Source organism: Lutra lutra, chromosome 3, assembly GCF_902655055.1.
Source record: "Lutra lutra chromosome 3, mLutLut1.2, whole genome shotgun sequence".
NCBI classification, from domain to species: Eukaryota; Metazoa; Chordata; class Mammalia; order Carnivora; family Mustelidae; genus Lutra; species Lutra lutra.
Genome location: NC_062280.1, coordinates 66,502,654 through 66,735,164, shown reverse-complemented (window position 1 = coordinate 66,735,164; position 232,511 = coordinate 66,502,654). Strand labels below are relative to the sequence as shown.

The 232,511-nt window shown below is 40.6% G+C and overlaps 1 protein-coding gene and 1 pseudogene across 1 annotated transcript; one reads left to right on the top strand and one right to left on the bottom strand.

Annotated features, from left to right (window-relative positions):
* Window positions 1-33,660: 33,660 nt before the first annotated feature.
* LRP2 (LDL receptor related protein 2) lies at window positions 33,661-207,160 on the top strand. Its single transcript, XM_047722149.1, has 78 exons — window positions 33,661-33,771; window positions 35,925-36,047; window positions 42,579-42,695; window positions 55,988-56,098; window positions 56,430-56,543; window positions 57,717-57,833; window positions 59,494-59,646; window positions 61,009-61,128; window positions 67,813-67,941; window positions 69,770-69,939; window positions 71,325-71,542; window positions 72,619-72,825; window positions 75,474-75,676; window positions 77,501-77,641; window positions 79,265-79,468; window positions 86,593-86,785; window positions 88,819-88,944; window positions 90,059-90,189; window positions 92,740-92,877; window positions 93,257-93,538; window positions 95,369-95,608; window positions 96,747-96,866; window positions 96,975-97,091; window positions 99,089-99,466; window positions 100,673-100,921; window positions 102,288-102,499; window positions 103,476-103,660; window positions 104,683-104,911; window positions 106,169-106,346; window positions 108,439-108,567; window positions 113,880-114,046; window positions 115,072-115,215; window positions 119,540-119,649; window positions 121,633-121,810; window positions 124,904-125,117; window positions 126,205-126,438; window positions 128,464-128,652; window positions 131,326-132,246; window positions 132,379-132,544; window positions 132,871-133,029; window positions 134,374-134,663; window positions 135,405-135,608; window positions 136,513-136,755; window positions 141,106-141,231; window positions 142,550-142,669; window positions 145,417-145,548; window positions 146,927-147,128; window positions 150,918-151,213; window positions 152,270-152,786; window positions 153,332-153,484; window positions 154,017-154,187; window positions 155,462-155,685; window positions 158,522-158,699; window positions 160,901-161,097; window positions 161,798-162,043; window positions 162,729-162,851; window positions 164,055-164,174; window positions 165,442-165,558; window positions 166,264-166,380; window positions 167,231-167,368; window positions 168,876-168,998; window positions 172,003-172,131; window positions 177,293-177,424; window positions 178,502-178,633; window positions 180,560-180,703; window positions 182,398-182,563; window positions 184,159-184,287; window positions 185,467-185,687; window positions 186,457-186,633; window positions 188,818-188,937; window positions 191,198-191,288; window positions 192,107-192,174; window positions 192,360-192,477; window positions 193,180-193,309; window positions 194,360-194,461; window positions 196,028-196,135; window positions 206,406-206,477; window positions 206,668-207,160. Exons 8-78 carry the CDS (start codon window positions 61,053-61,055, stop codon window positions 206,824-206,826), a joined length of 12,972 nt encoding a protein of 4,323 aa, XP_047578105.1. The 5' UTR covers window positions 33,661-33,771; window positions 35,925-36,047; window positions 42,579-42,695; window positions 55,988-56,098; window positions 56,430-56,543; window positions 57,717-57,833; window positions 59,494-59,646; window positions 61,009-61,052; the 3' UTR covers window positions 206,827-207,160.
* LOC125094924 (60S ribosomal protein L7a-like) lies at window positions 139,781-140,591 on the bottom strand (annotated as a pseudogene).
* Window positions 207,161-232,511: the final 25,351 nt, after the last annotated feature.

The following is a 232,511-nucleotide window of genomic DNA, read 5'->3' as shown; positions in this document are numbered from 1 at the left end:
ATACTGTAGTATCTTGTGGGTTTTTTTTTTTTTTAACACAGGTGGTTCTTTGATGCATCTGTGCATGCTGGTTTATCATTTTATTTTATTTTTTTAAAGATTTATTTATTTATTTGACAGAGAGATCACAAGTAGGCAGAGAGGCAGGCAGAGAGAGAGGGGGAAGCAGGCTTCCTGTTGAGCAGAGAGTCCGACGTGGGGCTTGATCCCAAGACCCCGAGATCAAGACCTGAGCCGAAGGCAGAGGCTTAACCTACTGAGCCACCCGGGCACCCCTGGTTTATCATTTTAGTGGTCACAACTTTACATATTAGTCTAGACACTTAGGTTTGTAAATGACAGAACTCTAAACTGCTTGGAGCCAAAAGGAAGTTTATTGAAATACGTAATTGAAAAGGTAAAGCTATTAGGTTGAAACATACGGGATTGCTGTTTTTCTAGACAGCCGAATACTGGCAATTTCTTTTGACTCAACATAATATAAAATGGGGGCTCAGACTATGTCAGGCTGATCTGTTTTCTCTATCTCCTAACTCTGGGATGACTCTGTTCTCAAATGTTTTCTTTACTGTTATAAGATGGCTGTCAGTGGCTCCTGGAGCCTCATCCTTTCATGTCATGACCACTAGGGAAAAACAAGAGTTTTTGTCTTAATTGTTCCCAACAAAAGTCTTAGTTTCATTTTGGGCTCTTAGGTCACAAACTCATTGGAGAACCAGTCACTGTATCCATGGTATGAAGTGTGCCCATAGCTTAGGCTTGGTATATGCTTGGTCCCGAAGTCATGCACTAAGGTTGGACTGCAAAGGGAAATTGGGGAGAGTGACCAGGTGAACAGAGGCTGGGCTCCAAAAACAACACGTGTCTAGGATACCTCATCAGGTAAAACCAACTGATGTTATTTTTATTTTATACATGAGGGCAGACTTACAAGGCTATAGAAATTTCTCAAGAGCACACTGTCTTGGGATAACTCAGTGAATTGAAAGGGGAAAAGTACTGAAAATATTAAGGCAAAAGACATGATGCTCTGTGTTCCTGTGATCAGGTTACAGCTTTAAGTTTAGGAGAACAGGGGAAAGAAGGACTTTTTAGAAGGTTTACCTGTAGAGGTTTACTTGTAGCTTAAAGGAGTGTTTTATTTGGAGCACAACTTGTGGTGGACAGGAAAGTTCTGGAAAATAAACTTACAGAGCAGAGTATAGGAGCTCTTGAGTCCACTGTGTGATTTCATTTTTCAGCGAATCCTAGGCCCTTTCTCCTTTCCCAACTAACTCTGCTCTCTTGTTTATATTCTTAAGACTTTGTCCCTTTTGCAGGCAGGAGGCCTTGGCTATAAGAATGGGGTGGAAAGAAAGAGGAGAGGAGGGTCTGGAGACATACTGAAATGCTTCTATGGAGACAGAATACATCTTGGTGAAAATCCAAGGGTCTTTAGCATTTAACCTGAGGACTGCTTCCGTAAATGGTAGAGCAGGTGTCTCCTTGGGTTAATTCAGAAATGCCAAATAAATGCATTCCATGCCAGTGGTTATTTTGCTGGTCTTTAAGTCTTATTTCTGATAGCACGTGCTGAGAAACATTATCATTCCAAAAGTAAGATATGGGTACTTTTGACTTAGGACAGTGCCAAAACACAATGTAAGGAAATAATAAGTCTCTCCAAGAAAGGTGACAGGTTAGACAATGAAGTTTCATGTTGAAAGCTCTATGCTTTTAGTCATTAGCCCTCAGGTCATGCCTGACCCCCAAGGTTATTGGGAACAGGGAGAAATGAATGAAAGGAGGAAATGTAATTACCATTCTGTGCATTGAAAAGTTAAGCCACTGTTACCATGGATACAATGGCTTGTTTATTGTCCAGATCTCGAGATCCAAGTTTGTAAGCAATACTAGAGGTCTCCTTTAAGTTTATGTACTATCAGTCAGTAACACATGAAGATTCTTTCTTAGTAACTTTGACAATAAGTCTTTACTCCCTGATGTACTGATTGACATTAAGTAACAACATACCTACTTTTGACGGCCCAGCAGGTGTTAAGGAAACATGAAAAAGGGGAAGAAGAAGACCGTAAACTACAATTCTGTTATGCTAGACTTTCTTGAATTCCCATATAAAAACATCCTGTCCTATCATGTCAGAGATTTGCTTGCCGCTTTGGGCCCAGTTTTTGGTTTTTATCTTATTAACAAGGAGAAGCTTGGTCGAGTAAAGGCTGAAAAATCAAAATAATTTGTTTCATAGGAAAATCTTCAGATAAAGTTGAATTTAAGAATGGAGGTTTTTTTGGTTGTTGTTTTTAAATCTGAAATACGTCAGTCTTACCCACGATATAATTTCATTAAAGGAGAGGAGAAAATGTCAACATGTGCTTCCACACTGGTTTTAATTTCGACGTGGGGAAGGGTGTGGAGGATACTCTACATTGTGAGAAACCAGAAACTGAAAACCCACCTCAAACTGACTTAAACAATAAAGGGTATTTATTGGCTCACGTTAACTAGAAAATTCTGAGGCAGAGTGGGGTTCAGGTGTGGGGCATTCAGGGCTCCAGTTCTCTCTCTTTGTGTTTTTCTTAACTCCACTCTCTTCTGGGTTTCAGCTTTGTTTTCAGTCTGGCTTCCCTATTATTATCGTAGCTGCCAGAGCAAATGGGGCTACATGTTGTCTTGATCATATCTAAGGGCAGTTCACCTGTGAGATTTTGGTTATGTTCGCAAAAGCATTATTTCATAACAGCTTACGGAATGCTCTAACTTCTAGAGACCCTAGATAGGAGTCAGCCAGCTCTCACAACTTGGTATATCATCACAATCACCTAGGGAGCTTTGAAAAGTAGATAGATTCTTAGGCCAAAACCCATACTTACTAAAGCAGGAGGATGGACATCTGTTTTTAAAGAGTTTCTGGTTGATTCTGAGGACCAGACAATTGGGGAACAACTGATCTAGGTAGCCTTTCATTTTTTAGTTTTGTAACTAAAGGTATACTAATGAGCCACTGAAAATTTCTTCCAGTGGTAGTTAAGGACACTTCGTTAAATCCGTGCTTTCTTTTGGGTGGGATGTTACAAGGTAGCTACAGTAAGAAGGAAAACTAGTCTTTCGTATCTAGAGCCTTCCCCCTTCCTGGGCATCTCCTTTCCTGGCTGACATGACTGCCGCTCCCTAGAGCCTCTGTTTGTGTCTTCATTGTGTTCTTTGCTCTTTCCCTGGACACCCTTGAAGTCCTTCCTTGCACTCTAAGAACCTTAGATTCTTTGAGCTGAACAGCGGCAGTTGGAAGTCTTCTAACCCTTTCTTACCCAAATCAGACAGATTGCTCTATAACCACTGTAATCGCTCTTCAGTTTATCCCAGAGTATCCCGACAGAGTCCGCTGGCATCTAAAGCAGCCATCTATCCCATGGTTGGAATGTGAGTGTCTGAAAACCTTGTAGCTCGTTTCTTTTACATCCTAAGCCCAATTTTTTGTTGACCCCACTGGGACTTAGAGTCCGTGATCCTACCACGTCTACGCTATCCCTCAAATCCTACATTTTTTTTTTTAAGATTTTATTTATTTATTTGTCAGAAAGAGAGAGAGAGAGCGAGCACAGGCAGAGGCAGAGGGAGAAGCAGGCTCCCCATAGAGCAAGGAGCCCGATGCGGGACTCAATTCCAGGACGCTGGGATCATGACCGGAGCCGAAGGCAGCTGCTTAACCAACTGAGCCACCCAGGCGTCCCTCAAATCCTACATTTTATTTATTTCCTTGGCTTACATTTTTATTACTTATCATTAACGTCACTTCCTTGCCTATAGGGCCCCCTTGTCTTGCTCTCCTGAGCTCTGCAAAAGCCCAGTCCTGGTTAAATCTAATACTCCACATCTGCATTGCTGTAGCTAAATGTGGCAGGAGAAAAACAAAAAACTGTTGACTGGTCTCACGATATATTTATGAAACTAATCTCAACCTCAGACTTGCTTCCTGGCTAAGCCATTTGCTTTCCTACTTCCTTAGATCTCTCTCTTTTTTTTTTTTTTTTTTAAAGATTTTATTTTATTTATTTATTTATTTTTAAGATTTTTATTTATTTATTTGACAGAGAGAAATCACAAGTAAGCAGAGAGGCAGGCAGAGAGAGAGGAGGAAGCAGGCTCCCTGCTGAGCAGAAAGCCCAATGTGGGGCTCGAACCCAGGACCTGGGATCATGACCTGAGCCGAAGGCAGCGGCTTAACCCACTGAGCCACCCAGGCGCCCCATGATTTTATTTATTTGACAGAGAGAAATCACAAGTAAGCAGAGAGGCAGGCAGAGAGAGAGGAGGAAGCAGGCTCCCCGCTGAGCAGTAAGCCCGATGTGGGGCTCCAACCCAGAACCTGGGATCATGACCTGAGCCGAAGGCAGCGGCTTAACCCACTGAGCCACCCAGGCGCCCCTTCCTTAGATCTCTTTCTTCAACCTTCCAACACCACCGCTCAGATGACATTGCTTCTTATAAATGTGAAAATAGAAGCAGCCAAAGGAGAACTCCACAAGCCCCATAACTCAGCCATCATCACCTGCATGCATTCTGTCCATCTATTCTATCTTCCTGCCTGTTACAGTGGATTAAGTTTTCCATGCTCTGAAGTTCAAGCCATTTATTCATGTTTTAGATTGAATTCCATCTCATCTCACTAATTGTCTTCTCTCTTTGACCCACATTCCTGTCACCCTGTTTTCTTTGTTCTTTATGGCAAAATTCCTTCCCAGATTTGTCCATATCCACTATAATTTCTTTCCTCCAGTTTTTCTCAAATCCATACCATTCAAGTTTTACCTCCCATTTTTGATAAGATCTTTCACCACGGTCACTAATGATCCCCATGTCGTTAAATCCCAATAATCCATTCTCAGTTCTTGTTTTATTTAACTGGTCAACAGCATCAGACACAGTGTATCCTGCTTTCCTCTGCAAAACATGGAATTTGGCTTTTAAGATACCATATTCTCCTGGTTTCCATCTTTCCTTGATCATCTCTGCTTGCTGTCTTTTTGGTATCTCACCTTTGTTCCTGTCCATCTCCCTGACTACCTTTCATCTCTATCTACCCTACTTCTTTGGAAACTCATCCTGTCTCATGGTTTTATCATCTGTATGTTGACAACTTCTAAATTTATGACTCTCATCCAGACCAGCACCCTGTATCCAGACCCATATATCCAACTGCTTATTTGACATATCCACCTGGCTGCCTAATAGTCGTCTCAGATTATACCCAAAACTGAACTCCTTATCTTCACTAATGCCCTAAACCTGCTTTCTACATAGACTTTTCCATCTTAGTAAATGGCTGGCCCATCCTTATGCAGATTCCAAACCTTGGACTCTGGTTTAACTTGTCTTTTTCTTTTATGCCTCACATCCAATTCCTTGGAAAATCCCATTGTTTTCATCTTCAGAATGTATCTGAATCCATTCACATTTCACCATGCTGATCCAAGTCACAGTCAACTCTTACTTAGATTATTGCAACAGCTTCCTTACTTATCACCCTGATTTCCTTCTGTCCCTCTTCTGTCTACTCTCAGCACCTGTTTAGAACATCAGTTAGATCATGTTACTCCTCTATTCAAAAGCCCCAGTAGCTTCTGTCACACACAAACTGGGTTGTTCAGAAACAGACGCTGATGTTTATTAAGATCATTACCTTTGAAGGGAAAGGAAGAAGCAGGAATAGCAGAGGAAGAAGTGAAACTGGAGAAGACCTCGGTCTCAACCTTGTGGGGAATCTGGAGCAAGGGTTGGCTGTGAGTGTTCTGAGTCAGGCTGAAATGAGTCAGGCTGAAATGGCCTTCTGAAGTTACTAGATGTGGCCTCCCCCTGTAAGGGCATGACCTTGGACAAGGTGCCCTTCTGTAACTGAGGTGGATCCCAGCGGAGCTGAGTGAATGTAGAAAGTTCTTGAAGAGGACTTTTGATGACCCAGCTCTGGGTCTATGTTTCTTCCCATCGCATAAAGAGTCAAGAGTTGAAATCCTTAGAGTGACCTACAATTCTCTAACCATCTATCCTTTACATCACTTCCCTGACCTCACCTCTTCTCCTCTCCCCCACTCACAGTGCTCTAGGCATGGAGATAATTCTTGCTTCCCCTCCCAACATAGGGAGTTCCTTACAGCTTCTGTACTAACTCTTCGTCTTTCTGAACCCTCTTGCTTCAAATTGTGCATGACCTGCTCCTTGCCTCCTCCAGGTGTTTGCTTGTAGGTCACCTTCTCTGTGTGGTCTTCTCCAGTCTTTCCTGATTAACTCTCTTCACCATCTGACATAATGTATGTAATTTACTTGTTTACTGATTTACTTTTGTCTTTCCTTCTCTAATATCTCAATTTCATGATGTCAGGAACTTTTTTTTAATACCTCTTTTGTTCACTCTTTTATTCCTAGTATCCAGAATAGGGCTAAATAAATAAAGTTGAACAAATGGATAAATGCCATCATGGACTCTAACGCTAAGAAGGGGCATTGTCAGCTCCTGACCATGTCCCTGGTATTGCCAGCCCTTAATTCCCCCAGGCTCCCAGGGGCCTCATCAAAGACCCAATGGAGAAAAAAAAAATTGCTATCTCTATCAAAACAAGTGGCTTAGCAACGCTGTTTCTCTCCATTTGACTCTCCCCTTTCCTCCGCCTCGCTGACCCACAACTACTGATGATTCCTAGTGCATTTGAGAGTAGCTGATTGTGCATCAGTCTCTCTAACTTTTCTAACTTTCACTTAGACACTTGGTTACCCTGTGAGAGTCTCCTGTACACACAGAATGGGTCATGCTAGTTTTAGAACAGATTTGATACAGTAACTTTTACACAAAAATAAGCCAAAGTTTTTAGACATTATGTTAGTGGACTGTCATTCTGTGTTTAAACAACACAAAAGAAAGCTGTCTGAGACCACAGCACAGTGAAAACAGCCTTGATCAGACAAAAAGGCCTCTTTGAAGAGGGGAGTGATTTCCCAACTCAGGGAGGCAGCATGGACTACTGTGGAAAGAACATCGCATGTCAAGCCAGGACATTCATGGGTCTTGTTCCTGATGAATGAAGGAAAAATGGGCTCAACCAAAGAAGGCCCAGACTGCTGAAAAATGCCCATGGCTGCTTGTCCTGTGGGCACAATCTTTCTCATTCCAGATCCCATTCTTTCAAGGACTCCATATGCAACCATGACCAAGTAAATTAGAGGTGGAGGAATGGCTCAGTTACATCCCTGAATGGGTAGTGAAGTTGCAGGAATGAACTAAAACAATTATGGATAAATATTTTGGAGTGCTTACATGTCTGTCACTGTCCTAAGGGGTTTATAGGTATCAATTTACCTACTTTGCCATTAACAGTCTGAATTTATGGATAAAGGGTCAAGGCAAAGACAGCTGTGATAATTTACTTAACTCCTCCAATTACTAAGTGGTGGAACCAACTTTTGAGCCTAAAGCCCTTATTCTTAGATATTGTGACTGTGGATAAGTTGGAGCAAGTAGAAGATAGTGCCTCTGTACACAAGCAAACAAAGCCTCTTTTAATGGTTCATACTATACTAAGACGATGTCATTTCAGATGCTGCTACCTTTGCAACCCAGATGTGGACATTTCTTGCTACTTTGGCAGTCATTCATTCAATACATGTTGATCAAGTGTTATGCTCCAGCATGATGTAACTAGTTATATTGCAGGGTAGAGAAGAGAGCCTGGGTGGCTCAGTCAAGCATCTGATTTTGGCTCAGGTCACGATCTCAGGGTTGTGAGATCGAGCCCCACGTGGGGCTCAGTGCTGGACATGGAGCTTGCTTAAGATTCTCTCTTTCTCTCTCCCTCTGACCCTGCCTCCTGCTTGCTTGCTTGCTTTCTCAAAAAAAAAAAAAAAAAAAAAAAAAAAAAAAAGAGAGAGAGATTTCTGTGACATAGGCCTGTCCAAAAGAGCTTACTGTTCGGAAGAGTATGTTTCTAGTTTAACCTACTTTTTCCTCTATACTCTATAGGTACCCATTGATTCTTGTCTGCTGGCTTCCTCCTCTGCTACCATTTCTTATCTAGTAATATTCTCTTCTCTGTAATTACTTGTCTTTTAACTCAAAAGATGACACCCAATTAGAGAGTTCTGTACTAACTTCCTTTTAGGGGTGGCAGTGAAGTGCAGAGTTAAAGGTTGTTGTTTTTTAATATTGATGGAAAAAATTCTTACTAAGTTCTCTTATTCAAATGCTAGAAGAAAGTAATGAACAACCAAGTGAGAATGGAGTCTCTTTGTGTCTGAGGAGGCTGCTCCTGTAGAGATGCGGAAAGCATTTGCCTGTGGCTGGAGGTGCTGGAAGGTCTCTTGGTCCCCAAGCATCTCTCACCCTGGCCAAAGACATCTACTCAGGCACCATTACAACCAGTCCTTTGGAATAAGACATTGTTTCCCCCTGAAACTCTTCTTTATTTTTATTTAAAAAAAATTTTTTTTTTTAGATTTTATTTATTTATTTGACAGAGAGAGATCACAAGTAGGCAGAGAGGCGGGCAGAGAGAGCGGAGGAAGCAGGTTCCCTGCTGAGCAGAGAGCCCGATGCGGGGCTCGATCCCAGGACCCTGAGATCATGACCCAAGCTGAAGGTAGAGGCTGAACCCACTGAGCAACCCAGGTGCCCCTGAAACCCTTCTTTATTTTATTTTTTTATTTTTTTTATTTTTTAAAGATTTTTTTTTTTTTAATTTATTTGTCAGAGAGAGAGGGAGAGAGAGCGAGCACAGGCGGACAGAATGGCAGGCAGAGGCAGAGGGAGAAGCAGGCTCCCCGCCAAGCAAGGAGCCCGATGTGGGACTCGATCCCAGGGATCGACGCCGGGATCATGACCTGAGCCGAAGGCAGCTGCTTAACCAACTGAGCCACCCAGGCGTCCCTAAAACCCTTCTTTAAAATGCAGAAATGTTTATCCCTATAGGTAAAGACTTAGTTGAGATAGCAATGCACTGTCAAAGTTTTCTAGAGCAAGGTTCAGTGAGAATGAGACCCAAAGTTTATGATGTGGGAGAAAGAAAGGAAGAAGCTGTCAGAAGGTGAGAGATAAAGTCTTGAAAGGGAGTCAACTTCATCTCATAATTGGGTTGCCTAAATCACCTTTTCTAGAGAAAAAAAATATTATTGCTTGTGCCTTTTCTTAGGACGACTGTATGGGGAATTTCTGCTGTCAGTCTGTAAAATGGATTTCAAAGATAGAACTTCTTACCTTCTAGTATGGTTCTCCTTCCTCAAGGTAGCTCTAGTTGAAATAGGATTGTTAAGAAGAAAGGAGAGGTTGACCCTAAAAGCAACAGAGCTGTAAGACTCTGTCAGTCAGTCATTCCTTAGGGATCCATCAGTGCCAGGTAAGATGGAGAGGAGGCTTTTGGGTTTAACGTACATGGTAGTTCTACTTTTTGTAGACCGCATGATGACTGCTGATAGGAAATTCTGGTTTTGCTCTTAGTATGCAATCAATAAAAAGAATTTGCAAATGAGTGAGGTAAAATGCAGATTTTTTTCCAAGTCAAATTGCCAAATGGTTAATTTTTATGTACCAAAACTCTGAATTATTTTTTTTCCAGTTCACTTCTGCCATAAAAATTTACCTCTTCCCTAATATTTGGTGCAGTGAAGTGTTGAAAGAATTTGCAAAGTAATCATTGGAGGCTGAGATTCCGGAGAAAAACAAAATGCACGGTTTAAAAATTGAATGTACTAACTGGAAGACAGTGAAAGTTAGAAGATTCTTGCTGTAAATAATTAAACCCAGCAGTGCAGACAAGAGAAAACGTGGGACTCGAGCCAAGGAGGGTGCATCTTGTATTGAATGCATTCACTTCCCTGTAAGAGAAATCAAAGAGCTCTTTAATACTTGTTGCTGATTGTGAATATGTGCAACAAAAATCCTACTGTAATCCAGATTTATTTTTCAAATACTTGGCAATGATGGAAGGAATGAAAAAGTGAGGGAAGGGGAACGGTGTTTTATGAAGGCCCTAAGCACTCTTTCACTTGACCGAGTCCAAGCGTGATTTGTCACTGTGACCTGGGACTTTGGTTCCCTCCAGAGCCCTCTTGTGCTGTGGGTGCATTGACAGATCAAAGACAATTGGCTTTTTAAAGATTTTTTTATTTTTCCGAGATAAGCAGTGGATCTGCTAATTGAGAACTGGATAGCCACAAGACTCATGGGGTGTATTCTTTCTGATCTTCTCTAACAATGTTGGTTTTCTTAGATTCCTCCCCATCCTCTTTTTATTGAGGCGAGTGGGGTGAGTGGTTGGCCTTAATTTTTCTATCTGTAAAAAAGGGAATAAAGTTTCACAGTTTTCACAGAAGTGGGCTTGAATATTGGCATTATGAAGTGCTTTGCTCTATTTTATTTAAAAAATTAACATAGATTAAAATGGACTTTGTGTAGTATACAGTTCTATCAGTTTTACTGCATGGATATATTTGTGTAACCATTACCACAATCAAGATTAGAACAGCTCAGTAAGGGACGCCTGGGTGGCTCAGTGGGTTAGGCAGCTGCCTTCGGCTCAGGTCATGATCTTAGCGTCCTGGCATCAAGTCCTGCATCGGGCTCCTTACTCAGCTGGGAGCTTCTCTCTCTCCCTCTGCCTGCTGCTCCCGCTGCTTGTGCTCGCTCGCTCTCTTTCTCTCTCTCTCTCTCTGTCAAATAAATAAATAAAATCTTAAAAAAAAAAAAAACCAGCTCAGTAAAACCCTGCTCTCCCCCACCCCTCCTTTCCCTCACACAGTTTCTTTGTGGTCACGCCCTCTAAATAAGTTTTGAAGTTAGTTTTTTGAAAACTCACTTCTCATATGAAAGTCTCAGTTGCTGTTGCTTTGTTTATTTTTATTCAAAAAGTGTTCTTAGTTCATTTTTGAAGTAATTCAAATGTCATGGATGGTAAAGTTGCAAGGCTGCTTTTTCTTTATTATAAAAGGAAAAAACTCTGGAAAGATGGCAGTTCTTTCAGTATACCTATAAACACACACACACACACACACACACACACACACACACACACCCCACCCCCCACCCCTATATAAACACACACACACACACACACACACCCCACCCCCCACCCCTATATAAACACACACACACACACACACACACACCCCACCCCCCACCCCTATATAAACACACACACACACACACACACCCCACCCCCCACCCCTATATAAACACACACACACACACACACCCCACCCCCCACCCCACCCACCCCAAACTTGGCTTATTGCTAGTTTGGAATCTGCAAAGAAACATGCTCAAGAACTCTCCCTTGAAGAGGGGTACAGAGGTTTATTTTTTATTTAACGATTTACCCCTTGACACCTGGGAAATGATTAGTTGATGTTTTCAAAGAAGATTAAGTCAGTGTGGTTAATTAACTGTGGTAATCAGGTGACTCAATTAACTCCTTGTTAACAATTTCCATCAATTTTGTAAAAAAATGGCAAATTGTACTCTTGAGATTAAAGGCTGTTTCCTGATTTATTTTATTGATGACAAATTAGAGATTTTCTCCTTCTCATCTCTTTTTCTCCCTGCCAACCTTACTTTTACAAATGAGAACTCTCAAGGTAGCTATAGTTTGAGAGGAACACACCAGGGTATCTCTTAATACATGGCTTTAAAGAATAGTTAGGCTGAATGACAGCTTTGCTCCTTCATCTTAGCAGATTTTGAAAGAATCATTTAGGGAAATGAAACTAAATAAGTAAATGTGTATATAGTAACATTAAGGGAGAATGCAAATAGCAAATGATCAAACTCACTTTAGGATAAGCTCTTACTTTTAAGTTCTTGAATGTTTTCTTTCCTTTTTCTAACTTAAAACTGAATGATAGGTATAATAAGATGAAAAACTTTGGCTTTTAGCTAGAAGTAACCATTAATGGATATTTTAGGTGCTCTAATATTTAAAGGGAATTTATAAAAACATTGGGATTTATCAATTGTATTAGTCTTTAAAACTTGATTGCAGTTTTAAAGTATCATAGAAATATACAACTAAAAGTTGTTTTTAGACTCTTTGTAATTGAAAATTTTCTTCCCCGCTTAAATGATTTTGTTGGTCTCGGTCTCCAGTGAAACAAATGAGCTGCCACATTAAAAAATGGTCCCCCTAGGACTTAAAATATGCCGTCCCATTTTCTGAAAGATATTGAACAGTCTGGGGATTTGGGGATTTGCACGGTAGGACAGATGATTTAGTGTTGCTTAGGATCGCTTCAAAAAGGAATATTTGGCATCTTGAATAACTTCTGAGGAATTAGTATATATTTTAAAAAATTCTATCTTAACATAACCCACATTTTATGATGAGAAAATTCTTACAGTTTCTTTGAAGGTGCAGAAGGTAGCCTAAATTTGGGGATGAACTGAAGCCAGTGATAAAAACTGAAAGCCAAAGTAAAGCTTTGGGCAGCTCTCTGGCCATGCCCTCTCTGCCTCTTGTCCACAGGTAGGTAAGGATTCTTAATCTACTCAAGGATTCTTAATCTCAAGGGCCTCCTCTGGACATGGTTAACCTTCGGCCAAATCCTTTCTGGTGCTGGGACACTGCTTGGGGTTGGAGTTTGGAGCATTAACTTGGTCACTTTCCAGATGTGTACCCCTGGACCACTTGATCTCTGTGAGCCTCAGTTTCCTTGGACTCTGTAGTGGGTGTTAGTGATTTCTACCCTGCAGGCTCCTGAGAATAGTTAGTTAAAAGACATTGTGAACATGTAAGGTCTTGGCACTTGGTGAGCATTCAGTAAACATTTGGCCCCACAGGGAACCTGGTGTGAAATCATTCATAGTTGACCAGCTCTTGGTTAGGTCAGTGCCGCAGAACAGTGACCATGCTGTGGTCTTTTGAAATAAATGAACCACTTGTCAAATACTCTATCTAAATAACTTGCTGGGGAGAAATATAGCCCCCCCCTTTTTTTTAAAGTAGGTGAAACTATGAGACAAGGAAGCATTAGAAGACAGGCCTTAGAACCTGTCTTTCTATCCCAAGAACGTTTTGTTCTTCGCTTCTCAGGTCTTCAAAGCACCGACCCAAAATGTCATGTTACGGAAAATTCCAAACTTCTGAAAGGATGCAGTATTTCCATTTCATGTGTTCTGTATCTGCTTCCTGCAAACCTGGTCCCATGCAGAGTTTATACAGGTGGAGAAAACATGTTAAATAAACCGTTGTGCCACAATGACAGCAATAGGTGCTATAATAGAGGTTTGGGAGCACAGGAAAGGAGTGATGAAGGCAAGTAGACCCGAGGGGGCCAAGAGGAGATCACAAAGATTGCTCTTTGAATTGAGTCTTGAGGAGGGTGTGTCCGCAGGAGATAGAAGAGTGGAATCTGGTGAGACTGTGGAGGACTTTCTATATCACGAAGTTTGGTGCCTTTGAAGAAATGTAAGGTGGGAAGTGCAGTGATCTGGCTTTGTTTGGTAAAGATGATGCTTGCTGCAACGAGGGAAGGCACATCGATCAGCTAAGTTAAAGGACAGATAGTGAGAGTGAAACTAAACTTGTGGACCAGGAGGGGATGAGAAAGGTAGAGAACCACCATGGAATATAGAGAAAGCTTTTATTAGTGGCTCTTTTTGATAATTCCTATTATTTGTTTTATAAGTTGAGATGCTTTATATATAGGAATATTAGACATATCTTTTCAATGTATATGCATGTTATATACATTCATAAGTACCCATGTCTTCTTTTTTTTTTAGATTTTATTTATTTGACATAGAGTGAGAAAGGGAGCACAAGAAGGGGGATGGAGAGGGGCAGAAACAGGCTCCCCACTGAGCAGGGAGCCCAACATGGGCTCGATCCCACGACCTTGAGGGATCATGACCTGAGCTGAAAGCAGACGCTTAACTACTGGGCCACCCAGGCACCCCCTGAATCCCTGTGTCTTTTTTTTTTTTTTTTAAGATTTTTTTTAAAATTTATTTGTCAGAGAGAGAGTGAGAGAGAGTGAGCACAGGCAGACAGAATGGCAGGCAGAGGCAGAGGGAGAAGCAGGCTCCCCATAGAGCAAGGAGCCCGATGCGGGACTCAATCCCAGGATGCTGGGATCATGACCTGAGCCGAAGGCAGCTGCTTAACCAACTGAGCCACCCAGGCGTCCCTGAATCCCTTTGTCTTAAGCAGTTCTAGCTTATTGGCCATCTGGGCCTGCTGTGTATGTCTTAGGTTTAGTTCATTGATTCCTGGTTGGTACAGCTCCCTTAGGGAGCATCTGGAAATGTGTAGCCTTTTTTTTTGGGTCATCATAATGCCTGAGTGTCACTGCTGGTAGCGTTTAGAGGATAGAGGACAGGAATGCTAAACCAGATGTTATATATAGGACAGTTCCATGCCACGAGGAGCTGGCTAGCCTTGAATGCCAATGTTTCTGTGAGGGTCATTGTCTCTATTGAGGGTCCATCTTGGTTGACAGCTAGTGAAGGAAGGCATAATACTACTAATAAGAGCTGACATTTATTGAAACCTACTATATGCCTATGATATAGTCAGCATAGCTCTAGTGTTCTAGTCCAGGGAGGTTCTATCCCCATTTTACAAATGAGCAAACTGAGGCTCTGGATCTTACATGCTTAACTGTAATAGTCTATTATTTCCACATGCCTTACTCTCTCAATTCTGTAACTTTTATTGACTACATACTCAACTTAATACAATCAATCAATCAATTATAGGAGGAAAAGGAGAAATACATTTGTATTGTGTGCTTATAGTTTATTAAATCTCAGAATAAGTCTCTTGGAAACATTTCATCTAACTTAGTAGAATATGGGCAAAGTATCACTTCTGACTGTTTTTTTAAAATATGGAAAATGTTTGATCACATTTACGGGTTAGGAGAAAACTCTTCATGAGAAACTTTTACTTGATGGCCAAGCAGTTGGTGCTCTATAGATGTCTTGTGAATTGAATTGATTCCGTGGAGGCACTACTAAGTGGCTTTAGAGGGTAATATGATCTTACAGATTTGTTTTTTTACTTCATATAAGAGGGAATCTGCTTCAGGCACTCAAGATCTTTGTAATTTGAAGGCATATGTCAGTGATATAGGATGAAGGATGTGTCTCTTTCTTGGACATGCCTTCCACTTTCCGGCCTCTGTGGCTGTTCCAGCCTGTTTCATCTGCCAGGCGTGCCCTCCCCTCGACCCGAGTATCATAGCTTCTATGCTCCTTCCTCCACAGGGTCTTTCTCCATCTCATCTGAATGTTATCTAAACCTCTCTTATCATCGTACCATGAATTACAATTATTTATGTGTGTATTTTATTGCTTCTTCTAGAATAGGACCACTAATGCTGAGTTATGCCTGCCTCCTTTGGTATCCTGTGTCTGGCACAAAGCCACATGGAAGCAGGAACTTGAGAAGGCTTTGTTTTAGTGGAAAGTCAAAAGAGCCACATGAGCGTAATAAAGCGACTCCCATCACCGAGGGAAGGTGATAGGACTGTTGTTGTAGAGATTTTGTTTGGCTTAAACAAGACAAATGTTTGTTCCTCTCATACCTAACTAGCAGCAGAAGGCTGGTTTGGTACTCCTGTGGTCTTCCTGCTCCACCATCCTGTGGTGGTGGCATCCATCCCTAAGGTCAACTCGTTGTCCGAAACAGCTGCTGTAGCCACAGCCATCCTAGCTCCACGCTAGTGGAAATGGAGGAGCAGAAGGAAGGGTGTGCTTTCTGTGTTTAAAGGAGACTTCCTAGAAGTCCCGTACAATCCTGCTGCTTACATTTCATCTCATTGATTAAGACTTTTAGTCTTGATCGTGGCCGCAATTAAGTGACCGCACTTTGCTGAGGTCTGGGCAATGTAGCTAAAAAACCTTGTTTCAGCTAAAAAACCTTGTTCACCTGAATCAAATGGAGATTCTGTTTGTGAAGAGGAAGGGGAGTGAATCCTGGGGTAGGCTACTTTGGTCCAGGTGACATTGAGCCTCTGTTCAGCTTTGCGGATCACATTTTGGGAGGGACATAGACTATTTGAACTGAATTTGGAGGAGAGAAACAAGGATGATGAGAGAACTGGAAACTATTCATAGGAGGAATGATGGAAAAACTGGGGCTGTTTCTTTTGGAGAGGAGCAGAATCAAGGGAACAATGGTTAGCTCTCTATAAATATTTGAAGGGCCATCATGTGGATAAGCCTATTTTAAATCATTCTGGGGATAAGAGGGAAAATTGCAGGCACATAGCATGCACCAACAGAATGTTGGAATTCAACTTAAAGGTCTTTTTTAACCTCCAGCCTTACACAGTAGAGATCTATTACTGTGTATATGCATCCGTGAGTCTCTGATTTTGCGGCCAGAAATACTCTTGTTCCCTGGTTTCTTTACACCAGAATCCCCCTTTCTTAATGGTTGTAGTGCTGATACAGCCAGCGGTATGTATGATGAAAAGCTAAGGATTTTCCCTCTTGTCAGATGTGGCCTCTGTTTCCTTCATGCTTGGCTTTTTTCAAAATGTCATTGAGTCAGAAACTATTTCCACACTGTAGGCAAAGTGAGAATTTTTAGATTGTAGACACTTAAAATGAGGGTTTAGTAGTTCCATATTGTCTAACTCCGTCATTCAAGAAATATTGTCACTGTCAACTTCTTTGGACTGAGATATCTCTGTATAGGCATGTGGTATTGAGTTAAACAGGATTCCTTTTTTTAAATTATTACTAAACATTTTAAGTACCCCTAAAATGTAATTGTTGAAATGTCTTAAAAAACAGTTATTATCAACCAGAGAAATAAGCTTGCAGAGAGTTAATTTATTTCACCAAGTAGTAATGTAATTTTTCAAAGTGCATGGAATAGATGTGTGCCTGAAGACTTGCCTATCTTTGTGATTTAAGTTCTATTTCTCTAGTTCAGGTTAATTTTGAATACGTTTTTTCTTCTGGTATAAGAAGCCACCCAGGTGCCCCAGGAGAGCGTATAATTTAAAATAAAACTGATGGGGCACCTGGGTGGTTCAGTGGGTTAAAGCCACTGCCTTCGGCTCAGGTCATGATCTCAGGGTCCTGGGATCGAGCCCCGCATCGGGCTCTCTGCTCAGCAGGGAGCCTGCTTCCTCCTCTCTCTCTGCCTGCCTCTCTGCCTACTTGTGTTCTCTGTCAAATAAATAAATAAAATCTTAAAAAAAAATAAAACTGATAATTTAGTAATAAGATAATATTTAAACTTTTGTATTAAATCAGATTTTTAAAAATTTAGCTATTATAATCAGGTTAGTTTTAAAAATATTCTCAAAATGGGTTGCAGCTATGAATATGGATATGCTAGAGTATAAGCAATTGTGTATGGAACAGAAACTGTAAAATTCCAAGGGAGACAATACAGAGTTTAAAGGATCAGAAAACACTTGCCTAAAACTATAACAATCACGAACATTTGTTGAACATTTAGTAACGTGCCACACTCATACTTCTTTCTCTATCTTCATATTAAACTTAGGAGAAGAGCTCTTATATCCCATTTTTAGATGAGGAAACTGAGGCATAGTTATTTAATAACATGCCTGCCACAGTGTTGGTAAAGAGAGCGTACTCAGGCTGTACAACACCAGGGACTTAAGCTCTGGAATGTTTCTTGGCTTCTGAACAGTCTTCCCTTCCTCCCTCCTTTTTTATAGTACTATTATCAAGCGCACTGCTGTCTGGTTATTCAGGCTTTGTCTCTTAACCTTCTATGGAATAGCTGTTACTTTTTAGACACACTGGGCTGAATGGAAGAAAGGAAATAGACTTAGACTTGATTCCTTTGTCAGCCAGCTTTGTAACACTGGGCCTCCCTGTGTGTACGTATGTGTATGTGTGGGTACATGGACATGTGCACATATATTCCCCATTGGTGGAATTGGTAAATCTTGCATTTCTAGTAGGAGTTCTTTGAGTTACAAATAGTAGAGTAAGGGGTTTCAGTTTACAAAAAAATCCAAACAGCAGTATTTCAATAAATCATGCTCATTTGTTATCGGAGTCTCTCTAGGCCTTTGGAGTCATTGCTTTTGTAATATTTCTTTAGGACCCTTTTCTTTAGCCGGAGTAATCTAAGACACATTTACTGATGCAGAGATGTCACCAAATTCTCCTGGGAAGCCCTTTGACTGTATTTTAACTGGCCTGTGCTTTTATGGAGAAATGCTGTCTCACTGCTGAGATTTTTGGCACCAGCAAAGATGGCGGCGGACACGTACCTTAGGAGCCCTGATAAGATACTTTATCCTCCAAAAATCTGCCCCACCAAGCTGGTGAGGAAGGTATTTGTGCATTAGAGAATACTTAAAATGCCACAATTAGAAAATTCATTCCTTTGAGGGCTTCCTACTTTCTGCTGAGAGTGCAAATACCCACGGAAGGGCTTTAAAAAATCACTTAAACTTTGCTGTTAATAAGTCACTGGGAGCAGATTTTGGGGTCAGGGTCGAGAACCATGAAAGCTCTAGCCATGTTATGGGAACCCAAGGGACGGAGAAGGAAAGGATTTCTAGAACAAGAGTGCGGGAAATGAAGCAGAGGTTGGGCCATTGAATTAGATAAGGCCCTAATTGCCTCATTCCTGGACTATCAGAAGAGCCTTTCAAGTTTAAGTTGCTTTTCCCCCTTTGTAACTTTACCCACTGAGTTTAGTGAAGTGTTGAGTGCCCTTAGTAAACAGTGAACAGAACCCTGCATGGGGAAGAACTGGCTTCGCTTCATTTCTGGCAGGAGATGGGATGGTTGTTTTGGTTTGCTTGAAGAGAGCCAAATTGTTGGGGCTTGTTGTCTTTAGTGTGGTGTCCGGACAGTTGTTACGTTGGCTCCTTAAGAGTGCACAGATTCTGTGAGGTGGAGGATACTTAGGAAGGTGATAAGGTCTGAGGGAAGCCTAAGGCTAGGGTCATGACACCACGATATTTTATTCTTTTTTTTTTTTTTTTTTTTGGAAGGGTCAGATACCTAGGTTTACATAAAGCCCTTCCCATTCAACTGGAAGGTAACAACTGTATCATCTTAAGTTTTCCTGTGAATGCAATATAAAGGCACAAATTATTTTAGTTAGAGTATGTTTGCATTTTGTAGCATTTCTCTATTATACAGGAGAAAGTTTAGAGAACTAGGATAATGAGTATTTTAATACTTTTTTTTTTTTTTAAAGATTTTATTTATTTATTTGACAGAGAGATCACAAGCAGGCAGAGAGTCAGGCAGAGAGAGAGGAGGAAGCAGGCTCCCTGCTGAGCAGAGAGCCCGATGTGGGGCTCGATCCCAGGACTCTGAGATCATGACCTGAGCCGAAGGCAGCGGCTTAACCCACTGAGCCGCCCAGGCACCCCTGAGTATTTTAATACTTTTAAGAAAAATTTGAAAGATCTTTCTTTCAAATTTAGGACATAGAAAATTTCTGAAACCTTCTTAATGGAAAGCTTTTTAGTTTAGTTTCAGTTGGTTAAAATCCTGAGTTTATTTACATCTTCCATTTCTTTATGTCCATACATAGATGCAAAAACTGAGGTCAGTAGGAAAGTTGTATGACTAAAAAGATAGTTCAATGTGTACTACAATGATTCAAGGTCCACTGTGCGAAAGCCTTTATATTTATCATCTAGTGTGTTTATGTGTGTGTGTTTGTGTGTTGAAATTATACCCTTAATAGTATTCCACATATAAATTCCAGAGACTCACCTGAAGCAGTGATTTTATAATAGAAGAAATAATAAAGAAATGTTCATTGTTGGAAAACAGAAAGATGCATAAAGAGAATCAGTGACAGGCTTGGTTTTGGGTCTACCTTGACTTTTGTTTCCTAGAATAAATGTTGATTTTCAATCTTGCCCTTGACTCCAGACTGGGCCAATGGATATTTGTTCTTGGGCAGGAAGCCAGGCAACCACCATCCAACCTTGCTCTCAGTGCTGAGCTTCCTACAAGCAAGGTGGGTCAGGGTTTGAAATGTTTCTCTCCATCAGAACAAACAGCTCTTATCTGGTGGAGGTATTGATCCCCGAGTATTTTATTGCTTAGACTTTTAGAATGGTCAAGTTGGATGATGGGTCGGAGTACCCAAGGGGCAACCACCCCTCATGGAAGGACTGCTGTACCTCTAGCATTGTGCTGATGGTTTACAGGGACCTCTGTAGTCCTCACCAGAACCTGATCTGCAGGTAAGAAATGTGTATCAGAGAGTTTAAATCCAAGTCCACTAAGCTAAGCCAGATAAGCAACAAATATTTATTGAATGAAGAGTCAATAGTCAATAAGACAAACAGTTCCTACCCTCACAGAACTTAGAGTGATGTGGAGACAGTACTATTGCAAGGATTGACACCCATGTATGTCTGTTGGCTCTTAATCTAGTATTTTCTTTATTAATATCTTATTTTAGCTCTTTTTGGTAAAACCTGAATTTCTTACTAAATTTAATTGAAATATTTTTTAATTATCCTAGTATCTTAGGACTCATTCTGAATATCGGCTCATTCATTCATTGCCTCAGGACTGTAACCATAGATACCCAATTTCTTTTTTTTTTTTTTTTTTTAAAGATTTTATTCATTTATTTGACAGAGAGAGATCACAAGCAGACAGAGAGGCAGGCAGAGAGAGAGAGAGAGGGAAGCAGGCTCCTCGCCGAGCAGAGAGCCCGATGCGGGACTCGATCCCAGGACCCTGAGATCATGACCCGAGCCGAAGGCAGCGGCTTAACCCACTGAGCCACCCAGGCGCCCAATAGATACCCAATTTCTAGAATTGAGACCCCAACTAAAAACTGTTACTATTATTATTATTATTTTTTACCAAATCCCTAATACCAGTTTATTTTTTTGTGATTACCTTTTAAAAAAGTGTAATATAGACAAAATTCCAATAAGTGGTGGTTTTTATTACTTGTGTGTCAGTAAAGGTTTTATTGTATGTACTTTCTAGTGTAGTTTATTACTGGAACCATTACTTTTTTCCAGCATTAAAATTCTAAGATTTTATTTTAATGCATAGTTAAAAATTTATAATGACAGTAGCCTATTTTTTTTTTTTTTTGCTGTCATTACTTAAGATATTTATCATACAGATTAGGTAAAATCTTAGGAAATAGCTCCACATTGTTTTTCCTGCTTCTGACAAACATCACAGATGGCCTTAATTTTTATTTAAGCTGCTCTTAATATTAGGACATTATAAATTCACCATATGTAGTCAGAAACCCAGACACCATTTTATTACATACGAGTATCAGTTGGAGACAGTATAATAATGCTGATTCTGTGTCAATAAGCTATTGAGTTGTTTCAAGTCATCATAATCACATAATAACACAAAGTGATGACATTTACAGAGCCTGAAAGTGATTTGGAGATCTGTCAATGCTCCTTGAGCCCAGGCATGACAAACTAGGGCCAGGGGACTGCTAGCGTAACAGATAACCTGCTGGTGAGGCTTGTCCTTAAGTTCTTTTTGCTCAGTCTTTAAGATCAGTATAGCAGAGGAGACAGGATATTTAGTTCATTCAAACATGAAAGTCTTGGGGCACCTGGGTGGCTCAGTGGGTTAAGTCTCTGCCTTCAGCTCAGGTCATGATCTCAGGGTCCTGGGTCCTGGGTCCTGGGATCCCAGGGTCCTGGGATCAAGCCCTGCGTTGGGCTCTCTGCTTGGCGGGGAGCCTGCTCCCCCCCCCCCCACGCCTGCCTCTCTGCCTACTTGTGATCTCTCTCTGTCAAATAAATAAATAAGATCTTTAAAAAACAACAACAACATGAAAGTCTTTGCAAATGTAGTGGATCCTGTTTTATAGATTGCCAAGTTAACAAAGTCAGCTCTACCTTTGACTCTGTGTAGGGAGACCGAAATCCTGGTTCTGTTGTATTAGCAAATCTTATAATAAAAATTACAAATTTTGATTTGTGGAATCAGATGTTCTTGTTAGCCTTTTTTAGGGGAAGTGGTGTGGAGTACTTTTTTCACTTCAGAGTAGTGCTGGATGTAAATGTAATGTTTTATATAACGTGGGGTCCCATCCTTTACTGACTAAACAGAGAATGACCCAAACATATATATATAGGCTCCCAAGGATTTGGGGTTGACTTTGAATCCTTCTGGTCTCTCATGCCAAGTCAATATGGGAGATGATTGGGGCGCCTGGGTGGCTCAGTGGGTTAAGCCGCTGCCTTCGGCTCAGGTCATGATCTCAGGGTCCTGGGATCGAGCCCCGCATCGGGCTCTCTGCTCAGCAGGGAGCCTGCTTCCTCCTCTCTCTCTGCCTGCCTCTCTGCCTGCTTGTGATCTCTCTCTGTCAAATAAATAAATAAAATCTTTAAAAAAAAATATGGGAGATGATTGTTGAATTGTTAATTAGATCAGAAGAAACAGTGACTCTAAACAGCAGGACCCATTATCAAAGTCCACAAATCATCAAGATTTCAAGTCTTTATCATTTTTTGGAAATCATCTTGGATTTACCCATGTATTCTAATGCCTCACATATTGTTTATTTATTGAGCAGCATCTGGGTACTAGCAGGTACTTTACTGCGCATTAGGATTACTGAGGTATTTATTCCTTCCACCAGAAACTCACAGTTTAAAATAAGGGCTCTGTTGATGATAGAATCCTTTTTTTTTTTTTTTTTAAGATTTATTTATTTATTTGACAGAGAGATCACAAGTAGGCAGAGAGGCAGGCGGAGAGAGAGGAGGAAGCAGGCTCCCAGCCGGGCAGAGAGCCTGGTGTGGGGCTCTGCCCCAGGACCCTGAGATCATGACCTGAGCCGAAAGCAGAGGCTCAAACCACTGAGTCACCCAGGTGTCCTGATGGTAGAATCTTCATCAAATCCTGCCACCTTGCCATCACTCTTCTTTTGGTCACTTAATCTCATCTACTTCTGTTGTTTAATTTTCATATACCAGGTCATGGTGGGAGAATTTTGAACTTCTGCTTATAAACTTCTTTCTGAGCTATAACTTGTCACTAGAAAGGGAAAAAATAAAAAAATATTGTGTAAAACCAATTAAAAAATGATACGTTTTTATTAAAAATGTTAACTTCAGTTTAGCAGATGATTAACAGCACTTCTCGCCCAAGAACAGGCTTTTAAACTAATTGGTAGAATTATTTTTACATTCTTGCTTTTCACTGTTTAAGAGTTTAAGAAAATTCTTTTTGTCAGAGATCATACATGCCCATAGCTACGTCATCCCTCTGTGCACCTCAACTGGTCTCCTAATACATGAACTGTGATGAAAGTCAGTGTTTGTGTAAGTAACAATGTAATGAGCCTTATAGAAGCATCAACATTCCAGATCATAGTTGTCAACATACTTGCTTATTGACCTGGAAACATTGGTTACTTCAGAGTAACCTTTATATAAACTGATCTCTGCTTTCTGAAAATTTACACATTTAGAATGAGAGGTAATTTAGGTCTTAGCATGAAATTTGTGACCTATAAATCCACTTAGCAATCATGTACTAGTCCAGTCTGGGTTTGGGCCATAACTAAATAAGAACGAGTTACCATTTTGTATCAAATTGAGATTAGGGTGCAAGATGCTAGGTCTTGTTAAGTTCAGTGACTGGACACTGATTTTTTTTTTTTTTGAGATTTTATTTATTTATTTGACAGAGATCACAAGTAGGCAGAGAGGCAGGCAGAGAGAGCGGAAGGGAAGCAGGCTCCCTGCTGATCAGAGAGCTGGATGAGGGGCTCAATCCCAAGACCCTGAGATCATGACCTGAGCTGAAGGCAGAGGCTTTAACCCACTGAGCCACCCAGGAACCCCTGGACACTGAATGTTAATCTTAACACCTACCCTTGATGTTCCCAAGTAACATGGAATAAGGGAGAAGGAGTAGAGCAAGGTGTTGGTATGATTCAGTCAAGACTGATGTAGCTGTTACAATTGATTCAGTCTGTGACTTAGAGAATCACCAAATCCACCAGTTGAGAATCAGTTTCTCCTTCTGCTGCTATTGTCACAATTTCCAGTATCAAATGCCATTGTTCAATTGATAAACTGGTGATCTCATCTGCTTGTTAAAATGATCAAATTGGCATTGATGTTTGTGGCTTCAACACATCTGTATCAATCTGATTTATGGTTCAACACTTGGGCCTAAGGAATCAGAAAAACCTGGGTTCCCTGATATGATGCTCTCTGTAAACACTGCGTTTGGGTTGAGAGCAGGTGTGTCGCACCCTTTATAAGCCTTAGGCGGGAAAGCTGCCTGCTTTCAGATATGCGTAGTCCCTTAACTTCTCACAAGGGCTTGTTTTCTTTCTTAGTGTTTGATCCATTTAGCCAATTTCCAGTAATTTACATTTGCTAGTCATGAAGCCATACAGGAGTACTTTGGGCAGTTGGGGTTAGAAATCAGTGCTTAAATCAGAGTGATTTATAGTTTTTGTACAAGGCCTGTTAAATTATTAAGTGCTGAAGGGTGTTTTACTCTTTTCTTATGTATAGTTTGATTCATTAGTTCCTTATTTACCCGAGAGCAGGTGACTTCTAAATTTTCTTCAGTTTGGATAGTGTTCTTGATTGCATCCTGTAAGTGTTGCTCTTTGGCCAGTAAAGAGGTAGATAACCAGTCAGGCCCTTGGGAGGGAGTGGGGATGAAGGTCTTGGGCTTAGTTTTCCTCCACACGGAGGAGTCGTCCCTCCACAGCAACCTCAGTGACTTAGCTGATAGAGAAAGCACTACATGAATTATTTGGGGAAGTACAGAAAAGACTTAACACAAACACAGCGTCCGGATTTTGGTACTGGCTGACAAGTTTTCATGGCTGAGTGTTCTTGGTGAAAACTTGGCAATTCTTTTGAATGTTTTAGGCATTCATGGGCTTGCCGATTTATTTTGTATTTAACAATTTTAAGTGTGTGTGGCAGGGATTGGGAGAGGACATTGGAAGAAATTATTTCTTGTTATGATCATTGTACCGGTGGGAAGAGTTTGCCCCATAAAGCAGGTGGGTCTGTGACTTTGTTTTTCGTGACCATGATCCTTTTACATTAATGAACTGCTTCAGGCTTTCAGATTTTCGGCTTGTTTTTTTTTTTTTTTTTTTTTTTTTTTTTTTTTTTTTTTTCTGTGGGACTCCCCCCACCCCTGAAGGGTAAGCCTGCGGACGCACTGTGGAGCATTCCAGGGGGAAGCAGGCCTCCCTGGAACTGAGATTCTTTATCACACTCCCAGGGGAGTTCGTTTCAAGTTGCTGGTACTAGGAGCTGCGGCATGATATTGCCCAATCCCAGGCTCCCTTATTGCTGGGTGGGAGGGAGTGGGATTGCTGTTTAAGAAATTTTATTATCTTTAGGAGGGAAGAATTTATTATAGGGGTTTTCTTAGAAGATCTCTTTCATGTGGGTTAAGATGTTTTGAGCTCTGAATCTCCAAGCTGCTTACAGATTCTAAGTGTTCTCAACTGGGGGTGGTACCACCACTCTCAAGGGATGTTTGGACACGTGTGCGGCTGTTCTCTGCTGTCACAGTGTCCCCAGGCAAGGGCACTACTGGCATTCCACATATGGGGGCCAGAGATGCTATACAGCCTGCTTTGCCCAGGACAGTTAAGTGGTTGTCCTACTCTAAATGCCAGCTGTGTCCTCCCCCAGAACCCCCGAGAAGTCTGGTTTTATTTGTAAGGCTCTGCAGTGCTGATCCAGAGTCTGGTTGTCAGGATAGGAGGGCTCAGTGAAAATGAAGTGGAATGTGAGAGACCAGGGGGAAGGGGAAGAAGGTAGGTCACTCGTGTTTATGTGAAAATGGGGAATTGTTAGAACAGGTGGAAACAATTTCCCACTTCTCAGATTGAGAGGCTACTCTGATGGCGCGTCACATTATTCTGCTGGCTTTCAGTCATTGAAAAGGAACTTTTTTATTTTTTGAAGATTTTATTTATTTATATGACAGACAGAGATCACAAGTAGGCAGAGAGGCAGGCAGAGAGAGAGGAGGAAGCAGGCTCCCTGTTGAGCAGAGAGCCTGATGCGGGGCTTGATCCCAGGACCCTGAGCCATCACCCGAGCTGAAGGCAGAGGCTTTAACCCACTGAGCCATCCAGGCGCCCTGAAAAGGAACTTTTTAAAAATTATGCAGCAGTTTTTAAGATCAGCTGTCTTGGAGGCTGACTGATTTCTTTAGGCTGGCTGCTCAGAAATATTCAGCTTGGTGGGGAAAGGACGCTAGGCTACCTTGGGTGTACCTGTAGAACCTGCTGGTCATTTGTCATGCAATTGGACCAGGCCTGTGACCACTGGAGGGACTGCAAGCTGAGACCCGTCATTGCTAGCAGCTTCTTTTTTTCTTTCTAAGACTGACTTATTTATTTGAGAGCGAGAGCGTGCGTGCATGTGAGCAGGGGAGGGGCAGAAAAGAGAGGGAGAGAATCTGAAGCAGACTGCCTGCTTAGCAGGGAGCTGGTCACCAGACTTGACGTGGGGCTTGATCTGATGACCCTGAGATCGTGACCCTGAGATCGTAACCTGAGTCAGAATCAAGAGTCAGAAGCTTAACCAACTGAGCCACCCAGGTGCCCCATCTGGTAGCAGCCTCTTGGTGAACTACTGACCAGCTTACTCACCGAGCTCATTCATACTGTGTCTCAGTTTCTGGGGAATGAAGTGGAGCCCCAAGCCGTTTTCATGACCAAAGTCTGTATCCTCAGGCTTACATTTACCCAGAGCCACTGGTGAGCTCTAAGCTTTCTTACAGTCAACCCACTCTTTTGCTTCACATTTATAGTACTTTATTCTCCATCTCTCCAACCAGGTCCTCCGCTCACAAAAGGTTCCTTGCACTTGTCCTGCAGAGGCCTGCCCCTTAGGCCCTCACCTGTGCTGGGCTTTTCTCAAATTGTTTGGACCCTAAACAAAGCTCTGGTCCCTCCTCTTTGCTTATCCTGCTCATCCACAATGGCCCAGTGCAGTCTTACCCTCCATTATGAAGCCTTCTCTAATTACTCCAGCTTGTGATGGTAGTTTTTTTCTCCTTGAGACCAGTTGATTCTTTCTGTCTGTGCTGCTTATTTGGAACCAAATCATCTATAATTATGGCGCGGCTTCAGAGCCTGACTACCTAGCTTACTCCTCTGTGAGATTTGGTCAAGCCTCAGGCTCCTCATCTGTGAAATGGGGCTATTAATACTAATTCAGAGTTGTTGGGATGATAGTGAAGAAATCTATGGAAAACACTTAAAATACAAGGCTAACTTATATAATAACTTCCGTCCCCAATAAAATTGTAAGCTCTATTAAAAAAAAAAAGGACCATATCTTAACTTTCTTTGTTTCTTCCACAGGCCCTAGAACCATGTTTTGCACATAGTAGGTATACATTTTTTCCTATGGCTTTAGTGAATCTGACATCATACGCTTTTGGTCTTTTTTTTTTTTTTTTTTTTTTAGCTGCACTTAAATGATGTGTGTACATGATCACTCATCAAGTGGCTTCGTGAGTTTTGCTTCAAAGTCCTTGAATTCTTGAAATATGTTCTTAATGTTGGTTTGCTCTAATCAGACAATTCAGGGCTCTGAGACAATAATTTGGGGAAAAACAGTCAACTCAGTGGTTTGTAAACTGGCTTAAAGAAAAAGAAAAAAAGAATTGCCCTCCTGTGTGACAATCTGTTAGGAAAACCAGGCAGCTAGAATGTTGTGCAGAAAGAGAGGTTTGCTGCGTATGTCTTGCTTGGGTTCCATCAGTTGGTCTTTCTGTCCATCAGTCCGGTTGATACTGCACAGAACAGGGTCTTCCGTACCATTCCGTTATGCTTGGCTGTCATGACTGCAGTGTGAAGTTTGGGAAACAAACAAGCTAGTGACTCTCAGTCTTCGAAGGGAACAGGCTTTGTGGGTGTGGATAAGGTGTGAGAATTGTAGGGAATCTTCACCCAACTTATAAACATCAAAAGTATGTCAAGGCAATAAAAATCAAGTACAGAAAAAGTGAAGTAAGAATTATGGATGAATTAAGGAATTGCCTCTTGCATTTGCTTCTTTGAGCTCAGTGAAGGTAGGACTATTAAAATGTCATGTACTTGAACATGACACATCTTAAAAAGGCACATGCGCTCCTCAGGTAGACCAAGCGTCTGGAAGGACCAGCACATGTTAAGAGGATCTAATGGGAAAATAGGATTTGCCATAGAAATTGCCTTACTCTGTTAACTTTGGACAATGTTTCATTGACTACGACTTGCCTTTCCCTGTAGAGAAAAGAATTTGTGAGAGAAAAAAGAAACTCAGCTAGAAAAGGGTAAAAGAATCAAACCGTTCACTCTGACCCAATATTTTTCTTTTTCTTTTTTAAACTTTTGGGGCATTCCTTTTTCAAAGTAATTTCAAATTATTCCAGATTTCATTTTCCTTTCTGTGGATTTAAGATAGCAAACAAAGGGATGCCTGGGTGGCTCAGTTGGTTGGACGACTGCCTTCGGCTCAGGTCATGATCCTGGAGTCCTGGGATCGAGTCCCGCATCGGGCTCCCGGCTCCGCGGGGAGTCCGCTTCTCTCTCTGACCTTCTCCTCGCTCATGCTCTCTCTCACTGTCTCTCTCTCAAATAAATAAATAAAATCTTAAAAAAAAAAAAGCAAACAAAGTCTTAATAAAGTGTTACTGTTTGCCTTGATGGTTTTATCTATGTAATGGTTTTACCTATATAATGATACCAAGAGGCTGAATTTTATGAAGAGCAATTTTCATTATCTGATGAATATGTGTTGACTATTGCATGTGCCTAGCATTGTGCTACAGAATGGGAAGAATACAGAAGTAGTGTACTTCATTCAGTACTGTTCCCTGCACTGGAAAAACGAATGACTTCCTCCTTCCTCTAGGCATTAATGGTTTCTTTAATATCTCAACACATTCTTAGATCAGGAAGCTTGGGATATGCTATTTATTTATTTATTTATTTATTTTAGATTTTTTTTTTTAAAATTTATTTATTTGACAGAGAGAGATCACAAGCAGGCAGAGAGGCAGGCAGAGAGAGAGGAGGAAGCAGGTTCTCCGCCGAGCAGAGAGCCCGATGTGGGGCTCGATCCCAGGACCCTGAGACCATGACCTGAGCCGAAGGCAGCGGCTTAACCCGCTGAGCCACCCAGGCGCCCTATTTATTTATTTTTAATGATTTTATTTATTTATTTGAGAGAGAGAGAGAGCATGAGAGGAGAGAGAGATCAGCGGGAGAAGCAGACTCCCCGCTGAGCAGGGAGTCCGATACGGGACTCGATCCCAGGACTCCAGGATCATGACCTGAGCCGAAGGCAGTTGCCCAACGAACTGAGCCACCCAGGCGCCCGGGATATGCTATTTATGAAGAAAGGATTACTCTTGTTTTTCTCCACTTTGGGGCTTTTTAATATGTTTGGAAAACAAGTTTATTCCTGTGTCTAGTATAATTTTTCTTGAAGATTGAACCTCTTTTTTTTTTTTTTAATTTCCCTGGGTTGCTTTTGATTGCAGCAAATTTTCCTAAGCCCAAGAATTATGATGTGCAATCTTAGTTGCCAGGTAGACTACTCTTCTCCAACTGAATTATATGAGCATATGGGATGGGATGGATTCCACACCAGCCCAGTTCATGAATTCAGTTAATGTGGATAGCAACTTTGGAAAAAAGTCTAATTTTTACATTTATTCTTGAGCTTGGTGAAATCATTTCTTTTTCTTTCTCTTTTTTTGTTTCTTTGGTGTAAGGGAACACAGAGCAGTGGTCATTACAGCACAGACACCAGAACTAGAACTGTTAGGTCCAAAGCTTGGCTGTGCATGTTTGCTGTTTGATCTTGGGCAAGTTGCTGAACTGCTCTGTGTCTCGGGTTCTTTGTGTGTGAAGTGTTCATAATAATGACATCTATCTCATAGGGTTTTTGTGGAAGTCAAATGACTAGAAGTTGGCCAAGTGCTTAGAGTGGCACATGCCATTTATGTGCCCATGAGTATTTTTCATCTTTGTACCATCTGTTTTGATTCTTAGAAAAGGCCAGGGCTGGTGCTGGGGATGTAGGGTGTTCATTGGTCTTAACGGTTTCTTGTCAATGGCTGCCTGGTTCTTAACAATATATATCTATTAGGGTGGGGGGTGTGGAGAGGGAGAGAGAGAGAGGGAGAGAGAGAGAGGGAGGAGAGCCAGAGGTAGAGAGAGAATCTTAAGCAAGCCCCACTCCCAGCATGTAGCCAGATGCAAGGCTCGATCTCACAACCCTGAGATCATGACCCGAGATGAAATCAAGAGCTGGATGTTTAACTGAGGCACCCACGCACCCCTTACTTAACAAAAGATTTTTTATTTCAGTGTGGATTATGATGTTTTCCTCCTTGGCTCTTACTAGCGGGAAAATATTTTAAAGTTCTGAAAGTTATTCTTTGCAAAATTACCTCTAGGTTAAAACTGGATGGATTGGATATGGATGTTTAGAGAACATTTGTTGAAAAACAACTTTCATTTTGCTAAAAAATAGATTTTTTATTTTCCTCCACAAACTGTTTGTTTAGCTCCAGTGTATGAAATCCCTCTCCCTGCTTTTTTGGTCTTCAAATTATGAAACTGTAAGGTGTAGATAGCTTTGGTGGGGTTAGGAATAAAGGCTACTTATTTAAAGCAAAACAAAACAAATACAGGGCATACAGATCAATTGAAATCAGGGGCACCTGCAATTGTTATCAGACCTGACCCAGAGCTTTTCACTAGTAATTTGCTTTTAAATAGCACATACTCCCTTTGTAATAAAATGAATGACAGGCGTCTGACACCAGTGGAGCATTTTGCTTGATTGCTGGGAGGCCACCCAGCAATGATGAAGCATTGGTTTGTTTTTTCTGGAGAGGTATTTCCAAACAATAGTCACTTGGAGTTATAACAGGCGTGGAAGGGAATATTGAAAAGGTGAATTTGACAGATGAATTATCATGGATCTGTTGATAAATTGAGTAAATCCAGTTTGATATATTACTGTAGATAATTGAATATTTGGGAGATGAAATGTGAAAAAAACACTAACAAGGAAGAGTTAATTGAAAAATTTCCCCCATCAACTTTATTTTTTTATGTGTTTTATGTAATTGGCTTTGAAGTAATGTAAAAAATGACTTTTGGGTATCAATTTTGTGTTCTTTTTATGATGTGTTTAACTTCGTATTTTAGGAAAAAATAAAATTTGACTTGTAATAAAAGTTGCTTAAGAATTGTATATATTTTATAACAGGCAATAGGTTGTTTTGAGAAGTTATTTTCTTCTCTCTACTCAGTTTCTAAGTTTATGCTTTTCTTTTTTTCATAGCAATATGAAACTTTTTGTAAGTAGACTGACCTTTAGATTGTTACAGTTTTTCAACCAGAAATTATTTGATACTAAGGGAGACAAATGTACTGAACTTACAAATGTATTATGTTGGATTACTAACAATAGACCTAATTGATAAAAGTGATTTAATATATGTTGTGTTAATAGCTAAACCTCCAAAGCCCCTAATCTCCCATGGAAATATTGCTTTGTAGAACAAAATCCAATGAGAAGTTCTGGGATTCCAGAGTGAATTTGTACATTCCTTAGGGGCATTTTTGCAAGGGAGGTTGTTGTGTTTTGAAGGTAGTTGATAAGAGACCTGCACCACCAACCCCAGACCTGCACCACCAACCACCATCATGCATTAGTCTCTACAAAGTATTTGGGTGTATGTATTCCTGTACCACTCGGTACCACCATTTAGCCACGGGAAGTTTCTGACCATTTGCAGCATACATTATAAATCAGGATGTCACTACCAGACAATCAGATTTGAACATTCCATGAACAAAGGAGCCTATATCCCCTAGGAATAGATCACTTAACTGTGTTTATGTCATGCTGTTGATATGCCTGCATTTACACAAGTCAGGATAGCACATTGTTTATTTATTTTAGGAGTAGATAATTGATCTGTCTATTTACCTAATTTTGGGTTAATTAGCCAATAACTGAAATAGGTAATTTAGCACGATTGCTTAAAATACATAGGGGAAAAAAGTGTATTCTTCCAACCCCCAAATGACTCCTCTACCACCTTGGGCTTGTGAAAGAATGATTTTGAGTCTTCTTCAAGTTGGGCTGATGTCAGCTGCTCTCTTTAAAACGATTTCCTACTTTGGCACATAGTACATGGGGAAGTCGCTGGTAAATATTTGGGGAAACTCAGAGGATTTCCAACTCCCGAATTAGTCCCCTGGGGGACCTGGGAAAATTGCTGGATATATTGGTTGAATGAAATAAACGTATTTAAGTTAGGTTCTCTTTCTGGTCTCACTAGGAGATACCACTGCTACCTGGGACTGTAGTAACTTTGGGGGCCAAATTTGTACACTCTGGTTGGGTGCAGAGATTTTTCTTTTCTTTTCTTTTCTTTGGCTTAAAAATTTTTTTGTTTGTTTGCAGAGATGAACTGAGAGATCTGGCGTCTTACAGAGTAGTTAAACAAAAAGCCAAAATACTGGTCTAAATCTAAGAATGAAGAACCATAATTGCTATATATTATTAAGTATTAAAAAGGCACTTAAAAAAATAAAGGGCAGGGAACTGAAAGAAATAAAAAAAGCACAGTCAAGCAAATGAAAATTACTCATGATGTTATCAATCAGAGATAACCACTGTTAACATTCCAGTCTTTTTCTATGCTTTTTTCTCAATATGTAACTCTGTTCTAGGTAAAGTTATATATCCTCATCTTTGTTACATATTATAAATATTTATCTAAATCACTTAAAAGTACTACATAACCATTTTAATGAGTTCTTAATATGTCAAAATAAAGATACAAGAAAATTTTAATCCTTTCCTTATTATTGAACATCTAGAAAGTTTGCAACTTATTGTGATGTTGTGATTAAAATCTCCATACATAAATCTTTGTCTAATTCTCTGATTAGTTCCTTAGGGGGGAAAAATATCTAAAAATAGAAGAACTAAAGGGATGCCTGGGTGGCTTAGTCAGTTTAATTAAGCATCTGCCTTTGGCTCAGGTCATGATCCCAGGGTCTGGGATCAAGTCCCTCATTCAGCTCCTTGCTCAGTAAGGAGCCTGCTTCTCCCTTTTCCTGCTTGTGCACTCTCTCTTTCTGATAGATAGATTAATACAATCTTTAAAAATAAAGGGACTAAGAATAAGCACTTTTATTCTATTTATTTTTTTTTAAAGATTTTATTTATTTATTTGACAGAGAGAGATCACAAGTAGATGGGAGAGGCAGGCAGAGAGAGAGAGAGAGGGAAACAGGCTCCCTGCTGAGCAGAGAGCCCGATGCGGGACTTGATCCCAGGACCCTGAGATCGTGACCTGAGCTGAAGGCAGCGGCTTAACCCACTGAGCCACCCAGAATAAGCACTTTTAAAAAGCAAGATATATGCTGTCAAATTTCTTTTTAGATTGATTACATCTAGGTAAACTCTGTAGTCAGCTGTGTACAGAAATGACCTCTTCCCACAGACCCTGAAATGGATAAAATAATAATCATTATAAAAACGTTTTCCTAATTTTGTAAACAATTCATATTCCTTTGATGACTAATTCATTGCATAGTTTTTCATTTTATAAAACATTTATATTTCTTTGGTTAAATATCTGTGTGGGTAGGTTTTTCAACTTATTTTCTTTTGCTTGTGAAGTTGCAGAATGTGGAAGTGAGCATTTCCGCTGTGAAGATGGGCAGTGTATCTCTGCATCCTGGAGATGTGATGGGACCAGAGACTGCTTAGATGATTCAGATGAAATTGGCTGCCGTAAGTGAGGAGGGCTAAACTCTTTTTATTTTTTAAAGATTTTATTTATTTATTTGACAGAGAGAGAGAGAGAGGGAAGCAGGCTCCCTGCTGAGCAGAGAGCCCAACGCGGGACTAGATCCCAGGACCCTGAGATCATGACCTGAGCTGAAGGCAGCGGCTTAACCCACTGAGCCACCCAGGCGCCCATGGGCTAAACTCTTTTTAAATAACAGAAGTGCTTCCTGGTGAATTCAGCTGTACCAAAGGCAAAGAGTTGTGCCTTTAGTGATAGATTTGGGACTGGGCTTAAGTCTTTTGAGATCTCTGTGGTTGAAGAGAACTGATGGCATTAAGCATTCTATTAGTTCCTTTTGAGGGAGGGGTTCAATTCACAGGAGTTTCTGTCTTACCCATGACCATGACCATGACGATGACCATGATACTGAAACAAATTTGTGAGTAGTTTTCTGAAGCCTATAAGCCTGTTTCAGATTATTCATTCTGGAAATTTTTTGGACCAACTATGATTTGTAATGCAAGGAGGAGTCTGTTTTTGTATAAAGGATGTAGTATAACTTAGGTAAATTGCACAAAAAGATCACAGAAGAGGCTAGTGTGGTTTTATGTTTAAAAAAATTATAGTTCTCATAACCGGAGGAAATGGACTGAGGGCTGCTGGAGGGGAGTGGGCTGGGAGAGATGGGGTGACTGGGTGATGGGCATTAAGGAGGGCATGTGATACAATAAGCACTGGGTGTTGCAGATGAATCACTGAACTCTACCTCTGAAACTAATAATACATTATATGTTAATTAGTTGAATGTAAATAAAATAAAATAAAATTTAAAAAGAAGGAAATCCATTGAACTTTTCAGAACCTCAAAAAATTATAGTTAAAAACACAGTAGTATTATAAACCCAAAGTTTAATTAAAAAAATCACTTTTACATGTATTTCTTCATTTAGTTCTCTTAATATTTTGGGGTAGGTTTCAGATTAGGAAACAAAGGTATAGTGAAGTTAATTCATCCATTAAAGGCTTCTTTCCTGCACAAATCCCAACCCTTAATATCTGTTGCTTTCTCAGCTTGCTGTATGTGATTAGTTGTACTCTTGTAATTTCATTCATTCTGACTTGTGAAAGACAAGGGTTATCATCCAAAACTCAAGAAATTTATTAGTTTTGAATTGTTGGCCATCCAGTGGACAACGGAACAAACTTTGGTGTGTCGTTTGGATCATGATGCATTTGAAAATGAGAGAAGGATGGGGAATAGGTCTGTACAGTACTTCTCAAACTTTCATGCACAAATAGAGTGCCTGGGGAGCTTGTTAAAGTGCAAATTTTGCATCCATGTTTGGAGTGGGACCTGAGAGTCTGCATTTCTACAAGCTCCCATGTGATGCTAGTGCTGCCAGTCTGTGAATCACATTTTGTGCAAGGGAATAACTCTATTTGTAGAGACGTGGTTATGTATTAGCCATTCACTTCCTCTGGGCTTCCCAGGTTCATTTTAGGTTAAATACTAAGAGCAGAAAAGCAAGAAATGTGTATTCTGGGATAGAGGAATAAATGAATAGGTATACAAACATCTCTTTGGAGATTGTTAATGTAATAACGATGTTCCGTAGCAATGACCATAACAATGGTGCCAATGACAGTAGAGATAGCAACTAACATTATACTGCATTTCCACATTTATTATTTAACTGATTTTTTTATAGCACAGAATGAGACAAATATAGTTCCCATTTTATGGTGCGAACATGGAAGCTCAAAGAAACTGCCCAATATCATAAGGCAAGAAAATTGTAGAAATAATAATTATTCAATTCAAAACATTTCACATAATTTAACAATAACTCATGGTTAATTTTTATTTAAATTTAATATATTTTGTCATAGCTTTGTATGGATGTGTTTTGGCTGTTTGTTTTATTCTTTGTAGTTGTGTGTTGCTTTGGACTGTCAGTTTGTCGTGAGGCCATTGCTGAGATTATGCAGGAGTCCACAGATTCTTGCAGGGGATTGTTCACTATATATAGCAAATATATTAAGCCGGAGTTAACATAGATTCTTTTGAAATAAACACTGCTTGTTGGGTGTTTAGTAGGGTGACCATAGTAGGGTGACTGTTTGACATAATGAGTCCTTTTCTGATTTGCTTTAGCTCCCCCTTCTTGCAAGTCGGACCAGTTCCTGTGTCAGGGTGAAGGTCTGTGCATCCCTAACGTCTGGGAGTGTGACGGTGACCAGGACTGTGAGGATGGCTCAGATGAACATCAGCGTTGCCGTAAGTGTTTATAAGAGGGATTTTGTTTTGGCCTCCTAGACACCTGTAATCTAACCTGTTACAAAAGCATTAACAATGGGATGATTTATAAATGCTGAGTTGGAACTTAATCGACAGGAGAACCTATGCTGCAGTTGCACTCAGGGTTAGAGGATACTGAGAGTCTGAATGTGCCGAAGTTATAAACGTACCCCAGCTGTTTGGAAATAGGATAGGTTCCCAATATTTAATTAAGATTGTGTTACATTCAGTAAAGACACTAAACATTTCTTGGTATCTATAGGTGGGGTCTTCCTTTGTGTGGTTGGCAGTGGGATGGATCCTTTTGCTCCTGCAGTGCACTCTCCAGTGAAACCTTCTCTCCATTCTGCCTCAGTATTAAACTATCTTACTTGTGATCAAGTGGAAGTGCAGCTAGTAGCTAGGTCTGTTGGAGGCAGTGTTGGTTATTGCTTCAGTGACTGCTGGTAGAGTCTGCATAGGATGAGCCGCAACAAGAAGGAAGATGGTAGCCATCGGGATGACCTTGGCAGTTGCTGCATTCCTGGGCACTGAGGAGGTTCAGGGCAGCAAACTGGGAGAAACTCTTAAATTCTGATTTCTTTGGGCTCAGACTGGAAAAGGGTTTGACATGGGCATAAATAACTTGGATGAGAGAGTCATCTTGGGAAAGCATTGTGAGAAATATGCCGTGTGTATCATTCTTTTGCTTTCTCTGTAAAGGATATTTATATAATTTAAAATTATTCCTGTATCAATGAGGATGTTTTTGGCTGCAAAGAATTAAAAACACTACTCAAAAAAGTTAAGCAAAAGGGGAATTTATTATCTTACACAGTAAGAAGCCTAAATCTAGTGTTGTTCCAGGGTTGATTAATTCCCAGTATCAGTAACATCAGCCAGTTTTTCTCCCACTTTTCTGCTCTGCCGCCTTCAGCCTGCTGGCTTTCTGTGATGGCATGAAGGCTGTAGAAGTCCTGGATTTTACATCCCTCTAATTCTAATCTGAACATCTAGAAGAGAGAATATGATATTCTTTCCCCATGTATATTTTTAAATGATACTCCCCTCCCCAACAAAAAAGAAGACCCCCAAATAAAAAAAACCAAAGCCCTTTTAGAAGTCTAGGTTGGACTGAGATGGAAATTGGAGAGAAGATATCAAACTGTCAGGAACCACCTCAGGCTCTTGGCCCCAATTGTCCTGTGAAGGAGTCTAACTCTCGTCATTGTGTGGTGTTTACCTTTGAGCCTACTGCACATTCTGTTACAGTAAATGCACACCCCACAAAATTATGGACACTTATTTTCACTTTGTGTTGATTTTTAAGATGTCAGCCAAGATCCTGTTGGCATTTTTACAGTGATTGTTGACAAAGATCAAAGAAGAAACATGTTCTTGATGACTGCTTCATGTGAGAACTTGTTCAGTTGTTACGTGACTAGCAGTGGAGATTCTGTCGCCTTAAGTAGGGCCTGGATACATTTATACAAGCTTGGAATTTAGCCCAGGACTTTGGAGTCCAGCATTGAGTGTGAACTCTTTTCAGTCAGGCCAAGGGTCTTTTGAGGAAGAGAATAGACATCCCCCAAATGCCCATGAGTTTGACTTTGATTTAAACCTAAAATGAAAACTGTATAATTAAGCAGCCTGTTAGGGCTTGTCAGTAGTGGTCAGGGGTCTTTCAGCAAAGGGATGGTGATATTTGGGACAAAATGATTAAGGGGAAACTAGCAAACTATGTAGGGCCATGGAGGTGACAAATGACAGTTCCGAGGAAGGCATGGACAGGAGCTAATCAAGGCCAACCAGGAGCATGGCATGTCCAGATGAGGTCCGGTTGTGTGTCAGGATGTGAGGTGGAATAGCAAAAAAGGGAGACCAGATCTGAAAGAGGGAGATGGGGCATGGTATCTCACAAATACCGAACAGTGGAATTGAAATGGTCAGGCATAGTAGGGCAACGGAAAAAAAAACCTTTGTTTGTAGGAAACAATTTTCCTACCCCCTCAGTGGTCCTACTGGAAAGAAGGGATCATCTGCAGATAGTGAGTACTCAGTGGGAACAGGATGGGGCTAGATTGTGAATGTCTGGAGAGCGGTGACTATGCTTTATTTAGATTGCATCTTTAAGACTTGTTATTTTGTCTAGCAGATGGTAGGTTCTTGATGGGTACTGAATGAATTAATGAATGATGGGTTACTTATCTTTTGGCTAGATATGCCATTTTGGTTCCATTTTTCTCTTGCTTCCCACACAAAGTAGGAAGAAAGCTGAGCTGTAGATTGTGATACTATGTAGTGGATGACCCCTTGCTAATAATAATACTTTTCAGAGGGGATACAGGTTCCTAAGTTAGAACAACTTGGAATAAAGATACTTGGGAATAGATATGGAGAAAACTTTATCGCAGTAATTTATAAGCAATGTTACATACCATTTTAAATGACTATGGATTTCCTAAGGTAAATCTTGCGTTTTTTTAAAGAAGATCTTGTATTTATTTGAGAGAGAGAATGAGAATGACTGTGGGAAGGGGTAGAGGGAGAAGGGCTCGATTCCAGGACCCTAGGATCGTGACCTAGCTGAAGGCAGACGCTTAACCGACTGAGCCACCCAGGTGCCCCTAATTCTTGCATTTAAAAAAATTTTTTTTTTTTTTTTAATTTGACAGACAGAGATCACAAGTAGGCAGAGAGGCAGGCAGAGAGAGAGGAGGAAGCAGGCTCCCCCTTGAGCAGGGAGCCCGATGTGGGGCTTGATTCCAGGACCCTGGGATCATGACCTGAGCCGAAGGCAGAGGCTTTAACCCACTGAGCCACCCAGGAGCCCCATAATTCTTGCATTTTTAATGATAGAAAATTCTTTATTAGACATCCGTTAGCTACAGAATATGCCACTGCTGTGTTCACGAAGGTCACCAGAGAACTCCTGATTATCAAGCAGAGTGTATACTTTTCCTTTTTCATCGTTGGATGAACTTTTTCTATTGCATTTGACTCTGGCAATCACTCTCTCCTTCTTGACACTAGTACCTTGGCTGCCATGACTCCTCACTCTCCAGTTCTTTCCTGAACTGCTTTGATCTGCTACCGAGCCTGTGAGTATGGCTGTTACTTAGAGCCGTGCACTTAGCAGCTCTTCTTAGTCTCTACTTTTCCAGGATAATTTCAACCAATCTTAGGATTTCAGTAACTCTGGATAGGCTGATGATACCCAAATCTATGCTTATGACCTTGCCCTCACTTCAGTCTTATATAATACAACTATACCTGTTGGAGATCCTCAGGATGCTTCAAGTTCAAGTGTCCAAAGGAGTTAATCATCTTCTCCCCTGGCCTGGTTTTTCCTTCTATATTTTCTGGTCTACGTGAATTATCTTTTCATAGAAATAAAATTAACTTACTATAAGGGACCAGCAGAAAATACAACATCAGCCTCAAACTATTAGAAGTAGGCAGATCTAAGACATTTTTCTTGTTAATCTGGAATATTATAAAACATATTTCATGATGAAGGCATTTTATTGGAGGAAATATAAAGATGGCTGTCAGTGACATTAAAGATGTAATCTGTTAGCATGGAAAGGATATCCTAATCCCTTAGGTACCTGAGCTAGAAATTTGGAATTATTTTTGATTCTTCTACCCATATTTAGTCACCAACTCTGGTTTAACATCTCTAAAAGTTCACCTCTTTCCCATTTTTATCACTACTGCCAGCAGTCTCTCTCTCTCTCTTTTTTTTTTTTTTTAAAGATTTTATTTATTTGACACAGAGAGAGAGTGAGAGAGGAGGGAACACAAGAGGGAGAAGCAGGCTCCCCGCTGAGCAGGGAGGCTGGTGCAGAGCTCCATCCCAGGACCCTGGAATCATGACCTGAGCCAAAGGCAGACGCTTAATGACTGAGCCACCCTGGCACCCCAGTGCCAGTAATCTCTTATCTGGGTGACTGCAACAGCCTATGGATTGGCCTCCCTGCCTCTAGCCCTGTGCCTCCTCGGGTTCTCCCTGACACTGATGCTAGAAAGATTTGACTAAATCCCTAAAACATTTTGGTGTGTATCACCTCAAGAAGAAACCTCCAACTCCCTAACGTGGTTTACGGTGGCTTCTAAGCTACAGCTGGTGCTTTTTATTTCCATGTCTATCACTTGGCCGTTCATGCCTTGAAATTTCCATGTGGGGTCACGTCAGTGCTCATAGTTCCCTTGGGCATGTCATGCAGTGTCCCTCTTTGAGCTCTGTGCATGCTGCCTGAATGCTCGTTGCTAGAGAGTCCTTTTTCCCTTTTGACCCAGCTAACCTAGCAGCCTCTCCTGTAGGACCCAGGTGAGGTATTACCTCTTAAAGACACTGTCCCTCTTCATGCTCTTACCTCAGAGTGAATTAGGCACTTCCCTGATCCTTCTATAATTAATTCCTTGGATGCCTGTACTTCACTTTCATCATTGTTTTCTCATTAATTCTTGAAGTGTTTTCTAGAAAACAGTGAGCTCCTTGAGGGGAGGGGCTGTGCCTCATTCACCATTGTATTCCCATTGTTGGTATACTTTGTGGCATGTAATAGGCTCTCAGTAGATGTTTATGTAACGAGTAAGTGAATCCTAGCATCAGACTGGTTGATGGATCCATATAATTTTAATTTATCATTTCTCTGTTTGAATGAACTTTTAATTACTCCCTCCTAAACCCCTTTGAAATTGTAAGCACAAAGTATAGAATTGCTTTGGGCTTCAGTTTAAGAAGAAAGCCAAGAGACTTAAAATAATATTGGCACTTGATTTAGTTTTTTTCATATTTTGTTTGAAAAGCTGTTTTGGGAATAAAAAAAGTTCTTTAATTTTATGTGGAAATTGGCAATATATACTTAAGTATTATAGAGGCATTTAATGAGGAACTATTAATCTTTTTAGCCTTACTTAGATAAAATTGTGTCTACTCTGGGCAGAATTCAGACATTTAAGTGACTTCTAGAAAAGTTGTTCCATCCTAATTTTATTAATACAGGGTACTGGGAGAAAATATGAAATTATACTGTCAAAGTGTCAGAAATTGACTGGAAAAAATCTTGTTTGCTATTAAAGAATTACATAACACATTTATAATGAACTAATTGTATTAAAGAAGGAACGAGATGACATGAAAGGTATAATCAGTTAAGCATGGGAAAGGGTGCTAATTATGGATAGTTTTTTAATGTCTTACTTATCACATGGTAACCTTTATATGTTTGAATCTTCAAGTATCAACTCTAAAGCTGTGATTGATTATCCACTTATCTTTTAGAAAGGTTTTTCTTACAGTTAGATGATGGCACACCACTTAACACATGCTTAATTTCACCAGAAAACCAAAATTTTTTTTTCAGAAAACCAAATTTTGCTGAACTTGAGTATCATTACTATATAGAAGTATAGGAAACTGTAAAAATTCAGGGGAAAATTTTTCTTGCATTTGATGATTGTAATTTTTTTCAGTGGATCACATTTTCCCCATTCCCCAAATCCCATGATAATTCCTGCCCTGGGCTTACAGAACAGCATTCACGTGATGCATGTAGCCTCAATTCCTTAGATTTGATCTGTTTTATCCAGAGGCAAATTTGATAAACTACCAATGACTTGCTTTTGCTTAGTGTGATCAACATAGGATAAAAACAGGCTAGTTAAAGTTGTTTATAGAAGTGATACACATTCAATGTAGAAAGTACTCTAAAGACTACTAAAGTACTCTAAAGAGTACTAAAGAGATTTTTAGTACCCTAAAGAGTACTAAAGAGTAGAGAGAACTCTAAAGAAAAAAGTCACCCATATTTTTATCACTCAGAAATAATCACTGTTATAACCCTTTGGCATATATCCTTCTTGTTTAAACAAGTATTTCAGTGTTTCAGTGAGGCGGAACCTTACTGATCCCCAGCTCCTACGTGTATGTGCAAAATTCTTTCATTCCTTTTATCATAGAGGTTATTGTATTCTCAACACATGTTGATAATATAATTGTCTACACCAACATGCCTGAGTGTTGATGTGATTCCATGAGCATTTTTTTTTAAAAGATTTTATTTTTGTATTTTAGAAACAGTGAGAGCGAGAGTGAGAGAGAGAGCACATGTGTGCATGGGTGAGCCCGAGTGGGCGGTTGGGGCAGGGGGAGAAAAAGGAGAAGGAGAGAAACAAACTTCCCTTTGAGTATGCTCTCTGAGTGTGGAGTCCCTGCTTCGGGGCTCAGTTTCAGGAGTCTGAGATCATGACCTGAGCCAGAATCAAGAGTTAGATGCTTGACTATCTGAGCTACCCAGGCTCCCCAATTCTGCGAGCATTTTAATAGTATCCTGATGATACCTTGACTTTTGCGTTGTGAGCTGTCTACCTTGGTGTAGCTGGGTAACCTGCTTTCTGAGCCTATGAACTTTATGCTCAATATGTTCTCTTGCCTTTGCTTTCACATTTCCTCACTCATCTTTGGTAAATGGATTGGTCTGTCTTTGGCAGTAATTATAAAGTAATATCTTTTCCCCTTCACAGCTGGGAGAACATGCTCAAGCCATCAAATTACATGCTCCGATGGTGAATGTATCCCAAACGAATACAGGTGCGACCACGTCAGAGACTGCTCGGATGGAACTGACGAGAAAGACTGCCGTGAGTCCCTTTCAGTCTTTGCACTGTATTTGCTTTCCCCCTTTGTCCCTTTGGCATTTTAATCAATTTGTTAGATTTGTTGATGGACAGAAATGCCTACAATATGCCTCTTGTTATTGAAATCTCTTGGCAGATTCTTTTGTGGATTAGAGGTGATAGTCTGATAGGAGACTATTTTTAGCAAGACATTCTAAGTGTGTCCTGCCTTAGCACATCAAATTTCTGTATTTTTTTGAAGTAAGGGACTTTTAACATTAACATAGAATCTCGAAAGGTCACCGAATACATTGACTATAAGATCCAGTTTTGTCAATTTTGGGTTTTTTTAAAATTAATGGTGAATTTCTGGGTAAAATGTCTCATTAATTTTTCTGCTCTTATGGACTCAGTATTTTCCAGTTTGGAAAACAGTTACATTTTGAAAATGGCTTTCTCCATTGGCGGCATATTACATCAGTTTGCATCTGATCACCACAAGATAAGGCATAGAAATCCCAGTATTCTATGGTCTAATGTTGAGATTTTTACCATAACCAAAATACGAGAGGGTAGTCATAGTGTACCGTGAACATCTTAAAAATTTTAAGTAAGGAGTAATCTGTCCCTCTTGAGATTTATGTGGAATTGTTAGATTACAAGAATATAGAAATTACTCTACGTGTCAGTAGGCCTGTAGTCAGTCTAATTGAGGTTCATCAATCCTGTGGTCCATCTATGTCTTTAGCTTCAGACATACCTAGTTTTGCTTAAAAGCCCTTGCAAACATATCACGTACGAGTTTATCCAGAACTCCCTTGAGTTTTTATGCATTTTTTCCTGAATTTCATTTGACAGGCTGCATTTCATAAGTTTACTATGAGCTGAGTGATGTTACTTTCTTTTGCTCTTAAATTTGTGCTTCAGACTTAGGGAGTTGTTTTACTATTCAGTATTCCAATAATCAGTGGCTAGATTTTGTGTACCTTAGAAATCTTGATCACAAACTTCTTAGTTATTATGTCTCCCACTGAGATTTTAGTTTTAGTTCATTCTTATGGGACATCTCCTCTACTGTTGGGTCATTTTGATTTGATTTAGTTTTCTGGCCTGTTCCTAAATTTCTTCCTTTGGTTCAAATGCTGTATTTTAAGTTTCTTTCTTTTTTTTTTTTTTTTTTAAGAATTTATTTATTTATTTGTCAGAGAGAGAGAGGGAGAGAGAGGGAGCAAGCACAGGCAGAGTGGCAGGCAGAGGCAGAGGGAGAAGCAGGCTCCCTGCTGAGCAAGGAGCCAGAAGTGGGACTCGATCCTAGGACGCTGGGATCATGACCTGAGCCGAAGGCTGCTGCTTAACCAACTGAACCACCCAGGCATCCCATATTTTAAGTTTCTTTTTGAGAAGACCATCTTCTGTATATTTTGGTCCATTTCTCAATCAGGTGCTATGCCCTTGGGTGGGAGCTAACGTAAACTGGTTATTAGCAAATCATTCCTGTTTTACTATACTGTTCAAACTGTACTCTTCATGGAAGAAATACTATTATATGTGAAAAGGGAAGGTCTGGGTCCAAACAGGTCCAGATTCATGTTGCATCCACATCTTTATCACAGAGTGCGTTTTATTTTTTTAAAGATTTTATTTATAGAGAGAGAGAGAGTGAGTGAGAGAGCGAGCACTAGGAAGAGTGGGGAGGGGCAGAGGCAGACTCCCCGCTGAGCAGGGATTAAGATCTGAGTTGAAGGCAGTCACTTAACCAGTTGAGCCACCCAGGCACCCCAGCACACGGAGCATTTTAAGAAACACCTCTTCTCCTTCATGCTTTCTTTTTTTGGGTCTATTTTTCTTTGAGAGGACGCTGTGCAATTTGTCTTTGTGTCTCCATTTCCTAGCAGAATTGCTGGTAGAGTTGTGTTGTATAATTTCCAACTTAAATGTTCTCTTGGAAAGAGATTATGTTGCCTCTAATTTAGGTCTCTTTTCTTTTTTTCAGATTTTATTTATTTATTTGACAGAGAGAGAGAGACTGCGAGAGAGGGAACACAAACAGGGGTAGTAGGAGAGGGAGAAGCAGGCTTCCTGCTGAGCAAGGAGCCCAATGCAGGGCTCGATCCTAGGACCCTGGGATCCAAGCTGACCTAAACTGAAGGCAGATGCTTAACGACGGAGCCACCGAGGCGCCGCGGGTCTTTTTTCTTTTTTCCTTCCTTCCTTCCTTTTTAAGATTTTATTTATTTATATGACAGAGAGAGAAAACACAAGTAGGCAGTAAGGCAGGCAGAGAGAGAGGGGGAAGCAGGCTCCCCACAGAGCAGAGAGTCCGACAGGGGCTCCATGCCCAGGACCCTGAGATCATGACCTGAGCTGAAGGCAGAGGTTTAACCCACTGAGCCACCCAGGTGCCCCCCCGCCTTTTCACTTTGAAAATTTAGACTTAGAACTGGCAGTTACAGAGGTGGTAGTGTCTGTCTGGATGTCACAAAATAATAAGTCCATGAGTCAAGGCCTCTCAGTACTTTGTAAAGCAAACAATAGGTTCTTCATTGTGGCAAGTGAAAAAATTATTTTTGATTAATAATAGCGATGGTTCACATATTTTATAGTATTTTATAAACTGCTAAGTGTTATATAAATTTTGGTTATTATTCTTAATTAGGTTCCTCAATGAGAACAATAGGGCAGGTGTTAGTATACTCTCACAAATAAAGAAACGGAGACTGAGAAGAGCAGAATGGCTCGTTCAAGGTTGTACAATGTGTGGCAGTGCTAGGGCTAAATCCAGCTTCTGGTTCCAAGTCTGGTGATCGCTTTTCATGAAGGACTTTATTTACAAAAGGAGAAAGTTCTAGCTTGTGCAAGTTTAAGAGAGAACCAGAGGCTGTGCCACAAGCCAACAGTCTGTGTCTTTATCCCTAATTTACAAGTGGATAAAAATGAGTGCTTTATTGGAAATGCAATGGGAATGAAGGAAATACTACTTTGGGGAAAATAAAAGGCAGCTGAAACAGACTGTTTGGATTTATTCCATGTGAACACCCTGCAGCCAAGTCTAAAGTCACCAGTACAACTGCCCCACGGCTTTGCCAATAGACCTTCCGGAAAAAAGCTGGCAGTGTACGAGCATACAAGCAGCTGGTATAGAAAGGAATGAAGAAAAGGAAGTGAGTGAGCTTTATAAAATATCTGAGCAGGAATTTTTAATCAAGTTTTTATTTGTTTTTTTAAGTACAAGGAATAGGTGAAACAAGGATTTGTTATTAAGGAAAGAGAGCCAGATTTAGATGATAGTTAATTGCTCCTGGAATCGTACAAGTCATGAATTCTTCAGGGCTCATAGCCCTGAGATGAATCTGACATGTGTAAATGGGTTTTATAATGAAGTATTCTTTCCTATTTCTCTTTGCCTTGTTTATTTATCGCTATGTGTTACTTAGGCAGGAATACAAAAAAAAGTCTAACCAATCAGGAAATTAAGAAAAGAATCTTCATACTTCTTTGTGCTTTGATCTCCTGGCCACAGCCAGATTGGGACAAGAAAGAAATGAATGGCCTGGGTCAAAGTCTTTAGAAAGTGCTAATATAGAGAGACAGATTGGCCTCATTTTGTTTTCCCTCTTTGTTCGGAACACTTGTGGAAAATGGGGAAGGGAACTGCCATTCACTGTGCACCAGTCCCTGTTTTGTACAATTTTTGTATTAATACCACAAGGTGGGTGTGATGACCATCTCTTTACAGAGATTATAAAGATTGTCAAGAGTCGAGTGTGGAGGAGCCAGGCTTTTAACCTAGATGTAAATCCTATGCCCATGCTTTTGCAATACTTTTCTTTAGTAATGGGAGTTTACAGAGTATTTTTGCCTAAAGGTTACTTAACTATATTATCATTTAAAAATTACTGTTTAAAGCTTTTTACTTTGGAAGGTTTTAAACAAAATCAAAAGCAGGGTGAATTGTAAGATGAACTCCTTTGTACTCATCACTCAAGTTATATCAGTTACCAACTCTTAGCTAATTTTGTCTTATCTATAAAACTCTATTCTTCTCCCCATTATTTTGAAGCAGTTCTCACAAATCGCCTTAATTCTATCTTTAAATGATTATTTATCTCCAAAACATACGGACGAAAACGTAGCATAACATGACAATATCATGACCATACCTAAAAGTTAACAACTGTTCTTTAAAATAATCAATTCTTAAAATTTCCCCAGTGGCTTTTTATTTTTTTATAGTATCATTTAAAATCAAAGTCCAAATAAAATTTATGCATTGGAGTTAGTTGCTGTCTTTAGACTTGAAAGTTTGCCTTCCGTTTCTGTTTTTAACTCCTTGCAGTAAGCTACTTGTCCTGAGTTTCCCACAGTCTGGGGTTTGCTCATTGCCACCCTTGATATCCTTTAACATGTTTATCTGTCCCTTATATTTTTTGGAAATTGGTAGCTAGATCTAGAGCAAGGTTTGTCAGCCTTGGTGCCAGTGGCATTAGGGGCCAGATAATTCTTTACCACCGGGCGGTGTCTAATGCATTGTATAATGTATAACCGCATCACTGGCCTCTGTCCACTAGAAACCAGCAGCCCTTCCATTTATGACAACTAAAAATGTCTCCAGACGAGGCTAAATGTCCTCTGGGAGCTAAATCTCCCACCTCTGCTCCAGCTGAAAGTAACATTAGTCTAGAGGCTTGAAAATGCAAGGATTTCTCTCTCTCTCTCTCTCTCTCTGTGTGGAGGGGCAGAAATACTTTGAATATAAAGGCACGTATTTCCACTGGGAGGCACATAATGTCTAACTCAGCCATTGAGGATGGTTGCTAAGATGCCTTTAGTCATAGAGATACTTAGCTATTTTAAACATCCCTTCAGGTATAGAGTAGCTGTTTATTAGTTGTTTTAAATTGGAATGTTAGAATATGATGGATTAGTCAAGTCTTGCCCAGAGATCATTTTTGTGAGACATGACACTTTATTCTGTTGTTTCTGTGTCCTGATGCATGGGGATCATTACTGGTAGACAATGTATGATCAGCCTATGAGGGTGACTTTCATTTTTCTATTTCTCAGAAATAAGGCTGTCTATAGGAAGGGGTCTAAATATATTAGGCACCTAGAAACCACTTAAATATAGGAATGGTGTTGGAAAAACTCCAAAGAAGGACTTAATTCTTTTCCCCAAATATTTGAAAGGATCAGGAAGCTTGACCCTATAGTTCATAGTCCTGCCTGTCAGATCAGACCCCTAGGTTATGGTACCTACCCTTTCAAGCTTCTAAGATCAAGACCTTGAGCTCCAGCATAGAGCACCTTGTGTCTGTCGCAGGCATTCCTTTAACAGAACAAAGAGGAGTGTGTAAGAGCTCTCTCAGAGAGGCAGGGGGATGGGAAGGAAGAGAATGATTGAGACGGTGAGGAGGGCAAGCATAGTGAGATCCCTCTAAAAAGATTATCTTTGAGATAAATTTTGGGTGGTATGAAAGCTTCTTTTATTACATTTGATCTTTTTGTCTGCTCTGTTCCCAAATGCATAGGGTATTTTCAGTTATTCTCCTGTTTGAGAACTATTTCTGAATGTGTAGATGTGTATGGGTGTGTGTATACATATATATTATAAAAAGCTGTGAAACAGGTAAAAGTTCATTTTACCCAAGTTATTTTATACTTCAGTCCAGCCATCTATAAAATGGCCCCTACTATTAAATAGCTTGTCAATTAATTTTTCCCCCCAAGGAACAGGAGATTCAAAACTGCAGTCCATTTTACTTCTAATGGGATTAGCATCAAGGAAAAACCACTCATGCAGAGTCCAAGATAAACATCAGAATAATGCAGCAATTATGGGTCATTCAGTTAATATATTGCAGTGACTTTCGGTTGCTCAAAAGTTGTACAGTTTCTTCCAGTTAAGCGAAGAGATTATTTTGCTTTTATCAAGTACCACATTAGAGTGATTTTGGTGTGAGTAAAACTATAGCTAATTATCACTGGTTTGCAGTACTTCTCTTTTGATACTTAGGAATGCCAGAGAAAGGGTAAATAAAATCCCTGGTACAATGAAGGCTTTCTTGCTGGTAATCAGCAGTATTTGGTCTGCCTGCAACTGGGGCTGCTTTGTCTGTGAAGTTTTATTTCTATTGACTTTCTGTTCTTTAGAATTCAAACATTTGCCTTTATATATCTAATTGCTGAAACTCCAGCCGGGGAAACAGAGGAATAAAGAGTCATTCTGTGGACCAGGATGGCTTGTGAAGAACGTGCTTTTCCTCAAACTCAGTTACACATTTATGCTGCCCAGGAAGCCTTGCTCCCACTTGCCCTCTCTGTACCGCAGGTGAGAAAGCAGAAGCAGGGAGACTGACCCTGTCTTATCTATCATATCGTGTCCCACATGTACCTTTCTAGTGTTCTTACAGTTCAGGTAGAAGTTGGAGCCCAGAAACCTTCAGGAAACAGAAATTTCCTGTTTAGATCCCCATCATACAAGCACATTACGTTTATTCAGAGACCCTAAGGCCACTCTTAGCTGTTGCCCAGCTTCTTTGCCCCCTTGTATAACCAAGTTCCATAGAGTTGTCTTTAATATCCCTGTCTCTGTTTCCTCTCCTTTTTCTTTCTTGGACTCACTGAAAACAGCCCTTGTCCACCAGTCTTCTGAAAGCATTCCTGGCAATGCCACCAGTGACCTTCGTTTTACTAACCCGAGGGACTCCTGTTAAACCCTCACCTTATCAGAAAGGGACTCCCCCGTCATGCTTATCATTCTGCCTTGCTGTATTTCCATAACATTTTTCCCTATGGGACATTTATTTTAATGTCTATCCTTCCACTCTCCAGAGAAAATGTCGGTTCCATGAGAGCAGGGATTTGATGCAGTTTGTCACTTCTCTGGGACCTCGTACTCCTGTAGGCGTGTACTAATTATTTGTTGAATAGAACATTTTTTTAAAAAGCTGTGGGAATTTCTGCTTCACTCATACTTTTATCTCTTTATCCAGCTCTTAGCAAAGTGTCAAGGAAGGGGGACTTCGATAAATATATGTTGGGTAGAGTGAAATCCTATTGAAAAGGAAGGCAGTGCTCTGTAGGATAACTGGCTTTTAGCATAATGACGTTCATCCAGCAATGATTTGCCAGTGAGTCCTAATCTATCTGGAACCAGGTTCCTGGTAGGAGAACTGAGCCACACCATTTCTTTCTTTTTCTTTCTTTCTTTCTTTTCTTTTCTTTTCTTTTCTTTTCTTTTTTTTTTTTTTTTGATTAACATACAATGTATTATTTGCCCCAGGGATATAGGTCTGTGAATCGTCAGGCTTACACATTTCATAGCACTCACCATAGCACATACCCTCCCCAAAGTCCATAACCCAGCCACCCTATCCCTATCTCCCCACCCCCCAGCAACTCTTAGTTTGTTTCGTGAGATTAAGAGTCTCTTATGGTTTATCCTTTCCTACCCCCCCAAACTCCAAACCCCAACCCCCTGCTCTGCCTCTCAGCTTCCTCATATCAGGGAAATCACATGATAATTGTCTTTCTCTGATCGACTTATTTCGCTTAGCATAATACCATCTAGTTGCATCCACATCATTGCAAATGGCAAGATTTTTGTTGTTTTTGATGGCTGCATAGTATTCCACTGTATATATATACCACATCTTCTTTATCCATTCATCTGTTGATGGACGTCTAGGTTCTTTTCATAGTTTGGCTATTGTGGACATTGCTGCTATAAACATTTGGGTGCACATGTCCCTTCGGATCACTGTGTTTGTATCTTTAGGGTAAATACCCAGGAGTACAATTGCTAGGTCGTAGGGTAGCCCTATTTTCAACTTTTGAGGAACCTCCATACTATTTTCCAGAGTGGCTGCACCAGTTTGCATTCCCACCAACGGTGTAGGAGGGGTCCCCTATCTCCACATCCTCGCCAACGTCCATTGTTTCCTGACTTGTTAATTTTAGTCATTCTGACTGGTATGAGGTGGTATCTCACTGTGGTTTGGATTTGTATTTCCCTGATTGAGCCACGCCATTTCTGGTTATGGTTTCAAAGTGGCCACCCTCATAAGTCCATGGGGCAGGTAGTCTTCCTTCGTTTCAAATTTGCTTGTTCGTTTTGCCCAGATGAATCATGGAGGTAACATAGGGAAGAGATAGGTGTTGTGTACCCCGAATGAAAACCCACAGCCTCATAGTTCCTTTCTAGAACCAGTACCACTAAGTCTGGTGCACATTATAAACATTCGCTCACCTATGAGAAGACACTGTACTTTTTTGCCCTATTCCTTGGAGGGTTTGGTACACAATTTTCCATCCGTCTTGTTGCTCAGTCACTCTTATACTAGGGCTGAAGTGAGATTTTTTATTATTTTTTTAAGAATTTAGAACTACAGGGTCACCTAGGTGGCTCAGTGAGGTAAAACCTCTGCCTTCGGCCCAGGTCATGATCTCAGGATCCTGAGATCGAGCCCCGCATCAGGCTCTCTGCTCAGCAGGGAGCCTGCTTCTTCCTCTCTCTCTGCCTGCCTCTCTGCCTACTTGTGATCTCTCTCTGTCAAATAAATAAATAAAATTAAAAAAAAAAAGAATTTAGAACTACATAAGTCTTTGCAGATTTTGGTGGTAGTTCTGTGCATGGGAAGGAGGAGGTAGCGTAGTTCCAAAATCTTTGCAGAAGTGCCTCTGAGGCACATTTCTAATTTAGGTGTAAATCAGGTCCCTGTGGATAGAGAGGAGATAGGGATTTGGGACTTAAGACCCAGCAGTTCAAAGAAAGCAGGGTAAGGAAAACTAGATAATGTGTTTCCTTTTTTTTGGCTTCGGTTCCTCAAAGTGGCTTAGTCTACTGTTGCTGTTAGTCCAATTCTTTCAGCCCTTGGGATGACTGTGTTTGCTTTTTCTTCCTAAGGTGCTGAATTGCTATTTCCATTTTATAAATCTTATTATGTATATGCCTTTAATTGAAAGCCATTCAAAATTATTTTTGGGAAGAGACTTTTCTCTTGAAGGATGCTTTTTTTTTTTTTTTTAAAGATTTTATTTATTTGACAGACAAAGATCACAAGTAGGCAGAGAGGCAGGCAGAGAGAGAGGAGGAAGCAGGCTTCCTGCTGAGCAGAGAGCCCGATGTGGGGCTCGCTCCCAGGACCCTGAGATCATGACCTGAGCCGAAGGCAGAGGCCTTAACCCACTGAGCCACCCAGGCGCCCCTTGAAGGATGCTTTACTCTTGTTCTCTTGTATATTACTATAGTTCCTTGGTGCTAGTCTGTGATGGCACTCACTTCAGGGACTTGAATTTGACTGGGAGGAGCTGATCCCCTGCTATTTTGTGGTCTGTTTTTTGGTACTGACTCTCTTGTTTGTTCTGGTCCTCCCAGAAAGCTCTGTTTTCCAGCAGACAGGTTCACAGAATTCCTAGACCATATCAGACTAAAGTCTTTTGTAGACTATAGCATAAATCCAAGTTGGTCTTACCCTCTCCAGACCCCAAAAGTGGAATGGGAAACTATATGGAAGAAGGGAAAACTTTGTTTTTTCTCTTGGGTTATTTCTCTTTCTTTCTTAAGCTACATTTTTTTAAAGAGTTTCTATTTCCTTTCATTCAATTTCCTTTTGTTTCTGTAACTTTTTTTTTTTTTTTAACATGCATTGTGGAACCAGATTGCCTGAATTTGAATTCTGACTCTCCAATTTACTGGTTGCCAGAACTTTTTAAAATTACTTAACCTCAGAAAGACACGTATATAAAATCTATAAAATGAGAGTAATAGTACCCACCTCAAAGGGCCGTTATAAGGATGAAAGGAATTCATACACACCGAGTACTTAGACAAGTTTCTGGCACATAGTTTTCAATATATATTATTTTTTTTTAAAGATTTTATTTATTTATTTGACAGAGAGATCACAAGTAGGCAGAGAGGCAGGCAGAGAGAGAGGGGGGAAGCAGGCTCCCCGCTGAGCAGAGAGCCCGATGTGGGGCTCGATCCCAGGACCCTGAGATCATGACCTGAGCCGAAAACAGAGGCTTAACCCACTGAGCCACCCAGGTGCCCCTCAATATATATTATTGATGACTGTTATTGTCATTGCTTATTTTTGTGGCTGGCACCTGCAGCTAAGTGCTGGTCGCCACACTAGCAAACTTTTTTTTGGCAAATCATTCTTTGACAGGATTAGCGCTCCTTAGACCCAGAGTAACTTAAAAGGATGAGGCTAGGACCTTGAAAGGTCTTGGGTATCTCGAGCAGGACTTTTATCAGTAATTTCTGGTTTTCCTTTAAATCTTAGCTTAAGTTTCATAATCTACCTTCTAGATGCCTCCCCTTTCTTTGTAATCACCTTTGTCTTCTTTTCTATATGCTTTTTGGCCGTTTTGCCAAATTCTGATTATAAAATGTATTTAAAAACTTCTTGTCAAGATAATAGAGAAGTAGTGTTAATATTTATATCTTGCTCTGCTATGAATCATTTCCATTCTGGGAGGTCCACGAGGTCTTCAAGTCACTTTGAAGACTATGGCATGGAACTTTCTTGCCCCAAATAAAGTCGTTAGCAGAGAAAAAAAATCTTTAAAATCTTCAAGCATTCGTCTTGTATGTATATTTAGGGGAATTTCCCAACTTGGGGGAACAAATACGTACATTTGGAATGTGGAGAAAGTAAGGAAAGGAGAGGGAAGAGATGGTGTGAGCAAGTGTGTTCTTGCTTTTAGATTAAACTTTAGAGTCCTGGGGCTAATTAATAGTTACCCGTCAATCTTTCCATTGAGACAGAACTTAGAAGAGCCAGTTCCTCTGTGTGTGTGTGTGTGTGTGTGTGTGTGTGTGTGTATTATCTCTTCTGTTACGCTTTCTCTTTACTTAAACTCTTGCAGGACATTTCACTTACCTGATGGATTTGCTGCATGGGAAAAGGTTTACAAGGTTAGACTCTGACCTCCTCAGCAAATAAACCACAAAAGATTTTAGTTATCTCCCATTCCAAGGTATCACGACTTCTTATTTCCTGGGGTAGATGAAAACTCATTAACCGTTTTGTAATAGAAATCTTTGAGGGAAATAGAATCTGTTCATTTCTTATTTTGCTTAGTGTGAATGATGTGGAACCATTTCCTCTGTGAACCCTTTGGAGAGTTCCAAATATTTTCAGTATTTAGCCAAGTCAGGTAACTCCATGCAGTGTTTCCTATGGGCATATACCTGAGTTAACTATGCGCAAAAGAGACCAGAAAGCTTGTAGGAGTTGAGGCAGGTCCTTCCTTGGCTGATTGAGAAGAGATTCATTATCAGGGTGGGCAGAGACAAGAAAGCTATTTGCTCCTCATTCCGGGTGTCTAACTGCTGACCTCTGACCATAACAATACTCTCCCTGATCACATCAAGCTGGCCTTGTCGTTTGTTGGGGGGAATGAGGCGTGTCAGTAAATTTTTATCCTGTCAGTGGATACTGTTGTGGTTCTTCCCTTCTCAGTTTTATGGCACTGGCTTTCAAAAAGCAGAATGGGGAGAACAAGTGATCCACTTCGTAGTATTTGTCCCAGATCCTTCGTATCTACCGTAATAACCTCAAATGAGGTAGTCACCATCCATGCTCAAATAAATTTTCCTCTCCACACAGATACCTTATCTACTGCAAAGACGGTTTTTTCTAAGCTCTCTCTCCTGCTTGCTGCTGCTCTTTAAAGGCTAGACAGCATACTGACTCTAGGAGCTATCCGGCTCATGGGGGAGGGACTGGACTGGACTCCACTGGTCTCTTGCATCTCTTGAAGTGAGAATTCATAAACAGAGTTGTGTGACCCTTTGAAGGCACATTTGTAATGCATACCGTCTCAGTGATGAAAAGACAGCAATAACCCTCAGCACTAGCTGGTTCTTGGACTTTTAAAAAATAAAATTCAGAAAAAATTTAAAATCTTCATCAGCTATTTTTAAATGCATTCCATTTTAATATATGATTGACTAAATATAACTGGCAGTTTAGGTATTTAAAGACACTTATAGTCCAGTTGAACTTCTGGAGATGAGAATAATTGGGCTTCTGTTTTTGAGAGTCCATCTTTTAGTAAAGTGTGAGTTAACACAGTACAAGTTTAACATATTTTCAGCACAGAATTTTATGCACTGCTCCTACTTGAATGCGTTTTTGAGACTATCTAAGAAATTACCCTCTACGTCTGTGAAACCTCAAAGTAGGTTCTTAAGTGCAAAATTGAGCCTGGAAATGAGACGCTACTGTCTAGTTTTTGAGACCTTTACCTTTTCCTCAAGTAAAGAGGAATTTGAAGATTTATGAGAATCGTTATGAGAACAATCTTTAATGACAAGAAAAATCGGGCCAAGAAAGTATCAATTTGTGAGAAGGAGGATGTTAAACACCATAAAAGGCAGAAGTTAAAATATTTTTGAAAGCTTTTTAACTAAAAAGTTCTTCGGTGATAAGTCAGTAACAATATCTAGCATTTCAAGAGTACCCAGAGTAATGGCATCCATTCCCCGCACTAAGGCTTGGGGACTCTAAAGTGGGTAGGACAGGATCCTAGATCTTAGAGGGTGTCATGTGTGGTGGGGGAAACATAAACAACCAACAGAATGAAGCCTTTATTTGGGATCATGAGAGATACCCACTTCAACTTGGGGACCCGTGGGGGCGGGACTTGAAAGGACAACCTGACTTTTCTGCCACGTCCTAGAAAACCCGAGTTAAGCATCTGTTCAGTAGCATATATGTATAATGTGGTAACAGTTATTGGTGCTTTTGAGAGTGCTTTAAGAGACATGGTCTTTTGAAGTATTTCTACCCTGTGAAGTGAATTACCCAAATGTATGGATAAAGAAGTGGTCACCGAGAGGATAAGCAGCTTGAGTAAGAGTAAACAGGTACTGAGCGGTGCCCCAGGTCCCAGCCTTCCTGACCTACAAGCCTGTTTTCTTTCTGCAGCCCTCTAGCAAAAGGAACAACCCTTCATTTCTCAAAGCACGAGTGGTGGCACACTGGCTTCCTGGGATGTTATCTGCCTTATGTAAAAGAAGGTTCCCTTTGGAAATAAGTTAAATTCCTTCTCATTCCTCAGCTCTGAGCTCATAGGTCACTTCTTCAGGGAGACTTCCCTGAGCTCCAGTCTCCCCCCCCACTACGCATTCTCCTAGAACTCCCTGCTTCCCGCATCAGCATACCACCCCCTTTATAATTTGCAAAAGGGACGTGTTCCATATATGCTCTGCATTTAGTGTCTCAAATGTAGCGGTCACTTAAGAAGTGTTTGCAGAAGGAATATCTTCATTTAAGATTTGTGTGCTGTTTCCATTCTTTTAGACTACCCGACGTGTGAACAGCTCACTTGTGCCAATGGAGCCTGCTATAACAGCAGTCAGAAATGTGATGGGAAAGTTGACTGCAGAGACTTCTCTGATGAAAACAATTGCAGTAAGTAATGTGTACAGGCTGTGCGGTGGTGCGCTGGGGCTTACTCATGCAGGCAGTTTCCGCAGCCTCTTCCCGAATTTGCGTTCAGTGAATTCATGTTGGTAGCTTGAAGTCAGCCACAGTGGGAGTATTTGCACCATGGAAATTGGCAAACACTCCAAGTCAGGGCCTTTTTGTTCCTGGAGGATTGGTTGTTAAACATTTACCAGCATGCTGCTGCATAATAAAAATCTCTTTTCAAACTTGAGATAGAAATCTTCCCATGAAATTAAATGGCTGCAGTGGAACTGAACTTCTCTTTCTGCTCTCCCTTGCTACCCTTGTGACACAGCTAAGGTATGTGCATACCACGAGTTCCAGTGCGACAGTGGGGTGTGCCTCCCTCACTCCTACGTCTGCGACCATTTTCTGGACTGTGAAGATGGCAGCGATGAGCATTCTTGTAGTACGGTGATTTCCTTATGCTGGGTCGGGTTGCTAGGAGTCCTCCTGTTGTTACTTTCTGACGAATGTACCGCTCTTTTTGAACAAAAGGGTCACTATGTCTGATGGCAGTGGGAGCCAGAAGATCATTTAGGGCCTGTGGCATGAGCTTCCATAGTGAAGCTAGACCTGGACTCCTTTATTGTCCAAGAGTCTGTGGAGAGTTGAAGGATTGCTGATGGACAGTGTGCTTTTTTTTTTCCTTAGCCCACAAGGGGACAGGATGAATTGTGTCACTCGGCTCTCAAATTACCCATACTTCAGGAATGGGTCTGATAACCTTGATAGGAGAGTGAGAGAAGGACTTTGAAGGGAGGGGAAGTTCCCTAAGATACGTGGTCCCAGCTCTCCCCTTTACTTTGAAATTCTTACCACACTGAAATTGGAGGGATAGGCAAGTCAGTGTGGGTACAGATGGCTTTCGTTGCCTCTGCTTTTTAACTCTGACCCTACTTTTTTCCCCCCAAGTTGTTGCCTGCAATGCAGCCCACCTCTCACTGTTGCTAACTCTGGACTCATTTTGCTGGACTCTGTAGTTTGAAGTCTCTGAGAGAGTTCTACTCCTTTCACAAAATTAGTTGGCACCTTTTTGTGGTCATTTATTTACTAGTATATTATGATTTGTCACCACACTCGTTTTGATTGGTTGGCACCTCTGCCTTGTTAAATATTTTTGATATCACTCTAACTTTTTATGAGCCATGCCTGATTTCCCTTTTGGCCCCTGGGCTTTTTTCAGTGAGTGTATTAGAGAGAATGTGACAACATGGAACGGGTGACTCAGAAGCATTTGGTTGTGGATAGCAGTTTCGCTGCTTGTGGTAAAGTAAGGGCGCACTGGGCATCGCCATGCCTGTAGCACGTTTATCAGCATGCGTTCTTGTGTCAGCCTACAGCAGACCACCTTGTTTGTGGTCTTGAGAAGAACGTAGACAGGCACCTGAGTTTATTTCCTTGACCCAAAGCTGCTGTTATGTTTTCTTCCTTTTCTCCCCTTCTTTGTCCTTCTTTTCCCCCTTTTCTTTCCCACATCTTTCTGTCAAGATACTTGGCAGAAGTTTAGGCCGTGAGGTGAACTCTTTGATTTTTCCCAAGCAGTTTTTGTCTTTGGAGTGCAGCTCTTGTTTCTTTCCAGTCTATGAGACCTGCAGAGGCAACCAGTTCACTTGCCACAGCGGCTACTGCATTAGTCAAAATGCGGTTTGTGACGGAGAGAACGACTGTAAGGATAACAGCGATGAAAACGGATGCGGTAAGGAGGAGAGATTCTGACTGAAAAGCATTTTCTTTTTCTCTCTCTGTCTCTTTTTAAAAAGTATTACTTATTTGTCAGAGAGAGAAAGCGCAAGCAGGGGGAGTGGCAGGAAGAGGGAGAAGCAGGCTCCCCTCTGATCAAGAAGCCCAGTGACTTGATTCCAGGACTCAGGGATCATGACCTGAGCAGAAGGCAGACATTTAACCAACTGAGCTACCCAGGCATCCCTGAAAAGCATTTTCTCAAAGTGTTTCCAGAACTTGTATTCCTACTTCCCTTGTTAGAAATTATCTATGTGGATTATCTATGTTAGAAATTATCTGTGGATTGGCTGTAGGTTAATTAACTTGGTGGGGAAGAAGGAGGCGACTTCACCAGCTTTTCTTAAAAAGACACTGAACTCAATTACAGTATAAATTACAATCTCTTCCCTCTTATCATTGAAGTAAAGTAGGTGGGGCAGTCTGTCCCCCTTCTATAATACATGCTGACTTTTTCCTTTGGAGACTGCTTATTTTATTTATTTTAACTTGGCTTATTTGTGTAAAAAAAGTAGAGTGGGAAAGGAAGGAAAATAGGGGGAAATGTGACTTTCCTTGACCTTATAAGCTCTAAAAATGACTTTACACCTTGATAACAGTTCAGTTCTTTGTTTTCAAATTCAGATTTTTCAACCACATGGGGTGGAGGAGAGGCCACCTGGGGAACATGTGAGGAAGAAGTAGGGACTGGTAGTTGCTGGAAAGGCAGCTACTCAGGGAATTATTTTAAGATTCTCTGAGAAGGAAATTCCAGTGATATCACCTCCTTCACCAGTAGTACCTTGAACAGTTCAGAAGTTCCTAATACCCACACCCTAAAGCAAGTATAATGAGAGTGATGCTTGGGGAAAATCCATTGGTATTGGTGTTCCAAGAAGTAGTCTCCCTATAGTTAGTCATAGGTTTTCTTACATTGTTGACATTTCACTAAAGGAAAAAGAAAAATCAAACAGCCCCACCCTCACCCCCAACCCTCTACTGCCCACCCTGGTCCAAAAAAGACAAAAACAGATGATAAACTCAGGAATCTTGGCATCACCTCGATAAGTCTAGTTCTGTAATTCATGATTTAAATAACTGAATTTTCTTCTAGGGGTTATTAATCTAGTTTGATAATTCAGGTCCATGTCTCTTCTTACTCCTGTAACCTGGCTGAGAACTGCCTACCTTAGAAAGAATGGAACTTAAATAATTCCATTCATCACTTCTTTTTTTAAAAAATATTTTGTTTATTTATTTGATGGAGAGACAGCAAGAGAGGGAACACAAGCAGGGGGAGTGGGAGAGGGAGAAGCAGGCCTCCCACGGAGCAGGGAGCCCAATGTGGGGCTCGATCCCAGAACCCTGGGATCAGGGTCTGAGCTGAAGGCAGATGCTTAATGACTGAGCCACCCAGGTGCTCCCCATTTGTCACTTCTTAGAATCCCAGTAAAAGATCAGTGGTAGAGTTAGCAAGTACCAGTTTAGGTCATTTGTAGACTTCTCTTGTCTATCTGATCTGTATTCTCACTTACCCATGGATCAGAAAGAGCTGCTCCACCCGTGATATGGCCTGTGATTCTTTTTTTTTTTTTTTTTTTTTTTTGGCCTGTGATTCTTTTATTCTTCCCCTGCAGAAAGCAGTAGTCCCCATATTCGTGAATGCTACCCAGGTGAATGGGCTTGTCCAGAGTCTGGAAAATGCATCCCAATCGCAAATGTTTGTGATGGGACTTCAGATTGTCCAGGAGGAGAAGACGAAAACAATAGCACCAAAGGACGACACTGTGGTGAGTATGGAAATTTATCTGGGTAGCTTTCAGATCAAGATCTTTCTTTCTTTCTTTCTTTCTTTCTTTCTTTCTTTCTTTCTTTCTTTCTCTTCCTCTTTCCTCCCTCCCTCCCTCCCTTCTTTCCTCCCTTCCTTCCTTCCTCCTTCCCTCCTAAGATTTTGTTTATTTGACACAGACAGTGAGAGAGGGAATACAAGCAAGGGGAATGTGAGAGGGAGAAGTAGGCCTCCCGGCTGAGCAGGGAGCCTGATGTGGGGCCCAGTCCTAGGATCCTAGGACCATGCTCCGAGCTGAAGGCAGATGCCCAACTGACCGAGCTACCCAGGTGCCCCAATGTTTCTGTTTTTCTATAATAAATTCCCAAATACAGAGAGTATCAGTATTTGCATAACTATCTATCCTGAGGCTTACTGGCTTACACAAACAAATACTATTTCACTTAGTTCTGTGGGTTGGCTAGGAAGTTCTTAAGGCCTAGACCAGCTCACTCACATGCCGAGGATGTTGCAGTAAAAGCTCAGGTTGGTATCTTTCTGCAAGATAGTAGAAAAGGTGAACCTTAGTGTGTAAGCTCTTTTAAATCTCTTCTTAGGTCATGTTTGCTAAAAGCGTTATTGGCCAAAGCAAATCATTTGGCCAAGCCCAGATTCAATGGATTGATGAAAAAGACTCCATCTCTTGATGGGAGGAGCTATAATATGTTCATGGTGTTTTTTCCTAAACTCAGGCAGAATGGTTTTAATGGCAATTTTAATGATTTTAAAGATATTGTGGAGATTTATTCCCTGGCTTATACTTAATGGAAAAGTCTTAACCTGGCTGCACTCAGAAAAGAAGCTTCTGGTTTTTGAGACATATACCTTGAACTAGTTTTTATTTTTTCTTTTTCTGTGACTGTACTCCATTACTCTGTCAACTGTGTGGACAAGTGACTGTCCTGTAAGGGAATACAACTTAAGACCTTGACTTCATCAATAGTGTACTCTATAAATTATCTAGAAGTTGCTTAGAAGTAGCCATGATTAACATGTTTAATGTTATTCTCAATCTAGTCACTTGAGAATTCTTGACTTTTTCTATTATGTAGACAAAAAGATAGACTTATGACCCGATTTTTCAGTAAAGAGCACTTAAGATGCCTTATACTCGCACAGCTAAAATTTTAAAAGGAGTTGTATTTTAAAAATACGAGTTGAGCTTTTCATGCATAATAAAGAATTAAGGCTTGAAGGCTAATAATTTCTGTGCCTCTATTCTTTCTTAGGTTTTAGGTTTTGTAAAAGACACTCTTACATTATAGGTACATCAGTCTTGTCCAGAGGTCACCATTCACTTAACAAAGTGTTTTTCTCTGTTTAGATGTGAATTTGTGTTCTCTGCTGAGCTGTGAGTACCAATGCCACATGTCACCAAATGGAGGGATGTGTTACTGTCCCCCAGGTTTTATCGTTGACCCGAATAATACCCGCAACTGTGTTGGTAAGTGACAAGTGGGAGTGTCTAATGTTTTGTCACAGTGCTGTGGCACTGATGGCTTCTGTGATCTCTAGTATCAAGGTGTTTGTGCTTGTGGTTGGGAGTGGCAGTCGTTATAACAAAGAGGGACACAGTCCCCATAGAAAACCTGGACAATATGAAATTTTAAGTTGGAGAAACTTGTGAGGGGCACAAAGCAAAAAGAGTGGCTCTTTTGAGTGAGTTGACCAGCTCCATGGATACCTGTGTACAGCCTGATGAAGGAGGAAGTCTTTTGTGTTTCCTTCTTAAGTGTTCGGAAGCAGGATTGGTGTGGCCGTACTGGTTTTTCAGTATTGGAATACATCCATGTGGTTGGCAATAACCACTGCCTGAACCCATCCGCTATCCTCCCTGCTCGCCTGGTCTCTTCTCCAGTGTGCTCCAACCTCCAGCCAGCAACTAAAGCGTGGTTGCCTAAGAGGAAAGGACCATCAGCTCACTGCCCCGCTGACCATAGTAGCCAGTCAGTGTCTGTGCCATGCTGTTTGTTAATTCCCCTGATTTTGACCTCTACTTGAAGCTTCTTAAAGCTTTGTTCAAGGGCAAACACTATTGTTTTCCTTCGTTTGGCTGGCATTGAACTGGATGCTGGTGTACCAAATAGTTCTCACAACTCTCTTATCTGAATCCTAAGAATGATTTCTCCCACTAGGAAATTTTTGATTCTGATGTGAGCTGTCATTGTGGCCTTCTGTGAGCAGGATGGGATCTTATGATGGGAGAATTACTATGGCCAAATATCAGTTTTCAGTTTTTTAGGATTTGAACAATGAATTTTTAGTTCTCTGATTTCTTTTTCCTTCTTTCTGATTTTTTAAGGGATGGGGGAGGGGCAAAGGGAGAGGGACAGAGAGAATCTAAGCAGACTCCACGCCTAGTGCCAGCTGGACATGGGGCTTGATCTCGTGACCCTCAGGTCATGATCTGAGCTGAAATCAACAGTCAGACTCTTACCTGACTGAACCACCCAGGTGCCCCTGCTTCTTTCTGATTTTTGATATGTAAACAATAAACCTATTAGCAGGAAGTATCCAAAGGGTTTTAAAAAAAAAAACTTCATTTTTTTTTTTTAAAGATTTTATTTATTTATAGCATGGAGGACAAGGGGAGATGGAGAGGAGAAGGGAGTTGAGGGAAATTGGAAGGGGAGGTGAACCATGAGAGACTATGGACTCTGAAAAACGATCTGAGAATTTTGAAGGGGTGGGGGGTGGGAGGTTGTGGGCACCAGGTGGTGGGTATTGTAGAGGGCACGGATTGCATGGAGCACTGGGTGTGGTGCAAAAATAATGAATACTGTTATGCTGAAAAAATAAAAAATTAAAAAAAAATAAAATGAAATGAAAGATTTTATTTATTTATTTGACAGACAGAGATCACAAGTAGGCAGAGAGGCAGACAGAGAGAGCGGGGGGGAAGCAGGCTCCCTGCAGAGCACAGAGCCCGATGTGGGGCTCGATCCCAGGACACTGGGACCATGACCTGAGCTGAAGGCAGAGGCTTTAACCCACTGAGCCACCCAGGTGCCCCCAAACTTCATTTTTTTAAAAAAAGATTTTGTTTATTTATTTGACAGAGCTCACAGGTAGGCAGAGAGGCAGGCAGAGAGTGGGGGGTAGATCAGGCTCCCCTCTGAGCAGAAAGCCCGATGTGGGGCTCAATCCCAGGACCCTGAGATCATGACCTGAGCCCAAGGCAGAGGCTTAACCCACTGAGTCACTCAGGTGCCCCGAGACAACTTTGTTTTTGCTGGTGCTGTCAAAAAGGAATCTGGAAGGCAACTGTAATAATTCATTAAAACTAAATTTGTTGGGGGTACCTGGGTGGCTTAGGTGGTTGGTTAAGTGGTGAATTCGTGGTTTCACCTCAGGTCATGATCTTGGTTGTGGGATCAAGCCTGAGCAATGGGGCTCTGAGCTCAGTACAGAGTCTGCTTGAGATAGATAGATAGAGAGAGAGAGAGATAAGTTAATAAATAAATCCTTTAAAAAAATTCAGTTTGGTAATCATCTGTGGATTTCCAAAAGATAGGTGATTCAGATTTTTCCTAGGGTATTTGTGTTCTTTTGATATTCCTTAGAAATAAGCTATTTTTCAGGGCTTTCTGAATAAAAACAGACATGGCGTACATAATAAATAAATTCACAAAAGTGCTTCTTCTAAAGTAATTTCTAAAATATTAATATAACTTGGTCAACAATATTGAATTTGGATAAATCTAATGAAGTTATTCGGTCTTTAGTCTTAGCTCATGGCTTCCAACTTGATTATCAAATACCAAATGACTATTCACAGCCAGAAGAAGATTTCATGCCACAAATTAACTCTGGTTTACAAATTGGAACTTTTGAGAAAGTTTATTCCTCAGTGTATTGAGAACCATAATAATGGGGCTCATTTATATGTCATATGCCAAGAAAAACGAGACTTTTATATCTAGTAAAGTAATCCAAGTGAGGTTGTCCTTGTGTTCGAAGGAGGCAATTTCAGGTTTTTGGTATCCGGACCAAGCCCAAAGTTTTCTCAGGATCTGATTGCCCCTCTCAAGTAACAGTACAGTTACTTGTTGGATAGAAGACATGTTATAAGACAAGACATGACTATGAGACACGACATGGGCTTTATGTAAGATACCCCAAGAGATTCTGACGCCTCAGAGACAATTCTGAAATACTTAAGGAAGCCCCCCACTTTCTAATCATTTGAAAACTTCTGTAAATAAGAGTGTGACCTGCCATAGGCATTCAGTGAAATCAGGACACTTTTTGTGTTTATTACCAATATCATCATTATTGTCACCATCATCACATTGGAGATGCATTTAAGTGATTGAAAATACTTTTCACATGAATATCCTCAGTTGTTAGGTGGTATTCTGACTCTGGGACCTCTGCCTGTGCTGCCAGGCATTGCTGCGAAAGCAACATCTCTTTTTCTTCCTAGTGGTGCTTGTTAGTGGGTGTGAGCCTGCTCCTTTGTCTTTGGCAAATGTCAGGCTCCTCCGCTGCCCCCCTCCCCCCATTGCCACCCAGCTGCCAGTTTGATTTCAGTCTTTTAGTTCTCTAGGCATTTCTCCTTTCTCTTAATAGAAAAGGAATTCCAATAGAAATACCAGAAGCCACATTCTCAGTATTCCGCCAGCTTCTCTTTTTTTCCTTTCTCAGCCCCCAGAGAGGAGATGGGGCTGGGCTGCCTTGCATTTGGAACTTGATAGGCCCTGAAGTCTTGTCAGTAAAAGTGATTGCTCTTTCAGAATCCCCAGTTTAGTCTTGTGATGCCCTACAACCTGTTCTTAGCACTCCCCCCTTTTGGGGGGCACTTTAGCATCTAGATAGCACATTTTCCAACAATTTTTTCCCAAGGTCTAAGTCAGTGATGAGCTTTGGGTTAAAAATTCCAAGTGTCTAGGGCTACTTGTATGTCAGAGGTCTGGGCCATTTCATTTTGCAATCTGAAATAAATGAAAAACTGTCATCACAAGATTTTTTTTACATTTAGCCTATTAATAAATGTAATATAGAAAATTCCAGTATTATGCTGCGGCATAATTTCAGGACTTACGGAACGCACCCAGTTCACATAAGAGGTGGTGTGGTCTGATACTGCATCACTAGTTTTAACTCTAATAATGAACATTTTTAATCCCTGCAGTATGTGCCTGGGACGTTAGTGCATTAGCTTCATTTGGAGATGAGCTCAAAAGTCTGCGATTTGAGGGCTTTTGTGTTAGGCCCCTTGCCACCTACAGAGATTTCTTCTGTGATTCTTCCCTGTTTTCCAAGGAGGTGTTCTTTGCCCCGAGTTTTGAAGCTGGGTTAGAGTTTATTTCACATTTATTTCGAAGAAGATTATTTTTTGCTTTCTTGGTAAAGAGAACTTGTTAATTTAATTTTTTTAAAGATTTTATTTGTTTATTTGACACACAGAGAGAGATCACAAGTAGGCAGCGAGAGAGAGGAGGAAGCAGGCTCCCTGCTGAGCAGACAGCGCGATGCGGGGCTTGATCCCAGGACCCTGAGATCATGACCTGAGCAGAAGGCAGAGGCTTTAACCCACTGAGCCACCCAGGTGCCCCGAGAACTTGTTAATTTTAATATGTGACATTATAAAACCGGTTACACTTATTTCAGCTGGAGTTTTAGGGAAATCGTTCTCATTTGTTCTTTCAAGCATTTCAATTTCAGTTCTACAGATACTCTCAGTATGCCTGTAATACTCTACATGGCTTCAGGTGTTGGAAACCTATGTGACATCTGTCCTCTTAGACATGGCTCCCTAGTGAATGCCTCGGTGGTAATCAAGAATAAAATAGAGTAATCCCGACATGAAGTCTCGTGTCCTTCTACCATTCATCTGCCTCTGGTGGTCTTGACCTGGCCGTGGAGACTCCGAGGCGTGCCGAAGCAGTTTACCCAGGGTTATTGTTTCTGATTGACGGGACATGCTGTTTGGTGACGGAATGACATCGTGATGCAGAGTTAGGGCAAGGAGGTCATTCAGCATGGGAGGATTTCAGACAGCCAGAGGGATCAGAGATGTCCAAGGGGGTCCAAGCTAAAAAGGGTTTTTTGAACTATTTTCAAAGTAGTATCTGTTGGTACAAGGCAACAAAGAATGAAAAGGAAAATAGGTAAAGGTAATGGGATGGGAGTTCGTATTATAAAATAGTGTTTTAGGGATTTATAGTTTCTTCCACTACTTTTCTGTTCTCAGGAAAAGCCTCAAGTCTACTTTCATTTTTCTTGTTTTCACTTTGGCGAATGATGGATTTTAATTAGCCTTCATTTTCCTCCATAATAGAGAATATACTCTTACTCAGTCATTAAAAGTGACAGTGATTTTATACACTCACTCAGATGTTAAAGTACTTGTAGCCCAGGTGATAGGACGGGCACTTGCACCCCCGAATTCCTAGTTATGACTTCTTCACCTTTTGTTTTCTTCTGTTTGACATCAGAACTCCTGCTCCCAGGGTGGCTTCAGACCCTTTAGCATATTCTCATCAGTCTCGCATTCAAAATGAGGTCATGACATTCTGGGAATTTGAGGGTGAATATCCTGTACTTTCATTTCTACTGAGGCGAAGCCTCAGGTAGTGCTTTCTCAGGGCTGAGGCGAGGACACAGAAGAGATAAATCAGGAAGGGCCTTTTATTTATACCCACGTGCCTTTCACCTTGTCATGTCCAAATTGGATTAATTTTTTCCTTTGGTTAGTCACAGTTCTTGGAAAGAAAGATACGGAGGCCAGTGTTGTTATATCTGGTCTTGAGGGAAAATTGGAAACATGAGCTTGATCCCAGGACTTTCTTGAGCTTTGTAACTAGGGAGTTGTGAGATGGTGGGCCATCCAGAAAGTATGGTAGAACCCGATTCCCAACGCTGACATTTGCTGCAAGGGTATTCAGATTCAAGTAATGTGGAGAATTTTAGACCTGAGGGTACAGTGCTTTCAGAAATTATAATTTACTGAGAACCTGTTGATATAGGCTGTGATGGTCTTCCTCCCAGGGAAGGGCACAGGTGAAGGAGGGTGAAGAGTGGATGTGAACTTGGAGGGTCAGTGAAATATTTGGCACCAGTCTACCAAGATAGGACACTCTTTGTGCCCCTTAAGCTGTACGATCTCTGAGAAAGACCCTTTATGTCTTGCGTTGTCCCACCCTCCCTCCTATGTTGTATTGTTTGTATGTCAATTTTACTGAATTTTGAACTGGAACTACTGTGACCATAAACACCCCTGTCATGTAATGGCTTCTCAATGAACACTTATTAAATGAATGAATAATAAGTTAATGAATAAGTAGAAGAGGAGATACTTTTCATGTCTTAAGACCAATCTAAATTTAATTTTGGTTGTAATTTTTGACATCAGAGGAAAGGCAGCTAGCTGGGGAAATGAATCTTTCCAAATACTTCATTGCAGTTAAAGTTTTATGTCTTCTTGAGGGGTTGGATATAAGGCAGGTCTTAATTTATTCTGATGCAGCACTGTTCAGTAGAACTTCTGCAGTGGTGGAAATGTGCTATATCAACATTTCCAGTATGGTAACCACTGATCCCATGTAGCTTTTGGTCCCTTGAAATGTCGTGAGACTAAGAAACTGAATTCATTTCATTTTAATTAATCTAAATATAAATTTAAGAAGCCATAGTGGACTAGTGGCTGTTACACTGGAAAGCACAGTTTTGAAGGGAAGAATTTACAAATATTTTCATTCAGATATTTTGTAAACCATTGAGATAATTTTATATATTAATATTAATTTTATTTATCACACAAGAATTATTATTAATTTAATATTAATATCTGTATTGATATTAATATTTATTAATATTAATACATTAAATGCAATACCATGGGGCTGTGAATCTAAGCAGTGCTGTGCATCTTCTGTAAAATTATCCTTGTGTAGATTGAAAAAAAAAAGAACTTTAAATGCTTTTGGATTTTCTGTACTGTGAAGATGACTATTCTGAATTCCTACTTTTTATTGTATGCCTAGAATCTGTACTACCTCCAGAGGGTGCTTATTTAGATGTGGGCCTCAGCACATTCTTGTATAGCTGGTCGAAGATTTTTGTCATAGTGTACTCAAAAAATGCTGGTAAAGGCAATTACAAATGTTTATTTTCCATGTGGCAGATTTTAATGATTGCCAGATATGGGGAGTTTGTGACCAGATGTGTGAAGACCGAATTGGCCATCACCAGTGCCACTGTGCAGAAGGGTACGTCTTGGAACATCAACGGCATTGCAAAGCTAATACTTCCTGTAAGTAAATTAAGGACACTTGCCATACCACTGGCCAGGAAACTTAAATGATGAATATCCTCCTTCCATGACAGATGACAAAAGAAATATCGGCATTTATGTGGATAGTAGGGTTTTATCATCACAGATTAGGAGTGGACGCTGCTGCCAGAAGGAAGGGTCCACATTAATTTTGTATTTTGATTATTAGGACCAATTTATGGATTAATCATGACCATTTGTCATTTTTTTTTAAAAATATTGTTGCTTGTTCACTTTGTGTCTGAGCTTTTATGTCAGCTGCCACATTTAATTGTAGAATATATTTCTTTTGCTGATTTTAGATTACTTGGACATTTACATTTTAATTAATTTACCACAAACATGGGTGACAAGTATCTATAGAAATAATTTTGGCATTGCTTATGAAAAATTTAGGATTGATTCAAAATGGACCTCTGAAATTTGGGTTGGAATTTTGAGTAATGCCTTCATTCTGGGTGTTTTGTTGGAAATAGTCTAAATACTGTAGTACCAAAAAGTCATGGAGAAAATCTGTTAAAAACTGATATTCCCCTCCCTACCCCCCTATTTTGTCATCATGCATTTCTGGATAAGATCTTTGTTCCTTTTTTCCAGTTTTTTTTTTTTTCTTTTTTTCTTTTTCCTTTTTCCCCCCCCACATGCTCTTGAAGTTCCTTTGGTGGCCTTCTGAAATTTATCTGAACATAGAATTGATGAGTGGCCCATTTCCAGGTTATTTTTGTGTAGAAATACCTGATTTGCTGTCTACTAACTTTTTGGTACAGCTGATTTTTAACAAGTAAATGTATTTACTTTTGAAAGAATAATAAATTCAAATGTTCCAAAATTCTAAATTACAAAAATGTCTTTTCTCCATCTCTGTTCCTCTCTGACCAGTGTCTCTACTTCCCTTCTCCCATGATTAACCATTGTTTATTTTAATTCTAGAGACTGTTACATACATAAATCAGAATGTACAAATACAGGTATCTAAGTCTATTTTTTTGTTTTTGTTTTTGTTTCTTTTTTCCCCAAGTTTTTCATTTAATTTTCAGTTAGTTAACATACAGTGTAATATTAGTTTCAGGAGTCTAATTCTGTTTTTACGGATTATGGGAATATACTATGCATGTAGTTCTGTATTTTGCTATCAGTGTGTATCAACATAGAGACCTCTTCCTCATTCTTTTTTTTCCTGGTGGCATAAAATTCCATTTTTTTTTTTGATGTACATTATTTATTTAACTAGTCCCCTACTGATGGGCTTTTGTATCATTTTTTTTTTTTATCCTTTGCTATTGCAAATAAGACCACAATGAAAACCTTGATATTCCTGTGTCATTTTACATGCTTGTGAGTATGTAGGTAAAGCTTATTTGGATCCATCATTGCCATATTTTCACAGAGTGATTTTCCCAGAAATCCATAAAACACGTTCTGTGCTTTATACAGTCTGAAGTTCCTGGGTTAGATGCCCATATCATAGAGGATTTTTGAAAATATCTGATGTATTCCTCTCCGTGTCACTGTAAGTGCGTTGGAATAGCAGTCAGAACCCTCGAGTTCTTGGTAGACTATTCCAAACTTAACTGTGATTCTGGACACTTCATCAAGCATCTTCGTGCCTCACTGTGCCTATCTGTAAAATGGGTAGAATGACACCTGTATGCCTACCTCAGAAGTTCATTTTAAAATCAAGTAAGATAACATAGAAGAAGCATTTGAAAAGGCAGGAAGCGTATCCGTTGTAAGTTTGCCTGAAAGGGTGATACGCGTAGGTTTGTTCTCTTGAAGGAGTGATAATGCCTTCCTTCTTCACATTTAGCTGAGCAGGCCTCCGTTATCTTCTCCAATGGTCGGGATTTGCTAGTTGGTGATATTCACGGAAGGACCTTTGCGATGCTGGTGCAGTCTCAAAATCACGGAGTGGCTGTGGGTGTGGATTTTCACTATCATCTACACAGAGTCTTTTGGACTGACACTGTGCAAGATAAGGTAAATAGAAATTTCAGGAGTATAGCTTGGGAGCTGATAGAACCCCAAGAACAAAGTGTTGATAGCTTTTCATTTTTGGGGGAGTGGAAAGGAAAATTCTTTTGTTTTCTAACAAAAAAGGCCCTTGAGATATTTTATGTTAATCAGCACCTTTTCCATGCTATACTATTACATGTGACCTATTAAACAAAGCAGTCTCTTATATGGATTAGCCTTGAGCAACTTTTAATTTTATTCGAAATGGAGTCCAAAAGCCTAATTAAAAGAAAGAGTAGACATTCTTTCAAAACTGGATAGACATTTGGTAGTAATTTTTGAAACTTGATCATTTAAAATGTAAAAAGTGCTCTGCTTCCTTGGATGATAAAAATCAGATTTTACCTGCATCTTCTAAATGGAACTGTAATTGAAGATTGGGTAACAAATATTGATGGCATTTTGTTTAACAGCCAAAATTTCATTATGCTGTCTTATTTGGAAAGTATGATAGATTTAATTGCAACTTGGAGTGATGCAACAGAGATTTTTAAAACATAAATTTTAGGGAACTGTAAAGGTTTATGACATTTTATTTCTTCCTCTTACATTTCCTTGTACTGTTAATAAAAATTTAATTCAAATAAGTGGTAACTTGCATGGAATTTATAAAAGTTGAAAATTTGGATTATTAACAATTCTGACTTGTTTACAGCTAAATATCAAAACAAATCATCACCACTTCCTCCACAAAAAAATCCATTTTCTTTAATTAAACTTTCAATAGCTACCAAGAATTAGAAATGCAGGATTAAAAAAATCCAACCTTTTATAGTTGCCTTGCATATTAATTTTAAAGAAACTCTTTTGGGGCGCCCGGGTGGCTCAGTGGGTTAAAGCCTCTGCCTTCGGCTCAGGTCATGATCCCAGGGTCCTGGGATCCAGCCCCATATTGGGATCTCCGCTTGGCTGGGAGCCTGTTTCCCTTCCTCTCTCTCGGCCTGTCTCTCTGCCTACTTGTGATCTCTGTCAAATAAATAAATAAAATCTTTTGGGGCGCCTGGGTTGCTCAGTGGGTTAAGCTTCTGTCTTTGGCTCAGGTCATGATCCCGGGGTCCTGGGATCGAGCCCTGTATCGGGCTCTCTGCTCAGCAGGGAGCCTGCTTCCTCCCTCTCTCACTGTCTGCCTCTCTGCCTACTTGTAATCTCTGTCAAATAAATAAATAAAATCTTTAAAAAAAAATTAAACTCTTTTTTTTCCCCCCAGTAGCCCAGGATGTAAAATAGTTTTATTTATTTATTTTGTCTAGATGACTGATTGGTACAACATAAATAGCTATACTGAATGAATATAGGAAAACAATGCCACAGTTAATGTTTAAGAAGTGTAATTTTGGGTTTTCTTTCAGGTTTTTTCAGTTGACATTGATGGCTTAGACATCCAAGAAGTTCTTTCTCTTGATGATCCAGAGAATCTAGCTGTGGACTGGATTAATAATAAACTTTATTTGGTAGAGACCAAGGTCAGCCGCATAGATATGGTCAATTTGGATGGAAGCCATCGGATTGTCCTTATAACTGGAAACTTGGGGCATCCTAGGGGAATTGCCGTGGACCCAACTGTTGGGTAAGTGATGTGAAAACATACTGATTTTAGTATATTTGAAGCTTTATCATTTCCTATGGGTAAAACATCCATTGGATTAATTAAAGGTTGGTTCTGATTTCTTGTAGGGTCTGTACTCTCAAACCCATGTTTATTTTATATCTCCATTCATATAAGCTTTCAATGAGTACATCTATTGGTGTACTAAGCATATATGATTTTTTGGGGTATGGATTTTATTTTTAGTGTTTGCCACATTTGCCTGGCCTGGAGACTGGACTCTGTGTTCTGACTCAACCTAGTAATATTGTTACAACTATATGTTACTTTTGATTCACCATTATCAAGAAGATCATTCTACCATGATTTAGCTGCATTTTTTTTAAAGAGGGGAAAGAAGATGGGAGCTATCCCTTTTAGCACTTACTGTTACAAACTGGGATTGAGAGGAGAGTGATAATACCTCATTACAAGTTGCTCAGTGTGAATCACCACATCAGAATTGATAATGCTCATTCATCTCCAGGTGTAAATTCAGATTTTCCTAATGTCCACATTTGAGTGCAGTTATAGGAGACTTAGTTATTTCCTAGATTTTGAAAGTTGGTTCTTAGAGTGTTTGTGCGAACTTCAGGCTACTAAAGGGTTGGTGAATGGTGCTTATTCATTTCTACTTCATGATATCTTGCTGTCTTTCCTTAAAAATAATGGATATGTTCTCTAGACTATGTCTTACAATGGGGAATTAAGGAGGGAAATGATTTGATAGCTTATTTTAAAATTCATTTGTAAATTTTCCTGGATGTAAAAAAGAGAATGAATGGCAGAGCCAGGGGTCAGGGGAGAAAGTTAAGAAGATAGATATGAATTTTGAGGTTGCTATATTAGTGCATTTTAATAGTTGCTATTTGGAGTTGTTGACTCTCCTGATTGGCCCTCATAGTTTCTGATTTTTTTTTCTTTGCTGTTCTATACTGCCATGTTCTCTAATCAGCTAGAGGAAATTTCCATTGATCCAAACATGCAACCTAAAAAACAACATTTTCCAGATAAACTTATAAAACAACTGACTTTCATCATTTGTTTGTCTTTTGTAGTTACTTATTTTTCTCAGATTGGGGGAGCCTTTCTGGGGAACCTAGGTTGGAAAGGGCTTTCATGGATGGCACCAACCGTAAAGACTTGGTAAAAACAAAACTGGGATGGCCTGCTGGGATAACTCTGGATATGGTATCAAAGCGTGTTTACTGGGTTGACTCCCGTTTTGATTACATTGAGACTGTAACCTATGATGGAATTCAAAGGTAAGAAGTACTTTTTAATATTAAGCTTCATAAGTTTGGGGGAAAGTACATAAAATTTATGGAGAGGGGGGCACCTGGGTGGCTCAGTGGGTTAAGCCGCTGCCTTCGGCTCAGGTCATGATCTTCAGGGTCCTGGGATCGAGTCCTGCATCGGGTTCTCTGCTCAGCAGGGAGCCTGCTTCCCTCTCTCTCTCTCTCTCTCTCTGCCTGCCTCTCCGTCTACTTGTGATCTCTCTCTGTCAAATAAATAAATAAAATCTTAAAAAAAAAATTATGGAGAGGGACACGGAGGGACCAGAATTAAAATACTGCTTTGTTGATTGACGTTGCATCTTGACTGACTTTTGTGTTGACATTTGTGTTAAGTGACATTTTTTAGGGGGGCTTGTTGTTAACTTTCCTCAGGTCCATAATAGCATTAATTAAATATTACCTAGAGCATTTGTTCTTTGATTTCTCCTCCCCAACTTCTCCCCAACTCCCAGATAAAGCACGTTATTTTCATTAACTCCTGAGTCCATTTATTTCTCTGGGTCCCTTATGGTTTATCTCCAAAGATCATTTTATCTTTTAGCTTACTAATTTTCCCCCAGTGAATAAATAAGTTTTATTATTATTATTATTTTTAAAAGATTTTATATGTTTATTTGACAGAGATCACAAATAGGCAGAGAGGCAGGCAGAGAGAGAGGGGGAAGCAGGCTCCCTGCTGAGCAGAGAGCCCAATGTGGGGCTAGAGCCCAATGTGGGGCTCGATCCCAGGGCCCTGAGCTGAAGGCAGAGGTTTAACCCACTGAGCCACCCAGGTGCCCCAATAAGTTTTATTATTTATTTAACATTAGCTGGTGGGAATTAATCGGTCTTTACTCTGTCTTTACGTATTTAAAATTTCAAAGAGAAATTCTGACTTGTATCTTTACCTGATATACTTCAAAGATACTTAGAATATTTGAACATAAAATATGGCATACTTTTTATTTCATTTTTTTAGTCTGATAGTTAACTGTAAATTAAATTGTTAACTATTTTAGTATCTCTGCTTTTGATATTTTCAAAAGTTGGTTAAAACACGGTTTTTAAGTTTGTCAAAATTACTCTTTGTGGATTTAGAAAATAAGCTGGCCAATTTTTCCAAATGACTTGAATTTATTGTTTTCTCAAGTAAGGAATATTATAGTTTTGCTTTCTCCTTTATCTCTATTTTGTAAGGATGGTATCACAGTCTGCCACTGGATTTCATATTCTTAGAACAATATCGACTTGGTTAAATGAAGTGATTGGGTATTAAGACTATGACTTCTCATCATTCAAACTGGTTCCCATAATGAGAATGTGAAAAAATTTAATGAGAAAATATCAACCCAATAAGTCATACAAAAACAATGAGAAATTTCCTATTTTTTTTACTCTTCCACAGATATTTTGACATTATTTTAGATAGTATAAATGTTTTTATTCTAAGGTTAAAGTAAAACATAGAAACCTAACAGTCAGTGGAATTTCAGAAATATTTGAGCGCTTTGCTGGCTGTGAAGAAACATCAAAGAGCTATTAAAGCTCATGAGTACAGCTGAAATCATAAAGTCACTGCCTATTGGCTTTGCCAGCAGGTGGCATTCAGGGTTCTGGAATTTGCTAACTGAGAAGGAGAAACCATTCTCTAATCTTAATGTACCATGTCATTATTGAGTGTTTTAAATTGTGGGCTAACTTTGCACCTTAGGTTTCTCTCCCCACCCCCACCATGTTTTTGGTGTGTTTCCCAGCCTTAGTATCTTCAGTTCTTTTCTTAAAGGCCCGTTGTGCTTTTTAGTTTTCAGAGGTGTTAAGATTTTTCTTTAAGGTCTTTGTTTTTGCAAAGAGGAAAAAAAAGGAGTTTTCCCTCATGAATCTCCTTTACCTTGCTTTCTTTATGTGGCTAAGTGAATTATTATCTGTGTAGAAGTAGTTACGGAGACCATATTGATTTTTCTTTCCCTTGCTTGGCACCTTTTATTTTTTCTTCCGCCAAAGCAGCATTGGCCACCCTGTACCTCCACTGTAAGTATGATGAGTGGACAGTTTTATCAAGCACAGGGGAGCTGTGGTAGCAGTACTTTTCAGTTTCCCAAAGTGACATCAGGAATAGGTCTGTGTGTTTGCTCTGGGTTCAACTCTTCTGCTCACTATCCTGCTTCCTGATGCTAAGAAATGGTTAATGGTACCGTGTGAGATATGTTGAAGGTACCTGCTACCACATTTACATTCCCTTGTTACACTCTTTCACCTATGGATTACAAATTGATATTTCACAGCTTAGCCATTTTTTTCTTTCCTTCTTTCTTTCTTTCTTTCTTTCTTTTTTTTTTTTTTTTTGGCGGGATGACCTTAATAGAATGAGAAGCATGTAAAAAACAGTCATTTTTCAAAAAATCTGCAACAAACTAGGACTGGGGCTGAATTTTATTTTCAAGGGCTTTTCCCAAGAGACCATATGAAAATCCTTCTATCAGATGTAGGTCGAAATATACCCACATCTTAAAATGTATTTTTCTGTATATCTTGTAACAATAAATTACTTAGCCTTTTAGGCATTTACTTGAATTACTTCCACCTTTAATCAGAATGGAGGAAAACAAAAAGTTTGTGATACACATCTTTTGTAACAGGAAGACAGTAGTCCAAGGAGGCTCCCTCATTCCTCATGCCTTCGGAATAAGTTTGTTTGAAGGTCATGTATTCTTTACTGATTGGACAAAGATGGCTGTAATGAAGGCAAACAAGTTCACAGAGACCAGTCCACAAGAGTACCACCAGACTTCTCTGAGGCCCTTTGGAGTGACTGTTTACCATTCCCTCAGGCAGCCCTACGGTATGGTATACCCAGAACAATGGAAACCCTGCTTAGTACTGGCCTTGGTAGAAAGGTTTTCTCAGTGCTGTGGGAGTTAATGATGAGTGATCTAATGAGATCTGGGTGGCATTTTCAAATATATGATGGGTTATCTAGAGAGTTAACCTCTATGAAATTGGCTGCATAGATCATGGGGCCTTCTGAAAAAAATTGATGTATTTCAGAGTTAAAATGCCAAATCTACAGGAAACTTAGAGATGTAATTTACATATATTTATTGGCACCTGCAATATGCCAGGTCCTGTCTAACTGCTGGGGATGGACAGCAAACAAACCAAACCAAAATATATTCTACCTTCATTTTACTGGGAGAAATCTTGTATTCAATCCGTTAATATTTAAGTTAAGGAAACTGAGGCCTAGAAGAGGAAACTAACATGCCTGAGTATTTAAGGTAGTGTCAGAGCCAATTTCTTCCTCATCTTCTCTGTTGAATATGTATGACACCTGTTACTTCACTTGCCTTGGGACTGTCCTAGCCATCGGTGTTTGATGTCTCATAGGCTGGTGACTTATCAAAGTAAAGAAATATTTTGATTTAGACACCATTTAGTCTTCTCTTATTTTATAGCAAGTCTTGTTTGTGTTTCAAGGTTTTAAATTGACAGGACTATTGCAACTGTATAGAACTCTTTTCTGTATTTGCTCATGCATCAAAAAAAAAAAGAAATATAAACTGTATGGATAGAAATTCAGTATCAGTGAAGAGTAATTAAGGGAAAGGCGGATTTTACTTTAAAACTCCCATATTGAGTGGTGGGGTCTGACTTTAGAATGGAGAAAGACCATAAATTAATTAGGTTGGTATATATTTTTTTTAAACAGAAACCAACCACTGGAACTGATACACTGAACGATATTCATCTCAGTGTAGTCATCCTGTGATAACGTTTACTTTAGCTGAAAATATGTACTACACTTGAAAACATTTTGGTAGTCTCTATTTGGAATAATCAGTTCATGAGCTACTAAATTCCTGTTTGCCCTTGACCAAATATACTACCCAGTTTTATCATCCAAATTATTTGTTTGTTGTTTCCCCCAATCAGTCCACCTGAGAAGGTAAAGAGACTTGTTTTGTTTTCTTTTATTATTATTTTTATTATTATTATTTTTTTTTGTAAAGAGACAATTTTAAAGAATAAGTCAAGGGCTAAGAAGACAGTTTTCAAAGCAGAGAAGACCTTGTTGGCTGTGACAGGCTTTGTGTACAATGAGTTTTTGAGTCCCGCTTTGAGAATGCGTTTTAGAAGTATAAACTGGGGCTTGTAGGGTTTTGGATTTAGATCTGGATTTGACTTCTGGTTTAGCTGCTGAATAATATTGGACAAGTTGTGTTACCTTCTGAAACTTTGGTTTCCTCTTTTATAAAATTGGGATAATAATACTTAGCTCTTAGAGTCATTGATTGTAAGTTGCTTTACTTAAAAAGCACGCATCCAGTGAGTTACAGCTCCTTATTCTATCTCATGAATGTCCAAGTAACATTCAAGCTTTTTTGGGGGAGGCAGTTATTTTTAACTACTGAGGCTAGCAGATGTGATTACCGTGGGGAGAAGAACTCCCAGAGTTACACAGCTGTGGAAATCCTGTGTGTTGCCATGACCAGTTTGAGGGTATGTGGGAGAGCTTAAATGGGGTGTTTATAGCAGCAGCCAGCAGTAGCGTTTGAGCTCAAGCCCATTATTTTGTTTCATGTACCTGGCTCAAAGTGGTTTCACGTGTCTTGGGTAATCATAACATTCCTAATTGAGATTTAACCCTGTGTATTTTTTCCTCTAGTTAGCAATCCATGCAGAGATAACAATGGGGGCTGTGAACACATCTGTGTCCTCAGCCACAGAACAGATAATGATGGTTTGGGTTACCGCTGCAGGTGCACCCTCGGCTTCAGCCTGGATGTGAATAACCGCCACTGCGTTGGTAAGAACTCCCTTCGGGGCTGTCTTTTTGGTAGGCAGCCAAGCGGTATGTGCAGCTTTTGGACTGGGTCGGCTTCCTGTCGTACTCCTTCATGGTGAAATACCACTTGTTAGCTGACAGCGTCTTCCTCTGTGGGCACCACTCCCTTTACACACAGGGTTCGAAGATGTAAATTTCTGTTCTTTGGGCCTTTCCTTTTTTTTTTTTTAATCATTTTTTAAATTTATTTTCAGCATAACAGTATTCATTGTTTTTGTACCACACCCAGTGCTCCTTGCAATCTGTGTCCTCTCTAATACCCACCACCTGGTTGGGCCTTTCCTTTAATTGCACATTTAGGGTTTCCTTGGGACCTCCTTTCCCCTTTTCTCCTTCCGGAAATCTTTGTCTCCTTTCAAAATTATGCTTTTGAAATTCCATACAATTTAATTTTGAGTTTTCTCTGCGACGTATACCTTTTCCACTTTAGATGTTAGCCTTCCCTTTATTGGGAAGTACTTCCCCCGTCCCTTCCGTTACCCTCCCCTAGTGGGTTGCTTCTGCCCCTCCTGGGGCGTGGTTGCACCTCCATCCCGCTTGGCTTTATTGCTGTGTCCAAAGTTTGAACTTACTGTTGGGGTGACCCATTTCCTCATCCAGTTTTTCACTTTTCAGCTCAGATTTTCTCTTTATATCTGCCTCTGTCTCCGGGATTCAGTTATTCCCTCAAGCACTTCTTGTCCTCCTCTTGGGTTGCCTACACATCTGCTCGGGAGTGGGCTGTTGCCATGCCTCTGCTGATGACGAAATGCACACTCCTGCAATATTTGGTTTTCTTTTCTTCCTTTGAAAACTCTCCTTTTTAATGCCTTTGACAAATTCTTGCTCCCCAGATGGTACTGCTTTGGGCTTGGTGATGTAAGTTCTCTAATTCTAACTGAAACTACTTTGTTCACTTTGTGGGTGATCCTAGATTCACGTAAAAAACACTGTCATTCAGAAAGCCATGTGTCTCTAGCTACTATATTGACACCACATTGTCTAATAATTTTACTTTTAATTCCTGCAGTTTTTATCTTTGTCTTGGGTACACCTCCTTCATCTCTCTCTTTTTGATTTCCTGATATACTCTTACTGTCTCCTTCTTTGATTTTAAAGTCACTCCTTTTTTCCTGTTCCATCTGTTTTTCCTTTCTCCTCCCAACTTTCCCTCCTTTACTTATTTCTAAATAACTTAGCTGGTTGCTCTTTCTCGAGTCTTAATACCTTAAAAACTGCAGTAGGATTCGTGGTGTAGATCTCTATAAAAAAGTTAATCCCCAGCCGAGAATTTTGATGAAATTACTATGTAGTTCAGTTAATAATAAAATTCATCACAGGGACCATGTTTTATATAAATAAATCTTAAGGATACTTAATTTCTCAAGAAGAAGCAAGATTATAATCGTCGTATCACCTTCATAGCTGCTTATCTTTTTTTCCCTCTCTCCCCATGATTGCCAACAATGTTTTTGACAGATTTGTTTTTCATGTTGTTTTCAGAATTATAAAATTTGCTTTATGGATATATAAATAATTTCTCTGGAATTGAGGGAGGACAAGAATCAGGCTATGTCCAATTGTGTTGTGTTCTTCTTCCTACAGCTGTTAAGCAATTCCTGATCTTTTCGTCTGAAGTGGCTGTTCGTGGAATCCCATTCAACCTGTCTACCCAGGAAGATGTCATAGTTCCAGTTACAGGAAATCCTTCTTTTTTTGTTGGGATTGATTTTGATGCCCAGGAGAACACTCTTTTCTTTTCAGATACATCAAAAGACATGATTTTTAAACAGAATATCAATGGCACAGGTAAGAATACATTAAAAATTTTTTTTGCATGGTTTGTACATTTTTAAATAATAGTACTAAAAATGTGCTCACTAGAACTTACGTAGCTTGCTAAATACTTTTAGTTCAGAAGAAATCCATTGCTTTTCCCATGACTTTAGTTAAAACAAACACTTCCTTTCTTTAAGAGTGTATTTTTAACAATGAGAAATAATATTAACATCAAAGACGCTGACATTACATAAAAGGAAAGTCAAGGGTATGAAAGTCAGTAATGGGTTAATTGACTAGACTAGGGGCTTGATATTATAATAATAAAAAACCCCATGATTATATGGGAATACAGACTTACTATAAGTTTTAAGTTGATTGGGATTCTGTTAATATCTTTATGATCATCACAGATAATTATGGAAAGTCACACTTTACTGCCGGATACCTTATTGAATGATGGCATAACTCAGTATTTTGATTTTATAACCTACTGGAGAATTCTACCAAACATTGAAAGAAGAGTTAGTCTGATTCTTTTAAAGCTCTTCCAAAATATTTAGGAAGGGGGAATACTTTTCATAGTCATTTTATGAAGCCAGCATTACTTTGATACCAAAACCAAATTGGGATACCATAAGAAAAGGAAACCATAGACCAATACCTCTGATAGATATCGATGTAAGAATTCTCAACAGAATATTGCAAACAGAATTCAAGAACATATTAAAAGGATTATACGCTATGACCAAGTGGGATTTATCCCTGGGATGTAAGGGTGGTACAATATATGCAAATCAATAAATGTAATATGTCACATCAGTAAAATGAAAGAAAATCACATGATCATCTCAATAGATGCAGGAAAAGCATTTGACAAAATAAAACATACTTTCATAATAAAAACTCTTAACAGAGTGGCTATAAAAGAAAAATACCTCAATATAATAAAGGCCATGTACTACATAACATAGCTAACATTATACTTAATGGAGAGAAATTGACGGCATTTCACCTAGGATGAAGAGCAAGGCAAGGATGCCCTCTGTCACCACTCCTGTTCCATATAGTACTGGAGGTCCTAGCTAGAGCAGTTAAGCAAGACAAAGAAGTAAAAGGCATCCAGATCAGAAAGGGAGAAATAAAAAAGTAGTTATTTGCTGATGATATGATCCTGTATATATAGAAAATCCCAAAGGATCAGTCAAGAACTGTTGAAATTAATGAATAATTTCCATAAAGTGGCAGGACACAGTCAATGTACAGAAATCAGTTGCATTCTTTTACACTAATGATGAAGCCTCCAAAAAAGACATAAAGAAAAACATTCCATTCACAGTAGCATCAAAAACAGTAAAATACTTAGAAATAAATTTAACCAATGAAGTGGAAGATCTGTACAATGAAAACCACAAAACTTAGGTGAAAGAAATTAAAGAAGACAGAAATAAATGGAAAAACATCCATGTTCATGGACTGGAAGAATTAATATTGTTAAAAAGGTCCTACCACCCAAAGTCATCTACAGTACAGTACAATCCCCATCAAATTACCAAAGACATTCCTCATGGAAATAGAAGAAACAGTCCTAAAATTTGTATGGAACAATAAAATAGCCTGAATAGCAAAACCAATCCTGAGGAAATAGAACAAGGTGAGACATATCACACTTCCAGGTTTCAAACTATACTATAAAGCCATACATAGCTACTGTAATAAAAACAGTATGATATGGGCACAAAAATAGACACATCATAGAACAGTGGGACAAAATAGCCCAGAAGTAGACCCTAGCATATGTAGTCAACTAATATTTGAAAGGAGATTCAAGACTAACCAATGGGAAAAGTTTCTTCAACAAATGGTGCCAGGCAAACTGGAGAAACACAAGTAATATAATGAAATTGGACCCCTATTTCCAAAGGCCCACATAAGTCACAAAAAAATTAACCAAAATAGATCAAAGACTTAAAAGATTGATACCTGATACCATAAAACTCCTAGAAGAAAATGTAGGGAAGAAGTTCATCAGTATGGTCTTTGCAGTAATTTTTTGTGCATGATGTCAAGCACAAACAACAGCAACAACAACGATGAACAAATGAGACTACCTCAAACTCAAAAGCTCCTGCACATTAGAACAACAAAATGAAACGACAACCTACGGGATGGGAGAAGATATTTGCACACTATATATTAGATAAGGGGGTCAGTATCCAAAATACATAAAGAACTCAGTCTAGCTCAATAAAAACAACAGGGGCGCCTGGTGGCTCAGTGGGTTAAACCGCTACCTTTGGCTCAGGTCATGATCTCAGGGTCTTGGGAACGAGTCCCACGTCGGGCTCTCTGCTCAGCAGGGAGCCTGCTTCCCTCTCTCTCTCTCTCTCTCTGCCTGCCTCTCTGTCTACTTGTGATCTCTCTCTGTCAAATAAATAAATAAAATCTTTAAAAAAAAAGAACAACAACAACAACAACAAAAATCTAATTAGAAAGTGGACAGAAGAACCAAATAGACATTTTCTCAAATGGGACATCAAAATGACCTACAGATACATGAAAAGATGCTCAGCATCAATAATCATTAGGTAAATGCAAATCAAAACTATAATGAGATACCACCCGAAACCAGTCAGAATGGCTAATGTTGAAAAGACAAGAAATAACAAGTGTTCGTGAAGATGTGGAGAAAAGGGAACTCTGAACTGTTGGTAGGAATGTGAATTGGTGCAGCCACTATGGAAAATAGTATGAAGTTTCCTCAAAAAATTAAAAATAGAAATACCATATGATCCAGTAATTCCACAACTGGTATTTGCCTAAAGAGGATGAAAACATGGGTGCGTGGGTGGCTCAGTTGGTTAAGCCACTGCCTTCGGCTCAGGTCATGATCCCGGAGTCTCAAGATCGAGTCCCGCATCGGGCTCCCAGCTCTTTGGGGAGTCTGTTTCTCCCTCTGACCTTCTCCCCTCTCATGCTCTCTCTCACTCTTTTTCTTTCAAATAAATAAAATCTTTAAAAAAAAAAAGATGAAGACACTAATTTGAGAAGATATAACTCTATTTGTTGCAGCCTTATTTACAATAGCCAAATTATGGAAAGGGCCCAAGTGTCCATCAATAGATTAATGAAGATGTGACACACACACACACACACACACAGGGATGATATTCAGCCATAAAATGAATGATGTTGTGTGATTTGCAACAACATGGATAGAGCTAGAGAGTATGCTGTTAGGTGAAATAATCCAGTCAGACAAAGACAAATACCATATGATTCATTCATATGTGGTATTTAAGAAGCAGATGAACAAAGGGACAAAGAAAGAGACAAAGTAAAATATAGACTCTTAACTATAGAGAACATATTGATGATTACCAGAGAGGGGATGGATGGAGGGATTCATGAAATAGAGAAGATTAAGAGAGCACTTACCTAGATGAGCACTGAGTAATATACAGAATTGTTGAATCACTATATTGTACAAGTGAAACAAATACAGCAGTGTATGTTAACTATACTGGAATTAAAAAAAATTTCATCTTCCTCTGTTTCCTTTTTATTTGGGTTCCTTTTTCTTTTTTTGAAGATTTTATTTATTGATTTTAGAGAAAGAGAGAGAGCACAGCAGGGGGAGAGGCAGAGGGAGAGGGAGAGGGAGAAGCAGCCTCGCTGTTGAGCTGGGAGCCTAACATGGGGCTTGATCCCAGGACCTGGAGATCTTGACCTGAGCCAAAGGCAAACACTTTAACCATCTGAGCCACCCAGGCGCCCCTCCTTTTTCTTTTTTTTAATTTCAACTTTTTTTTTTTCCCCATGATGGAAGCTTTCTTCAGATTTCTGTGATTCTTGTTGAATATCTTATTGTTTAATAAGGGCAAGTCTATAAAAGCTACCAGAAGGTCTGTCTGTATGTATGAGTCTCATCAGCTTGTGAACTTCCTGTGATGAGGCAGCCTTTCTGTTGGGGAGCTTCCAAACATTGATATTAGTAAATGATGTTAATGAATCCTTTTCTAGAGATAGTCATTTGTCATTAGTAGATGTCTCCATTCTCCTTGGTGTGGGGAGTAAGAGGTGGTGAGGGTAGCTTGCGGTCTATGTTCTAGGAGAAGTACAGAGGACAGGGAGCCGAGGACCCTTCAGTTTATGAGTCACACAATCCTCCTGTATTCAGTCCTGTCCCATTCCAGCATTCCCTTGTGCACTGTAGTATCCTTGAGCCCACAGCATCTCTGCATCAGTTCCTCCAGAGAAGATATCTGATCTGGTCAGAGAGGTAGATGGAAGGGAGTGGCATAGAAGCTTAGGCTCTGAGAGGGATCTGGTGGTGTAATTGCTCTGGATACCAACTTCTAACTAAGCTCCTTAGTTCCTCACCCCTGCTATTCTCCTAGTATCTCTGAGAGCCAGTTTGCTGAGGCTTCTGCATGTGTGTGTGGGTGTGTGGCATGTGTGTGTGGGTGTGTGTGTGTGGGGGTCTTCCCTCTGCTGGCACTGAGTTTGCAGCTTTCTCCTCCAACTTAGTTACTATCCCTCTAATCACTTTGTCTTCTAAACCATGGAAATCTCTTATCAGCTGTCCCTGTATTATCATCTTAAGAGTTTGGAAGGAAGGGGCGCCTGGGTGGCTCAGTGGGTTAAGCCTCTGCCTTCAGCTCAGGTCATGGTCTCAGGGTCCTAGGATCGAGCCCCGCATCCGGCTCTCTGCTCAGCGGGGAGCCTGCTTCCCCCTTTCTCTCTGCCTGCCTCTCTGCCTATTTGTGATCTCTCTCTCTCTCTCTCTGTCAAATAAATAAAATAAATAAAATCTTAAAAAAAAAAAAGAGTTTGGAAGGAAGAGGAGAAAATGCATGTGGTCAGTCTTCTACTTTGAACCAGAGTGCATCTTCTCTGGGGACCAGGGTTAGTTCCTCTGAGCTTGGAGGACTGCAGGCAATCTTAGTTCTCACCAAAAAGCAGTGTGGGGTCTCCCAGCCCCATGTAAGCTCAGTCTCCTACCGGTGTCTCACAGCTCAGCTCCCTTCTGCTTTGTCAAACTGGAATGCTCATCATGCTTTTTGTCAGTTTCCAGTCTACATGTTGAGCAAGTTACCTTTTAAAATATTCTGTAGTCAGTGGTTAAACTTTCTGTGCTTTGGTGAGGGAGGTATTGCATTGCTGTTTTCCAGGGAGAGGAATAAGTGTTGGTGAAAACGTGTAGAAAATGAGTTGTCAGAAATCAGTTAAAGTCAAGATCAGCTGAATGAAGCTCAGGGACTCAGATATGCTCAAATCTCTCATCCTAAAAATTTAACCCACCTGCCAGTCCCTGTGTCTCTCTAGTTACTGCTCTCTCCAAGGTTGGACTACATGTTCCTGTTCTCACTTCCACATTTGTACTTGCCACTTATTTCTCATGGCATCTCAATCTGCCAACTATGTCACTTAAAACCTTTCTCATCTTGGTCACCTCCAGTCTTGTTTCCTTCTCTTTCTTGTTCATTTTTTTCTGGTGCTCTTAACAGGTCTTTCCTTCTTTGCCTGTTTCCTAAACAACTGTGTTCTCTGGTGTTCAGCATTGGTTCTCTTCTTCTTCTTCATCTTCTGCATGACTTTGCACCTTCTGTGTCTTTGATTACTGTTTATGTAATGATTTATCAATCGGTGTGGGGAGACTTATGATAGATTTTCCTCCTAACCTGGGGAATGAAGGAAAGATCAAGAAAGGCTCTTTCAGTTGATGATATAAATCTCTTTCCGAGCTCTCTAAGGTTCAGACATATAATGCCAACTGCCTTGGATATCTCACCATATATCCCACAATCACCTCAAAACCAAGAGGTCTAAGTGGACATCTGTAACCATTTTCTCACAGAGGTCCTGCCTTAGCATAGAGCATGGCCACTCTCCCTTCCCCGCCTATTCTTCCATTCCTCCCAGGATCTGGTGGTTATCTAGACTTTTCCCTTTCTTTTAGTCTCTGTCATTAACGTGTTAACTTTTGAAACGTGGAGTTCTCAGTCTGTCTCCCTCTCACTTCCAAGCTTTCGCTTTCCTATAGCTCCCAATTCAACACTTCCTTTGGGAAACTTTTCCTCACTTCTACATTGCCATACGCTTCATTTGGAGTCTGTGTTTCATATCATTCTGTGCATACGCTCTGTCATAACACCCATTACTCTTTGATTTTTGCCCTCTGGCTCTGTCCCACTTCATTATAAATCCCTTGAAGGCAGTGTTCACACTTCTTTCAGGATGCTTCACTTTTCTAGGACTCAGTTTCCTCATCTGCAAAATAGAGATACTAGTAATACCTTGACTGAACCAATGTAAAGATGGATGAACCCATGTAAAATTCTTGGACCACTTCCTGGCTCATAATTAGTATTCAGTGAAAGCTGTTATTATAATACTATTAGCAATATTATGTTTCCTAAGTATCTAGTATGGTGTCTAGCACTTAGAGGACTTTCTTTTTATAATTCACTAAGTAGATGAATGGAAAAAGCACTAAGATTGGTTTTCGTACTTCAAAAAAAGAGTTGTCTTTTACTGTGACTCAGATTTTCTTTAGCAAAAATAGGAAAAAGAGAGGATAAGACAGAAAAGTTTCACAAAGAGGAAAGTGGTCTTTTTTCTCCCAAACCCAGTTCTGGTTTTCTTTTGGTATCTTCACTGGTCTTTTCAAAACGTGGCAACTTAGAGTTTTTGAAAGGCTGTTGATGAGAAGGTTGGGCCATCCCACCTCAGAGATCTCCCTCCCCCAGTCGTACCTGGCGGTGTCAGCTTATCAGAGCTGTCTGTGGGTGGTGTTTATGAATATGTGAACTCAGGTATCTTCTCTTCAGATGTTCTGTAATGAGAATTTTTAAATTTTTTTTCTAGAAGGTTGAACAGGGGAGTAAATGTAAGGCATACCACTTCTGGTTCTGTTTATCAGAATCATTTCTGTTCTTTGAGATCCAAACTTTTGGGAATGGATAGATTCTAGGTTTATCTCATGTTTTTGCTCAGCAGTTTAGTGTTTTTTTTTTTTTTTCTTTTTAAGGAATTCCATATAGGTTACTGAAATATGCTGTAACTCTGACACAATTTAAATATGCAGTAGCAGGAAAATGTATGTCATAGAATATGCTTAGTTTAAACTGTGTCCATATCTCAATTTACAGGAAGAGAGATTCTCACTGCCAACAGGGTGGAAAGTGTTGAAAGTTTGAGTTTTGACTGGATTTCAAAGAATCTCTATTGGACAGACCCTTCTTACAGGAGTATCAGTGTCATGAGGCTAGCTGATAAATCGAGACGTGCAATCATCCAGAATTTAAATAACCCACGATCAATTGTAGTTCATCCTATCGCTGGGTAAGTGTGTTCATGTTCCCTGAAGAGCTTGAAACAGTATGTCTTTTAAAGTTATGGAAAAGTGGTGCCACAGTTTTTTGGCAAGTTCAGCAAATGTAGGATAGAACTATATAAATTGAAATCACCTTAAATTTTATCCCTTTAGCATAAGCTTACGTAATCACTTTATCTCTTTGAAAACACTTTCTCCTTAGTTTCAGCTTTCCCAGTCTTCACTAAAATTTGGGGTTTTTTTTCCACATTTGAAGAGGGACCAACAATGTGATACAGATTCAGTAGAGAAGGATTGAATGTGCAGTGAAATTATCAGGAAAGGCTCAAATTCTTCCCCTGCTTTAATGTATTGATATAAAGCGTAGCAAAACTTGCTTAATCATTCAGTAGTTTTCAGACTAAAAAGTCTTTCCGACTACACACTGAGTTTCATGTTTAACCATTCCATAACTGGCAGTGTCAGACAAAAACAGTTTATACTATTCTTCTTAGGTTCTTATCTTTCTAATTTAAATATGGTTAATAGCTAATATGTTTGTTTCCAACAAGTCTGAGCTGGGTAGTTGTAGTTGAGTGGAATTAAAAAAAAAAAAAAGAAAGAAAGAAAATGAGGAGGAATTCACGAAAACCTGACTCATGGAGGGCACATAGTGAGCACTTTACATAATCTTGTCTAATTCAAAAGCTGGTTTGTGAGCCAGATAGATGACTGCCTGTTAAGCCATAGTTAGGATTCAGATTCCAGGCCTACTTTGACTACAAAACCTTTGTGTCTAAGAACTCTGTATGCTGCCTCTAGAATGTTTATTTTGTATTTAAATTTTCTCCCTGTGAAATAATGTAAGAAACATTTAAAAACTGGTGATACTATTTATAAGAAATTGTATTGCCGAGTAGAGTTGATTTTCTAATGAATTTATCTTAAACCAAATCTTTGGCATTTGGTTTTGAAAAGCTGTTAAATTCCTTTCCTATTGACTCTTCCATTTAAAAGAATATGAAGTCACATTTCAGAAAGTTACTTTTGGAAAAGATTAATTTTAGTTTCTAAGGCTCACATGAAAGAGAAATTTCTTTTTCCCCTAGATTTTTCTTTATGTCACTCCTCAGAATAACACAAACATGCCTTGGGTAGAGATTGTATGAAAGTTATGTTGGTTTGTGTGTACTCTTCATCAGAGATGAAATCCTTTCCTGCTGCAGATTTATCAGTTCCTTGTGGAAGATGACTAAAGAGCTATCTAGTGTGTCGTAGGTGTTTAACCCAGAGAGGAAAGAGAGATTAAAGTCTTTTTTCTTGCCCATAGTATATCATTTCATTTGAACAACTTTGGAGTATTTAAAGTACAACCGGGGGGTGCCTGGCTAGCTCAGTTGGTGGAGCATGTGATTTAGTCTTGGGATTGTAGGTTCGAGCCCCATGTTGGGTATAGGGATTATTTAAAAAATAGAATCAGGGGTGCCTGGGTGGCTCAGTGGGTTAAAGCTTCTGCCTTCTGCTCAGGTCATGATCCCAGGGTCCTGGGATCGAGCCCCGCATCGGGCTCTCTGCTCAGCAGGGAGCCTGCTTCCCCTCCTCTCTCTCTGCCTGCCTCTTTGTCTACTTGTGAGCTCTCTCTCTGTCAAATAAATAAATAAAATCTTAAAAAAAAAATAAAAAATAGAATCATAAAATGTAACCTGAATTATGTCTTTTTTTAAAAAAATCTACTTGATGACAATAGTTTTAGGTCCTAGGTTTAGCACAGTGGTTCTCTCCTCTGGATGCCCATTTTAATGCCATTTGTATTTGTGACTTTGGTTATATGTTGATAGCCATACTTTTAATTAAGAGACCCAAAAAACAAGAGTTAGATCAGTTGTATACTCAGTCTGCTTAATAGGCAGATTTTATTTTTTCTGTATAAGCCCAATAGCATATACAGAAAATGAAATTAGTTGTAGCAAGTCTCTGGAAAATCTGGGTTTGTGCTAAATCTCTCCAAGTCATGTAGTTTGTCCCAGTAGTAACATGTTTGATTTATTACCTCTTTTTTTAGGTACATATTTTTCACTGACTGGTTCCGTCCTGCTAAAATTATGAGAGCGTGGAGCGATGGATCTAACATTTTGCCGATAGTAAACACTACTCTTGGATGGCCCAATGGGTTGGCCATTGATTGGGGGTAAGTAGGAATCATCCCAAATTACTGAGTTCCCACTTACTGTGACATAATTATGAAGCAATATAATGGAGTAAGGAAACTGGTACTACTTGCGCTTAGATATTTTCACATTGTTGATTGGTGCTGGGAGAAGGCTATAGAATGATACAAGGGTGCAAAGATCGTAAACATAATTGGCCAACTTCTCCTGGGATGAAAACTAATGCACTGCATGAATATTCTGAGAGAATTGATAGAGGAGGCAGAATAATAGGACCTTTGAGAGGTCAGTACAGAGGAGGCAAGACCCAAATCCCATTAGAAATAGGATAGAGATTAGATGAAGTTCAAGTCGTGTAATTTTCATAGAGGGCATCTTGAGGATAGGAAATCTTTTGTGTCAGTTTTTTTTTCTCTCTTTTTTTCTTTTTTCTTCTTTTTTTTTCTTTTGTGTCAATTAATCAACAAATGCATATTTGCATATGTATGTACTCTGGGAGAATTAAGTACAAGATAGAATTCTCAGGATATTAATGATCTAAGAATATAGGAAAAGGTATCAGGGTAAAAAAGCTGACAGACATGAAATGCCAAAGTAGTTTATAGGAGAGACAAAAGAAAGAAGTATATTTAGCCTTTTAAACATGGTTTTCTTAACTTGTGGACTTAACCAGGAGAAAAATAAAATACCTAACTTGAAGATAACAACATTTTAAGTTTTCTTTTTCTTTAAAGATTTTATTAATTTATTAGAGAGAGAGAGAGAGAGTGCATGAGTGGGAGGGAGGAGCTGAGGGAAAGGGAGAAGCCGACTCCATACTGAGCAGGGAGACCCATCTGGGGCTCGATCCCAGGACCCTGGGATCATGACCTGAGCCAAAGGCATATGCTTAATGAACTGAGCCACTCAGGCACCCCCATTTTAAGTTTTCTAAGATAATTAAAAAGCACTTTGTGAAAGTACTGTGTCTGGGGGGGGCATACAACTATTACATTTTTAATGAGTATAATTTAGTTTTTAAAAACTTTGCTTAATAAATGTTTCAACTGAACATACCATTTATGAATGCCCTCAGTGTAGAGGGTGCATTACTCGTTTTTGAATGACAGATAACTAAGTATTTTATCATTTTAGTGCTTTACGGTTGTACTGGGTAGATGCCTTTTTTGATAAAATTGAGCACAGCACTTTTGATGGTTTAGACAGAAGAAACCTGGGCCATATACAGCAGATGACTCATCCATTTGGACTTACTGTCTTTGAAGGTATGCTTTGAAGCAATGAAAGTGTGTGTTGTTTTTATACTCTGCAAATTGTTGACAGTGGACTTGTCCTCGTTTGATAGTCTCACACTTCCAGAAAAGTTGGTTACTTTAGAATATGAAAAATGAAAATGGTGCTATTATGTATAGACAAAACATTTGTTTTTTTATCTAAACATTTCACTGTTGAGGTGTATTTTTCTTATAGATGCTTTTAGATAATAATTGATAACTTACATAGGTATAGCATTTTGTAGGTTGCATGTATTATAAAGTTTAACTCCCTGAGTACTCTATTACATAAATACCCCACAAGGAAATAGTAAACTACTGCTTTTGTCATTTTCAGGAATAAAACAAGAGCGTTTGTGGTAACCTGTAATGTTTTGTTGTTTTCTATGTGAATGTCCTCAGAATCGCTGTGGAAAAACCATTACACATATTTACCAACTGCATAGTCACTGAATGACTCTGAAGATTTTTAGATACATGTTGAGTAACTGACATCATTGTTACTTAGAAATGTTAGAACATGGCTTGTGAAAAATAGCAAGATGTACTTGTTTTTTCATCAACCTTTCTAACAATTGACTGCTGCTAGTAAAGATTGTTGGGGGCATGGAATTCTGGGAAGCTACAGCCATCAGGATCACACTGATGTATCCTTCCCTCTTGAGTGAAGGCATGGTATTGTGGGTTGAGTTGCTGGGAATAAGAACGTGGCTTGGCACTTGTCAAACAGGTGGTTTGTCGAGTCTTGAAAATAAGGTTTCTATGAATGATTGAATAGCTTGTGCATTGCACAAAAGTGCCAGGTCAAGAGGGTGAGGAGACACTAAAATCTACCATGGTTCTGTTTGACAAACCAGAATTAGTCCAGTTAGAGAAATGCCATTTTGGGATCCAGAGGCCTTAACCCATGGGCTAGTTGTGTCCCTGGTTGAAACTTCCTACTCTGAAAAATCAGCCAGGTGCTTTAAAAGACTAGACATTGACTGTAAATCAAAGACTTTCTCCCACACATATAGTGTGGAATGATAGCTAGTAAATATATTGCATGTTCCATCCTGCTGTCCGTTTATCTGTGGAGGAGGGCATGGTATTTAAAAATATTTAAAAAATGCTCTTGAAAGAGTAAGATTTTTGATGAGATGAGTCAGTTATAAATACTCATCCTTCCTCTTTATGCCTTCCCATTTATTCACTCCCTTTTCATTAATGATGTCAGATAGCCATTTGCTGTTACACTGGAACATTATAAGAATGTTAAATTTTCTCTGTTCTTGATAAAATGCTTTGGGATTGAATAAAAAAACAGTTTCAGTACCTTTTGGTTTTATCATTATGAAAAAAAAATTGGTGTATACTCATGAAAACAACACAGTGTTTCCCTAATAATAATAATAATAATGTTTCTCCCAACACTGCCCTCATTGTGAATTTTTTGTGGAAAATTCTTTGATTGCATAACATCACAGAAATCATCATTCTTTTGAATGAAAGACTAGATCTGCTTGACTATCTGTGCACCACACCGGAGTGAAAGGTTTATTGAACTTCTTATCTATTTAAGTATAGTAAGATACCTTCTTGAGTGGTAGGACTCAGTCTAGATAAGATTTAGTAAGTCAGTGACTGATTAGTCATTGATTAGGCCACAGATAAGGAAAACTGGTCTAATGATAAAATTTGTGGCATTTTAGGCATTTTTTGGTTAGCTGGGAATTTTAGTAAAAGTATCATTAAAGAGAAAAATTCACTGATTCTTTATAAAATGTATACGTTTACTTCCCTGCTTCAGTAGTTAGTGTAAAGTGAATATGACTAAATTTTTGAAGTTTAGAACTTATGATGCCTCTTTCTTACCATTTTGAACTTCATGGAATATGACTATAGCCGTAGGGGTAGGCACACTGCTGTGGATTATTTTACTGATCTCCAGAGCTACAGCAAAAGTTCCTTTTTGTACCAGATCTGTATTTTTCCCTTTCAACAGCTTCCTAGTAAAGTTGAGTGTAAAAAAAAAAAAAATTAGTGTCCTCAGTGAAGACATGGGATATATAGAATGGTTGATCTGAAAGGGAGGTTAGAGATTTAGTCTATTTCCTTAATTTTACCAAAAACAAAACAAAGCTAAACAAAAAAAACTCTCACACAGTTAAGTATTTTGCTTGTAAACACTCAGAAGTCTAGTGCTTTAGCTAGAAAAAGAACTCAGTCATATGAGGCACATTCAATACTCTATTGAATAATCCAAAATCTTATTTTTACTTACGGAAATCTAAACCTAACGGCTATTAAATGCTGTCCACGTACTCCATGCACGCCTGCCTGAACTGGAAACCTGGTATCATTAAATATATCATCTTTGCCTTGTAAAGAGTCATTCCTAGAGAGTAACAAGTCACGGAAAATGGTCACAGAAACCCATTACAGATATTCATTGCAAAATCTTCTTGCATTTGCAAGAAGTGTTGCAAGCCTGTTGTATTTCCCAAAAGGATTTATAAGTGAGCTGTGATGAGAATACTAACCACTGGTGTTTCTTCTTAGACTATGTGTTTTTTACTGACTGGAGACTGGGTGCTATTGTTCGTGTCAGGAAAACGGATGGTGGAGACATGAGGGTTATCCGAAGTGGCATCACTAATATAATGCATGTGAAATCATACAATGCCAACACTCAGACTGGTGAGATTGCCACGTTTTTTCACCTGTTTGTATTTATTTAACATGGTGGCTGCTTTTCTCTTTTAGTACTTGCGATGTAGGATAGCTCATGATTGTTACACATTCCTGTCACCCAGATAGTTAAAGAATGTAAGACTCACAATTTCTGTTCAGCTCTGTTAACCCTAGAAGTATTGTTGGGAAAACATATTTTAAGGACTTTTCTGTGTTTGTACTGAATGTTATATTTGGCGTGTTGATTTCCAGAAAGAAGCTACTTCGTAGTGTTGAGTTGGAACATTGTTCTTTTCCTGTTTGTTTTCTTTCATAGACTACACCTATGATCCACTCAGTGGAAATGTACATAACTCACTATCCACCCCCGGCATTGCTTTTTCAGGTTCTAACTACTGTAATCAACCCACACATCCAAATGGCGACTGCAGCCACTTCTGCTTCCCAGTGCCAAATTTCCAGCGGGTATGTGGTTGCCCGTATGGAATGAGTTTGACTTCTAATCACTTGACATGCCAGGAAGACCCATCCCGTGAACCACCCATGGAGCAGTGTGGCTCCTTTTCTTTTCCCTGTAGCAACGGCAGATGTGTGCCCAGTCACTACCGCTGTGATGGAGTAGATGACTGTCATGATAACAGTGATGAGCACCAATGCGGCAAATTCAGTAAGTAATTTATACCCAGGAGATACTTTCTGTGATGAGCAGAATACAGAGAGTTGCCCCCCTCCTTTATTTAAAGGTTGGGTTATCTCTGTGGGAAAAAAATCTTTCAGAATTTCACATTTTTAATATGTAGCCCAAGGCCTTAGGAATCTAGGTAATAAATATCATTAATAGATAATGTTACCAATGATTTCTGCCATTGATTTGGACTATATTGACTAACAGTTTTTTTTTTCCCTGACTTTGCCTGTTGGATCACCAGTACAGTCATGACATCTTGGCAAGCACCTCAGAAAGTCATATCAAAATAAATAGGTTGGGGCTCCTGGGTGGCTCAGTGGGTTAAAGCATCTGCCTTCGGCTCGGGTCATGATCCCAGCAGGGAGCCTGCTTCCTCCTTTCTCTCTGCCTGCCTCTCTGCCTACTTGTGATCTCTGTCTGTCAAATAAATAAATAAAATCTTAAAAAAAAAAAGGTTATAATCTTTAGTATCTGAAAAGATAGTATTTCAGAATAGATACTTGGAATCATGGCATTTGAAAATCTGTGTGGTACATTCCCTTTCCCCCACTTTGGAGTAAAATAGGGCTGAAATGGTGGTCTTAACATTTATATTTTTCTTTAGTGGTAATCTAGTCTATAAAGTTTGGGGCTATTGCAGAAAACAAAAGCATCCAGTTAAAATGTAAAAAAAAAAAAGTTAAAAAAGAATTGAAATCTAAGAAATTTCTATTAAGGTAAGATCAATGGTAATAATAACCTTTTTTTTTTTTGGGAGAGAAAGAAGAGGGTCAGATTTGAAAATAAAAGTGTGCACTTGCACTTTTCTGAAATTTCTAAAATTTTCTCTCTTTTGTCTGTTATCTTCCTGTTTCTGAAAGTACACATTTTGCCTGAATATTTTATCAGTTTGCATTTCTGGGATGGCACATTTTCAAGGTTTCTGCAGAAACTGTGATTAGAGGAACTAGCTTAGAAGTAAGGGATGGGCCTCAGATCACACCAACTAGAGATTGAATATGGGGCTGGGTCCTAAGTCTCTCAAAGCCTCAGTTTCCTCATCTTTAAAATGCAGATAATTCTGCATACTTCCCAGTATTCATGTGAAGATTAAGAGAGAGAAAAAAATATACAGAGCACTTAGAGAAATGCCTGGTGTATGATAATTGCTAAAGAAATGTCCGCTAGTGATGATGAGGCTGATGATGAGAAGTACTTGCACATTTCTTCCTTTTTTGAATTTTTACTTACTTATTTATTTATTTATTTTTAAAGATTTTTATTTATTTATTTGACAGAGAAAGAGATCACAAGTAGGCAGAGAGGCAGGCAGAGAGAGAGGAGGAAGCAGGCTCCCTGCTGAGCAGAGAGGCCCGATGCGGGACTCGATCCCAGAACCCTGAGATCATGACCTGAGCCGAAGGCAGAGGCTTAATCCACTGAGCCACCCAGGAGCCATCTTCCTTTTTTTTTTTTTTTTAAAGATTTTTTTAAAAATTTATTTATTTGACAGAGAGATCACAAGTAGGCAGGGAGGCAGGCAGAGAGAGAGAGGAAGGGAAGCAGGCTCCCCGCAGAGCAGAGAGCCCGATGTGGGGCTCAATCCCAGGACCCTGGGATCATGACCTGAGCTGAAGGTAGAGGCTTTAACCCGCTGAGCCACCCAGGTGCCCCTCATCTTCCTTTTTTTAAATTAAGTTTGGTTAGCCAACCTCCTCTTCTCATTTGGTATATTGCTCCCATTGAAAAAGAAGAACTGGGCCTTTACAAGCTTAGAACTCGTCTGACGTAGAAACAAACGTCTTGGTGACCAGGTTATTTTCATTGTAGATAATTCCTGTGCACCTTCCGCCTTCACCTGTCGTCATGGAGAGTGCATTCCCGCACATTGGAAGTGTGACAAGCAGTTCGACTGCGTGGACGGCAGTGATGAGGAGAACTGCCCCTCCCAGGCACCCACTTCCTGTCCCGCATCCTTCTTCACCTGTGATAATCACCTGTGTATCCCAAGGAGCTGGCTCTGTGACACAGATAATGATTGCTCGGATGGATCTGACGAGAAGAACTGCCGTAAGTTTGGCACCGACTTCCCTTGGTGGGTCAGCCTAGCGAACAGATTTCAACAGTCAGTAGGCCTTGCCCACTTTCCTCCAAGGCTCACAACAGTTTTCACGATGTCGATGTCGTTGTCTCGTCTGTTGTATCTGTCAGTTCCCATATCTATTGGCTGTAAGATCAAAGACACCAGAAACTTTTGAGTCCCCCTGAGCGTGGAGTTCTGTGGATGCAAAACAGGGAACTGGGTCTGACGTCTTAACATCCAGACACGAACTGGGAAAGAACTGCTCCACTGACTTTTCAAATATTTAAGGCAAATTTGTTTTTTTCTAAATCGTATAAATGATCCAGACACTTGGCTACTGGTTTTTCTTTTCATTTCATAGAGGCAAAAAGGGGATAAAATACAGAGGCATGGGAAATTTAAATTTCCATTAGAGCTGTCTGCCGGCTTTTCATCTTGCTAGTTCTGATTTCTTTTAGGTTATTGCTTTTGTGTCTGTAATCTTGGTTTAGGGTGCAGTTCCCTGGACGAACATCTAGTCTTGGTTTCATGACTTGGCAAGTCACTTTCCTCTGTAGCATTTGGACTTTAAGACCTCTTTTAGCTTTCACATTCTGTGAGTCTCTATTTAATATGGCTTCATGAGGATGGGGCAGCCAGCAAGCACGTCTGACTCTAAGGCTATGTCTCTTCCGCATGGTGGGACCCTGGTTTCTAGAATTAATTGTTCTGCTTAGACTTTGGATTAACTGCAGTTGTGACCTGTCTGTATACTGTGGCTGCTAGGCCTGTGGGTCATGCCAACTGTGATGCCTAGTTGGGCTCCATTGCTTAGCATTGCCGTGGAGCCACAGCCTCTGTAATACTCATGAGGTGTGGTCCAGTCCAAGTTCATGATGCTCACTTTGTAAGTGTAGTCTGTATTCTAACTCTGACCTATAATCTTTTTATTCCTCTTTCTAAAAAACTGTTCTGGCTTTGCGTAGTCTTGCTGGGCTGACTTCGGCAGTGTGGCCAATTTGAAAGAATTTTGGACACACGTACAAATGAGATGACTTGTGTATCTCCTTAGCGTTTTGCAGTTCGGCTCTAGTATGCACTGAACAAGAAATAAACTTACTTGGTTTTGTTTTTGAATGACATTAGAACTTACAGAGACATGCTTGCCTAGTCAGTTTCGTTGTCCTGATCATCGCTGTATTGACCTATCTTTTGTCTGTGATGGGGACAAGGACTGCGTTGATGGATCTGATGAAGCTGGTTGTGGTAAGTAGATTGCTTTATTTTTATTCATGATGTTTAGAAATAATTTCAGTGTTTAGTGGCTTTCTCCTTGAGTTAATTTCTAATGCTTTTTTTTTTCCTCATTCTTAGTAATTAATTGCACTGCTTCTCAATTCAAATGTGCCAGTGAGGGTCGATGTATTAGTAACATGTATCATTGTGATGGTGTTTTTGACTGTGATGATCACTCTGATGAGATAGACTGTTGTAAGTACCATATATCTATCTGCATGTATCATTTTTCTTAAAAGATTTTATTTATTTTAGAGGGCAGGGGAGAGAGGAAGGGTGCTAGCAGGGGGAGGGGCAGAGGGAGACGAAGAGAAAGATTCTCAGGTAGATTCCATGCTGAGGGCAGAGCCCAGTGTGGGGGCTGGGTCTCAGGACCCTGAGATCTTGACCTCAGCTGAAATCAAGAGTCAAACGCTTAACCAGCTGCACCACCGAGGTGCCCCTGCATGTTTCAGTTTTATTGGCATTGATATTACTGCAGGTTTTCCCTAATTTGGATAAACTTTGGAGGGAAGACAGACTGAATTACAAACTATTATCAAAGGAATATGGTATTGAACACACAGTAAAGTTACTAGGTGTTTCCAAATAATGACTTACAATTTGTGAATCCAGTGGTTGTATAAATGGGCACGTTCTGATAGTTCTTAAGTAAGTTAAATATTTCTTAGATATTTTTGTTCTTACTATTAATTTTTCCTAGGATATCCTAAATTAGTGGGTTTTAAGTTTTTGGGGCTTCCTATACATAAGGATGTCTAATGGTTTCTTTTAAATCTCAGTAAAGAGAGCAAATCATGGTATAGATATGGTATAAAGTGGTATTTGATATTGACTCGAATGAATTCATTTCAGCTAGTATTTGTTGAATATCTGCTGAGATGTTCCTTAGAGTAGGGTAAGAGAAATTATGTAACATAAGAGATAACTGAAGCAAATTATACAGTTACAAGGGCCTTAGAAATGGTACAGGTAAAATTCAGTTGAGGTCCATAGAAAAGAAATTCCTTCCGGTCCTACGATTCAAGGAGGACTTCATGGAATATAAATCTGATGGATCTATATAATCTCCATGGTCCGGAGACCTATAGTGGACAGGATCTCTTATTGCTCACTTTTTGTGTTAAATAGATTTTATACTGTAAATAAATGATTGTTTGTTAGAATAATGGTGTTTTGGATCATAAAAAGTAGGTTTTTATTAATTTCTTTCTTCCCAGTCAGGAAAAAAAGTGTTTAAATCTAAAAAAAAAGAAAAAAAAAGTGTTTAAATCTATGAATAAAAAGAAAAGTTAAGGGGGGCCTGGGTGGCTCAGTGGGGTTAAAGCCTCTGCCTTCAGCTCAGGTAATGATCTCAGCGTCCTGGGATCGAGCCCCACATCAGGCTCTCTGCTCAACAGGGAACCTGCTTCCCCACCCCCTCTCTCTGCCTGCCTCTCTGCCAACTTGTGATCTCTGTCAAATAAATTTTAAAAAGAAAAAAGAAAAGTTAAATAAAATGCGTAATACTTTATAGATGTGTACAGCACCCAGAAATTCTTAATCACTGATTTCCTGTTTCATGTTGAAAACATGAAATTCTTCTGTGATGGTTTGTGATTAAACTGTCAATTGCCATTGACTTGCTGTTGCCTGACAAGGCCCCTGGGAGGAAGCTTGGGTTTACCCCTGTGAGATAGGGAAGCAACTCTTATCTCTCCAGGATTGCTGAATGAATAGTGGAAAGTTTACAAAGAAGTAAGGATTTACTGTCACCTTTTGTTTACTTGATGTGTGCTGGTTTCATTTGGTATAGGTTGCTTGAGGGTAAATTAATAGCATCGAAATATATGTTATTAAACAAGAATTCAGAGTAACAAATTAATGGCTGTTTAAGCTCTGTTGAAATGGCACTGGTGATTATAATAAAGAGGCAGACAAATTTTATTTAACCTGTAATTGAATGAACATTAAAAACATAGGAAACAGAATTTAATTTTGACTCAGGAACTTGTCAGACATATAAAGACTTCTCTTTACCACAGTGTTTGAAAACCCTATATGATTTTAGACTTTACTGTTAAATTTATCATAGTCATTATCATAAACCTACCATTGATCCAAAATCATTTCCTCTGAATCTAGGAATTACATAAAAAGGATTATGAATTCATTGCATTCACAAGCCTGTCTCCCCCATGCATTTCTCTTAGCAACTAGGCCTCCTGGGATGTGCCACCCAGATGAATTTCAGTGCCAAGCAGATGGTGTCTGCATCCCGAAGAGCTGGGAGTGTGATGGGCACCAAGACTGCATCTCTGGATCTGATGAGCACCATGGCTGTGCCCCCAGGACCTGCCCTCCTTCTCACTTCCTGTGTGACAATGGAAACTGCATCCACAGAGATTGGCTTTGTGATGGGGACAATGACTGCAGGGATATGAGTGATGAGAAGGACTGCCCCACTCAGGCCTTTCACTGTCCCAGTTGGCAATGGCTTTGCCCTGGCCATAGCGTCTGTGTGAATCTGAGTGCAGTGTGTGATGGCATCTTTGACTGCCCCAATGGGACAGATGAATCCCCACTTTGCAGTAAGTTTCCTGACCACAGTTTAATGGCCATAAATTCATTCTGAGCGCACAGTGGCCTGTTGGCCATCACCGTTGTCTCAGTCACCACATAGCTTTAAGGAAGGGATTTCGGTTCCTCTAGGAGTTCAAATCTGTGTAGGATAAGCATCATGGAATTCAAATAAATCACCACTGGCTGCTATTTCTCATTAAATCCTTTGCACTTGGTTCTGTGTTTTTACTTAATTTTTAGAAAAATGAGACTAAATGAGGCCATTAGATTGTCAAATTAAAAAAAATTTTTTTTGGACTGTGGTCCTAAGGTTTTCTAACTTTAATATTTTCTAATTTCAATCAGAACTTGCCACAAAACAAATGAAGTTCGGGGATTTGTGTTTGCTGTGATTAAAATCCTGTGATTGGCATGTGATCCTAATTGCTGTCCTTTCTTTCTTTCCTTTTTAATCAATGCTCACTCTCAGATGAACCCTGGCCAGGTATGATTGTAAAATATTTTAGATTCCTATGATTTTAAATGGGTTATGTTTGTGCTGAAGAAAATCTAATCATTTTGACTGACTTCCCCCTCTAGAGCATGTTTCATATCAGGACTCTGAAAAATAAGTTAGAGTATACACATGACAATGGAGGGCATTTGCATCCTAGGCATAAGACTGACTTTGTTTGGGTGGTGTCAGGCATTGCTGTTTTGGTCTGGAAAGGAAGCAATGGTGGCTTGCTGGTGGATCTGTGCCCTCTAGTGTTCCAACTGCCTTTCCCTTTTCCATTTATTCACTTTCATAGAGCTTTGAGCCCTTGCTCTTGAATGTCAAAGTCTTACCTTCCATTTCTCTGTAAGTAGAAGAATGTCAGGAAGCAAGTGGGAAGTAATTTAGGTCTCTTTGCATGCTTTATTGATGACAGTTGTGTTTCTTGATGCCAGCAAGATTTTCCCAAGTTTCTCTCACTGCACCAAATGTAGTTATAATGGAGGGTATAGGAAGAAAATGGTTTAAGTCCAGTGATTGTGAAGCACAATAAGTCCTTGAGCAAATTAGAACAGATACTGATGAGCCTATGGGACTTATCCAAGTGAGTGCTTCTCTTAGTTCTTACCTGGGTATTATGTTGAAGGTGCCAGCAGGCTGTACGACAAATGTTACAACAGACTAAACCAAAAAAGCAAAGATTCCTGACTTTTCTCCTTTGTGATTCTCTTTATTCTAGACCAGGATAGCTGCTCAGATTCCAATGGTGGTTGTACTCATCAGTGCGTTCAGGGCCCCTTTGGGGCTCAGTGCCTGTGTCCATCAGGATACCTTCTTGCCAATGATTCTAAGACCTGTGAAGACATAGATGAATGTGATGTCCCAGGCTTTTGTAGCCAGCATTGTTTCAATACGAGAGGTTCTTTCCGGTGCTGGTGTGATGATGAATACACAATAGACACTGACAGAAGGACTTGCAAAATTACAGGTAATGACTGAACTTGAAAGTGAACTAACTCCAGCCAGTATAACGCACACTCAAGAATTTAAGATCAAATGTTGCGTGTAGGCGTTTGACAGTGTTGGAGTCAAATGGACTTGAATCTTGGATGGGTTCTGTAACCTCCTTAAACCTCAGTTTATTATGAGGATTAAATAAGTTAATACTCATAAAGATCTTGGCATATTTTGGAAAATAGAAGTTTAAACATAAGTAGGTGGATGATTTTCTATTATTTAAAATACTATCAATGGTTTTTGTATTTTTTAAAAATGATTTCTATATCACATGAGTCAATTCGACCAATATTAATTCAGTTTCTATGATGTGAAAGTGATTATAGTATGTGTGAAGCTATTGATTTGACTGCTTCAGAAGTGACCAAATAAAGAAGGGTAAGAAAAAATAGATGGTTCCTTTCTTTTTCAAGTAGGAATGTGGATGGTAGACAGTCCAGGTGATAAAGTTAGGGGTAACGGCTGTGTGCCCTGCTAAAGCTTGGCGTCATTTATTACCAAAAAAGAAGTGGAGAGGGGATATTGAGAGATAATTAAAAGTCTCTGCTACAGCTCAGTGCCTCAGGCAAAACAAAAATATTTTAAGAATTAATTCCTGTTGTTAGGAAGCCTACATTCCAGGAGGGAAGATAATATTCAAAAGTAAGTACAAAAATAACAAATAATAACTGGAAAAATGCAAGGATAGTTCGTTCCAGATTGATAGTGAGACAAACATTGCAGTATAATGCAAGGAAGAAAGCTATTTTGGAAAAAGCTTATATTAAATACTCGTGAAAATCAGCTATTAAGATAAACGTGAAATGAATAAATTATTTTTATAGGGACTTCTCTTTGTTTTTCCTAGTACTATAGTTTGGAGTTAAATCTTCCTTCTGTTATCAAAAGTATTGCATCAAATATTTAAGAGGTGTTTTTTTTTTCAAATTTTTAAAATTTTTAATAAACATATAATGTATTATTAGCCCCGGGGTACAGGTCTGTGAATTGCCAGGTTTACACACTTCACAGCACTCACTATAGCACATACCCTCCCCAGTGTTCATAACCCCACCACCCTCTCCCTACCCACCTCCCCCCACCCCAACCCTCAGTTTGTTTTGTGAGATTAAGAGTCTTCTATGGTTTGTCTCCCTCCTGATCCCATCTTGTTTCATTTATTCTTTTCCTACCCCCCAGACCCCTCACGTTGCCTCTCAAATTCCTCATATCAGGGAGATCATTTGATAGTTGTCTTTCTCTGATGACTTATTTTGCTAAGCATAATACCCTAAGCGGTGTTTTAATTGTGGTTTCTCCCACATTCATTGACATTTTTGCATCTTCTTCTTGGACAGGATCTGAAAGCCTGTTGCTGCTTGTGGCAAGTCAGAACCAGATTATTGCTGACAATATCACCTCCCACGTTCACAGTATCTATTCAATTGTCCAGAATGGTTTTCACATTGTAGCTCTTGATTTTGATTCAGTCAGTGGTCGTGTCTTTTGGTCTGACGGAAGTCAGGGTAAAATCTGGAGTGCGTTTCAGAATGGAACAGACAGAAGAGTAGTAAGTACATTTCTGCTGATCGTCAGCCTGACTAGTCCCCCTATCTTGGGTCTGTTACTCTTACTTACCCAGGAGAACAGGTCCTACCTCATCATGGGTAGCTCTCATATTCCCCTCTGGGCTGCATTGTACCCAAAAGGCCTGGATGTTCATAACTCCCAATACATACGGGTATTTTAGAAAAGAATGTGGCCTCCGAAGGCAGATCTGTGATTCTGAATTCCAGGTCACATGATCCTGAGACTTCACAATTTTTTCCCCCATAGTGGATGAGAGCAAAGGAAAATATGTGGGAGTTAGGGGTTGCTTTTCCTTAGTTTTAGTCTGGTTATGTTTCTCGATCCATCTCCCACAGTTTGTTTCTTAACACTTGATGGTTGTGTTTCCTCAGCCCTGTAGGACTTTATTTTGTAATTGTTGGCATTTAATCAATAAGGAGATTATTTTGGCTTGTGAACATTATAAAGTTTCATAGATTTTTTTTTTAAGATTTTTTATTTATTTATTTGTCAGAGAGAGAGAGGGAGAGAGAGCGAGCACAGGCAGACAGAATGGCAGGCAGAGGCAGAGGGAGAAGCAGGCTCCCTGCCGAGCAAGGAGCCCGATGTGGGACTCGATCCCAGGACGCTGGGATCATGACCTGAGCTGAAGGCAGCTGCTTAACCAACTGAGCCACCCAGGTGTCCCAAAGTTTCATCGATTTGCCAGTTTAGCGAATGGATAGAGCTTTTGTTTAAATGCAGAAGGTTTAAGCAGTAGAAGTATCCTAGAGTATTCAATCCTACAAAATGTAGTATATTTTTCTTGGAAAGCCCTACTGTTGATTTGGTGGTTAGCTACCTGGAAGACAAAATTTTCTCATCGTCTTAAGCAATCATAGGAGTTCAGTTGTCTTACTGTAGATTTTCATATAATTTCAATGTTTGTATTTATTAATTATCTTTAGAATTCACTTTGTATTCATTTTTGTCTTTAGATACTTAACAGTGGTGTCACTATGGCTGAAAGTATTGTGGTAGATTGGGTAGGTCGCAATCTTTACTGGACAGACTTTGCTCTGGAAACAATTGAAGTATCTAAACTGGATGGTAGCCACAGGACCGTGCTGATTAGTAAGAATGTATCAAATCCAAGGGGACTAGCATTAGATCCCAGAATTAGGTAAGGCTTTTTTTTTTTTCTTTTTTAATGATATTGCTGTGACATGATTATGAGGGAAAAACAGTTGTAACCTGATGTGGCTGATATGCATACCTCAACATTTGAAATGAAACCTTGTTTAAACATCTCTGTAGAAATGGTAACCATCCAGGGGTTAATTGGTATCCTTCCTTTATCTGTTTAGTCTTCTTCATAAAATCATAAGAGCGATTGGTTGTTCACTTGAACACGTGGATTCATTAGCTTGGTAATACAATTATTGAACTGATTGTTACTGAATTATATAAATAGGTCTCCAATGAATGCACATAATAGTATCCCATAGATGGGCCAGTTTGTAACTTTGATATCTCATTGTTCTACAACATCAACAACAAAAAGCAAGATTTTCCTGCTTTAGTTTTATGTTATTAGAGTTCCCTTTTAGGTCATGTAGGGAGGAAAGAGTTTGCCTGCTGGTCAAACAAAGGGAAGGAGAAATTCTCCCATGTGCTTTGAAACCTTGGATGGCTTCCTTCCTTGAATTTACTTCAGATTCTCTAACTTAGATTCTCTTCGGTAGAATCGTGAGTTAGGCAGATGATGCTTGATGGCAATGATGACTTCCTAGGTATTGTAAAGTATACACACCAGTGAAATTTAAGATTGATCTCTGATGATGAACAAGTGACTCTCTTATCTTAAAAAAATGACAGGGTAGATAAACAAGGCTAGATGGATGTTTATAGATCAGCTATTTGTGGATTATACAGAAACATGAATAGACATTGAGACATTTCATTGTCATAATGTTCTGCATGTTTTATGAACATTTTAGAAACACCCAGATGGCTTATGACTGCATTATGATCACAGTTTTACTTGGGGACACAGAGGAAATAATACACTCTGTACAGACTTTCTGAACTGGAGATGATTTATTTTAAGCATCACATAAAGATGATGTTGTCTTACTTAAAGTGGCAGTTATTTTCCAGACTGAAATACATCCTTTCCAGTTGGTAACAAATTTCATTTTGCAGTGACCATTTGATGTTCTGGTCTGACTGGGGCCACCACCCCCGTATCGAGCGAGCAAGCATGGATGGCAGTCTGCGTACTGTTATCGTCCAGGACAAGATTTTCTGGCCCAGTGGCATAACTATTGACTACCCCAACAGACTGCTGTACTTTATGGATTCCTATCTTGATTACATAGACTATTGTGATTATAATGGACAACATCGGAGGCAGGTGATAGCCAGTGATTTGGTAAGTTGATATAAAGGAAGACTAAACTGAACCATAAGAGTAGCTTAGTCGAAAGCACATACAGTAATAAGAAAACTAAGAAATGAATTATTGTGTCTTAGACATTACCAGGTCAATCCAGGGACTGTCAACAGGAATGAGGGCCAATCCATCTTTTCTTACCAACAGAGAATAAATATTTTTATTCCAGCTCATGGTCAGATTGTGCCATGTCCAGGAAGGATTAATTGTTTGTGTGATTTAGTTGACCTGTATATGCTGATCTGTTGCTCCTATGGTTTAGATAAGTGTGTTAAGCAAAAATTAATAATTTCATATTTAAATTCCTCAATTAAATCATAACCTGTTACATATTTCATATCTTTCATTGGAGTATAATTGTTATACAATGTTATATTGGTTTCAGGTGCACAACTTACTGATTAGACAATTCTGTATGTTAATCAATTTTTATTCAGAAAATTCCAGTGAATTCTCTTCACAAGTTAAATGGGAAAATACAGAAAACATGTATTTTACCAAAGAGCTGTTCCTGACTTCTATTTAAAATTGTCATTGTTGGAGTACCTGGGTGGCTTAGACAATTAAGGTCTGACTCTTGATTCAGCTCAGGTCATGATCTCAGGGTCCTGAGATCAAGGCCCACATTGGGATCTGTGCTCAGCATGAGTCTGTTTGGGTTTCTCTCTCCCCTTTCCCTCTGCCCCTTCCCCTGATCATGCTCTTTCTGTCTCTAAAATAAATAAGTCTAAAAAAGTAATAAAAAATAATACAGTTGTCACTGATGATAGGTCTGTGGCTTTAAGAGACCCTGGCAGGGCCTCCCTACCTTCAGACAATAGGCATCTACTATCAGATTTATGTGAATCTGTGACTGGCAGAGATAGCACTGGATAAACAGTGGTGATAATGGGCTGGGGGCTGAGGCTTGGGAGTAGGGGATCCCGATAAGTCATCTTACTTTTAGACTAAAATGTTGCTTTTGTTTGTAAATTGGATGCCCAGAGTAATTACCAGAGTAAAAAGGAAAACTAAATGACACCCAGGTGAAACAGTTTTGAGTAATACAATGGGGTATATATAGGTCAAGCAGTGAATTTTTTTATGTCTCTTGCACAATGTCTTCCCTATGTCTTTTTAAATAATTAAATGCTAAAGGAAACCATCTTCTTGGACAGATACCCTTTTCCTTTTGTATATTAGTCACCTTGTTTTTTATTTCTGGGTGAAGTCTCATTGTTCTCTTTGGCTCCACAGATTCTGCGACATCCCTATGCCCTCACTCTCTTCGAAGATTCCGTGTACTGGACTGACCGCTCAACTTACCAAGTTGTTCAAGCGAATAAGTGGCATGGTGGGAACCAGTCCGTCGTAATTCGTAATCTTCAGCAGCCCCTTGGGGTTGTTGCAGTCCATCCTGTGAAACAACCAGAGGGTAAGTGATAAAGAGACACATGGCTGGGACTAGCTTGGAAAACACGTGTGCAGGGAATGCTGAGTGTACAGTGTTGCAGACCTGTTTGTTTGGGCAATACCTTTTCCTTTCCTCTTTACCAACCACCCCAGTCCTTACCGTTCCATTACTTCTATTTACCATGGTAGACAAAAATCTTGTGTGTAACAACAGCAAATTGAAATTGTGTCCTTTTATTCGGCAGTTGGCTTCTGTCTCTGGGACGGTCTCAGAATCCCCATTTCCTTGGCTGACAACTGGAACACAGACCAGATAGTCTCTCAGATCCTTTTCTTGCTACCTCTCTGTGGTTTAGAGCAGCTTATTCTTAGGACTTGTTTATTACGGCACCGGTGTCCTGAAGGTTCCGTGCTGCAGCTTCCCCAAGTCATCCTAGATGTAGGGTGTGCATGGCTGGGTGACTTAAACATTTGCATTGGTAGTGTTCTTTCTGGTGGGAAGAGGGATAAGTTGCTTAATCCTCACTTAATCTTCTCTCTTAAAAAAACAAACAAGAAACCCTCCCTCTGGTACTTTCTCATCATGTCTCAGAATCTGGCCCTTTTTCTTCCTTGTCTCTTCTTCCATGTACTCTTGCCACGCTGGACTTCATTTTGGTCCCGAAGCATACCAGGCTGCTTCCTATTCTGAACTTCTGTACCAGTTCTTTCTACTGCCTGGAACACCCCTCTTCCAGACTTCTGCTTGAGTTGCCCCTTCAGTGTCATTTTGGATTCTCGCAAATACTCCTTGGTGGCCCTTGGCTGCCATATGTCCAAAATAGCTTACCTCTCTCGTAATTCTTCGCTTTTCACCTACACATCTTGAAATCACATCATTTATGAGTTTAGTTCTGTCTCCTTTGTTAGAATATCTGCTCTATGTTTACAGTGTTCTCAGTGCTTAGAATGGTGTTTGGAACATAGTGAACATTTTTCAAGTGAATGAATCTAACACATTATATGTAATAAGGACATAAAAGATCCAGAGAACATCCTGTGAGTTGGGGTTGCACACAGGATCCCTTATTTTTAAAAAACAGAGAGACACAAAGATGTCATCAATAGAAGAATAAAAGATGGCTATCTAACCAAAACTTGGACAACAGTGGGTAAATGTCAAGGTCACAAAGGGAACGTGCATGTCAGTTTCATTTAATGTAAAAAGATCTCTTTTAGCTCAGGCAAAGAGACACGTATTATTTGGCATCATGTTTCTATTACTAAGCTCTGGATTACTCAGTGGCTGTTTGTTCATAGTCTGGTTATAGACAGGATTGATCTGTGACCTTGGGCAAGTCATTTCCCCCTCTTCCCAATTTTCTGTTGAAAGCACAATGCTAGGAAAGAGTGTAATTGTTTGGGGGGGAAAAAAAACCCAACAGGGGTAATTTAATGTACTGTATCTCCACTGGAGGTCTCTGGGAGGACAGTAACAGCATGTCTGTCTGCACATTTTAAAATGTATTCATTTATTTTAATTGAGAGAAATTTGACATATGAGGTTGTATTTTTAGGTTTACAACATGATTTGATATCTGTATATATTATAAAATGATCATGACAAGAAGTTTAGTGAATGTCCCCCATTATATGAAGTTACAAAATTTTTGTGTGTATGATGAGAATTTTTAACATGTACCCTCTTAACTACTTTAAAATAGATAAATCAGCATTGTTAACTATAGTCATCATACTGTATATTACATCCTAGGACTCACTGATCTTTGTAATTGGAAGTTTTTACTTTTGACCACCTTCACCTGTGTTTTCCCACCGTCTACTGCATGCAGCTGGCAACCGCCAGTCTGTTGTCTCTATGAACTTGGTTTTTCTTAAATTTCACATACCAGTGAGATCATGTAGTATTTGTCTTTCTCTCTGATTTCACTTAGTGTAATGTTTTCAAGGTCCATCCATGTTGTTGCAAACAGCAAGAGTTTCTTCTTGTTTATGGCTGAATGATATTAATAGTGTGTGTGTGTACCACATTTCCTTTGTCCATTCATTCTGTGCACTTAATGTGAGAGGTCTTCCATTCGCCAATGTTTTCGTCTTTCCTTTTTCTGTTACAGGTGAAAATTCATGTGCTTTTTCCTCCTGCAGTCATCTATGCCTGCTTTCCTCACAGCGGCCACACCTTTATTCCTGTGCTTGTCCTTCGGGTTGGAGTCTTTCTCATGATTCTGTGACTTGCTTGAAAGGTACAGTATGCCTGAAAGGGGAGCCCACCATAGTCTAACAAGCGGTGTCAGCTCTAAGCCACTTGCTAATGGAACGTGGGCTGTGTTCGCTTCGATGCAGCAAGTGTCTGGAGTACATGCTCTCTGGGGTGATTGATGTGAGCCCCTCAGCTGTAATACGGTTTCTGCATGCGAAGCTCATAATGTACACATGTGCTTCAGCAATCTTTAACCTCGTATTTTGTCTTACCTGGTCACAGTTAGGCAAGCTGTGAAGATAGGAAGTTCCAGATTCTGTGCTTAAGAAGTAAATTTTTTTTAAAAAATTTTTATTTATTTATTTGACACAGAGAGATCACAAGTAGGCAGAGAGGCAGGCAGAGAGAGAGGGGGAAGCAGGCTCCCTGCTGAGCAGTGAGCCCACTGTGGGGCTCCATCCCAGGACCCTGAGATCATGACCTGAGCCGAAGGCAGAGGCTTTAACCCACTGAGCCACCCAGGGACCCCGAGAAGTAAAAATTCTTTAAAAAAAAAAAGGGGGTGGGGAGGGAAGTAAAAATTCTTGACACTTCTGTATGGCTTTATTTTTCAAGTTCCTTATCTTGTTTTTATTGTTAACAATAGTCAGGAGTGTTTTCAGTGTGAGTCTTCTGACACCAATTTCAGTAATTAATATCTGGTATTTTAAAAATGAAAATTTTCTTTGTGTAATTTTTTTTGTGTAAGCGACTCTTGGAGCAATTTAATTTTGTTCCACTCTAGATATTTTTAGAAATGTATGTGGAGAATTGTACTAAAGTACTTTAGGGAGTAAGAACAAAAGGGAAAGATAGAGTCAATCCACCAAAGGGATTTCTGCTGGAATATGTACTAGATATATAATAAATACTTTTAAAAAATCATTCACCTTTTGCTTAAAAATCTAGAGAGTTATTCTAAGTTCCAGTTCTTTTCATTGCTCAGAGGAGCGAATGTGTTTTGGTACTGACAGAAATGGTTGCAGAGAAGTTAAATATTTAATGATAAAAAATTCTTAAACTGAGAGAAAGTAGAATCCTAGTCTAGAGGGAAGTTAGTTTTCAAGTGGAAAATTCATGCTGAGTCCAGGAAATTAATGGTGTTTACAGATTTTTCAGATGTAGGCTTACTGAAAATTGAATTCCATCAGGATATAATATTTTGCAATGATACTTTCATGATGAAAGATTTTAATTATTGGTAATGCTTACAAAGAGATTGGCATTTGCTGTTTTTCTCCAGAGACTTATTATGCACCTAATCCTTGTTGACATTGTTCAATTTAGTGTGTCCTCTGAGTCTTTCAGCAGAAGATTAAACTAGGCTATAGACATTTTGGATACAAAGCATTCTTTCACCCCACAAAGATTGTTGAACTGTGCATTAGGGATTGGTGTAATCAATATTACTATCTGATGGTGATTGATATCTAAATAGTAGCTTTTGTTGTTTCTTAAATAATTTCACTAGTTGTTTTCCCATGGGCTGACTTTACTGAGGTGGAATTTTTTGGGGTATTTCTCAGGTGATTTCTGAGCACCAGTTGGGTAACTTAATGCCAATATATGTTAACTAAAAAAGAGTTCCACTTTTTTTTTTTTTCAATAATAAGCTTAGAAGACTTGTAAACATTTATAGATAAAAACATTTTTCTTGATTTACAGGTTAAATAACTTTTAAAATATTGTTTACTAAGTGTCTAGAATATCTTTGGAAGTGCTTATGGGATAAGGTTAAGTGAAAAAGCAGATACTGTTCAGTATTGGCCATAGGGGAAAAATATGCATTTGAAAAGGTCTGGAAGGAGCGCGTAGGTGGCTCAGTCGGTTTGGCGTAGGACTCTTGATTTCGACTCTGATGGGGATCTCAGGGTTGTGGGATAGGGCCCTACATCGGGTTCCACACTCAGCATGGACTCTGCTTGAGATTCTCTCTCTTTCTCCCTTTCCCTCTGCTCCACCCCCTCCCTCTCTGCCCCACCCCCTCCCCCAGCATGTGCTCTCTCTTTCTCTCTAAATAAAATAAATAAAATCTTTAAAAAAAAAATAAAAAGTTCTGGAAGACAACAGACAGGAACATCAATAGTGGTTACAGTTCAGTAAGGGAATTATAATGTATTTCTATTTTTTGCTGATTCTATGTTATAAAATTAAAAACTGAGAAGTTTCTCTGCATGAAATAGCTTTTTATTCTTTAGAAAATATGTTCTCTGCAATGGCAAAAACAAAAAAATAAACAAAAAGCAAACCAAAACATCTCCCAGCATCCTCTACAATAAACAACCTGAAATCCGAAAGAGGTTTTTGGCTCAGACTGAAGGACACAGGGAAGTTATTTCAGTGATTATGTGCAACGTAAGAGGAAACACTGCCTGCACACACTGTTGGAAAGTTTGCAGGCGCTGATCAGTTAGTGCAAGGTCTGAGTTAAGGAGGACCTGGTTAGGGAGAAATAAATGTTGCTTTTCAATTACATCATCAATTTCCTGTTTCTGACTGCTGTCTCTGCTTCTCTGCTCTGCTAATATTAATCATAATGGGATCATGACATAAAGAATAAAGATGAAGAAATGATTTTTTATTTCAAAAGACAGGTGTCTTAGTCGGTTGAGTGTCTGCTTTTGGCTCAGGTTATGATCCTGGAATTCCAGGATTGAGCCCTGCACCAGGCTCTCCTGCTAAGCAGGGAGCCTGCTTCTCCCTCCCTGCTTCTCCCTCTGTCTCTCCACCTTCTCGTGCTCTCTCTCTATCAAATAAATAAAGAAAAATCTTAAAAAACAAACAAACCCAAAAGACTGAGACATGCTGTCCTAGGATGGCTTAAATGTCACTTCCTCCTGAAGTCCTTCCCGTCCAAGCCCAGTACTTCTATGCTTATTCCTTCATGGCCATTATCATTGGGAATCATAAGCGTCCATGTACTTTCCCTTGTTTTGTAGACTCTAAGTTCCTTGAGGATTTAGTCTCTACCTGATAGATGCTTATTGCCTGTGGCACAGGGCAGCACTGAGTAAATGCTGAGTGAATGACAAGCCCTCCAGTAACCTTTTTTGCACCTTCAGTTCTGTACTTTTAACCCATTTGCTCCTTTATAGCTGTGTAATGTCATAAAATCACTCCCCTTTTTTCTTTCCCACTGAGCACTTTTCACACCCCACCTGCCCCATGCCACTTGTCTCAGTGGTCAGTCCTGTATAGCTCTTCCCTGGTATCACCCTTCACCTTGGCTCTCACGCTTTCTGACAGTACAGCTTTGAATGACACTTACCCCTCTGGTGCATTGCCCATAAATATTCCCAAGTGGTCAGCCCTCTCAAATCCAGCAGCAGCCATCAGTTCAAGGGCCCGAGACACAGCCCTGTGAAGGAGTAGTGGCCAAAGGAGTAGATCTGGGTAGGGCTAGAGAGGAGCTGCTTAGAGGAATCAAGAAGGCCCATGTTTGATGGATGAGAAATGCAGTTTTTAGGTGCTCTGGTTGAGAATTCCTCCAGTTAAACAGAAGGAAAATTACACGTTTAAAAGAGCAGTATTAAGTTCTGAGTAAGTAAAATTTAAAATTTCCCCTGTGATATTGGGGAATATTTCTTGTTTTTACTGAACAAATGAGCACTTATAATGTATAATGAATAAATAATTAGGTATCTCAATATAATTTCAAAGTACGTTGGAACTCCTAATATAGCTTTCTCAGTATATTATGCAGTTAAATGAAATGAGTGATAATTTGATACTCAGCCTACACTTTTTGCAGAGTAGTGATTAAGAACATAAGTTCTGGAGTCTGAAGATCTGGCTGTGTGACTTTGGTTAAATTGCTTAATTTTATGCACCTCCTTTGAAAGTTAGGGGGTGGGGAAGTGTTATGACCAACAAATAGGGTTATGAGGCTTTAGGGAGATAAATTAAGTGAAATAATATTTGGTATGTGGCACATATTCTCAATAAACAGGGATGATTATTACGGCTTTTGCATTGGTTCAGAAGAGAGGCAATGTGGAGCAGTTGAGAGAGGACAGGCTTATGAGTTAAACGCACGTTAGCCCCTGCAAGTTACCTTGGCCTCGGTTGAAAACAACTTTGCAGGTTTATTGGGAAAGACTAAAGCTGTATATAATAGCTGTAAAATATAATAGTTAGTAGTTGCAATATTACCTTAAATGTTTACTATGTTAATAAATGCTAAGTTATTTTTAGTAATAGAAATGCCAGGAACAAGGAAAAGCTAATGAGGTGTTAAAATAAGTAAAGAACCAAAATAATCCCTTTGAAGATCTGAAACTTTCCAGATTATTAAAATAATGAAACCATCATTTTTAGCAGGTGAAAATTATGCAGTGATTAATCATTTTAATTTTACTTAATATGTGATATGCTCATGTAGATGTCATCATACCACAAAACTCAAGTTGCAATTTTCCTTTTCTGAAATAATCCTAAATAATACCCCACTCTTGAATTTTATCAATTTAGATTTTTTTGCTAAAAGGACTACAGTTGGGATAAATATTGTCTTTGAAAAAAGACCTCTTACTTCCTGTTAAGGAGATAAAGTGAACTGATAGTTTGAATAAGATACTATGAGGATGTTTAAGTTGCAATGTACAGATACTTTTGAGGACTTTAGAAGATACTATTTACATATTCATTTATGCTTCCATCTATTTATTCATTTATGTGTTCATTCATTTGCTTAGCATATACTTATTTGGCAACTATTACATGCCAGGTTTAGGGACATAACAGTGAGTAAATCAGACACAGTCACAGCTTTTTTGGGAGTTAGAATCAAGTGCAGAAGACAGCTGTTGGTCAGAGAACATTTGGAGAGATAATACATTGGATTTATTTAGTAAAGTCTCTAATAAACACTAAGCTACACTTGGTAATATTAAAACTAATAACTTGCCATTCAACAATAATAGTTCATATGTTTTCTTTCACTTTTTTCCAAAATCCTTTTCTTGAGTTATTGGGTATTAGGTTTGTCTGTGTGTTCCCTGTGATGCTTAGAAAAGCAGATGCTTTATCCATGTAAGCAAGGGCTTCACGAAGAGTAAGGGAAATACCGACCTGCCTTGGGGAAGTCCAGGAGCACTATATATAGAATTGGAGGTCTGGTGCCCGGGAAACCTGCTGAAACACCCAATCCAAGGCCTGGGTTGTCTGATGAAATGTGTACTGTGTATGATATTTACTGCTGCAAAGTTGCAAGTGTATTTTATCCTAGGAGATGATAACAGTCCACTGCCTTCCATTACTCTACATGTCTGGGAATAGTGGGATATAATTTTGATCAGTATTCTGCTGTTTTCACAGATGATCGGCCTTTCTTAATAACCGTGAGACACAGTATAATTTTTGGAATCTCCCTTAATCCCGAAGTGAAGAGCAACGATGCTATGGTCCCCATAGCAGGGGTGATGAACGGTTACGATGTGGAATTTGATGACTCAGAGCAGTTCATCTACTGGGTTGAGAATCCAGTAAGTTTTTAATAACATTGAAAGTGTATAACTGGTTCTTGGACGAGACTGCCTGCACTAATGCCTTCTTACAAGCAAACATTTGTTGGGTGGATAAAAGGGAAATGGTTCAGAAATAAATTAATTTACCACTCAGTTTTTAAAAAAAAATTTGATTTAAATTCAGTTAATTAACACATAGTACCACTAAGTTTATTTTGATTCAGTGAATGATGTACATAGGATCCTGGCTGGCCTGGAGCAGTCAGATAATAAGCATATTTAAGCTATTGGATATTATTTATTCATCCAGCAAGTATTTATTAAGTGCCTACTCTTTGCTCTGTGCTGAACTAATGATTTGCTGCTGTAGAATACACACCAAGAAGAAGGAGTAACAAGGCTTGCTCTTGGGAAGCTTAACCTAGTAGAAGATATTAGATGATCATAAAAATGATAACTCAAGACAAAAAGTAATAGTTCCCTGAGGAAATTCCAGCAAAACATTTGATGCTGGGGTCTTCATCAGCATCTTTGCCTCTAGGATAAGAAGAACACTCCTTCAGTTCCCTTCCTGTGGGAACTCACCCTTTAGAGGAGAAGATCTTTAGATCAAGACCATCAAGATCTTTAGAGGGAAGATCTTTTTGTTTGATGCTTCTCACCTCAATGTAAATAAAATGGGCTTTTATGGCTATTTTGGCCTCCTGATTTTCACTTATGACTTGGGTTATTTTTATGACATTTTTATGACTCTGGTCTGTGGTAGTTGAGAAATGAATCTCTGTAGCCAGTCTCAGAGGCAGCCCAAATGATGAGACTTGAACAGTCCTTGGACACACTTAAAAATCACTGTTTTCAAAGTATTGCTGATGTTAGCATTATACATGATAAGCCCACCCAATGGTGCTGAACCTTTGCCTTGTCTCCAAATGTGAGGAGTGTTCAAGAAACATGGCAGCCAGCAGTAGCCACAGTGAAGAAAGTGCCTCAATGTAGAAACTGTGTCCTTGAAATAGCTCACTTCTCTTCATCTTTCTTTCCAGGGTGAAATTCACAGAGTGAAGACAGATGGCACCAACAGGACAGTATTGGTTTCTCTATCTAGGTTGGGGTCTTCCATGAGCCTGGCCTTAGACTGGATATCAAGAAACTTATATTATACCAGTCCTGGAACTCCATCAATTGAGGTAATGATTCCATAATACTATTTACAGGAACACTGGTTTTTGATTCATCTAAAATCTGTTCACAGGAAATATTTTCCTAGATTTTGAACTTATTTTTCAGCAGGAAGCAAAAGGGAGGAGTTATCAGTATGAACTATCAGTTTTAGAAGTGAAAGAATAAAACCACCTTAGAAATAAATTATTTGGAACTTTCTACTGCCTTATTTTATTTCCCTCCTAAGCATCAATATTAGCTTGTTCATATAAAAGGATTTTAGATGATCTATAAAAATATATAAAAAGAAAAATGAAAAAATTACATAAGGAATTCAGCATTAAGTATGGAAGAATATAGTAGGCTGGAAATTTTCCCTATCTTTCCTCATCAAGTCTGTAACGCTATTTCAGTACAAACCAAATTGATAGGTTACCTCTATTCTAAGATGGAAATCTTTCTATGGCTCCATACAGTTTTTCTAACAGTGAAACAGAAAGTAGAAACTTGATTCTAATTCCTTTGATACTTTCCTCGATGTGATAAGTATTCTTTTTACTTTAATTCCCAGAAGAAATTTTAGATGGGGTACTGGTATACAGTCACATGAAGTAAATCAGAGGTAACTCAACTAGTATTGGTTTGCTCCATTCTGGGACAAGGTTAAAATATGCAAGGGATTATTAAAGGTTTTTATTTATTTATTTGTCAGAGAGAGACAGAGCACAAGCAGGGGGAGCTGCAGAGGGAGAGAGGGAAGCAGGCTCCCCGCTGAGCAGGGAGCCCAACACAGGGCTCCATCCCAGCATCTTGGAATCATGACTTGAGCTGAAGGCAGACACTTAACTGACTGAGCCGCCCAGGCTTCCCTGTAAGGGATTATTAGTTCATAATAATTTGAAAGTGAAAATTTCTAAAGCAAGGGGAGGGTCTTGTGAGGGGGGCAGTTAGCGAGGACGTGCGGAGTGACAGTTCACAGCTCAGGGTGAGGCAACAGCTGCTTAGCTGGTTCTCTATGGAGTATTCAGAAAAATGAAGGTGAGGAAAGCTTCTAACAGTCAAGTGGGTAAGTCAGCAAAGATTGGACAGGGGAAGTGCTTATTTGACGGTCAGAACCATGCTTGTGGTTTACAAAGGTCTTCTACAAACAGGATCTCAGTAAATTCTCACAACATTCCTGAGGGCAGGTAAGGGTAGTGTACATTCACAATTAGAGGGACATTTGCAATATGTACAAAGGCTAACTAACCTCAAGCTCTTAACATGAGGGGGATCTTGGAGATTCATCTGGTTCAAGCCCTTTGTTGTTTAGATAAAAGCCTGAATTTTACATAATTTGAGAAACTGGCTTCAACAGTTAGCTTCACTGCCCTGATTCCCAGGCGGTGTTTTGACTTTGCCTTGTTACAAAGGACAATTCCAGCAGTCCGGCCTGCTGTAACCCCTTTGATAGTGACAGAATACATTTTTTCATAACCTCAACTACAAGTATCACTCTCCCATCAAAAGACGGGCACGATTGACTGCCTAAAACCCTTAATTCCAAACTCATATCTTAGCACATCTTCGTTCTGAATGACAGTGTTTTCCTACTCTGTCTTTTGTCTCTTGCTTTGTAAATGGGGGTCTTCCCTTTTAAATAGTTTTCCGAAAGTAGGGAGCATGTTTCCTCCATCAGTATTAGGTACAATGAAAAGGCACCAGCTGATGGATACTGTGTGAGTGAGTGAATGAATGTGTGTGTGTGTGCGCGGGCGCGCGTGTATACGCACTCGCAATGCCGGTAAGGCCTAAAGTTTGTAATTGTGCCTGAATGCAGTGAGGCACAGAGGAAAGATAATTTGCTTTGGATTCCAAACACCTGCTTTGAGTCTGGCTTACTGATTTACTGAACACATAGTACTAAACAGATCAGTCCCATGGTTAGTCCTGGATCTTCAAAGATGAATAAAATACTTGTTTCTTCCTTTAAGTGGTTCACACATCTGACAGTTAGACATGCAAACAAATAGCTTTGTTCCAGTGTGTTAAGTATAATATGAGCAGTGACTGTAAAGTGTTCTGTGACTAGGGGAAGAGGTAAACGTGTGGGGCGGGAGAATGGCAGGAGAACCAATTACCTGTGAGCTGTGTCCGGAAAGATGACCCATACTTATCTCTGCCAAATGAAGAAGTAAGGAAAAGTCATCCCATGCAGAGAGAAGTACTTGATAAGGACTTTAAGATACAATTTTGTGACTGGGGACAGCACTGTATTTCCTCCACTCACAGGCTATTTGACCTTGGACAAGTTACCTTTACTTCTCTGAGCCTCTGCTTCCATACTGTAAAATGGGATTCTGGCTCAGTAACTAAAAAAGTACTTTTTGACACTAAGGTAGCCCGTGAATACAGAGTCCGGTTTCCCTCAAACCACCAGTATGTTCAGAATAGCCATAGAGGAGCTATGAGAACAATGATCCGGAGGTAAATTGCACTTTTAGTGTTTTTTATTGGTTTTCTCCTTTGGTGTTGTCAGTAGTGACTCTCTCAGGGGAATGTTGGATGGAGTAAGGATGCAGAGATAGTGTTCACTTACTGTTTACATGAACACAATAACTTCCGGGATAAGAATAACTCATATTTAGTTCAAATTTGAAAATAAGAGAAATACTGAATAAATTGTTTTCCACTAGGGGTAGCTGTGTGCCCATTCACTAAACGCAATTATGTCGCTGGAGAATGAGGCATACAGCATGGTTGTGTGAGAGAACTTGATAACATGCCAAAAAAAAAGGAAAAAGAGCTTTCCTTTTAATTTAAAGAGATCCTTAAGCCCAGGAAGAGTAGAGAAATTTTGACAGAAAGAGGCAAATTAAAAAGAAAGATACCACAAAGGAGAGAGAAAAATTTAGAAGAGTGAGGGATTAAAGAGAGGTGTGAATGGGGGTGGGGTGGGGAGAGAGAGTGAGGAAGAGGAGGAGGGAGGAAAAAATACATACAGAGACAGAAAGAGGGCAGAGATAGAAACGTAAACACTGGTACACAAATAATCTATTTGCTTTAAAAAGCAGCTTTATAGAAAAACCTTCATGCCAGTCAGCAATCACATACATCTTCTAATCTCTTACTAGCTGCTTCTCCTCTCAGACAGTCTTAAGTGCATATTAGAATAGCCTCATTCCTATAAGAAAGTGTTTCTAGTATAGTAACCCATATTTTTCTGTGATCTTTCAGGATTCTGCTAACATTAGTTTTCACAATTACAGTGATAATAATTAAAAATAGATAACACTGAGAAAGCCACTTAAGGTCTCTTTCATCATATATAATAATATATAATATATAATATATAATATATAATAATTTCATCATATATAATATGGGCATTCATAATATGGTATCTGTCTCACAGAATTATTGTGAGGATTCAATCCAACAATGCTTAGTATAATGCCTGTGACATAGTAAGTGTCCAGTAAATGGACCGATTAAAAAATAGGAAACACACACTGGGTGCCGTGTTAAAGGTTTTACATGTATTATCTCATAGTTCTGTGAAGAATATCCCATTATTGTCCACATTTTACTAATAAACTAAGTTCAAAGAAGTGAATTTACTCGCCTCAGTCCGATCTAGATGATCAGGGATTTGAACTTTTGCATTTTAACTTGACTGTTAACCCGTCACAGATTTCACTCGGAGTAAATTTGGACTGGTTGGTCAACTGTATTTTTGATGATGGGCCACTGGGTGCCATGGTCAAGTCACTGGGATTCCGGAGATCTCTGGGGCTCCTGTGTTTCTTCCAGAGTTTTCTCCTGTGTCCTTTTCTGTAGACATTTTTGTAGTTTCTCTCAGGTGATGAGTCTGCATGTTTACCCATTTGAATCCTTCTTTTAGGGGCGCCTGGGTGGCTCAGTGGGTTAAGCCACTGCCTTCGGCTCAGGTCATGATCTCAGGGTCCTGGGATCGAGCCCCACATCGGGCTCTCTGCTCAGTCGGGAGCCTGCTTTCCCCTCTCTCTCTGCCTGCCTCTCTGCCTACTTGTGATCTCTCTCTCTGTCACATAAAAAAAAAAAAAAAAAAAAAAAATTCTGAATCCTTCTTTTATCCATATAAATTTCCTCTCCTGAAACTTGAGGTGAGTTGAAGTAGGAATTTAAGGGATAATATTGCTTTTCTTATTTTCTATTGAGCTGATTTCCTCATAGCCCTGAAATATAATTAGGGATTATCTGAATCTCACACAAACCCTCCCATTCATCTCTAATTGGGCTTTGGAATTTGTTGTGTAAGTTCTCCTTCATCTCAGTTTTCTTTGTTTCCCCTTATGAAACTCAGTTCTAAAAAGTGATTTTGTGCTATAGGTTTTGAAACTGCAGGGAGATATCAGATACAGAAAAACACTAATTACCAATGATGGGACAGCTCTTGGAGTTGGTAGTCCAGTTGGCATAACTGTTGATCCTGCTAATGGGTGAGTGTTCATAAATGACACGTATTTTCTATGCAGCACCATTCTTGTTAATATTATGGCCTGATAAAATGGAAGATTTCAAAGTTAGGACCTTTTCTGATTTCATATGCCAACATTTTGAAAAATACAGAGCTTAGTGAGAAAGAGAAATAGCTCTGAGTTAATGTGAAGGATATAATTTGTGTTTTGTTCTATGTTCTTTAAATTAGCAACATTGGATAACTGGATAACATTTGAAGTAGAACTTGAAGAATTCAAGGCTTCCCATAGGTAGAGAGTGGGTTGGAACTGGGGAGTGTTTCTTGAGGTCAAGTGAGCAGTGAAGGTGTAGAAACATTTCAAGGTTTAGCATGATCATGTGGAGGGCTGGAACCAGAGGTTTTGAGTTAGGGGTGGTTGACAGGATGGGAGCTAAAGGTATTTGGGGACAAATATCCTAGAAGGACTTTAATGTCATTATGCTAAGAAGGTACATTTTATTCTTTTGAGAAATAAAAAGCCAGCTGGGAATTGGGAGGAAAGGAATTATGATAGAATCAAATACATATTTCAGGAAGATGGGTCAGATCAGAGTGGAAGAAACCAGGGGCAGGGAGACTAGTTAGGAGAAAATGTTCAGCTAGGGAAGAGTTCCCAGTTAAGGTTAGGTAGCTTAAATTTTTAGTCAACTCAGAAGTCAAAAGAGTTTTGTGACTTTGTCCAGCAAACTTTTGGTAGCCCGGAATTTGAGAGGAGAAAGAAAATTATGACAGGAACTCAGGGCCAATGACTAACAAGTTAAGCACAATGGGAGATCAAGAGAATAAATAAAGATGTTGGTAAAATGCTTATGTATTAAGTCCGGCCAGAGAGGAACCAAAGGTTTGGAAGCTCAGGCAAGTTTTAAGGTTGAAGAACAGGCTCCATAGAAGAAATAAAATAGGAGCAGTGAAGAGATGGGAGAGTTTGGTCAAAGCAGAGAATGTCAGAGTTTGAGAACTTAGAAGTAGAGAAGTTTAGATTTGAAGATGAGGTTCATGGACGGGCATATGGAGGGTGCAAGAGGTTTGCAAATAAAGATTGGAATGAAGGGTTTTGAAGACTTGTGGGAAAAGACCATAAGAGGATTGTCTCCTGAGGCTGTGGCAGCAGATGAGATAGAAGGAATGGAAACTTGGATTCATATCCAGAAGGTATGTCCACAGAGGACTTGGAAAGCAACCCTTCATATACATTAATGAAATTTTATGTATTATGGATTTGGCAGTTCTGTGTGGAGATTAGGTTTATGTATAATATTGCATTTTTCATCACAAAAATCAGAAAAGAAAGTAGCTGGTCTTGTGCCAGATGATGATTTGGAGAAGAGTTAACTAATAGGTCTGAGAAGTGAGCAGGGTGGTACCATGTCCTTCCCAGTGCACTGTATGTGCGTGATTCTTTGAAAGGCATTGATTGTTGATGTAGGCTCTTTCTTAGTCATAAACTTTGAACCTATCTGATCAGGGTTAAGGATCCTCCATCAATGTAGGTTGCTAGCATCCTATTTTAAATACCATTTTCTTTCTTTCTTTCTTTTTTTTTTTTTTTTTAAGATTTTATTCATTTGACAGACAGAGATCACAGGAAGGCAGAGAGGCAGGCAGGGGTGGGGGGAAGCAGGCCAGGGAGCCTGATATGGGGCTCGATCCCAGGACCCTGAGATTATGACCTGAGCCAAAGGCAGAGGCTTAACCCACTGAGCCACCCAGGCGCCCCTAGATACCATTTTCAATAGACTCTATATCCCAATAATAATGAGGAAATATACAGACATTGACAGAACGCCAGCTAAGTACTCCTCCATCTTATATGTCACAAGGTACTAACAGTTCAGATTTCCTCCACTGAACTGTGCACATTTTGAGGACAATCAATAACACTTTTTTTTCCATTTAAATATTTAATGTAACTGTTTTATGCCTGTCTGTTTTGTGAAATGCTGGTGTTTTTCCATGGTTGAAGGAAACTGTACTGGTCAGACCAAGGAACAGACAGTGGTATTCCGGCCAAGATTGCAAGTGCTAACATGGATGGCAAATTTCCAAAAGTTCTCTTCACGGGGAACCTTGAACACCTGGAGTTCATCACCCTTGATATTGAGGAGCAGAAACTCTACTGGGCGGTCACGAGCACGGGAGTGGTACGCGCACCCTGTTGATCTTCATTGCTGAGCTTGTGTAGCTGATACTGATGTTCCTTGTCTGTCTGGGGCTCCTGAACAATCTCCCTTGGCCACTTGGACCAGTGTTTTATTGCCCTTTCTTCCTAATAACTTTTTTCCCTAGAGCAAATATTGCCCTAGTTGAAGTCATTTTTCACTAGTTTGTGCATAGTTCCTTATAGAGTAATTTTCATTGCCGTTTCCCCGATCCTTTGCTTTTCTTCAAGATAAAATATTTCCAATTTTCATTTCTTATTTGTCCTTGAAGAGCCATTTCTTTCATGTTTTAGTGATTTCAGTGCTTTTCTTTGAAAGTTATCCAGGCTCTCCAGTTGTAGAGACTAAAGGAAAAAAAAGTAAATACCAAGCTTTTGAGCATGGCATCCCCTCCTGCTACGTGCCATTCTCTAAGGTCTTAACATGGTTGATGCATATGGGAAAAGTCCCTTTGGTGGTAATTTTAAACTTCAAGGTTGAGCTCATTATTTTCTGCAGTAAGATGAAGAAACTATATAATTACGTCCATTCACAGAAATAATGTTTGATCACCACTGTTGTGCTTATGCAATTGAGCTGGGACAAGGCACATAGAAGGTGCTCAGTAATAACTATTGATCAATTAAAATATTGCTGTGGATATTGTATTGAATGTGTGCCAGTCTCTTCCCTGTTTTTTATTTTTTTCATTTTTGTTTTTTTTCTAATTTAAAATCATCTTTAGTAATTTGTTTTTATGAAATTTCATCATTAGTATGTATCTGTTTTTTCTGAAGAGCAGGCTGTGACCCAGTCTTTGCATTGGTCAGTTCCTTTCAGTGGTTGGTAGTAAATGAATCCCTGTAAATCATTATTATCATTATCATTATTATTATTTTTAGTTAACCAGCATTTAGTACATCATAAGTTTTTGTTGTATTGTTCAACAGTTCATTAGTTGCATATAACACCCCATCCTCATCCCAACATGTGCCCTCCTTAATACCCATCACCCAGTTACCCCATCCACCCACATCCCTTCCTTCTGTAAGCCTCAGTTTGTCTCCCAGAGTCCAGAGTCTCTCATGGTTTGTTTCCATCTCTGATTTTTTCCCATTCAGTTTTCCTCCCTTCCCCTGTGGTCTTCTGTCCTATTTCTTATATTCCACATATGAGTGAAACCTTATGATAATTGTCCTTCTCTGCTTGACTTAATTTCACTTAGCATAATCCGTTCCAGTTCCATCCATGATGATGCAAATGGTGGGTATTCATCCTTTCTGATGGCTGGGTAATACTCCATTGTATATATGAACCACATCTTCTTTATCCATTTGTCTGTTGAAGGGCATCTCGGCATCTTGTGGACATTACTGCTATGAACATGGGGTGCATGTGCCCCTTCTTTTTACTACATCTTTATCTTTTCTTCCCTGCTTTTTAAATAGTAGTGATTTCAGATCTGTTTTTGACATTGATGGTCTCCATAATATTGCACAGTAGGTCTGATGTTCAGTTTGTTGTTAATTCAGCAGTGCCAGTTTCAATCCTAATATGGATTTAGAGTGGTGATAAACTAAGAGCACTGAAAAGAAGTAGTGATGTGTGAAAGCACTTCACGGACTTCGATGTCTGTATGCAGTAATGGGGGAGCTCTTGCCACATGGTGTGATCTCTGTGGACAACTTACTATGTCCCAGACAGTGCCCACCACCTTTCTCCCTTCCTATTTTCACATCTGCTCTGCCCTCCTGAATGTGTGGGCTTTTTGGAGGTGTGACTATCTTTTCTCCCAGGTTAGAACCCTCATGTTTCCCTTACTCTAATAACCACGTCCTTATTTAATCATCAAAAAGTGCTGGCCATTTGTCCTCTGCCTCTTTTCTCAGGTGCAGCCTTTCTCTGCCACCTCCACCCTTCTGAGCCTTGATCGGATGATCGCTGTCCTTAATCAACCTTGCTTTCACGATGGAGGCATGTTGTCTTCATAAATCTGCAACAAATAGGTTTGATCACTGCTCGGCTTGAGGAATAGCTCCAGATACCTCAGCTGAGCTTGGACAGCTAATCTGGTCCTCATCGCTTCTTTAGAGCTCCCCTCCAAGCTTATCTTCCCTCTGCTCTGACTTTCTGGAACTTCTGTCAGTTTCTAGGGCATAACCTGCTCTTGTAACTGCTGGGTTTCCTTGTCCAGTGAGGTAGTGAGCCAAACCTCATTTGTCTCTCTCGCCAGTACTCAGCTCAGATCCTGGCACAGAGGAGGCCTTTGAGACAAGTTTCTGGAATGAAATCAAACCAGCTGTGTCTACAGTTTATTTTTCTTCTAGAAGCAGACTTGTCATTTCCCATTAGGAACTTCATTTTTGTGAGTTCTTTTCCAGCTTATCACAGTCATTTTGACTAAGACTTGTTACCTGTTCGAATACAACAGCAGCATTCAATACACCATTCGAATACAACCTTGTCCCATTCAGTCTTGCTGTCTTGTCATTGAATGAAACATGTTTCCTAGTCCCATTGCAGAAATCGTTGGTGAAGATGTTAAATGCAGGGTCAGTCAGCTCCTGGGTAATGATCTACAGTTCGACACTAAATGTGTATCCTTGTCCAGAATATGACAGGGACTAGCGAGGTTTAGTTCCCCTTTTCTTCACCATGTCGTCTGAGAATGTTAGTTGTCTTACTTGAGCTGAAACTTCATTGTCAGTGAAATGGGCATGATGACATTTGCTTGGCCTACTGCTCCATGTCATTGTGACTATCAAATCCTAAAACAGATACGAAAAATCTCTGTGAAGGATAGAGTGCTATATAGATGTCGTGTATTTTTAATAAGAGAATGTAGTTTGCTGGAGGGGAGGTTGGTGAGGGGTTGGAGTAACTGGGTGGTGGGCATTAAGGAGGGCCTGTGATGTGCTAAGCCCTGGGTGTTCTATATCCCTGATAAATTACTGAACTCTGTATCTGAAATTAATGATGTACTATAGGTTGACTAATTGAAATTAAGTTAAAAAAGAGAGAGAGAGAATGTTAGTTTTAAATGTTTTCTCTCATTTAACCATCAATCAGTCAATCATGACAATTCTGATGTTTTAGATCGAAAGAGGAAATGTGGATGGTACAAATAGAATGATCCTGGTGAACCGTCTTTCCCACCCCTGGGGAATTGCTGTCTATGATTCCTTCCTTTATTATACGGATGAACACTATGAAGTCATTGAAAGAGTTGATAAGGCCACTGGGGACAACAAAGTAGTCTTGAGAGAGAATTTTCCAAATTTGAGAGGTCTTAGAGTTTATCACAGACATGGTAAGTATTTGTTACTGAAACACACACATTCATGAATGTAAAATGTACATTCACACATCTGCACACTTATATATGTAAGTTCATGCCTGCACATAGACCCATGTACACATACATGCATGTGAATTGAAATTACCCCAAATATTTTTGAAATGATAGCCCTGTCCTAAGGTTGGCTGAGTGTCAGAGACTAACCTGGCATCTGAAAGGCCAGGCTGACTTCAGAGTAAGCTTAGTCCCATTCTTTCCCCATCATTTTAAATTCCTTACTTTGCTTTGCTTCATAGCGGTCCCTGACATCTGTCAGTTTGTTGTCTATTGTTTCTGGTTAGTACGTAACCTCCATAAGGACAGGCATTTTTTTCTGTCTTGTATCTTGCTCTGTATCCAGTAACTAGATGAGTTCCTGGCTCGTTGAAGGTGGTCAGGAAACATTGGTTGGGTACCTGATGGGGAAGTGTTAATAGGTTAGAATTTCTAATCTTAAAGGGAATACTTGCTGTTTTCAGCATTTTTTCGTAGATAATCTAACTTTTGATTCGCCCCTTAAACTAGCATTATGATACAGAAATTATTTTTTGAAGTTTTGACATATTGTGTAGCTTTTAGTCTCTAACCAAAGTTGACTAAACAGTTTGCTGTCTGTAACTTAGGTTTGTCACTTGGCATTTGTTTTTATTGCATATGAAACAAACCTTTAAATGTTCTTAATTAATATATTCTAAATCAAATGCCCATCACATTGTTGGTCATATAATTAAAACTGATACAATTTTAAATGCCAGTACATAGGTCAGAAGGGTGAAAAAAATTAGAATTTGCACACTGATCTCCCCAATTCTTCTAATTTCTGTATGATTTATGGAAGAAAAAAAATTGATGTTCCATTCTCTATAATAGTTGTGGTACCTTTATGTGTTAATTGTTTAAGCTGTAGTCTCTTCAATGCTGTTTTTAGGTTGTTAACCCAGGTGCTGTATTTTGTTACTGATTTTTGTAAGAATTATTCGGTGACCCAATACAAGATATTTGAGGTAGAGTGTCAAGTATGTGAGGTCAAAAGTTACAAACTAATTTTGATTTCATTTAGATCCATCCTCCAATGGCTGTAGCAACAATGGGAATGCCTGTCAGCAGATTTGCCTGCCTGTACCAGGAGGATTGTTCACATGTGCCTGTGCCAGTGGACTGAAACTCAATCCTGATAATCGGACCTGTTCTCCATATAGCTCTTTTCTTGTTGTTTCAATGCTGTCTGTAATCACAGGCTTTAGCTTGGAATTTTCAGATCACTCCGAAGCCATGGTGCCAGTGGCCGGCCAAGGTATGCCAACTCCAGTAGAAGTAAGATTTCACTCTGCTGCCATGTGAAATTCTTGGTGCCATAAAGCCATTCTCCATGTTTGGATTTAGCATGTAATGAAGCTTGTGTTTCTCTTGAGATAAACTGGCTCTGCCTTGAATTGTTCTCAAATGTTAGCGTACATCAGAATTGGAGAGCTTGTTAAAACTCAGATCTTGGCCCCATCTCCAGATTTCCCCGTTTAGTCGTCTGGAGTAAGGCTAGAGAATCCACATTCCTTTTTTTAAAAAAACATTTTAATTTCTGGGGCGCCTGGGTGGCTCAGTGGGTTAAATCCTCTGCCTTCAGCTCAGGTCATGATCCCAGGGTCCTGAGATTGAGCCCCGCATCAGGCTCTCTGCTTGGCAGGGAGCCTGCTTCCTCTCCTCTCTCTCTCTGCCTGCCTCTCTGCCTACTTGTGATCTCTCTGTCAAATAAATAAATAAAATCTTTAAAAAAAATTTAATTTCTAAAAATTTTTAAAATTTTTAAAATTAAGTTCAATTAGCCATCATTAGTTTTTTTTAAGATTTTATTTATTTGACAGATTTATTTGACCTGAGCCAAAGGCAGAGGCTCAACCCACTCCGCCACCCAGGCACTTCAACCCACCATTAGTTTTTGATGTAGTGTTCATTGATTCATTGGTTGCATATAACACCCAGTGCTCATCAGATCATGTGCCCTCTTAATGCCTGTCACCCAGTAACTCCCACTCCCCTCCCTTCTTCAACCCTCAGTTTGCATTCCTAGCAAGTTCCCAGGGCATGATGATGTCGCTGGTCCCTGGATCATACTGAGAGTGACAGGCCTAGAGCAAGATAGAATGTAGCATGAGACTGCAAGAAGTATGCAGAGTTGGTGTTTAGAAGAACAGTTAATGGAGATTTGGTATCAAGGTTAGACTCTTATTTAGAATAGTAATACAGTAGTCCATAATCTGGTTTATTAAGATGTATTTGATGAGTTGAAATAAATGAGTTGGCAGTATTAGAATCTCCTTAGTAACTGTATTTTTGCAGTATTTTGTGTTTGTATACTGTGAACATAGAAAATGATCCCTGTTACCATAGGAGGAACCAAGTGTTTACTAGCATCACAAGGGGTATGTCATGGATAATGATAGAAATAAAAGATAGAAAAGGAAGAAAAAGGGTGAAGGGAATGGAGGGGAGGAAGAGATGGTCAGAAGAGATGACCATACACATGGTGGAAAGAGTCAGAGAATGTCTGGTACCATGTATGCTCTTGGCTGATGGTGATAGGCATGAGTACGCATGACTCCTCTTTGTTTTCCCCACATCTGAAATGTTATGGCTCTAAATTACCATCTTGTAAAGATCATAAAATCAATTATTTTTTCTCCCAACTTTTCATTTTGAAAAATTTCAAATCAGAAAAGTTGAACGAAAGGGACAGTGAACATCCTTACGTTGTACACGTAGATAGAAAAATTGTTAGTATTTCAACACATTGGAACGCTCAATTTTTGCATACATGCACATGCATATACGTACATTTAATGTTACTGGTTTCAGGGGCACAGTGTCCTCATAGATTCAAGTTTTTATTCATTTTTAAAATTCAGTGTGTTATAAAATTTACCACAATTACTCTTGATACTCTATTGGCTTCATTTTGGCCAAGTAGATTTTCCATTGGAACCAATTATTGCTTGTATTCTTTGGACATGATTCCGTGAGTGTTTATGTGCTTCCTTGCCTCTGGGTCTAAGAGCTTCGAGGCTCACCTTGTACCTTCCCTTCCCAAACTTAGAATCCGCTATTTTTCTTGGGAGCCAGTTCTCATTATTGTGGGAAATGGCTTTTAGAAACCAAGATCTGGGTGCTGGGTGTACTCACTGCGACTGAGAAACAGTTTCATTTTGTCCCAGAGACATGGTCAGAGCAGGGGGTTGGGAATCACAGTTGGAGAGGAAAGGCAGGAATGTCAAAGTTCTAGTTCCAGTTAGAGCATTGTTTAATGAACTTGTCTTCAATGTTTCAGGACGAAATGCACTGCATGTGGATGTTGATGTGTCTTCTGGTTTTATTTACTGGTGTGATTTTAGCAGCTCTATGATAACTCAAAATGCAATCTATAGAATCAAACCCGATGGGTCTGATTTTACAAACATCGTTACACAAGGGATAGGAGAAAACGGAGTTCGGGGCATTGCAGTGGATTGGGTAGCAGGTAGGTAAGCTGTATAGGGATTTCATTGAGAAATATTTTGGTGTTTACATGTTATTTTATGCTTGAAAGTTTAATGCTGTATGTGCTGTAAGTCTATTTTTCTAGATAACTGTTGGTATTATTTAAGGTAAATTGAATTATGCTTTTAGACTAAGCTGTATGCCTGGTAAGTTAATGACAAGGTGTTTCAGTGGACAGAGTCATAACAATTCATTTTCTTCCATTATTAACATAATCAAAACTATAGGCAGAATGGCTTGAAAAATTACGTTGATTTTTTTCACACTTAAATTAGCACCTAATTTCTAAATTAGAAATGTCTAAATTTTCAAAGAATAAGGGATATTAAAATAAGTGAACCATGAAATGACAATGATTTATTTTAAAGCTGAGCAATTTTAGTTGACAAATTCTTAATTGCTTATCTTGTTAATGTATAAAAATCCTTTGATCATTAGGCACTTCTTTATTGTAATTATATTGAAATGCTTGACCCAGTATTACATTAACTTAGTCGTATTGATTCATGTACTAAATTATATTACTTTTATTTTTAATTTTTTTTAATAATGACATACACAGCATACACTTAGTAATATTGTAAGCAACTCTAGGAATACAAATGTGGTCTCGAGGTGGTAACAGAACCCGTCACCCCTGACTTATTCCCTCATTAACCATTGTTGTAGCTCCCCATGAACCCTGCCTGTTCATAACCCCTGTCTCTCCTTTGATGTACTAAGACATTGAATTGGTTGGTCATTACCCTCATGTAAGACTTGACATGTTCCCACTCTTGCATAGCAAAATTCTTTAAAAATTTTTAATTTAAATTCCAGTAAGTTAACATACAGTATAATACTAGTTTTAGGGGTCATGTACTTAATTTTAAATTACCATTTGTTTTTATTTAATGATGAACTGAGAAACAGATGTATTAAATGTATTATAATTTTCATAATATGATCCTAGTCTATAAAAATAGGTATCATTGTGTGTTAATCAGTTTGATAAGTAGGCATCACTTAGAAATACTAAAATATATTATGAAAATCTAGGTGCTATCATAAGAGTTTATTGTAAATATTAAATATCATAGAGAAGTCTTTAATTGGATTCCTAAATCCCATTTCTGATTACAAATTACTGTATTACTTCTGAGAGTATAGCTAAAGCAGGGGTCAGCAGTCTATGGTCTATGGACCAAATGCAGCTCACAGTTTTATTGAGAAATAATTGACACACATCAGTGTGTAAGTTTAAGTCATATGGCATCATAATTTGATTTACATATTGTGAAACGGTTATCAGGATAGGGACAGCTAAAAATCTCATATAGATACAATAAAAAGGAAAGAGGAAAAGAAAAAATTTTTTTCTCCTTTTTAATGAGAACTCTTAGGATTGATTCTTTTAACTACTTTCATATATACCATACACCAGTGTTAACTATAGTCATTATGTTGTACGTCCTCAGTACTTATTTTTTTTAATAACTAGAAATTTGGACCATGCCTGTTTTTGTAAGGTTTTATAGGAACACAGCTGTGCCCATTTGTCCATGACCTGCTTTTCATGTTTACAGTGGCAGATCTGAGTCCTTGGGAAAGAAACAATATGCTCTACAAAGCCTAAAATATTTACTATCTGACTCTTTATGGAAAAAGTTTGCCAAACCTAGATGAAAGGATTTGAATATATAAAGGGTAGATCAGTAACATATTGCATATTGGCTTGATTTCTTCAGAGCTATTTTTACTTGGACCTAGGAACCAAAATAGATGTCTCTTGGTAACAGAGTTGACCATTCAACAGGTTTTTGACTTGGTGGAATCAGTATGGGATCAATCACTCTCTATTCATTTTACCATCTTCACACCATTGTGTTTTTATTCTAGCATTCACATTGTTCTGAAATGTCCAAAGACAAATGGGTTTTTCTTTTGGTCGCTTTAGAGTTTCATCCATGTGATGAAAACAGCTATGCTAGTCAGACTAGACTCTTAATACTAAGCATAAAGGAGCGCTTGAAGACATCGAAATAAGCTGAGAAGCTGTTGGCTCTCCCTCTTTGCTCATTTTGTCATGTTGGGAGTAGAAGTTATGCCATGATAATGTGTGTTAGAGTGTTTGGAGATTTAGGTGTTAAACATTCAGGTGGAAGAGGAAGAACATTCTGGAAAATGATTTTTCAGTAGCAAGTGGGTTATGACGTTTGCTATGAATTCTGATCTGGTTTAGAAGCTGAAGGCGGGCACTTCCTCTTTAAATCTGAAGAAACAATTTTTTTCAAAAGGATTTATTCATTTATTTGAGAGAAAGAGAGTGTGTGAGGGTTGGGGAGAGGCAAAGGGAAAGGGAGAGACTCTCAAGCAGGCTCTCCACTGAGCGTGGAACCCCACATGGGGCTTCATGCAGGCTCTTCACAGGGCTGGGTCTCCCATCCCTGAGACCTTGACCTGAGCCACCCAGGCGCCCCAAAACAATTTCTTTAGTTCCTAAGAGTAAATATTTATTTTTCTAACTCTAAACTGGGACTGTTACTATCTTGTAAAAGACAGCATTTATTGACCCAAACCTCAGCTTTTTATATTTTGTTCTGAATTTGAAAAGTTTCCCTCTTTTTCCTTCTTGGTTTTGCATTTATCAGCATGTTCTTTCATTTTCCTGCAGGAAATCTTTATTTCACCAATGCTTTTGTGTCTGAAACACTGATAGAAGTTCTGCGGATCAACACCACTTACCGCCGTATTCTCCTTAAAGCCACTGCAGATAGGCCCAGGGATATTGTTGTAGACCCCAAGAATAGATACCTCTTCTGGGCTGACTATGGGCAGAGCCCAAAGATTGAACGTTCTTTCCTTGATTGTACTAATCGAACTGTGCTTGTATCAGAAGGCATTGTCACCCCACGGGGCTTGGCAGTAGACCATAGCAATGGTTACGTTTATTGGGTTGATGATTCTTTAGATATAATTGCAAGGATTGGTATTGAGGCACAGGAATCTGAAGTGATTCGTTATGGCAGTCGTTACCCTACTCCTTATGCCATCACTGTTTTTGGAAATTCTATCATATGGGTAGACAGGAATTTAAAAAAAATCTTCCAAGCCAGCAAGGAACCAGACAGCAGTGAGCCACCAACAGTGATAAGGGACAATCTCAGCTGGCTAAGAGATGTGACCATCTTCGACCAGAGTGTTCAGCCCCGGTCACCAGCTGAGGTCAACAACAACCCTTGCTTGGAAAATAATGGTGGATGCACCCATTTCTGCTTTGCTTTGCCTGGATTGAACACCCCAAAATGTGGCTGTGCCTTTGGAACCCTAGAAGGTGATGGCAAGAGCTGTGCCCTTCCAACAGAAGATTTTCTCATCTTTGCCTTGGAGAACACCTTGAGAAGCTTACACTTGGACCCTGAGTCTCATAGCCCACCTTTCGAAGCAATACGTGTGAATAGAATTGCTGTAGACCTGGTCTATGATAGCATAACTAACAGAATCTACTTCACACAATCTTTTCCATCTGGAAATGGTCAGATTTCGTATGTCAATCTAAATTCAGGGACCAGGTCTCCTACGACCATTATTTCAGGTAAGGGCACTCCAGGAGCAGCTTCTCTTGGAAGTTGATGCAGCGTAATCAACACATGTGTTTGACCCAGAGGTTCTAAAATGCCTTTTGAGACTCTAATGCCTTTGTGTGTGTTTGTTGGTATATATCCAGGTAGAGGGAATCCTGATGGCATTGCCTTTGACTGGATCAATAGAAGAATTTATTACAGTGACTACATCAACCAGACAATTTACTCCATGGCTGAGGATGGTTCTCAGCGCACTGTGATTGCCCATGTTTCAAAGCCAAGAGCAATTGTATTAGATCCTTGCCGAGGGTATGCCATGGTCTTATTTATCATATTTCTGTATGTTTATTTCTGGAAGGGTTGGGGCCTGAAATTATGTCCATAACCAATATTTTATGGGCTTGAAACTCTGTAGCTAAATGTTCAAAAGTGAAAAAATACAAGCAGTTTTGAATGGGAAGTAACTCCTGTTGTTGCTAGAAAGGTTGGCTTTTGGGCAAGTTGTGTAGATGAGAATGGAGTGGGTTTCATTTGCCATATTAATGTGAGATTTTGCATTTAAAGAAGGCTGCCATTCTTAACTAAAAGGTATTATGATCCTTGTGAATTAATTACAACTCCTTTTGGATGACTAGGTATATGTACTGGACTGACTGGGGTACTAATGCCAAAATTGAGAGAGCTACACTGGGAGGAAATTTCCGGGTACCTATTGTGAACAGCAGCCTGGTCTGGCCCAATGGGCTCACTCTGGACCATGAGAATGACCTTCTCTACTGGGCAGATGCCAGTCTGTAAGTTTTTTCATTCTTTTTGTGGGTGCTGATAAAAAGATTTCTTGCTTTCACTTTCAGAGGGAGGATTTGCATAACATGATAAAATTATAATATGCCAAATAGAAACGGCCAAAATGTAGAATCATAGTTTTATGAACTGTATTCTAGCTTGGTATATGTACCTGTCAAAATTGATCTATCATGAGATTGAATAATTAAGAACTAGAAGGCATCTAAGGATACATTACTAGATGAGTTAATTTCAGTTATAATTACAAATGTAATCACTCAATTTATAATCTCCAGGCCCCATCTAAACTATCAGAAAATGTGGACAACTTTTAAATGCACATTGGTACTAAGTTTTCTCTGGGATTTATTTAGCCTTCAGTTAAAAACATTTTCCTTTAGGGTGCCTGGGTGGCTAAGTGGGTTAACCCTCTGCCTTCAGCTCAGGTCATGATCTCAGGGTTCTGGGGTCAAGTCCCGCATTGGGTTCTCTGCTTGGCAGGGAGCCTGCTTCTTCCTCTCTCTCTGCCTGCCTCTCTGCCTACTTGTGATTTCTCTCTGTCAAATAAATAAATAAAATATTAAAAAAAAAAAACATTTTCCTTTAGTCTTTGTCTATTGGTCATCTTCTCAAACAGATTTTTCTTAGCCAATTTAGTAGTATTTTCCTTACAAACTTCTGTTGACTCTAATTTCTCATGTAACTTCTTCAAGTAGTCCTCAGATTACTCACATTCCAATCATCTTAACGGAATAGTTGAAAAGATGAGATGATTTCATTTATTATTGCTGGTGTCTACATGTCAGGAATCTCAACTTAACTTTGCTTATTTTCTTAAGATTTTGATTTCTGCTTGCGACACTAAGCACCTAATGATCTCATCTTTTATCCTCTAATTTGGAAGCAAGCAATGATATTTAGTGTCTAAATTTGGATCATTATAGGTAAATATCTCCAAGTACTGGGTAAATGACAAATCGAGAAGGTCATTAAGGGAATGGGAGGAAAAAGTAATTCACATTTTATTGAGACTACTGTGTGCTAAACACTGAGTTCCATGCATTGTGTGTATTATTTCATAATCTCCTATTTCTAATTTTGGCCTGGTTCCCTTTCTAGGATAACTTACAGGTTATATTAATACTTGGAAATCAGTGATTTACGTAGGCCATGTTTCATAAGCAAATGAAGACCTCCCATCATTAGATGAAATTTTTCTTCCTGCCGTATGCAGCTGTTGAAAAGAAAGTTGGGGGCTTGTGAAAAGAAGTGGTTAGGCCCAGGCATTGGGCTCCCATTTGAGGTGCTTATTGTTTCTGAATTCCAGCATTTTCTTTTTTACTTCATTTTAGGCAGAAGATTGAACGCAGCACTCTAATGGGCACGCAGCGTGAGGTCATTGTCTATACAGTCTTTCATCCTTTTAGCTTGACTCTCTATGGCCAGTATATTTATTGGACTGACTGGAACATGAAAAAAATTTACCGAGCTAACAAATACGATGGGTCAGGTCAGATGGCAATGACCATGAGTTTTCCCTCCCAGCCTAACGGTATTCGTGTTGTAGTGAAGAATCCTCAGCAACAGTGTAGCAATCCTTGCAGCGAGTTTAATGGAGGCTGCAGCCATATTTGTGCACCAGGTAAGACATTGCCAATGAAGACTGAATCATGTAGGGTAATAATGTTAATGATTGGTAGGGAAGGCTGAGGGATATTCCACTCTAAGAGGGGTAGAAAAAAATCCAAGTTCTCCTTGATTTCAGGATAATTCATAAAACAGATTTGGAGACTTGTAGGTTTAGAGGAAGACTTTGACAGATTTTTTTTTCCCATTTAATGTGGAGCACTCCCATCAGGCTTGATGGGAGTAGAAAGAAAGATGGGGTCTTTGGATGCCAAACTTAATGACTTGGATAGAAATTCCATCAAAGAGCTTACCTCCCTTAGGAAGGGATCTAGTTCTTCTACTTGGGAGGTACTGTTTATAGTCTGAAGCATTTCTGATGATATTTGAAAGTGTGATTCTATGTATTCCATAGTATGGTTTATAGATAGCAACAGATTTGCAGAAAGATGTATCTTTTGATGCTGTTGTCTTACAGATGTTGCTAAGAAGGGAGGATCATTTCTATTGTTTCAGTGTAGGCAAGAGCTAGTTGTTAATGATTAGGGTGAATTAGCCACATTTATTGGAATTGGTGGTGGTTCTTCATGGACAAATGATGCAGAATGTAGTTGAGAGGCTGATGGGAAGAGTTTCTATGGCTTTCCTTACAGTGCCTTTACTATAGAAATATTGCCACTGCTATTCTGGAAGAGAGAATATGAATGGGTGCTACACAGATATTTTGCTTTTTGGGCCAACTTTTTTTTTTTTCCAGGTCCAAATGGTGCTGAGTGCCAGTGTCCACATGAGGGCCACTGGTATCTGGCCAACAACAAAAAGCATTGCATCGTGGACAATGGTACACGGTGTGACAATTCCAAGTTCACCTGCCTCAATGGACACTGCATCTCGGAACAATGGAAATGCGACAACAATAATGACTGCGGTGATGGCAGTGATGAGTTGGAAAGTGTCTGTGGTGAGTTGAACTCCTGGAGCTTTTGTTAGGCTGTAAACTTGTCTTTATGCCAAGTGTTTGGTACAGAGTCCTGCTGTGTGTGAATAGCTGTGAATTTTGTGCCTGTATGTCCTGTTAGAACTGAAAATATTTAGTCTGAGAACACAGACTGTTAAATCCCATATAAGCTGATATACATGCCAGGGATTAGTGTTGATGCTTTATTAGAAAGCACCTCTGTAGTGGTTAAGAGCAAAGGGGCTGGATTAAAATCCTAGCTCTTCCCTTTATAATCTGTGCAGCCACAGGAAAGTGGCCTAACCTCTCTGAGCCTCCAACACCTCATCTGTTAGATGGAGCTGTTCCTAGGAATTTTGTGAGGAGTGAGAGAAGCAATATATAAAAAACACAGCATGGGGCTTGGTGCATGTCAAGCATGACTTAGCATGGAACTGGGAGCTCTATTCGATGATTGTTATCATTTTATTAATTTTCATAGCAGAAGGATAAGTAGTAATTTACTGAAATCATTCAGTATTCAGCTTCCATCTGGATGGGGTGAGTCAAACACTAGAAATTAGCTATATTTTTCCAATAGACTATAGGGGCTAAGAGTTTGATTTTCCCCAAAGACATTGTATTTGCATGCTTTTCTGGGATTTGGGGTAAAATTTTAAATTGAGATGGTAGAGGAAGGGAAGCAACTCAGATATTTACTTAAAATACCTAATTTGCCTTAGAAAAGTACACAATGTATTTTGTTTGATCTAATTTAAAGTTTATTTCACTTTGCACGCAGTCCGTTTTGCAGCCATTTTTGCTTTAGAAGGTAAACTCAATCCATTTTATTTGACTGTACTTTTTAAGAAACTAGGATGATGCTCTCTGATCGGGAATTCTCTTCAATGTTTTTTCCTCCTCGTAGCATTTCACACCTGCCACCCGACAGCGTTCACCTGTGCCAATGGGCGATGCGTCCAGTATCATTATCGCTGTGACCACTACAATGACTGTGGTGACAACAGTGATGAGGCAGGGTGCCTGTTCAGGGACTGTAATGCCACTGTGGAGTTTACCTGCGGTAATAAAAGGTGCATTCCTCTTCAGTTTGTCTGCAATGGCATCAACAACTGTCATGATAATGATACCTCAGATGAGAAAAATTGCTGTAAGTTCATCAAGGACTTATTCTGCTTTGGGGGTCTGAAATCTCTTTGCTTGCTTATTTGTTTTGGTTTGTGTGTGTGTGTGTGTGTGTGTGTGTTTTGTTTTTTTGGAGTCTCTTCACCTCATGGGAGATAATTTTTATGTAGAAACAAAGGCTTTCTGCAAAAAAAAAAAAGAACCCTAAGTATTCATCTAGAACATAAATTTCATTTAATTATATTCTGCTAAATGGTTTTGTAAAAACAAATCTAATATATTTAATTATTCACCTAAATTTATGGACCCACATGACCATTGAATATTTTAATCTCAACTATTTTATCCTTGGTTTATGTATCTACCAGATTAAAAATTCACTTGACAAAATTTTTGATTGTTTTAAGACTTTACCAGTAGTTGCTGACAAAAACTATTGTCTGAATGTGTTGTGGTTAATCTTTGTTCTGCACAAAGCAAAAATGATTTCTTTCTTTCATTTTTCTGGTAAATTGTTTTATTGGTTTTTCCAAAATTTCAGGGATTTGCTCTTTAGCATATAGGCAAAAGAAAAGAGCAGTGTGTAAATTCAAATACATTTCAGTTTGGATATATCTACTTGCTCTGCTGCTTTTGTAGGTAGAGTTACATACAATATTTCTTCGGCTATGCCTTTTAAAAGAACTCCTTCTTATGGAAAATTTCAAACATACACCAAAGTACAAAGAATAATAAAATATGCCCATTATCCAACTCCAATATTTATCAATAAATGGTCAGTCTGTTTCATCCATTTCCCCTGACTCCCTTCCCCTGAATACTATAAAGCAGCTCTCAGACATGCATGTCATTTATGAAGACATTTTGACAACTGACTATCATGCGGTAATGATGTCTGGCAAGACTGACAGTACTTACTTGACTACTCCGTCCGTATTAAAATTTTACAATTATTCCCCAAATATCTTTATGCAGTTGTTTTGTTCAGATTAGCATTCAGGCAAGGTCTACACATTGGTTTTGATGATTCTAACTCTCTAATCTCTTTAATGCCTCAGCAGTGCCCCCCCCCCTTTTCCAATGCCATTGATTTGTCCTGTGGAATTTCCCACACTCTGGATTTGACTAATTGCTTAATTGAACCATTTATTTTGTCCCTCTTATTTCCCATTAACTGGAATTTGTACCTAGAGGTCTGATTACATTAGGTTCAATTATTTGGGCAAAATTCTCCATAGGTGGAGCTGTGTATTTCCTGTTGCATCACATCATGAAGCACGTAATACTTGATTGTGCACTTTAATGATAAAGTTAATTAGTGGATTTAGAAGTCAGCCTGAATCTTCCCTTAAGAACATCCCATCAACTTGCTCCCCAGTGGTTTTAGCATACATGGATGGTTGTTCTATAAATCCATTATTTCTTTAAGGGTTACAAAATAGGTATTTAAAAATTCTGTTATTTCTTCTACATGTATTAGGTAACGTTCCATAAAGAAGAAATTTTCCTGATCAGCTATTTTGTTACCTTGAAGTACAATTCTGTAGGAAAAATGGCTTGATTCCTTTCCTTTGTCAGTTTTCAGAGTAATGAATTGGTGACCAGTGAGCACTAATTTTTTGTCTTGTTTTGCTTTTAGTATTAGACTGATGGATTTCTACATATTTGATGAATTTTAGTGCAGTAAAGTCATTTAATGTTTCTGGTGGTCAGCTTCCCTCTCTTAGGCCAGTGGAAGCTCTGCTAAGTTGGCTTCTCTGTTATGGCCCATTTGGTCCATTTCCTATCTCAGACCTTTTGGAAAGGGGAACTTGTTCCTTTTGCAGACTTAGAGATTACCACAGTGTCTGGTTGACCATTTCTATTTGGCTCTCATTGCTTCCAGCGCTTTTCAGTGTACAGAGCTAGGAAATACAATTTTTAAGGAAAAAAGTTTATATTGGTCTTTCCCATTTTAATTTAAGATTACAACTTTTTAAGATTTTATAATCCTGTCTCTTACATGCTTAAAATATTGGTTTCTGATGACATTAACACAAATGCTTATTTGCTTTATTCTACCATAATTTCAAAATGCTTATAGTTTCAAAATAACCACACAAGTAATACTACTACCAATAAATCTACTAGTGATAATTTAAGAACATAATCTAAGTCCCTCTTGTTCTTAGATTATGTCCTGCTATGTAGTACTGGTTTTAAAGTCACTTGAATTCTTTTTCTTTCTTTCTTTCTCTTCTTTTCTTTCTTTCTTTCTTTCTTTCTTTCTTTCTTTCTTTCTTTCTTTCTTTCTTTTCAGCATAACAGTTTTCATTGTTTTTTCACCACACCCAGTGCTCCATGTAATCTGTGCCCTCTCTGATACCCACCACCTGGTTCCCCCAACCTCCCACCCACCTCCCCTTCAAACTCCTCAGATTGTTTTTCAGAGTCCATAGTCTCTCATGGTTCACCTCCCCTTCCAATTTCCCCCAACTCCCTTCTCCTCTCTAACTCCCCTTGTCCTCCATGCTATTTGTTATGCTCCACAAATAAGTGAAACCATATGATAATTGACTCTCTCTGCTTGACTTATTTCACTCAGCATAATCTCTTCCAGTCCTGTCCATGTTGCTACCCCAATGTTTATAGCAGCAATGGCCACGGTCGACAAACTGTGGAAAGAACCAAGATGCCCTTCAACGGACGAATGGATAAGGAAGATGTGGTCCATATACACTATGGAGTATTATGCCTCCATCTTTTTTTTTTTTTTTTTGAATTGTTGTGCTATTAAGTTGATGTAGTACTTGCTTCTGTTACTATTTCCAAATTTTAGGAATTGCTTTCCTTTTCCCATTTTTATTTCATTGTTTTCATTTATACAAAATAATACACGTGGTTCTGTGGTCAAAATTATATGATGAGGTATATTCACAGCAGTCTTCCCTCCTTTTTTTTTTTTCCATTTTCTCCATTCCACTCACTCTGATCTATTCTCAATCTATCCATAGGTGTGACAAATTTTTTTCATTATTTTTTTTGACACTAGCTGAAAGAGAGCTTTTTTATTACTTTTTATGTACAGAAACTTCAACAGCATTGAGTCCTTTAACCTTTGCCTTTTCCAGCTTTGCAATGGAGTTTGGACCCAGGTCATTGCTTCCCCATTGACCATGGAAGTCATCATACCTGTCATTGTCAATGGTCCTGATGGCTTCCACTAGCTTAGCCAGAGCTCCTTCGTCTTCTGCGTTAACCGGCGTGAAAGTGACAGTGGTTCAGGTCTTCTATGCACCAGACGCCCAGCCTGGCCTTCCCCTTGATAATACAGAAGGGAGCTCCCATCCTACAATACAGGGCAGGCAAGAAGACAGCCAGCTCAGTGGGATCCACAGCACGTGCAGTCACTACCAGCTGAGCCTTCTTGTTTTATACCAAGGGTGGTGACAGTATTAACCCCAACTCAAAGGACAGGCAGCTGCTGAGTGGGGACATTCCCTTTGCCAGCAGCTGTCTCCCAACCTGGGCCAATGGTCTCTGCTGCTTCTCTTGCTTTGTCCCTGGTCTGTATTTATGGGCCAACTTAAGTGGTAGAGAAACTCTCTGTCTGTCCAAAGCCCTCATGAGGTGATTAATTGTGGGAGGTGCTTCTAGATGTTCACTGAGAATAGCCCTTTGCCACTGTGGCCAGGTGTAGCCAGGCCATTTGACAAAGTTAGTGAGGTCCCTTTGGGGCTACATGTCCTGTCCGATGCAAGAAATCTTGGGCCTTTTCTCAGACAGGAGACTGACCACCTTCTTGGCTTCCTGCTTCTTTAGAATAGAAGGGGCTGGGACCACCTTCTTCCCCATAGCCTTCTTTCCTTTCAACATCTTGGAAGCCTGGAGACTCATTATTGTTTTTTAACATAAGCAACTCTCTCTCCTTACACACACAAACATACTGTTTTTCTCACACAAAAGATAGTCTGTGGTTTTTTGACTCTTCCTTTCTTTCTGTTAACAACATATGCTGGAGATCATGCCATCATTCCTTACCAGTGTTTAGAGATCTTCATTCCTTTTTATAGTTATGTATTACTCCATTGTGTGGATACACAATAGTTTATTTAACTAAGTGTTGAGACTCTTGTTGGTGCTATTAAATAATTAAAATGGATGACTTAAACTACAAAGTAAGCATACTCCCCCTCCCCCCAATCAGCTGGAAATACCGCTTTTTACTTTAGAAGCGATGGTAGGAAATGAATGTCGTGGATGATGCCTTTGTGAGAGCTTTAAACATGCTTCCCTTCTGGTGTTTTGAGTCTAGTAGCCCTGTTAGTGTGGACATTTTTAATGTTCTGTGTATGTGGTGGATCTTTCCAAATGTTTCTCGCTTATCTTTTTGAAGCTGATCGTACCTGCCAGCCCGGCTATGTAAAATGTCAGACGACAAACATTTGCATTCCTCATTTTTACTTGTGTGATGAAGACAATGACTGTGGAGACATGAGTGATGAAAGCCCTGTTTTCTGTGGTAAGAGAGCTGGGCTGTTCCTTCTGTGGTTCAGGGATGCGTATCTGGAGCTAAGGTCTTTGGGCTACTTGTCAGCTCAAGTTGACTGAATCTGTAGATGCAGTAGGCAGTTACTTTAGGATGTGATTAGAAGAGCATAAGCAGCCCCTATTTCTGTTCTCTGGATGGATCCCTTACTCCAAATATTTCTTCAGAGACTTGCTGTGGTCCCTGACTTTTTATAATTGCAGAGCCGTTTCTCCCAGAGTCAAGGGCCTTTTGTCTTCAGGAACTCCAGGCAGAATGTGCTTGTCAAGCCCTTACATTTGCTCTTAATTTGATTATAGTTACTATTTAGTAACTGCAAGAATTTTTGTATCTTTTTAATATGCTTAAATTTCAGAAAACTTTATTTCATATTTAGTAGTTTGGTTTAGTCAAGCATTTTCCTGTATTTATAGATCAAATCAGGAGGCCTTTCTTAAGCTCAGTAACTTTGAGTCTATTAGTGTAATAGGTACATAATTAAAGAATTTAGTAATTATCACCAGAGGAAGGTATAGGCCAAGAACAGGCATCAGTTGTAATAACAGCCACAGGAAGAAGCAGAATTCAGGATGTAGCCATCAGAATGGGACATACAGATTAGAGACAGTGCTGACCTTTCTGAGGCCTCTGCTTCCTGATCAGTTTTACCCCTGGCAAATCATCCAATATCTTGGGCCAAAGGAAGGGACCTTGCAGACCAGAAGAATTAGAAGACTTGACTCTAGTTTATACTACCCACATAATAATTTAGAAAATACATCTGACCAGGGTTACCAAAGGTTACGTGAATTCATCAATGTTCAAACATAGGTAGAGTCATTTTTACTCAAATAAAGATCCCATAAGAATGAATAAGAGCACAACTGTCTTTTTAGAACCATGTGTGCTGAGCTCAGATATGGTTATATGTTGTTTTTGCTTTTCATATTATTTCCATAGAATTAGTCTAATTTTAGGTTACTGCAGACAACATAGAGCCAAATCTTCTTATCCATAACTTGTGGTTTCATGTATCAAAGAGATATTTCTTAGATATTTCTAACAAATACGATTTATTGTTGGGTCTCTAGAATCTAGAAAGAGAAATTCTAGGAAACTGAAACAGTACTGTCGGCCTTCTCTCCCAGCACCCCCATCCCTTCCTCCCCATACAAAGCTTATATAAAACCCTTTTCCAGGTCTCAGCCTTCCTTCCCTGGCACCAGTTATCTAGTTCAGAGCTGTGGGCAGATGGTTAAGATTGACGGGAACAAGCTTGTATTTTACTCCTGGGTTTTACCTCCGTCCTCAGCTTCTCACACGTGCAGCAGTGACGAGTTTGCCTGCACATCTGGACGTTGTATCCCGAGACACTGGTACTGTGACGAGGAAGGAGATTGTCCTGATGGCTCTGATGAACCTGCCACTTGCGGTAAGAGAGCAAGCAAGCATGCCAAGTGTTACGATGCAGTGAGAGACACTCTTCCACTGCTTCCAAATACAGTCTAGGACCAGAGCTGCCTACTGTTTGTGCTCTCTGCTCCTGCTTTCAGCTAAGAGGGTGAAACCACTCAGCAGGGAGTCATTAAAAACCTGTTAGTGTGAGGAGGGATCAGCATATAGAGGCTGCTGACTGATGTCCATGAAATGAAATTATGTTGGTGATGCACCTAATACTGTGCCTGGCTTGTAGAACTCAATTAATTTTAATTGTCTATGAATTGGGATTTCTGAATTTGGTTCAGTTGTAGCCCACAAGGCTGTGGAAGGATCCAAAAGAGACTAGAATGATCATATCCAAAGGCATATTATGGCACACATCCTCCTCCTGGTCTGTGTGCCAGCTTATGAGGTAAGGTCCCATGGCCATCTGAGTTTCCCAAGAAGTTATAGAGACCCTCTGGTTGTATTCCTGGAGGCACTTCTACCTATTTGCATTTGGAGGCTGCTGTTAACCTTTACAAGTTCTAACCTATATCCATGCACATTTTTAAAAATGTAATGGTCATTGCTTTTTTTATCTGTTAATAAATCATTCTGCAGACTATGGCCATGGCCAGCTGCCTGGCTTTATAAAGTTTTATTAGAAGGCAGTGACATACTGTCTATGGCTGCTATGTGCTACCGTGGCAGTATCAGGTAGGTGTGACAGAGAACATATGTCCTATAAGCCTAAAATATTTGCTATCTGGTGAAGAGAAAGTTTGCTGATCTTTGTTACACAGTCTTCATACTTGTTTTTAATGGCAGTATAGTATTCCATCAAGTGGTTGTATTTGAGTTAATTGCCTCAATTTTAACCACTTGAATGGTTTTTATTCCCCCGCTGTTATAATCCAATCATCTGCAATACAAGCATCATATATAAAACTTTTTATTTGAGGGGTGTTCTCTTAGTACCGTTTTTATAGTTTTATTGATTAATTCAGACTATTTTCTGTCCCTGTTCTCTCTCAGGAGAGTGGTATTTGAAGCTCTTTGCCAAGTTCTTTTTCCCCAATGCTGAAAGTTTTGTGGAAAGCAAAGAACATGTAGAATTTTGAGGATCTTAATAGAAATACATAACTGTGAGTAGAATAGTGTTAGAGAATGGTTTAGACATAAGAATGATGGGTTCAAAAATATGAAGAGTGGGACGCCTGGGTGGCTCAGTTGGTTAAGCAGCTGCCTTCAGCTCAGGTCATGATCCTAGCGTCCTGGGATCGAGTCCCACATCGGGCTCCTTGCTCATCCTTGCCTGCTTCTCCCTCTGCCTCTGCCTGCCATTCTGTCTGCCTGTGCTTGCTCTCTCTCCCTCTCTCTCTTCTGACAAATAAATAAAAAAAATATATATGAAGAGTAAGTATACTTTCTAAACTTCTCCATGGGAGCCAGAGTCAGTAAGTGATACCAACTGCCTGTCATATTTATGAATACATTCTCATAATATGCAAGAGTATTACAAGTCATAAGGTGTATACAAAAAAGCAAAATTTCCATTTTCTCAGCCTTCTCTAATCTCACTCCCCAGAGATAATCACTGCAAAGGGTGAGTGTGAATTCTCCTTACCTTTTGCTGTATATCCTCGTATATAATTTTAAAAACACAAATAGAGACCTTACTATGCATATTTTTCGGCAGCTTTGCCCCTTTCAGCTTAACTACACCTTGTCAGCATGTTAGTGAACACAGATCTACTCATTCCTTGGCACTGCTGAATGTTACTCTGAAGTGTGGGTGGCCCAAGTGTCTTTTCCTTTCCCTAAGTGATGGATGTTTAGATTGTTTTCATTTTTTTCACTATGAAAAATAATGCTGGGGTGAACACCTATTTATTTATTTATTTATTTATTTATTTGAACATCCTTTTAGAAACCTCTTTGTGCATCCGTGAGAAGATTCTTCTGGGCTAGATTTCTAAAAGTGGTGTTTTTGTGTCAGAGCGGCTTTGTCTCTTTAAAAAGCTATGGTGATGTACACTCCTTTCTTAGCAGCTAATTTTCTTTTGCCTTAGGTTAATTTTGAGGGGACCCTGGGTGTATGGGCATATGGCAAATAGTTGATAAGGACATGTGGGTTTATGATGAAAGAATTTGAGTCAGTGATGACTAATTTAAAACACAGAGTGTCTTATCAGTTAAAGTCAACAAATATTTATTGAGTGCTTATGTTCTAATTTCTTTGGGGCCCATGTTGGGCTTATATTCTGGTGAGGGGACATGGGCAGCAAAACAGATAAGTAAATTATATAGCATGTTGAAAGGTGGTTAAGTCCTATGGAGAAAAGCAAAAAAAGAGAACAGAAAAATGGAGATCAGGCATGCTGGGGGGATACTCTACATCAAATAAAATGTTCTGGGATGAAAAGTAGACTTAAAAATGGAATGTATGAAATAGTAGTTTATATCCTCTTGGGAAAAGACTGTTAATTCTCTATCATACCTGTAAGGAAATAGCAAATCACATCCTAGTAACAAAAAATAGTGAGGGCTTTGCACAATCAGTCAACTGCTTCAGTCTCAGACCATTGGTCACTGGTACCGGTCTCCTTAAAGGGCCCAGGAGAGCTGTACGTAGCTAGGTAATGCTCTCCTTGGGTTTTTTAGACAGCCCATGTGATAGCAGGCTTCTTCTAAGATTTTTTTAGACTGCAAACCACTTTTTTTTCCCCCAGAGACTGTTTTTTAATCTTTTCTCAGAGTACCTTGAAGCAACATGCTTAAGTAATGAGTTCAAGTGCGACAGTGGGAGGTGCATTCGAAGTGAATGGATCTGTGATGGTGATAATGACTGCGGGGACATGAGTGACGAGGATGAAAGGCACCACTGTGGTAAGAGAAACCATTTGTTCCTCTGCGGAGTTACCTTCTAAGGAAACTCGGGAGATTGGTTTTTGTGTCTTTGGAGACTATGACTGTCTGGTAGATTCCTCTTTAATTGAGTGCATGCTGATAAATTGTTACCTTTATTTTTCCACTCCAAAATTGTTTGAGAGCATCTACTTAAATGCCTTAAAATGATAGAAAATGATTTTAATGTTTATTGTCTTTCTCTTGCATTTAGCTAAAGGGAATAATGTCCTACACTTCTGGAGTAGATAAAGAGAACTGAATTGGCCAATCTTACTAGCAGCCTTAAACAATGTAGCAATTAACTGTGCCTCAAGTTTCATCTATTACCTTGTTGCTATTATTTTGAGGAGTGGGTAGTGGGAGGGTTATTTCTTTTGTGTAATTTGTGGAACAGACCATGGAACACCATGTTTCCATTTAACTAAGATGTCTTAGAAGAGTATCTTTTCATGATGAGCAATAAAAACAATGGCTCCCTGATGTTTGCATTTCATTGCAATCCCATATCTCATTGACTTTGGTGGCTGTCTATAGCTCCACTTGTACTCCATCCATCGAAATGGGCAGTTGGCAGCTGCACAAACATAGACCATAGCATTGTACTTCTCCCACCTCCCCTCACCAAGACATCCCCTCTTTTTCTCCTATTCATTCACAGTGAGATTGGATAAAATGCCAGTTCTTTTATTCTGCAGGCATTAATGATTATGCGTTAGCATCTCTTCTCTTTCCTAACAGTGTCAGGATTTCTGACAAGTCTTGGGGATATATTCTGTTCCTATATATGCTTATTCTACTTGGGTGGTAGCTGTAATATAGTTGAAAAAGGCTAAATTTGGAGAAAAAAAAACTATTTTTAAAGCACTGGGTCTTTAGAAAGCTCTCTGACTTGGAGTCATCTAGTTTGAGCTCCAATTTTTATCTGTAGAACTGGCATAAAAATACCTATCTCATACTATGTTTTTGTGAGTACACTTTATAAACCAAATATTTTTTACCAAGTATGAGGCATTTTTGGTACACAAATAACAAAATGGGAGTAGGTTTCTGAAGCTCTAAGGGAAAAGTATTATTTTACATTAATTTTACAGTAAATTAAATGAGGTGTTTTATTATGTTTATTTCTTCTGAAAAAAAATCCAAGGTCTAGAGCAATTAAAATGGAATTTTGAAGGTATTTTTTTTTATTATACTCTGCTACATGAAAGCGATGTGACTTGTCCACCTGTTTTACTCTACTTTCCTTTCATCCCTCTCACTAGTAAGTAACGTAAAGCAAGGGAAATGGTTCAGAATGAATTTGACTACTGGAATGAGTTTTCATGTGGTTTCTGTTTCTTGTGTGCTTTGGTTTCAGACAGCCACAACTGCTCAAGTTCTGAGTTTCTCTGTGCAAATAATGTGCCTCCATCCAGGAAGTGCATTCCCCAGTCTTGGGTCTGTGATGGTGATGCGGATTGTACGGATGGCTATGATGAGCATCAGAATTGCACCAGGAGATCTTGCTCTGGCAGTGATTTCCCCTGTAGTAATGGATTGTGTGTTCCACACTCATACAGGTGAATTGGGGCTTCAGATTTTCCAGTAACCTCAAATATACAGAGGGGCAGGGCTAACATCCATTAGGCATGGTGGCCACAATGCCTAAGATCATGGTACTTTTAGTGGCCCATGAAAATGTTTGGATTCCTTTTAAAATCAAAAGAAAAAAAGAAAGTTTAGATCAAAGAGAGTATTCTAATATCTAAGATTAATATATCTGCCTTTATCCTAATGGGATCATTAAATACAATTTTTAATATGCTCCTGGAGGACGGAACCCATGACGGTAAAAAGGTTTATGGCTCATGAAAGGCGCAATGTAACCTTGGCACGAGGGCCAGGGAAATAAATGAGGTAGGCTTGATATAAGAAAACTCTTTCTTAAAGCAGGTGAAATCTTGGTTTTCCACTTGGAGTAGAGGCAAGGGTACTTCTCTTTGCTGTAAGAAAAAGAACAGTAGAGGCATGATCATGAACAGAGCTTGGCACTTAGGCTTAGAGCCAGTGAGACATTGGGGAGAAGCAGGTGAGGTAGCTGAGAGTGCATGTTCTAGCTAAGAGATAAGAATGCTGTTATGCAGTGCACAGGAGTGCTGTTTTTTTTTTTTTTTAAGGTTTTTATTTATTTGTTTGACAGAGATCACAAGTAGGCAGATTGACAGAGAGAGAGGGAGGGAAGCAGGCTTCCTGCTGAGCAGAGATCCTGATGCAGGGCTCGATCCCAGGACCCTGGGATCATGACCTGAGCCGAAGGCCGAGGCTTTAACCCACTGAGCCACCAAGACTCCCCATGCTGTTCTATTTTGAGAGAAGTGGAAATCTGGATTTTCATATTAAATGCTCTGATTTTATTTATTTTTAATTTTTTTGAGGGGGGTGGAGGAGGGGAAGAGGAAAGGGCAGAGGGAGAGGGAGAGAGAGAATCTTAAGCAGGCTCCATGCTCCGCACAGAGCCTGATGCAGGACTCAATCTCACAACCCGGAGATCATGACCTGAGCTGAAATTGAGAGTCGCGGGTGCTTAGCCAACTGAACCACCCAGGTGCCCCTAAATTCCCTGATTTTAAATGCTGGAAGCAAAATGTAAAATTCTAAGAACACTGCGGGTCAGATAGATCCTTGTGCACAGCCTACCAGTTTTGGGGACCCCTCCTGTAATATTCTGTTGCTTGATTTCTTATTGTTTTCTCCAAATGGGCCATTCCAAAGGTTTATCTTTTTTTTTTTTTTGGGTGGCCCACCTTCTCACTGTCCCCACTTGGCAAATTTTGGGGTATGTAGGGAAACTGAGAAGAAAAATGATATGTTTCCTTCAATCCTGATGGATTAAGGGCATAGTAAGAACACTAATAAAAGGAGGGGAGCCCAGGAGGGAGTTTGCTCCAGGTAGACAGGGAGTTTGATATGGTGGGATTTGCTGAGGTGAAAATGTGTATGAGGCACTTGGACACATAGAACTTGAGCTGAGAAGAGCACATGTGAAAGGACATACATGTATACTGAGAGCAAGAAGAACTGTCGGCTTATCGCGCCTGCTAAGAAGGACATGGAAAAGCTATAGGAAGCAGGCTCGAACTTGGAGCAGCTGAGCTTCTCAGACCCTTGACTGAGGGCCAGGCAGCCTTTCCACAGATCCTGATGGCTGGAATCTGGTTGGTGCAGAGCTGTGTGTTCATGGTGGTACTCCTGAGAAAGCCAGAGAAGGGTATGTCATGATCTGTGAATGCTGCAGAAGGCACAGGGACTTGGCATTAGGACCAAAAATGGTAGTGAGGAAGCCGAAGAAGACACTGCTGTTGGTGGTAGTATTAGCACCCCGAAGTCACTCAGGAGACAGATTTTGTAGTGAAATTGTATTTCACTCTGCTTTGTCTGTATTTAACTGATGGGGATGTGTTCTATAGATCAATTTTTTCAGAAGGGAAAGTGAATAAATCCTTACCTGTATTTTCTCCCTCCTTGCTCAAGAGTTCTAGCATGCTCTACTGTGATTTGTTCTGAATTCAGTAAATATTCAGTACCATCAGTCTGAGATATATTCTGGAAACCTAGCCTTATAGTCTACAGAAGAGATTTCTATCAGTTCTTAATTTTTATCAGATTCTAGATTATGTCTACTTCCTTTCTGAGCTCTTTATTCACATTTCCATGATCAGTGTGATCTTGTAGCTGACTTACCCCTGTCCTACCAAACCTTCACTGATTCTTTTCTTTTCTTTGTTACTTATTTCCTCTTTCCCACACCCCCTTCCACCTTCCTTCCCCTTTCTCTCATTCTGGTTTTTTGTTTTGCTTTAGCTGAGCTTTCAGAACTGCTTTAGCCAAGGGCCATGGCAGAACAGAAAAATTACTGCTTCTCTGTAAACCTGAGCTACAGGCTCTAAAATAACTCCAGATTCTGTTTGCTTGGGGTGCCAGTAGCCACTAATAAGAGACCTGTTAATGTGCACTTCTGCTTGCTTGGCACAATGAGTTTCCCCCCATTTGAGAGATGGTAAAGGGCATCATTTTTCCTATTGACTCTTTTCTTCTGAGCTCATTACTGATGCTGCCGAGGAATCTGGATAAGACTGAGTTGTGAGCCGTTTGCTGGAATAGTAATGTTCAGTTATGTCCAAAAACCTTTGATTTGCTTTTCGAACTGACTTTTTTTTTTCTTCCTTTTGAGTTGGATCTAAGCTAGAGGAAAGAAAGCGTTTGTGTTTCAGATCATTTGGAAAGGAGTTAAGCAGCTCCTGGGAGAACATATGGGGCTGCACCAGCTTGCTCTGATCACAACTTTCTTTACTATTACACGCACACATTTTGTTATAAGTCACTTAGCCAGTGCCCTAGGTTTATGGATGGCATTGCTCGTTAGTGACCTGACCATAGATCAGTTATAAAACTGACCACATTCAGCTTTGGTACCTTGACATCTTCTAATGCTGAGCCTCTAGCCCCTATGCCCTCCATGGTAAATCCTTTTATGAATTGTCAAGCATGAGCTTTGCCAGTCCCTATCCAAGGTGCCTTTATACTTAATTCCTTGCTAGTGAATTCCATGATTCCTTTATGTTTATGTTTTATTACTGTCAGCAGGAACCCCTTCAGTAATCATAACTCACCAAGGATTTTGGAATAATGTAGAAAAGAAATAGCAGTCTGGCTTATATAACTTCAGGGAACCTTACTGTCCTTGTGATGCCTGGGAATATTAGGTCCCCAAATAGGACTAGGAAGTGCCTTGTTCCTTTGCCCACAGCCATGCTGTTCTACTGGTTCTCCCTCACGGCTCATGGTGGATGGCAGGGTATTACGATTAAAGATGGAAGGAAGAGGACAATGCAAACATTACTCTGATCGGAAGATACATACATGTTCTTGGAGGACACATAATGATCTTACCATGTATAATACATGTTCATTTGGGTGTGGGCTGCCTAGGAATTTGCCTGTGCCCATAAGTCATCTCAGTGTCTCATGAACAGATCTGATGAACACCAGAACTATGAGTTTATGTTTAATTTGTCGACTGCTTAAAAATGAATGCAGTTATTTTTAATATCTCTAGATCGCCATTTCTAATGGTAGCCACCAGCACCTGGGGAGATTGTATGGAATGCTAAATATTAGATTCTTCTAGAGCTGGAGATTGGTAGGGTGGATAGCGATTCCAGGAGAGGGGGAACTAAGGACATGGGTGACCTTGTGACTAAAATGGTCGGCCTGACATTCAGGTAGACAGAGGAGGAAGCAAAGCCCTGAGCGTGTGATAGTTGGGACTTGTCAGCCTCTTCAGGAGTGGTACTGGTCTCATCACACAGGTGTGACTGGCGCAATGACTGTGGGGACTACAGCGACGAGAGGGACTGCGCCTACCCCACCTGCAACAAGAACCAGTTCACTTGTCAGAACGGGCTGTGCATTTATGAGCAGTATAAGTGTGATGGGGAAAACGACTGTGGAGATGGGTCTGACGAGCTGGAGCACCTGTGCCACACCCCAGAGACCACGTGCCCCCCTCATCAGTTCAAGTGTGACAATGGGAACTGCATCGATATGGTGAAAATCTGCAACCACCTAGATGACTGTTTGGACAACAGTGATGAGAAAGGATGTGGTGAGTATAACAGAGGATTTGGGAAAAGGAAAATTGGGGGACTGAATCTGGTTTCTCAACACTTTGTGACTCACCAGGACTTTCCAGTTGTCCTCTAAGTAGACTGTTAACCAGAAAATTACTATTGCTTGTCTTTCTTCTTTCTATCAAAAGGCAAGCGTTTCTTAGTATATGAGGTTAGTACACAAATATTTTTAGGCTAACTCATCAGTTAGGCAGTCATTACAGAAAATAGAAGATGAGCAGATTCATACCATTAGTAGCTAACACCATTGTTAAGCAGCACAAACACTTTGAACCCGTGAAACGACTTGTCTGAGCGTTCCCTCTGCTAGGATTCCTTCCCCTGTTCATTTTCATCTTCAGGTGATGGGAGAGTTTTAAAACTCCCTCTCACTCCAACCTTCATGGGTAAACCAGTTGGGCATTTATAAAATATAATTACTAGGAACATACTCTCTTCCCTGTGTCGATAGTTTCTGGGTGAGCTTGGCCATGTGTCACAGGAGCAGCCAGAAGGACACCCAGTGGACTGCGCGGCTCATCCTGTCTTGTGAGAGCCAAATGTATGCATCTCTTCCAGCTCCGTATCCAGTGAGGTCACCCTGGTAACCTGAAATTGGCCATGGTATTAAGAGTCACACGGCCAAAATGGAAGATGCTACAAATTAGAGCATCTCCCCACCCCCGAGATCTGTTTTACCAGCACACCACTGGCCAGGCTCTTTTCTTTAGCTCTACTTTCTTCTCTCTCCTGCCATGTTACTTTTTAAGTTATTGGTTACAGGAGATTGGCAGGTATAGAATTAGAAGTCAGACATAAATTTGTTCATTATATTAGTTGTTAAAACCACTGGTGAAGGATTAAGTTGGGGAGGAAGTTGAGAAATAGGGAATTTTGAGTAACTCTGGCCTTTAGAAAACCCTTATTGTCTGTCCTCTTTTAGCATGTTTCATTAAGAAATAGGCTGTCCAGTGGGAAGCTTGACTTTGGACCACTCTGATGGGTATATTGTGGACATTTTAGCATCTCTAATACCTGTCTTTTACTTACAGGCGTTAACGAGTGCAGTGACCCTTGGCTCAGTGGCTGTGACCAAAACTGCACAGACACCCTCACCAGTTTCTATTGTTCTTGTCGTCCTGGTTACAAGCTTCTGTCTGACAAACGGAGTTGTGATGATATTGATGAATGCAAGGAGACGCCCTTTGTCTGTAGTCAGATGTGTGAGAATGTAATGGGCTCCTACATCTGTAAGTGTGCCCCAGGTTACATCCGAGAACCAGATGGAAAGAGCTGTCGGCAGAACAGTAACATCGAGCCCTATCTCATTTTTAGCAACCGTTACTATTTGAGAAATCTCACTACAGATGGACATTTTTACTCCCTCATTTTGCAAGGACTGGGCAATGCTGTGGCCCTCGATTTTGACCGAGTAGAAAAGAGATTGTATTGGATTGATACAGAGAATAAAGTCATTGAGAGAATGTTTCTGAATAAGACACACCGGGAGACAGTCATAAATCACAGACTACCAGCTGCAGAAAGTCTGGCTGTAGACTGGGTGGCCAGGTAAGAAAACACTGAGGAGCTCTCTAAAAGTTGAAATGGTTTTTGAAAGAATATTATAACCATGTTTTTATCTTAATAGAGAATCGAATCTAAGCTTGTGGCCATAATTCAGAGTTCCTTCGTGCAGTCTCAAAAATTCACTTAGACAAGTCTGTTTCCTTGGCTCTACCATTTAAACTGTGGTTCACAACACTTAATTCCTCTCCCTTCCCCGTCCCTGCTTCTCTAAGCCCTTACATTGACTGGGAAGGATGCTTATGCTGCATTAAGAAAGTAAAGCCAGAATCCTCGTGTGAGGTGTGGCCCCAGAATTCCCTATGTGACAACCCCTTTAAAGTGGGAATTGGAGCTCACTCTTGAATCTTCTGTTGCCTCTTTGCAGGGAAGTCAATTTCCTGTTTCCCCCCATTGTTTTCTTGGGGGACGTGCCTTCTAACAGTTGTCTTTGGGATTCCACTGTAGCTTGGATAGGAAATTCAGTGGCTACTATATACTGTTTCCCCAGCAAAACGTCTGTCATGGTAACTCCTGGCTTTCCATTTCAGAAAGCTCTACTGGGTGGATGCCTACCTGAATTGCCTCTCTGTCTCTGACCTTGATGGTCGATACCGCCGCAAGTTGGCTGAGCACTGTGTGGATGACAACAATACCTTCTGCTTTGATCATCCCAGAGGAATTGCCCTTCACCCGCGATATGGGTATTGTCTCCCTGTAATCCTGGGCTCTTCTCTCATGCCCATATTCTGCCTCTGTCACCAAAAAGGCTGTTCACATAGTTATCTCAAGGCCAGTATCTTGCTGGGATTTGTCTCCTGCTTTTCCTAACTGGTAAATGGTTTAGTTGTAATGGGTAGAAGCATGGCATCCTCAAATGATATTCATCAGCTCTTCTGTTTTCTTTGCCATGACACACCATTTCACTTTTCAGGTCACCTATTTTGGCTGCATGCAGAGAAATTGTAGTTAAAAACAAAAAAACAAAAACAACCCACCTTTACTGGACTCTACATGTCAAATCCACTGAAATGTCCAGTTAATCATGTTCATTCTTGAGCATTTCCTATACATCATCCCCTTTTAGATTATTTTCTGTCATTTTTTTCATTTTTTTTCCTTTCTGAGAGAGTCTGTAGAATATAAATTCTATTTCTCTGATTGGAGAAGAGCTATGTCTTTTGGCTACTGATTTTTTTAACTTCAGGGACTGACTCTTTGTGTTTCCTCCAATAGGCATGTCTACTGGGCAGACTGGGCTAACCGAGCATACATTGGGAGAGTAGGCATGGATGGAACGAATAAGTCTGTGATTATCTCTACCAAGATAGAGTGGCCCAATGGCATCACCATTGATTACACCAATGATCTACTCTACTGGGCAGATGCCCACCTGGGTTACATTGAGTACGTAAATAGAACAGGATAAAGTGAACCAAGCAACTATTTATTCCAAATACTAGGACTTGTATTGCTAATGTGTTATTCCCAGGTAGATTCTAACTGGTCTGTGTGTTAGAAGTCACTCTGAAGTCCTTTTTAACTAAAACTGACTTTAGGAAATTTGCTGAGCTCTGTGGTTATAGTATAGTAGAAAGAGTATGAACGTTGAAGCAAGATTCATCAGGTTTTCGTCCCGGTGCTTTTACTTCTTTTTTATTATTTTCCTGTAGAGAATAGAGGTAGTAATCTCTCTCCTATTGTAGACAGCTTAGTCCTCAACTCATCTTAATTCCCTTGTCCCCTTTTTAAACTGTTCATTTCTAAAATTGAGATATAATTGTCCTGTAACATGACCATGAAGGTCTTGAAGTTTTCCTCTGGCTTCTATAAGTTCCCATAAATTGTCATATTTTGGACAGTATTTTTAATATTTTATGGCTAACATCAAATTTTTTAGCTGCTAGCTCTCCACTTCCTTTTTGGGTTTTAGGGTCTAGTCTAAAATTGTAAAATATTAAAATATCAGTATTTTGACATAGACTCATAGAATGAGTGAGATATTGGAATTGGAAGGACTGGAAATCTGGCCGTGGATGCTCTGTGATACCTCGAAATCAGAAAACCTCCTCTGGAATTTTAATTGTCTGGAAAAGTATTCAGTAATAGAGCCTAGGGCATGATTAATAATAAATGTGCTGCCATGGTAAGCAGAGTAAAGCCTGCAGGCCTGTACTCTGAGTTGGCATATTCCTCGCATGTGACACCAAGAATCTAGGTATTTCCTAAGAACAGCTTCTCCTCAGAAATGTTCATGAAAAGGCAAAATTCCAGCTTTATATTGCCCTCCTCTAATTTCTTCCAGTGACTTAGGAAACAAAAATGGTGTCCCAGGGATGTTGAATGGAGAACATTAATGGGAGAGGTTATAAGCCTCTAAGAGCTGAACCAGCCATATCTCCAGGAAAGCAGCTGTGGTTAGGAATTAGAGATTGTTGAACAAGTGTGGCTATTGCTATTCTTTGAACATGGCTTTTTCAATTTTTGCATCTTTCGTTTAGTCCAAAATACGTTTTAAGCTTAGCTTTTGTTTTAATTAGAGTTTAGGAGTTTGGGGGAGGATCTGGGCTGTAGGTACCCTGAGAAGGTAGAATTTTATTAATTGATTTGTCAGTGCATCTGTCCTTAATGTCATTGGAAGAAAGATTAGCTTGACTGAGAGACTCTTCCTTCTACCCCAGGTACTCTGATTTGGAGGGCCGTCATCGGCACACGGTATACGACAGAATGCTGCCTCACCCCTTTGCTATTACCATTTTTGAAGACACTATTTATTGGACAGATTGGAATACAAGGACAGTTGAAAAGGGAAACAAATATGATGGATCAGATAGGGTTGTGCTGGTGAACACAACACATAAACCATTTGACATCCACGTATATCATCCATACAGGCAGCCAATTGGTGAGTATGTGGTTCAGAAGTTTGGCCCAGTTGCTTTAGGTGCTCCGCATGCCATTCTTATTTCTTTAAGAGTAAACATCATGAGGGGCGCCTGGGTGGCTCAGTGGGTTAAGCCGCTGCCTTCGGCACAGGTCATGATCCCAGGTCCTGGGTTCGAGCCCCACATCGGGCTTTCTGCTCAGCAGGGAGCCTGCTTCCTCCTCTCTCTCTGCCTGCCTCTCTGCTTACTTGTGATTTCTCTCTGTCAAATAAATAAATAAAATCTTTAAAAAAAAAAGAGTAAACATCATGATTTATAAAGAGAATGATGTTAACGTGGTAATGTTTTCTACAAAACATATGGGAAAACCTGCTTATAACTTTTTTTCCCCCCTTAATACCTGTTTTACTCTTAAAGATCAATCTGGGTTTTCATTTTTGATAAGAATTAGCACTTGTTATGTTTCCCTATTTTCTGAGATGAAGTGACTGAAGTATTTTAAAGTGGGCCAAACCAGTCAGAATGGCTAAAATAAAACCTGTAGAAACAACAAGTGTTGGTGAGGGTGTGGAGAAAGGGGAACCCTCTTACACTGTTGGTGGGAATGCAAACTGGTATAGCCATGTGAAAAACAGGATGGAGGTTCCTCAGAAACTTAAAAATAGAACTACGCTATGACCAGCAATTGCATTACTAGGTATTTATCCAAAGGACACAAACAGTGATTCAAAGTGGCACCTGAACCCCCATGTTTATAGAAGCAATGTCCACCATAGCCGAACTACGGAAAAAGCCCAGATGTTCATTGACAGATGAATGGATAAAGATGTATATATACACAACGGAATGTTACTCAGCCATCAAAAAGAAAGAAACTTTGCCATTTGCAAAGATATAGATAGAACCACAGGGTATTATGCTAAGCAAAATAAATCAGAAAAAGACAAATATCATGTGATTTCACTCATGTGGAATTTGAGATACAGATGAACAAAGGGGAAGGGTTGGAAAAATAAGATGAAATCAGAGAGAGAGAGACAAACCATAAGAGATGCTGAACGCTAGGAAACACACTGAGGGTTGCTGAAGGGGGGGGGGGTGGGTAATCAAAGCATGGTACTGGAGTAAGAATAGACTTAAGATTATTTGGAGAAAGTAAGAGTCCAGAATTCGATCCACACATACATGTCAAGTGATTTTTGACGAGCTTGCATTGTACATCTTCCCTGTCCACAACTTCTCACTGCTCCTGGCAACCACTGGTCTGATTCCTATTGCTACAAATGAGATCTGCCTGTTTAGATCTGCTTGTAAATGGACTCAAAGCACAAGGATTTCATAACCGGAAAGTCAAGGGAACAGTTTGATTCGGGCAGTGTTCAAATAACTCGATTAGGCATTAATCGATCCCTTGGTTCCACCTCCTAGTTGACTTCACTCACAGCATATATTTTTAAGTGGTGGCAAATATGGCCAGCAGACACTCCTGTACTATGTTCTTTCTTTTTTAAAGATTTTATTGATCAATTTGTGAGAGAGAGAGAGAGTGCACAGAGGGAGAGTGGGAGGGAGAAGTAGACTCCCTGCTGAGCAGGGAGCCCGATGGGGGGCTCCATCCCAGCACCCTGGGATCATGACCTGAGCTGAAGGCAGATACTTAACAACTGAGCCACCCAGGCGCCCTGAAATAAATAAAATCTTTTTAAAAAATACCATGACATTCCACTTCTAAATATTTAAGATAACACCCTTGAAAAATAAGGACATCTCCTATGTAACCACAATAAATTATAACAAGAGATCAACAGTCATTCCCTAATACCAAGATCAATCCATTAAAATGATTGATTTAAAAGAAATGTTTAAAAGAAAATGACAGTAATTATAGAACACATAATTTAGTAAATTTCTATTTGAGTATTAAATTTTGTGTGTTAAACATATGTTTGTCTTCTGGAAGGTAATAATGTTAAGAGCAACACAGTGTCTCATTATATTTTTTTTCTTGTGAACTTATATTCCTCATCATGTAGTTAAAGCCATTTCATGATTTATAGATAATCTAGCAAAAGTTTGGAATTTACTTTGGAGATAGAATGGATTTTGTTGGCCTCCTTTGTTGTGGTGTTTTGTTAAAAACGGGATAAACTTGGAAGTAAGGAAAAATGAGAATTGGCAAAATAAAAGATACTTAGGGTCCCCCCCCCACCGGAAGTTAATATTCTTGATACTATTTTAGTGAAAATTCAAATTAGGAGCACGTGGCTGGTTCAGTTGGTAGAGCATGTGATTCTTGATCTGGGGTCATGAGTTTGAGCCCCACGTTGGGTGTAGTGTTTACTTAGTTAAAAAATATATATACACACATATATGTGTATCTATCTATATCCATCTATAAAAAAGTTCAAATTAATTTCCATCTACAAGTGGTGACCCAGAAAATTAGTAAAGATGCCACACAGTTTACCTGTCTATCTCATTCTTGGCCATACTTCTGTTGCCCATATTCTTAGAATGAGAGAATATAGCATCTGCTAGAAATTAAAACTATTAGGTCTAGGCACATGAATGTAAGCTAAGTTTCCCATCCACTCTCCAAAGACGTTGAGAAACACATCTTTTCTAGCCCAGAACACCAGTGGGTATGCCTCACTTCTGGTCGCACATAGATCCATTTTCTCAAAGCACAGCATTGCTTACACTTCTGCCATCTGTCCCATTTATGAATTTTGCAAAAAAGCATGAAACTTGGGTATGATTTTTCTTACTGAGCGATGACTAGTTTTATGAGGTGGGCAATCAATTCACATGTGTTCGATATTCTAAGTGAACTAATGTATATTTTCCTTCTACTAGTGAGCAATCCCTGTGGTACCAACAATGGTGGCTGTTCTCATCTCTGCCTCATCAGAGCAGGAGGAAATGGATTCACCTGTGAGTGTCCAGATGACTTCCAAACCCTTCGTTTGGGTGACATCAATGTCTGCCTGCCCAGGTGCTCCAGCACCCAGTTCCTGTGTGCCAACAGTGAAAAGTAAGGCTTCCCTCGGCCCACTGCCTCTCCATCCCCTTGAATGGACACACATAGAACTTTGAGGGTTTAGGGGATGGGAGTTTCCTAATGAATTAAGATTTGGGATAGTTAATGTGGTTCATTTGGAATGCACCAAGACACTCAGTCTCCAATCTCAGATAATTTCTTTCATGAATAGAAGCAGTTTGTTAAAAAAAAAAAAAAATGTATGCAAGTATTTCTCTGTAGAGAGGGAGCTAGAAACTATGTGGGTTTTTTATTTTTAATTTCTAATAAATTGTCTTAGGTGTCAGGACCAAGATTGTATATGTGTACACTGAAAAATGGCCCTCAAGAGTGGTAGAATTTCCGATAAAGGGTCAGTATCCAAAATATCCAAACTTATAAAACTCAACACCCAAGAAACAAATAATCCAGTTAAGCAATGGGGAGAAGACATGAACAGACATTTTTTCCCAAAGGATACATCCAAATGGCCAATAGACATATGAGAAGATGCCCAGTACCACACATTGTCAGGGAAATTGAAACCAAAACATAATGAGATCCCACTTCACACCTGTCAGAATAGCTAAAATTAACAATACAGGAAATAACAGGTGTTGGCAAGGATGTGGAGGAAGGGGAACCCTCCTACACCATTGGTGGCAATACGAGCTGGTGCAGCCACTCTGGAAAACAGGATGGAGGCTTCTCACAAAGTTAAGAGCTACCCTATGACCCAACAATTGCACTGCTAGGTGTTTACCAAAAAGATACAAAAATACTGATTTGAAGGAACACGCACCGTGAAGTTAAAGCAGCCTCCTCAAGAATAGCTAAATTATAGACTGAGGAATGGATAAAGAAAGATGTGGTATATATATATGAGAGAGTATTACTCAGCCATCAACAAGAATCAAATGTTGTCATTTGCAGTGATGTAGATAGAGTTAGACTGTATTATGCTAAGCAAAATAAATCTGTCAGAGAAAGACAAATACCATATGATCTCACTCATATATGGAATTTAAGAAACAAAACAGGTGAACATAGGGGAAGGGAGAAAAAAGAAAGGGAAGCAAAGCCTTCAAGAAACAAAACTGAGGAGTATAGAGGAAGGAAGGGAAAAAACAAGATGAAGTCAGAGAGGGAGACAAACCATAAGAGACTCTTAATCATAGGAAGTAAATGGAAGGTTGCCTGGAGGGGAGAGGGTTAGGAGATGGCATAACTCGGTGATGGACATTAAGGAGGGTACGTGATGTAATGAGCACCGGGTGTTTTATAAGACTGATGAATCACTGAACTCTACCTCTGAAACTAATAATACACCGTATGTTAATTAACTGTATTTTTAAAAAGACTTAACTGTAGAGAACAAACTGAGGGTTTCTAGAGGGGTGGTCGGTGGGGGTGGGCTAAATGAATGATGGGGATTAAGGAGGACACTTGTGCTGAGCATTGAGTATTATGTGTAAGTGATGAATCACTAAATGCTACTCCCGAAACTTACAGTACACTATACGTTAACTAAATAGAATTTAAATAAAAATCTGAAAAAAAAATAAGTGGTAGAATTTTTCTGTCTTTCACACTCATACACTGGCCTAGCTTCTTAGTTACTATGCCAGAGGATCCAGGATTACACATTTACGTCCACTTTTGATTATTTGTATCTGTTATAAAACATGGTCACAGATTATTTCCCTAATTGTGGCCATAGACCATTGGTGACTGGGGGTACGGAGTCAGAGGAAGGAGACATTAATGCAAACCATTGCATTTAAGATCAAATGGCAGATTGTTTTGATGATTAAATAAAATATCTTAGATTAAGAATCTAGCATTTATCAATCTTGACCCAGGCTGTCAATAAATGTAAGTGCCTTCTGCCTTCCCAACCAATACCCACTAGTCTGTTATGTCACCCCAGCCAACAGTCCCAACCAGTTCCTGCTACCAGAACCATAGCCCTACACACACACTCCACTGTGTTCTGTGGCAGGAATGTAATCATTTAGGTCAGAGCATTTTCTCAGCATGAATTTGGGTCTTAACAAACCTGGTCCATCTCATCTAGTAATGTTTTCTCTGAAAATACACCACAGTAAAGGAACTCATGCATGTTATTACCTGGAATTCAGTTTTGATGTCTTCTCTCCAGGTAGCCTCTACCCCCTGTGCTTTGCTAAGAGAAGCGCTGTATTTTCTCTGTGCAGGTGTATTCCTATCTGGTGGAAATGCGACGGGCAGAGAGACTGCTCGGACGGCTCTGACGAGCCGGTGCTTTGCCCACAGCGCTACTGCCGGCTAGGACAATTCCAGTGCAAGGATGGCAACTGCACCAGCTCGCATTTCCTGTGCAATGCTCACCAAGATTGCCCTGATGGCTCGGACGAGGACCAGATTCTCTGCGGTGTGCTCAGTTACCGTTTTTGGCCCACTTCTGTAGTAGATTGTGAACAGTCAAGATTCTGTGGGGATTTTCTGCATGTATTAACCCCCAGACCAGTCCAGAGTCCTAGGAAAAAAGTCAAGAGCCCATCCTATATTTTTAGAAGGTTCTTAAGATAGACTAGGGTCTCTGCAAAGCAGAAGTTGAGGTAGACAGTGTGTTGTCTTTGGTGGTTTGCTGCCATGTGCTGTGCATGGAATCCTCCTCGAGAGTGAACACTGAGGGCCAAAGGAGGGCTTCCTACTCTCATTTTAAGGATGCTTATGTGATATTTGTTAGTGTTTCCATTTTTAAAAAGCAAAGGGGAAAAAACCCTCCAACCTGAAAACAACACATTGACAATAGTAGCAAACACAAAGTTTGAGAAATACTGTCCATTTGGAGAATAGGGATGGGAGAAGGTGGCCATCAGAATTCAGTAGGCCATCAGTGACACTGTCTTTAACCCCTAATTCTGCATGCAAGAGAAAGATATTTAAGAATTTAGGAGACAGTAATAGTCAAGTGAATAACTGACCTTGTCGTGGTATTGGCTGATAATAAGTGCGTTAGGACAGAAGTCCTCTAAAAAAGAAGTTAGGATGAAGCTCTCAAAGATCCCTCCGTGTAAATCAGGAGCGTCTGTCCCTAACACCTCACAACCAAATGCCCCTCCCTGCAGAGCATCACCAGTGCCAGTCCAACGAATGGCAGTGTGCCAACAAACGGTGCATCCCCGAAGCCTGGCGGTGTGACTCAGAGAATGACTGCGGGGATAACTCAGACGAAGATGTCTACAACTGTGCCAGTAGGATCTGCCAGCCGGGCTACTTCAAGTGTGCTAATAGCCACTGCATCCCTCAGGACTGGAAGTGTGATGTGGACAATGACTGTGGCGACTACTCGGATGAGCCCATGCCCGAATGCTGTGAGTTCCTGCGGGAGGGACATGTGGGAGCACGGACGGGAAAGCAGGAGGACCCGTGTGGATTGCGAGATGACAGCGAAGCCCTTACTTCAGTCCTGTGGCACACTCCGTCTTGGCTCTCCCTGCTAATTCTGGCACTACAGAGCAAAGTATAGCTGTATGGTTGGCAGGTGGAACCAGACCTTGTTCCAAAAGGGGCTCATTCCTCCTCTCTGTACTCTGGATATCTTAACTCTCCAAAATACCATCACAAGAACTTCCATTTATGTATGTCTATCACTTTCTCATTTGAGCCTCAGTGAAACACTGCACAGTAGGGATGTGCATTTACCAATTCCCATTTTCCAGGTAAGGAAACTGAGGCTCACCTTAAGTAGTTGGTCACATTTCTGTTGAGTGGTGCTTTTTTTGCTCCAAGCCCAGGCGTTCCCCTCCTCCACCCCCTCTCCCCCCTGTAGTTAATCCTGTAACACAAATGAATGATACTTTGACAGGGAGGAAACTTAAGATGTTTTCTGCTCTGGGTAAATAGATCACATCTAAAACAACACATGTGGCCAGAATCAATCCAATTGGTTAACATGGTAATTGTTTCTCCTCAGCACCAGGTCCTTCGTATGACAATGGGAAGGTGTCTTTTGGACTGAGCATTCAGTTCCGACTTTGCTTTTTCCTGTCTTTTCAGTGAGCCATCGCTGTGACAACCATACAGAATTCAGCTGCAGAACGAACTACCGCTGCATCCCACAGTGGGCTGTGTGTAACGGTTTCGACGACTGCAGGGACAACAGCGATGAGCAAGGCTGTGGTAGGAGGGGCTGCAGGGGTTTGGGGGAGGGGTAAGAGCACGGAAGTGTCAGGTGCCCTCTGGGTGAGGAGAGTGCTTTTCCCATGTCCTTGCTTCTCTGATTACCTCTGAAAAAGCATCATCTATTGATCTTTCTAGTAACACATTACATTTTTTTTTTAGCATTTAGCGGACTTTTGGGGAGTTTAATTTATATCCTCTTAAATGAAATCCCATCCCGAGGAATGTTGGAATTGGGGAAGACATTATTAAGATATTAGGAACTTACGGGGCGCCTGGGTGGCTCAGTGGGTTAGGCCGCTGCCTTTGGCTCAGGTCGTGATCCCAGGTCCTGGGTTCGAGCCCCGCATCGGGCTTTCTGCTCAGCAGGGAGCCTGCTTCCTCCTCTCTCTCTGCCTGCCTCTCTGCCTACTTGTGATTTATCTCTGTCAAATAAATAAATAAAATCTTTAGAAAAAAAAAAAAGATATTAGGAACTTACATAATTGCTCCTAAATGTGGAATCGTTATTTGCACTTGACAAGTTTAAATTGTCTAAGTTTATAGATTTGTTGAAATTGATGGAAGGGGGTAGAGAAAAGATTTGATACCTATCTCTAAAAAGAATAATTCAAAATCAGAACATTTCTTATTTGGAGATTTTCATATTCCGAATGTCTCTCTGTCCGTATCTTCTACAAGAAAGCTGTAAGTCACATTGGCAACATGGAAAGAACTTAGGGACAAAAGGCCAAATGAATTAATAGAATCTGTCAAGATTAGCCATCCACTTTAACTGGAAACCTGAATGTCTGTTAGGTTTAGTTGGCAGAGGGTAAGGCAGATAATGGGTTATTTTAACACTGAATTTAATAACACTGAATTTAACCAGCTGAAGGCAGTGAGATGGAAATGTTGTTAGCATCACTTAATCTTCCTCTCCAGGTCTTTGTTGCAAATTAGAAGCCAGATGCCAATTCATTTTTTGAGCAGTTGCTACAAAAAAGAATGAATCTGGTTTAAGGCAGTTTAAAGTTTAAGTAGGATAGGTTCAGGTTGGCCAAAAGAGGAATATTGACCATGAACGCTGCTAGCATTCCTCTTTCTGGAAGCTTTGAGAATATGGGAGCATAATTCTCCAATTGTCTCACAAGAAAGCCAGTGCTACCTTGGCATTTCTTGACCTCCAGCTTCTGAAGTCTTTACAATGACTGTGCTTTGTAGAGGAGAGGACGTGCAAACCTTCTGGGGAATTTCGCTGTAATAATCACCACTGTATCCCTCTTCGCTGGAGGTGTGATGGGCACGATGACTGTGGAGATCACTCAGATGAGGAGAACTGTGGTGAGTGTTCATGGTTCTCCTGTCTTTATGTGCTGCCAGAGTTGTGCTTTCTGTTCTTTGTCCGTAATTCAGTTCTCTATGCCATTCATCTTAAATGGGTTAGGATGACAATTACCTATCTCTTGCATTCTGCTGACTGGTACATTTCCACTTTTTCTTTGACTAAAGACAGAAACATCTCCCTTTAAGATGCTTATAATGAAGTTTTGGGAGAAGGGTGTTTACCCAAGTATATGTTTTGTTTGTTGAGTTTGTTTATATCTAACTTTTTTTCTAAAAAGAGTTTGAGGCGACTTGTAATACAGGACAAATATAGTAAGATAAAGAATAGAAACAAAAAAATAAGGACCAAGAGAAGTTCTAGAAGGAAAGGTGCTAACCCAAAGAACTTGCTTCTTAAGTGCTTGCCTCAAAATGGTCTCAGTAGCAGAGGAAAAAGATCTTATATTTAGGATTGTCCTCCCCTCTTCGCCCACCCCAGAATGGCTGACTATTTAGGAGGGCTAGTGATTAAATGACAGGTCAGGTTTTAGTTTCTTTCTCCCAGTGAAGGTGTGAATATAAGGAATTGGACAGGGAGGTCAAGGATAAGAAGCCAAAGGTTTGGGTCACATCAAACTAGATAGTCCTGAGTAATTGGATATATTACCCTGCCCTAAACATATGTCACTGTTTCATGTATATGTCAGTTTCAGATAGATTAATATGGAATACATTTTTTTTTTTTTAAGTAGGCTCCCAATGTGAGGCTTGAACTCACAAGCCCGAGATCAAGAGTCTCATTCTCTACCAGCTGAACCAGCCAGGTGTCCTGTAATACTGAATACATGCTAACTTTAGTCACTTTTTGGAAATAAGAAATGATTGCCACTTTCGATAGGCAGTTGAGAGAATCAGGACACTGATTAAACCTGCAAATATCAATTGGCTAAAACTTGAGAGAAAAGTGTGATCCAGTGGAATTTTAAATTTGAGAAAGTTCATGTTTAATCCTATAGGAAGTTATCTAGACTATCATGAAAGCAACAATTATCTTACAAGTAAATCACCTTTGGAGAAAACTCTTAATAAAGGCCCTTCTTCACATTCTTAAAATTGAGGTAGAAGGTCTGGTTTCGGAGGACAAGCAGTCTGCCTGCCCAAGCAGATGGCTAGGTCTCGGGACACAGGAGTGCCTGGCATGCTGAAGATACTCAGGCCCTCACAAGTTTGTCTTCTGTGTATGATTCCTGGTTCCCACTGATGGCTGGGTGGCTTTCCTTTGCAGTCCCCCGGGAGTGCTCGGAGAGTGAATTTCGATGTGATGATCAAAGCTGCATTCCCTCTCGATGGGTCTGTGACCATAACAACGACTGTGGCGACCACTCAGATGAGCGGGACTGTGGTAACTGTCAGGGGTCTTTCAGAGGCTTACCAGGGGGTGTAGTACCAGAGTCGGCATATTTGACAGACGAAGGGACTTTAAGTGAGAGTTCGTATGGTTTTTTAGAGTAAAACAATTTTTGTATACTTTCTGTAATACATAAGCCTTAGGATAGCACAGTACCTTCCGCTCTTTATTGAGCTTTATTCTTATAGTAGTCTTAAGTTGTAATAGGCGAAAAGGGCAAGAGATTGTTGAAAATCTCATTTTAACTTAAATATTTCCTAGGAGCAGACTTTAATCTGCATTGTTCTTATAAGCAACAACAACAAAAGCATTCATTTTTCCTGCTGTTCCCCGGAAAGTGTCCATGAGAGATGTATTTCTGTAGCTCCCTGGTGTAGAGGTCAGGGGCATTCAATCAGGAATCATAACCCCCAAGTGACTTTTACAGCTCTTTACTCATTAAGGGTTGGGTCTGGGAATTCAGATTTCCGAGAAGATGCTAGAGATTATGTAATAGGGGAGAGAGAGGTACTTCCATTTCCATATGTTGAATGAGGAGAATGTGGTTTTGGTGCATTTATTCCTTTTCTAGCCACAGCTGTGCATTTGCCATGCTCTAGTCATAGGGTTTGAATAGGAATGGGATGAAGTCCTTAGTCTGTTCCCCAGACCTGTCTGAGAAGAACAAGACCTTTTGGAATGACAGTCTTTTCTCTTCAGAGATGAAAACGTGCCAACCCGGGTATTTTCAGTGTCAGAGTGGACACTGTGTGCCTGAGCAGTCAACTTGTGATGGAATGGCTGACTGTCTAGATGCCTCTGATGAAGCTGCTTGTCGTAAGTGTCTGGGCCCCCGTGGCCCTGCTCGTCTGAAAAGAAGCAGATGGCCTTTTAGACCCCACCTCTCCAGCAGCCACCGCTTCTTAAATGGCTAGGATGCAGGGATTTTCTCTTTGGCGCTCATTGGTAATTACCAGTTCACTTAGGGGTCTGAGTCCTCATACCCAAATAGTCCTAGTGGTCATTCAAGTGCATTTCATTAACCATATTTTAAATAGAGAATATAGTAAATATCTGTGCTAACAAAAATATTATCACCTGAGATACAAATTCATTAATTGAAAAAACCACCTCAGGTAAATGAGAACATTCGAGCAGTGAATAGATGGGTATAAAAAACTTGGATTGGGTGTTAGAACGTACTGAATTCATAGCATTAACATCTTTCTGAATTGCGTCATGGCATACAAAAAGCTTAAAAATGAAGGTCAGTATGATCATTCACAGTTTAGTCTTTATGAATCACTGAATAAATATGGACTGTTTCTGATGATCTGTGATGGGTATTGTTAATGATGTAGTTGCCACATCTTAAATCCTGGTTTCAGAGAAACTATATAAATGGATGAGGGGTAGGGCCAGTGCTGACACAGCTGAAGAGTTGCCCTTGCCTATGAAGAGAAAGTCCAGTGCCATCCGCAGAATGACTCATGTCTTTGAAAATTGGGGTGGGACAACGGTCCTGAAGAGATAGTCCATCACAGTTTCAGGCAGTGGAAGGTGACAGTCCATCTCGAATAAGGAAGACAGGCTGTCATGGAAAGAGTTACAGGACAAATAACAGCCTACCTTTTCAAAACTCGTTACTTTTTCTAACAGCTGAAATCTGTTTCCTCTCCACCAACAGCCACTCGCTTCCCCAATGGTGCGTATTGCTCGGCGACTATGTTCGAATGTAAAAATCACGTGTGCATCCGGTCATCTTGGAAATGTGATGGCGATGACGACTGTGGCGATGGTTCTGATGAAGAACTTCACCTGTGCCGTAAGAGGGAGATGAAGGGCAGGTTTGGGAGTGGTGTCATCTGGCAAAATCTCAACGCTTTTTCCATGGGGCGTGTGATGCCGGAGGCCAGTTGGACAATGTTTGAAAACTGGATGCATCTTACTTGGTCTTCTTTCCCAGTTCGTTGTTTGGAACATGGGAATGTTAAACATTCATCCCTGTTCCTTTTTAGCACAGGGATTGGACAAAAATGCCCTGTCAGTATTTCCTTCCCTTCAGAGCACTTTAATTAGGGTACATTATATTTTCACAGTGGCATCTCCACATTTTCTTGCCACATCTTTTCTTGTTAAGAACTAACCCTGTTTTGTTTCGCTTTTAACTTGATGGATCTTGAAAAATACCTTAACACTGTGGAACTTTCAAGTAAGTACTTAGGAAGTCGCTCCCTCAATGAGATAAAGTGCCCGCAGCCCCATTAAAAAGTGGAGAGGCAGAGACACAGCCCCATTACAAAGCCGACCAGCACTGTTTTATAATGTTGCACATCTTTCACAACAAAGAATTTCTGCAACAGTTCTGTTAACAGTACTTCTAAGAATCAACTCTTGGGTCTGACTTTTTTACCCCCAGCCAACCTTATCATGAGTTTCTGCTTTTGTTCCTGTGTTTGATGCAAAGGCAGAAGGAGAAATCAGACAGCCAAAGTCTTCCATGTGGAAGAAAAACACAACATGTGTGTTGAGATTACCCAATCTCTGGGGCCTGCACAGAGGGCCATGCCCCTTTACCAAACAAGTAAGGGACCTGGGTTCTACCTTTGGGTTCCTCACAGGTGCATAAGCATCAGCTAGAAGTCTAACTCTGGACAAGATGAGTCAGAAGTCAGTTGTGAAATAGCAACTTTAAATGTAAGAGGTGAGGACATTTAGGAAGGAAAGTCTGTCACCGTGTGAAATTTCATGCTCTGGAGGGTCAGTAACAACTGCAGTCAGAAAGACACACAGCAGCCTCTTTAATATTAGGATAAGGGTTCATGTATGGTCCTGCCGGCCTCTCCAGCCTCATGGCTTGTCATTGTCGCCCTCATTCTGTGCTCTGGCTGCAGGGACTGTAATTCAGGTCCAAACATGGGCTGTGCTCCTTCTGACTCCAAACCTTCCCCCAGCCTCTTCTGATCTATATCAGCATCACGCACCCCTCCCCCCAACTCCCACCCCTTGCCACCATAGATGCCATGATAGCAGGTCTGGTTTGTGGCTCTTCTCAAAGTTACAATTGAATGGTTAATTGGCAAAGTCTGTTTTCCTGTTAGAATGGAAGTTCTGTGAGTCCCAGGACTGTGTCTTTCTTGTTCTGCATCATTTCTGGCTCCTAGCACGGTGACATGGTGTGTGCTGGATCTTCAAGGTGGATTTACGGATTGGTTCATTGAATGAACAGATGAACGGATGAATGGGGCGAGCCTGGTGCCGGCGCGGGAGCATTTTAGATACTGCGTTGTACTCTCAACTTGCACTTTTTGTTTGTCCGTCTTGACTTCCAGTGGATGTTTCCTGCGAGTCACCGTACCGGTTCCGATGTGACAACAATCGCTGTATTTATAAGCATGAGCTGTGCAACCATGTGGATGACTGTGGAGATGGGAGCGATGAGAAGGAGGAGCAGTGTAAGCAAAGTGAAAAAGAGGAAAAACTAAGGGCCCCAAGTCGTCTGCAGTTTGCAGAATGTACCTCTGGGATTTCAGTTTGTTTGGTAGAGGCTGAGCTGGACCTATGGCTGCAGATCCCCTTTGACAGTTGTTTCCAGACCATATAAACACACTCGCTACTCAGATACATCCCTCCCCTGCGTATTTCCGCCTCGTTGGAGCAAGTCGTCTAATTTTTTAGTCTTCATTTAAATAGTCAATAAGGGTTTTTTTGAGACATTTAGAATAAACACTAAATACTAGTTGACTCACGCTTCACAAATTAATGGTTTATTTATTTTCAAAAATGAGTTTTGGTCACTCTTCAGCCTCGAGTTGCTAATTGTTAATCTAGGCACGTGAGCTGCTGAATGCTCAGCTGAAACAATCACGCTCAAAAAGGCAGCACTAGTGTTAACAGAGCTGGTCTTACTTGCATCTTTAAAGTGGAAATTCATTTCCCAGAAGAGAAAAATTATGGATTATTTTAAGATAGAAGTTTCAAACCGGTGGTGTTAAATGTTACAGATACTAAAAAACAACAACAACTGTGCTTTCCCCTTGTGAGAATGTTTTAAAATCTGTCCATTGAAGGGGAGAGTTGATTAATTTTGGGGGTAACTTATCTAGAGAAAAGTCAGCAAGAGAAATTATTTCCCCTGACCCCAATTACTTTTTCTTCCTAAAAGGATGCACTTTGGGAAAATTTAGATAAATGACTCATTTTTTCTATGTTCCATCCTTTGTATTGCTGTGGCCTTAGAATGCTCACTGACAGCTCTGTGTCAGAGAGGACGAGGACACTATGGCGGCGCTCTGGCTTATACTTACGTACTTACGGTTTTGGGGTTTTTTTTTTGGCAGAGGTGACCCTATGGTTATAACATTGTTCCTAGGTTTATTTGAGGCCTGGCACAAAAGGATGAAAACCAAGAAATAGGACATTTTAAAAATTTTGAACAGGTTTTGCCTTCTCCCCTTCTGTTTCCATTTCCCTTATTGCTATTGCCCGCCCTTTGTTTGTTTGTTTGTTTCTTTCTTTCTTTCTTTTTCTTTAATGGAGCAAAACAATTGGAGCATGTGGTCAAATTTGAGAGTGGATGAAAGGGGCAGTAAGCTTACTCTTCCCAAAGAATTGGACGTTAGTTAGAGGAATCACTGCTTGCCATCAAAATAGACAAACCACAACATTTCAGTGGCTTAAAGTAGCAGAGGTTGAATTTTTTTTCTTAAGATTGATGTATTTGAGAGAGACCATGAGGCAGAGAGGGGCAGAGGGACAGAGAAACCCCAGCAGACTCTGCGCTCAGCACAGAGCCCACTGCAGGGCTAGATCCCACAACTCTGAGATCATGACCTGAGCTGAAACCAAGACTTGGATGCCCAACTGTCTGCACCAGCCAGGGGCCCCAGGAGCAGAGGTTGATGTAAAGTTTGATGAAGGTCAGGCAGTTCTCTGTCCTGTAAGTATGCCACCTGCGACAGATAGTCTTCAAGGTTGCCAAGCAGGAGAAGAGAGAAATGAAGGAGGCATGCAGATTTGTATTTTCCCGGGCGTGGAAGTGATCGATCTTGCTTGTGGTCCTTTGGTTGGAACTGGTCACAAGGTCCCAATCTCACTGCATGGAAGTGCATGGGTTTTTAATGAATACCAGTGGTTTTGCCATAATTTGCCCTTGTGTCACTAAGAATCTGTTTATACTTCTCTTCCCAGGCATAGAACACCCTGAACCTGTCCCCAAGGGACATGACTCATAGTCCCATTCAGTAACTGAAATCCAGAAGTCCTGGATGATAGGCTTCAGTCCTGCTGTCAGTTGCAGACAAGGTTCCTCTTGGTTTGAAGAAACATAAACTAATAAACAAGTTTTATTTATGCCACTCTGCCCCTAAGAGATAGTGGTGGAGCAGGGGAAGCATAATAGAAATAGATTCCCATTGGGCAAGAAAGAATGGGAGACTCATTGCATTCACCAGCCTCTAGCAGTTCTGGAGGACCAGTGGGCTCGGCTGTTTCCTTTGAGACATAGCTTTCGAATCTGCTTTATATCTTTGTTTTTCTCACTCACCTTTGTCTCAACTGATCATCAGTTACATTCAGCCCATCTAGAAAAATAGATGGGCCATTATTTCATCCAACTCAGAGGTTTTACTGGTTATTTGTGTCTCAAAGCCTTCTAAACTTCAGAATCTCACTGTTCAGGATTTAAATGGAGTCAGCTTTTCCCACACATCAAATTGCTGGGCTTTATTTCATTTCTGCTTATAAATCAACCAGCTCTTCCCTGAACTTTTCTCTGATTGATACTCCCCTGCCAAACTCAGGTAATGGCAAGCAATGCACACTACTAGCATCCCGTTTTCTCATCTCTTTCCCTAGATCGACAGGTTCAACAAGCAGTTGATCTGCTTTCCAATTTTTCCAAAGTGACACTTTGACCAAAGGCTTTGCCTTTGCATCATATGAGTCTCCATCTTTCCTATCTCCAATATCTCTTTCCTCCTTGCTTGCCTCCTGACCGTGAAGACAGTGTCCCATAATTTAGCTTTTTATTATGAAAGTACCTTACATTTTTGCTATTCAGGGTATCTCATACCACCTCTGCACCCAACAAATTTGCAACTCTCAGGGGTGATACCTTATGAAGACTCACTTCTCACCCAAGTAAAGGCCAGTGCAGGTTGCCCAGCCCCTCCAACTTGTAGCTGGGCCACCTGAAACCCATGGCTTCCAAGGTTACCAAAGCAGGAGACACAGGAGCTTTAACTGCTTCAGTCCGGAAGTGACACATATCACTTCCTACTCGTAGCCCATTGGACAGAACTAGTCACATGGTCCCAACACAACTGCAAGGGAGACTGGGAAATGTAGGGAAGCACAGGCTTACTTGTGAGCAATAACTGTCTGCCACACAGGGAAGCATCTTGTTCCACAGAAGAGAAAGTTTTGACTCTGACTTGAACTTTTGTTCTTAAATTACAGGTTTAGCTTCGACCTCTAGACCTTGTACAGAAAATGAATTTAAGTGTAGCAATGGACATTGCATTTCACAGCATCTTGTATGCGACGATGTTGATGACTGTGGTGACCATTTTGATGAAACGGGTTGCAGTAAGTAAATATTGATGATTGCATTTCATTGTAATAACTTGGGTTTACCTAATGAGAGTGTGCAATAACATAAAGAACATGATAACCACATATTTCTCTTTATTTTGTCTTCTGAATTGCAATCAAGCCTGCAGCTGTTATTGAGCACGTACTCTATACCAGACATTGTGCTAAACACTACAAGGATTATCTCATTTTATCCTTGTAACAACCCTATGAGCTGGGTATGTTCACCAAATTTTTAAAAAATTTGTTTATTTATATGAGAGGGAGAGAGAATGGGGGTAGGGAGGGGCAGAGGGAGAGGAAGAGAGAAACCCAAGCAGACTCTGTGCTAGGTGCAGAGCCCGACGTGAGGCTCCATCTTATGATCCTAAGATCATGACCTGAGCTAAAACCAAGAGTTAGATGCTTAACCAGCTGTGCTAGCCAGGTGCCACTCAAGTATTTTTTTAATGAGGAAACTGGCTCGCAGGTATGAAAAACCTGCATGTCTTTTTGCCATCAAGAGGCTGAGGATTTAAACTCTGATCTACCTAACTCCAGAGCATCTCCTCCCTGTTAACTAGGTGCGTCCCAGCACCTTAAAGCTATGTATTTTGTTTACTATGCTTCATATTTTTTTCACCTTAAGCCAAATGCAGTATCCTTTGGCACTAAGGGGAAAAGCTTCTAAGGGGAGTTGATAAAGATGGGGTTGTCTCAGGGGACTTCAGGAGGAACATTTATTTTTATTTTTAAAGTAGAGGGACTGGGGCACCTGAGTGGCTCAGTGGGTTAAAGCCTCTGCCTTTGGCTCAGGTCATGATCCCAGGGTCCTGGGATCGAGCCCTGCATCGGGCTTTCTGCTTGGCCAGGAGCCTGCTTCTTTTCCTCTCTCTCTGCCTGTCTCTCTGCCTACTTGTGATTTCTGTCTGTCAAATAAATTAATAAAATTAAAAAAAAAATAAAGTAGAGGGACTACTTTGTGTAGGAAAAAGATAAGGAACACAATCAAGGAGTGGTTCTAGTTCAGTATTGTGATGGAACTGTTGGAATGGCATGTTAATAATTCACACCTTTTTAGTCCTTTAGAGCTCTTATGAAATCCTTGTACATACATTATCTAATTTGTCACTCAGACAAACCCCACTGGGTTGCTACTATTATGTCTTATCTGTATAATAAATCTCAGAGCTTAAGAAGTTGCTTGAGGTCATACAGAGTGGCAGAGGCAGAATTTGAATAGTCCTGTGACTCCAGATGATGAGAGCTGGCCTCTAGTTTCCTTGACCACTACCTGTGCCCCATTGGGGCATCAACTGACCTCTCCTGGCCTCAGTTTCTTCATAGGAAAAAAAACTTCTTTAGATTCTAGGAGCCCATGACTTAGTCATCTTCGCTCCACATATTTTTTAACTTCTTGGGCTTTAGTGTTTTTTTTCTGAGGCTTCCCAGTGACTTCCGGGCAACTTTTCTCCTGTGTGAGGTACAAAGGAGGGTAGATAATTGATCATTAATGCATTGATTTGTCCTTTATTTCACACACTTGCCTAATGGGGCTTAGAATTTTTGACATAGCAATGTGACTTGATTAAATATTTTAAAAAGCATGATCATGACAGGATTTGCAAAACTGGGTGTTAGATTTGAGTTCTAGTGCTGAGATGGATAAGTAAGCTGTTCCAAGAGTTTGGAGTATTTTCTAGTTGGGCTTGGGTTTTAGTTAGCCATTTAAAAAGCTTACAATTGACTACAGTCCTTTTAATTCAAATAACATTCAATTAAAAGCAGGACTTATTTAAAGAAATAAGTAGCATAGATATTAATTTAAGGTACAGAAATAGCATTTGTTTTTAGGTATTAAGTGAATATGTGATAGTGTATCAGTCTTAAACTGCTGTGGGTTGATAATCTGAGACATAGAATTCTTATTTAATAATACCAGTTCTTGGGGTACCTGGGTGGCTCAGTGGGTTAAGCCTCTGCCTTTCGCCCAGGTCATGATCTCAGGGTTCTGGGATCGAGTCCTGCATTGGGCTCTCTGCTTGGCAGGGAGCCTGCTCCCGCCCCCCCACCACCCGCATGCCTCTCTGCCTACCTCTCTGCCTACTTGTGATCTCTCTGTATGCCAAATAAATAAATAAAATCCTTTTAAAAAAATAAAATAAGATACCAGTTCTTGGGTGCTACTAATCCCCTTGCCTTTCTTTTCTTTTTCCTTTCTTTTCTTTCTACTATTTAAACAGGATCTCTGATGTTCAGTGCATATGTTTGCTTTTTAAAAAGTATTTTAAAATCAGGAGAGGAAAGATACTAATATTTTTAAAGTGTCATATGTTTGGGTTTGGATATGATCTGTTGTTTGTGGATTAAGATGGTGATTATTATTGAAATAATTTATAAGTTCCTCATATTTGAGGAAGAATCTTAGAGTGTTATATGGTTTCTGCTCTTGTTTGAAGGACTCTTGCTTCATGATAGTGTAACTCACTCAGGGGGGCACTTGATCCAGAAACGTTTATTTCCTGGGATCTTTAGTCATGTTGTAGATTTTAGAGCTGGGAGAAGATTATAGAGTCTAATTATACACGTGAGACCCAAAGAGGTTATGTGACTGTCTAAAAGCTATTCAAGTTAATAAAACAGGTCATATTTATTAACATTATACAGGAGACATCACTACCAACCTTACAGAAATTTAAAAGATAATAAGGGAATAGTATGAGAAACTTTACATCAACAAATTAGACAAATGACCAAATTCTTAGAAAGCCAGAAAACAGTGAAACTGACTCTGGAAGTAATAAAAAATCTAGATAGATTTATTTAGCAATGTGTAGTTCTTAAGAGCTAAACTGAGGTTTTCATGTATATGGCTTTGAAGTTTGAGCTCCAAGGGCAGCATTCCATTGAATGCTCTTGTGCTTTATTTTGTGATTATTTTTCTTTTTTGAAACTCAATGTTTTTAGTCTGTTCAAACCATATATACTTAAATAGTCACGATATCCTTAAAGGATCCTCATTTCCTACTGTAGGAGACAGATAGATATAAGTCTATTTTGCTTGGGAAGAAATGAGCAGGAGATACTAGAGTCTCATTAGCTAAAATATTCAGAAGCCTGTGACCAAGAGATATTTCATTTGAAATACAGATAAAGCTTAAATCCTTTATGGGGATAATCACCACCCTTCCCATGCCTTGGCCTCCATTATCACTCATTAGGTATGTTCATCTTTGTCTGCTTCCTTGTAAGATCTAGGTTTGAGGGTAGATGGAGATTCAGGATAGAAGAAACAAGCTTACAATAATAACAAAAATGAAAGCCAGATGGCTTTGACTGATATTGGCAGAGTTAAGAACTCAGGGCAGTGATGAGCGGTGAAGTGTGAGGATGGAGTCTGAAATGTTAAAAGTCTGCCCTGGAGTATCTGGACCCCAGAAAAGCACAGATAACAAGAGTCATTCATATAAGCCCTATAAAAATGAACCATTGTTGAATTTTTTCTTTGTATTATGAAAGCTATAAAATCCAGAAAATATATTAATGATCAAAAATATATTAATGATCGAAATATATTAATGATCAAAAGATGGAGTTGAGGGAAATTGGAAGGGGAGGTGAACCATGAGAGACTGTGGACTCTGAAAAACAATCTGAGGGTTTTGAAGGGGCGGGGTGGGGTGGGAGGTTGGGGGAACCAGGTGGTGGGTATTAGGGAGGGCACGTATTGCATGGAGCACTGGGTGTGGTGCAAAAACAATGAATTCTGTTATGCTGAAAAGAAATTTTAAAAAAATAAAAATCACTTGAATCCCATAACTAAAAGAGAACTAATCTTAAGTTTGGTGTACTTCATTGTCTTTTTTGCACATATATGTGCAAAAATCATTTCTTAATATTAAAAAATTTAAAGATATATTCTATATTTAGTATTACTATCTTTCCCTCCATTTTTGTGATATTTTCCATGTCAGAGTATCATTTCAAATCATAACTCATTGATTGTAAGATGCATGTTAATTTTCACATTTAAACATCTCTGAACAAGAATAGTTCTTCAGTTGATAACATGCCGGAGTGTAAGTCCCAGAGTTTTTCTAATTTAGTATTATATAAAATAGGGCATCAATGGTGTCTTACTTGGGTTTGATAAAACACAGTAAACTGTAATTGTTCAAGTTGTTTTCAGAATTTTATCAACAACAATTTATAATCCTTAAACATAAATCATAGTACACATTTTTTATTCCTTTTGGAGGGAAAATGTATTAATGTGGAATAACTGTATAATAAAATGAGTATTTTTAAAGTCCTTGATTCATACACGTTGTTGCAAAATTCCTTTCCATGCGTGCCACTTTATGGTTATTATAGCAGTTGGATGACTGATAACTATATGCATTTTACTGTGTCCTGGCCAACACTTGATATGTGTACACATATCTCAGTTGGTCTTCTTATAACGTTATAATTTCCTCCTGTTTGTTATGTTGCTCTAAACTGTACCATTGTTCTTTATTACACACATAACAGGATATATATTACATATATCTTAATCCCTATTTCATATATATATATGTGTGTGTATACTGTACGATTGTTCTTTATTACACACATAACAGGATATATATTACATATATCTTAATCCCTATTTCATATATATATATGTGTGTGTATACTGTACGATTGTTCTTTATTACACACATAACAGGATATATATTACATATATCTTAATCCCTATTTTATATATATATGTGTGTGTATACACACACATATTTATACATATACATATATTTTATTTATATATAGATATATGTATATATGTATGTATATACATGTGTGTGTGTGTGTGTGTGTGTGTGTGTGTGTGTATAATATTTATGGAGCAGATGGTTACAATTATAATTGTACAGAGCCCCAGACTTCATAGTTCTGGACTCTGGAATTGCATGCTCTGGGAAGTCTGGCTGTGCTGAGTATAATGGGAAGACTGCCTCAAGGATCTAACATTATATACAATTATATAAATGACATTCACCCCATTACCAGATATCTGAATATACAGAAGCCTTCAATCTTCTACAAAGACTTACGGAAAGGATTATCTTGAGATGTCTTACAGTAGACTATAGGTAGATTATACCTTTCATTTGTAATGCTAAGATTGTTTTTCCAGATACAGGAAAAGAAAGATCATGTGCGGAGAATCTATGTGAACAAAACTGCACACAGTTAAGTGAAGGAGGCTTTATCTGCTCCTGTAGACCCGGGTTCAAAGCCAGTATGTTGGATAGAAACTCCTGTGACGGTAAGTATATTTCTTCCAATTCCCCTTAGGAGATGCTCATACGTCAGGTTCTCTACTCATTCCCTTTTATTAAACCACTGTTTAATTCCATTAATAGGGCTAAACTCTTAGTTCTAGTTCATTAAAATACTTAAGTGTACAAATAATTATACTGTTAGAGGGTGATGATCAGTTCTGAATGAGACTATAAGCTGTAATTCAAGATGTATATAACCTGTGATGACAAATGTAAAGATTTTACTTGTTAATTTCTTGGGTCATGGAAAAGAAACAAAAAGCAATACTCAGGGATGCCAGTTACCTTTTTTCCATGCTCTCTTGCCAGTCCCTAGCAGATGGCTAGGCAGTAATGTCTGCGGAATTGATTAAGATTCGTAAAGTGTTAAGTGATGACTGCTTATTTTATTGTGTGAGAGATCAGACTTTTAAAAAATAAAGTTTTACTTTCTTCATCAAAGTCCAATAGCACATATGTATTACACATCTACTTAGGCCAGACATAAGTGAGATCTAAGGTATGGAGTTGGAAGGTAGCTTATCAAGATGGTAAGGAATGAGTAGGATTTCATTATTTGAATTTGCTCTTTCTAACTAATGACGTGTCATGCTCAGATGACTGAGAGAGTTCTTTCAGATGCTGAAGCTTAAGAACTCAGTGAAGAAACCAAATGAACAAGTCCCTCTCCTGAAGCTAGTTAGGCCAAGGGAAGTGGTATACCAAACAACACCAACATCCAGCTGCTTTCCAAAAGTGGATGTTTTGCTTTGCTATTGCACAGAGTCACTCTGTTGTAGTTGAACCCTGTCTTCATTGCTTATTAGCTTTGGGACTTTGGGTTTAGGCATAGTCCATATTGCAGAGTCATTTTGGACAATTAAATGAGGCACAAACATGAAAAGCATATGAAACAATGTCTGAAGCTTAGGAAGTGCTCCACAAATGATTGCATCATTGCCTGTCTTCATCTGCAGCCTTCTCTGGCTTCATTGCTTATGACTTTGGATTTAAATAGAAGCAGGGCCTGGAAGGAATGGTTGGGAGCAGATGTTGCATATTTGCTTTTATTTTATCTGCAGACATCAATGAATGTGAGCAATTTGGGGTTTGTCCCCAGAACTGCCAGAATACCAAAGGAAGTTATGAGTGTTCCTGTGCTGAAGGCTTCAGGTCTGTGAGTGACCAGTATGGAAAACGATGCGCAGCTGATGGTATGATGGGTTCATGTTGGGATCAATCAGTTGACTTTCAGAGAACTAAATGCTGATGAGTACAATAGACCAGAAAGTGAACTTCAGACTCCAGAAAGTCTTATTTTTAATTCACCAGCTACTTCTCTTCCAATGCCCACCCAGGCTCTTCTCTTTCCTCTTCTACCAGATTAAAACAATAACTGTAATACCACAACAAATACGCAGGAATTAAAATAGGAGTCAGTATTGTTTATTATTCTGGTCTTAGGCTCTTGTCCGCCTTGATAAAACTTCAAAAAGTGAACAAGATGTCGCCTTCCAGAATATTCAGACAACAAAAGCTTGCCTAGAGGGTGGTGGTCAACAGAAGGAAATTAATGAAGCCCTCCAGCTCCCACTCCAAGATCAAGGTTTGAGGCCCTGTGATTCAGGATGGATCACAAAAAACAGTCACATTCAGTCAGGGCAAATCAAGGACATTCTGTTGATAAATCTTTTTTATTGTTCATGGGCTGCCGATCACAGATGGAGGGAGTCTGGCTCATTTATAACTTCAATCACTAGTTCTGCATTTTAGGTTAATGCTGGTATCTGAGAGTCAGGCCTGATAGAAGGCAGTAGTAAGTACTAGAAAGAAATGACAAAAGAGAAAGACTACATGGCAGAAGTATTATATAGTCCAAATTTCCAGAGGTCTGATCTAAATCAGAGTATCCCCATTAAGGGGTATAGGTCTTTACAAGTCTTAGAGATTTGAAGTTTGTGCTAGAGTTTAAAGAACATGATATGGAAGATACGGAAATAACATTTTACTTTGCAAATTAAGGGTAAAATGGCTATCCAATTTCTTCATACAAATTGGGTTTTAAAGCATACATCTGACTAGCATTCTTAAATTGTTTTACCCCCCCAAACATTTTGACAGTGAATGAAAACTAGGGTAAAGGCATTTGAGCAATTGGTCTGATAATTAGGAAGCAAATTTAAAACCAGTTAACTAACTCCTTTTAACTAAGGAGATGACTGAAATATATGCTCATGGTCATATAAAACACAACACCAAGACAGAAGAAATACATAAAGTGAACTTTCAAAAGTTACTTAGATTCAATTGACATTATGCAAGTAAATTAAATTTTAAAATTATAGACTGTGCACCTCAGGATGAGTCAACATTGAAATAGCTACTTTGGGTAAGAACAAGAACAAGCTGTTTTTGTCATTAGCTGAGAGATAAATTGAGTCGTGGAGCTGATTACCTGCTAAAAGAATCATAAAATCTATCAGTAAAGAGTAAGAAATGAGGACATTCTGGTAAACTTCTGGTATCACTATACATACTGTGTTTCTTCCATGAGATTGTCTGCAGTCTTGGCTGTTTTATTGTCAGTGAATAAGGGCAAAAAATCAGGGGAAAAGAGGACACTGTCTGGGGGTCTCAGTCCTGTCTTGTTCTAAACCATTACCTACAGAGGACAAAGAGTAAAGAAGTGATAACATCCCTAACAGAAATAACTAGCTTTCCACGTGAAAATGGAGACAAGAATGTCCAGTCACAGATTTTGCACCCCAGTTAGTAGTTGTTAGTTCTATTGATTAGCAGAGGTAGTCAGATTCCTATAAAAACTTGTGGTTTTTTTTTTAAGATTTTATTTATTTATTTGAGAGAGAGAGATCACAAGTAGGCAGAGAGGCAGGCAGAGAGAGAGGAAGGGAAGCAGGCTCCCTGCTGAGCAGAGAGCCCAATGCGGGACTCCATCCCAGGACCCTGAGATCATGACCTGAGCCGAAGGCAGCGGCTTAACCCACTGAGCCACCCAGGCACGCAAAAACTTGTGTTTTTTTAAAGGTGGGAGGATACTTACTATTTTATATCTGCTTCATTTTAAAAAAGAGTTCAGATAGAATTCAAAGAAATATAACAGCCCTTGTCTTTTTTTACAGGTAACCCTCCTTTGTTGCTACTGCCTGAAAACGTACGAATTCGCAAATACAATTTCTCATCTGAGAGGTTCTCAGATTATCTTGAAGGCGAGGAACGTATTCAGGCTCTTGATTATGATTGGGACCCCGAAGGCATAGGTCTCAGTGAGTATGAACTTTGGCAGCTATCATTGATATTAATTGAATTAATTGAATTATAAGGTGTTAAACTTAGAGGCATCTGTTTTTTAGTGAGTGAATTTTGTTGCATGAGTAGAGGATAGAGCTCCTCCTACCCAGGGTGCTCAGGACGCCTTAATTTGGCCATGTGTCCCAGCGAAACTTTCTCAACTTTCAACCAAACCTTCTCCCATATCTGGGGACTATCCTTTTAGGACCACCTCATATCCCTTTGTTTAATATCTCTTTGTCTCTGTTCATGAAGGGATTGTTCTCCCCTATCCCTGTACCCTTCAAAATTTCTACTCAAACTTCAAAGACTCAGTTCAAATGTCCCCTCCTCTGATATCTTCTATAACCCTTCCTGGGCACAGTTCCATAATTGCTCACTGGGTGAGGCTGTAGGGTTTTATACGTGCTTTCACTAAAGCACATGTTACATTTAGTTATAGGCATCCACATAATTTTCTCCCTGTATCTTAACCATGAGCTCTTTGGAGATAGGATTGAATCTAATTCGACTCTGCAGGCTACCATCTGACCCAACATGTGACCCAGCATCTGACCCAACAGTGTATGTGCTGGTTGCTTGAGGACTTTATTTAGTTCAATGAATGAAAATATGAAAAATGTTTATTGTTGAGTCTCTCATGGCTCTCTGGAGTGTGTGGGAGATGGTAATGGGGCAGGAATCAGAAAACTCATCTTCGATTCCTGTTTCCCTCACGTACTGAGCTTTATAACTAAATAATTGTAATGATTATAACAATTCTCTGGTTCTCCGTTTCTTAACTGTAAAATAAGAACAGTAATCTTGTCTGCCTGCCTCCCTGGAGAGTTCTTTGAAGATCAAATGACATAACAGGTGTGAAAATGTTTTGCAAACTATCAGTAACTATGCTATGTAAGATTTATTATGGCTGTGTTTTCACACTCATTTACACAATACAATAAACTTTTCAAGAATGGCAAACACCTGGGAAAGTATATCTTTCCTTAAAAAGTCTGCCTTAGGGCGCCTGGGTGGCTCAGTGGGTTAAGCCGCTGCCTTCGGCTCAGGTCATGATCCCAGAGTCCTGGGATCGAGTCCCGCATCAGGCTCGCTGCTCAGCAGGAAACCTGCTTCCCTTCCTCTCTCTCTGCCTGCCTCTCTGCCTACTTGTGATCTCTCTCTGTCAAATAAATAAATAAAATCTTTAAAAAAAAAAAAAGTCTGCCTTAAAAGTTGCGGTCTTCCTACGCATTTTAAGATGCCTGCTGTTCACTGTCCTTTGGTCTATACACAAAATGGGACTTCTCATCTACATAGCTCCTTTACTGCAAGTTATTGACTAGCCTGCCCCTGGCTTATCTATACATTTCGTTTTGGAAACTAGAACTTGATCCTAATGAGAGTAAATATAGGCTCTTGGTTGAAATGTATTTTAGTAAGTTACCTTTGAAATAGAGACACCCAAGTCAGTATCAATAAGCTATCAGTTGAAGTATTTGTAGCTAGTAGCTCAAGTATGATGTCCTGAGGTTTGATCAGATCAGTATAATTGAATTATTTGTCTTATAGGAACAATGAGGAAGTAGAGATGTCAGTAAATGAACAATAGTTGACCTGCTTAGACCCCAGTTTCCTCCCTTACCTGATGTCCTTAACATGAAACTCAACTGTGTGTCTTGCCTTGCAGGCGTCGTATATTATACTGTGCTAGGGCATGGTTCTGATTTTGGAGCTATCAAACGTGCCTACATCCCCAACTTTGAATCTGGTACTAATAATCTTGTATCAAAAGTTAACCTGAACCTGAAATCCATAATGCAACCAGATGGATTAGCAGTGGACTGGGTTGGAAGGTAAGTTCTTGTCTCTTGTCTCTTGTCTCTTACATTATCCTGGCCAGACCCCCTACAGCTTGTCATGGCAGTGAGTTAAGCTGGTCCAGATAAGGGTAGCCCTCAGAGCTGGTGCAACTGTGTGATGCCTGGGCTTGCCGTATCTAGCTCCCTCAGCCACCTCTGCTTATCCCAAGGTGTCAAATAAACATTATCATTTCCTATATTCTGTGGATGCCATGAAAAGGTTTGGGAGAGCACTAAGGTCAAGATCTCATATTATATCCAGGAGAGCGTTCTTGCCAACAGAGTTTTGGATTCCCAGGTCAGAACTCTCAGTATGGCATTTTGTGAGGAAGTGGAACAGCCTCCAGTCCTACCAGCAAGGCAGTTGAGATGAAACATTTTTCTCTATGGTAGTTATTTTGAGGGGCAGCAATCCACATCTTGTGTTTTCAGCAGGGCTGTTTTGTCTGAACAGATTGGAAATTTGACTTTTCTGTTTAATGTTTGGTTTTTAGTTCATAATGGTGTCAGCTTTGTTCTGCTCTTTCAGATTTTCTAGAACCCCAGGGACCAGAGCCAAACATTTTGTGTGATCCCTAAATATGAACCTTAAGTAGGATAGAGGAGATGTAAACTGATGTGGAAAAGTTCATAAGCTCCTTCTTCAAGAAAGAGCCTTGCATCAGGAGTGACATTTATGGGAAAGGGATTACATTAGGATCTGAGCTCAAACATTCATTGAATTCCCCATGTCCTTGAAAATGAAGGAATAATGAAAATATGTTTGAGAGGAAAGGCTCAGGGGCTTGTTGCCCTCTGGGATAATGGAGAGTCATTTACAGCATGAATTAATTTTCACCTTTTAACTTGTCTGGTGCTCTGGAAGACTTGAGCATCTCTGAAGAAGTTAATTAGGTCCCTGCTGTGCCCACAGGCTATCAGGGCACTCATTTCAGCATTTTCTGTCAGGAATCAAGGCCTTGGAGAGTCAGTAACTTGAAACTCTAGACTTTAGCACTTCCTTCTGAAAATCAACCAGGCAATTCATGTTTGAAGTTTCACTTTCTTTCTTTCATGAGCAAGTGCGTGAAGAAACTGATGGAAATCTTTCTGCTCGTACGGGACTGAGACCTGCAGGATAGTGGAACAGGGCGGGATGGCCTTGCTGAGTTTGTTATTTTGGAAAGGCTATTTCCACTCATTCTTGGAACTGATGCCGGACTGCTGTTGATGCCAGTGGCACTCTTCGCTAAGCAGGCTCCCAGGGCAGTCAGAATTGGCCAGCTCAGCATTGCCTTATGACTTCCACCTGGCAGTGCATGTCTCGTAGCAATGTCAGATGTGAGTCCATCATCATCACCGACGCTGGCTGATTAGGCAGGAGTCCCCCTCCACTCCTTATGCTTCCACTTGTAACTTTCCAAAGACCCTTGGCGGAAGATACCGGGGCATTCCCCAGAGAAGGAAACTCTGCTCTGACCACTGGTTATCTAAGTAGTTGTCTTGTTGGCCCCAGCTTCCAAACTGGAGGCTCTCATCTTTAGACCTGTTCCCCAGAAGTGACCCATTGAGACTTTTTTAGATGTTTAACTTTGTTCCTTTAAATTCAGGCATATTTACTGGTCAGATGCCAAGACCAAACGGATCCAGGTGGCTAAACTTGATGGGAGGTACAGAAAGTGGCTGATTTCCACTGGACTGGATCAACCAGCTGCAGTGGTTGTGAATCCCAAACTAGGGTAAGTACTTGGTGGGGTCCTTCACGTTCTAGATGTTTTCCAGTGGATTGTCAAAAATTTATATCTCAATTATTTTTTCCTAATTGGACTGAAATTGTCCTTGGACTATTTGGAGTGGCATCTATTACTAACTTAAAGAATTATAGTATTCCCTAAAGATCATTTAGAACCATCCAAGCCTCAGACTGATACTGCATACTGGTCACATTTTTTCCATAGCCCAGTTTGTCTAAAATCCACACATTTCTCAATAGAATTTAAGTGTTGGTCTCAACCTGATGATTAGACTAGAGACTGCAAAGTGGTGGCTGGTAGCCTAAATACAGCCTACAGACAGATTGGACTTGAACAAAGCAGAGTTTTAGGGTTTTTAAAATTTAGTTACAAACATTAAAAAAAATGTTTAAGCTATGTTTTTGGCTTGAAAAATCAGAACAACTGATAACACTATGTAGGTAATGACTTCTTTACCTAGAGGGGCAGAGGGAGAGGTTTCATGCCCAGTGCAGAGCCTGATGCAGGGCTCAATCTCATAACCCTGAGATCATGATCTCAGCCAAAGTCTATAGGCGGACTCCTAACCGACTGAGCCACCCGGGTGCCCCAGTAGGGATGCCTTTCTTGCTGCAGTGTTGCCTGGAACTTCTAGACAGAGCTTTACTCTTACCATCACTTGATGTTTGTGACGGTGATGCACCACTCATTTATGTCTCCTGCCTGGTCCTTCCAGGTATTTGAAATAGTGCCATCATCCCTGGTCTGTGCAGTTCTATAATTATTAATTGGATGCAAAATAATACATTTTAAAATTGGTATCCTTATTTTATTCTCTGATACATCTCAAACACAGAGCAGTGCTGCTAACACAGAAGGCATTCAATAAATATTTTATGAAGAATGAACAGCTTTTGTGATTATACATTTTAAAGTGTCTGAATATATATACTCAAACAGGGCTGGGCAATCTTTATGGAGGAAGTTTTCAAGAAGGATAGACCATAGATGCACTGGTTCCTCCTTTTCTCACCCTGTCTTCTAAAGTAAAGTGCAAAAACCGCATCACTTAGCACCCAGATCTCTATGACACACAGCAGATTTCCCTGCTGGAAGGTCATGCTCTGCTTCGGTGGAGAAGCCTCACTAGATGAAATACTAAAAAGAGAAAACCTTCTGTTACAGGCTTATGTACTGGACTGACTGGGGCAGAGAACCTAAAATCGAGTCTGCCTGGATGGATGGACAACATCGGAAAACCCTGGTGCAGGAGGACCTTGGTTGGCCAACAGGCCTTGCTATTGATTATTTGAATGATGACCGGATCTACTGGAGTGACTTCAAGGAGAACAATATCGAAACTATAAAACATGATGGGACTGATAGGAGAATCGTTGCAAATGCAGGTTAGAAATGGGTTAGATTTTAATATGTTCTGTAATCAAGAAATATATTTCTAGTGTCTGCCCATTTTCTCCAGGAAGAACCTGATCTTAGGTTGATACAGTTTCTTAGCTATCACTCCTTCCAATTCCCCAGCTGCTCATTCAAATGCAAATGAATCCATTAGCAATAATTAAGTTTTTTTTCCTTGTAACATAATTTTTAAAAGGTGCTCTTAGCAACAGATACTGGAATAACTGAATTTCCTGTTAAGTTGGCCTGATAGAGTGGCATTTCAGGTGTACCAATGGAAACCCATGTCTAACCACTTCTAGACCCATTTGTTTTGATTATGCTCAATTGCTTATTTTGTACAACTGGAAACATGTAGAAGGAGAGAAATATTTTGTTTTCTTCTCCAGATTTCTGCAGAATTGCAATAATCCAGTACCTGTTAACTCTGTGTGATAAGCAGTGTCTTATGTTCAAAGGAGAAAAAAAAAATAGAATCTCTGCCATCCAAATTGTTGTGCAAACATAAAATTAAATCAGCAACTTTAAAGTGGGCAGGTTCCCTGTAATTGCCATCAACCAGTAGGCATTAATCTAGTTCAACATCTGTCATCTTGATCTCCCAACACTGCACACTTCTGTGGTCACAGTACAGAAAGTCTGCCTGAATGTTGTATTAGGGATTAATTCAAGCATAATGACATCTGATATAAAAGAGGGGTAGGGTATTTTCTATTCAATAACCTTGTTTTACTTTGGCTTTCCTCTGTGGGTAAACAGCAATGAACCCATATAGTCTGGACATCTTTGAAGGCCAGTTTTACTGGATATCTAAGGATAAGGGAGAAGTGTGGAAGCAAGATAAATTTGGGCTAGATGAGAAAGAGAAAATGCTGATGGTGAACCCGTGGCTCACTCAAGTTCGAATCTTCCATCAACACAGATACGATCGGTCAGGTAACACCAACCTTGGAATAAGATGTTCCTTATTATCTGGAAACTTGATTTCAAATTAATGGCTATATTGTTGGAAAGTGATAATGGATTATAATAGTCTGATCTCTTGGTACATGAAAGGGGTGTGTGTGTGTGTGTGTGTGTGTGTGTGAACCATTTTGACCAAAGAAAGATAAAATTGGAGGTCAGATGCAATTATGTACATCACCAGCAGACATGAAATAAAAATATTTCAGTCCTCATTGGAATTGCAGTTTTATACTTTTGGGCCACAGAATCCAGCAGGCATCAAAATCCTGCTCGGTGGGTGTCAGGTGGGTTACAACAGGTCTCCTGGATATGGTCGGTGTTATACACCCTTACAATTCCAAGGCTAGGTGAGTCACATTATCCTGAGCTATGAGAGCCTAGTTTAAAATTGTCAGTCATATGCTATCCCCTCCCGTCTTCCCCATTTTCTTAGTTGTGGTCCTGTTTCATCAGGTTAATTCATCCCTTACCATTGAATGGAGTAAGGTGAAAGGGAAGGGAACTTCTTCTTCTTACTATTATTATTTTTTAAAGATTTATTTATTTATTTATTTATTTATTTGAGAGAGAGGGTAGAGAGAGAGAGAGAGAGCAGGAGGGTCAGAGGGAGAATCAGAGACTCCCTGCTGAGCAGGGATCCCAACCTGGGACTTGATCCCAGGACTCTGGGGTCATGACCTGAGCTGAGGGCAGACATGAAACCGACTGAGCCACCCAGGTGCCCTGGAAGGGAAATTCTTGAAGAGAGGAAAGGAAATCAACTTTTATTAAGCTCTGTAAGTCAGATTCTCTCTTCAAGTGTTAATTCTGACAGATGGTTACCTCAGTTAATCTCCAAAACTGTATAAAGAGGTTTTATGTTCCTCTCACTTATAAGGAACTCCGCTGATACAGTAGCCCTTATGTCTTCCATGTGGCTGGGGCTCTCATCCTGGGCAGCTTTGAAGACAGGAGGGGAGAGCACAGTACACATGGTGAGCCCTCTCTGGCCTTTGTAGAGAAGGCTACCTAGGAGTTAGAGGAAAATCCGGAGTCAGCTGGGCCGCCTTAAGAGAGGGCTGATGACTGTGTAGGCCGAGGACCTAGCCCAGCTGTGTCAGATTAGCATTTACTCGGCACAAGTAGTTCTCACATTTGAGCATGTATCAGAATCATCTAGAGAGCTTGTTGGTCCCCACCTGAGGGGTTTCTGATTTAATGGACCGGAGGTGGCCTAAAAATGTCCATTTCAATTAAGTTCTCAACTGATGCTGGTGTTGCTGGTAAAGGAACCACATTTGAAAAGTCCTGTTCCAGGCCCTACACAAGAATGGGCCATGGACGAGTTGCACTGGTATCTTAGGGGAGTTGGTGAGAAATGCAAGACTGTCAGGCCTCACCCAACCTTTTGGAGTCCGATTTCCTAGGTGATTTGTATTACATTCAAGTTGGAAAAGTTCTGCTCTAGAGAGCTGAAGAAATGGGCAGATTTTGTGTGAGTCTTTGGGAAATGGTTTACAATTTTATAGCCATGCCTTGTGTGTGATTCCACATCGAATGACAATGAATCAGGATCACAGAATATTAGTCTGTGAAGGAATTTAGAGATCATCTATATCTTGGAGACATAATAATAGGCTAGGATAGAGTTCAGAGGACTCCAGAATTATTTGGTAAGCTTTTAATGGTAACACTTGTGTTGTATCCTAGACCAATTAAAATCTGAATTTCTGTGACTGCCATCAATAGTGGTGAAATAGCTCCCAGGTGATTCTGATAATCACAGCCTTAAGTTCCCTTGTCTTGCAAGTAGGAGAACCAAAGAAGTCCAGAAGAAAGTCCTCCTGTGAGGGTGGGGTAGAAATCATATCAACATTTGATCTGGATACATTATGATCTATGGTAATGAGAAATCTTGACATAATAATAGGGTCTTACTGGTCTTTTGAACTATCTCAGATTGCTTTGCATTGACTAGTTTTTGAGGTCATGCAGTGCACTAGACACCTACTTCCACACCTGCCAGGGCAAGGGCAGAGCTAGGTAATGCCAGGAGAACATGTGAGCCGTACAGGAGTAGGATGGAAGGGCCACAACTCAGTTGATGAGCATATCCTTGGTTGGCGTTCTCATTTCTTCCTCGGACCCTAACCGCTGTTTTCATGTGCTTTCCAGTGCCCAACCGCTGTAAAAATGTCTGCAGTCACCTCTGCCTCCTGAGACCTGGAGGGTATAGTTGTGCCTGCCCCCAAGGGTCCGCCTTCATCGCGGGGAGCAGCACTGATTGTAACGCAGGTAAGGCCACTGCCTGGGCAGCTACGGTGGGGGCTTGGGAACACTCCCCTGCTTTCCTCAGTAGGTTCCCTGCCAGTGTTTCACCTTCTGCAGGAATCTGAAAAATCCCTGTGCTGGGTCCTTTGCAGGATAGAGTAGGGGTGGCTTGAAGGAGGGAGGAGATCAGGGAAGAGCTGAGTGGGACTTAGGGAGCCCAGCAGAACTGGTGTTCCAATGATTGCTGAGAATTATTTGCAAGGATCTGAATAGGTCCAGCACCCCCATATCTACAGTCGTGTTGTTTTATAGGTATTTGGAAGAGTGGGTTTTCTATAAGGCTTCCACTTCCTTTCTCTACCCCATACCAGATGTCAGTTGCTCTGGAATCCATTCAGCCTTAACTGGAGTTCAAGTGGGGAACTAGGTTTCTGTGGTGGGGAGGCCTCACCCAGTACAGATGGGCAGGCAAGAAGAGGGTCACTGTTTTCCTTGCATGCTCATTCCAGAGTTTTGATAAGTGGAAAAGGGCCACATTTTAAAAGGCACTGTACACTCTTGGGAGACGGAGGCCAGAATAAGGATGCAGTGGTTTTTTTCTCATCTGAAATACTGCGGGTGACCTGTGCCTGGCAAGACTTTTCTTCAATAACTCTCGAATTAAGCAGCGTATCAACTATGGATGTCCACTAGTGATCCTAACTAGTGTCCAATTCTTAATACACACATTTAAAAAATCATCCTGCAGTTCACCAGTGGCCCATTTTGTGGCTCACGTCCTTGTTTTTATGTTTTAGTGACCATTTTATGGTTCCCATCCCTCAGTTTTAGCTGATGGGGAGATGCTTAACCACCTTTTGCCACCAGGGGGAGCAAGTGGTCAAACAATGCACCACCTTTTGGCTCTTCCCAATCTGGCTGAAATGTTGGCAGGTTTAGAGAATGAACTCAGGGAGAGAAAACTGCTTCCCCCAGTTCCCTTCCCGAATCCCCACCCTTCCTGAATCCCCACTCTCATCCCAAGGCTACTGGAGAAATATTGGCAAGCTTACAATATTTAGCAATATTTTGAACCAAACGATTTCAGGCTTTTGACATTTGTTCTCTGCGGTAAATGGATGGTTTTGACATTTATTGCGATTTCACACTCGGGAGTGGTGTTGTCCAAATTGTCACCCCGTCAACTACTTTGCTCATTTACATTTTTTGCCAAGTGCATTATAGTAAGATTCTTGGTTAAAAGAACTTAACCAAAGCAAGCACGCTAATGGCGGTAGTTATTCCATATAGGGTCTTGGTTTGGTGTATTAATTAGTTAATTTGATAAGTATTTTGAGTGCCTACTACATGCAAGGCATTAGTGCTGGAGGTAATGGAAGTGAAAAAATAGAATGTTTGCTCTTGTTGGGTTTATATTCTAGTAGGACAGTAAATAGAGACCCACCCACCCCTAATATATAATATCAGGTCATAAAAGCAAAAGGAGAAAACCAAAGCAAGGTAAGAGGGATGAGGATGGGGTTGGGTTGCCTTTAGCTAGAGTTCCAAGAAGGCCTCTCTGATAAAGCGAATTTTGAGTAGAGTTTCAGATTGAGGGACTGAGCCAGGAGGGCATCTGAACTCCTTAAGTAAGGGCACAAGTAGTAAATACTCACTGAGCTTCTTCTAAGTATGAGACATGGGAACACTAGCAAGCCCATCAGCCACATCCGGGGAGTCGATGGGGGCTGAGCTGGAACAGGGTCCCAGAGTGAGGGCAGTTTTGGAGGACTTAAAAAAATAAGACAGCTCTGACTAGCTGTCTTATCAGGCATCTGTGCCCCTGCATTGTGTGTCTGTCAGTTGCTCGATGGGTCCCTGATGCTTTGGAGCCTTCAGTTCAAGTCCAGATGTCCCCAGACTGAGCTCTTGTATTTAACAGGGCTTGCGGAGGAGAATTCTGAAAACTTCCAATGAGAATGTGAATGTCTTAAGAGATCCCTTTACCATAAGCTTCTTTTAAACATTAATGTATGTTCTGGAGTATAGTGTCTCTCCACTGTTGGGAGGGGAAATGCTATAAATTGCCTCTTTCCTTCCACCAAATGTGCATTCCTTTCAAAAACCTTATTATTAAGGGAATTTATCTGACTCCAGGGGAAGGTAACGTTCAGAGAGGGAGGCCAAGTAGCTGCCCTGCCCCATCCACTCCCCACCCCAACCCTGGGCCTGAACAGATCTGCATGGTTTGGGTGCTCTGCCGGGTGTGGCTGAATAACACATGCATGGCTTTCCCTTTCTGCAGCCATCGAAAGTCCTATCACCATGCCCCCCCCATGCCGGTGTATGTATGGAGGAAGTTGCTATTTTGATGAGAACGACCTCCCCAAATGCAAGTAAGTCTGAATCTTGAGGTCTGAGCTATAGGCCTTGTGTCTCCTGGAGGAATTTTAGACCAAGTGGCCAGAAAAACAAGTACAGGAACCTTGCCACTTCACTAATTTTCTCGTCTCTGCCAGCTTCCCCTCCCTTGGGAGAGTCCACAGAGAGCTAAGGCAGTGTTTCTCCAACTGTATACTGTTCATAAGAATCTTCTGGATCAAATGCCTACCTCCTTCATAGGGATTCTGCATTTCCCATCCCCCCCTCCCCAGGAGATGCCACAGGAGTGTGGGCTAGCTCTAACAAGGGCTTAGAGAAGTGACAGCCCCATTTTTTCCCTACTCATCTGGAGGTGGTAATGACATTAGGATTGTGGGAGACCAGGTGTCAGCAGTGGTGCTCCAGCCCAAGCCCTCATGATGAGCAGGAACTGGGTCAGAGACATGGAAAAAAGAGAATTATGGAGAAAGCTCTAACACGGAGCAAGAAAAATGGAGGTCTCTGAAAGTACTTAATGAATACATGTCAGAGGAAAGAACACAATCGTGGTTTTCAGTTTTCTCTTGAAGGAAGAATTCCGTAGGGTAAAGGTGACACCATGAGGTTTATTTGATGTCAGGGTCACAACACCAAAAGTGAATTTCAAAGTCGGATTGCCATTCATTCTGCTCATCACCCACTGGCAGAGCACAGGAAAGTCGTGCAGGACGCATTGACTGTTCTGCACGTAATTTGCTCCGTCCACCCCCTCTCTACCCGAGGATGGGCTTGTAAAGAGCTATGGAAGCCTAGGAAGGCCACAGCTTGTGACCCATTCTTCTTTAACTTCCAGGTGTCCCAGCGGCTACATGGGAAAACACTGTGAAATAGGGCTTTCCAAAGGCGTCCCTCCAGGAACAAGTAAGTTCTAAGAACACGAGCAGCCTGGAAAGGCCGCACTGCTCCTAAGTTCTGAATGCTGTCTAGATTCTGTTCAACTCCGTCTTGGGAGAATGAGTGGTTCTACCCCCTTCCACCATGAAGTCTTCCGGTGCCTTTCCCTTTCCATCTGCTGATACGGTCCCTTCTCCCCTCTTTGGCAGCAGCAGTGGCTGTGCTCTTGACCATCATCCTGATCATCATCATCGCCGCTTTGGCGGCAGTAGGATTTTTCCACTACCGGAGAACGGGCTCCCTTTTGCCTTCTCTGCCCAAGCTACCAAGGTCAGTTTCATTATGGGGAATATTGATGTTAGAAGCCTGGGTGATGGGACCGTGTGAATAAGTTAGGTGTTTTATTTATATATATTTTTAAGCACAGTGTGCAGCTTGCTTTTTCTGCAGAAACAAAATGAACTTAAAGCCGTCATTTCAGATGACAACTTCTGAATCAAGTGCTTCTTTGGAAGCCCGGGTCAGATCCTATTTTATAGTTTAAATGGTTGTGCCCACTGGCGGGCGTTGGGGTCAGACTGGAACTCTCTCCGTGGGATGGACCAGGCTTTATTCCTGCAAGGGCCCACTTGGCTCTCTCTCAGATCTCCACCATTCAGGAATGTGCTTTAACACTTGCATGTAGCTGAGGCAACGTCTTACCATATTTGAGATGCAAATTCATAGTGGGAATTGAGCCCTTCATTTAAGGAAGAGTTTGCAATATGGAGAAGAGGGCACTGTTGCCAAAGATTGTTTAAAAAATTGCACATTGGGGCGCCTGGGTGGCTCAGTGGGTTAAGCCGCTGCCTTCGGCTCAGGTCATGATTCCAGGTCCTGGGTTCAAGCCCCACATCGGGCTTTCTGCTCAGCAGGGAGCCTGCTTCCTCCTCTCTCTCTGCCTGCCTCTCTGCTTACTTGTGATTTCTGTCAAATAAATAAATAAAAATCTTTAAAAAAAAATTGCACATTGTTTCAATTACTTCTTTTCAGCTTAAGCAGTCTAGTAAAGTCCTCTGAAAATGGAAATGGGGTGACCTTCAGATCGGGAGCAGATGTTAACATGGATATCGGAGTATCTGGTTTTGGACCCGAGTCTGCTATTGACCGCTCGATGGTGATGGTGAGTGTGGTGGCAAGTGACAGTTTGTGAAGTGAAGGTTTTCATTTTTACTGTTTTTTTTTTTTTAATAAAAGAAACACTTTTATAGAGAATAAAATTATCCTAGTAAAAAAAAGATGAAGCAGTGTGCTTCTCAAAATAGTCTTTACAAAATTGGAAACATTGTTTGTTGCAGAAAGTTCTCTAAAAATACTAGTAATTAAATTGAACTCTACCCCTGCTCTAAGTCACAGTTGAATCCTGAACAGTGTTGAGTTTAATGGGAATCTTAAGCAGTCTTGTGTCTTTTGGGAGGGGGAGAAAGAGAGCATGGTGTTGTTTTTATTTGGTGACTCCTTGTATGTGAAAGGAAGGAGTAGGGAAATACGTCTCCTAGTCTCATCTCTTTTCCCACCAGTGTAAAATACTGACAGAACAAGCAGTGATTTTTAGAGTCAGTGGTTGGTTCAAATCGTAATTCTGCCACCTTCTAAGGATGTTACAGTAGGCACGAACTTGATCACTCTGACCCTCACTGTCCTCATCTGTGAAATGGGTACAATAATACCTCTTGTGAGGATCAAATGGCTAGTTTATGAGTGGACTAGTACAGTCTTTATAATCAGTACTGGAAAATCATTTTCAGTATTTTGCCTTTCCCCCAAATCTTTTGTGTTTGCCCTTGCATAAAAGTACAGGGTGATCCATTCTTTCCTCTTTCCCATCTCCCTCTTCTCCTCTTAGCTCTTCTTCCATCACCCACTCTTTTCTCTGTTGTACAAACCCAATCCCCAAGTGAGTTATTTGTATTAAGGAGCCAAAGACAATGTGGATACAGGGGGAATATTTGTTTTCTTGATCTGATAAATGAGTGCATTTGTTAACTTTGTGTAATGGTTTGCCATATGGAAGCCTTATGTCTCCTGCCCCCCTCCATTTTTTGGGTGGGGGTAAGTTCTTTTTGGGTTTATTTGGCATAGTACCTGATATTTCTTGAGGTATGAGGAGGGCACCTTCCTTTGTGTGTAAACCAGATATATATATATATATATATATATATATTTTCATCAGAGTGAAAACTTTGCCATGGAGATGGGGAAGCAGCCCATAATATTTGAAAACCCAATGTATGCATCCAGGGACAGTGATGTCAAAGTGGTTCAGCCAACGCAGGTGAGAAATCAGCCCTTTCTTTGAGGTGCTGCTCTTGTTGAATCTTGTTCTGTTGAATAATACCCTGTTAGGGTTCTCCCAGCTTACCTTTGAATGGAGGGAAACAGTGTTCATTCTTCTGCTTGACTATATGCAGTCACAGGACTGACCCAAGGATATGACACCAATTTGTGAATAGTTGCTGGGGTTTAGCGGCCCTTCTTGGGGTGCTGACCAAGATCCTTTTCGTTCTAAGTGGTCAGGGCAAGAATTAGGAATCCATTCAGGGGCTTGGCAAGCAGTGCCAGGCACACACAGGCTCTCTCTAACTATTCGTGAAATGGACAAGTGAGTGATTATCAGGTCATTATGTAGAGATTTTGCGGACTGGATATACTCTATGGGTTCTTACTGATAGCACAATGTTGTTATTTGAGGTGACCTCCCTATACCTGCCTTCCCCATACTTCTCTGAAAAGTACAAAAGTCTCCAGAATAGATAGGGAGCTCTCTCAATTTCCTGTGGTGCAGCCCTATTACTCACTCCTCTTTAAGAGGAGCAGGAAGACGACATAGGTGTATAGATGTAGGGGAAGAAGTTTTCACGGGCTTTGGATCAGTAGCTCCTGTACCATTTCTAGTGCCTGTCAACTCTTAGTCTGTCCTTCCTTGTCAAGAAAGCTAGAGCCTTTGTGAAATATGGTTTTGTTGTTAATACCTAAACTTCTTTTGAAATCATAAGATATGGTACCTTTTAAATATAGAAGTGTTTATTTTATGAATAGCTTTCCTAAGATCAGAAATAGTTGCATCTTGAAAGCATTTTGTCTGATCCTTTGATATCCAGATAGCAAAAATCTAATCACACGATAAAACAGATATGACATCTCATTTGGCATTTTCACTTGAAATAAAATAAGGCCATGTTTACAAACATATCCACATTTGAAAAGAAATGAAACAGTGAATATAAAAATACCGGAAAAAGTAGATTTTTTGCCTTATAATTTGTTAATTATATATTCATAGTAATTTGGGCTTAAGAGGGAACCTTGGAATCACATGAATGTTACAGAAAAATGTCTAGAGGGTTATTAATTCCATTATACCTTTGTTTCAAATATTCAACCTCTTATAAGCAGTCCTCTCAGATTATTAATTTTACTCTAAATATCCAAAGATAAGATTCTCAGTTCTGATGAGTTTGGGAATAATTCATGCTGTTCCTCTAGGTTTGGTTGCCAATGTACAGCCAGAGTTGTTTATCAAAAAATATGGTCAGCAGTGGGAATATGGGAGCACAGACAACACAATAAAATTGTCATTACTGAGAGTGTAAATTGTGATATGTGTGTTTGCCTCCCAGGATTAAGGCATGACATGGATGACATAGTGTTGGTGCTCCTGATTTGGGGGAGATGGGAACAGTGTTTAGTCCTAGGCGATGGGGTTAGTCTCATGTAAGAAAAAGAGTGCCTGACCATGTCTGTGGGAAAGCAAGGCAATGAAGAGAGCCAAAGAGTTGATAAGAAACTTCATAGCCAAGATTGTTTCAAAACTGGATACTGTGCTTTAATGTGCACACAGGTGACTGTATCTGGAAATGTGGATAACCAGAACTATGGAAGTCCCATCAACCCTTCTGAAATAGTTCCAGACACAAAGCCGACCTCCCCCGGTGCTGATGGAACTCAGGTAACAGTGGCTGGCTACTGAAAGGATGTGGGATTTGCAAAGGGCTTCGGAATTTCTGGGTTTACTAATGCTGGGGGTAACTAGGGAGACCCTGATAGGCTCATGGAACCAATATATGTAGGCAGTTAAGAAAGATAATTTTTAAAAAATAGTAAATTGAAAAACTTTCCACAGCTAAAGCCACATTTCTGAAATAGGAATGATATTCCCGTGACATGAGAGACCATATAGAAAAGAAGGGCAACAGACTTCCGGATCTAGTCTCTTCAGACCAGAGGTGCTTGATTTTAGAGAATGACTTCACTATGTCATTGTGTCACTGTGTCAAGGATACATGTAGAAGACCCTTTCCTTTTTTTACATAGTGGAATTTTTCTTTTTTTTTTTTATTTTTATTTTTATTTTTATTTTTTTTATTTTTTCAGCATAACAGTATTCATTATTTTTGCACCACACCCAGTGCTCCATGCAATCTGTGCCCTCCACAATACCCACCACCTGGTGCCCCCAACCTCCCACCCCCCACCCCTTCAAAATTCCCAGATCGTTTTTCAGAGTCCATAGTCTCTCATGGTTCACCTCCCCTTCCAATTTCCCTCAACTCCCCTCTCCTCTCCATCTCCCCTTGTCCTCCATGCTATTTGTTATGCTCCACAAATAAGTGAAACCATATGATAATTGACTCTCTCTGCTTGACTTATTTCACTCAGCATAATCTCTTCCAGTCCCGTCCATGTTGCTACAAAACTTGGGGATTCATCCTTTCTTTCTTTCTTTTTTTTTTTTTTTTTACAGCTTTATAAACATATATTTTAATCCCCAGGGGTACAGGTCTGCGAATCGCCAGGTTTACACACTTCACAACACTCACCATAGCACATACCCTCCCCAATATCCATAACCCCACCCCCTCTCCCAACCCCCTCCCCCCATCAACCCTCAGTTTGTTTTGTGAGATTAAGAGTCACTTATGGTTTGTCTCCCTCCCAATCCCATCTTGTTTCATTTACTCTTCTCCTACCCCCTCAACCCCCCATGTTGCATCTCCTCTCCCTCATATCAGGGAGATCATATGATAGTTGTCTTTCTCCGATTGACTTATTTCGCTAAGCATGATACCCTCTAGTTCCATCCACGTCGTCGCAAATGGCAAGATTTCATTTCTTTTGATGGCTGCATAGTATTCCATTGTGTATATATACCACATCTTCTTTATCCATTCGTCTGTAGATGGACATCTAGGTTCTTTCCATAGTTTGGCTATTGTAGACATTGCTGCTATAAACATTCGGGTGCATGTGCCCCTTCGGATCACTATGTTTGTATCTTTAGGGTAAATACCCAGCAGTGCAATTGCAGGGTCATAGGGTAGTTCTATTTTCAACATTTTGAGGAACCTCCATGCTGTTTTCCAGAGTGGTTGCACCAGCTTGCATTCCCACCAACAGTGTAGGAGGATTCCCCTTTCTCCGCATCCTCGCCAGCATCTGTCATTTCCTGACTTGTTAATTTTAGCCATTCTGACTGGTGTGAGGTGATATCTCATGGTGGTTTTGATTTGTATTTCCCTGATGCCGAGTGATATGGAGCACTTTTTCATGTGTCTGTTGGCCATCTGGATGTCTTCTTTGCAGAAATGTCTGTTCATGTCCTCTGCCCATTTCTTGATTGGATTATTTGTTCTTTGGGTGTTGAGTTTGCTAAGTTCTTTATAGATTTTGGACACTAGCCCTTTATCTGATATGTCATTTGCAAATATCTTCTCCCATTCTGTCAGTTGTCTTTTGGTTTTGTTCACTGTTTCCTTTGCTGTGCAAAAGCTTTTGATCTTGATAAAATCCCAAAAGTTCATTTTTGCCCTTGCTTCCCTTGCCTTTTGTGATGTTCCTAGGAAGATGTTGCTGCGGCTGAGGTCGAAGAGGTTGCTGCCTGTGTTCTCCTCGAGGATTTTAATGGATTCCTTTCTCACATTGAGATCCTTCATCCATTTTGAGTCTATTTTCGTGTGTGGTGTAAGGAAATGATCCAATTTCATTTTTCTGCATGTGGCTGTCCAATTTTCCCAACACCATTTATTGAAGAGGCTGTCTTTGTTCCATTGGACATTCTTTCCTGCTTTGTCGAAGATGAGTTGACCATAGAGTTGAGGGTCCATTTCTGGGCTCTCTATTCTGTTCCATTGATCTATGTGTCTGTTTTTGTGCCAGTACCATGCTGTCTTGATGATGACAGCTTTGTAATAGAGCTTGAAGTCCGGAATTGTGAGGCCACCAACTTTGGCTTTCTTTTTCAATATTCCTTTGGCTATTCGAGGTCTTTTCTGGTTCCATATAAATTTTAGGATTATTTGTTCCATTTCTTTGAAAAAAATGGATGTTACTTTGATAGGAATTGCATTAAATGTGTAGATTGCTTTAGGTAGCATAGACATTTTCACAATATTTATTCTTCCAATCCAGGAGCATGGAACATTTTTCCATTTCTTTGTGTCTTCCTCAATTTCTTTCATGAGTACTTTATAGTTTTCTGAGTATAGATTCTTAGTCTCTTTGGTTAGGTTTATTCCTAGGTATCTTATAGTTTTGGGTGCAATTGTAAATGGGATGGACTCCTTAATTTCTCTTTCTTCTGTCTTGTTGTTGGTGTAGAGAAATGCAACTGATTCCTGTGCATTGATTTTATATCCTGACACTTTACTGAATTCCTGTACAAGTTCTAGCAGTTTTGGAGTGGAGTCTTTTGGGTTTTCCACATAGAGTATCATATCATCTGCGAAGAGTGATAGTTTGACTTCTTCTTTGCCGATTTGGATGCCTTTAATTTCCTTTTGTTGTCTGATTGCTGAGGCTAGGACTTCTAGTACTATGTTGAATAGCAGTGGTGATAACGGACATCCCTGCCGTGTTCCTGACCTTAGCGGAAAAGCTTTCAGTTTTTCTCCATTGAGAATGATATTTGCGGTGGGTTTTTCATAGATGGCTTTGATAATATTGAGGTATGTGCCGTCTATCCCTACACTTTGAAGAGTTTTGATCAGGAAGGGATGCTGTACTTTGTCAAATGCTTTTTCAGCATCTATGGAGAGTATCATATGGTTCTTGTTCTTTCTTTTATTAATGTGTTGTATCACATTGATTGATTTGCGGATGTTGAACCAGCCTTGCAGCCCTGGAATAAATCCCATTTGGTCGTGGTGAATAATCCTTTTAATGTACTGTTGAATCCTATTGGCTAGTATTTTGGCGAGAATTTTTGCATCTGTGTTCATCAAGGATATTGGTCTGTAGTTCTCTTTTTTGTTGGGATCCTTGTCTGGTTTTGGGATCAAGGTGATGCTGGCCTCATAAAATGAGTTTGGAAGTTTTCCTTCTATTTCTATTTTTTGGAACAGTTTCAGGAGAATAGGAATTAGTTCTTCTTTAAATGTTTGGTAGAATTCCCCCGGGAAGCCGTCTGGCCCTGGGCTTTTGTTTGTTTGGAGATTTTTGATGACTGTTTCAATCTCCTTACTGGTTATGGGTCTGTTCAGGCTTTCTATTTCTTCCTGGTTCAGTTGTGGTAGTTTATATGTCTCTAGGAATGCATCCATTTCTTCCAGATTGTCAAATTTGTTGGCGTAGAGTTGCTCATAGTATGTTCTTATAATTGTCTGTATTTCTTTGGTGTTCGTTGTGATCTCTCCTCTTTCATTCATGATTTTATTTATTTGGGTCCTTTCTCTTTTCTTTTTGATAAGTCTGGCCAGGGGTTTATCAATCTTATTAATTCTTTCAAAGAACCAGCTCCTCGTTTTGTTGATTTGTTCTATTGTTTTTTTGGTTTCTATTTCATTGATTTCTGCTCTGATCTTTATGATTTCTCTTCTCCTGCTGGGTTTAGGGTTTCTTTCTTGTTCTTTCTCCAGCTCCTTTAGGTGTAGGGTTAGGTTGTGTACCTGAGACCTTTCTTGTTTCTTGAGAAAGGCTTGTACCGCTATATATTTTCCTCTCAGGACTGCCTTTGTTGTGTCCCACAAATTCTGAACCATTGTGTTTTCATTATCATTTGTTTCCATAAATTTTTTCAATTCTTCTTTAATTTCCTGGTTGACCCATTCATTCTTTAGAAGGATGCTGTTTAGTCTCCATGTGTTTGGGTTCTTTCCAAATTTCCTCTTGTGATTGAATTCTAGCTTTAGAGCATTGTGGTCTGAAAATATGCAGGTAATGATCCCAATCTTTTGATACCTGTTGAGACTTGATTTAGGACCAAGAATGTGATCTATTCTGGAGAATGTTCCATGTGCACTAGAGAAGAATGTGTGTTCTGTTGCTTTGGGATGAAATGTTCTGAATATATCTGTGATGTCCATCTGGTCCAGTGTGTCATTTAAGGCCTTGATTTCCTTGTTGATCTTTTGCTTGGATGATCTGTCCATTTCAGTGAGGGGAGTGTTAAAATCCCCTACTATTATTGTATTCTTGTCGATGTGTTTCTTTGATTTTGTTATTAATTGGTTTATATAGTTGGCTGCTCCCACGTTAGGGGCATAGATATTTAAAATTGTTAGATCTTCTTGTTGGACAGTTCCTTTGAGTATGATATAGTGTCCTTCCTCATCTCTTATTATAGTCTTTGGCTTAAAATCTAATTGATCTGATATAAGGATTGCCACTCCTGCTTTCTTCTGATGTCCATTAGCATGGTAAATTCTTTTCCACCCCCTCACTTTAAACCTGGAGGTGTCTTCGGATTTAAGATGAGTTTCTTGTAGGCAACATATAGATGGTTTTTATTTTTTTATCCATTCTGATACCCTGTGTCTTTTGATTGGGGCATTTAGCCCATTAACATTCAGGGTAAGTATTGAGAGATATGAATTTAGTGCCATTGTATTGCCTGTAAGGTGACTGTTATTGTATATTGTCTCTGTTTCTTTCTGATCTACTACTTTTAGGGTCTCTCTTTGCTTAGAGGACCCCTTTCAATATTTCCTGTAGAGCTGGTTTGGTATTTGCAAATTCTTTCAGTTTTTGTTTGTCCTGGAAGCTTTTAATCTCTCCTTCTATTTTCAATGATAGCCTAGCTGGACATAGTATTTTTGGCTGCATGTTTTTCTCATTTAGTACTCTGAATATATCATGCCAGCTCTTTCTGGCCTGCCAGGTCTCTGTAGATAAGTCTGCTGCCAATCTAATACTTTTACCATTGTACGTTACAGACTTCTTTTCCTGGGCTGCTTTCAGAATCTTTTCTTTGTCACTAAGACTTGTCAATTTTACTATTAGGTGACGGGGTGTGGACCTATTCTTATTGATTTTGAGGGGGGTTCTCTGAACCTCCTGGATTTTGATGCTTGTTCCCTTTGCCATATTGGGGAAATTCTTTCCAATAATTCTCTCCAATATACCTTCTGCTCCCCTCTCTGTTTCCTCTTCTTCTGGAATCCCAATTATTCTAATGTTGTTTCGTCTTATGGTGTCACTTATCTCTCGAATTCTCCCCTCGTGGTCCAGTAGCTGTTTGTCCCTCTTCTGCTCAGCTTCTTTATTCTCTGTCATTTGGTCTTCTATATCGCTAATTCTTTATTCTGCCTCATTTATCCTAGCAGTGATAGCCTCCATTTTTGATTGCACCTCATTAATAGCTTTTTTGATTTCAACTTGGTTAGATTTTAGTTCTTTTATTTCTCCAGAAAGGGCTTTTATATCTCCTGAGAGGGTTGCTTTAATATCTTCCATGCCTTTTTCAAGCCCGGCTAGAACCTTGAGAATCATCATTCTGAACTCTATATCTGACATATTACCAATGTCTGTATTGATTAGGTCCCTAGCCTTTGGTACTGCCTCTTGTTCTTTTTTTTGTTGTGAATTTTTCCGCCTTGTCATTTTGTCCAGATAAGAGTTTATGAAGGAGCAAGTAAAATACTAAAAGGGTGGCAACAACCCCAGGAAAATATGCTTTAGCCAAATCAGAAGAGATCCCGAATTGTGAGGGGGGAGAAAGGGGGATAAAAAGGGGTTCAGAAAGAAAGAAAAAAAAAAAAAAGAAACTATTAAAAAAAAGAAAGCCGATAAAGAAAAAATATAAAAAGAGGAAAAAAATATATATATTAGATAAACTATTTAAAAAACGTTAAAAAAAGAAAACGGTAAAAGTTAAAAAAAATTCAGCAGAAGAAGAGAAAAAGAAAAAAAAATTGAAAAAGAAAAAAAATTAAATTAACTGCAAGGCTAAAAAATCATGGGGAGAAAGCCATGAGTTCCGTGCTTTGCTTTCTTCTCCTCTGGAATTCCGCCGCTCTCCTTGGTAGGTGAACTTGGTCCTGGCTGGGTTTCCCGTTGATCTTCTGGGGGAGGGGCCTGTTGTAGTGATTCTCAAGCGTCTTTGCCCCAGGCGGAGTTGCACCGCCCTTACCTGGGGCCGCGCTGAGTAATCCGCTGGGGTTCGCTTTCGGGAGCTTTTGTTCCCTGAGCGCTTTCCGTAGAGTTCCGGAGGACGGGAATGAAGATGGCGGCCTCCCGGTCTCCGGCCCGGAGGAGCCGAGAGCCCGGGGCCCCACTCCTCAGTGCGCCCTCAGAGAACAGCGCCCAATGACTCCCGCCACCCTGGCCTCCGGCCACGCTCTGAGCTGACCGAGCCTGCGACCGGTTCAAGGCAACCCCAAGCTGAGAGTCACTCCTCGGCTCTGTCTCTGCAGCCGGCTTCCCCGTTCTAATACCGGTAAGCTCTGCGACACTGAGACACCCCCGATCCTTCTGCGACCCTGCGGGACCTGAGGCCGCGCTGACTCCGCGTGGGCTTCACCCCAGTTAAGCCTCTGGAGCGATGTCCCTCAGCGGAACAGACTTTTAAAAGTCCTGATTTTGCTCCGTTGCTCCGCCGCTCGCCGGGAGCCGGCCCCTCCCCCCGCGGTCTATCTTCCCGTCGCTTTGGATTCACTTCTCCGCCAGTCCTACCTTGCAGAAAGTGGTTGATTTTCTGTTTCTGGAATTGCTGTTCTTCTTCTCTTCAATCTCCCGTTGGATTTGTAGGTGTTTGCAATCTTTAGATAAGCTATTTAGCTGATCTCCCGCTACCCGAAGTAGTCTCAGCCTGCTACTTCTCCGCCATCTTGACTCCTCCCTTCTCCATAGTGGAATTTTTCTACAGTGTACCTCTTTGTTCCCTGAAAAATGTGCTGTGTTCTTAGCTCCTCTGCTGTTAACCTGTATTCACCATGAGATGGCGCTAGTTTATACTCTCCCATCTATCCACGTGTCCATCCAACCAACCAGTGTTTTCGCCTTCAGTGTGCCAGGCACAGTGTTTAACAACCAAAAGTAAAAGAAAAAAGACCGCTAATGGAACTTCTCTATCATGCCTTCAGGCACTTTGAAATTTTTAGACTATTTGGTCTACAGAGAGAAAGTCAATAAATAAATCTGATAGAAAATTTTGTGTTAATGTGTATTTGATCCTTAGTTTTAATGGCTACATATGAAGCTAAATAAGATCTAGCTCTCTGATCCTGGGCCAACTATTTTACCTCTGGATTCTAGAGTCTTCATGCTTCTCCTTAGGACCACTGTTGGCATATGAAGTGAGATATTTGTGGTACAAAAGTTTGTCTCTGCGTTCCAGGACATTTTCCTATTCTGGGCCCTGTCCACAGAGCATCAGCTTTCTGTCTCCCTCAGTGCACTGTGGTCCCACAGATCCTCTTCCACTCTGCCTCCCCCCATATTCCCAGTGGAGGACAGAAGGATCTGGCATGTCTCTGTTTTAAGGTTCTGTGACTTCTTCTGTGAAAATCAAATCCAAGGGTAGTTAGAAATCTGGCCACTTATATCATCCTTATTTCTCAAATTGCACCGTCTCTGTGCATAATTGGTATCTGCCAAATTAACTTGGAAGTAGTGTTAGATTTCCAGCACCTCAGATATTGGTTCCTGTTCAGCTTGTTTGGATCAAAATAAAAGTTGAACTAAATTCATGCTCATGAGGGACACCTGGATGGCTCAGTCGGTTAAGTCTCCCTGACTCTTGTTTTTGGCTCAGGCCATGATCTCAGGGTCTTGAGATCAAGCTCTGCATCAGACTCCTGTGTGGGCATGGAGCCTGCTTAAGATCCTTTCCTGTCCTCCCTTCACGCCTCCCATTCTCTCTCTCAAAAAAAAAAAAAATTGATGCTAATGAAGAGCTTATAACCTAGCTCTCTGTCTACCCTTTTTTTTTTTTAAAGATTTTATTTATTTATTTGACAGAGAAATCACAAGTAGTCAGAGAGGCAGGCAGAGAAAGAGGCAGGGAAGCAGGCTCCCTGCTGAGCAGAGAGCCCGATACGGGGCTTGATTCCAGGACCCTGAGATCATGACCCAAGCAGAGGCTTTAACCCACTGAGCCACCCAGGTACCCCTCTATGTCTACCTTTATATATTTCATGTACTAATTCCTTCTTCTCCTGACACACACACACACACACACACGAGACACATACAAATGTTGTCTTAGAAAGAAATTTTCAGTTTCATATTTTTCAAGGGACTGAATTTCTTTCTTCAGGCTACATTTAAAAGTGGATTTTGGAGATTAATTTTCCACAGACACCAAAATACTTGAATGTCACAATGCTGTGTATCTTGAATATTCCCTGAGCCTGACTCAACCCCAAGGCAGTGCCAGATTTATTTTATTTTCTCACTTATTTTTTCTTTTCAGTCCATTTCAAGTCTAGTGATCTCTTCACTACACCAAGCTCTCTCCCAGCCTGAGCAGGAAGGGAATGTGGGGTTGGGGGTGTGCTGCAGCCTCTGACCTGCACGCCTGTCATCAGAAACAAAATGAACACGGAAAGACTTCAAATGAGAGGAGATCTTCACCCATTATAGTCCCTTCTTTCTCATCTTCCTCTTCGCAGTATGTCAGCTCTTCCTCTTACTTTTTTTCTTTCTTTTATCGATTGAGGCTGAGACTATCTAAGGTCTCTTCTGCCCAGTATATCTAGTGATCTCCCCATATCAGTCGTGCCCTGGGCACTGGAAGGGGCAGCCAGTGTGGCTTGAAGCCATAGAGGCACTTGGTTAGGATCTCCTTAGGTTAGCACTCATGTGCTGGAGAGGCTCACAAATCTTTCATTCATCAGTAAATTGGCTCAAAGGACTCAAATCTAGGAACATGAATTCCTCTGACTCCGTTCTGTCATTTTCCAAAAGTCACGTTGGTATGCATTGGGTTTCCCAAGGAGATAGCTATGGAAATCACCATGGTTCCTCTGGTTAGTAATTGCCTAACTCCTGGTAGCCCATTCCATAAGTGTTAGCTTCCTAAGGCCAGGCTCTTGACCTGAATGAGTTCATCTTTCTCTTGGTGGCGGTCATGTAGGTGCTCACTTACATGCGGGTTACAGTGAATGGTCTTCTGTGGTCATGTGCCCCCCTGACTCCTTCACATATTGGCCCCCTACTTTCACAGAGCAAGAGACACCCCTAAAATAGATAGGCTACCTTAGCTACCTGCTGGAGTTGGGTATCTGCTCCCTTGTTTTCTCTTCCCTGTCGGCCTCTATCGGGTGGCCGGAGCTGTGTCCAGCAGTGACACCATGGACAGCTTTTCAGCAGACCCTGGGCTACCCGCCATCATCGATAGTGATTCCTCTTTGGCTTCTTCGGTTTATGGGCCTCGGAGTCCTGTTAACACTGCCTACTCTTCCACCTACAATTCAGTTACATGAGCTTGCTGTGACTCTTGTTTCCTCATCTGTAACATAAGAGCACCCACCTCACAAACCTGCTGGAAAGGTAAATTGGGAAACTTGTAGGCCAACCCCTGATACCTAATGAACTCTCAGTAAAGACTCATTTTTGGTATCACTATGGCTGTTTTGATTATAGGAAGAAATGATGAAGGGAGAAGGGATATGCTTGCATTGACCAAGGATCAAGACCCCATTTTAGGAAATGGGAGTTACCATCTGGCTTTCTCTTTACATTTTCGGCAGCCTCGAAGAAATCTCTAGCCTCTCTCAGGGCTTCTAGATTCTAGAGGCACAGATTCTGTCAACTCTACATGTCAAATCAAGGAAATATTTTGAAAGTTATTAGACGAAAAGAGCCAGAGACTACTCAGTTTCAGTTTGGGGACCATCTGAGGAGAAACTGAACAGTTTACCCAAGGGGCAGGTCACATGGTCCCAGGTCCAAATTTGCTTTGTCCTTTACAAAGAAGACATTTTAAAGCTTACATGAGGGGACCAAATCCACACCAGAGAATTCCGTTACTGAAGGTTTTCTGTTTCCCCTTTTTCATTTAGGCAACAAAATGGAATATCTTCAAACGAAAACCGAAACCGGCCACGAACTTTGAAAATCCAATCTACGCAGAGGTAATTGCTGACAGTTTGTCTTAGCACAAGCATTCGGCAAGCTTCCTCAGCAATCCCTTGCTTGGCTCACTGGGATGTACGCTCAGATTATCCTGAGCAAACTGGCAACGATTTGTTTTCTTTACACAAAATCTGTTTCTAGTCCTGTTGGGGGAATAAATGGCTGATCCGTGTTTCATTGTGGCCTTAGATGGAGAATGAACAGAAGGACAGCGCGTCTGTGACTCCACCTCCAACGCCTTCTGTCCCTGCGAAAAGTTCCCCAAGAGGCTCAGTGCCAACCTATACTGCAACAGAAGACACTTTTATAGACACCGCGAGCCTTGTTAGAGAAGATTCTGAGGTATAGCCATGCCAGCTATCTAGGGAATAATTAGAAACACACTTTTGCACATATATTTTTTACAAACAGATGAAGAGAAAGTTAACATTCAGTACTTTATTAAAAAATATATATATTTTTTTCCCAGTTCGCCTATAGTTGGAAGTGTCCATGGAAACTCTGCCTTGAGTGTCTTTTTTTTTTTTTACATAATGCTGTCTCCTATTTTTACAGATAATTATCACAACGTACTATATGTATATCTTTGCACTGAAGCTCTCCGAAGGTAATTCTATAAATATATTGTACATTTGTAAATTTCAGAAAGATTATCACATCATTAAATTTGCTGATAAAAGTATCTGCTGAATTGGTTGGTGATCATTACAGTAAATGATCCAACAAGGAAAGGAATTGACGGGGCGTGGGGTGGTTTAGCCATGTCTGAAGAAGGGTACCACTCCTGTTCTCTATAGGATTATTCAGGAAAGAGATCCGGGCCCCACTCCTGGGTCCATTTTTACACCATGGCACTTAATGAATGTTCCGCATTTGTTCTACATCACCCGTAACCTGGTCGGTAGGAGTATGGACAGAGGGTGCGGTGTGTTGTGCGGACATCTGGATCTGCCTGTCGCTGCCTCCAGTAGCGCAGAAAGTAGAAAACCAGCTTGGTGCTGCCCTTCTGCACGTCTGTGCTGTCCAGCCAGAATGCTCTCACATGTCTTTACCTCGCTAGCTGCCAAGTCAACGTTCTTACCTGCGACATCTGTGAGAAAGTCGCATGTCCTGAGGTACAAGTGTCCTGCAAAGAGTTTGTTATCAGATTGGATGAACCCTTTTGCCTGATGGATCCTAGGGTGATTTCCGTCCTTCCGTGCCTCTCAGGCGGTTACCTACCCCGGACGCTGGAGCTCAACCACTGAATTACTAAAACCAAATCCCTGTCTTCATCAAGTATGGTGCAGAACAGATACCAGTTAAGCAAAGCCTCAGCTGGGTTTTCGTTTCTGTATGTGAAAATATCATTATAATGACTATTTATTTCCTCAGTTGAACGTGAATAGAAAGGGAAACTGTTCTTCTTGAGCCTTTTTTTTTTTTTTAAGGTCCTTCCTTTTGGCTAAATCGTACATTTGTATTTTGGAATGTACTGTAGAGCCTAGATTTTTCTCTTGAGTAGTGGGTATAGAGTCCACAATGGGAACCATGGCAGGAATACATAGTTTCCGTACTACATAGCATTCCTGACTCTCTGTGCTAATATTGCACATTTTTAAAACCGTGAATGAATGGATGGATGGATGAATGGATGAAACATGTACTACTGATTATTTTATTACTGAGTTCTCAAAATATTCGTGGCTGATATTTTGGGAGCTTATAATTTTTTTTTGAAATGTACTTTGATTAGAAAAGCAAATGGAAATGATGCTGCTGAGAAATTTCTAATAAATTTGTATTTTATCAGAGTTCTTTGGTGTGCTTCTTAAGACCAGTTCACGAGCCTGTTGTATTTTTATGTGCAGAGAACTTGGGGCTTTGAGTGCTAGGCCAACTGAGAACTAGGGGTGCCCCGAGTTCAGGGGGGAGGAGGGAGGGGAGGAGTTCGCAGCACATCCAGCCCTGACAGGCCTGGTGGGGTAATTAATCTCAGAGAGGAGTAAGCTCCTTAAGTTCCCACCTGAACTCTGGGTGGGCAGCCCCCTTAATTGCCTTTCAAAGTCAATTTCCACCTCTTCTTTTCCTTCCTTACATTCTAGGCTCTGAGCCAGACCCCCCTTTTCAAGTCTAATTGTGCTCCCGAGCTCAGTGAAAGTACCCACTGCTGAGGGGTCTCAGAGCTCCTCACGCTGAGACGGACGGAAGAGCAGTGAGGACTGTTGCAGCTGGAGAGGGTTTTGTTCCAAATTGGAATTCAAGCTTCAGTGGGGTGTATTTGGATGCATTAACTCAGGGACGGCGGCATCAGCCGCAGAAAGCGCGAATACAAGAGTGAAAGGAAACTGGAAGAACCTGCGCTGGGAAATGCTTGTAATTTCCAGCTTTGGTTTTTGTCTTGGGCATTAAGCTCAATATGAAATGAGTCTTGGGCATTTCTTTTATGAAAACTCGTGTTCTGCTCACCTTCATTTCCGAGTGACCCCAGAAAGGCATCAGAAAGCCTGCCAGTGCCTTCAGGAAGTCTGCCTACTTTGGCCCTCCCATTGCCTTTCCTAGGCCATGGCGCTCTCGGTGCCCAGTTCTGACCCTGCCTGTCTCGAGCCCAGGCAGCTGTTCAGAAGTTGGGCCGGGGTGGGAGTGCCCCGGGGGACAGGGTCCTACTTACGGGACTGAAGTTGGTGTTACTCATCATTTCATTACGTGAAGCAGGGGTCATTTTACTAGCAGGCGTGTACTTACACTGCAGAACACAAGATTGCAACCATAGCAGGTGTGTTCACAGAAAGTTGTCAGGTCATACTGGTCACCCATTTTTAGGGTTTCCCAGTAAGTTTTTTATTCGCTCGCTCACTCACTCACCATGGGTTCTACCAGCATTCAGTTGCAGACAAAGTTTGATGCAGAGACTGTGGGTTTCAGGAAAATAGGGGAGAGGAGAACTTTATTTTTTATTTATTTATTTATTTTTAAAGATTTTATTTATTTATTTGACAGAGAGAGATCACAAGCAGGCAGAGAGGCAGGCAGAGAGAGAGGAGGAAGCAGGCTTCCTGCCGAGCAGAGAGCCTGATGTGGGGCTCGATCCCAGGACCCTGAGATCATGACCTGAGCCGAAGGCAGAGGCTTAACCCACTGAGCCACCCAGGCGCCCCGAGAGGAGAACTTTAAATTGAGAACTCTATCCATTGTTTTTTTTTTTCTCTGAAATGGAAAAAAGACCATTATTTGATTTTTGAGGCAGTGTATCTCAGGGTGGCTCAAAACCTGTGAAGAACTAGGTAGGCCCTGGGGTGAGGGAGGGTTTTGAGGAAACCGGCTGGAGATGTACAAGTGTTCCTAGGGGTCCTGGAAAGAGCCTTAAACTTGGGCCTGGATCCCTTGACTGCCCTCGACCTGTCATCCACTGTTCTGTCTTTCCCCTGCACTCATTGTGGTCACAAGCCTGATGGGGGTAGTATAAAACCATGTGTTTCTTTTGGAAAGCTCCCCTAAGAGCATAAAGCATAAAATTGCTCTCTTCACATCTGCAATTTGCTTTGAAATAAACTGGTGTGTGTGCTGGGGAGAGGGAGGAACAGGACAGAGATGCAAAGAAATCGGCTATGAGACAATTGTTGAATCTGGGCATGGGGTCCATGGTGCTTATCATACTGTCCTCCTTATTCCTGTGTATGTCTCAAACTTTCCTGAAAGAGCTAAGAACACAATCCTTCCGCTGTACTTGATGTCCTCTCCAAATAATACACATTCATGAACTGTCCCCATAGTACCCAGTGTTCCAGGCACTAGAACTATACTAATAGCTCGTGGAACTTTAATGTAGCAGGTTCAGGTGTGAGTACCTTACGTGTTTTATCTCACTGCATCCTAATAACAATCCTATGAGGTACATATATTATTATGCCCATTTTTCAGATGAGGCACAGAGTGGTTGAACCCCTTCCCCAAAGTCACACAGCCAGTAAGTGACAGGGCTAGAATTCAAACCCTGCTCTGTCTCCAGAGCTTGTGCTCTTCCAAGACGCTGCTGTGGCCACTTCTCTCAGGCATCTGTGGTCACGTTGTGTCCATGACATTCTGGAATTAGTGATAAGAAACAAAGCAAACTGGTTGCTAGAAACTACTAGATGTCATTGAGTCCCACCTAGATAATGATACTGCCAGTCACCGAGTGCCTTCCCTACTTAACGCCAACCAGAGACGAGAGGCAGATTTCTGTTCCTTTGGTAACTAGTGCCCCCTAGTGATCATTGTTTGCCAGGAGGATGAGTTCCCAACCAACGCTTTCAGCCCAGGGGTGGGGCCATCCTCCTGCTGTTAATCTCAGCCCCAGAGCCGGCTTCTAGAAAACCATAGGAGTCCAACATATAATGTGTGTAGAGAAAGTGTTAAGCCCACTGGCTGGCACAGAGTCAGCCCTCCGTCCACAGTAGACATGCTTATGGTTGTTGATTGAGTGAGGAGAGGGGAAGGACTTTTTCTTAGAAAGGAAATATATTTTTAAAAGCTCGATGGGGGATTTTAATGTGTAGCCGGCCTTAGAACTACTGATCTAAATGGAAGTAGCCGATATTTTTTTTTTCTTTTAAAAGATTATATATATTTATATAAATAAATATAAATAGTTTATATAAATAAATATATTTATACGAATTTTTTGTGTGTGTATATATATAAAATTTCTTTAAAGAGCGAGTGTGGGGAGGGGCAGAGAGGGAGAGAGAGAAAACCTCAAGCAGACTCCCTGTAAGGACCTATTTAGCCAGAGCGACTCCATCTTGGTTAAAAGCCATTTTGTTGTTTGTGCAGTAAAACTTAAACTTAAACTGACCCTGCCCCCCCCACCCCACCCCCCCTGAGAAACTTAATTAGAAGCAAGTCTGGGAAACCAGTAAAATATGGTCAGCTAGTTCCTAATAACAGAGCCCAGAATACAAGGCCAGGTCGGCCAGTTCTTGATAACGGAGCCCAGAATACAAGGACGAGTCGGGCCAGGTGGAGAAATCCAATCAGTAAGAAACACACATACTCTTTCCCTAACCACCAAAGAATGTAAACCCCGCCGTTTGGGCACCAACCTTGAGCACCAATTCTGACCAGAGTAATAGGTTAGGTCAAATAGCTACTATAGGGTAAATTGTAATTCAGTAACCTGTGTGACCTAACATGACTACAATCTTATTGGCCACCTATGTGTGGCCAGACTTCTGCTCTATAAAAGGTAGTCTGTAAAATGGGCAGGGGTCGCCGTCTTCGGAGGCGGCCCTGACCGGTCAGTCAGTCAATTCTTGAGCCTGTAAGCTGGGGGTGGTCGCTCTCTTCAGAGACAGCCCTGGCCAGTCAGTCTGACTTCTGATACTTAGCATAGAATAGAGCTTTGCATAACTTTTGCCTTATCTCAGTCTCATTCCCCTGGCCAATCAGTCTAACTTCTAATACTTAACCATAAAATAAAGCTTTAAATAACTTTCACTTTGTCTCAGTCTCGTTTCATTTAATAATACCTAAACTAACACTCCCCACTCAGTGCAGCACCCAACATGGGGCTCGATCTCACAACCCTGTGACCATGACCTGAGGTGAAGTCAAGGGCTGGACGCTTAACCAACTGAGCCACATAGGTGTCCCTAATTTTTTTGTTTTGTTTTGTTTTTAATAAATGATGTTAGGGGGGTGTTCAAGATTTTATCTGGGCCTCTGGAAGAATTCACATACCTTGTCTTTTTTTTTTTTAAGATTTTACTTATTTATTTGACAGACAGAGATCACAAGTAGACAGAGAGGCAGGCAGAGAGAGGGGGGGAAGCAGGCTCCCCGCTGAGCAGAGAGCCCGATGTGGGGCTCGATTCCAGGACCCTGAGATCATGACCTGAGCCGAAGGCAGAGGCTTAACCCACTGAGCCACTCAGGTGCCCCCACATACCTTGTCTTTAATGAGGCTGCAGTGGAGGTGATAAAATTTGGGATCTCATTTTATTGTTATTTAGATGTAATGAGAAGGCAATTAATACCCTTGGACATGAAAGACGGGAAAACCAAGGCTGAGAAAGGTAAAGTGCATATTCATGTTGCAATGTTCAGAGCCACATTTCTTGTTCCAACAAGGCAGGGGCAGGGCCTTCCACAAAATTCCTGTGTCTAGCACCCAGAACTTCACCGGATTAAAGAGCAAGTTGACACAGAAATTTATTCTTTTATCCCTTTCCATGTTTCCAGACTTAGCTTCAAGGGGCTTTTCTTCCTTTCTTTTTTTAAATAGACTTTATTTTTTAAAAACATTTATTTGACAGAAAGAGAGAGAGAGAGCACACACAAGCAGGGAGAGCAGCAGGAAGGGAGGGGGAGAAGCAGGCGCCCTACTGAGCAGAGAGCTCCATGAGGGACTCGATCCCAGAACCCTGAGATTATGACTTAAGCCGATGCTTAAACGACTGAGCCTCACAAGAACCCCTCCGAGGGACCTTTCACTGTGTTCTATTTGTTAGTTTTCCTCAGCCCTAGCGTGGCTGTGATTTCCACAGGAGGCCTCTTAGGGGCTAGGGAACAGGACACGTCAGAAAGCTCTGAGCCTTCTTGACATGAACAACACTTCTACCGCAAGTCAGGTAGGACGTGGTCTATTTCCAAGAGTGCAATTGTGTGTTTACTGCTTCTAGGTTTCGATGGTCTTATTTTTGGGCAACTTCTAAGAATAAAGCATTTCAGAGCGATACTTCAGTTTTTTTAAGGTAAGCGAACTTGTGTTCTTGGCACGGAGCTTTCTGAATCTTAAAGTGACCAAATGCATTCGGTGGAGGGCAGTGGAGACCTACTTTGCAGTAGAAACCCACATTATGAAGGCAGCACTTGGGCTTTGGTGGGTGTGTGTTGGGGGGGGGTTGTCAGTTTATCTGTTCTTGACCCTTGTTAAGGGCCGCACGTGTAGGGCTGACACAGACCTCAGTCACACTGGAGAGATGGAAGCTATGACTAACTGGCCATGTGACCGTGGGTAAGTCTTTTCACCTCCCAGCCCATTAGTGGCTATCTTTGGAAAGCGAAGAGGTTGGACACAGTTTTCTAAATTCTCCTCTAGCTTTCAAAGACCATGGTTTCAATGATTTATCTGAACTTGAGCCTTCATGTGGAGTTGAGTTCATTTCAAATTCACTGCAGCTGTTCTAGTAAGTTCTAAGCTTGTTACAACAACTTCAAAGAAGGCAGATTCAATAACAGTGTCTTAATTTTTACCCTCAAAGGCTGTCTCTCTCTCTCTAGGTGAGCTATCAAAGAGATGCATTGTGGAATACTTTTTTTTTTTTTTAAAGTATCTGAAAGGCTGCCTGTCAGTTTCAGAGCTGGAAGTTGCCACGAGGGGTTCCTTTCTGTAGGAAACTCCTGCAATCCTTTATACATCCAAAGCTGCGGGGCCCTTTCATGGGTCCAGGCCAAGTTTCCTAGGGCACACGAAGGGACCCTAGCCAGAATGAAGCTGCTGGTGGAGCAGGCAGGCATCTGTGAAGAACCAACAGCATCCGTCCGGTCGACTTCTGAGGAGATTCGAGGACCATGGATGGTCTCTGGATTAAGGAACAGATGAACCTGGGAATGAAATTAATCACGTGGTTTCTATTCTTTGAAAGTCAAACTTGAATTTATTTCTGAATTGTGGCAAAATACACACGATAAAAATTTAAACTTGAATTTGTAATCATCAGCTTGGTATCTGGGGCCTTGTTTTTGCTTTCCAAGATGGCCTTAGAAGGCTGTCTATAATGTCTGAAAATCCCGGAGTCATGATCCTTCCTTCTACTGTTCTGTTTCAGAACCCATGAAAAGATGGCAAGAGACATAGCTCAGCCCAGTTCAGCCCAGGAGGAAATGCTCTAGTCAGCTATGATGGCCACCTGGGTTAACACTCAGAATGGGTCGAGCTGTGGTATTTGGAGTATAAAGCCACTGATGTTAATAACTTGAGCAAATGGCCACCAAGCTGCAGTGTAGCGATTCAGTGTTAGTGATTCTGAGATTCGGCATCTCAGAAAGTAGAGCTGGAGACACGGCTCTTTCCCTAACTCGCTCGTGCAAACTACTAAGCTTCACTATACCTCAGTTTCTGACCTAAAACAAACAAACAAACAAACAAACAAAAATCATGGAGATGATGAACTCCACAGGACTCTCAAGCTAATACTGACTCATTCACTCAACAGCTATTGAGTGAGCCTCTAGTAGTTTCCAGGGCGTGGTATCAAATAGAAGCAGCTCACATGTCCTGACCACTTCATGTGAAGGATCTCACTGAGTTCTCCTGAGAGCCTTACACGGGAACCACTATTGTTACCATCTTACAGATCAGAAAACGGAGAAACCACAGATAGGAAGATGCTTTCTAGATGATAACATGACAGAGCATGTGTCGGCACAAGACTGTGACCCAGGAACAATTTTCCTTGACTTCCCCTACTGGAATCATGTGGATTTTTGTACCCTATACTGTCTAGTAACAACAGCAGTTAACAGCAGGTTTTCTAGGTGCCAAGACTTCTAGGCACTTTCCAAGCATGAACTCATTTAATTCTCCCAACGACACTATGAAGTGGATTATTATTGTCATCTCCATTTTATAGATGAGGAAACTGAAGTCAGAAAGGACTAAATAGCTTGCACAAGATCTTATAGCTACTAAATGTTGGATCTAGGACCCTAGCTCGGTCTGGCCCCTCGGTCTGCACTCTGCACCATTTTGCCTCACTGAGTTCTAACATAGGTTGGTGGGGGAAATATCCTGTCCTAAGCCACTTAGACCTGATTCCTCACCATCTCCGCTCCCTTACAGCTTCCCTAACTCCTAGCCAAACTTCCTGTTGCAAAGAAGCCTTCAGGGACTTGGGTTCTACTGAGGGCAGAGAAATTCGTTCTGGCCCCTGTGTGTTACTATCTTCTTTTCAGTTAACATTAATTTGATTTAATAAAAGCCCTTGGAAGAGAAGACTTCAGTCACACAAGGGAACTCCTTGTGCTGGACGATCTCTCGGGGTGCTCCTTCCCCAGGTGGGTGCTGGCTTCTCTCCCTATGAAGGGCCAAGCCAGCCCTGATTAGCTGTGCCAAGCAGCATTAATCCTTTCCTCATGCAAGTCACTAACGTTTAAATATATAATGAACCAATGCCATGATTTATTCTGCGGAGGACAGGGTGAATATTCATGGTGTGACTTCTTCTGTGTCCCACCATGCAAGGTGGTTGTTCCCAGGGAACCAAAGACACAGGAAAGTGTGAAAAGCAGCTGCAGTGATTTTTCTGAGCTCTATCTCCAAACAGATGGTGGAGTCCCACAGCGCAGACACCTAACACTAGACTAAATTCTATCTGTAATTTCCTGGTGGGTCTCTCACTAATCAAGTGGGATGCACTGCCTTTACCTGTACTGTCACGGCCTTCCCAGCTTGCCTCCATTCTGCTCTTGTGGCAGTAACATTACAATATACTTTATTATAATTGGTCCTTTCTGCATCATGCTCCTACTCTGTGTATCTCAGGGACGACGGCTAGCTTTCACTCCATCCATAGCCCCTCACATTGAGCCTGGCACTTAGTATAAATGGAAGCTAAGTAAATACATGAGAAAAGTTAAAGGTGAAGGCATGAGAGAAATCTGCTGAATTCCGTACCCCCAGTGAAAGATAAATCACTTCACGGTACATACTTATCCTGCCTACCTCACAGGCTGCTTCAGAGGACTTCAAGCCTTTGAGGGCACTCTGGTCACGATAACGTGCCTCTTTAAATTAACATCTTGACTTTTTTCTTCTAATGTCCTGATAAAGGTTTTTAACTGAATAGAATGGTCAAATGTTGTTTAAAAGACATCTGAGTTTATGTGACTGCGACAGGTTACAGGAAAGGAAACAGGCTGTTACTACAGGTTCACCCAACAGAGGGAGAGAAGCTCGGTCCCTCCTGGGTCCCCAGATGCCTAAAACTTAACAGTGCCCTTCTACGAAATAGGAGTTGGAGGACCACTCATGAAACCGCCCCAGCTTTCTGGTCTTTTGAGACCAGGCTCGGGAGGAACTTGGGTCCACAGCTGGTACCTACGGAGCGGTTAGCCTATGCTCTTCTGTACCTGGTTTTTATATATAGCATCTCATTTAAAGAGTCTAACAACGTGAGGGAGGTACTATTAATAACATCCTCATTTTCCTGAGGAGGAAACAGGCCCAGAATTAAAACAGGCTGCTCAAAACTACACAAGGAATAAGTAGCAGAGCTGGGCTTCGAACCAGGAGGGTTCAGTCCAGAGCCACATCTCTAACCAGGGCCAGTCACATTTCTGGGCCCTTTCTGTGATTTGAGACAGGATGCTAATGGAAAGATCTCTGTTCTTGGTAGCAGAAGACTCGGGTCTTGATCAGGTTGGCTGGAAATTAGTAATGTGATCTAGTTTCTGTTTTTTGTATTTCTTAAATGGGGGATTGAGGATCAGTTGTTTTTTTTTTTTTAAATATTTTTATTTATTTATTTGACAAGACAGAGATCACAAGTATGCAGATAGGCAGGCAGAGAGAGGGGGGGAAGCAGCCTCCCTACTGAGCTAAGAGCCTGATGTGGTTCTTGATCCCAGGACCCTGAGATCATGACCTGAGCTAAAGGCAGAGGCTTAACCCACTGAGCCACCCAGGACCCCCTGAAGATCAGTTTTTTAAAAAGTCTTTCATGGGTGCACCTGGGTGGCTCAGTTGTTAAGTGTCTGCCTTTGGCTGGGGTCATGCCCAGGGTCCTGGGATAGAGCCCTGTGTCTTTTAGCTCCCTGCTCAGCAGGGAGCCTGCTTCTCCCTCTGCCTGCTGCTCCCCCTGCTGTGCTCTTTGTCAAATAAATAAAATCTTTTTAAAAAATTAAAAAAATAAAAATCTTGCATAGAGGAAGACTCTCTTTTATTAACTCCATGAAGCTTATGCTTTGAAAAGTATCATTTATTAAAAGAATTATATTTTACAATTACTTTGTTTTCTAGTTTTTATTAATCAGGTCCCATCAGAGCTATCGGTTTCAGTGAGGGCCCATCTGTCCCACTTACCTGGCTTCTACCCTCTGTTTTTCTGTGTCACCTCACCAGTTGTTTTTATTTCTTAGTCCCGGCCACTGTATTTTATGTACTAAGTCTGTTTACTGATTTTCTCTCTCTCCCTCCCGAATGTAAACTTCTGTGTGGGCCCACAGTTCATCTGTTTGTTTACCTCTGGAGCCACCTACTGCAGGCAGGGTGACCCTCAAGACTGGGTAATACAGCAGACCTGTGTTCATGGGGCAGAGACTTCTGTGGAGCAGAACTTCTCTAAAGATCCCCGATACCCCTTCTACTTAGTTACTGGACAGGTTGAAGGAGTTGAAGAAAAGACTATCTTCATCTATCTATACATCTATGAAAGATACTTGGATCCATCCCTTTAGGAAACTAAATATTAATATGGGACCTCAAGAATGTTCTGGAAAGCTAGTCATGTAGCTATAAGGACGGGTGGGACAAAGGCAGGATGGGGCAAAGGGAGAAGATGAACTCTGATGCAACCGGCATGAAGGCCTCAGTCAATTCTACAGGATGCTCTGGAGCTGGGAATGGTCCTTCTAAGTTGTCCCTAATCGAGGTTGGGCCAAGCCTTTGAGGAGCCAGGCATGGGTCACCAGCCTCCTGTGCTGGTCTGTTTGGGCTGCTCTAACAGAATACCAGAGACCATACCACATCATAGGGTGGTTTATAAACAATAAAAATTTATTTCTTACAGTTCTGGAGGCTTGGAAGTCCAAATCAAGGGGCTTGGAATGTTGGTATTTGGTGAGAACATACTTCCTGTTTCTCAGACAGTTGGCTATCTTCTTGCTGCGTCCTCATGTGGCAGAAGGGATAAGGAAGTTCTCTGGAGCTTGTTTTAGAAGGACATTAATCTCATTCATGAAGTCTCCACACTTGTGACAAAATTACCTCCCAAAGACCATACCTCCAAATACCATTACATTGGGGATTAGGTTTCCACGCACAAATTTTAGGGGACACGAACATTCAGTCTATATCACACCCTATGACCTTGGGTGAGGCAGTACGCTAGCTGAGGGCAAGTCTGTCAAAGGGCATGGCTGTGAGAACTTAGCAGCTGGGGAATGGGTACATAGGCCTCAAAGAGGGTTCTGGAAGGGATCCCAGGTAAGTCTTTGACTTCTATCTGATGCTGTCACCATTACTTAGCATACTTGATTACCAGAATGGAATGGAGCAGAAAAATGTGCTCAACCAGGACTGTGTGGCATTTAGCAAAGGATGAATCAACCTAAATACAAAAATGGCCCAGCCTTTCATTTGCCAGATTTCTAGACAGAGCAACCATCCCCAGTAAGCACTAAAGGAAGTTTCCTAACCCTCCTCTCTCCTCACCTGTTTGCTTCCCCTTTCCCTCTTCTCTCTTCGCTTTATTTTCCCTCTAAGCTGACAGAGGCAGCCTTTGAGGGGCATGAAGTTAGTCCTCTTGGCCTTGTCCTGGAGAAGGAGACTTAGGGGATGGGAAAGGAAGGGGCTCCCCTCCATGTGGGAAGGTCGGAGCATGGCAGGGGTGAAGGGAAGGGAGTAGAAGCCCTCCTTCTGGGTCAGAATTCTTTCGCTGACAGAACTACACACGTCATAGCTGTTCTAAATGGAAGGAGATGGCCAACAGTTTTCTGAGAATATGCAGCTAAAACTGAGCCAGGTGGAACCAAAGTTCTATATTGTGCAAGAGACGTGTTTTGAGCTTACAGACATGAAAGGCATTTCCTGGAGATCAAATGTTAGCAGAGGAAGTGTGTCCCAGGGTTCTGTCTCTAGTGACCCCAAAGCACTAAACAGATACTCAATTTTAGAAAAGTCAGGGGTGGTCAAGACTGCTCGCCTTGACTTAATGCATCTACCCTCAGACCTCACGGGAACCCCGTCCCCTCTAGACACCTTAATTTGTTTCTTTAGCTCATTGACGAGTGAGTGTGCATATCTCACGTTGGATTGCAGAGAGCGTTTATGTTTCTAAATTTTTTTTGGTGATAAAATACGCCAATCCTTTAGATCCCAGGTAACAGCTTTTGAATGAACCTGTTATTGTTTATGTTTTAATTCAAGAAGAAAATATCTAGACAATGACTCACTCCTTTGACAATGACCTGTTCTTGAGGCTTCAAGGAAGCTTGAGAACACCTCTAACTAGACCCATGGAGGCTGTGGTCATAAAGACCACGCCAATGCACAGATGACCCATGGCTTCCAGCCTTCATCTCCTGTCCCCTTCCCTCAGCTTGGGGGAAATGTGAGCCTCTTGAGAGTATGTGGGTTCAGAAGACAAGAAAAGGGAGAGGCTGACCAAAGCAACAGCCTGGGGCCCCTGAGCGCAGTTCTTGGCCCTATCTGCGGTGGGTGAGGAACTGGGAGCTCTGGCTTCTAGATGGCTGGGCCCAGCAATGAAGACATAGACACAGGAGCCACAGAGAACCTGGCTTGCAGGCCTAGTTTCATTGCCTAAACCAGCAAGTTCTTGTGCAAATCAAATCTCCAGGGACCTCAGGGTTTTTTTGACTGAATAACATGAGGATATGACAGTTTCAGGCTTCTAGGTTATATGAAAATGACATGAGATAACGGATGAGACTGTAAGCTCCATGAGGACAAAGACATTTGTTTCATTTGTGCTGTCACCCGAATGCTCAGGCTCACACCATTGGTCTCGGCGCTCCAGTATCCGCTGGCTAAAGGAAGGAGGCTAAAGGCCCCCTCCGCCTGGGGCCTGCAGCTTGGCCAGTGCCCGGGGCATCATAGCCACTGTGACTCTCCTGGGGATGCTGCTTCCTCCTCAGAACATCTACCAGGAGTTCTTGTGCAGGCTCATGGGACCCCCACACTCACTTGCTCAGCCCTCCCACTCCAGCCTAAGTTGGGTTTGTTGGTTCCCTTGTATGACTCAGCAAGGCAGCAGATCCATGCAGCAGGGCCTATGGGCTTGGGGCAGCTCGTCTATCGCTGGTGCCTTCAGCCTGTGAGGACGGGGCCACGCCTAGGAAGGGTGCCAAGTTGATGCCTTTCAAACAGCAGGAGTCCTGGAATGCTCGAGGCCAGGCTGTTAGGTGATGAGCAAGGGGTTCAAGGCGGGGAGTTGCAGGAAGCCACAGGCACGACGTCTCGGGTTTGTTTTAAGGACTTTCCCAGGACCAGTCCTGTACCCAGAAAAGCAGAAAGACATTTTTCTTTTCTGTTTTTCTGTATTCTCCTCCCTCCTGATTGTGTGAATTCTGTCGTCCAAACACTTAAGGAAGCCTAGCACCCTTCGCGCTACAGCTGAGCCTCAGTTTAGATTGCCTGGACTCCTGCTCTTAGGAGAGAAACCTGAACCACCCACTGATCCACTGTTTCCATGAGAAACTCATTCCCAGTTGCACATAGATGATTAATGGTGTTGGTCTCAGAAGGAAACCCCTTCTATACCCTGTCCTGGAATCCTGACAAATCAGGGCTTGATTCTGGTGTTGGCATAATAAAGACTTTGCAGGGCCCTGGAGGTGGGGGTGAAGGCAGACTGTGGGGGTGGGGGCTATCAGCTCCAGACAGATAATTCTTGGATAAACTGAAATGGTCAAACTGGAGGCTTCACATACTAGAAAGTGCTCTAGTAGGGTAAGAGCTCAACTTGAAGAGAGAGCCCAGATGCATCCACTGGTCGGGAGGGCAGCTGAGTTTCCACAGCAAGGAACATCTTGATCATGGCCATCTAAGTGTTGTTCAAAGTCTCTCCCAGCCAGATTCCTGAAGGGAGCCTGGTGGGCCCGTTTCTGGGGCAAGAAACTTAGTGAATGAGCAGAGAAAGCCATGGAAAAACGTGCACCACCAGGAGTGTGATGGAAACCCAGAGAGGGGAATCCTTCTGGAGGCACCTCATCAAAGATTTATCATGCTGGTGAGAGAGCCATGACTGAGGCCATGCCGGGGTTGGGGGTGGGGGGAGATGACCAGATCACTCTTTGGCAGCCAAGGACTGACCTGTCACCCAAAGGGACAAGAGGTGCTGTGAGAGGAGTCCATGGGTAACCGGCAGGACTCTTGGTGACCACAGCCTCTCGGCTCCTACAAGTTCCCCAAGCCCCACCCCGCCCGAATGCACCCTTCTTAGCTACAATCAGAACCAGAGTTACATTTATAGAAATTTCTGGAATACACAAGGTTTGAAATTAGGGGATTCAACCTATGGATTTCAGCTTGGGGTCTCCTCCTATCTTCCCTGTAATGAGTAAGTGGATGGAGGACTATGAGGAGCTGGGCAGACCGGTGCAAATGTTAATGGACCGAACAGATCACCCAACTTGTTTCCGGTTAGTTCCCTGACAGCCCTTACTAGCTACAGCAAACTGATTTGACAGGGCTTCACCCAAAGGGCATGCAGATCACTTTCCGCTGCCTCCTTCCCCTCTTCCTGCCCACAAGAAGAATGCTGGGAACTGTTGCCAAAGGATTGGGGAAAAAAGAAATAGGACATTGGGGGCTGGTCCATTGCATCAGAGCTTTTCACATGCCAACCAGATGCTGTGTTTCTCTGGAACACTGCTGTTGCTTTCACAGCTTATAAAATAGGATGGCATGTCCAAATTACACTCAGCAAGAAGGCTGAGGGGGGAAATATGCCTAAGGGAAGTTAAAAGGGGCTCCCTAAACCTAACTTCACCCACACCCCTGCTGCCACCCCATCCTGGAGAGTTGCCAGAGAGGACCCAAAGTTTCCACGCCCCAGTAGAAGCTTCCAGGCCCTGAGAGAACTCAAGGGATCTGCAAGGGCAGGGGGAAAGGACCAAGGATGGGAAACGTAAGGGGCTGGCGGAAGAGATGGTTATGCTTCAGGGCTCTCTGACACTCTGTGCCCTGGAGTGGGGCAGGGAGGGCATCTGTGGTCCCAGCAGCTTACTTTCCCGTCAAAAAAACGTGCTTCTTAATACCTGTTTCCATCTCAGTAAGAAGATAAATTCCAAGAAACACTAAAAGGTGTTGAAGGCTTCAAACAGATTTCCACAGAAGGGGCAGGCTCATAAGTATTTGTGTTTCAGGCCACAGGCAAGGACAGTCGTCACAAATGGAGGGGAATTAGGAGCTCGGGGGCTAGAAACTGTTATTGGGCGTGGAGGTGTGGGGTGCTGGTCGTCTTCTGCCGGTCTGCAGCGGTGAGCCTGGGAGAACTCTTTCAAAAAAGATATCCACAAGCGGATTCCTCTCCAAGGGGGCCAGGAATTTGGAACTTGGGTGTAATTCATCTTCTAAAGACTGAATAAGTTTTTGTTTGTTTGTTTTGTTTTGTTTTGTTTCATTGCCATTCAGCTTTTTGTATTAGGTTTGATTTGACAGTCTTTTCAGGCCTTATTGAAATTTGTCCCCTCCCCTCAGGCAGGGTGGGTCAGTCAGTCAACACCTGCTGCGTGCTGCCACCAGTATCAGAGGGGGAGGGACCCGAGACCCTCACCGCTTCTGTTCCTGTCTCAGGAAGTGATGGATAATGATGCAAAATTCTTCTTTATAATTATGCCAGCAAATTCCCCAAACCCGTTGTCACATTTAGTTATAAAGACATGCCTGCCTCTGAGGTGCCTCCCTCTGGGCCCACCTCCTGGGAGCCGGGTGAACAAAGAAAGAAGTATGGAAGCCAAAGTGATTATTGGGACCAGAGTGACAGGCTGGAGAGACTGTAAGGAAATGATACGCACAATTAGTGGGCTGGCAAGTTTACAGACATTACTCAGTAAGCCCCCCCATGAGTTCCCTGAATGCACTGATGGGGGCTTTGTAGCAAACGTTAGCTTTTTCTACATCTTAGTGGCAATGAAAATAGAGCAAGTGCAGTTGATTGACGGAACTGAGTAGACCCTATTTATCCATTCCTGAGCTTTTGTCGAGAGGGGAGGTGAAAATGTCTTTAGCGCTCCGTGGTCTCCGCTCCTCGCGGAGACCCCCACCATCTTTCTCCCTCCTCTGAAAAGTGCTTTGGCTCTGGTACAGGGAGGTCAGTGGGAGAAACCAAGTGAAGGTCAACCTTTTTCTTTCTCTTTTATTTTTTGTTAGTCATGGTTAGTGGCTGATTTAAAAAAAAAAAAATCCAAAAGCATGAAGTGGGCAACTTGAGGATTCTCATTTGCATATTCATGTCCGACCTGGGTTGCCAGCACTCAGTTATTTCAAAGGCTGTTGCCAAGGGCCCAACTTAGAAGGGCCTCTGCCTGTAGAGGGGCACCTGTTCTCGAAATGAGAATATCCCGCCACTCCCCTTCTTTCCACGGCGCTCTGGGCTTCCCGCAGTGGAATGAACAGCAGCTTATTCAAGTGGCTGGCTTCACCCATCCATGCTCTTTTCTCCATGAAGGCATTTAAGCGCAGTGAGCTGTGGGCACAGGATTTTGGAGATGGGGATGATTTTTCTTTTATGCCTCTGTTTTTAATCACCTGCTTTTTTTAAAAAATACATTTATTCACTGATTGTGTTCGGTGTTCTTCTGGGTCATGCTAGAGGCTAGCAATAGCGGGGAGCAGGATGGTTTGCCCGCAGACCCGGGGGACCCGCTCTTCACGTTCTCATAGCAATGACGAGAGCAATGAGTCATTGAGACGGTCTGAAAGGAAGAATTCTAGAGCAAGAGAAAGGTACCAAATAAAGAAATGAGTCTGTTTTGAAGCATGGTAGATTTCAACTCATATAGAAGTGAAACTTCTTAGGGACGGAGGGACAAACCAGAGCAAACCGAACAGCGGGACCCTGTCTGGAATCTCAGGCGTTTTACGAGCATCCAGTGCCCCCTAGCGTCCAAATAGCACCACTAGGTTTGCAGGCTTCAATCTTGACGAAAGTGGAGTGAGGAGGGGGAATCTCACTCCTTTTCCATTTGTTCCCTGGGATCTGGGGTGTGGCTGGGGAGGAATAGAGGAAGGGAGGGGACCGGTTTCAGGAAGAAGCAGTGTCTTGCCCCGAAACCACTTGGAGAAAGGGCCGACCACGTTTAGGGCTTCCTTGCCAAGTGTCACCATGAGAAGAACCGGTCCATGCAGTGGAAAGACGCTGGATCTGGGAATCGAACACACTAGAGCTCAACTCCTAATTTAGCCACTAACCAACAGTGTGACCTTGGACTAAGTGCTTTTCTTTTTGATGGTGACACCTTCTTCGTGGTGGCAGGAATAAGTGTATTTCAAGATTGGGAGGAGAATGAGACCAGTATGCAAGGCACGTGCTGCCTCTCAGAAACTTCTGGCCCCCTTTGCCTCTTGCCTGTCCCTCCTCCCCAGTCTGAAACAGCTTCCCAGGTCCAATTCACTTGACACACAGGTACATGGGCTGGCCTCATGAATATGCTACTTCTATCTATAAAAATACCATAACGGACCCTATGACCCAGCAATTGCACTGCTGGGTATTTACCCTAAAGATACAAACATAGTGATCCGAAGGGGCACATGCACCCGAATGTTTATAGCAGCAATGTCTACAATAGCCAAACTATGGAAAGAACCTAGATGTCCATCAACAGATGAATGGATAAAGAAGATGTGGTATATATACACAATGGAATACTATGCAGCCATCAAAAGAAATGAAATCTTGCCATTTGCGACAATGTGGATGAAACTAGAGGGTATCATGCTTAGCGAAATAAGTCAATCGGAGAAAGACAACTATCATATGATCTCCCTGATATGAGGAAGTGGAGATGCAACATGGTGGGTTAAGGGGGTAGGAGAAGAATAAATGAAACAAGATGGGATTATTGGGAGGGAGACAAACCATAAGTGACTCTTAATCTCACAAAACAAACTGAGGGTTGCTGGGGGGAGGGGGATCGGGAGAAGGGGGGTGGGGTTATGGACATTGGGGAGGGTATGTGCTATGGTGAGTGCTGTGAAGTGTGTAAACCTGGTGATTCACAGGCCTGTACCCCTGGGGATAAAAATATATTATATGTTTATAAAAAATTAAAAAAAATTAAAAAAAAATACCATAACGGTTTGTGGGGTGTGTGGATTTTGTTTTGTTTTGCAGTTTTAATTGATTTTGAAAAATAAATCTTCCCTAAACTTGGCCCTAAAAGAGCTAAGCAACCATTTCCAGGTGAGATGTAGCCATTTGCTCTTCGGCAATTATAAGAAACTGCTGAGCATTCAAGCTTGCGCCACCTGCTGGCCAAATGAGGTGATCCACTAATGGGCTGCCCTGCAGTGGCGGGCCAGGGACCTCCAGGCAGAAGTCTCCTCTTCCTGATAGCCTCTGGTTTCATTAAAAGTCGGAAATACATTTTCCTAGCGATCCACTCCAGTGTAATATCAAAATATTTTCCTAATAAATCTCGAATCTTCTTAGCTTCTAATTTTCTTTTATCTTGGTTTGGGGAGCTTTATTTTTATTATCACAGAAGAGTTTAAATTAATTAGAAAACACTCTCCTGCTTTCTATTTTTACTATGGAGGAAGAAAAGAAAGGTACCTAGGCTACCTGCCCTAGTCTAGATAGCATAGGAAAACGTGAACATATTTTACAGGCTAACTTCTCTTACTCTAGTCTTAAGTTTTAAGTCTTACTCCCCTAGAAGAAAGGGGAATAAATTAGAACACATGAATAAGTCATTTGGAAAACTTGCCTTGTGTGTGAGGGGAAGGGGCAGGAGGAATGGAGACATCCGTAGGTCATCCATAAATGTCTAATGAACCAGGATCGAGTTCCACATCTGTCCGGGGCTGGGGGTGGGATGTGTGTGTGTGTGTGTGTGTCCTTGGGCATAACATTCAAATCTTTGTTTTTCTCATCTGTAAAATGATTCATCATAATAGCACCTGCTATAAGGTTGTTGAGAAGATTATATCCGATAATACATTGTAACACAGATTCATATAAAAAGTGTTCAAGGGGCTCCTGGGTGGCTCAGTGGGTTGAGCCTCTGCCTTCTGCTCAGGTCTGGGATCGAGTCCAGCGGGCTCTCTGCTCAGCAGGGAGCCTGCTTCCCTTCCTCTCTCTCTCTCTCTGCCTGCCTCTCTGCCTACTTGTGATCTCTGTCTGTCAAATAAATAAACAAAATCTTTAAAAAAATGTTCAATAACTGGTAGGACTTTCTACAATTACTCATTCACTTTTTCTCTGCACTAACTCATTTTGGGTTCATAATATATCTTTTGCAAGCTTCTTTGGCAATTTGCAGAAGGAACAGGTGGTCTTACTTCACTTCCTGCTGAAATGGAAGAGCAGTTGCTACTTTAACCATCTAGGGATGAAATGTAGAGGGAGAGCTTATGCAATCCTGCAACAGGACATTTTGCCAGCCCTTGACTTGGCTCTGAAAATAGAAGACACCGAGGAAATGCTCGTCACCTAACTTAGAGCCGAACACAACGCTAGCCATTAGGAAACAGGCTGGTACTTACACACCCCAGCCATCCTCAGATGTAGCCTCTTGTCTGGGAGCTAAGGGGGCAGCCTAAATGGAGGCCCCGCCCCCTGGTTTGTTCTTAGTTTTGGGTTTAAATGCAGACACTTGTACCAAAGAGCCATAAGTCAGGTCCCCCAAATGGTGTTTCTGTTGTCATCCCCAGGGTGTTTTGTCACCTAAAGAAGGATGGGGACCTCCCAATGATATCACCCCCTCTTTCTCTTTTTTATTCCACAGTACCCTTTCACAGTGTTTGGGTTGAGTGTGATGGCTCAAGTTCAAAATCCAACCACAATACTTCCTGTGGTTTCCACTGCATTTCATTACACGGTACTAAAAAAGTTCACGGGGAAAATGCCTTGTCATTACCTAGGAGAAGAGCAGCGATCTCACCTAATTTATGGTAGCACAAAGGATATCAGACCTAAACTCACCAAAGATTTTTGTCTAAGAACTTGCTCTCACATCAAGATGATTGTGGTGGTTGTTTTTGATGATAGCTTTCAATAGTTCAAAACTCGGTATGGAAGACCAAGGGAATCTGCTTCACTCATGAAAGGTAAGACTTCTCACTGCTGTGGCTTAGATGTTCTAAAAATGTATACGCAGAGAACAAGATGGACCCCGAGCAGCGTCTGTGGCTGGTGGCTGACTCTAGGAGGGGCTGTCCAAAATGGGAGCAGATTGTCCTGACTGCTGGCCCCTAGCTCTGGAGTATCCAACCTGAGCCCTACTCTTCTTCATAACCATGGTGCCAGCTTGTTGTGTGAGAATTAAGTGAGCTACTCATGCATGCAGAATAATTAACATGGTGCCATGTGTGTAGTGGTTGCTCAATATTTGGTAATATCACTATCATCATCTCACTTCTGCAACTCTTCAGGGATGATGATGGTGGAGTTCTTAGATCTCTGTAGCTCACTCTCTGGGGTCAGTCTTCCCTCTCTTATCTTTCTCACAAGAGAAGAAACCCATGTTTTATCTGAGCCTTGCTCTATTGGGTAAATGACAGATAATCTTGTTGCAGTCTCCCTATCTTTCAGGGCTTCTGGTCCTTTTTTAGAAAAAAAAATTAGAAGATGGGTCAGAGAGATGACGGGCCTTGCAACTCTGCTACTCCAGTTCTAACACATGTTGAGTAACTGGGGCCTTGTCAGGCCAGTCCTCTATCTTTGTCACAGTGCCTCAGGCAGGCAGAGTGGGTAGGAAGAAGATGGTGACCAAAGGATGTTTTGCGTGACTGTTTTTCTCCCCCACAGGTCTTGATTCTTCTCCCTTCCATCTCCCGTCTGCTGTGAGTCCAATCCCTTCTTATCACACTTAACTTATAAAACTGGGAAGAAGAAAAATCAGAATATTGCTCTTGCCCTTGTCTTTGGCCAGTCCATTCAAACCACAGGCCAAGATGGGGCTGACGTACAGCTAGGATCTGCCACGAGCCTCAGCTCATTTGAGAGGGTGCCAACGAAGTAAACGATAACAACAGCTAACATTTATTGAGCACTGTGCTACGCTTTGACCTGTATTCACTAATTTAATTCTTGTAACTATCTGAGGCAGGTACTCTTGTTATTTCCAGTCTACAGATGGGGAAACTAGGGTTTAGAGGAGTTAAGTACCTGCCAGTGGTAAAGCCAGTGCTATGGGCAGAGCTGGGTTTTGACTCCAGCAGCTTGATCCAAGAGTCTTTGCTCTTAACCACTGGTGAAGCATGTCTAGGCAGATTTATCACAGTTTTAAAAAGGTATTCACCTGGGAAAGATGCTTAGAAGCAAGAAGGCGGACTAGATGAGCTCGTAAGGATTGCTTTACTCTATGATTTTGCCCAGACAATACCATGTTAATACCATCATACAGTTCTGTAACAAAGTAGCACAACCTTTGGCTTAAACAACAGAAATTTATTGTCTCCCACTTCTGGAGGCTAGAATTCTGAAATCAAGATGTCTACAGGTTTGCGTCCTCCAGAAGGCTGTGAGGGAAGGCTCTGGTCCCGGCTTCTTTCCTTGGCTGGTATATGGCGGTCTTCTTCCTGTGTCTCTTCACATTGTCTTCCCTCAAGGTGTGCTTGTCTCTGTGTCCAAAGTTTCCTTTTTATAAGTTCACCAGTTGTATTGGATTAGGACCTCACCTAGTGACCTCACTTTAGCTTGATCACCTCTGTAAAGACCCTATCTCCAGAAAAGGTCACATTCTGGGGTCCTGGGGCTCCAGCATATCTATTTTTGTGGGGGGACAAAATTTAATCCATGACAGCCCCCCTCTGTCATTCCAAAGTGATGATCAGCATTGTGACTCCATTTCAGGGAGTGGTTTGCTTAACAGGGAACTCTCCAGGAGGGTTAGTTTTGGAATCCAACAGGGCAACTTTGTTAATGCCTCATTTGCTACTTTTAGCCAATAGTCAAGTAAATAGATCTCTGGGTACTCATCCACAAAAAATAGAAAGGATTGGTTTAAGAAATAAAGAAATAAAGGAAAAGAATTTCAGTCAGTGGCTAAATTTTAGAAGCCCTTGACTGTTGATGACGTGTGAAAGACTCTCAGTGAATCAAAGACCATTCGGGAATCAGATATCCCCCCAAAAGAGGCTGCAGTGTTTTCTAATTGGTTTCCTAAAAGAGTTAATTAACCTCTCATAGAGGAGCAACTTACTTTCAGAATCACTTACTAACGCATTGGAGATTCCACTTGTAACCACTAGTATTGATAAGTAACATTATACTCTTAAGAACTGCTAATAATCAATACAATCGTCTCCTTTCTTCTTTTATCCAGGGCAAGGATGAATCCTGCATTAAATTAGAGAAGAAACAAGGGTGTAGGAAATACAAATTTTAAAATATATTTAATGAAAGAATAATAGCACCATGATTTAATGACATTATACATTAGTTAAGTCAAGGGATGATGAAGTAAAATGATGCAATCACAGCTGTCTATTGCCTCAGGCTGGGCCAGATATAAAAAAGAAACTGTAAGCATTTGTTTTAAATATTGCTACTCTCTGGTTCACTGAAATTTGAGCATATTATAGAGAAAAGTAGAACAAAAATCTGTAGAGTCTAACACTGCTATCATTTGTTTAAGAATGAGGGCAAGGAGGATATCTATGTATTAATATTTATCTACAGGTCCTAGGAAAGATACATAAGAAGGTCCTAGCTAGGGACTAGAGGTCTGATGGGAGGAAAACGAGGTTTTCACTATGTAGTCTTTGCAAAGCTTTATTTATTTAAGCTATATCCATTTCTAAAAATCAGTCCATGTTTTGGATAACTGCACATGCACAGCTAAACTAGTCAAGGACACACAGGTTCCAAGCTTCTTCCGGCCTGCCCTTCCCTGTGCTGGCTCTGGGGCTGCCTCTGGGCACCATTTGGAGTGTAGTTTAAGTTCATCTGGAAGTCTATAAATGTGGCTTTGAACACCTGTCTCCTTTGTCCTTGTGAGGTTAAGGTGAGCTTTCAAGGCTTGAAGAAATGAAATTTCAGGCCTTCTATGAAGTGGGGTGAGAAGCATTAGGCTTGTTGCTCTGTCAGACTTTAGGGACTGGAAGTTCTTAGCTGTCCGTGCACTTGTATGTGTCATATCTGGGGAAAACCCCTTGGCCCAATCATAGAATCTTAAGTTTGTGAGAATCTTGAGATGTCAAGCAAGTTAGCCACCCTGGCCCCCCTTGAATCCCTTCTCCAGCATCTCCATCCCAATGGCTGTCCTTCCTGTGATTGTCTACCTGCCATGCTTGTTCTTCAGTCAAGCACTCCTTGGCAAAAAAAAAAAAAAAAAACAAAAAAAAAACCAAAACAAACAAACAAACAAAAAAACCCAAAAATCCTCCTCCTTGATACTGTGGTGAACTTGAACTCTACATAATTTCCACCTGGCCCTACCATTCTATACTTCCTGGAATGAAGTTAATTTCTGCTTCACAGAGAGGATCCTTCAAGTGGCTGCCCTGTCCCCTATTTCACAGAGTCTTCTTTCAAGTAACTCCAGAGTCTTTAGCTCTCCTTCCGCTAAGCTGGCCTTCAGATAACCTTGATCTTCTGGCCACCCTCTTTGGAATGTCTGTGACTATAGGAGGCTGGGGTTCCCAACAGTGAAGGCAACATTTTCCCACAGCTCTAAGCAGTTGAGAGCACACAGCTATCACCAACCTTCCTCTATATGTTGCAAATTTAAAATTTAAACCAAGATCAAAACATCATTTACTTATTTTTTCCCTGCGGGAGTGGCACATGGGGGCGAGCAGTTTATGTCATACCATTACATCACACTGTTGACTCTCTTTGAGCTGACTATTGCATAAAATGCCTTAGTATTTCCACAACATGGCTCTGAATGCCATGCTTGCTTTTTTTGGAACCATAGCAGAGCCCTGCATCTTTCCCTATATCATTTCCTGTATTAGCCCATGGTTAGAACTCAGATTTTAAACCCAGAGTCTATCTTCTCAGGTATTCCCCTGGTGCATTAGCAAACCTGCCTCTGTGTCTTCATCTAAATCGATGATAAAAAGTGTTCCTCTAGGGGACATAACTCAGATCAGATTCAATTCTAAATTGGAAGTGAGTGGCCATTGTGGGGAGGGAGCCCACACAAAACTTGAGTTTGAAGAGTTTCCCAATCAGAGACTTAGGTTTATCTCATTCAGAATGAGCACTGGAATTTGTAAAGCATGGAGATAATTGTTCCTATTTTAGCTCATGAAGAAAAACCCTGTTTCTAGAAAGGTGTTAGCAGTTAACGGTGGATAGTGTGTAGAAGAATGAGAAGAGCCTGCAGACCCCTGCCTGTCGTTTCTCTCAAGGCTTCAAGAACAGAGCAAGGGGGTCTCAGGGTCTTTGGCCAGGAGGTTTGTCTTGTGCTTTCAGCTTGCAGAATTTTATAGTTTTTCATTTAGGATGGCTGCAGAGTTCCAGGAAGAATTTTAAGTAAGTATTTCAAGTTTTAAAATCCACTAACTTTTCTTTCTTTCCTTCATTTTTTTCTTGGGAACTCATATTTAAGGACTTAGGGAGAATTTAGGAATCATAGGTTATAAGAGTTGAGTGAATCTTGACTATTAGGCTCATTTGTGAAACGGGACAGTAAAAGTATGTGTTGTGTGAAAGTTGTAAAGACATGAGAGAATGCATGGACAGTACTCTGAGTGGATGCTGGCTCATTTTAAAGGTTCAGTGAACATGAACTGTTATTATCATGATGGTTTCAGAACCAGCAGCCCTTTCTCCCCTCTCTCCTCTCTACTGACAGTTTTTGGCTCAAAATAGTAAAGAACATTCTATTAACTACAGCTAATCAACAAGGTAATTAGGAGGTTGTGACTTTACCATTCTTCAGTGTTATTGGAGCAGAAACTTGTCATACTGGGAATGTTGTTAGAGGAAACATCTCTTGAGACATACTGGGCTGCATGTCCTCTTCCAGCCAAGTTGGAATGTCTGGCTACCTATGGTATTATCTTGGATCTCAGTGTGTTAGCACTAGGAGGCCCTGACCCCAGTCAGCTAAGATCCCCTTCTTTCTCTCATTAGTATTTCCAGGGATAGCTTTAGCCTTGTGACTAGGACAGTCCACCCCATTACCTCCCAGTGGCACTTCTGGCATCA

Bases quoted from the DNA above. Each gene is read 5' to 3' on its own strand.
- LRP2 (XM_047722149.1), top strand. From the start codon at position 61,053: ATGTCACCAAATGGAGGGATGTGTTACTGTCCCCCAGGTTTTATCGTT. The intron at 77,642-79,264 runs GTAAGAACTCCC...TTCTTCCTACAG, and splicing joins GAATAACCGCCACTGCGTTG to CTGTTAAGCAATTCCTGATC. The intron at 90,190-92,739 runs GTATGCTTTGAA...GTTTCTTCTTAG, and splicing joins TGGACTTACTGTCTTTGAAG to ACTATGTGTTTTTTACTGAC.